Source organism: Cupressus sempervirens, chromosome 3 (assembly GCF_028749045.1).
Source record: "Cupressus sempervirens isolate cs-2001-9-10 chromosome 3, ASM2874904v1, whole genome shotgun sequence".
Classification (NCBI taxonomy): domain Eukaryota; kingdom Viridiplantae; phylum Streptophyta; class Pinopsida; order Cupressales; family Cupressaceae; genus Cupressus; species Cupressus sempervirens.
Genome location: NC_143120.1, coordinates 316,247,664 through 316,497,663, shown reverse-complemented (window position 1 = coordinate 316,497,663; position 250,000 = coordinate 316,247,664). Strand labels below are relative to the sequence as shown.

Here is a 250,000-nt window from a genome sequence, read left to right as displayed (position 1 = left end):
TAAAATGTAAGATGTGGTAATATCCCAAAACATATTAACATCTTTTCTAGCATTAAGGATAAAGCCAGTAATAACTTCAAAAATACTGCAATTAGAAGGGATAGAAATACCAAACATTAACCAAACCACTTTGGAAAAAGTGCACTCAAAGAAAGTATGCTCCTAAGTTTTTCGAAAAATATCTATACTAATATGATAATAATGAAAATAGTAATATGACTCCCAATGGCTAAGTTATGCTCTGATTGCTTTTTTAACTCCCGATGGCTAAGTTCCAACGCTAGCATGCTTTGCGATCCGATGCTCCTCAAGAAAATGTCATATTTATTATGAAGATTTCACACCGAATAATTCGATATGCGCCAATCTCACTGCTCCCACATGAATTTGACTCGATGTCTCTTAGTAAGGCTCATGACAGTGAATTTAGTATATTATAAACATATGTTGGTTTCATTTTAAAATGGTAGTTGTGAAGAGAAAAAGGAGGCCAGTTATTGGTTTGACTCGCTAAGATGGGGATACTGTTGCCTCTGTAAGATGGGGATACTATTAACTGTGTAAATTTTATTTTCATTTATTAATTTGATTTTTGGACTTACATTCTTATACACTTGCATGGATTGCAGTGAGTGAAAATCGAACAGATGACCTCCAACTTCAGTCTAATGCGCGCCAAACTGAAATATCTCCCCACTTCTTTGACTTGATAAGGGAATACTTTTAGATGTTTTGAACTCGAAAGGTTTGTAAAGCAGATCAAATCATGGTGATCGAGCATTTAAGAGGAAAAGTGCATTTGAGGAATGATTTAATTCTTTAGTTGGACTATATTATGTATGTAAATGGCGTCTTTAATTGAAAAGCATGTACAGCGGCTTCCGAATATTGAAATTGCACTATGCTGAAACCTTAAAGCAGTTACTTTGTGCCTGTGCTTAAAATCATTGAATCCTTCCCAATCGATCCATGTCATTCAGGCATTTAAGATTAAAGAAGCGTGTGAGAAATTATCTGAGTCAATTATTTACCTAGTTCCTGGGGTGACCAGTTTAAGAAGATAATTATTTGGCAACACAATCTGTGAAACAGGCACCTTCAAAGCGATGTCAGGGTCTGTCAAACCTCACTTTGACAAAGATGCGCCATAATATCTATGGCATTCAAAATGCCGAGGAATCTTTCCTGCCTTGAATCCGCCGACTCAGGGCTGCTACTCTTATCTGGCAGGTGCTGCTTCCAAACTGGTACCCCGCATTCCATGGAAGCTCATATGGTAACAATGGCCTCTACAACACTCGTGCTCTCAGGAAACATGATTAGCTCTGGCTTTCCTACCGTCATGTCTCCAACCACATAGTAGAAGAGAACTGCTGCCATCAATCAATCGATTCTACTTATCAAACAACTGTTGTCTATCATAAAAGCGAATGGAGAAATATGATTAGAAGATGAATGGACAAAGACAGAGATCTATCCTTGGATGACACACGGTATCAAAATTGCAACCTCAAAGCAAACGCTAATTTCTAATTAAGATTTTGAACCAGAAGAATCGAAGTCATCGAGAAGGAAATCCCATGTGTCGATACAGATTCGTCTTCCTCAACTCAATTGCTCGCTGCATGTAACGGTTAAAGGAAATATTTCTTTTTTCCAGTCAGATTCTAACTGTAGAGATCTTATATATTTTTTTTAAAAAAATTATTAATTTGAACAGCCAGCTGCACGTCAATTTTTTACAAAAGTTGTAAAAGTTTACATTGATGAATGCTTCCACTGTAAAAAACCTCTCGGCTTAATAATTAGGCCACTTAAAATGCACCAACGAATAAAGATAACGTCTAAATCCCAAACTAAAATGTATGGGGACGTATGTCCGACTCCATCCTCATATATACATGTTGCATGCCCCTCCTTTATGACATTTCCGTTCTTATATGTTAGAGCCCTTGATTTTGGAAAGGAGTGCCTAAAAAAGTGGGAGCCTTCCCCTTATTTTGGAAAAAAAAATCTAAGTGGTTCAAAAATGTCTTTGTTCAATAGTTTATGTTTCATTTATAATATGCGTGTTCATTATTTTAATATATACTATGGGTGCCATTGTTTTTTTCTTTTTATATGTTTTTGATTTACTATTTCTATACATTATTTCTGATCAATTTTTATCTTAATTTATTTTATTAATTTATTTCTATTATTTTCAAGTTTATATATTTAAAATAAATTTCATAAATTTTATATTTTATTTATAACTTGTATAATATCATAAATATTTATTACATATTTATTATGGGTGTTTAAGTGTGTTTATTAAATGTTGTTCTAATTATGAAAAAAATGGATTGAATTTTTTTTTTCTATTATTTAATTAAATTTTAGATTTCATTTTTTAACATTCTTTTAAATTTAAGCTTATTAAATCTAAAAAAATATAGTAATCAATATATTTTTAAAAATAATTTTTTTTTTTTTTGAAATATTTACTAATATCTTTTAAAAATACATAAATTTATATAACAAATTTAAAATACATAAATTATTAAGTTAAGTTTAATTTAGTTGGTATTAAGAAAAAAATGTAGATATTTCTAAAATAATAATATTTTAAATCACTTTTAAAATTTTACAACAATATGTTTAAAATGTTCCTTGTTTATAATAAAGTTATTAAGGTGACATTATAAAATATGATCATGTTTCCAAAATGTTTTATTTTTTCAATTATTAAAAGAAACAATGACAAGTCATATTTACACCATCAAACTTCATTAAAAAATGTAGATAAATCAATAAAATATGAGTTTTTTTTTTAAAACAAAATAAAAGTTATGAAAATCAATTTTAATGTGCTTATATTTAGTAGATATTATTACAAGAAAAATTCAAGTTAAGTAAAATCATTTCAGGTGATATGTCTTCTTTCTAGATAGATATATTTAAGATATTTATATTAATAATTATATCTAATATATTTAGTATTATTACATTTGACTTTTGATTGTGTGATTTTTTTTCAAGATTAGTAATAAAAAATACTATATCTATAGTTGAGCTATGAGCATTCTAACTTTAGTCCTTTTAAAATCTTATAATAATGTAATATATAATAATTTAATTTTAAATTATATCTAAAATTATATAATGAGCTTAGTGAATCAATTTGAAATTATAATAATAAAAAATTAGGACATAAAATTATGGAGACATGAGAATGTCTTTAAAATGTAGCTTTTTAAAATATCAAAATTTATATATTTCATTTATCAAATATGAAAATATTTTTAAATTATTTTTAAAGAATTTAATTTTTATAATTTAGATTAAGATTTATTCTAGAATGTAAGTGATGAGTGGATTCAACTTTTTAAAAATTGTATTTATCAAATATAAATTTTTTTATGAAATATTTCAAAATAATTTATTTTTATAATTTATGTTAAAAACTATTTTAGAATGTAAGTGATGAGTGGATTGTATGATGAGGCCATGTAATATTAATGGGATTTACCATTCACAAGCTCAACACATTTAATGAGTTTAAGATTAGGAATGGAACATGAGACTATTGAAGACCAAATCCAAGGCACATGACTTGCCAATTCAAAAGTGTAAAGTTAGGGTGATGAACTATTAATATAATGCCTTTATTGCTAATCTTGTTTGTTAGCACTTTCTCATCCAAAAAATTTCACACAATGAAAGTCAAATGTAACAACAATACTAAAAAATGTCAAAATATAAAATGAAACTATTTTTTTATAGGTATAGTGAAACTATTTTACTTACCTTGAATTTTACTTTAAATTTATCAAATACAACACATTCAAATTTTATTTATCTATATTAAAAATTATAATATATTTTATATTTAAATTTGAAACCTCTTATCATTTTTTAGATTATTATTTTGTAAATATTTTAAATTATATTTATTTAAAATTTAATTCTCTAGTAATATCATTTCTCTCTTTATTTAATATTTTTTTATAAGTATTACATTCATCATTAACATTAATATCCAGGAGGAGGATAAATACTAAAAATAGTGGAAGGAAGCAATGATTAGAGAGGAGACTTACTGGAAGTAGAGATCTAGGGTGTTATGGCTCCAAGTGGGAGATAGGAAAATTGCATTCTTTCATAAATCTGCCTCAATTCATAAGTGGAGAAACACTATTGATAACATCAAAGATGATAATAATGTGAAGCTAAATAAACCTAAAGAGATAGGGAACTAGGCAAAGGATTATTTTAGAAACTCTTATCTTGAAGAGCAAAGGGACTTCAAAGAGGAGGATAGGCAATGGTTGATTGATTCTATGCCTGCAGTGCTCTCAGTGGAAGAGAACAAGGAGCTAGTCCAAATGGTGACTGAGGAGGAAGTCCACAGAGCTATGTTCTCTATGAAAGCTTATAAATCCTCGAGACTTGATGGTTTCCCACCGGCTTTCTTTCAGCACTTTTGGGAGATTATCAAGTTGGATCTCCTTTGGGCAGCCCATGATTTTTTTAGAAATGGGAAATTTCTTTAAAAACTCAATAAAATTTTTATTGCTTTGATTCCCAAGGTGAAAGATCCAGAGGTCATTTCTGACTTCAGAGCCATCAGTCTATGCAATACTACTTACAAGATCTTTTTAAAAATTTTGGTGAATAGACTAAAGCCATTGTTGCATAAGTTCATAGGGAAAACCCAGAGTGGATTCGTCCTAGGATGAAAAATTATGGATGCTACTATAATGATGCATGAAGTCTTGCACTCTATGGAGAAATGTGGTAATCTTGGTATGGCCTTGAAACTTGACATTTCTAAAGCTTATGATAGGATTAATTGCAGTTTCTTGTGCAAAGTTATGGAAAGGATAGACTTTAGTCAAAAGGTTATTAGAATGGTGAAGTCGATGGTGGAAACTATTAGCTATTCTGTGATGGTTAATGGGTCCTCTTGGGGGAATTTTGGAGGGGAGAGATGTTGGAAATAATCAAGACTAACTAGGTTGCTGAGAGGGGAGGGGTAAATTAGTAGCCTCAAAATTTAGCGCATAACAACATAATTCATTCACCATTAACTAATCTAATCTATTGCATACATGAGAAACTAAAAGAAGGCACATGAACACAAAATTTGGTGACCCAGAAACCTTCCAAATAGAAAGTAAAATTGGGGTGGGGATGATACCCACAAGACTTCAATACTGTAGTATAAAGTTGGCCTGTTAAGGCTTACAATAATCACTTTTGATGATCTGCCCTATTAGGAGGAATTAGGACTGTTAGGTCCACCTTGTTAGAGGTTTTACAAACATGCAACGAAGTATGCACTATGTTAAAAGATTTAAAGAAAAGACTATTAAGTCTACCTAGTTAAAGGATTTGAATCTGATTCACTTGTTAGGATGAAATAGCAGATCTAACTTACAACTAATTTTTTGATTAGATCCTTGAAATGCTGATCACCTCTTTGTGATAGTTGTAACTTGACTACACTAGATTTGACCTTGTTGAATACTCTGATCTATTGCTGATTCATATTTGAATGTTTATCATCATATTTGCTTTCACTCTTCTCAATACATTACTATATTCATCATGCTTGGGTATGATACAATACATTACATATATACCATCCCAATTCTCATATTTACAAGGTCGGCCAAAACACAAGTTAACACAAATATTACTGAGTTAGCCCAAATGTAGAAGCTCAGGTTCTAAAAGTTGAATCAATGACATTTTAATACTCGGTGTCCACTGCATTACTCGACATTGTCATGCACTCGGTAGAAGTAGAGGCCCAGTCCATACTAATCACTCAACCTAGCTTCGAACTTAGTGAACAGTGAAGACTTGGTAGATATAATGTCACTTGGTAGAAACTGAATACCATGTTTACCTTGCTTACACTCAATAAACTCTGCTCATCCATTACTCAGTTGAAACTAGCTTCACATCATAGCAATTGATGACTCAGCAGACACTATGAAGCTTGGTAACCACTAACTATTTGGTCTATACTACTAAACTTCAAACTACCTATTTTCACTTGGTAACCTCTGGAATGCTCGGTGTTAACTGCTTAACTTCTGAACTCACTTGGCAACCACTGAATGCTTAGTAAACACTACAGACAGAATGATGAAATCGGTAACCATATAGAATTATGAATAAGTTTTGTCACCGAGGACAAACATAACTTAAAGCCAACAATCTCCCTCTCTGGCATTAGTGACAAAAACACTTATTAGCCAAAACCTATGTACAATGTCATGCTGAATTTTTTGATTTTTCAAAATTTGTCTTTGTAATTCTACTAAATATACCTATCTCCCCCATATAATGTACATATCATATCATAATATTCATGTAGAGTGTATATAGAAGCATTTTTTCTCCTTTACAAATCTCTCCCCTTTTATTCTATAATGTACATGTCTCTCTACAAATATCTCTTTCTCCCCCTTTTTGACAATAATTGTTGGTGTAAATAAGTATTTACTTAGGTTAATGCATTATTTAATTATTTTGCATTATTTTATTATTATTTTAGGTGAGACACTTAGGAGTTTGTGTACTCTCATTGAGTTACACAAGTCTAATTATGCACATGGTGTCTACAACATAGGAGCATGCATCATTCACTGAGTTGTCATGTTGAAAACACAGTTATCCACACTCATTATTTAGCACATGTTGTCTAAACCACTGATTTGCGTGCTACACCATTGTAGGCTTATCCTCACATCATCACACTTAATCCCATGCTTAATGGAGGATAACTGATATCTGGTGGACATGTGCCTAGCTGTATGACATATCATGATACTAACTACTATGCTTTCTAGAAGCTCTCTTGAGGCCTTTATATTTAGGCACTCCTAATGTACTCTTGAATCCAGTTATTGAATGAATATCATCATTCTGATCATACTCTGTCTATTTTGGTCTACTGTGTGCTTGTGTTGAGTTCTTTAGTTCTTGGATGAATTTTGGCCTAAGCCAAATTCTTACATGGTATCAAAGCCAAGGGAGACTCTCATCACTTAGCTGTTTGAGACCGTTCATGCTTCGTCACTTCGACACGAATTCGAAGGATCCACAAAAATTACAAGTGTCTAGAGCCAGATCTGACCTCACCGTTGTGTCTAGAGCATCAATTTGGTGAAGATTGACTATAAACTCGCCTATATTGGGTGAAAGTTGATTGTGAGGCAATTTTTTTTTGCAAACCGACACTCCAAAGCACCGATTTGCAATTGGGTATGATCATTTTATTTGATATGATTAATTATTATTCAGATCTAAATCATTTTAATTCTCTATAATTTTCAAATTTATTTTTTGAAATTAGTATCAACAGAGAAATTTTTTTGGCCAAACCAAGCAATGACACCCCAGATTAGCACTATTATTATTGGTGGAATATTTGTTATTATTTTGCAAGGTTTAATTCCAACCATTTAATCGCAAGTTGACAGCATAGACCGTACCTCTACACATTCGCAAATCTAATTATGACACACTTAAAACCAAATTATTAACTAGAAAACCTATTGTGACACACTTTATAGTCTTCAGTTGTCCTGCATGGGAAAAGAGATCTTCCAGGGGATGCAAGGCACAGTCATCTGAGCCTTGCACTTTAATTGGTTATGAAGACAGTGTGAAGGCATATAGACTTCTAGATCCTGAGACACATCAAATATTGGTGGAGAAGGATGTACATTTTGAGGAAAGTTCTCCTAGCTTGTCCTCTACTCCTCTTCTCACATCTTACAGTGTGGATACTGAAAGTGATTTCAGTGATAGTGCTTCAACAGATTTAGACATGTGGGGTTCTATCAATAGATACAATGATAGGTCACTTCATCAGTTCATTCCACATGCATACATTGCCACAGTGATAGGTCTAGAACAACAAGGTACATCTAGTCTTCCAGATACAGGTTCAGTGATAGATTTGGGGGACAGTATTGATGATCTGCCTCTTCTTCTTGATACAAAATTACCTTCTTCAATTGTCACGAGAGCTCCATCTGAATCTCTTGCTCATTCTCTACATGATCAATCCTTACCAGTTGAAGTGATTGTGGATACTTATAATCAGCAGTTGCAATAGGGTTCTTCATCAGTTGCAGAGACAGATGGTTCTTTGGGACAGGTTCTTCAGAATTCACCCAAGAATTAAAAAACTCAACACAAGAACATAGTAGACCAAAATAGATAGAGTATGATTAGAATGATGATATTCATTCAATAACTGTATTCAAGAGTACACTAGGAGTGCTTGAATATAAAGGCCTCAGGAGAGCTTCTAGAATGCATAGAAGTCAGCATCATGATATGTCATACAACTAGGTTGTAAGAATTTGGCTTAGGCCAAAATTCACCCAAGAACTAAAGAACTCAACACAAGCACATAGTAGACCAAAATAGATAGAGTATGATCAAAATGATGATATTCATTCAATAATTGGATTCAAGAGTACACTAGGAGTGCCTGAATATAAAGGCCTCAGGAGAGCTTCTAGAATGCATAGAAGTCAGCATCATGATATGTCATACAACCAAGAACATGTCCACTAGATATGGATTATCCTCCATTGAGCATGGGATTAAGTGCGATGATGTGAGGATAAGACTACAATGGTGTAGCACGCAAATTAGTGGAGTAGACAATATGTGCTAAATGAGGAGTGTGGATAACTGTGTTGTCAACATGACAACTCAGTGAATGATGCATACTCATGTGTTGTAGACACCATGTGCATAATTAGAGTTGCATAACTCAATGAGAGTTCACAAACTCCTAAGTGTCTCACTAAAATAATAATAAAATAATGCAAAATAATAAAATAATGTATTAACATAAGTAAAACTTAAGTAAGTGTAATTAGTAAATACTTATTTACACCAACACCCCCCCTTAAGTATAACTTAGGGAAATTCCCTTAAGCTTACGAAATCTAGGATGAAATGCAGAATGGGACCTGGCTACTATGCCATATTAGGTACCCATGTACATAATGATATGCAATCTCCCATAAAGCGGTGAAAGAGGGAAAACCTCATGGGAAAAACCCTCCTCCAAAAAGAGAGATAAAGAAGGATGCATTGATCGATGGAGTAATCAAGACCCCCCCAATATGACATACATCTAGTATATACATAAGAGAATGATGAGAAGAGGAAGATAGACAAGATAGGCTCCCCCCAACAAGAAGAATGCCGAACAGTGACTGTTCCAATGAAGAAGCTGATCCAAGACTGCAAAATGTTGTTCCTCCCCTTAAGAAGAAGCAATGCCAAGGGTACAAATGAGATGCTTCCGCTGTGTGTGGAAAGAATCCCATGGATGAGTGATGTCTCTGAAACCTGCTCAACTGGCTGAAGAACTTGTCCCAAAGAACTTTATGTCTCTGCAATTGATGAAGAACCCTACTGCAACTGCTGATCATAAGTATCCACAATCACTTCAACCTATAAGGATCGATCATGTAGAGAATGAACAAGAGAGTTAGATGGAGCTCTCGTGACAACTGAAGAAGGTAATTTTGTATCAAGAAGAAGAGGCAAATCATCAATACTGTCCCCCAAATCTATCACTGAACTTGTAGCTGGAAGACTAGATGTACCCTACTATTCTGGACCTATCACTGTGGCAATGTATGCATGTGGACTGAACTGATGAAGTGACCTATCACTATATCTATCGATAGAACCCCACGTGTCTAAATATATTGAAGCACTATCACTGAAATCACTTTTAGTATCCACACTGTAAGATGTGAGAAGAGGAGTAGAGGACAAGCTGGGAGAACTTTCCACAAAATGTACATCCTTCTCCACAAATATCTAATGTGTCTCAAGATCTAGAAGTCTATATGCCTTCACACATCTTCATGGGGAATGATAGTAAAATGGAATTTGAAGGAAAAGGAAATGTGGAAATGGAAAATGGAGAGTTTCAAGAGGTTCTCTATGTTTCAAACCTAAGTTCAAATCTCCTTTCAATCTACCAAGTCACTCACTTTGGAGATGGACATAGAGTTGAGTTCCTTCTAGACTCAGTTCAAGTGCATAGTCTTAAAGATAATTCCTTGGTTGTAGTAGGTAAAGTGAATAACAACAAGAGGTTGTACTCTTTCTTGCATTTTGTACACAAGTCTCCTTCAAAGGCCTTGTTATCAGAATCTAATTCAAACATGAAATTATGGCATGAGCGGTATGGTCATCTTGACTATCGCTATCTTCAGCAACTTTGCACATATCACATGTTGAAAGGTCTACCTCAAATCAACTTTTCTAAGGGTAAGTGTTCAATAGATTCAGTGGATATGCATCCAGAGGGGAAGTTACAAAGAGGGAAGTCTTCAAGAGCAACAAGTGTTCTACAAATGTTTCACATGGTATTAGTAGGTCCTTTTGCATTCAGCCAGGGTCGCTACATACTCACTTTTGTTGATGACTTTTCAAGGTTCACTTGGGTCTACTTTCTGCATAACAAGAATGAAGTGTTGGTCAAGTTTCTAGACTTCAAGGCTCATGTAGAATGAAAATCTAGGAAAGCCATCAAAATACTCCGCATAGACAATGGAAACATGGATGTGAATAGAAGACTTAAGGATTTTTGCAGACATGATGGCATTGATCTTCAGATTCCTTCAACATTCAATCTGCATAAGACAAATGTTGTAGCATTGACGATTAGAACTCTTAAGTCTATGGCAAGTTGCATGATTCATGCCAAGTCTCTTGATCCATCATTAGAAGTTGAAGCAATCTAAACTACCACTCACATTCTTAATTGTTCTCCTTTTGAGGCATGGTGTGGTAGAAAACCTATTGTGACACAAATAAAGTCAACAACAAATGTGAGTATGTAGTAGCCTTGGCTACTCCGACATCCAGACTCCAAATCAGGTGCAATTTTTTTTTAAAATTTGGTAAAATTTTTCAAATTTTTTAGTGGTGCAGCTATTTTCTAGTTTTGGTGCATGGATTGTTTAGAAATTGCATTTTTTGGTGACTGTACCTAGATAATCCTGCATTTTGAAACTTCAAATCCATACGTGCACATTTGGAGTCGAAAACAGGTTCCATTTTTTTTGAAAGTGCATATTTTTTCATCTACTTTCCAAATTTGTTATCAGATTGTAGTGTTGTGTGGACAAAATTGTCACTTTCAGCAATAGGGCCTTTCTTTGCTTTGTAATGCTTCAAAATTGTAGCACATTGTAAAGTTTAAGATTTGCACTCCATTAAGAAGTTGTAACAAGAAAAATTAGGAGTCCATGAAGGCCAAAACTAGCAAGTGGCCCATTGTAATCGCAGTACTAGTAAAGTGCCCAAAGCATCTATTTTGGGGGGGTTTCTTGATTTAGTGAAAAGGGGGGGTGTTCTTGGTGTTGCGTTCTCTCTTTTCTGCAATTTTCTTTCATTTTATGCATTATGGGGAACTTTAAGTTTCCTAAATTAACTCCTCATAACTATGCTTTGTGGTCAATCAAAATGTTGTATCACTTAATGCATAATGGAGTTTCACAATATGTAGATGATACTCTTCCTAAACCAGCAAGTGATAATGTATCAACAAGTAAAATTTTAGATTGGGTATCCATGGATAGGAAAGCCCTAGGTGATATATGTTTGGGGATAGATGATAAAATCATGTATAAAATCAAGAAATGTACTACATCCAAGGAAGCTTGGGATACCCTCAAAAGCCTTTATGGTAAAGTGTTTGAAGAGAATGTGTTCAAGATTGAAGATGGGCTTGTTTCCTTAGATCCTAAGTCATATGACTCAATACAAGACTTCATCATTAAGGTGAATGCATTAAGGACAAAGCTTACTAATTGTGAGAATTCTATCAAAGATGACAGATTGATCTATCTCATACATAACAAGCTTCCATCAGAGTATTCCACATTTGTATCTTCTTTTAACACCTCAAAGACTACGTTAGGGTCTTCCTACAAGAAAGTCACTTTTGATGAATATGTTAAACTGTTGGATGAAGAAGAAAATAAGTTTAAATCAATGGGGATTCTCAAATCACCTCATTCCAAATCATTGGTGGCCAACAATGAGTGTTCTCAACATTCAACTAGTCAATCTTCAAATAAAGGAAAGAGTAAGAAGAAGTGGAAGAAAGACAACTCAGAGGATGCAAAAAAGACAACACCTCAATCTAATCAATAGGGAAAGTCCTCAAATTCCAACAAGAAAGGGGACAAAAATAAGGAGAAGAAGAAGTGTGCTTATTGGAAGAAACTGGGTCATGAAGAGCATGAGTGTTATCTTAAAAAGATTGATGAATTGACCAACATCATGAAGAAAAATAATGTTCCATTGCTTAAAGATAAAGGGTCTTCTTTAAATTCAAAGGGCAAAGGGAAAGAACTCATGGCAAATGCAAACTCTTCAAAAGAATGGATATTTGACTCAAGTCCCTCATATCATATGGGTTCTTCAAAGGAGGATTTTTCTTCAATGAAGCAGTCAAAGGTACCACACATCTTCATGGGGAATGATAGCAAAATGGAAGTTGAAGGAAAAGGAAAAGTGGAGATGGAAAATGGAGAGTTTCAAGAGGTTCTCTATGTTCCAAACCTAAGTTTAGATCTCCTTTCAATCTACCAAGTCACTCACTTTGGAGATGGACATAGAGTTGAGTTCCTTCCAGACTCAGTTCAAGTACATAGTCTTAAAGATGATTCCTTGGTTGCAGTGGGGAAAGTGAATGATCACAAGAGGTTCTACTTTTTCTCGCATTTTGTGCCCAAGTCTTCTTCAAAGGCCTTGTTATCTCAATCCAATTCAAACATGCAATTATGGCATGAGCAGTATGGTCATCTTGACAACTGCTATCTTCAGTAACTTTGCACATACCACATGGTGAAAGGTCTACCTCAAATCAACTTTTCTAAGGGTGGATGTTCAACAGATTCAGTGGGTATGCATCCAGAGGGGAAGTTACAAAGAGGGAAGTCTTCTAAAGTAGCTGGTGTTCTACAAATGGTTCACATGGTATTAGTAGGTCCTTTTGCATTTAGCCAGGGTCACTACATACTTACATTAGTTGATGACTTTTCAAGGTTCACTTGGGTCTACTTTCTACATAGTAAGGGTGAAGTGTTGAACAAGTTTCTAGACTTCAAGGCTCATGTTGAACAAAAATCCAGAAAAGCCATCAAAGTACTCCAAATGGACAATGGAAACATGGATGTGAACAAAAGACTTAAGGACTTTTGCAGACATGAGGGAATTGATCTTCAAACTTTTCCAGCATTCAATCTGCATAAGACAGATGTTGCAGCATTGAGGATTAGAACTCTTAAGTCTATGGCAAGTTGCATGATTCATGCCAAGTCTCTAGATCCATCATTACAAGTTGAAGCAATCTCAAGTGCCACTCACATTCTTAATCATTCTCCTCATCTAGCCTTAGATGGAAAAACTCCTTTTCAGGCATGGTGCAGTAGAAAACCTATTGTGACACACTTCAAAGTGTTTGGTTGTCCTACATGGGCAAAGAGATCTTCCAGGGGATGCAAGGCACAGTCATCTTAGCCTTGTACTTTCATTGGTTATGAAGATGGTATGAAGGCATATAGACTTCTAGATCCTAAGACACATCAGATATTTGTGGAGAAGGATTTACATTTTGAGGAAAGTTCACCCAGCTTGTCCTCTACTCCTCTTCGCACATCATATAGTGTGGAAATTGATAGTGATTCCAATGATAGTGCTTCAACAGCTTCAGACACATGGTTTTCTATCAATAGATACAGTGAGAGGTCACTTCATTAGTTCACTCCACATGCATACATCGCCATAGTGATAGGTCCATAACAACAGGGTACATTCAGTCTTCCAGATACAGGTTTAGTGACAGATTTGGGGGACAGTATTCATGATCTACCTCTTCTTCTTAATGCAAAATTACCTTCTTCAATTGTCACAAGGGTTGTAGACTCTTTCTCATTCTCTACATGATCAATCCTTCCAGGTTGAAGTGATTGTGGATATTTATGATCAGCAGTTGCAGCAGGGTTCTTCATCAGTTGCAGAGACAGACAGTTCTTTGGGATAGGCTATTTAGCCAGTTGAGTAGGTTTTAGAGACATCACTCATCCATGGGATTCTTTCCACACACAACGGAAGCGTCTCATTTGTACCCTTGGAATTGTTTCTTCCTAAGGGGAGGAACACCATTTTGTAGTCTTGGATCGACTTCTTCATTAGAGCAGTCACTGTTAGGCATTCTTCTTTGGGGGGGGGGGGAGCCCGTCCTATCTCTCTACCTCTTCTCATCATTCTCTTATGTATATACTGGATTTATATCATAATCAGGGGGTATTGATTACTCCATCCATCCATGCATCCTTATTTATCTCTCTTTTTGGGGGAGGGTTTTTCTCATGAGTTTTTCCCTCTTTCCCCACTTTATGAGAGATTGCATATCATTATGTACATGGGTACCTAACATGGCCTAGTAGCCAGGACCCATATTGCATTGCATCCTAGATTGCACAAGCTTAAGGGAATTCCCCTAAGTTGCACTTAAGTGGGTGTGTTGGTGTAAATAAGTATTTACTTATTACACTTACTTAAGTTTTACTTAGGTTAATGCATTATTTAATTATTTTGCATTATTTTATTATTATTTTAGGTGAGACACTTAGGAGTTTGTGTACTCTCATTAAGTTACGCAACTCTAATTATGCACATGGTGTCTACAACATAGGAGTATGCATCATTCACTGAGTTGTCATGTTGAAAACATAGTTATCCGCACTCCTTATTTAGCAGATGTTGTCTACACCATTGATTTATGTGCTACACCATTGTAGGCTTATCCTGACATCATCGCACTTAATCCCGTGCTTAATGGAGGATAATCCATATCTGGTGGACATGTGCTTGGTTGTATGATGTATCATGATGCTAACTGTTATGCATTCTAGAAGCTCTCTTGAGGCCTTTATATTCAGGCACTCCTAGTGTACTCTTGAATCTAGTTATTGAATGAATATCATCATTCTAATCATACTCTATCTATTTTGGTCTACTGTCTACTTGTGTTGAGTTCTTTAGTTTTTGGATGAATTCTAGCCTAAGCCAAATTCTTACAATAATGCCAAACATTTATACACAACATGTTTATACAGAGACACTAAAATGTGAGAGAAACTTAGAATGTATCTTTAGAATAAGAGCTAATTTCTTATCCCAATTCTCTTGCAAAATTTTGCAAGTTTGAAGTTCAGAGCCTTCCATTGAACACCTCGCACCAACATCTCTGATCCTTTCTTCACCTTGCTACTGCTGTTGGTGGATGCCATGATCGCTCAATAGACTAATAAATTCTTCTTTGGAAACTTTGTTGCAAATAATTCTCAAGATTGCTTAGATGCTCTGTAAATCACTTTGCTCTGGATATACTGAATTTACGGTGAAAATGAAGTCAAAGTTCTACCTTTTTGATGAAAATTTTCCATTGGTGCTCAATACGATGAGAGCCATAATGACATAGTGCTTGACAAGTTGTCATCGACTATCTATCCAGATAACTCAATAGAACCTTAGAACTCGGCAACCAAACAAAACTTTGTTACTCTTGACCTTTCTTTGTATGATTGAACCTTGCTCAGTGAATACTGATGTTAAACTTTCTATGATCCCTCTATATCTAAAATACTAATTTGGATCTTTTGCTTCTACTCATTCAATTGGAATTATTTAAGATGTGACTTTGAGAATGTAGTTCAAGTTCTTCCTTAAGAACTTAATTGGAAATGGTGCAGTTACCCACGTCTTGAGTGACTTGACTACCATCATTTGAACTAGCATGCTTGGTAGATTTAAGAGACCATTCTTGTCTCATTTGCTTCCTAATGTTATCAGCTTTTTCTTTCTTTTCATCTTCAACTATACTTATGTTCATGCAATTCTTAGCTATATGACGAAGTTTCGTACACATGTAACATCTTATGGTAGTATCCTTTCTTCTTAAGTGATGTCTAGCACAATCCTATAGGGAGACATAGGAAAAAGAGGGAGACATGATAAAAGGAATTAGTAGGAGTTGGCCAAGTCAGAGGAAGAGGGGGGAGGGGGTAGGAGGAGGTTGGGGAGGATAGCAAAATCTAATGCTAAGATCAAGTAGAGGGAGGGAGCTTTGCAAGAGGAGGAGTTGGGTTCAAAGGATTCTGGCCACCCCAAAATAAAAGAAAAAGTGGTTACTTTGGGGAGGAAGGTATGGAGGGGATAGAAGAGGAAATTTTAGTCTCCACCAAGTCTAATTCGAGAGATGGAAAGGAGAGTAAGGAGGTGACACATGTTACAACGACTACTGACCTAGGGTGTGTGGACCTAACTGGTGATCAGTTCTCCGATACGGTGGATAGGGTGCCCTCCCCCATAACGATCTCCTCCCCAATTAAGGTTGTTTCTATAAATGCTGCTAACCCCCCAATTTTGTAGGATATGACAAAGGCTAGCACTAATGGCAATTTGGACAAGCTACAAAAGGTTGGTAATGAGGTTCAAGAGAGAATCCATGCACTAGAGGAGAGAATGCCCCTACTAACCAAGTTCATGGTTAAGGTGACACATGTGGCAGCCACCACATTGTGCCTACTAAAAAACACCGAAGGGGACCTATCTAAAGAAGACTCTAGGTTGTTGTTCAACTTCCTAGGGGAAGATAGGGCAAACATCCTCCTAGGGAGGAAAGGGGACAAGAAATCTTAAGGGTTTCCTTCCTTTCCTTTTATGCTATTAATCTGCTGGTTACCGAACTTTTTAGGTTTTAAGGTTGTAATGCCTTTATTTATATTTTACTTAAGTTTCTTAAGTTTTTTAATAGGAAAGTGGTTTAACCCTACTGATACTTTCGATATTATGGTTTTGAACACTATTTTTGTTTTAAGCAGCAATAGGGGTTAGTTTTTTTTTTTATGGTTTTCCACTGGTAGTTGACTAGTTTGTCTATTAAGGGTCAGCCCCCTAGTTTTGGCTTCTTTTAATTCAAAAACATTAATATTATTATTAGATTTAAATTAACATCACTATATGAATGAAATAAAATAAAACTAACTTAATTGAACACTTGAATATTGACTAAAATGTAGAATCATATTTGTATTCAAATAATTTACAAAAATAATTAAAATATATTACATAAAAAAATATTCTAAAAACACTTTTTTTTTAAAAATAAGGCATCTCTCTTTGTGCATTGAGTATCTCAAAAACAAGTTTACGAATAAAAAGAAAAAAAAAAAAAATCATTGTCATCACTTTCATAATTGGGTGTGTTTTTCATTTCTAACACCATCAATTGGCTACATGAGGTATTTCTTGGCATTCACAAATTTGAGTCCACTGTTGGTTGTGTGCATGTATAAAGGATGGTATGGGCATGGCATCCTCCAACGTTTTAGTTTAGGATTTAGCCATTGCCGCTAATAGCCACTAACTCTATTAATTATGTTTCCAATAAGATGTACTTTGCATGTCTGACAGTTTCCATCTCCCAATGCATGTGGATAGTTTTAACAATCATACAAAGGGATAAGGCTATCCTCCCACAAAAATGTACAGTTGACCAATTTTCAAAAGATTGAAAATGTCATTTTTTTTTAAAATTAGGATTTGATCTTCATGATCTGCATAGTTTTGTAGTAAAAAACAATAGAAAAATTGAAGAAAAATCACTATTTTTTCTTGAATCTGGAAAAAAAATATTGACTTTCTTTTGTCTTTGGTACTTTTTTGTGAGAGATTAGCCTATACCCATACAAAGGGGCACACTTATTTTTTGGATTGTATAGCCACTATGCTCCTCTTCATAGATTTTAGGTTTTAAAGTTATTTTTATTTGTACTTACATTCATTCATTTAGTTTATGGAAAATTAACATACTTTTTAAAGTAAAATATTAAAATATGATTACTGTAAAATTAATATATAGTTGTTAGAAACACATTTACATAAAATAAAATATAATTTTTAGATTTTTATTGTTATTTTAAATTTTGAACTCTTTAAATTTATATTAAATTAATATCTTTATATAATAAATAAAATTAAAAAATAATATTTAAACTTAAATTTTCAAAGATAATAAATAGGAATTTAATTAATATGTTGATTAAATTTGTAGAAAATAATTTATTTTTTTCAAACATCTATTATAAATTAGTTTAAATATAAAATATATTATTTCAATAGTATTTTTAATATTACTTTAATTTTAACCTCTTTTTTGCTATTATCAATTTGAATTTTAAAACAAAAATTAAATTAAATATAAATTTTATTAATTTCTTGTCAATGTAAATTTAGTAAATTTAAACAAAAATAAATATAATTATTTATTATTAGTACATAGGCATAGTGTACTATTGTAATCACTATTGTTATCTAGTGATTAAAAATACTTTCTTCAACCAATTGAAATTGGTTATTTTTAAAATTTGTCATACAATCACTATTTTATATAGTCTAATTCATATTTTTAAGTTATAAATTTATAAAGAAAAAATTTTTGGGTCTTAAACATGAATTTATAGGCAATATTCAATAACACATTTGACACAAGAATTTTTTGTGGAAACCCAATTCGAGAAAAACCACTAGTAACATGCTACCAATTATCACTCTTCTAAAGTGATGTCCTATGAGAGGCCAACCTCATTAAAGGTTACAATACACACTGTTAAATGTGACTTGGATAAAGGATTTCAATCACCCTATTAGGAGTGAGCCTTGTTAGAGGACTTTAGACCATTTTATAGAATGTCACACAATTAAAGGATTTACAAATGACTATTAGGTCAACCTTAATCCAAAGGATTTACCCTATAATGATACAATGATTAGAAAGTAATAGTAAGGCTAGCAAATGGGCTAATTACTAAAGGAACCTATAGGACTATAGATGATAAATCCAAGTTATGTATATTTTCTACAATTGGCTCCTCTCGAATTGCTTATGTGCTTTTGGAAGACAATGAGTGTGCAGGAGATGCTATGAATTGAATCATCTCATCTATGAATGATGGTAAAGTATTCATCTCAGGAACTTTATCTATCATTTGTTGAATTGGTTTTAAAGTCTTTTCCTTGGGTTTTGATCTCTTCTTCCTAGTGACTGCATTGAGTTCACATGTTGAGACTAGATCAACTCATTTATCTAGATCTTCACCATCATCTCCCCCTTGTGTGCTATGTAAAGAGCCCGAGGATGTAGGGATAGAAGATAGAATGGCTGAAACTGACATTCCTTCTTGAGAAATATTATTATTATTTGCATTACTTCTTCATGTTGATTTAGTAGCAGTGACTTCTTTGAATTTAATCTTTAACCAAGTTTTAGTTCATTGAATCACAAAGAAAGTTCTTTCCTTGAGGTCTTTCAATTCTGGTAGAGACCAATTAATATATGGCAATTCTAATAATTGTATCCCCTCAAAGAAGGATCAATCAAGTCTGACCCATCATCTGTTATGCCTATCACATCCCATCCCATTTTGTAATCAATAATTTGTTTTACTATAAATCTTATCCAATCCCTTTTTCTTACTTTGAAATCATTCTCACAGTTCGCCCAATAATCTTCCATTATAGGGAAATGAAGATAGTTGGGTCCAAGTGCCAAGTTATTTTTAACATACCTGCTGCCATCAAATGGAAAGCGACCTTGAAAAGAGTGTAAAGTTATGTTCACCATGGATCTCTTGATATTTTGAGCATTCGAAGAAGATAGACAACTATAATGTCCGATGCCAATTGGGAAAGGGATTGATCTTTTGTTCTTGCACTTTTTGTTTACCTAACCAATTTGCCTACAAACTTTTTAAATTACCAACCTGTCATCTATGAAGCGAGGTAACATGAGAGGAAAATCTTAAACACCTCCAATGCATATGTAAGTGAATCAGGGGTACTGCATGAAGAAGCTACCATAAATACTAATGAGATTGGTTGCTTTAGGAGAAATCCGAAGTCTTATATCTCCCTGTAGCTCCCTAGATGTAAGCATAGAAAAAGCATCATTCACCTACGGAAGTATGCATTACTCTATTTTAATTGCAATTGGGGGTAATAATTACAAATTTGTGTGGTTAAGCTATACTCCCCATAAGGATTTAGACCAGGCCATGACTTCATACTAGCAATTGCATACATTAGATACGAGGACATGTAAAACCCTTGATTTACATTGAATCCTATTAACTGGTGATGAAGGGCATCGCTAATCATTTCTCCCCAATCTATAATTTTTTTTCCAATGGTGATGGTACTAATATACAAAAACATCCAATCCTGTAAATCTTCAACTATCTGATTTTCCTCCACTCTATTGAGAAGAATGATCATATCAGAAATGTCTTCATTAAAGATATTCTTGCGTAACACTTTGGGCAACTATGATTGTCCTCATCTAGGTTGATCAAGACAACTTCTAGCAATGAAATTGAGACATGTTTTCTTATTCTGATGGAAATATCCTTGTGTACATTATTTAGAGATTTTTGTGAATTCCTCTCTTACTGGCAATCTGAATGTCATGGATATAGATACTAGATGTAGCCTTGCCACAACATTACCTCCTATAGTCTTGATGTCCTTGGAATTCTAATCATATGCCTTGATACATTCTAAAACCAATTCCATGCATTGAACTACAAGTGGGTGTCCTCCTGCATGGGCTAGACCACTTTCTAATGCTTGATGTGCTATGGGTGATATATCTTTTGTGCTCATCATTTTCTAGAAGTCTACAACTTCCATATGTCCCATCTTATGTCTAATATTTTGGGAAGCATGCATTTTAATACCACAAGAGGCTCTTTAACTTGAAATTTATACTTCATAGTATCACTTATCAAGTACTGTCCTGGCTCAAATGTGAAGTCAATGATCACTTTGCTTTGTATCAAACTCAATGTTCTATTTTCTTCAAGAAATTGTGAAACTTTATTAAAATCTCTACTTCACTTGAAGAATCCAACATTTATCTGGAATATTCATAAGACATTTTTCAATCCCTTATCAATACCATTTGGTTCACTTTTTCTAGACAATGCACACGTCTCATATGCAATAGAGGCATTTTGTCAAACAATTTTGTAGCTCTATTAGATGAATGTGGGTGCACTTAGACTTCGCATTCTATCAAACAATTAGGCACATTTGTAGTGTTTTTGTGTTAATGCCTATCAAAGCTACATATGCCTTTGTTACAAATTGATATTGCTGAGTTGGATTCAATTATTTAATCATTTGAGATGTATTTGAATTGAATCTCCAGACAGCTTTTCTAAATATAATAATAATATAAAGTTATAATCATTGTTTGAACAAATATCTATGCATTGCCATCTTTCAAATTACAAATCAAATCATTCATATGCGCAGCTATGATTCCATTTGGGGGAGCAACAAATTGAGTTGGTAGTATTATACTTGAAGTTGCACATCTATGACCAAACTTATTGTATAAGAGTGGGAAAAGATTAATAATATCTTGTCATAGATAACATTTTGCAAATATCAACCTTGAATGAAACTGCATGCCTGTATGGTGTATGAAGAATGATGACTTCACTTATTATATGGTATTACCTTCAAATAGTTCGCGTGCTTGGTTTATGCCTGTGGTTTGGTTAAACAATGCATACACCCTGTTTATGGTTCCATGAAGTACCATGGTTGGAGACGTGGAGATACAATTTATCAAACAACATCAAAAAAATAGATTGCACTAGTGAAGTAATCACTAAAATACAATACTTCTATCTTATTATTGACAATTGGCCTAAGCATAGGACCCAACTTTTATAAAGTGTAGGCAATACGGCCACCCCAAAAGTGCCAAAAAAAAAGTCAAATTTGGGGATCTTGATGAGTGAGATTAGCCAATTGGTGAATATTAGCCACTAAAGTTATCCTTGATTGTGTTATCTTGCCAATATATATTTTATGTGTAAATTTTTTAATCACATTTTCCAAAATAATCAAATCTCAAGAAAAAAAATTAGAATTATTTATTCTTTCAATGCTATTGATATCCAATATATAATAGAATATTCGAATGAAATTAGATCATTTTGGTTTTAATTTTTCTTTGAAAACAAATAAATTTTTAATTTTAAAACTTTGGAAGGAATTTTTTTAAAATATTTATGTGTTTATATTTTCATATAATATCTTATTACTGTATGATAAATTTATCTCTATACATAGTAGATGATGAAAATATCCAAGTCATGATAGGGAGAAAATATTGTATAAATTAGATCATTTCTATTTTATCTTTGTTTGAGAAGAAATCATTTGAGGAAACTTTCCTTTTTATCACTGCTTATATTTTTATATGATATTTTATTACTATATGATAAATTCAAATTCATGCACCCAAAAAGTCTTCTTCCACTAAGAAGAACTTTTGTAAACATTAAAAAAAAGTTTAAATATTCAAAAAAAGTTTTGCAAATAAAAATTCTACATCTTTTTAAGTTTATATTTTCATTTAATATCTTATTACTATAGGATACATAACTTTATATATTTATTATTATCTCCATCAATAATTATAATCATCCTTTATTATATAATGTTTAATACTATAATATTAAATTATATATATTAGAATAATATTATATTTTATTTAAAAGTATGAAATATTACATTATTACATTAATATTAAAAACTCTTTTAAATATTTTAAATTACATTTTTATTATTTGTACAAATAAACGTAACATTTCATAACAAAATACTAATATAGTAATAATAAATTCATATTATATTCTAAATATCATTTTATTATTGAAAGATTTTTTTTTTTAAGTAATGATTATTATAGATAGGGGGACATAGAAGTGTATATATTAGAGATAGATGAGGGACAAATAGGGGATAATATGGTTGAGAGAGACTAATTATGTGAGGACATATTACATAAATTAGGGAGAGGGTGAGAGATATGTTAGTGAGAGGGTGTAAATAGGGGAAGAGATGGAAAGAGGGAGAGAGAGAGAGAGGGGGGGTAACTAAGGGGAGAGATGTGTGAATATGTAAATAAGGGAAATATATGAAGGGGAGAGAGTTTAAGAGGGTAACTCTAACGGGAGAGAGAGAGAGAGAGAGAGAGAGAGAGAGAGAGAGAGAGAGAGAGAGAGAGAGAGAACTCATGTGGGGACATGTGTGGGAGAGAGATAGAATGGGGTGAGAGGTATAAATAAAGGATAAAAATGAATGATATGGTGAAGAGAGAGAATAAAGAGAGTGAAAGATAGTAATTAGGGAGAGATAGAAAGAGAGGTATATTAATCATGGAGAAGTGGTGGTGAGAGGATATACATACATACACACACACACACACAGAGAGAGAGAGAGAGAGAGAGAGAGAGAGAGAGAGAGAGAGAGAGAGAGAGAGAGGTCGGGGCGGGGGGGAGTGATAATGAGAGCTTGAGGAGAGAGAGAGAGAGAGAGAGAGAGAGAGAGAGAGAGAGAGAGAGAGAGATGATACATATAGACAAAGGAATAGAATAATTAAAGCATGCAATAGAAATATATGGTGATGGAATAAGGAAGAGGGGAGAGGAAATAGATGTGAGATATAGATATCTAGTAATTAGGATGAATGTATAGTGAGATAAAGTGGAGAAGGGGGGTAGGTTAAGAGATATGAGCTAGTTATTGAGGATAAGAAAGGAATGGTACAATGGTAATTAGAAGGGGACATGTAAGCAAGAGTAAATAATTTGTGGGGAGGTGTATAGGAGAGAAGTGGAATGTGGTGAGAGACATGAGGTACACATAGAGGTTTAAAAAGGGAACAATATAGTTAGAAGAGGGATGAGAGAGTGTGAACAAGAGCACTTTGAGAGATAGAAAGAGAGGGATAAAGATATGGTAATTATAGGAAAGTGATAGTGAGAGGGGGAGAAGGAAAGAGATGATATATATATATATATATATATATATATATATATATAGAGAGAGAGAGAGAGAGAGAGAGAGAGAGAGAGAGAGATGTGGAATGAGATGATGATGAGGGGGAATAGATGGTGAGATTTGGGAGGAGAAACATTGAAGAGTTATTAATGGCAGATGTGTGCGTGTGTGTGTGTGTGTGAGTGAGAGAGAGAAAGTGAGAGAGAGAGAGAGGATGGAGAGAGTGAGAGATGTAAGTTAATATATATGTTAATTAGGGGGAAGAGATGGATAGAAGGCAATAGAGAAAGATTATGTAGTGAGATTATAGAGTGAGATAAGGGAAGAAGCAGAGATATCAAATAAAATTGTATTGAAAAATTAATGCTTGATATCTCTTGGCTTTCTTTATATATATTATATATTATATAATATATAAATAGCTAGTTATTATTTTCAATGACTTTATAAATGAAGTCCAAGATTATATGTCAAGCTATAGTGATGGGGAAATATTTTGAGGCCTCTAACAGAAGTAATTATATAGTTTCGGCAATGTTTTTGGGAGGCGATTTTTATTTTGGGACGTATAATCGGCTTGAATTACAGGTTTCCAAGTACTGTTTTGACGTGAAGATTTAATAATATTGTTGTGCCAAACAATATTCTGAGGCATCCGACCTAATTATTATTTGATTCAAATTATGTGCAGTGAATAAGCCTGTTGTCGTGAAAGTCCATCTTGGGAGACAACTATTTGTTGCTAGCTAGACTCTAGTCTGGGAATCCATATTCCTAAAAGGAGTCTCTCATTGGTCAAATGAACTATAGTATTTGCCTATATTTTGTGAGTTGAGATGCCTGTGGGGCCGATTAAAGCCTGGAATTATTTCTAGTGAAAACCAAAGATCGAGAATAAAATAACTAATTCAATTGAACCGAAAAACTGATAGTTGACTGTTATTGAAGTAATTCTCTAGATTTTATAAAATCTTAAAAGTTTTAAAAAGAAACTTGATTAATAACATTTCATGTTTCTAAAAATTCACAAAATTATTAAAACTAATAGTTAACAAGACTAAAACTAAAACTGATTTAACAAAACGAAAACTACTACTTCATGACCTGTTACATTCCTATGCACCCTATAAAATATATTAATAGTTTTTAATTTATAACATTATTCTCACAGAGCACATAAATTATTAATAGTTTTTAAATTTATAACCTTATTTTTATAAGGAAACGGCCGTTGCGTGACCGGAAACCCGTTTCCCACGTTGCAACGTGAAATGGGGCTTCCCCGTCACGTTTCTCGCAACTATGGTGTAGACAAGATACTATTACAATCTAACTAGAAATTATTTTGAAAATAAATTTTATTTTGTAAATATTTATATACATAGACAAATGACAGTTTTAATACGTTTTTAAACAAATTAATGTAAAAGAGTCATTTTAAAAATATGAATGAAATATTAATTAAACAATATTAAATTTTATTATTAAAATTAATTCATTTTTTTACGACAAATATAAACCACTGTTTGACAATTGTTACAACTAAATGATTCTATAAATTTCTTTGTATTTTATGAAAAAAGACATTTAATGTAATCAACTTTTAAATTTTTTTTAAAAAAAACATTCTTATCAGTTTATTTACTATATTATTTCTACAGCAATTACTCAAAAGCTCAAAAGCTCTGATTTAAACATGTCAAATTAAATCAGTAGTACGTTCGGTCACTTGACGTCAAAGCCCGCCTATTACGGATGTTTGGTGATTTAATTTTGAGATGTGAACGGTGAACATAATTTCTTCCCATCTTCCTTTCCCTGGCCCATTTCTGATGTGACAGATCAGTGTGACCTTTCCCCTCTATCATGTCCCGCGGATAACGAAAGGCTCTGTATTCTTACAAAGAATTAGACTTATGTGGTTATATTACGTGTAAATATTCTGAATTTTGAAAAACTTTTACGTTTTGTTATTCTCTGGCTTTTCATAACTTTGTTTAATTTTTTAACCGAGGTTATTTAGGAGCGATAATTTTTTTATAACAAAAGCTCTGAGAGAGCTTGAGTCCCTGTCTTATGAAAGGAGTGGAAGGTATGAAAGAGAGGTAATACTTGCCATTACACAACAGATATTTTGAGGTGCTAACAATTCAATGTGGAGTAGTAATTTCAAATGTAAAATTTGAAGTTAGTTGTAAAACACAAAAGTGGATTGTGTCATGATATTGTAAAGAAAAGTTATTTCCATTTTTATGTACATTTTCTAATACTTAATTTTATACGCATTCAACATTAATCATTAATAAAATTAATTACTAATTACATAAATCAAAGCTCTATACATTTTGAATTATTCATATATAATCTTTATATTTAATATTAATCACACTTAACTCACATATTTATTTTTCAATAAAATAATTAGAACTATACTAATAAAATTATATGATATATAATTTCTTAATTAATTTTTATTTATCCAAAAGTAAAATGTAGTCTTTAAGCACATCCACACTATACCTCCAAAATTATTTGTTCAAAGCACAATAAGATAAAAGATAATAAATCATCAATTTTATAGGGTTTCAAATAAAGTCATATTAAGATTATGGAGCAAATCATGTTTAAAGAATTTTGACTTAGTTATTTAATGGAAATCTGTGTTTAATCTACTCATTATATTCTTGAATGGTGAAAATTTGGACAAAAGAAAAATATAGAAAGTGAAAAGTTTTAAAAAGATCCAAAAGTGAAAGAGGGTGCAATCGTGAAAGTTCGCTAATGAAGGAGAGGTAAAATGAAATGTATGCAGTGAAAGCCTTTCTTTCTTTGTTGCTTCCAAACACTACTAAATGTAACCTTTGAGTAAAAGCCATGTGGCAATTATTGTTGCCACGTAGACTCCACTAGATTCCACTAGTAAAAGCCATGTGGCAATTAATGTTTTAAATTTTCTTCAACCACATGGCACCAATATTTGTGAAGTATTGTCACAAGCATTAAATACATCCTTATTTGTTACATTTTTGTTTTGTTTTTAATTTGAAATAAACAATTTATTGCCCACTCTAACCAATAAGAAATTAGGAATTTGATAGTTATAATTGAATTTAAAAATAAATGCTTACAAACTTTAGTTTAAAATTTTTTTTTTTGCCATAAAAATTAATGCAAGGGGGTCTAATGAAAACATTAGTTCCCTTCCTTATATATAAGGGAGGGACTAATAATTTAATGTCTTTTAATGTCACGTCTATTGGCCATTAGAATCGCAACATAATATTAATATTATATATTGTAATATTGTTATCAGAATTTAACTGTTTAATTTTTGAATTAAATTCATTGACTCTGAATTCTCACATAATTAATATTTCATTTAAGAAAAAGACATTAGAATAAATATATCTTTAAAAAAAACTCCTATTAAATAATAATAATATCACTTAAAATAATAAATTAAATTATTTACATTAATTTATTCAAAATACAATTTTTTCCTATTTAATATATATAATATTCATCAATTTAAACATTTTGAAAACCATATAAATGATCAAATCATTATAAAGATCATCTCACAGCTTATGGTAACAATTTTGCCATTCAAGTCAACATTAACATTCATAGCTCCGTTTGGGACTCTGTGTGATTACGTTTCTAGACTTCTGAGTTTCGTTGTTTGCAAGATACTTCATTATTATTGTCGTCTTTCAAAATTTGTTTTCAACTTATTGAATCTTTTGTCGATATGATGAATTGTTGGTATCTTCCAAATTGCATAATGGACTTGTTGTTGTTCACATGATCACTGATTGTTGCCCGTAAAGATTGAATGGACGAAATTTTTCAATAAGTAGAGGCCAAATAGTGTATGAGATTTATGGTCCATATCGAAGTGTATTTTGATTAAGCCTCTCTTGTCCTTGTAATATATTCTTATTTAAACAATTTTTTCAAGGTATTATTTTTAAAATATCAATATAATTCAGAATCTCTATTTAGACTGAAAACTTTACGATGGTCTCCACCATTCCTTAAATGCCATAATAACATCTTCTATTTGCTTACTCTTCTTCAAATATTGTCCATCTTCCAATTTGACACTATAAATCCAACTATCTTTATTAAGAAAACATCCATAGAAAACAATCTTTATTAAGTAACTATGAAAGTAGAAATGTAGTTAATATATTTTCAAAGTTTTTTTAATAATAAACTGTAAACTTTTAATAATAATAAAATCTAAGAATCTTTAATTGGAATCACAAAGTCAATTTTTTGATATTTGTAGTAAGGTTGACCACTAAGATTTTGACATTTATTATGAGTATTAATTAATAGATTTTTATTTTTATTAATATTTTAGAATATTTTCAAAATATATTATAATTGTAAATAAAGATTATATTAAATATTTGATAATTCTTGAGAAAGGTTTAATCTGCATATCTTTACTATCTTGCACTTTTTCATACTAATGATGGATCATGTAGTGTGTTCCAGATGATTAAAAAACACACACAATCAAAAAACATGTGGAAATATGATAATGTTGAAATAATATATTGAATATATTTCTATGTAAGATAAATTATCAAAATTAATTAAGAAAAGTAAATTATAATTTTATTCAACCAAATTTAAAAATTAAAAATTATAAAATATTGGTAAAGAACTATTAATGCTACTTAATATATTATGCTTATGTGATAGTTGAGAATAATAGATTGATTTAGCTAAATATGAAGCTCAATTTAGGGACACAGACACACATGTTTCATTTGGCAATAAACAAAATAAGATTAACAATATAAGTAATAAATGATTAAATAGTAATTATGAGATAGGCTTTCATTTTGTTTAGTTTTAGCAAATCTGTGCTCAATTTGGTTTGATATTAAGGTTCAATATGTTTAGTGTTAGTATGAATATCAAATTTGGTTTAAGATATGGATTCAATTTCTTCCAAGGTTAGGGTTATGTCTTATAAGATTTCTAATAAGAATTAAAATTGCTATACATTATATTCATATATTGTTCGAGGTCTATATCTTACTAATTAGATTGTTAAAATAAAATAAATTATTTAATATGTCTGATAATAAAAATTAAATAAATAATTAGACAAGAGCTTAGGACGGTAAATGTAAAAATTAAATAAAAATTAAATATATATTATAGACTAAAATTTATATATTAATAGTTTTACAAATCATATATAATTATTATTATTACTATAATGTATAATAGTTTCAAAATAAACTATTTTACATAGAAACATTCGAACAATCTAATTATTGTTTAAAAGTATATAACTACATAAAATCTAATGTACATGACTCATAAAATTGATAAAATACTTAAAATAAAATAGTTTCTGACAATTAATAACTCGCTGAAAACGTCAAATGAAAGGCAACGCCATAGTAGAGTGTTGAACAGGTGATAGTGTTTGTTCCTTGAATTAAAGATAGAAAAGTAGGAAAGATGTTTACTTCATAAATCAGGTGCAGCACGTTACGGGTTTTTTCTTCAATAAAAACACAAGCAGAGTCCGACGAAAAGACTGTCTCCAGCGAATCCCATCTGTCCAAAGCCGTATTTCACCGTCTGTTCTACTTATCAATTAATTAAAATTTAAGATTAAATTTTTTAATTAATTAATAAATATTGTTAAATGTACATCTAATATCAACCAAGTACATGTCTAGAGCTACTATTCTAATTCTCAAGCGGGTGAAAGTTAATTATCAATTGTAAATCCTACGAACAGGAGAGGTGAAACCTACAGCCTGGCCACATGTGAGGACAAGCCATTCTAGCTGCTCTCCATTATAAGAATGTGATGATCAATGAATAGGAGAAGTGGGGGCAATTGCATGGTTGAGCTGTCAAGTACTGAAGTAGTAATTACAAAATGTATATGGACTAATAATATGTCCACTGCTATCATTGTACGTCGCAAACATGTGAAATATTAATTATCTATTGTAAATTCTAAGAGTAGTGTAGGAGATGTGGGACAAATAGTACGTCGACAAAAAGTCTGGCCACATGTGAGGACTATCCATTGTAGCTCTTTATGGAAAAATGTGCATTCTATGAAAATGAGAAGTCGGGTCAATTGTATGTTCTAGTTGTCAAGTAGTTCAAATATTACTTATCAAATCTACATCAATCGATAAGAAATTAATCAAGTTGATTATGTCTAGAGCTACTAGTCAAACTCCCAAGCGGGTGGAATATTAATTATCAATTGTACATCCAATGAGTAGGAGAGAAAAGAAATAATACCATGTCAATCATGGACATGGCTATCCTCCCTACAAAATGTACTGTTGACCAAAATTCAAAAAATAAAAAATACGGTGATTTGTTTAGAAATTTTCAGTATTTGATCTTCATGGTCTGCATATTTTGTGATTGAAAATAACAAAAAAAATTGAAAAATTTCACCGCATTTTCACAAATCTGAAAAAAAAAATGTTTGACTTTTTTGTTGTTGTCATAAGTGCATTTTGTCTTTGCATTAGCCAGTGCCATTAATCATCTCGTCACAAGTGAGGACTATGCACTCTAGTTCTCCAAGAAATGAAACAATAACTAACAATTGAACCTTGGTGTTTACATGGCATCTCCAAGAGGCTTGGGTAGTTAATTAAGATAAATTTTGGTCTACATTTTGCAAACAAATGTGAATATCATTTGCACAGGAAATTTTTAAATAGAAGAAATAGCTACAAAACAACTATGCATCCACTTATAGGATCCAAACACAACTAGAACAAAACCTAGATAACTCAGGAAGATACAGGGATAGAGAGAGAGATGAAGTTGGATGGTGTCATATCCCCTAAAGATCTTATCAATAATTTTGCATGACCTTAGCCTTGATGTAATTTGGGCTAGGGATGGAGTTCTTAACTTTTCTACATGGATATATGTGTGTGTAAGCATGTATGCTAGCTGTGAACTTTGATGTTACTATAAACTCATGTATTTGTTATCTTATTATATCATCTTTAATTTAATGTGTATACCTTGTTTAGATTAACCTAGACAAATAATTTGTTTGTGATCTTGTGTGAGGTTTTTCGTTGGTTGTAAGTAGTTGGGTGTAATATGAAACGAAATCTATGTTTTCATTAGTGAGTTAGAGGTAGCTTAGTACCATCCATGGTATTAAGTTCTCTGGGCAACCTTTTTGATAGTTTTTATTTTTATAATCCATTTAAATTTAACTTATTTAATACTTTCTATAGGAGGATAAGTGAGTCTAGCCAAAAATGTTGAAGCTACCATCTAACTTGGGACCAAACATTTGTATGATCATCATTATTTGATTGATTTCAGTTAATTCTAAGGGCCTTGTATAGAACTTAATCAAATCGTAGACATTGGATAATGGTGACTATGATAGAATTATTATGAATCAACGTACACCTATTCGGTGAATAGCTAAATTAAATAATATATATAGTTACATCATGATTTAGTACTTAAATTAGAAGCATAAAGAAATTATTTGAATATTTAAATATAATAAAAGTTACTCATGTTCAATCTTAAAAAAATTAATATCTATAATAATTATTATTATAACTATAAGAAAAGAGGTAAATAGAGGAATAGAAAATAGAGCATATGCAATTTACCAAATTGTAGATCTTAGAGAGGCAAATAAATAATTTATTAGATGATGTTAGAAGGGAGGGCATTTTTCAGGCACAAGAGGAAGGCATTTTGAGGGAAAATGAAGAAATTATTGTGCTTCCTATTAGTAAACAGGTTTGCTCTCTCCCAAAACACCTTCACAAATGACTCTCAAATACTCAAAAGAAAGACAGACTCTAAAACCAACAATAGAGTCACTTGCAATTATCTTGTCAAGTGCTCTCTAAATTTTAAAATAGAGGTACAGCTCCCTCCTTTTGATTCAAAATAAATGATTTTATGATATGCCTTTAACCAGAAAGCAAAGAAGGAACACTAACATTCATTCATCAATATGATATGAATGCGAACCTTAATTTAAATAATTTTGAAAGGAGATCAAATACATAGCACAAAGGCTATCTAATCAATCTTCCTACTTACAGAGAAACAAAAGGGAAATTTTATATTCACTGCATATACGGTGCATAAAACCTTAGGATTCCATGACAAACAAGAACCTTGATAAATGAACAAGATAATATTCTGAAGATCGCTGGAGTAACCACAAGATCATTTCCAACTAGAGAAATGTAAATTCAAACCATAGGATCTAAAATTAAATTTCTCTTTATTCCAAATATGTAAACAAAACAACCATAGGATCATTTTATCCTTGCCTCATAAACAAGTTTGAAAACTAAATATCATTTTCTCCTTCCCTTCTTTGTTACAAATCCTCAAACTAAAAAATGCCTTCCCTATCTTGAAAAATGTATAGACATTTCCCAACCTGAGAAGAACAAGTAGTCGCTACAATTCTTTTTTAGCCATTAAATAATTTTTCTACAAGAAGTTCAACTACCCCCCCCCCCCCCCAACTTCTTTTTATCGAACCCATTTGCATTTTTCTCATTTTGCTTATGTTCTTTTCTTTATGTTTTAATTTTTCATTATTAAGTGCAATAATCATTCAACACTTTACAAAAATGTTAATTCTTTAAAGAATTAACCTTGACCTTTGTATTTTTCTCATTTTCACCCTTGTATCATAAAAATAATTAATTCTTTTTTAGATTTAACTATGTGATGGATTAATGTTGGTTTAATCAATTATTTAATTATTTTTCATTTGAACGTGATAATATTTAATTCTTTAAAGAATCAAATACTATGCAATGCAAAATAATTTTTAAATAATAAATAATTAAAATTAAAAAAAATTCACCTTGTTTTAATTTCTCACATAGTAGAATGAAGAGGGGAAATACTTAGGGTTTCAAAACCCTAGGTAACACTTCCTACCATATTCATGGATGGAGATACCTGCATTGAAGAAGAATAGCCAAGATCATGGAAGAGAAGGTCATTCATTCCATCGAATTAATGGAGATCTATAGATTTGACCAATAAATGTTCCTAAATAAGTTAAAAAGCCTTGTGAACCCTTTGTTTTGGAAAGAGGATAGACATTTTTTGTTAGATGTCGGGTAGAAACAAGGACAGAGAGCTAAGAGCATAAGGAGTTAGAAGAGTTTGTGGTAGAGATGGTTATTTCCATTCATCTAGGTTAGATTATTGCTTCTATAATTTATTTTAATAGCTTAAGAATTTGGTAAATATTATTATATGCTTTCATTACTGTTGCAATCTATTTCAGTAGCTAAAGAATGTGGATAATTAGCGTTGTATGCTTCCATTACTTGTTGCTACGCTAGAAAATTTTGACAATTGTCTTTGAAATGCTACAACCATTTTGAGAAGTCATCTTAATAAAAAAAAACCCAACTACATTAGGATTTACTATGACTATTGTTGGAAGTTTTAAGAGTTTCTATATGCTAAAGCTTAAATAGAAACTTGTTGTGCCTCCTCCTCTTGAGAGTTGCAAACTGCGATATGATGGTTGACAATTAAAACATGTATGAACTTTTACATGTTAAAAAATGAAGAACCAAATAAATATAGGGATGCCTTTGTCTCACAAGAAAGGCTCTTAAATTAATAGAACTTTATCTTTCTAGTTAAGCTTAGATGACTCAAGCAATCATCCTCCTTGAACCTATTCCACCTAATTTCTCTCACCAAGAAATATTGCTTAGGAGGTAAATAGTATTTAGCTTGAAAACATTATACACTAGTACTTGCACCTTTGAAGGGTGCAAGGTTTAAGTGGATAGTCATGGCATTCTTGAATAGTTATTCATAAACTCTTCATGTTTAGATCAATATGTCCATCTTTATATCTCTCAAATGCACAAATATATAGACACTCTTTTCTCCTCCCTATCTCTAATTCATCTTACCCATCTTTACTATTCACTCTTATGTATCTATATCTTATTTCCTCTATTTCAATTTGATTATTCTATGCATGTGCTATATCCATCTATCTTATCCACTATCCATCTATCACCTCATATATCTTTATAATTATCTCTCTTTATCTCCCTCCTTTTCTCTTTGCATTTCTCTCCCTTCCCCTACACTCCCCTTTGTCTCTCCCTCCATAACTATCATCCACTTTGATACTATTGGAATACTTTAGAATAACTAAGAGGGGGGTGAATTAGTTATCCAAGGTCGAGATGTATAAATAAAACTTTTCAGAACTTAGTGAACCCATAAAACATTCATACCCATGCATGCATCCATTATGTAATAACCAAAACTTGTATGTTACTATCAAATCAACTTGCAGAAATGTAAAGCATGAAATACAACACATTCATCAACACACTTGACACAATGATTTATGTGGAAATCCAATTTGGGAAAAACCACTTGTAACATGCTACTCCTTTTCACTCTTCTAAAGTAATGCCCTGTGAAAGGCCAACACTGTTAAAGGTTACAATGCACACTATTAAATGTGACCTGGTTAAGGCATTTCAATGACCCTATTTAAAGTGAGCCTGGTTAGAGGACTTTAGGCCATTCACTTGGAATGCTACCTGGTTAAAGAATTTACAAATGACTGTTAGGTCAACCTTAATTCAAAGGATTTACCCTAAACTGATACAATTGTTAGAGAGTACCAGTAGAGCTTTGATCTGACACAAATTACAACTTCTCTTGTAGATTATAGATCTCTATTTAGTCTTCAATTCTGCTTGGCCTTCATACTTTGCAGCTCTGACAATTTGTTCACCCTTCAAGCATTCATCTCCTTAAGCCTTCTTGCTTAACATGCTATTGCAGACTCTTCTCTTGGATCACTTGATGAAGAAAAACCCTCAATTCCTTCTCCTTCTTAGGATTTCCCACATGCCAACAATAACAACTTTTTCTCCATGACCAGACATTCCTATAAATAGGAAATTAGGATTTTTCCCACTCATTTTCAATCATCCAAATTAGGGTTTTGGATGGATTAGGTAGGATACAATGTATCTACCTCATATCTTGTCTTTTCTAAAAAATTCTCCTAGAATCCATTTGAATTCACCTAAAATAGTTTACATCAAATTCTATGCCACCAACTCATCAACCTTATCTTCCTCCTGATTCAAAAGTTTCAAGAAAACAAACTTGTTGGCTTATATTCAATGAATCTTCGATCTTTAACATAATGTAGCAACTCAACATTATCAATCTTTTGATGCTCAACACATACTATGTTGCTCAACATCCACTATAAAATTACTCGGCATCAACTAAAGTTTACTGATGCTCAACATCAAGTAAACTTCACTTGGCATGGTCTATCTACTCGGCACTTGAGTTCACTCGACACATGAGTGACTCGGCTCCAACTAACTTTGTGCTTGGCTTGCACTGACTTTTCTCGACACCTACTTTCCACTTGGTCAAGCTTGGCAGATAAACTATGTTTAACTTGTTCTTCTAAACTTTCTAAGTGTAGCTAGCATTTTGTAACCTTAAGTAGATCATCAATACATCATGTCATTAGTGTCTTAACTAATTCTTGTACTTCACTACATAATCATAACTCAACCTTTCCTCTAGGTGCTATTGTTACCTATTATTGATCAAATCCTCTTTATCAATCAACTAAGTGATAGTACTTGGATCTTATAAGCAGTTGTCTTACTAGCAAATAGTAGATTTTGCATTAGTGACAAAACAATGATTGAAACATAGTCTTCTTCAACAATCTCCCTCTTAACAATCTCTCTTTTCAATCATATCTCAATAGATACATGACTCATACATTTATCCCTATGTATTGCCAAAAAAATGAGCCTCTATCATCTCATTATGAAAACAATTGGAAACAATTTCAAATATACAAATCACACTTTTTTCAATGATTTTACATTATTGATATTACAATACTAAGGTAAAGAGAATAAAGATCAATTTCTAAAATTCTCATAGAAATAAGTTGTGTTTTCGACATCTCAACATTATACAACATATTTTACCTTGAGGCCATGTTCATATTGTAAGGCATCAAAAATATTTATTTTAAATTATAAAATTCACATTTAGTTTGTGAAAAAGTAGTAGTAGGTTTAGGTTTGCAAGAAGATCAAACTTACAAACTAATAATTAGAAAGAGAGAAGTGACAAAGAAAGAGATCCTAAGAGACTAATATTTGGAAAGAGAAAAGGGACAAAATGTAAAACTTTGGAGTATGAAAATCGAGATAATAAATGAAAGACTTGGCTATTGGCAGAAACTTTCCTGTAAATGGCATCGAATTGAAGAAGAAAAATGATAAAAAAAAGTTTAAAAGGTTTTGAAATAAGTAAGATTTTTTTTTTGGCAAAATTGCACTGCTGTTTCAAATTCAGCAGAATGACTTAGCTTGGTTCTAAATCAACATTAAAATTAATTTAAACAATTTACAATTTTACTGGTCTCACTGATAATTATAAGACAAGACAAGTATAGTTAATCTTTACATACAAAAAAAAATTGCCACAACAACCTCAATACATAGCATATGTGAATTCTCAACCCCATCTTGACAATAGTTTACCCCTGATAGTTAAATCTATTTCAGGCATCTGACAAGTCAGAAAGTCAGAACAATCTAATGTCATTCCTCAATGGAATAAGCCTATTGACTTAATAATTCTTTGACATGTTCACCATGATTTTTAATTTAAAATTGCCAGAGAATTGAGTTGATTGGTTTCAAGTACTCTTAAGTGTCATTTCAATTTCCTTGAGTAAAATGACTAGTAAGATTCAAGCCATAACAAGATTTTACTTGATGGTACATTGGAATTTCCTTTCTTACTCTGATATTCTTGTATTGTTGTACCATTTTGGTATGAAGTTGAAATCTCTTATACAACAAGAAATATTAGTATAAATTATTATTTGGTTGTGTAGCAGGCTAATTACTTCATTGGCTCAAATAGATTTGAGTGATTAAACCATTCTTGATCAATAAAATCCAAATAATGTGGGATATTATGGATCATAATACCCATATACTATTCAAACACCAATTGAATAGATTAACCATAAGGACAGTAAAGTAGGTATCTACTTATTCCAAATTAGAAACCTCCTTCAATTGTTAAGGCTAAGCTTGGTACAAGTGATGTAATTTATGGCTGCAAATGGTGTAAGGGCCCTACTAGGTCATAGGTAGGGGATAATCACCTTATTGTGTAGGCTACCCTTCTCCATATGAGGTGATCACTGATAGAAACCCTATGGCCAATTCAAAGATAAGAGTGTCCATGCATGAGATTAATAGTAGTTAAGGATCATTGCTTCCATGTGACTGCTAGTTGTACCCCATATATAGTTGGATAATTCTTCCACGACCATTGATCTTAAGGCCAACCTCATATTAGAAATGGATGTCCATGGTTTCATAGTTATCTAATGGACTAAAGGAAGGAGAGACTCTAATAGAGAAAAAGTAGGTACCATCATGTTGAAATATCACTAATTGCCTGAGTTCACCACAGATAGGAACACCTAGCATACTTAGTCCTTATAGGTTACTCCCATTGATTGTAAGATGGCCTTAACACCCACTTACTCACCTCAGGCCCTATGATTTGTATGGAGGGATTGGATGATTTGTATTACACTCTTGAGGAAAACTAAAATAAAGCCTAGAGCCTTCAAGACCAAGATGCATTTATTGTATATTCTTGGTAATTTTATATTTTGTCTCTTCCTTATTTTTAATTTGCATAAATTTTTAGTTCTAACTATAGATAACTTATGAAACATATTTGGAAAAACAATAGTCGAGATGGAAAAGTATGTGATGTTATTTATTATTGTCTTTAGATGTTTTTTCTTATTAATTAAAAAAATTAACTACAAATTTTAAGTCTTGTCTAAGGTTATCATTACATAGGTATTAGAGTGTAGATGTCAACCTTAGGATTTAGGTGCTTACACCTTCCATTCACTAAAATGGCTACTTGTTGATGCAAGCCATGGAATGCAGAAGAAAGGGAAAAATGAAGGTTGCAAAGACACAACACCCTCAATGTGAAAAATTAGAAGAATATAAGATCATTGACAATGTAAAACCAACTATAAAAATAGAATTAACTGACACTGAGGCACTTGCTGAAACCATAAAAGGAATTAAGCTTCATAAAATGAAGAGTGTGAATAAAGCTTCTAGGAACCTAGAGCCACCAAAACCAACTCAATTCTCAATGTTCAAGAAGAAGCCCTCAACCATTAGAGATTTCCCTTTTTTTTGTGCATGCAACACTCCTACTCTCTCCAAGGAAGCTATTGTAGAATATAACCATGTGCGGACCTATATGACTATTATTTTGGATGCCTTAGACAACGAAGAGCTTGAAGAGGGGGAAATTCCTTAGGTGTAATAGGAAAACCATGTGTGTAAAGGTGATGAAATAGTAGTAAATAAACATCATCATTATATGTAAATGCTAGTACTTATGAAAGAAAATATGACTATATGTATAATTATTGTGTCTATCATTGTAATGGATATCACTTTCTTGGGATAAATGTTGTCCTATGAATTTGACCATAATTTCAAATTGACAATTTTAATAGGATTCACATAGTTTAAACATAAAATAATCATGACAATTAAAATAACAGTGTATTCCTATCTCGCAAAATCATCCTACCATAATGAAGTGGAACTTGAGAGGAAAAGCTATCCCTAGCATTGTTGAAGTTCTACATACAAGTAGGGGTGTTACATTAGTACCTCCTACTATACCAGAGGAGTTTCAAGATGGATTGAATGCCCTTCATGCCATGATATATTCTAAAGAAAAATAGAAAGAAGAAGGTGAAAGGAAAAAAGAGAAAGGTACTAATCATAATAGTAACATAGGCACTAATGAGCAAGATGATGAGTTCAATGATCAAACATATCTAGATTATGGAAAAAACTCTAAAATAGCCACTTATAGTCACTCACTTCCAGAAAAATAATAAGGTGCTGGAAAGGATCCACTAATAAGAGAATTAAAGAAGATGGAAGCAGCTAAGTTTGATGGAATAGGTGATAGTGATGTAGCTAAAGCATGTTTGATTATAATGAATAAATATTTTGGGTTGTTGGAACTGATTTTTAACACTAAGGATAATATTTCCATCTACTAGTTGGAAGGTGAAGCCTCAATATGGTGGGACCATTTAGTATAAATTAAATATTATTATATAAGTTAACTAACATGATACAAATTTTCCAAGGGGTTTTGCAAACAATACATATCTTCCCATCATCAAGATCAGAAGGTGATTTATTTTCACTCACTTTGTCAAAGGGGAATGACATCAGAAGAATGAAAGGAAAAGTTCATGAACCTTCTCTGCCATGTGAATTATATTAAGGAAGAAGTGACTTGTGTGAACAATTTTAGCTAGGGATTGACTATAACTATTTTATGTACAATTAATATATCTTGATCTAAAATTTTGAATCAATTTTTGGAGGTGGCCTTAATTGCAAAGGAAAACATTAAAAAATAAGCTGGAACACAACAAAATGGTCATTCTTCCCACCTTCAAGCAATAAGAAGAAGAAATGTGATGAGGCCAAGTCTAAAGAAATGGATTCACAATAATTTAAGAGAGGCAGAAACTATAGGGATAATCGCAAGTCAAAAAATTAGAGAGATGGAGAATACAAACAACTTAAGGTATCTAAGTAAGGGGTACATGAAAATTCCACTAGAGACAAGGAAGTTAAAAGAGGACCTATGGGTGGATGTTGGACATGTGGAGGTGACCAATACATGAGTAATTTCCCCAAGAATCACAAGAAGTCCACTAATGTCTATTTGGATTCATGCTACCACAGATAATTGTCAAGTAGATCAACAAGACTCACTAATATAACTTAAGATACCCTTCTTGGCCATCCTTTTTCTATTCTAGAAGATTTAGGAGCTAAATATAGTTTTGTATATCTTAATATTATAAAAAATTATAAACGGATCCTAATATTTAATGTCAAGAAGAAATGGAGGTTTTTTTTGGGTTATGTAAGACACGAAAGATTGATTTCTTCTTATAGGGAACTAAAACCAACCTAGGAATTATAAAAACCAAGCTAAATCTATGGGATACATAATTGGGATCCTATGACTTAATCCTAGCTAGGAATGGATTGGTTCCATGAGTTACACCAATCCAAGATGGATTATCATGATAAGAAGATTAAATGTTTGGATGATCAAGAAAGGATAGTCATTCTCCAAGGACTTCATAGACCAATACTTTTGAGGATGACCTTAGCTATGCAAGTTAGCACAGAAACAAAAAAAAATGGAATAGAATCTATCTTGTAAAGGTAGATAAGGGGAGAGAGGATCCAACTTTCCATATTAAAAATTATCCCATTCTTCCAAAATATGAAGATGTTTTTCCTGAAGATTTTCTAGGATTGCCTCATAAGTAGGAAACGGAATTTAATATAGAACTAGTTCCTAGAGCTAAGACTATCTCAAAAGCACCTTATAGAATTAGCATGGCTAAATTAAAAGAGGTAAATTCAAACAAGTGTGTCCCCTTGGGGAGCCTTAGTGCTATTCATTAAGAAGAAGGATGGAACTGATTACAGGATGTTAAACAATGTGACCATTCAAAAAAGGCATCCCCTACCTAGAATTGATGACATTTTTTATCAAATAAAGGGAACTACAATATTCTCCAAAATGCATCTAAGATTGGGTTATCATCACTTAAGGATTAGGGAGGAGGATATTCCAAAGATGACCTTTTGAACTAGGTATGACCACTTTGAGTTCTTAGGTATTCCAATATTTTTAACAAACACCCCATATACTTTCATGAACCTCATGAACCGTATTTTCCTTAAATATCTTGATAAATTTGTAGTTTTAGATGATATTTTAATCTACTTCAAAAAACAATAGGAGCACAACGAATGTTTGAGAATTGTCTTACAAAAATTGAGACACCATAAATTATATGGGAGACTATACAAGTTCTCTTTCTTCCAAGAAAGGGTATATTATCTTGAGCATATTATATCTTCCCAGGGAAACATAGTGGATCTAGCCAAGATAAAAGTAATTGTAGATTGGCTCATTCCTAAGAATATAAATGAAGAAAGAAGCTTTATGGGATTGGTGTGTTACTATCAAATATTTTTAGAGAATTTCTCCAAGGTAGACAACCCGATAAACTCCCTTCAACAAAAAGGAAAGAAGTTTGAATGGACATATAACTATAATGTTTCCTTCCAACAATTGAAGGAAGTTCTCACCTAATCAACACCCATCCTACAAGTTCCTAACCTAGAAAAGAAATTTGTAGTTTGGAAAGATGCTTCTTCGGATTGGTTAGGAGGACTTCTAGAGAAAAATGGATATGTAATTGCATTTGAGTCCAAGAAACAAAAAGATCATGAACTCAACTATCCTACGCATGACCTAAGATAGTTGCTATTATTTTTCCCTTGAATGTATACATTCCTCAATGGGATAAAAGAAAAAACCTATGTCACCTTTTATAAAGAAACAGGATATCAAAACTTAAGTTATTCAACTTTAATGATAGAAAAGGGACATTTGTGTTTAGAATTTGAAGATGATGTAAAGTAATGAAATGTGTAAAATTGGATGGAGTTTATGTTTGTAATTTTTTTAAGAAATGGTGTGAAAATTTTGTCATTATTTTAATATTTAAATTCTATTTTCTTATTTTTTTATAAATGTTGAAAATATAGAGTTTCATTCCTACCAAACAAATTTATGGAAATGATCATATTTTGGTCTAATTTTGTAATATGTTATAGTTGACATGTATACCTAGTGGACAAAAGAAAAAAAATGATTTGGAACATATATTTCATGTTATAAGTGTTCAAAGTCAAATTTATCAAAAATTGACAGTTTTTTTTCCTACCAAACATTTTCTATCAAATCTACATATTTGTTAAAACAAATTACATATTTTTGAAGATGACTCTCTCCTCTAGAGGTACACATAAAGTTTTTGTTTTTTGAACATGGTTTACTATTTTTTTCCTTTTTTTGAACAAACATCTTGAATCTTAAAATGCCTACTTCTAATGTTTTAAAATTATAACATATTATAAATACTCAAAATACTACATAATTTATATGACCATAATCTTGACTCCAAGATCTACAAAAGAGTATTTTAAGGTTTTGGAAACACTTAATTTTGTATGGATAAATCAGTCTTGAAAGTGAAAAGTTTGGATAAAGTGTATTTGTTTTTTTTGTGGCTCCCACTTAGGATGACACATAGACAGTTATGGTCATAACCCTTTTTGTCGTAATGGTTTCAGTCGTAACTCTTGTCGGCCCAAATAAACCACTAGCTGTCACATTGGGAGATTCATATAAACTAAAATATTTTTTATTTCCATTTATAATAATTACATAATAAATTGTGAAATATAAAGGAGCATATTTAGAAATTATTATTTTTTGAAGCTGTATTTATCAATAGTTTCAATGACAATTACGAAGGATCATCAATAAGTTATTTTTTTTCATGTAGTTATTTTTATGTGCTCTATATTTAAACTTATTGAATTATATTTGTAGTGGAATCTAAATTAAAATATTTTCTTGTAGATCAAAGTATTCAATGTGTAATAAAAAAGGCTAGATCAAGGAAATATGATATAATAAGAGATGACAACCTGAAAGGTCATACAAAATATAATCAAAAGAAACCTATTAAAGTTCATGAAGAAGATGAGATTCATGAAGAGGATGAAATTCAAGAAGATGAACAAATTGGTAGTTCTAATGATAGAAACATATTATTAGGTGTAGAAAATTTGATGGATTTGGATGAGGACCTACTTTTTAGTCAAATTCCATATACACATATGGTAAAAGAGAACATTATTAAAAAACATTGCCAAAACATTTGGGATGAATATTTCATAAATAAAAGTATATTTAGAAAGGCACAATTATTTGTCAAGTTATTTAGGAGAAAAGATATGAGGCCTATTATGGAGTTGTTGGGTATGAGGCCTATACAAGAAAACCATGTGCATAATGTTAATAAAACAATAGCTAAAAATTTTCAAACTACTTATAACAAAATTGACAACACAACTCGAGGAGGTGATTTGAGCACTACACATAAAGCATTGATGACTACTATATCTAGTAAAAAGTTGACACAGAAAGAAAGTACATACAATTTTTGATTTATTACATATATCTAGAAGAACTATTCAAAGATACATTAGAAGGAAAAATATGCTAGATGAAAACATTGAGAATAATTGGGTGAATATTTGTAGAGTTCCTCAAAAAGACAAAATTTTTGAAGATGTAAAAAAATAGGTTATTAAATTTTGGACCACATCCTCTTGTGTTTCTTCCAATAGACATGATACTATACAAATTAACGATCAAAAGACAAGGGAAAAACTTGAACATCCAAAACATTTTATAGATATAACACAAAGTGAATTATTTCAAACATTCAAGAAAGAATTTTCAAATGTAAAAATATGTATGAGAATGTTTTAGATCTTTCGTCCTTCCTTTGTATGCATAAATAAGATATGTGAAAGTTGTTGTCGAAACCATGTTGAATTTGGTCTACACTTGCAATCATATAAAAAAGTTACGGCAGTACACTCGATCCAAATTTGATCATCCCTAGTAGTACAACACAATTTGTGAAGTCTATATTAGGCGATAAACTAGAAGATTTAGATGAGCTCAAAGTACAATGCATAAGAAATCAATGTGCAAATTGTGCAAATTTATGTAAATTTTCATTGTAAATTGAGAATATTAATGAGTTGACACCAATTTCAGGGATGAGATATGAATATGAGACATACCAAAATAAGATAGGAGTTGAATCCAAAAAAAAAGTATTGAAGGAGAGTGAATTATGGTATGATGAGTTTATGACCAAGTTTTTTCTATTGATATATCCACATATCCAACATTGTCATGGTGCATGATGACAAGCTAAATAATTTTATGATTCAATTTTATTTTATTTCCACCTAGTTGTATTCTTTCAATTGTAGATTTCTCTGAGAACTATACATTTTCACCTCAAACAGAGCTTCAAGGGAAATATTTTCATTCTAAACATTTTGTAATATTTGTGCTAGTGACTTATACACATGCATAATTTGAGGTGGATGAGATAGAAATTTTAGATGAAAATGAACACATTATCATCAATGAGGTTCATTTCTATATTAGTGAAGATAGAGTTCATGATAGGACTTATGTCACTCATTATTTCACAATGTTCTCTGAAGATCTTAGAAATCGTGGAATAAATTTTTTAGAGAAATGGATTTGGTCTGATGGTTATGCAACTTAGTGTACATGTATACATTTTTATTTAACTTTATTTAAAACTTCTATTGATTTGCATGGGCATATCTTAATTTGATGTACATATATAATTATTTTTAATCTCATTTCATGAACTCACTGGATAAATTAAATCTGTAAAAGCATTTAATTGGTTAGGCATGCAACATGCTAGAAGTAATGTAAGTTTTTTCTTAAACTTCTTTGAAAGTGGACATGGAAAAGGAGAGCAAGATGGAGCAAGAGCATGTATAAAGTGTGCACTTTGACAACATGAACTTGCAGGTACATATACATTTAGTGTCTTCTTGATCTACTTATAACATATATAGATCTAGAAATGTATATATTGATTTAATGTATTTTAAATTAGATACATGCATGTTACACATTAGGGAGTAGGATAGAGAGTACAATTGAAATTATTGAATGGTGCAAAGATCATTTTGCTACTCGAGATATTAAATACAATAAGCATTACTTTTTTGGAAGAAAAAGGTAAATATTATATATTTATTTCATATATATATTCAAGTAAATAATTCAATTTTTTAATTTATATTTATTCTAAAATGTCATCATTATTTTTTGTATTTTTAATAGATATAGATCGATCTAGTCCTTACAATTGCCAAACATTTTTTGGCATTAGAAGTTTACATCAAGTGGTGACTATAGAACACCACAAACCTCCAGTGATTAAAGTAAGAGAGAAATCATATTTTTGTGATGATTGCATTAAGGACAAAAATTTAATTAAAACTCATTGTAATTTTTTAATTATTTAAAAATAACAATTTTAGACTTGTATAAATACTAATATTGTTTTGTTTCTTTTAAAATAGAAATTGGAGATTCACATACATTCTACCAAAATAGCCTTGATAATTTTAAATCTTCAATCTTATTGTTTATGTATTTAATATATTTTATTTTATTAATTTTTAAACACATTCTTTTGTATTTTTTTAAATATCATTTTTTATTAAAGTTCAAGTCTAAGTATAAAATCAATTTCAAATAGTGGATTAAATAGACACTTAAGTAAATTGCAGATTTGATCTAGTGTTTGTAGCTATTCCTTTTCTATTTCAGTATATTACACATTGTGTTATTATTTTGGTAAACTTATCAATTAAACATGCACACTTCTAATGATATTTTTCTACAACTTTTAAGACTATTCATTATGATTTTCTGAAATATTAGATAAGTAACAAATATGATTGCAATAGAAAACTTGCATTTCTTTGTTGAACCATAAATAAAGAAGCGTTTAACTATTCCTATTCTCTTTGCAATCTACTAATTTCAAAGAATGGTATCAACCATTGTATATGAAGATCAATTAGATAGAACAAGTGATTTTGAAATTTTGCATTTCTAATCCACAAACCATTGTTCTAGCTTAACTATAGACTTCATCTTTCTTTTCAAGTTTATCATATTGCATTTGCTTGAATATTTCTAATTCAATTTGAAATGCACAAAAATGGTCATATTAATCATCTACCTAATTTGATGTGTACAGATTTTTCATATCAAAGATTTTCCACTAAAGATATCTACAACCCATCAAACCTTCCATATATTGAAAAATGATTATGATATCTTTGTTTAAAGTATTTTAAATTAAGTTTAGTTTTATTTCATTATATTAATCTCTTGAATAACTTTTTACAATTGATTTAGCTATAAATTGTCTTATTTATATTTTAATTAATATTAAAAATTTATTTTATTATATAAATAACTGACTTTTTATTTTAAGAAAAACAAAACAAAAATTATAATTACTATCCATTGAACCTCTTTAGATGGAAGTGCTAATTTTTAAATGTTCATCTTTTGAACAGGAAATGTGGGGTTGACGACTTCTTGTCAGTCAAGCTAGACACAAACGTCCTTTAAACAGCCTTTGTAGAGATAAAATACGTCCTTTAAACAGATGGGATGGAACCAACATCTGTGATTACTCAGGAAATTACAAGTTACTCGAGCTGGGATTTGAAAGATCTTAAGGGTTTCTTTCTTTAGACTTCAACGGCTATTCTTAAACATGAGAGAGAAATTAAGCTTAGAAATATGTTAGTTTTGATTATTTGTTAGTTTTGATTATTTAACACTTTTAACTTAAGAATAAGACTTCAGTACTCCATCTATGAAATCTGAAAAAGAGATAGAACTTGTCACTTGTCGCGTTGAAATAAAAAAATTACTTATCCTTTTTACTGTCCTCCAACGCGTGGTCTATGTAGAGCAGGTGAAGCCTTAGAAAAATTGTAACCACACATGTTCTCTCAGGATATCTAACATTCTTTGTTATCTAAATACTCTCTTTTTTTTCTTGGGGAGTTCATATTTTAGAACTCTGATTATTATTTTCTTGCTGCAATCAATCTTAATACTCATTTTTATCAAAGCACTCATATTTTATTTTGGGTGCTGAAATTTATTTTCTCCGGCTGCATTCCCATAATTTTTCTCAAATCTGGCAGCGTTTGGCAGATCTCCTTTTCAAGTTTCTAATGTTATTATGGTCTGATATTTCGACAATATATACGGGGTTGAGGTCGGTAGATTAAATGGATCGATCTTGTCAAGGATTCTGTATTTTTAATAAAGTTAAATAGATGTCTGTATTTGAGAGAAAGTTGAATCTATGTAATGATAGCGTTTCTAGTCTGTATTTGAAATAAAGTTAAATCTATGTAATGATTGTTTTTCCCAGGTTGCTGCTGTGCCTTTATGCAAGTGAAAAAGTGCCCATCCAAGCTGTAGAACGGATCCCAAAGAAAGAGGTTATATTAATAATAATAGTACTAGTAGTTTCCTTTTTTAATGTTTTGAAAAATAATTATGTTTTCAAATTATTTAATATTTAAGGCAGTGGAGAAGAGTAATTTTTGATAGTATAAGAAATATTAAAACACTGGCAGTAAGGGAGTTTCTTTTATCGAAGTTTTGATTTGTTCATCTCCACAATAAAATTTAAAGAGTTTCTGATTTATTTTTCTTTCATAAACCAAAGAGAATATGTTTTAAAGTGGTTGATGAGAAAACTAGAACATGTAGAGGGTCATTTAACAGAGGCCGTTGAGATCTTCTAATGGAAAAATTAGAGGGAGTGATTCTAATGAAAGTTTAGAATCTATGATTTTAGATTAGTAAAACACAGGTTGTAGAGAATACAATTGAAAAAGTTCTGAAGAATAAAATTTTTGAAGTCTGTAATAAAGACAATAAATTGTGAGTCTCTTATTTAAACTCTAACTTTACAAATTATAAAAATCAATTCTAATAAATTATATAGATAACTTTATTGAAAAAGTGTGGTCAACATTTAAAGTATCCTCAAAAGAAGAGTGGGGCTGGGGCTGCTCTATACAAAACGTATTTTTCATTAAATTTAGAAAACTGAAAAATACGCTCGGTTTGGACAACCAAAACTACAATAGATTTATAATCTGTGTTTCTGTGCTCTAAATAAAAACAAAAAATTTGTTATTAAGAATTACGAAATCTAATCCTTTTAATTTATCGTTGAAAGATTCGTAACTAGTTTGGGGACAATTCGATGAGGAGATGAAATTATGTTACAAAGGGCAGAGATATAATTCTGAGATTATTATATGAAAGGGAGAAAAACACATTTAAATTTGGAAATTATTATATAAAGAGAAATGTAGTTTTAGCTTTATCGTATGAAGAGTGAATATAAGGAAAAATAAATGCGAGTATTATATGAATTGCGGAAATATAAAACAGAAACTGGGAGTATCATATCAATGGTTAAAATCTGAAAAAAAGAGAAATATAAATTTCTGGATGATGTTATGAAGTTAAAAAAATATAAAGTAGAAGTTGGGGATTTTTATTTGGAGGATTTAAAACTTTTTAAAGATTATCGTGACGGATAATTTGTTTTTAAAAAATTGGAAATTATCATATGAAATATAAGAATATGAAAAAAGAAACTGGAGATTGTTATATTCAGGGATTATTATGTAAAGGACAGAAATATAATATTAGAATTTGGATTAAAATTGTGGATTATGAAAAGAAGGGTTAGAAATATGGTGTTAAAATTGGGGTATAAAATCGGAAACTGATATCATATGTATTCTAGGGTTTTCTGCGTGACTTCGAATTTGACAAAAGCATACCTTTCATTTCTGTGAGCCATTAGTTTAGATCAATTCCGTGCAATGTCATCCGGATTAATTAGGGAACATCTTTGGCATAATATTTTAGATGCCTTGTCGTTTCAAGTAATGGAAACTCCTTGTTCTTATTTTAGCAAAACTCCAACGGTGATAGGGAAACTCTTGTCAATTTGTTTCTTCTTGGACCCATCTCGCTGTATAGATAGATAAAAAAGCTTAAGTTTGGGGTTTTATGAGAGGCTTAAGTTTTATTTTTGGGGAAGATGAATGAAATTTTATTTTATTACAAGATTATATTTTCTTCTTTGAATAGGAGTTCTTACTTTCTTGTAGATCCTCATAATATATGATTTTAAAACTTTTCATTTTTTTAATTTGTCATATATTCTAATTTCAAATTTTTTAAATTTATTAATGCACAATGTCTGAAAGACAAAGTTATTATTTTAGTGAGACCACAATCTTTCTTGAATTTTAGAGTTAATTTTTTTAAAGCTATAATAGACTCCAAAATTCATAGATCACAAGCTTTAAAATATTACTAAAATATTCCATCAAACTTTAGCCTCACATAGATTTTATTTTTACTACTAATAATTTGGACAAAGTGAAAAAAAATAAAAATGCAAATGTTGAAAAAGAGAAATAAATTTGGGAAGCCATGGAATGGAATTTGACTGTGCTTGTTATATGTTTTTCCTTGAGGGTCTCATCATTTTAATTCCTTTCATTGTATGTTTTTTTTTTAAATATTGACTATGACATTTATATTTTTAATTTATAAATAATTTAAATACATTAAATATAAATATAAATATTTATCAATATAATAAAATTTGATGATTTATTAATAAATTTGAGTGTCATATTTACAATTTTAGATTAAAAAATAGTTTGTCAAGCTATTTGTCCATTACAACTTGTTCAAAAGTACAAAAACAACCACTATATCATCACATTCAAGGCCTCCTCAAAAGGTGGAAATAAATTTACATAGTAGCCAAGTACTTGCTTTTAGTTAGGGATTTTAAAAAAAAATTAAAATAATATATAATTGTTCAAAATTTAAATTAAATAAATTTTAAAATTTTTTAATTTATAAATTAAATATATTTTATTTATTTTATATATTTTTATAATTAACTATAATATTCAATTAATTAGAAAAATAATTTCTAATTTTAATTTCTATATAGAGTTATTTGTTGATCTTTTAAACTTTAATGATATACATTTGATATAATTTCATATATTAGATATTAAAATATAAAAACTAATAATAAAATATTTTACATTAACTATATAATAAAGATTAAGATTAGAAATTAATATAATTATAATATAAATGTTATAATTAATTTATTTAAAAAAATTATAATACTATGACACACATTTTCTTCTTTGAATAAGTACAATGGTCAATTTTTGAAAAAAAAATTACATTTTGCAATTCCTAAAACCTACACCTCAAATCTAAAAACAAATCATAATATAGATAAATATATTTTAAAATTTTAAAAACTTAAATATAATGTATGTAAAACTTAGAATAATAAAAGATATTTGAAAAATAAAAATAAATTTTTTGTTGAAATGATTGTTTTTAATCATTAGTAAAATCCAAAAAATTTCAAATCTAATAACATACTTCATTAGAATATGTTAAAATTCTAAATTATATTTTTTCAATAGTTACATAAATTTAAGCAAAACGTGCACTTAGACAAGATGAGCTAGCTCTATTTTTATTTGTAACAAATTTAGACAAAGATTAACAAATAGAATCCTGTAATTTACTAATTAATTTAAATATAATTATAATTTTAATTTAATAAATTTATCATGTCTTATTAATAATATTTTATTTAATATATAATTATATATTTACTTTAAATTTAAATCTATGTATAACAAATATAAAATTTTGATTTATTCTTAGCAAAATTGGTATATTGTATTTCTTAATATCATAAAATAATTTTTACATTTAACTAAATTCAATTTTTAAAAATATTACAATAAAATAAGATCTTTCTTTAATATATGCTATTTAAATTATAATATTTTTTAAAGACACATTTTTTACTTAAATAATTATTAATACATTATTAATATATGGTACAACGTCTCCTTTTATGTACGTCAAGTTGATTTCCTTTTTTGGGGTCGTCAATATATGTCTATTTCCAATTCTTCATATTTCATCATGTCATATTTCTAAATCTTTTCTAATCCCGAAATTCAATAGAAGTCATTATGACTATTTATTATTAAAATTATCATATTCATGATAGGAAAATATCTATGAAAAATTACAGAAATAGGATTTGGTGGGACAATCAATTGGAATGTACTTGTAGTTGATGATAAAATGATTAGGAAGTAAGCTAAGAAGAAAAATGTATATGTTTTATTTCATATTTAGATGTTGCTTGATAAGAGTTTGTTTTCTATAATTGAAGATGCAAATAAAGATAAGAATATCTATAACAATTCATTCGAAATTCAAGGATGACGAGTTATAAATCTTGAAAAGGGACTTTGAGAATTTAAAACTATAGGAAATTGAGAATGTGTGTTAGTTTTGTACATGGGTAAATTGTGTGGTTAATAAAATGCCACATTGAGGGAAATTATTATCATCATTAAAGAGAAACAATAATTTTCAACCCTTGAGTATGATCACTTTGTTGAATCTATTATGTCACATGGAGGAAAAATTTATAGATTTATTTGGAGATTTCAATGAAAAGGCTGCAAATTTTGGAGGATAGAGATATAAACAATATCTCCAAAAGAAATCAAGGGCAAGGAAGAGGTCAAAATTAAAATTATCTAAGAGGAAAAAAAGGAATAAAAAGTAATCAAAGAGGAAGAGCTAGAAGTTTATTTAAAAATAAAACATCCAATTTTCCCTTGTATGTGCATTTTGAGAGAGATTCCAGATTGAAATGGTTAATAAAAATAAAAATTCCAATTATGTTGAAAAGAGTGAAGAGGCTTCCTCAAGTAAATTAATTTCTCTTATCGGAAAGATGATTGTAATGTTGATGATGTTTGTCATTGATATTTGGGATGTTCTAACAAAATGTCTTTTGATAAAGAGTTATTTTCTAAAATTGATGGAAGTTTAAAATATAAAGTTATGCTAAGTAATGAAAATAAATTGGAAGTTTAATCAAAAGGATCTATCGATGTTAATAATAGAGAAAGTCTATAAAGTTACTAAAAAAAATTTATATCCCACAAATTGAAACACAATTTATCATGTTATACATAAAAAAAAAATTATAATAGTTGATGACATTGTGTGGTCATGATAGTTCTTCATTACCTATTATGTTCATTGAATCATAACATGGAGCACATAATGAACCCTAGTAGACTATTTTTCGTGTTGGGCTTATCCTTTAAATTCACAAGGATTTCAAAAATATGTTAGCCCTATCTAACCACTTATTGCCTCAATTTTAGAGTGATATGATACTAATGTTAGCCTATTTGATGATGATGGTGATTAGGATACTGAATTGAAAGAGGAAGAGTCTCTTTCCTCTAAAATTATTTCTAATAAAATATCTCATAGAAAGATCCCTAGTAAGGACATCCTAGCGAAAACCTCCATTTCTAGAAGCAAGAAAATAAGGACTTAGAACCCTTTAAGACCAAAGTACTTTCCTACTCTAAGGATTCCCTCAAGGAAAATTCCAAAGCATAATATATTAAATTGATGATTCATATTCCTCCTATCCCACTATCCTATCACCCCCCTTCCCCCCATCTACACACATAAGGATAATAGGTCTACACTCCCTATAAATCATAAATTTGAAGTTCACTACTTTAAGTTAGACTAGGAATGAGAAATGGGGTGGTGGACTATTTTAAAATTATAAAATGGATGTTTCATAAATTATAGGGCCTTAGTCCTAAGAATAGGGAAGTTACCATTAAGTTGCAAGTGAAGGAAGCCAAATGGAAATCGTATAAGTTTGTTGAGTACTTGTTGAGAATGGTGGATATTGTGGAGAAGATGAAGATATATAGGAAAGATGATTTTTTCTACCATGAAATCAATGATTAAATATACATTTTCAAAGTATAGCACACATTTAGCAATTAAAAAATAGATATTTATAGGTTTTGATTACAGAAAGAGAAGATTTTATACTTTGAAATATGACACTTAGATGGGTAAAATGACCATTAACAATTCTAATTAAATGAGTAAACCATAATGATTCTTAAAATAATAAGTGACACCTATGATATGATTAATTATTCGAGTAGACTTAGATTATGGGATGACATCACTCCTCCATTATAATAAAATCCCATATAATTTCTTAAATAAGAACCTCATTTAACTTACCAACATGAGTACATGACTATATCTATGTAAAATGATCCTTTTATTATCTACTGAAACCTCTATTGAGTAATGATATTTAAATATGCACTACTTAGTTCTCCAATTATCTGTATTCACCAACAATTGATAACTACATTCTAAACTCCAAATGCATCTAGTTACACCCATAGGAAGCTCACAAACAAGAGATAAATATGCCCAATATTATGATAAGTAAATACACCACTATCAAATCTCTAACCATGGGATTAGGAAATTAATCATGATATTATGAAATAATTATTTAGAAAATAATTAGCATTCATTATAGAATAACCTTAAGAAAATCCTCCACACCAAGTATAATCCAAGAGAAAAAAAAAATGATAACAAAGAAAACCCTAACACCTTATCTAAGAAATCAAAGATTCTTCCATGCCTAGAATAGAAATATATCTAATAAAAATAATATGCATCTCCTTACAATAAGATTGAAAATATCAAAGAACTTGCGCTAGAAAAATAGGATCCAAAAAAATCCTACGTGACACAAAAACCCATTATTGAAAACCATTCAATGGAAATTATTTAATGGAGAATGACTATAATGTATTCATTTAAATCATGATAGAACCTTCTTTAGGAATCACAACAATATAACATTTAAATCATGATAGAACCTTCTTTAGGAATCACAAAAATATAAGAAGTGACATGTTCTTCTAATTACTATGCAAGTATTAAACAAAATCCAACCTCTCCTATTAACAAAATACCAAAACATATGACAACTACCAAAGTCTACATCTAAGTTGAATCAATTAGTAGACAATAAATTATTATTTTATCAATAAGAGGTCAAAGCTAAGGTTAATTAGTATTATTTATTTTAATTATTATTTTGATTATTAGTTAAACTTAAGTAGATTTGAACCCAAGACCTGTCAATTAAGAGGCTCATAATTTACCAGTGTGTCAAGTAGGCTCTTTCCTAATAAATAAACAATAATTATTTTATCATCATACTATAATAAAAGGCATGATCAACCCATACAAATACCTACATAATTCATAGATTCTAAACAATGAAATGTGAAACTCATTATTATATTAAGGACATCCTATAATAAGATATCGAAGAATTCAACATGTAGAATTTTGGATGTGAATACTAGATAACTAGCAGGTTTAATTTTCAAAATAAATTTATAAGATAGAGCTAAATGCAAGGAGAAAAATGTTATAGAAATATTGGCTGACTATTTGAACATGTTGACACTAAGACTTCTTAAAGCCTCCTCTCATGATGCATGCAGTGTCCATGTAAACTACAACTATCTTACATCAAGAAATAGCTCAAGGGAATTATAATCTATAAAATAGTTCATATCTAGATTTAGAAAAAGTAAAGAATTTTTGTTAACCATTTAAAAATAGCAAGAACATTATGTTCATGCACACATATAAATATGTATAATTTCATCATTTATTAGATGCAAAAGTATAGAAACAATATTAGTTTAAAAGAACAAGATAATTTCGAAGTTGAGACTATTTTTTTTTTTAATAGAAAATATACAAAAACCTTATATGTAATCAACATGAAACATATAAATACAAGTGAAACTCATTTAAAATCAAGAAGAGGTCCAAGAACATTAAGAGTATTTATAGTCCATCTTGACAAACACCATCATGTACATGCAGAAAAATAATATAAGACATTACAAAATATTTTTGTTCATTAGGTGATCAAATTCATAGCCTATAAGTGTTTGTAAATAATTAATAATTGCATTGTAATTATTGGAACATCGTCAAGGAACCCAACATAATAAAATCATACCATGTCCATAACAAACCTCATTTCTCTACATTGATAGAAATTTAAACATGGATGCCCAACATATATATAAATTCTGCAAAACACAACCATAAAAAGTAAGAATGGAACCATGCATCAAGGTTATTATGTACTATCAAATAAGAGCTCTGGATAATGTTATCTTATGAAAATAAATTGTGTATTAAAGTTTAAAATATTATATTTCATATTCTCAATCATTAAAATGTAATTTTAAATATAAAAATTTTCTTAATGATATTAATTTCAATCATAAATGCAAAAAATAGGACAATTACTTCTAAACAAACTATCTCAATTTTGATACAATAAGAACTTTTAGATGCAATGCACACTAATAATATATGCACTAGAAAAACCTAACCCTAGACTTCTTGGATGTAAGGGACTAGTTTGTGATAACAATGGTAGGTTTGACTTCATTGAGGCCTTCCCATTAGGTACCTAGAAAAATCACTACATTGAGGATTTTACCATTTACATTAGAATAAAAATGGTTACGATAAAGGTAAGGAATCAATTACTTTGATAGTGATTTGTTTTTTCTATTAAAAGAAGCCAAAACAAGGGGGGTAGCTCTCAATAAATAACCATGGTTAAGAAATTAACATCAAAATAAAAACAAACTACTACTAGAAAACCACCCTATCCTTAATAACAAAAAATATAGTATCCTACCCAGTCATCCTAACTCAAGTACTACGATACATATTCACATATTTACTAGTAATATAAACACTATTGCTAGTGGACAACATGACCAAACAAAATGTAACAAAGTATCTACTATGTTGAGTAAATTTTTTCTATAGTATAAAAACTAATCTACCCACCAACATATCTACTACATGATTTAAAACATAAAAATAAATAGTTTTTAAGGACTAATGAACAAATTATAAAAGTACAAGCTAGACATGAAGAATGACACACTATCGTTAGGAAAAAGTGAAAATTCACCATGATTAAACATTGACCTTATCATCCCCTTTCTTAGCCAGCAAGACTTTGGTCCAATTGTCAAAACGAAAGCCATAGAGCCTAGCAAAGTCTTTCGCTCGAAGTCTATCCTCCTCATTCTCCTATTGTAAGACTTTGAGCATAATAGAAGCAACATGAGTGATGTTACTTGAGAATATTTTGATAGATTCATGAAATTCTCATTTAAAGCCTCAAAATGTTCCTTGAGGGTCATCGTCTCCTACTTGATATCCTTAACATTTTTGGACAATTCCTAGCAACCAACACAATCTCCTTTCCCAACCTCCATAGTCTATACCTACAACATGGGGTTAGTAGAAACTATTTTCTTATTTTTCTTTTTCATATGCACAAGGGAAGTAATCATCATCAATGAATCATCTTTATGAATTCTTGGGGACAAGATTGCACTTGAAACTTTAAGCTCACCATGTTCATAGTGAAACTAGGTGACACATGGGTTGTGTCCTAGCTAATCTTCTTCATTTTCTTATTGGTTTTAATTTCTTCTGACACCAAGATAGTTTACTTAGTCCCTATACTTCTAAATCTTCATCCTTCCCCATTATTATTTTTGTTTTCTTTTCTTATTTCTCACAAGCCTCTAACTCTACCTCCTCATTAAGTTCCCAATCCCTAGAGGTTTTTGTTTCATCCTAGCCCTACTTTTATCAAGTCTCCTAGATCTCCTTCTAGCGCCCTCATTTTCTTCCTCAAAATCAACAAGGTCAATTTCCTCCCCTTTTTCTAATTTTTGCTTCTACACTTTTTGGGTCCAATTCTTTTTTGAGTTTCTTGAGGGTGTGGATCAAGGCATATGCTTAGGGGTGGGGGTCGCAGATCAATGCCCACTATTACTAGGTAGATAAGGTAGGTCCTAATTATTGATGAACAAATGGGGTGGGGATAGGGAAAGATGAGAGTGATCTATTAAGCATTGTTAATTGCTTGAATATTTTATCACCCTTGACCTAGAAAATTAAAAGTATTATTAAATATTGTTAAAAAAATGCTAAATTTGATTCCTATATAATTTTCTCTATTTATCAAGAGGGAATCAAGTGGGTAAAATGCTAGCAAATTGGGGAGTTAATTCCCTACTTGTTATCAATTTGGAAATAATTACTATATAATAATGGATATCTAGATGCTTCTATGACATAATGTTGGGAAGTAAATATTTCTTGTTTCTTTGGAAATAATGGTTTCATATGTTTGAGTGGGTGTCAATATTGGAGCCTCATTTATTTTCTTAAAGTGTAGTATCTTTCATGTTTTAATTTTTTTTTAAAATTCTTGTTTATAGTAAAATAGTTATCATTGATAGATTACCATTTCACCACCATACATTGGAAAGGAAATACTAAAATGTGAACTCCTAGAAGACTCGAATAATATTATCACAAACCAAATAGATAAAGAGGTACCAATTCAAGATCTAGGTCCTTTAGAGATTTTTATTCTAGAATTCTTTTTTGAGATTTTTTTTTAAAAAATGTATAAGTGTATAGAAAGAGATGTACTGAATATGCAAGGAGAGTAAAGAACACACTAATGCAAAGATAGAAAAAAATAGTAGATCTTGTGTATCAAAGAAAGTATTGTGAAATAAGATTAAAAAAATTTGTAACTACCTAGAAGGTTAGTAGAAAAAGTAAATTCATATTTGTACAAACCATGTTAGATTGTACAAAAAATAGAAAAGGACTAAGATCTAGGAACCTACAATATGAACCTTTCTACAATAAAAATATGAAATATGTGAGAATATGAAGAATAAGGGGTGACCTATATCAACATAGGTCAAACATGAGGCGACATATACCCTAAAGGCTAAATCCAAGGGTTTCAACACTATAACTTTAACTACACCTTTACATCTATTCTCCTAAATCTAAACCTACACACAAAAAAAAAATTATTTTGTTAGAGGGAAATGGTATTGTCTTAGTTAAGCTAATGTTGATAGGTTAACCTTGAAATGAGATAATAAAAGTAGTGTAAAATAAGATAAAATGTAAGTAGATCTAAACCTTTCTATTATAAAAACATGAAAGTAGTAGGAAAATAATGAATAAGGGGTTACTTATACTAACATAGGTCAAACTTGAAGTGACATATACCTTGGAGGCTAAATCCATGGGTTTCAACACTTCAACTTTAACTGAAACTTTACTATGTAAAGAAATATAAATTGGAAGTACTATGTTTCTTGTCAAACCCTTTTGGATAGATCAAGACCACTTGAAACCATAAAGATACATGTTGTCTTCAACTGTATATTGAATTTATGAATATAAATGTAGGATGTCTTCACTTAGATAATAGATCAAAATTTTCACAAATCATGTACAAATTTTTGATGAATAGGAATAAGAATGAAGATGGATGTAGATCTCCTCCCTTGGTGATCAACTCCTTTATCTCTATGGAGAAATAATCTATATCTATAGAATGAAATTCTTCTTTAATGAATAATAGATGAATGTCAATAATGATCTTTTTGTTGAACTCCTTAAATGAAAATATCTTTCTTAAGAGATAAATTCTTGAAATTAAAAAATATTGTAAATTTTTAGTATCATGAACATTGTTATGAAGAGTATCTTACTCATCTAGATTAATAATGAATAGAATTATCATATTTATTCATTTTAACTTTTCTCATGCTCGATTTCTCCATGGGCTCTAGAATTGGTCAATCAAAGGGAAGTAAAGGATGAGGAGGTTTATGAGGTAAATAAATATTTTAATAAATATGTTCATGGGCTCTAGCTTGATAGTTGTCATAATGCTCATAGACATGTTAGTTAAATTTGTTTTAACTAGATACTTGAGTTGGAATATGGTTAATCAAAGTTAGGTCTTATTTTTTAATTTAAGATAGAGAATATAATGAACCATGCTAGGTTGAGAGATAATAGGAGGATGAGATTTGTATGAAATAGGAGGTGGAATATATGAATTTAAAGGACTAGGTGGTGTAGGATGAAGACCCTAATTAAGATAATCCTTAGGATTGATAAGTTCACATAGATTTTGAATATTGAAGGTTTGGTAAGATAAAAAAGGATAATCAAGACAAGGTTGATATGATTTAGGTATAGAATTAAAATATATATCAAGGTGAAAAACTTTTCGATGCATGGAAGGATGATAAAGAGTATCAATAACAGTATTGACCCTACCATCATGGGGAAATCTAAGATATTTGTGAATAGTAGAAGCTACAATTCTCATGGAGGTAAGCTGAGGAAGATGAAGTTTGAATTGAATTTTATTGGAAGTATATAATGTCCCCACTTCTTAGGACACATTTACCTATAGAAATTATAAGTAACATATACTATTAAATTCAATTTCAACAATTGATATCTAGGAATTCCATTATTTCCACACATCCTCAAAGATCCTTCAATTAGGCTTCCTAACCCTTTGGGAGGATCCCCTATGTCCTAAGGAATGATCCTCAATTATTTAGCCTTCTTCCTTGAAACCACCTTTCAAGTTAAGCTTCATAATCCTCCGTGAAGACCCTCTATTCTCCATGGGATGAGCCTCAGTTAGTTATTCATCTTCTCTAAGAGATTATTATTAAAGTCTACTAGGTTTGTCTATCAAACCCACTATAATTCTCATAGCAAAACCAATCATCGTTCCTCATAATTCTTGGTCTTAATAATCCAATCTAAGTATATTTATTTCTATTATCTAATTTCATTTTGCAATATAAAAATTACCAATTATTAGAGTTCCTAATTATGATCCTAAGAGTTCTTCCATTTATATTATATAAAATAGATTAGTAATAATACTATTACTATATACTAGTTATATCACTATTAAAAGCTAACTAAATATACAAATATTTGTATTTAAATATTCCTAAGTGTAACTAAATATACCTAACACAACCCTTTCTCCTAACTAAACTATAATATGCATGCTTACCTATTTATGAACAACATGGGCTCCTATCTTGCTAAGTGGTAGGCTCTATGACGTCAATGCCCTTTTGGTCGTTGATTACTATGAAGTTTCTTTCCTCCTTTCTCATGCTCATTTTGTCAACCCAACCTAAATGATGCCCCCGTAGGAATAATTTGGGGGGAAACTACTTTGAATAAGCCTTTGAGTCTGATTAGGATCCACATCACAACATATATGTGGTAGATATTAATATTGAGTCTTGTGATTATAGGTTATAGATTGGATATGTTGATGATGTTGATTCACTTGGTATATCTTTAAAGGTATAAATAGTTAGATGGGTTGACACTTATTGTGGGTACTATTTCAGCTATGGATTTTGATAGCTATAGATACATATGATTATCTTTGGAATTTTAGTTGATATAGGATTTTATAAGTTTTATGTAAAGGGTTGGGTGGTTTTGTCTTTGGATGACTTGTATGTATATCTAGTGACAGTGGCATAATAGGACATGGGATCAATCATATTCAAGATGCTAGACACTTTGATTTTGTTACAGGCACATATATGGAGCACATGGTGTCTTTGATCCATAATTTTGGATGTGCTAAGAGGGATTATTCCCTTGTTTATCTATGTAGATACAAATCGATCCTATACAATGTCTACAAAAAGCGAGAAATTATTGAGATTATGTGTGTTCCACACATTTCATGGTATTTTTTGTAATCTATTATTGTATTTTATGTTGCAATGTTGCTACTAGGAGCACCCTGGTGGATGTGCAACATGTAGATATTACCATGGAATATTCTTGATGATTTGTAGTGATAATATTTGATGTAATATTTAATATTAGGAAAAATAAATTAAATGTAGGTCAATGTAGGTTTGGTAGTACATGGTCTATGTAATACCACTTGGTGGTTTTGTAGGAGCTTGCTTCTATAAATTCAACAATAAGGGTGGTTATTGATGTGAGACAGGTCATATAGGTTAGCCAATGGAGAATTTGTAAATGTTGGATCCATGGCATGGGATATTGTTGGTGTAAATAAATATTTACTATTTACACTTTACTTAAGTTAACTTAGGTTAGTGCATTATTTTATTATTTTTCATTATTTTATTATTTATCTTTATGAGACACTTAGGAGTTTGTGCATCTTCTACAGTTGTCATGTAGACAACATAGAAGTACGCATCTCTATTTATGCATATGGTGTCTACACCATAGGAGTTTGCATCATTCCCTGAGTTGTCATGTAGACAACACAATTTTTTGCACTCCTAATTTAGCACATGCTGTCTACAACACTGATGTATATGTTCTCACCTTTGTAGGCTTATCGTCACATCATCGCACTTACTTCCATGCATAATGGAGGATAACCCATATCTGGTGGACATGTGCCTAGTTGTTGGACTTATCATGGTGCTGATTTCGAGGCACTCTAGATGCATCTTAGAGGCCTTTATATTGAGGCACTCCTAGTGTACTTATACATTGAGTTGAATACTATAAAGTTATTCTGATCATACTCTAGTCTATTTGTGCTTGTGTTTTTTGAGTTCCTTGGTCTTGGGGAAATTCTACTCTAACGTAGATTCTTACATGGTATCAGTGCTGAGGGAGATACTCGTCACATAGCCTTTGGAGACCTCATTGCTTCATCTCTTCAAGAGACCCGATTCAGATCTGGAGCATTAGCTGCAATTGGGAGCATCTGGAGCTGAAGCGGACCTTGCCATTGCATTCGGAGCGAAGATTCGGTGAAGATTGACTATAAATTTGCCTATTTTAGGCCATAGTTAATCGGGAGGCAAATTTTTTGTGCAAATTGAAACCTGAAGGCCCGATTCGCAACTACGGGTTTATATTATTATTTCTGTGGGTTAGATTTTATTCCCAGCCTATACCTGCAAAATTTGGCAGCATTATTACCAATGATGGCCTAAAACTTGACAATTCGCCCCCGTATTATCTACCTCCAGCAACATACAAATCCTGGCGCACAGACCGGTGAATAGCAACCAGTTGATGACGGCATATACCGGCCACATTTCTTCCACACCAACTGGCGATCATCCAAACAAAGAGCACCGATGGTCAAGAATCTGGCACTTCACTTTACATAGCATCTATGGGCTTACATATAAAACAACCTCTTCTATTCTGCGCATAGCGCATGTGGGACTAAAGTCCCACCGGCAACGTCGGTAAACACAAATTTGGCTGTTGATAGACTGATGTCGGTAACCATATGTGGCTCACCGTCAGTGCCACATGGTGCTATTTAATTCACCCATGTGGACCACACGCAGGTAGTCCACACACCGCCATGTCAACAGGTACAATCACCTCCATTAGTGACACACAAGTGCCCCGTCAGTGACACGTCATTGCTAAGTCATCAGACATGTGTCCTCATCTGTACATTTCCTACATGCCACATCAGCATCCATACAAGGTGATGTCATCAGAGGCCAAAGTTTTTGCTGATGTTAGCAATATGGAAGACTAAATTTGATGGTTGTATGACCATCATAGCAGGCCATTTTTGAACTGCTACAATGCTCATTTGGACGTCAAATTTAACACAGTGTTTTCCTCTACAAACCCCTCTTCATTTGCAGTTTTCATTTTGGAGCTTGACTTTGAACAGCCATAACTTGGTCATACGGACTCCAAATCAGGTGCAATTTTTTTTTTATTTTAGGTAAAATTTTCTAAACTTTTCAATGGTGCAGTTTGTTTCTGGTTTTGGTGCTCGGATTGGTCAGAAATTGCAATTTTTCACAACTATACCTATCTAATTCTTCTTTTTGCAACTTCAAATGCATCGTATGGGCTCATCTGGACTCCTTTTCAGGTTCCATTTTTTTTTGAAAGTGTATATATTTTCGTCTAGTTTTCAGATTTGCAGTCAGATTATAGTCTTATTTGGACAAAAGTATCACTTGTAGAGATAGGTCTTGTTTTACATTGTAATGTTTCACAGTTGATGTAATTTTGAGCAACATTGTAATAGTCTAGATTTGTACTCTATATAGAGGTTGTAATCTGCAAAATCAGAAAGCCTACCTTGTCCATTTTTAGCAAGTAGCCCATTGTAAATACACTATATATAAAGTGCCAAAATCATTTATTTGGGGGGGGGGGATTTATTGATTGAGTAAAAAGGAGGGATGTGTACTATGTACTATGTCTTTTTTATCTTGAGTTCTTGCATCATGGGTTCTTTTTCAAAGTTAACTCCACATAATTATTCTACTTGGAAAGAAAACATTAAAGAGCCATTGGTAGAAAAAGGTTTGTGGCGTTATGTCACTAGTGTAGCCAAGAAACCTCCTCCTGATGCTGATGAAGCTCGTAAAGAAGATTGGGAATCCAAACAAGAGATGGCCTTAGGTACCTTGTTGAAAAATATCTCTGATCCTGTGAAATTTCACATTAGGAAGCTTACAGATCCAATAGAGGTTTGGGCAAAACTAGAAGCTTTGTATGGGACAGTAGATGAAGACATGGCTTACACAATAGAGGATAAACTTCTCAAGTTGGATCTTAGAAATTTTGATACAATTAAAGATTATCTCACCCAAGTAGAAATGTATAGAACAGAGCTGAATGATTGTGGAGAACCCATTAAAGATGAAAAGATGATCAAACACATCATGACTCATCTTCCATCTGAATATGCTCCTTTTGTTTCTAGCTTTAATACACACAAATTAACAATGGGTAGTGCCTTTGTTAAGCCTTCATTTGAGAAATTCTTAGAAATGTTGATCCTTGAACATGAAAATTTAGTGGGAATGGGAATTCTCATGGGAATTCTCAAGTCTTCCAAAACTAAAGTATTGGTAGCAAATGAAGGTAATTCAAGTGGCAAAAATTCAAACAAGAAGAAGAAGCAATGGAAGGCCAAGCAACAAGATGACATATAACAGTCCTCCTCAAAACAACAATCTTCCACAAATCAATCTTCTTCTACTCAAAATTCTTCTTCACAACAAGAAAAATCTTCTTCAAAGAACAATAAAAAAGTGAACAATTCTAACAAGAAGGAGAAGAAAACATGTTCCTATTGTAAGAGGAATGGACATGAAGAACATGATTGCAAAGATAAGTAGATTGATGAATTGGTAAATATTATGAAGAAACACAAAATTGATGTTCCTAATACATACAAAGACAAAGGTTCTTCATCCACTTCAAAGGGCAAGGGCCAAGCTTTAGTTACAAGTACAAACAATTCGGAGGAATGGATTCTAGATTCTGGAGCATCTCATCATATGGGGGCTTTAAGGGAGCACTTTTCCTCTTTAAACACTTCACATGTACCCTAAATCTATGTGGGCAATGATACTCAAATTAAAATAGAAGGTAAAGGGAATGTTGAGTTAGAGAATGATGTCTTCAAGGATGTACTGCATGTTCCTAGCCTTAGCACCACCCTTCTCTCCATATATCAAATCACTCACTATGGATGTGGTAACAAAGTAGAGTTCCTCCCCGAAACAGTAGTGGTAAAGAATCTCAAAGATGATTCAATGGTGGTGATTGGAAAGGCAAACCATGAGACAAGAATTTATTCTTTATCCAATTTTTGTGCCTAAGTCCACATCTCTTGCCTTGTTGACTCATTCAAAGACTTAAAGTAAACTTTGGCATGACAGATTTGGACACCTTAATTATCGCTACCTTCAACAATTAAGCAGCAAGGCAATGGTCATTGGTTTACCTCAAGTCCAATTTTTAGAGGGAGTATGTCCAGTTTGTGAAGCAAGTAAACATCCCAAAGAAAAATATGACAAAGGGAAGTCTTGGAAAGCAACTGTTGTTCTAGAATTGGTACATAGTGATGTAGTTGGCCCCTTTCCAGTACCTTCTTTTGGTAAGGCCCGCTATGTTCTCACATTTATTGATGATTTTTCAAGGTACGCTTGGGTATTTTTTCTTGGTCATAAGAGTGAAGTCTATGACAACTTTATCACATTCAAAACTCAAGTTGAGAAGAAATCTGGGAAAGCCATCAAGATACTAAGGATAGATAATGGCAGAGAATATGTCAATTCTAGACTTATAGACTATTGCACACATGAGGGGATAGATCTTCAACATTCAGTTGCATACACACCACAGCAAAATAGTATAGCTAAAAGAAAGAATCGAACCCTTAAGGAAATGACTACTTGCATGCTTCAACACAAGTCTCTCGATCAAATGTTTTGGGTTGAAGCCATGTGCTATGCCAACTACATTCAAAACCGAAGTCCGCATAAGGCCTTAGATGGAATAACACCTTTTGAGGCATGGTGTGGAAGGAAACCAAGTGTCAAGCACTTTAAATTTTTTGGTTCTCCAGCATGGGCCAGGATACCTCCACAGAAGCGTAAGGCATTAGAACCTCAAAGAAAACCATGCATATTTGTTGGATATCCTAATCATCTCAAGGCATATAAATTAATGGATCCAGAGACTCATAAAATATTCTATGAGAGGAGTGTTCATTTTGAAGAGACATGTCCAAGTTTGGCCTCTTCAACTCCTCCTCCTTCTTCCTCCTATCTGGATAGTGAACATAGTGAAGATAGTGACTCAGAAGATGAAATTCCTACAACCTTGACTTGTAGGACACCACCTTCATAGGGTCAACAAATAGTTGAGGACATTCCTTCATCTTCTTCCACCAAACCTCGATGGGCACAATAGACCCTTGATGCAACAGGTTCAATGGTGGGAAATCCTTTAGATACTCGGAGGACTAGGTCATAGCACAAGTCATTTCCACATGCATACATAGCCATTGCTTCAAATCTATAGTCTTTTAAGGAAGCATTAGGCATTCTAGAATGGGATACAGCTATGGAGGAAGAATACAATTCTTTGATGAAAAACAACACATGGGACTTAGTTCCCCTTCCAAAGGGAAGAAAAGTGGTTCGATGCAAGTGGATCTATCGAACCAAATTTGCAGCGGATGGAAGTATTGATAAACATAAAGCTTGACTAGGTGCTAAAGGTTTCTTGCAAGTTCCAAGTATTGATTATATAGAGACTTTTGCACCAGTTGCCAAGATGAACTCCATTCGCTTGACACTAGCAATTATTGCAGCTCAAGGGTGGGTTGTACACCAGATGGATGTTAAGAGCACATTTTTGAATGGGGACCTTCATGAAGAAATTTATATGGAGAAGCCACAAGGGTTCGTACAGGATTCTACTATGGTGTACAGATTAAAGAAGTCTATTTATTGTTTAAAGCAAGCTCCTCGGGCTTGGTATGCCAAAATGGACACATTTCTCCTCTCAGTAGGTTTCAAAAGATGTCATTCTGATTCAAATGTTTACATTCTTCAGAAAGATGACTCTCACTTGATCTTAGTGCTTTATGTCGATGACTTGATCATTACAAGGAGCACTACATCCATCATAGCCAGTGTCAAGACCTCTCTACAGGATAGATTGTCCATGACAGACTTGGGTTTGCTACACTACTTCCTTGGCATTGAGATCATACAATCTTCAGTAGGGATTTCACTTTCACAGCCTAAGTATGCTCTTGACTTGCTTTCACGATTTAACATGAGTGACTGCAAACTTGCTCCTACTCCCTTCTTATTAGGTGTTAAATTAGAGGCTAAGTGCACAACTCCACTTGTTGATGCAACATTATATAGACAGTTAGTTGGGAGCATTATCTATTTGACACACACACACCCTGATATTGCCTTTTTAGTTGGTATGGTTTCACACTTTATGCAAGAACCTCATGAGCTTCATTGGAAGGCTGCCAAGGGCATTTTGCACTATATCAAGGGTACTCACACACATGGGATTCATTATGTAGTAGGTATAGGGCTTCAATTGGTTGGATACATAGATTCTGACTATGTAGGAGACTTAGATTCTTGGAAGTCTACTTCAGGGTACACATTTCACCTTGGTTCCGGCCCTATTTGTTGGCAAAGTAAGAAGCAGAACAATGTTGCTCTTTCTTCCACAGAGGTTGAGTATCGAGGGGTTGTCAATGCAGCAATAGAGACTCTTTGGTTATAGCATATCCTGGAGGAGTTTGGATTCGATCTACCTAAGCCGACAGTTCTTCATTGTGACAATCAAAGTGCCATTTAAATCTCTAAGCATCCAGTTCAGCATCAGCAGACAAAGCACATTGAGGTTCATATGCACTATATCAGAGAGCTTATACATGAGTAGATCATTGCACTTCAGTACTGTCCTACAGCAGAGCAAGTCGCAAATATTTTCACCAAACCCTTTACCGAGGTCAAGTATTCTCATCTACGAGATCTCTTGGGGGTATGGGATGTTGCAGATAGGGAAGTCCCTTGACTTCTCTTCTTCTTCTTTTGGGAGGGATTTTTTCCTCTTATGAGGACTTCTTCTCTCTCTTTCTCTATTGTACTTATCTCTATTTTTGGAGGAGGGTTTTTCCCATGAGGTTTTCCCTCTTTCTCTGCTTTATCAGACATTGCATTGCATCATTTTAGCATTGCTTTTGTACATGGGTAGCTAACATGGCCAAGTAGCCAGGACCATTATGCATTAGTGAACTTAAGTGCATTCCCCTAAGTTGCACTTAAGGGGGGGTGTTGGTGTAAATAGATATTTACTATTTACACTTTACACTTTACTTAAGTAACTTAGGTTAGTGCATTATTTTATTATTTTTCATTATTTTATTATTTCTCTTTATGAGACACTTAGGAGTTTGTGCATCTTCTATAGTTGTCATGTAGACAACATAGAAGTACGCATCTCTATTTATGCATATGGTGTCTACAACATAGGAGTTTGCATCATTCCCTGAGTTGTCATGTAGACAACACATTTTTTTGCACTCCTAATTTAGCACATGCTATCTACAACACTCATGTGTGTGTTCTTACCTTTGTAAGGCTTATCCTTACATCATCGCACTTACTTCCATGCATAATGGAGGATAACCCATATCTGGTGGACATGTGCCTAGTTGTTGGACTTATCATGGTGCTGATTTTGAGGCACTCTAGATGCATCTTAGAGGCCTTTATATTGAGGCAAACCTAGTTGTACATTGAGTTGAATACTATATAGTTATTCTGATCATACTCTGGTCTATTTGTGCTTGTGTTTTTTGAGTTCCTTGGTCTTGGGGAAAATCTGCTCTAATGCAAATTCTTACAGATACAGGTAATGTGGATTATATAGAAGATGAGGATAATATGATGAAACTATACTCAAACATTCTTTAGATGAAAGTGTAAAAGAGTGGTAGAAGAATTGATCGAAAAGTGGTATAAATTATTGGGAGAAGTTTGTGGGCCTCTCTTTAAACATAATTTTAGTAAAAAAAACATTTTCAATGAGATCACCACTATCAATAACTAATAAAAAGATATAATTGTGTACATACATTATGAATCAGTTAATAATATGAAAAAGGTATTCCAATGCATTAAGGTAAAATGACTGAATGCTAATTATATTATGGATTTAGTATTTTTCTAAAAAATAATATTAAAAAAAGAAAGAATGAGGGCATTAAGTATGTTTAAAAAATAGATATAAAGTTTTCATAAAGTAAGTAGCGATGCATACCTAAGGTTTATAAATAGCTAGAAAAAAAGTTATACTTGCAAGGAGAATTCTATCATTATTGAGATGCATAGAGGTAATAAGTAGGAGCCCCTAACCAATCTAGTTATAATTTTAAAGCTTTGGAAAAGGTAAAAGGTGCTATTATGGCCCTCATCTTCAAATCTATTGGGACCTTGTATACCCAATGCAAGTGATTTAACTACAACACCAAGTGCACCATTTACAATGTATAGTCCAATTAGTACTACTCAAATCTTCAGTGAAGAAAGGATTTAATTTATATTAGTTGAATCTCTTAGAATTGTAAAGGATAGAATAAAATCTTTTCATTCCATCTATGTACTGTTATGCTTTAAAAAACTAGTTTATCTACACGTGAAAATGAAAGTGTATAAATTGCCAACAAATTTAGTTATATCTTGGAGTTTCTGTTGTGAGTAGTAAATTCAATGTAGATAAAATTTAAATAATTTAATAATATATGGATGGTTTCTTAATAATTGTCTTTGATAATATTTTTAAACTTTGATGCACTTGGTATTCACCAACATAAACATTATAGTTACACATACATATATTAAAATTAGAGGCACCTATAGGTGTTATAAAACTAGTTAGACCTTTAAAAATTCAAATTTATTGATCTAAGTTCTAAAGTATCTTATATTGAAATGTTAATCATAAAGGAAATGATAAAAATGATTTTCAAATCCTATAGAAGTAAAAGGAATCCTATGAAAATATAATGTATTGAATATTTTTAAAGAATGATTTCATATTTAAAAATGGGGTAGCTAAGCACCAGATATTTAGTAACACATTTTTTGTTTCTCGCCTATTTACTATTAATGTTCGTGAGAAAAATTAGCTACACAAATCTTTCTCTTCTATTCAAGGTTCCTACATTGGATAGGGATGGTTGGATGACCTCAATCTAGAAATTCTATAACTTAATTTGCGGTTGATTCTATAGTATTGATGAAGATAATAATTTATTAATTTTGAGAGAAATGCCTATTCATTTTATTCTTGTACATTAATATTTAACAACCAAACCTATAAATAGGATCAATTTTGATAGTCCACACCATTATGAGTATGAATTATGCTTTCCAAGATTTATTCATTATATAAAAAGATTACGAAGATTATGGCTTATATGGAAGAAATAATAGTGAATAAGACCATTTCAGGAATTAAAGAGGGTCATTATTTGAGATGAAGGATTTGAATATGGAGAAACAAATTGGAAAAATGTTCAAAGAAAAATGGTGTACTAATATGTAATTTTTCCTTATTGTATATTAGTGTATATATTTAATTTAATTAAACTAGGGATTATTAATCCTACTTAGTCATCTATGATCAATTAACACTTAATTACACAAGTTTTCCTCATTTAGGAGTTGTTTAAGGATGTTTCAATTCTATTTGAATACCTCAATATAGCTTAGTGGGAGGAAAATCATCACAACTGATTTAGTGTTGTGTTTGATATTTTATTTGACCCAATAATTTGCATCTTTACATACACAAAATTTTCATCCTAATCCTTGCCAACATTTTCTATCAGCTTTTGTTATTATGTTTCATTTTTTCTCTCTTAGATATTGAATTTTATATTTTATAAGAAAATGTTTTAATTAGTTACTCTATATCTTTGGGGAACTCTTTTTATCTATATTTTCACTTACCATACTTGCTAGTATGATTTCCATATGAAACTAGCCAATATCATAACATTCTAAATATTTCAAGCCTTGTAATAGTCTATTACATATTCAATATGGAGTTATGTAGGATGTTTATGAATGACTAAATATATTATGTGCATTGATGATATTATAGTTGTGTATATGAATGTATAATTATTGATATTCAATATTATAATTATGATTTTGTAATCAAAATAATGAGCACCAATTTAAAACCAATATGATCACTCTTACATCTTTGAAATATTTCAAACACATAAATCGACAATGATGAAAAAGAAAAAATTATTCCTTGCATAGATAGGGAAAAAACCTTAAGAAAATCTTGAATGAACTAATTGAGAAAGCTTGAAGGCTGACTTAATAAATTAATTTGAGGACTTGGCATAAAGGATAGTTGTTTTTCTTGTGTTTAAGTGCGGTAAAAAAAGTAAGAAGAAAACTTAAGCGAATTGTAAGTGTGAATTACATGCGAGTAACCAATCTAAGGGATTTCTATGATGCAATTATTCATTCTTACATAGTCATAACATCTATATATGCGGTAGTCTTATAGTTAGTCTTTTTTGATCTAGTGATAGGTTTAAGGTTAAATAAATACATTAATTTTTCTTATGTGATTATCTTTGTTGATTTTATTTGATTCAATAACCTATTAAGATGTTTATCTAGGAAGCCCTCATATTAAGCTTCAAATTGTGATATGAAACCCACACTCATAGAATTTAACTTCAACTATTTGTGGTCTATGGTTCAATTGATTTACTTCGGTGATAACTATCCTATCCTTAAAACTAATCATATATTCAATAATGTGAAACTATTTTTTTTAGCCTATTATGAATCAAATAGTTGTTCTATGTTTTTCTTTGAAATAAATTAAATTATTTTAAGGATCCAAACCATGTTACAAAGTAAACATATTGTTAAGGGAGAAAATGAGTATAATAAAATAAACCATAAGAAGAAAACCAACTAACAAGAACAAAGTCAAACTGTAGGAAATAAGAGAACAAGTTTCAAAAGAGTATAACTTCTTTTAAGATAATAATAATAATAATAATAATAAATCAATTACAATTATAATTCAAGAAAAAAAAAACCTCAAGAAAAATTGTACAAGGAAATAATCATTAGCTATTAAAAAATCATTTTGCAAAGAATTTTCTAAAAAGAATCATATTTGCAAGGGGTTCTCTTTGGAGAAGGGGAGGAAGCTCCCATAGAAAAAATGAAGGAATTACCACCTACCAAATTTTGGGGAGAAAACCTAACAAAATAGAGATTACAAGGACAATAAAAGGGAGAGGATAGAATTTGAGGACAATAGATGTGGGGGAAATAAGACAAATGGCTTGGACTAATCTAAGAAAAAAATGAAGCATACACATAATGAAAATAGATTTTTCTAGCCCATAGAAGAAACATTGTACAAAGAATTCAAATTCATGGTTGAAGAAGGTTGAGAATGAAGTTCATCCATATTTACCCAACTAGATACATGATTTTATTGATTTTTTTTGTTTATCTAGGAAGGTAGAGTGGAGTTTCTTTAAATATACTCAAGTTGAAAATTTAACACTATCATTATTGTTTATTCTTCAATATATTTCTAATTTTGGGAGGTTGCATAAAATTATAGTAATTTTATATATGAGTTAAAGTAAAAGGCATATAAGAAAGATTCTTTTATTGAAAGATAAGTAAAGTAGTTAGGTTCCACATATGTAAGATTCACAATGCACATTTCTAATATATTATCAAGATTCTTTTTCTAGGATGAATAGAATATCTAACATTTGTATGTATTTCCCCATACCAAGGTTTCCAAGGTACATCTATGTTATTATCTTTTTGGGATTCACTTATATTATTGTTTTTATTTCACTATTATTATTTGTTAATTAAATTATGGTATTGATTTCTATAAATCAAATAGATTTTATATTCTATTTAGTTATTATGAGATTAATTTATCTCTCTCTAACGAGAAATTAGCATGTTATCAAATTTTTTAACTCTAACTACAAAGACAAGATTTTCTGACATAGATCTGAAAAGGGAAAAAAAAATGTATTTATGTCTTGATTATCATTCGTCTCCATTGAAAAATAGTCTTTTATACGAGGATAGACTCGAGTGTGTTTCTAACTTCTTAGAGTGGAAGATTTGAATCACATCTATTTTCAAGGAGAATGGGTTGTGGATCCATGCTAGTAAAATAGTGACACCATTAGTAAATGATCCTATTTATTTCAATTTACATGAACTCAAGGAGGATAATACTTAGAGAATCATTCTTGGTGAAAAAAGAGCATTTAATTCTCCATTTATTACAAAAAACATCACCCAAGAGATGTGGGATATACACATAAGACTTTAACAAAGTGACTACTAGAATCATAAGATGATGCTCAAGAATAATTTGTAGAATATGTAGATGTTCAAATGAAAAAGTTTTAGCTCTTACATAGAACATTAAGCACAAGTTAGAGATAAGTTTTCTATTGTTGGAGAGATAATTTCTAAAGATGATTCGATGTGTATAACCTTAAATATTTTATCAAAGGCCTTAGATGTTTTCTTTAAGTGTATTGTTGATAGATATTGGCTACTTGATTAAGAAAGGATTTGGGATGATTATGTTTAAGAGAAATCCATGAAGGTTCTCATCAAGAGGGCCAAATAAAGAATGGTCAAAATGATGATAATATCATCCTTGCAAGCTACAATACGAACTCTAATAAAGGGAAAACAAAAGGATTTTCTTCCAAGAGTGGGAAAAAGAAATATCTAAGAAAGTAAAATATTTTTTCTACCACTTGATGGCTCACTATGCTAGTCAACATGTCCAAATAAGAATAAGAAAAATAAAGAAAATTCAAAGAAGAAAGTTTTTACTACAATTGAGGTGGATGAGCAATCATCATGATTTGAGTATTCAAGTTTTTACTCTTTGCCTATCTCTCAAGATCATTTTCCCAAAGGGCTTGGTATATTGGCACTGGGGATTCTTGCCACATGAAACGGTTTGGAGATTTTTTCACTAAGTTGGAGGAGAATAAGATGGATTTCTATATTAAACTTAATGACAAGGAAAGTATCATGCAACTAATGTTGTCACTATCACATTTTAGAGGAAGTCTACAAAACCCTTGTTGGTGGAGGATGTGAAGTATTTCCATGGTATGAAAAATAATTCAAACTCCATTCCTACTTTGGAAGACAAGGATTGCATAATAACCTTTGAAAGGGAAAAACCTATATATTCATCCCAATGATTCCAAAGTTGTGAAACTAGTTGGAGTTAATTATGGAAGCTTGTTTTGATTATTATATATGTCATCACATGCATTGGAAAGAGCTTGTAGATGGAAAGTAGAATTGTGGGACAAGAAGATGTCACATCTCCACCATGGATCACTTAATGTGCTAAAGGAAATAGTGATGGGTTGTTTGAGACAAAGGAAAAAAAACATGAGGTGTACAAGGGTTGTACTTGTGGAAAATATTCTAGGATAAATTTTCCAAGGGGAAATTGTAGATCCAAAGGAATTTTGGATTTCATAAACTCAAATTTGGGCATATGTCAAAAGGATCCTTAACTGGGTATGAATATTATGGTATGTTCTTTGATGATTTCTCTAGGAAGACATGGATATATCTCTTGAAGAATAAACATGAATTCTTTATATGTTAAAAGAGTTTATTTATCTTATAGAGTACCACATAGGGAGAAAGATCAAGATACTGAGGTATGATAATGGAGGCATGTTTACCTAAAATGCATTCAATGATTTTTATACTCAGGAAGGTATCAAAAGAGAGATAGCATTTCCATACAACCCTTAAAATGGGATTTGTCAGTGGAAGAACATGTATTTAGTTAGAGAAGTCAAGGTTATGCTTCATGATCAAGATTTTCCTGGCTTCTTATAGATAAGGTTCCAATACGATCATATATTTGAAGAATAGGACCCCTCACAAAGTGTTGGGAAAATTGAAACTGGAAGAGACATTCAGTGGAAGAAACTAGATTTAGGGCTCATTCTCATATTTAGATTCCTTATATATTATCAAATTCCTCTAGAGTAAAAAATGACATTAGAATAAACTCAAAACAAAAGGTATCTTTGTTGGGTACAATGAAACTTATAAGCCTCATCAAGTTTAAATTGCCTCCCTCAAGAAAATAGTTGTTTGTAGAGATATAAAGTTTAAGGAGGAGATTTCTCTTCAAAATACTAGTATCTTAATGAATGAGGAGGAGAAAATATCCAGCATTGAGGTAGTATGAATTTCTCAAACATCAATCCGACAAGCTGGAGAAGGGTAAGAAAGCCAAACAACATGACCAACAAGAATGAAAATATCCTCAGACTCATATTTATATTAAAAAAATAGTGCAACTATGAAAACTTTAAGACAGGCTTAGTAATATGCTGGTGATCCATACGATTTAGTTGGATAGAGAAAGGCTCCCAAATATAATGTATGACAAATGAGGGAATTAGTTGAGATAAAGCCTTCAATCTTTTAAAAGAAGTATAAGAACCAAGTATACAAGGACGATATGGTGGAAGAGTATTGTCTAATCATGAAGGATAGAATGTGGGAGATAGTACCATGAGAAGAAGGTAAGCCTATGGTGGTTTCAAGATGGTTGTATAATACTAACCATATTGCAAATGGTAGTGTAGAAAGGTTCAAAGATTGTTTTGTGGAAAAGGGGTTTTCTCAAATAGAAGGAATCAACTATGATGGTACTTTAACATTAGTAGACAAGTACTCTTGCTTAAGATCTAAAATTTCTATAACTACACAAATGGGTTGGAAGATTCACTAGATATATATTCAAATTACATTTATCAAAAGAGAGATCAAGAAATAGATCTACATAGGGAAATCCAAAAGTCATGAAGTACATTGAAGGGATTCTCATCTTATTAGGTTGCAAAGAGCACTGTGTGGACACAAATAAGTTCCTAGGGCATGGTATTCACATATTGATAGTTACTTGTAGAGTGTGCGCTTCATCAAAAGAAAGGTAGATTAGAATTGGTACTATGTTTAGGTGAAGGGTGAATTTCTCATTTTTTTTTTTTTATGTTGATCACATGTTTTTCATAGGGTTAAAGGATCTCATAAGATACTTTAGGTAAGATCCTAAAAGAGAGTTTGAGATGAAGGGTTTGGGGTTGTTACACTACTTGTTTGGATTAGAATTCGACTAGTAGAGAGAGGTTGAGATCTTCCTTGGTCAAGGGAAATACTTAATTATTGTATTTGAGTCATTAAGGATGGAGAACTATACATGACCATGTCCACACTATGTGTAACCAATCATAATAATATTGATTCTTCAAGATCAAAGGTAGTGGACCCTAATATATACTGATAGTTGATAAACTCTCTTATGTATCTCATCAACACAAGGCCAAATATTTGTTGTGTAGTGAACTTTCTTAATTAGTTTATGGTGGAACCGAAATGTGTACACTAGATAGATGCACAATATATTTTGAGATATGTTTGAGGCACAAATTTGATTATTGGTTGAAGTATGTTCAATAGGATAGAGTGAATTTTGGGAGGTTTACTAATGTTGATTGGGCATGTAGTATGATTAAAAACAAGAAAACTTTATGGTGTAGTTTTAGTTTTGGATCATGAGCATTCTCTTAGTACAACTAGAAATAAAAAAAATTCGCATAGAGTTGTGTAGAGGTTGAGTATATGACATCTAGGATAGCTATATGTGAGGTCATTTGGCTTTAAAAACTTCTAGTTAGGCTATTTGATTAGAAACTAGATTGTACGGTCATTTACAATGGTAATTAGATTTGCATCAAACTCTCTTAGAATATAGTATTCTATGTCAATTCAGAGGACATTGAGGTCAAGTATCACTTCATCATAAATTATGTGGAGAAGAAGACAATTAATTTCCGTTACATTCCTATAGATGAAAAGATACAAGACATATGAACAAAGGCTTTGGTGAAGAATAAGTTTGTATTCTCTAGCAATAATCCAGGTGAACACAATCCTTGCAAAGAGAGAGTTTTTTTTAGCTAGGAAGGTTGAGTGGAGTTTCTCTAAAGAAACTTGAGTTGGATATTTAACCACCTTATTCATTAATTCTTTAATAGTTTATTTCTAAGACTGTAAGGTTGAATAAAATTAGAGTGATTTATATATGATTTAAAACAAAAGAAAGAAAGAAACTATTCTTTTCTTGCAAGCTAAGTAAAGCAATTGGAATATATATATATATACACTGAAATAAACTTGTATTGAATTATGGAGAATAAGGTTTTTGTTAGATTGAATAGAAGATCCGATACATATGTAGGATTTTCCAAGTAATAGAGTTTCTAAGGTATATTTGTCCTAGTCTTTTTATGATTCACTTCTATTACTATTTTTGCTTGCATTGTTATTTTCTTTTAGTTAACTCACAGTACTGATTGCAATAAATCAAATAAACCTTTTATTCTATGAATTTATTATACACTTAATTTATAATTTTTTATCAAGAAAGTTTTTTTATTATAAAAAATTCTCCATAAAAGCCACTAAAAATGAAGAAGATTTCGTAGAATGCTTACCCTTAACCGTAATCCATCCTTCCTCAATCTTAATGGTGTCATCCTACCAAACACGCAAATCTACAGAACAATCACAACCAGCAGCCACAGGGAAAACAAACACAAAAGGGATAGGAGCTGAGGTGAACCATCATTACTAGTAATAGAAAGAACAAGCAGCTCCGTAGAGGGAGGAGGCGAAGAAGAGACAACAAAAGGCAACGAGCCAACGGGGATATTATTGGTAAGGACACCATCCGAGACAACATGGGAAGGGCAGAACCATCAGAAGTTTCCATAAGGACACCATCGCTAGAGACAACAATCGTGGAGGGATCACCAAGAGCAACTTCCATAAAAGATGAATCAAAACCGTTATTGGAACCAGAAGGAGAGGCCAACCATATTCTAGATTTATTCTATGTGCCATTATACTTATATATAAAGCCCTAGCTTGCATTTTAAACAATAAAGCATTAAGTAAAATCTTCAGATCACTTTCCACAATTCAACATCTTTATATTAGTCCAAAAGATTGATCCAAAATATTGAAAAACCCTAAAATATTAATGCAAAACATATATGAAACTGCTGGATCCTGTACTTTAAAAACTTACCATCCATGGTTAAACTTCGTAAATTTTTACAACTTCGGCTTTGAAACGTTGATTCCGCAAAGCATTTACTGCACCCATGAAATCACACAAAAATATTTGTTTACATTGATGTTTCAAAATATTTTCGATGATATGATAGAAAGACAAGGAAACAAGTATTTATTGGTGGCACACGATATACCAAACTCAGATCCGTCTTTAGAACGTGAAATGTGTTCTATGCGAACAATTTTTCTTGTCAAATCAAAATTAACTTTTGTAACTCCCTGTAGATCACGCAGACATCTCTCTATATCAGCTCTATGGTACTCTCTGTAGGTAGCTGCAACCTTCAGCTCCATTGTCCACATGGTTTCTTCCAAATTTGATTGGCCAGCAAAGCTACAATAGAAAATAGGGCAGCCTTTTATTTTTTGTATTAATTTGAAAAGATGGTATTTCCTTGAACGCTGAATGCTGTGATCCTTAAGCTCGTGATCTGAGGAAGGGTTAGGAGTTTGTTATATATGGAAGCTGGCCCGATCATCATAGAGATTTGTCACCCCGCTAGAAAGTTTTATAAATAAATTTTAAATGATTTTATTAGAATTTAATTATTTTTTATTAGAATATATATTTTTTTCAATTTAAATATAATTTATATGAACTTTAAATGTTTTTAATATAGTTCTTATTAGTACTTGCTGGTAAGCTAAGTACTATTGTGATACTTATTAAATTTTTTAGTTTCTACGAGTTAGAATTAATTTTTTAATTTTTTTTTATGATTGTAAAATGAATATTTTTTAAGAGTTCTTTTTATTAAGCTGAATATATATATGTTTATTATTATTTTTGAATGTAAGTGCCTTAGTTCATATTTTATACTTTTTATAATATATTTTTTTGTGATTCAATTAAAAATATTTTTAAAATGATATTACTTATATTATATTATCATTAACAAATATTATTAGATATTATTATTATAAAAATACTATTATTTTTATATTATAATTAATTTATATTATAATACTATCATATGATATATATATATATATAATAGAACATATATCAATAATTATATTTAGAAATAAAATTTAAATTAATATCATTATAGAAAACTATAGCTATATAATATTTTTATATTTTAAAGTATTTAATATACTATAATAAATTGATTAAATTAAAACTAGATTTATTTTAAAACTTAAGGCAAGGGCTAAGCCATTATATGGCACTTGTTGAATACAAATTATCTCATAGTAAATCTTAAATATATTTTTTATTAAAAATAATATTTTATTCAAAATGCATTTTATATTTAGATTCAATCAATTAGAAAATCTTTTAACAATACTTAATCTAGTCTTAAAATAAAAGATGAATACATTTATGTTTCTTTATATGACATCTATTGTTCCACATTTTTCATGTATGGATCTATCTAGACCAACATTTAATATAATTCGATTATTTATGTTAGATCTTCTTAATTTCTAGTGCCACATTCACCATCTTTAAACTCAAAGTGAATTATCATTTATTTAATTTTAATTTTACTTATTTTAAACAATGTAATTTTGAAGACTAAATAGCTTTTCTTTTTTGAAGTATTAGATAGCAACCAAAACAAAATGGGGGTAACCTGAAAGTACAAAAAGGCTAAAGAAAAATAGAAAGTCACCTTCCACTCATCTAACTGATACCAATTTCATACTTCAAAAAACAAATAAAGACTAGCTCCAAAACAAAGTAACCCTTATCAAGAATCTTATTCCTAACAAGCATATAAAATAGAAAATTATGCTAGTAACAAGAAAATATATTGCTGCTACTATTCTAGTTCACAATCATATACATAATAAAATCCCCATAGGACACCAAGTTCAATGGGACCCAAATCATAAAAGCCAAAAAAAAACAAAGAACCAGGGGCTAGTTGCCCACTTTCTCTCCCCACTTCTCATCCTTATACATCTTTAGCCAATCCTCCATCAAAAAACTATAGATGGAGTAGGTAGTTTCACTCTCTTTGCCCATATCTTTCTCATCCTTGATAACCTGCAAAAGTTAGAGAGTGGTGGTAGCAGAGTACATGACCTTCGTGGTGAATTCCACCAAGGTGTCAAATTTTTGGCAAATGCCAATATGGTTATCCACAAGCTCCTTCATTGAATTCTCCATCCTCTCCAACCAAGCCTTTCTTTGGCTTTGTCCATGGCTATGTCTCCCTTTCTTCCCCCAACCTTTGGGAACATCCATCATGGGGGAGGTGATACTCTCCCCCCCCCCCAACTTCTATTAGGGGATGCAATGACTACCAAGGTGTCTGAGATATGTGAGGGGCTAGGCAAGCTAGGTACTACATTCTTCCCAGTATCTGAGTTTTGCCTCTTCCTTTTGGTGGGTTTTCTCTCACTCCCAGTGGACTTAGAACTAAAGTCTTGTTTAGGGGGGGTTTTGAATTTTTCCATTTGGAGCTGTTTACTTGCTCTCCTAGCAGTTTTATTGCTCCTCCTCATGTTCGTATTAGACTCAATGAGATTTATGTTCACCTTAGAACCAATTTTTTTTTGGTTTTTTTATACCTTGATCTTGGGATAGGGTCCATGGAGACTTGGGGAGTAACAATAGCCAGCAGGTTGACAAAAAAGCGGTGGGTTTAAGGCAAGGTGGTGTTTGTAAAGTTTTTTCATGAAATCCTTATCAATAATAGAAAAGGGTTTGCATTCCTCTCTCTTTTTTCTAGCCTTAAAGACACAATCTTCCATGGAATACAAAATAAGGTACGTGAAGGAAATCAAATCATGGTTCCTAAAATGGTTGAGAATGGTGAAAAGGTAGTAATACAATACCTGGAACTGATCTTCAAGAGTAATATACCTCATAATGGCATAGAAAATCACATCCCAAGGTTTTAGAAGATCCTCTTTGGAAAAACCACCATGCATGCAAACCAACTCCTCATTAGGTCTAAAGAACTTCCTCGGAGTTGTTGCATTAGACACCCTTGCCTACTTGTGCCAATTCTTGCCCTCCAGGGATAAGTCTCCAATCCTAATGAAAAGCTCATCTATAATTTCAAACGCTATCCCATTAATGTTGACCTTCTTGTCAGTCCAAGACTTGATGAATTGCATTGATATGTACTCATCATTCTTTTCCATTCCTTCCATGAATAACAACAATCCTTCTTCCCATAGGTAAACCCATGTCGACTTGCCTTTTCTGATTTAATCCTCAGTCTTTACTAGTTCAATGCAGTCACTGGCACCCATTTCTTTACCAAGCTCAACCACCAAATTCTCAGATTTTTTTGACATCCCCTTATTGCAGACTAAATTGTGGTAGCCACAAAAGATTAAGTAATTTACACTTAAGCTGAAATTGTGAAGGTAACCAAAGCCCATCATAAGATCACAAGGTTTTATAGTTTTTGAAAACCCTCTCTTAGTGGCACGTGTGATCAATACCTTTCCTTCTAAAAATAACCATCGCTAGTTGTAGTTGGAGTGAGGTTTGGTGAAAGTGTCCTTGCAATATATCCCTATCAATATTTTTACATATGATGAAATTCGTGCCACTCATCCTTTTCCTAAAATAATTATTGCTCACAGTGAGAGGATCACAAAAGAAAATATTCATGAAATCTTTTTGAAGCTTAACTTTATAATAATAAATCAAATGGTTTTCTTGCCCACATGGATTCATAAAAACATGTCACCTATTGTAATGATTCATAACACATTATGAGAAGTGTGCTTGCTTTCCATCATCACTTGAGTTGATGATGGAATTTGGCTGACATCCTCTCATTCTATTATTCTTGTGACATTGTTGCCAAATTTTGCCAAATCATCTACCACTCAATTTCCTTCATGGTAGATGTGGTCCACATGGACCTCTTGACACCCCTCCATCAACTTGAAAATTTATTCTATTATCATTTTGATCTTCTAGCTACAATGACCCTCTCCTTTCACCACTTTTATAATCAACATTGAATCCCTGTCGATGAAAAATCTATTAATTCCTCTAACTCTCACGATTATCATACCCCATAGAAGGCTTAGGGCTTCAAATTTCTTGTTCAATCCCTCTCCACAATTCCTAGTATAGGAGACCACCAGCTTCTGAGTACTATTCCAGAAGACACCCCTAACTGCTGTGCTTCTAGCTACGGTTGACCCTTCAAAATTAAGTTTTATCCATGCTTCAGGAGGGGGGTGCCATGTTGTTCCACACCTGGCTATGGCTTTGAAGTTATCAAACTTTTCCACCATCGGGTTTAAGTCCCAAGTGGATGCCCACTTCATATCTTGTCTTCCCAGGGGGTCTTTCCATTGCCAAATCCCACTACATTCCTTTAAGAATCTTGAAACCTACATAACCACTATCAAACTAGGAGTGGCTTTGTCCCTAAAGATTCTATTATTTCCCTCCTTCCAAATTTTCCATGAAAGATATGGGGGAATTATTCTCCATAAGGGTTTTAGATATGGGTGATTAGAGGGTCCATCCTAGTGAAAAAATTGATGTAAATTCTTATTAACACACCACTAGACTTCCCATAATGCAAGGACCCCCCTATATACTTCTAATGCAAAATAGCAATGAATGAGGTGTGGGATAGATTCCACTTCTCTATAGCATAATACACATTAGTTAAATAAATAGCACCCTCTCTTTTGAGGATTATCAATGGTGAGAATTGTCCTATGTAAGGCCGTCCACTAGAAGAAAATTATCTTTGGAAGGATCCATGGGTGCCAGACCTTCCTCTAATCCTTGGGCCACATCCCCTCTGAGAAAAAAAAGATAAGAATATTTCATCATCAAGTCTCTTGAGTGGGTAAGTCTCCAAATCAAAGAGTTACCAACCATGGTGAAAGGGATGTGATAAATCCAAAGCAATTTTTGGAGTTCTAGCGTGAGCCTCATCTCAATATTCTCCTAATTATAAACTCTTTTCAATTTTCTATTGGGGTGATATAGCTTCAAATAAAAGTAACATTATATCTAGTACACACCTCTCTCAAGGGTTGGAACATGGTGTGCATGAGGGGGTCATATTGTATCCATTGGTCTTCCCAGAAGTCAATGTTGTTTCCATCCCCAACCACCTAGTGAGTACCCATCTTCATAATTTTTTGGGTGTGCACCACATTGTTCCAATTTTGTAAGCCATGGGGAGAGCATGGGTCAAAAGGTAATGCTGGAATGAGTCACCTGCAAGACACTTGGCATTCATAATATTTCACCAATTACCCAATGAGTTCATCAATCTCCAACCAACCTTAGTCAGGAGGGTCTTATTCATATGCCCTATCCTTCTGATATTTAATCCCCCAAGGGCCTTGGGTTGGCAGACTTTTTCCTAGCTCACCAAACTCATTCTAGTCTTCTCTTCTAATCTAGACCACAAGAAATTTCTTTGTATTTTTTCAAGAATATGCCTATATCTTTCTAGGAGTTTAAAAATAGAGAGGAAATACATTGGAATGCCTTGCAAAGAGGCTGAAATAAGTTGGAGTTTCCACACACTACTCAGGATATTTTGTTTCTAGTCCACAAGCTTTCTTTCAAAGCATTCAACTAGCCCATTCTATTATTGAGTGGATACTTCCTTGATAGTGGGTGAGAGGCCAAGATAGGTATCTAGAAGACTTCCCTCCTACAATTCTACAATTCTAGTCAATATTTCTCTTAGGCTAGTGTCCATGTTAAAAAAATACACTTGGCTTTTTTGATAATTTATGCATTGTCCTAAAACCTTCTCATACTAATTCAAATTTTCTTTCCACTCTCTAGCTTCATGGACTAAAGAAATGAAAAATAAGAAGGTGTCATCAAAAAATTGTTGGATAACCAGTGGGGAGCACAAGGACACAAGTTTGATGCCTTTTATTCTGCCAAAATTAGCCAAGGCCACTAAATTTCTACTTAGTGCCTTCGTTATAATGATGAACAAGTAAGGAGATAGAGGGTTGCCTTGCCACAAACCTTGAGAAGAAGAAACAAATATGCCTAGGGACCCATTTACAAGAACTAAAAATGTGATAGTACTCATAGTGATCCTTATAATCCTAATAAAAGTTTCATCGAATCCTAGCTTGGTCAGACTATCAGAAAAAAATCCCCTCCTAACCTTATCGTAAGCCTATGATATATCAATTTTAAGGGCCATACCTAGATTTTTGCTCCTCTGCATAGACTAAATTACCTCATGTGTGGTTATGACTACATCTAGAATCTGTCACCCAAGGACAAAGCCATTCTAGTGCGAACCTATAAACTTATCAAGTAGGGGCTTGATGCAATTAACCATAATCTTGGTGAGGACTTTATAGATCATTTTGCAGAGACTTATGGGTCTAAATTCATCAAGATGACTAGGGTCATCCATCTTAGGTATTAAAACTATGAATGTATGGTTAATTTCCTTCAACAACTTGCCTATTCTGACAAAGTCATTTGCAATGTGACCCACATCACACAAAACATGATATCTTATAATTCCTTAAAAAAAGTTGAGAGGAACCCATCAAGTCCTTGGGCTTTGTATTAATTCATACTAAACACTACCTTTCACACCTCCTCCTCCTTAACCTTACCATTTATTGCCTCATTCATTTAGTCACTCACCACTGGGTTTACCGACCTTAAAATATTTTCCTACATGTTACTACTAACCTAATTAAATGGGTGGTTGTGGATCTCCTGAAAATAGTTATTGGCCCAGTCCTCAATACCCTCCACCTTTGTTATTTCCTGACCATTACAGCCCACCAAAAGGTTTATGGTGTTCCTCTTTTTTCTTCTTGAGATTGATCTGTGGAAGAAGGCCATATTTTGATCACCCTCCTCCAACCACTAAACCCTAAATCTCTACTTCCAAAAGATTTCCTCCCAATTCAAAAGGATCTTCCAGCTATCTCGACAAGCCCTCTCCTCTTGCTAATGTTCAGTAGAAGTATTACCTTTGTACTAGACAAATTTGAAGAGATACTAACTTCTTTTTACTAGTCTTATTTTCCTTGGAAATGTTTCTAAATGAAGACTTTCTCCATCCTCTAACCTCTATGTGAATTATTTCAAGTTTCCTAGCAATACAAAACATAGTTGTTCTTTCAAAAAGATTATTTGACATCGTGCAATACAATCTATAAACTCTAGGTGTGAGTGCCACATGAATTCATACCTGAAGGACCTTCATCTATTAGTTTGATTATGTGTCTATGAGAAGACCAGCATAGAATGGTCTGAGATGGTCCTAAAATCTATGTTTAGGGAGGTATGTGGGAGACTGTCCCAACCAGTCAAGATGAGGGTCCAATCAAGCCTAACCTAGATCAAATTTTTCCCCATTTTGTTGTTAGACAATGTGAAAGCTGAACCTTGAAGGTCGATATCAATAAAATCAATTCACATAAGGAAGCCCTCTAAGTCATGCATACTCTTAGAGAAATCCTCCAAACCTCCCATTTTCTCTAAAGTGTAAAGAGGAGTATTAAAGTCTCCCATACATAAAATGTTATCCTACCTCATCCAATCTGCCACTTGCATTGCCTCATTCTAGACCACCAAATGACCATTGTGAGTGTTGGGGGCATAGAAGTTAAACAAATTCCAGTTACTAGCTTGGGAGGTGAATCCCATCACCACAAAATGGTTATTGAGGAGGATCACCCTATCCATAGCCTTATTTGGGTTCTACAACATTGTAATGCCACCAGAAGCACCATTTGCACCACTATAAGCAAATTTAGCTCTTGGCCAAATGTAGTCAACCACTCTAGAGAAGACATGCCCTATCATTTTCACTTCTTGCAAAAGAATCGTGTCAGTATTAAGTTCAACAATCTTTTGTTTAATTTCATACTACTTCTTAGGGCTATTTAGCCCTCTCACATTTCAAGATATTATCTTCATGTCTTGTCTGCTTTGTTGTCCTTCCCCAGGTTCGTCTACTTGCTTGGAAAGAACTTCAACAATCTTCCCCTCTTCATACTCCACCATTGCCTTTTCCTTAGGTTGACAATAGATGATCTCCTCTTCTTTCTCATCAACACCCTCCCCCATAGGGGTTCTCACCTTCAACCTTTCCTTACTTCAAGCTTCCTTAAGTTCTTGGAGTTCCTCAATGCTTGCATCTATTAACATCGCTTCCATGATCCACTAGGGTTTGTTCTGGGTTATCATTTCTATGGTGATTGAGCTTTCAACCACCACCACACCAAGTGAGGATACTTTATGCTTGAGTTTATCATTCCTTTTACATTCCACAATCATAATGGCCAAACATGTTGCAATGTTGGAAGAAGGGAATAGTATTCTTGTATATGATTGGTTGCGACCAAGTACCCCATTTTGATTTTAGATCCACCATGGTCAAAAATGGTTTGTTCATGCCCACATTCACACTAAACCTAGCGAAGTCAAGTTTAGTCTTGGAGTTGGTCATTATATCCACTTTGATGAAATGCCCAACAGAGTTTTCAATCCATCTAAATACTCGCTCATCCCAAAAATCCAAGGGGAATCCATGTAATCTTATCCAAACCGATGCAGATTTGCAAAGGTCAAGCTCAAGGCTAAAACCTCATTTCCATTTTGCAACCATTAGCAGGTGTTTACCAAAGTGTTAGGAACCCACCATGACTCACTCATGATTCGTTTGCAATAGTAAGACTAAACAGGAAAAGGGAGTGTACCATCGTGAAAACAGTCACCGATCTAGAGAGTTTCCAGCTAGAGGAGCACCATTTTCTCACCATGTCCACCATAGGTTAGAACGAAAATTTTTTTCCAACAAGACACAAGGATAGTCCTGAGAAAATTGAATCAACCACAGAATTTGGGAGTGAGATTTTTGGTCTTGTAGCCCTTGAGGAAAATGTGGGTTCCTCTTGAGAGTCCACAATGATCTTGGATCCAACGACGACCCTTAGTCAAATTGACTTTGGGATCCCAGTCTTGTCCACAGCTATTATGGGACCCTCTAGAGAGTGGGGAGCCAAACAGATGCAATTGTCAGGAACAACACATGGTTTTCTTAGGCCAGGATTAATCATAGAATGCAATACCTAGGCATTGAAGGATTTAGTGGAAATGACCAATTCTAGATACCAGCTCCAACAGAGAGGGAAATGGTGGTGGGGGATCCATCCTTCTGATGACTATGAAGGCATGAACTAGAGTTGTAGGCTATAACAGAGGGATCAAAAAAAAGTTAACCTTTTAAATAGCTATCTTTATTTGCAATAATAAATAAATTATTAAAATAGTGAAAATAAAAATTACAACTTTAAGTTTTCTTCTTAATTTTCACTTCTTTTATATCTTGTTTGTTTATTTACTTATTGTTTCTTCCCGTTTCATCATAATTAAAATTACTATTAAAATCAAATAAAGTTTCCTTTTATTATGATGGTTAAAGCTGCCAAGGAAAATATAAATTTTTTTTATTAAAAGTATATCCTATATAATATACTTTACAGAAGTTAAATAAGTGATATGATTGTTTTTCCCAGGTTGCTGCTGTGCCTAATGCAACTGAAAAAGTGCTTGTCCAGGCCGAAGCTCCAGTTTTCGGAACTGTGGAACATTCCCAAAAGGAAGAGGGTATGTTTTGATAATCCTCACAGTTTCTTACTGTTATTTTCTGAATACTGATTTTATTCCCAGCTTTTTTAATATTTAAAGTAGTTGAGAATTACAAATTTTTAATAGTATAAAAAATATTAAACATCAGCCGTTCGGGAGTTATTTATGGAAGTTTTGGATACTTTCTTGATTCATCTTCTCAATAAAATTTAAACAGATTTGTTTATTTGTTTTTCTTTCATAAACCGTAAACATAAACCAAAAACTGTAACTCAAAATGGTTTATGATAAAACTAGCACACCCAGAAGCTCTTATTCCAATAGAATGAATATGGAAGCTTAGAATCTATTATTTTACACTTGTAATGAAGAGGCATGGAGAACAAAGGTGAAGAGAGGTCTGCTATCGAGGAAGATGGAACAGAGGAAGAAAACTTTTTAAACCTGGAGTGGAGGTCGTTAGTTTTGCAAGAGACTTGCAGAAGACAATATTTTCTTATTAGAGGTGTTGGAAAACATGAAGAAATTTTATAGTAAATTATGTATATAGTTTTATGTATTTAGATAAACGTATAACAATAAACCATAATTGGAAACATATCATAATATAAATGAAAATAAAAACTAAATAAAAATATTATGCATCCAAATTATCATTTTATCCTTCTTTTAATAATAATTAATTAAAGTTTCATTGGATTTGCCATTTCTCATTCTTTTTCTATTTTGATAGTTATTAAACACGACAGAAGTTGTCAATGGTTGCATTTGTCAATTTTGGTGACAACCAAATATAATTATAAATTGTCAATTAGTAATTAAAGACAAAGATCATGAATGTAATGTTGAAATATTTTTTCATTTGTGGAACACCTTAGAATAAGCATGAAAGGCCACTAAATAAATCAAACATTAAAAGAAGTAAATTTTATGGTGTCAATTATATATTTTTTGCAAGTAGGAAAGTGATACTAAAGATTTATGTGCTTTGTGCAAGCATGATACATTAATATTTTAACCCAAAAGATGACACTTTGACTATCACATCTAATTTTTAGATGTTTACATTGAAAGCAAATGTTTGCACACAATCTCTCTAATGACATTGTCTTCTCACAAGCATATGTCATTTTCATATACTCTATTTTAGTTGTGGACAATCAAACTATAAAAAAAAAAAATTCTCATCCATTCAAGTGATTGATCTTCAAAGCAAAAAAAAGGCCACATGGTCACTTGTAGACCTACAATCTTGGTAATGTGAAACACATGTATCCTATGTTTTAGAACATTACTCTAGAAATATCTTAGTGTCCAATAGAAAGGAAATACTTACTAGATTACAATAATACATACCAAAATATTGTAAAATAGTGTTACCTACTTCTATTGACTTTAACCTAGTTTTTTATTAAATTAATCTATATTGATTTCCATACTTAGTAATTTTGTCACATTAAAGATGTGCCCAATAATTTAATTTAAAGTTTTTAAATAATTTTCTAGTCATTTTCAATAAATACTAAATAATCAAAACATATAGAATGGTTACCAATCAATCACTATATACAAGATAAGGTTTAAGTTAGATCTATGTTTGTCGTCCATACAAGATAAGACAAAAATATAACAATGATGAGATGAACTATATCCATACCTATCAATAGGTTTATTTTGTTAATTAGATCTTCTTTGAAGTGTAGAAAAAAATATCTTGTTATTCTTTTTAGAGTTCTATTCTAGTTCTTCCTCTATATCTTCATGTTCATCATGTTCTACATGTGCATCTTTTATAGCTATTCTACATGTGTATCATTCTATAGTTCAATCTTAATATCAAAATGGTCTATTTATTAATGTTTTCCCTAAGGTTTCTCATTATTTTAAAATCCATATAGTTCCATGATATTATATTCTTAAAATATTTCATTTTCATTTTTATTAGGACCTCCACATACAACCCTTAAAGTTTTTCATAAAAGCAAAAATGTTATCTCTAAAAGAAAACTACTTCATGATGATTAACAATGACCAACCATTTCCTTATAAAGTCCTATAAGAAGGGTTTACAGATTTACAACTAGATGACATTAATGATATTTTATTACTTCATTAATTTTGAGCCCTATATTTATTAATTAAAATAATCAATTAAAGTTCCTTTACTCTATTGTTTAGATTAAGGGACCAATCAATTAAATAATTTAATCAAATTATTACACTAAAATTTTGGGACATAAAAAATCCTCATTGTACAAAGACAGCTTGCCCTTAAGAAACTCAAAAGGGCATCAACTCTAGGGTCCTGAACCAAATGCACAAGAGGAACGAGTGAATTGTCATCGACCTTCATCGACCTTCCCTATGCCGCATTTCCTATAAAATTTCACTATACCAAATTGATATAAACATAGTCGCACATGTAGCCACCAGTATCCAAAAGATTGAATCCTGAAATTCATCGATGTTACCCTGAATGATTTCCATCAAAGGATATAATTCATAATCAAATAAAGATACAAATTGTTCCTATAAATGAGTGGTTGTAATGCCTATCCATCTAGGTTCATGATTCCATTTATGTGTCTCCAAATTATTATCCATACTCTTACTAATTTTTAGCCTTTCTCTTCTTCCACACACTCACAGTATTATGAGGGTCCATTTCAAAATTAGCTTGGTTGTCAACCTATTATAGATCTCCTATTTTATCTTGTTGTGACCTTTGTGATTTTTCTATTATGAAACTTGTTTGAATCATCAATGATTTCTCCATCTTCAATCTTTGATTGTTTTGAGATTTTTATTGTTCTTGTGTGAAGGGGCAATTAGAGTCTTTTTCTCGTCCATATCCAGTGTTGTCTATATGACTTCATCTTGTAGCCACTTATCAATCACCTACTTTAAACCATTTTTGAAGAGTAGATTTTTCTCAGATGACAAATACTTCATTCCTAGTTATATTAAATTTTTGAGAGGGATTTCCTTCTTCCACCCATGAATAATTCAACCTAATTTGATTTATTTTTAGTGACTCATCCAAAGTGAGAGCTTTCTTCTCTAGTTGCTCCACCCAAGGCCTTGTTCCGGTTGAGAGTTTCCTTTATCCATTCATGGAGATTATATTGACTTCTTCTTAACTCTCTTAAGATTTTACTCAAACCATCACTTAGAACCATGACTTGATGTGTATACCCAATACGCTAGAAAGATCACATGCTCTAATACTAGTGTAATGATTTGTTCTAGAATATCTTCGCAATATCACATCTTACACCCAATCTATATATTTGCCTCTATAATTTATGGTATATGTGTTAAGGTTATAGTTGCATGATGTCAAAACTAGATTGTACGAGTGATTAGGAATGGATAGCATATGATGTATAACTACTTGGGAGAGTTTGTACATAGGAATGAAAATGGCGAGGGTTGAATACAAAAGTTGGGATGGGAGGATGTATGGAATACGGTGGAAAGAAAAGTATATGAGCATACAAAAGGGAGGGAAAAGGAAGGGGTTCATATGGTTGATGAAAAAAAATTGTCGGTGAGGAAAAGACCAAGTGTGGGCTTGTGCAAAAGATTGGCCACATGGCTATGATGGGTATCATACAAATGGAGGTTTTGGGAGAAGGAACAATATGGAGTAATGCAATGAGGGTATCAAGAGACCATTGGGTATAGTCTGTAAGATTTAATGTAGGAAGAGGATTGAATTATAGGGATGCTAATGCAAGGTGACATGTTAATTAATGTAAACCAGGTTCAAACCATATGAATATTAAATATTAGTGATACACCAATATACAAAAAATACAAAAAAAAAAAAATAGTTTATAATTGAAATAGAAAGTACAGTTGCAAATAATAATGGTGATATATTTTTTTTGACAAATAGTCCCTTCTATAAAAAAAAATACAATAAAGTTACATATTTACAAAAAAAGAGGCCAAGAGAAATAGGATATTTGAAAACACATTTGAGTAGATCCACACACATAAGAGAACTCTAGACATAGTCACCAAATGCTAGTGACACAAAATACATTAGTTTTAGATGCAATACTTGAATTTATATAGACATATAACCAATCTAAGATGATACTAAAATAATCTCTAAATGAGGATTATTTATAGACCTTTCATACAAGTGATATATCCATATGATATCTTCAACAATAGAATAGGGTGGTAGTAAACTACTAGAAATACAACCGAATAGAAAGGATCATCCACCTTTAAAGTTGCACACAACTTCCTCATTCTCAAGTTTCTAGAAACATAAAGATAAACCAATTCCACTCCATGATGATTAAGAATTCCCAAACATCTCCTTATAAAGGCCTTCAAGAAGCATCCAAAGATTTACAATAGGATGACAATAATAATATTTTATTATTTTATTAATTTTGGGCTCCATATTTATTAATTAAAAGGCCAAGAAGCTTGAGAGAGAGGAACCTTGAAAGAGAAAAATGAGCAAGAGGGTCAATCAAGGTAAAATGAGAAAGAAGTTGTCTTACACTATGATTGAAAATAAATATAAGGATGTTGACCCCAATATTGTGGAGACTAATAAGAACATTACAATTCATGAAGCTCTAAAAAAATAAGATGATATGAGGAATTAAACATTTTTTGAATTCAGATTTGGACCCTAAGGATATGATTTTCTATTTTGAAATCCTTTTGGAATTGATGAAAGCCATCCTAGATCACCTTTTAAAATGGTCTTCTTCTACAAGAAGAGAAAATATGGCATTAGTCTAAAAGTATTTATAATGGTCATTCTAAAATTCTAAATTGGGAAGTCATTTAGGAACATTTTCTAATGAATTTTATCAACTCCATAAAATGCAAGGTTAATAAATAAAAATAGAATGTAGCTCAATAATTTGACATAGAAAAATCAATGAAAATTATTTCCTTTATTCAAGCTATGGCCAATGATATCTAACCCATAAAAATCAATTGCAAATAAAATAATATATTCTTGGAAGAGACTGAAATAGCTAAAATATAAAATGACTCAATTTATTGACTCAGATTTTTTGGATACATTCAAATACATACATACTTGATATTGAATGTTTCACGTTGATGCGTGAACAACTTTATATAGCCTCATTTTCCCTTATGAAAACTAATTATAGGAATAACTTCCTAGCACCTATATATCTAATTTATTTATTTAAACTAAACATAGAAACTAACCTAATTTAATATAATAAATCCAAAGTTCTCCGCTTATTACATTAATCCAACATGAGTGAAAGTTGTAAAGGTTTTAACTAGAAACTTTGATGAAGCTTCTTTCACCAATTTTCTTCATTAGATCCTTTGATGAAATGCTTCACCAATCTTTTACTATTGAAGTACATTTTTTCTCTGCAACTTCAAATTACAAAACCTCAAATCTTGAAGTTTCCCTCATAAGTAGATTTCATATCCCAACTTCAAACTGCAATTCCTAAAGTTGTCCTCATAATAAGATTGTTTCCACCTCCCTTGCACAATGAGACATAGTTACTCCAAAATTTAACATCTCCTTAGAGTGTGTCTAATGCCTCCTCCACTGCTGTACATGAGACGCCTTTCCTCTAAAAGTCCACATCTCCTCCAAGTGTGTCTAATGCCTCCTCAAGTGTCTAAGAAACAATCACCATTCATGTGTCTACACATGGACGCTTTTCCTTTGAAATTTGACATCTCCCTCGAGTGTCTCTAACACCATTCTTCAAATCTTGCCCCCCTCACTCCATAGAAGGACAATTACACAGCCAAGCTCCCTCTTTTCTTTAGGGACACAAATCTATCAAGTCCCCTCTTCTCTTTAGGAATTAATTTGCAGAGCCTTAGTTTTATAAGGACACAAATAGTTGCTTCCCATGCGATAATCATCTCTAAGAAAGAAGCTAGCTTGAGATGATAAAGATCCTCCAACCTCCGTTGCCTCTAGCCTCCTATCTTCAATAATTTTTTTTAGAAGATCTCATTTACAAAAGTAAGGGTCTAGTCATCCAAAATCCATTAAAAGAAATCTACTCCCCATTGATCAACCCACTATGATACCAAATGAAAGAGCTAAAATATAAAATGACTCAATTATTCTATTCAGATACATATAGACTTGATATTGAATGTTTCACATTGATGTGTGAACAACTATATAAAGCCTCATTTTCCCTTACATTCAGATACATATAGACTTGATATTGAGTGTTTCACATTGATGTGTAAACAACTACATATAGCCTCATTTTTCCTTACAAAAACTACATACGGGAATAACTTCCCAACAACTATATCTACTATATTTATTTATTTAAACTAAACATAGGAACTAACCTAATTTAATGTAATAAATCCAAAAGAGACCATTGCAAAAGCCCATGAGAAACTTATACATGCTGGCATTTACTAAAATGGTTATGGAGAATAAATCAAATGGTTTCAGAAATTTGAATACAAGGGCATTTTATTAATTTTAAAACATATAAAAAAACATGCAAGAACCATAGGAAGATAACCATACACAATAACACTAGATAAGTTGACTAGGGAAATCTTCTCTGGTTCTTCTTTCATAGCTTTAATCCAATAATCATCTTTACAAGCTTCATCAACATTCTTGGGTTTAACTTGAGAAATTTAAAAAGAAATTATTCACTTGCCTTGTTCCTTTTCATAACTCCTTTGTTCACCCTTCCAATAATATTTTCCACAAGGTGATTATTGCCATATTTCTATGAGGTGTCACATGTTCAACTCTAATTTCTACTCTAAGTTCAAATATAGGTTCTTCTCCTTGTAATTCACCCTACAAATCCATGTCAATTTTCATAAAATGATTCCTCACAATGTTATGAATGTTAGGTTTTTGATTATTCTCTCAATCAGAATTATAATCGTCAACAATAATTACTAAAACTTTCTCTTCTTTTACTTCCTCTTTGTCAACCAATCTAAGTTCATCAACTTCATAATAACTTTCATCTAAGAAATTTACAATCTCAAAATTAAATTCATCATCATCATCAACAAAGAAGAAATACTGTATAAAATTTAATTTGAAATAATAATATTTACAAAGTAACATTTGCACATTTGGCATCTAAGAAACTTGCATAAAATTTATAAGTTTATACCTTTTGATCCTAAATTTAAATAATGAATTCTCTTGTTGGCAATATAGGAAGTAACATTAATCTAGTCATATTATTATTTCAAATCAAAAGGTATAACTATTATCCAAGTTTCCTAGATGTCAAATGTGCAAATGGATTCCCTCAAATTTTATAGGTCCAAGCCCACATCTCCAAAGTTCATGGATCATTGACCCCTACCCTAACTTGGGAGAAATACAAAATTTCTTGGACTTAGACAAGCCCCTCCTTGGTAACATTGTAACTTTTTTTATCATAAATCTAATTAGAATAATATTTGAGATAATCTTATTTAATATTTATTAACCAGAATAGTATGAGAATGTCAAACCCATATGAGAATTATTCATCTTTTGTTTATTACTATTGTCATTATCCTACATAGTTGACTACAATTATAATATTCATATTCAACTCAAACAATGAACTAATTTGAACTCCATTACACTCTATATAGTCACTTACTTCTCATTTGATTTCTAATAAAAAACATTAAATTATATTCCATAAGAATATTAAGCTTTGATGATGTTATACATACATACATACATACATACATACATAAATACATACATACATACATATATATATATATATATATATATATATATATATATATATATATATATATATATATATATATATATATAACTTCATACCTTTACTAGTTTTATAAATCATAAATAATTATACCCTAACTCCTTATATAGGAATAAAAATAAAATAATAAAATTGTATATAATGATATACATATACTAAACATGCCCTACTTTACCTTTTTGTGCCCAAATATAATTCGATAGACTTATTATTATATTAATATCAACTTGGTTTATCTTCCAATTCTCTTTTTATATACTCATTTTTTCTCCCTTATTTTTATTTTCATGTTGCACTATGCTAATTGATGGGATGTGTATTGTTTGTGTGTTTGTGTGTGTGTGTGTGTCTGTATATATATTTCAAATTTTCTCATGGTATTTTCTATCTTCTATATTAGTTCCTGTCATGGAAAAGAACTATTTGTTGGTTACAATTGTCCAATTGTGTTTTGTCTTTGATGTCACACAAATGTCATATAAGTCATCAGAAAATGCCTACCGATCTGAGAAAGTTAGAAAATAAAACGACAATGTCTATCAAGCTCAGAAGGTCAGCAAGGCAATAGACAGTGTCTACTGAGCCCAAAAGGTTAGTAAAGATAGCTTGCAGAATCTACCGAGTAGACAACTGGCTACCGAGCCTTCAAGGTAATCAAAGAAATTTAGCTCTTACCGAGATCACTCGATAATTGAAAAAAAACATGACAAAAGTAGTTCTTACCGAAATCACTCGGTAATCAAAGGAAATATAATAGAAACCTAGTTCTTACCAAGTTCACTCGGTCATAAAAGGTAATTTGGTAAAAATAGTTCTTACCGAGTAAACTCATTAGCTAAAGGATTTTAAATGTTAACCGAGTCAAGAAGGTTAACTTTGGAAATTATGGAAGCAGTATTTACCAAGCAGGGTCAGCCAGAATAGAACGTTTAATTGTTTAAGGATAATATCTATAGCTGACTAATGAATGGTTTATTGGTAAATGAAACATGTAAATAGGCAGACTTGACAATCTGAATGGTATAAGTAAGAATTCAAGTTGCAAATTTAAATGTGTATGGAATGTGGAAGAACGAAATGTTAATGTGATATGAAGATTGATTATTTTGTAATCAGATTTGAAGGATGATTAGAGATCACTGAGAAATAGCAAAGCCTTATTTGATCAAGAAGGATCTAATGATGCTGAATAGAGACCTGTATCCAGCAAATTCAGTTGTATCTTAATCAGGTCAATTCATTGTTTCTTTCTAACCATTGTAGCAGTGATTTTAAATCTCTTAACAGAGTTGGTTTAACAGCCATTTTGTAAATCCTCTAACAAGGTGACAATTCAGTTGAATTGTTCTAAAGACCTCTAGCAAGGCCACTCCTAATAGGGTGATTAAATCCTCTAACAGAGTCACACCTAATAGTGTGTATTATAACCTTTAACAGGGTTGGCTCCTAACAAGGCTCACTTCAGAAGAGTGAAAAATTGGTGACTAGTTACTTGGTAGTTTTTCTCATATTGGGTTTCCACGTTAAATCTAGTGTCTCTTGTGTTCACTTTATTTTTAGTTACATGCATGATTATAATAGTTTAATTTACTGAGTTACAGCATTTGTTTACCAAGTAAAAGTAGTTACTAGATCTTTAAGACATTTAAGGGATTTGTGGATGAATTTTTGAGAGTAACTGATTCACCCCCCGTCTCAGTTACTCTATCTTTAATTCCAACACTATTGCCAAGGACTTTGTATTTAAACAATGATTAAATATTTTTCCCACATCCAATCAAATTGTTTAAATCCTTTTTACCAAGTTATTACTCAAAGTTTATTATAGAAGTTGATTGAACATTAACATTTTCATGTGATATGTGAGCCCTACCATGCCCCCATTGGGAAAATCTATGTGCATTATAGACTATTAGTTTCTCAAAGGTTTTGTGCACATTATGACGCATGAGAAGGCATATTAATAGAGGTATGCTTGTAGATTGTCAAGTATTCCCAATTTTCAATGTCAAGGACAAGGCTAGTAAATAGAGGCAATGAGGTGTCCATCCATTTTTAGAGATTATAACTTGTACTTGTAATTGATTTCTCCCTACTATACATGACCACAACTATTGTTGGAATAATTACACAGTTGAATGAGTAGTTATGGTTGTTTGTGACAACTAAACAACAAGTTGTCATTGACATCTTCTAGCCTCTTCAATCAATGACTGAGTAAACTTGCAGTTCTATCATCTTTTACCTCTTCCAAACATGAAATTAGTTGAGATTTTCTTGGTTCTAAAAAATGTAAAGGTCTCTATATATAGAAAGGTAATCACATTACAATCCAATCAATCAATAAAAGATATATTCTTCCAATATGTTTTCAAGGTATCAGAGCAATTGTGATTCTTCGGCAATGTTAGCATTTTTGAATGGAAAGAATTATTATCATTGGGTTTCACAAATCAAATTGTCTCTAACTCGTCAAAAAAATTATGATGTTGCCATTAGTAGTTAATAGAAACCAAAAGACTCTCGAAGAGAACAAGATGACTAGGATAGGAGAGACAAGAAGGCAACAACTTTGATCAACAACTTTGATCAAATTAACACTTTATGAAGAAGTTTCTCCAAAATTTTGAAATGAAAGAAGTGGAGTGCAAGTATCGAAGATATTGAAAAATTTGTATCAAAATTTAGGTGATGTATGGATTATATCTCTCACCATAGAGCTCTATAATATGAAATTCACAAGCTCACAAGAAATAGTGTCTCATCTAAGTAAATTAAAGTTAAAGAAAACTAGTTGGCTTCACTTGGAAAGAACATAGATGAGAAGTATTTTGTTCAAATCATATTACAAAGTCTTCTAGGTTCTTATAAATCTTTTATAAGGGGACTAGATATTGCAGATAAACTAAAAGTTATTAAATCTAATGAGTTGTGTGCTAAGTTAATTCAAGAAGAAAAATGTCAAATAAAAGAAAGAGAATCTTCTATTGTTGAGTGTGAATCTCAAGCATTTGTAATGAAAGGTAAACAATATCATCAAAAGGTACAAGATAATAAATCAAATGGAAGGAATTGGAAGTATGATGATAAAAATAGTTCATCTAAGAATCCAAATAGAAGCAAGTGGAAATGTCACTATTGTGTTAAACAAGGACATAAAGCTAATCAATGCTACAAAAGGATTAATGATACAAAAAAGTATAAGTCTACAAAATCATTCGATTCTAAGAGAAATGCTTTTTGTGTAGCACTTAAAGCAAATAGTTCTTTTAAAGATTAATGGATAATTAATTCTGGGTGCACACATGTAACATAATCAGGAGCAATTTGAGTTAATAATGTAAGAAATGATGAAAAAATATATTTGGGAGATAATAGTCCTCTAGAAGTTAAAGGAAGTGGAAATGTTCAATTGAGTAATGAAATTTTTAAGAATGTGAAGCTTGTCCCTCAATTATCAACAAATCTTCTCTCTGTATTTCAAATTGCCAATCAAGGATATAAAATAGAATTTTACAATGGTAAATGCTTAGTCAAGGATGTGAACAATAATTATAAAGTGCCTACAATTGGTAAAATAGAGAATGGATTATAAATTTTAAGAATTCATTGAAAATAAAGATGTACATGTGTTATTGCCAAGTATGATGATGTGAGTAGGTTTTGGCATGAGCGTATGTGACACATTAGCTATCAAATCCTCAAGCTTATGGAGAAGATAAATATGACACACTGGCTCCCAAGAATCTTACCAAAGAAAAAGGTATGTGAAGGATGTGCAATGGGTAAACAACATATAGAAAGTTTCCCACAAGGAAGATCATGGAGGGCAAAAACCTCTTTACATTTGGTCCATAGTGATGTCATGGGTCCTTTTAAAACACCCTCACTTGGAGGTGCAAGGTATGCTCTTACATTTATACATGACTATACTAGAAAATTTTTGGTGTATTTCTTACAAAAGAAGAATGAAGTGTTCCATAAGTTTAAAGAGTTCATGGTTCTAACTGAAAAACAAAGTGGGAAATCTCTAAGAATCATAAGAACAAATAGAGGAATTGAATATATGAATAAGGAATTCTTGGGATTTTGTAAACAAAATGGCATAAAAAAAGAATCAACTATTTCTTACTCAGCACAAAAAAATGGGGTTGCAGAAAGAAAGAATAGGACTATAATGGAAATGGCTTGGTGTCTGATTCACTCTAGAAATATAGAAGTCAATCTTTGGGCTGAAGCAATTCGTGCTATAGTTTACATTCTCAATATAACACCTACAAAGATTGTTATCAACATAACCCCTAAAGAGGCTTGGAATGGAAGAATGCCTACTGTGTCTCATTTCTGTATTTTTGGTTGTACTACTTATGCTCGCATTCCTGATGAAAGGAGTAAATTACAAAGAAAAAGTGAGAAGTACATTATGGTGGGATATAGTGAAGAGTCAAAAGGTTATAGGCTATATAATCCTAATACAAGGGAGATTCATGTCAAAAGAAATGTTTGGTTTGATGAAGATGTTGAAAGTAATAAATCTCCCACATTTTCGAATTTTTGAATTTTTCTTGAAGAGGACAAATATTTTGGCACTAATGATTCAGATCAAAATATCACATCTCTTATAGGAGTAGACATGCAAGTTGAATATTCAAGTAGTAGTGATGATGAGGACACAAGGAAGACAAGGAAAATTTGAAGCATTAAAGAAGGCTATCAAGACAGGCCGAAGATTTTTGCTAACTATGCTCTTATGGCTAAGGTGATGCAAGTTGATACTCCAAGCACATTTGAGGAAGCTAAAGGAAAAGATGAATGGAAAGAAGCTATGAAAGAAGAGTACAACACCTTGATGAAGAATGATACTTGGGAATTGACAACACTTCTAGAAGGAAATAATTTGGTCAGTTGCCAATGGACCTACAAAAAAAAATTCACATCAGATGGAGCCATTGAGAGATACAAGGTGAGGTTAGTGGCTCGTGGTTTCTCATGAGAAGAAGGTATTGACTATACTAAAACATTTTCCCCAGTTGCTAAAATGACTTCAATTCCTACTATTATTTCTTTGGCTACAAAGTGTGGATGGAAAATGTTTCAAATGGATGTAAAAAGAGCTTTTTTGTATGTTGACTTAAAAGAAGAGATTTACATGCAACAACCACTAGGATTTTTTAAAGATGGTGAAAAACATCTAGTATGTAGATTGAGAAAATCACTATATGGTCTTAAATAGGCTCCAAGGGTGTGGTACTCCAAAATAAATGAATTCTTTGTAAAAGATGGATTTGAAAGAAGCAAAGTTGACCCAAATGTATATGTAAAGCATCTTGATGATGAAATTGTTATTATTGTCTTGTATGTGGATGATCTAATCATTATAGGAGATTCCACACAATGTATTGAGAACACCAAGAAACAACTCAAACAAACTTTTGAGATAACTGATCTAGGATTAATGCACTACTTCTTGGGTATGCAAGTTTGACAAGAAGAAGGAAGGATCATGCTTTCTCAAACTAAGTATGCTCTTGATGTATTGAAAAATTTCAATATGAGTGATTGTAAATCAGCCAATATGCCATGTGAAATAGGATAAAATTAAGTGCTCATTCTACTCAAAAGAAGGTGGATGAAAAATTGTATAGGCAGCTTGTTAGTAGTCTCTTAGATCTTACACTAGACCAAATATTGCATATGTTGTTGGTGTTGTATCCTGGTACATGGTGAATCCACATTACAATCACTGGAAAGCTACTAAGAAGATTTTGAAGTACATCAAAGGCACTTCCAAGCTTGGCATTGAGTACAAACATGAAGGAGAACCTACTTTAGTAGGTTACATAGATTTTGATTATGCAGAAGTTATTTATGATAGAAAATCAACTTCAAGATATATCTTTCATCTTGGATTCAGACCAATTTCTTGGAGTAGTAAGAAGATATCAATAGTGTCACTTTAATCAATAGAGGCAAAATATATTAGTGCATCAAAACATCTCAAGAAACTCTATGGATCAGAAGACTACTTCAAGAGACACGTCATCAACAAGCTCATCTAACCACCATATTCTATGACAACCAAAGGACTATCAAGGTCACGAAGAATCCTGTATACCATGCTAGGTCCAAAGACATTGAAGTTCACCATCACTTCATTCGTGACTTAATGGAGAGTGAAGTAGTGGACCTACACTTCTATGGCAATGAAGATCAAATTGCAGATATATTTATCAAAGCATTATCTACTGTTAAATTTCTCAAGTTTAGAACCTTGCAATATCTCAAAGAGGTTGATGTTTGAATTCATTCTTTAATTTCTCCCACTTAAAGATGTATTAGTGGTAGAAATTAAGGGAGGGTGTTGGAATAATTTCACTGATGAATGAGTAGTTATCGCTGTTTGTTACAACTAAACAACAAGTTGTCATTGACATCTTCCAGCCTCTTCAATCCGTGACTGAGTGAACATGCAGTTCTATCATCTTTTACCTCTTCCACACATGAAGTTAGTTGAGATTTTCTTGGCTCTAGAAAATATAAAGGTCTCTATATACAGAGAGGTAATTGCATTGCAATCCAATCAATCAATAAAATATATTTTCTCTTCCAATATGTTTTGTGCTGCTGTTCTTTGCTTTTAGTTTTTTTTTTTTGGTTGGTTTTCTTCAACTATCCACTTTTCACACATTAAAAGGGAAAATAGCTGATATATTTAAAATTGTTTTTTGACATGCAACTGAGATGCGAGACGTCTGTAGTATATTCCACAATTCACTTTTTCAGAGATGCTCAGATTTATGTAATGGCCTTAGCTCTGTTTTTAATTTCGGGTAGTCTTCCAAATTCAATGGATTTCTCGAAACAGATTTTTTCATTTCAAGTTTGTTCAACATTTTTAAAGAAAAAGTTAATACAAATTAAGTAACTAAAAGAGACCTAATGCCAATTTAATAAAACGTCACCATAAAAATGCAAAGTGACAACTGCGGACCAATTAGTTTCACTTCGGACCTATAAGAAACTAATTGGATAAGATTTGGAATATGCGAGCTACTAGAGCATTAACCCTAAACTCATTAATTTGCACATTTGCTTTCTGAATAATTTTTTTTACAGACATTGACGGTTGTAGATTTTTCCCTGGAGATTTACTCTACTTGTATGTTGTTTGACTCAGTTGAAAAAAATGTTTCTTTCAAAAGAAATAAATAATTATCTTGAATGATGGCTTTTAATTTCCGTGATCTCTTCCATTCTTCCAAACTGCTAGCATGTATTCTTGAATGTCTGATTTTTTGCAATTAAAAAAAAGTGTAATTTCCAAATAGAGGCACAACATTTCAGTTGTTACTATTAAAAAATGGTCTATGTGTAAAGAGTTTAAAGTGACCTTTTTATGTGCATTAATTTTTCATGACATTGAATGGCTGCCGCTCATTTCTTTTGTGCCTTTGGTTCTAGCCACCGATGATATAGGTTTTACTGGTGTTTGGAAATTTATTTTCAATGATTTTTGAGACATCATTTTTTTTTTGGAGATATTGCCCACAAGCTTGAATTCGCTGTATTTTCCTAGCATCAAAATAAGGTTTTAGAGCATATTTGTACACGTCAAATCCCCCAATTTTGGGGTCAATTTTCCTGTCAACTAAGTTTAGTTATGTTTAAAACCATGAGGGTATCTGTTGTATTCTTCCAATCAGGATTTTGAAAATTGTATTTTTATAAATGGATTTATGAAGAATTGTGTTATCCATATTGTTTGCAGTCTAATTTTCTAATTGCTCTTCCCTTTTTTGGGTCCTATTTCCCTTATTAATCATGTTATTTTCATCTCTGTTGCTATATCCTAACAGATTTTGTTGTCAAAACTAGGTATGTGAAGAATCAATTTTGTTGTTGTTGTTGGGCTGGTGAGAAATAATGTTGGTTTCTTGTTTTCCTCATTCAGTTTGATTTACCTTGTTTGAATTAATGATGTTCTCATTTCAAAGTTTGAGAAGTCGTGTTCTCCAAACTTGGATATAGTTTTTTTTTGTTATTTTCCTGTTTGGATTTCTTCTTACTTTGGAAGATATCTTACTTTAATCATCCGAGTTGCTTGAAAATTATTGAGTTGCTTGGAAATTACTCTTCTAAAAGTAAGCTGTATATAGCTCTTTGTTTTCTTCTCTCTAATACAGTTACTGTCTACCGATTCTGCGTTGGCAGGTAACCTTGAAGTTGCTACCAACTTGAAAACCGATAACAGGTTAACCTTCTCTTCTAAGGATTGCATCACCATATCGTCTAAGATGGTTCATTGGCTTAGTGCCCTTTAGCTGGAAATCTTTCTTGTCATCAACACTAGCTGAAGTAGAAAAAGAAGATACAAAATTGCTCCTCTGACCACTTGATGACCCCTTAATTTCCTTCCTCTGTACTTCCATCTAAGGCATTATTTCCAATGGAAACCTTATCACATACACTTTTAGAATAGGGGAGCGATCCCCAGACCTTGGGTTAAAGTTAGCTTATCATACTCATTATCTTTATGTTCAGTTACATCCTGTATTTTCACACGTATGGCGTTAGGAGAAGATTGCTACAAAGATCTGATGTTTCTCTTTGGTGTAGTAAAAATATGAATCGGCATTATCAATGAAAATTAAACAAATGTTATTTCTGGGTTCAATTATATGTTACAGAATTCAGAAATAATATCCAGTTAATTATATATAACTATTGTATAAATCTCTCAGTACTTATGGATACAATATATTAATATTTTTGAGTTTAACTCTATCCATAACAATATCTCACAAATGCAGGATATTTCAATAAAATAGAAGTACCCATTGAAGGGTTATAGCTCAACAAGATAAAATGTTTAAAATTAGATGGAGGGGATACGTTTGCATAGAAGGGAAATCTAGCCTTGAGACAAGAGGATGGACAAGATTTTGATAACAAAGATTTTTCCACTATTCATGTCAGTATGTCAGTAAAGGAAAATATTCATTTTAGGTTCAGTTCTTAGGGTTTTTATTGATTGTGTTGGTGGTTCGAATTCTGAGAGTGAGAGTGACCGGGCTTGACTAATCATAAACTTCTTTATTTTGGCTCAGTAGTGATGTTTCAAACCCCTCTTGTGGTTAGAGGATTGCAACATACTTACATCTCTGTCACTTGTGTGTGGAACTTCTGATATAGCTTGTTCTTACTGGAGTTATGCATAGGATAGCATCTGCTGCAATTATAATTTGTGCAAGGCTAGTGAAGCATGACTGGCATAATGTGGCTGCAATCATTTTTTCTTTCTTTTCAGATTGCTATTTCTTATGTGGACTGGTGTGCTTCAAGAATAAGGGAAGATCGTGGTATTATGCCAAGGCATAGGAAAATCTCCAGTGAAAATTTTCTCAATTTTTTTGTTTTCTTTCTCAAATTTCTGTGAATTTTTTTTGAATATTTTCTGTTTCATACCTCCTTCAGCCCTCATCTATTATCAAAAGAGAAGTTACAGGAATGGGATAATTTTGATGGCATGCACTTAGCTCTAAAGAGATGTCATCTTTTGGCAAAATTTGTCAACTATCAATTTTCTAACGCTTAGATCTAAAGTCCTATGTAGTTTGATGGTGATAAGTATGCCCAAATCTATGCAATTCACTCTAGTTAGACTAGTTAGACTACTATCTAGCAACATTCTCTTGTAGGTCAGATTAAAGTATATGTAGTTTGATGTATCCAAGTCTTTAAGAATATTCAATATAATTCTTATTATCTATTATATATTGGTTAGAACAAGCTTTTATAATTGGAATTTTCCTTCTATATTCGTTCTGTCAACAATGGATTAAGATGCATTTGAAAAAACTGGCTGGTCTATAATGTCATGCTCTAAGAATATCAATATTCTGTGTCTGTTATCTCTTCCAAGTTGATAAATTTGAAATTACAACTACATATATATGTTTGTATCTAATGTTTTTTTACCAATTCAACAATTTTTATTTTTTTTGGCAATTGTGGCACCGTCTTGTAGGAACTGTGCTGCACTGCAGCCCTTGTTTTATTTATCTTGGAGAATCATATGCTTGTCTGTGTAATTTGTATGTCCATTTGTCTCATTTCGCTATTCTTGTTTGATGATAACCAGCTATATATTTTCAATTGATTATCCATTGCTTTCTCTACCGCTGTCCCTGATTTCATCTTTGTCTCTTCTATGTGTTTGAAGCAATGAAATGTTTCAGTGAATTTACAAAAACTCTGTACAAATCCACCGACTTTCTTTATGAACATTATATTTGATTAGGATATCTTGTATTAAACTAGTGTTTATCACGCCTTCATCTGAGTTTTTCTACGTTCTCTGTTGCATCCACAACTATATCATATTTGCCAACGATGTCCAATACATTTGCAATGCTTAATGCAACTATCAAAGAAGATTATTTATCACAACAAAATCATAATTAATAATAATTCCGAGAAAAAGGAACCAACGAGTTGCAAGGCATAATGTAGCGGGTGGTCCCAATCCTCCAGCACCAACAAGTGATCCTGAAGACTTCAAGATTTTGATTGACCTTGAACTCTGAATGCTAGCAGTAATAAATGGCGGCTGTATCTCCAAATTATCTGTCCTCTTAAGTTATGGTCGTTCACAGTCTCCCACCTACAATTATTATTAAAATGGCACTTTGCTGACAGTACACTTGTATCATTTAGTGGATTAATGACCTCTCTCTTCAGGAGATCGACCATGTATGAAGACTCTTCCGGTGGCGTTGTTATTTTGTGGCAATTGTTTATAATGGAACCACTCAATGTATAGAAACTCTAAACTAATTTCTTAACAGGTTTGCAATAACATGTAGGATTTTTTTGGGATTCGATTTCGAGACCTTGTGATTCCGAAGCACACAAAGAGGGTGCAATTAAATTATATGTTATGAGGGCAGAAGCCATCACTAAATAAGGTCCTCCCCAATGTAGATACTTTGAGTCACACTTGTTTTCTAATTTCACCGTGACTAATTCAACACTATAGTTTGCGATGATAATCAATGGAATATGAAGTGACAATATGAGTAGTTCGATTTAACTTTCACCAATACATCATATCTGTCGTTATCAGCAAGGGACTGTCTATGAATGCATTCAAGATACAAAGTTGTTCCCTTAACATTTCCATATTGATATTCTAATATTTTGCAAAGTATGTATCTTCTTCTTGCCATGGTTTTAAGAGTGCTTATGTCTGTAAGGAAGCAAAGGTGTGCGGAATCGCTTCCTACGCTAATCTTTGAGAGGACGATTATGCAAATCAAAGTAACTATTGCAAAGATCTCAAAAAATGCATAATAACATAATCAAAATAACAAAGAACACACAACACAATGATTACCGTGGGGAAACCCTTCCGGGAGAAAAACCCCACCCTCCAAAACTCGCACAATGTATTATCAAACCAAAATGAATACAATACACTTGCAATGCAAGTTCTTATAGGAGCGCATCACCACAACTCGAACTTGGAGAGACTCCTTCTAGCACTAGTCTTGCAAACTAAACTCAATTACACAAACACCTCCCCAAGCCCTCCTTTTATAGTGATTTTACAACCTGGAAACCACTTATGGTTTTACAAAACCATGAGCAAAACTACCATGCCACATGTTACCCATTTTTGACATTTACATTTCCAATATGGAAAAACAACCAGGTTAAAAATAGTAATCCCGTCCACAATTTTGTCTCTTAGTCTAGACCCCCATAAAAGTTATAAAATGAGTCATCAAGGCTCTAAAAATAGCCTGCCTATATTCTACTAAGGACAAGACTCATTTAACAACTCACTAACCACTTTCCAATGCATAAACAAGTGGAAAAACTCCCACAAACTAATTCTGGAATTTTCCAATAAAAGATTGCAAGGTTGAGACACATGTTTCTCAACATTCTCCCACTTGTCGAACACCTTACAAGAGTTAGGGGATTTGAAATATCATGGACTTAATTGCTAGGGGCCAAGAGGCCTATAGACTCTGAACACCATCTAAATTTCTTTGTGCTTACGGGCTTAGTTAATGCATCAGCAACATTTGCCAAAGTCTCTACCTTTTCCAGCTTCACCTTGCCATCCGCGACCATATCTCTCACAAAATGATATTGTACATCAATGTGCTTGGTCCTCACATGAAAAGTCGAGTTCTTCGCTAGGTAGATTGCACTCTGGCTGTCACTATAAATTGTCACTGCACCCTATTTGAACTCTATATCTAAACACAATCTCTTTAGCTAGATGGCTTCTTTGCAAGCATGAGTAGCTGCCATATACTCTGCCTCAGTAGTGGACAAAGTGACCACAACCTGTCGCTTACTCATCCAACTAATTGCACCACCAAATAATGTAAACACATATGCACTGGTGGATCTTCTTCTATCAACATCACCAGCCCAGGCTGAATCCACATAGCCTCGAATATCCAAGGAATTCTCAGTTCCTGTTCCATGAAAACATATTGAGTACTCTGAGGTACCCCGCAAGTATCTGAAAACTCTTTTTACCGCATCCCAATGTGCTCTTCTTGGATTAGACATATAATGGGAAAGTACTCCCACTGCTTGGGCAATGTTTGGTCTTGTATAAACCATAGCATACATCAAACTTCCAACAGCACTCTGATATGGTACTCAACTCATCTCTTCCATCTCCAATGGGGATGTAGGACACTGTGAGCTAGAAAGCTTTGTTCCCATAGTAACTGGAACACTCAATGGTCTTGAATCCTACATATTGAATCTTTTCAAAATAGTACCAACATACTTACTTTGGCCTAGCCAAAGCTTTCTATTCTGTCTATCTCTTATAATCTCCATCCCTAGAATGTGCCTAGCTGCACCAAGATCTTTCATTTCAAACTTTATTGAGAGTTGAGATTTTAACTCTGCAATCAAACCTTTTCCTTTCCCAATAAACAACATGTCATCGACATACAAGGCAATAACCAAAAAACCATCACCATCAGATTTGAAATATATACAGTGATCAGATTTAGATCACACAAATCCCAAACTCAACACATATGTATCAAACTTCTGGTACCACATCCTAGGACTCCATTTTAAACCATACAAGGATTTCTTCAATTTATAGACCAAATGACTTTTACCTTTCACCACATAGTGCTTTGGCTGTGACATGTAAATTTCTTCCTCCAAATCTCCATGAAGGAAAGCAGTTTTCACATCCATTTGCTCGATCTCTAGATCATAAACTGCTGCAATAGAAAGCAAAAATCTAATGGATGTCATTTTGGCTACTGGAGAAAAAATCTTGCCATAATCTACTCCCTCAACCTGAAAGTAACCTTTTGCAACCAAACGTGCTTTATACTTCTCAATGCTTCCATCTAAACCCATCTTCTTTTTGAACACCCATTTACAACCAACAGGCTTCCGTCCTTTAGGCAATGGTACAAGGTCCCATGTTTGATTCCTCTTAAGAGCTGCCATTTCTTCATCCATGGCTATTTTCCAAGACTTTGAATCATTCATACCAAGAGCCTCTTCTACAAATCTCAGTTCATCAATGTTAGCATTCAGTGCAAATATGCACCTCCAATCATCAGGAGAATACCCATACCTTTCAGGTGGTTTCGTTTGTCTAGTAGATCTTCAAACAAGATCTGGTTCAGGTTTAGGAGGTTCAGGTTCATGATTAGGTTCTCCCTCTTCCTCTGATGATTCAAAACTCATAGAGCTCTCTTCAACATCTTGTCTTTCTAAGGGCCTTGATTCAACTTTCTCAGGTGTAGTAGGAAGTTGAATCACATCTTTCTTTTCTTTAATTTTTTTTGGCTGCACTATAACAGAAGAAGGCTTATTTCTCTAAAAATAACACTTCTGGAATAAAATACCTTTTGTGCAACAGGATCCAAAAGCTTGTATCCTTTCACACCATAACTATATCCAATGAAGATACATTTGACAGCTTTGTTGTCTAATTTTGTTCGCTTCTCCTTTGGCACATGAGCATATGCCTCACAATCAAACACTCTCAGATGTCTAAGTGAAGGCTTGTGGCCTGACCACGCTTCCATTGGCATCTTATCAACAAGAGCTTATGTAGGAGACCTATTTATGAGGTAGCAGGCAGTGGCTACAACTTCAGCCCAAAACTTTTGTTCTAGTCCAGCACCACTCAGCATACTCCTAGCCTTCTCCATCAAGGTCTTGTTCATTCTTTCTGCAACTCCATTTTACTATGGAGAATACGGAGTTGTCTTCTCTCTTTTAATACCACAATCTTTACAAAATGTGTCAAAAATATTGGAGCAAAATTCACCACCATTATCAATTCTCAAGCATTTTATTTTCTTTCCAGTCTGCAATTCAACCATTGTTTTAAATTCTTTGAAACGACTAAAAACTTTAGCTTTACTCCTAAGGAAATAAACCCATGTTCTTCTACTAAAATCATCAATGAAAGAAACATAATAAATTGATCTACCAATAGAAGGAACATCAACTGGACCAAATACATCTGAATGAATTAGATCCAAAATACATGAAGACTTATGAGAACTCGAGTAAAACTAAATGCAGTTTTGTTTACCATAGATACAATACTCACAAAAATCAAACTCAAGATTGCAGTCATTCAACCCATCAACAAGGTTCTTGTTTTTCAAGGTCCATAGACCCTTCTCACCTATGTGGCTGAGTCTCTGGTGCCATAACATAGTCTTCTCTGCAGGCAACTTTGATTCAGTAGATAGAGCACCCTTGGGTACCCAAAAACCATGACCATCTGTTGAAAGAGAAACTCTCTCCTTCTCTAACTGAGTAGTCTTTTCCACAATCTTATCAGAAGTACTATTGCACTCAACTGTGCATGCATCAAGTTGGTACAATGTACCCAATCTACTTCCTCTCACTATTACCATAGCGCCTCTCACCATTTTTACACCTGTTTCAGAAAATTGTACATGCACACCTGCATCTATTAGCTTACTAACAGATAACAAATTCCTTGCTAGTCTAGGGATATGCAAGACACCATCAAACCTTCTAATTCTACCATCAGAAAATTTCACATGAATACTTCCACGACGAACAATATCAAGTACTGAATTATCACCCAAATACACCTTACCACCATCAAAATTTTCATACTTACTAAACCAATTCCTATTAGGAGTCATGTGGAAAGATGCACCTGAATCTATTAACCATGCATTTTCACCTGGATGAGTGGCCAAGGCTGTAATGAAAGCATCTCCATCTTCCTTCTCAGACTTAGAATCATAATCTTGCTTCTTCTTCTTCTTCTTCTTCTTCTTCTCCTCTTTGCAGTCCTTTCAGAAGTGTCTAGATTTGCCACAATTCCAGCAGATTGCCTTGGACTTATTACAGGATTTCGATCTCCCCTTATTTTTGGACTTAGAATGGCCATGTTGCTTTTCGTTCTTGCCTCTTTCTTTTGGTCTTCTGCGAACACTCAAAGCCTCTTTGGCATTCAGAGAGACCTCCCTTCTCATCTCCTTAGAAAGTAGAGAACCAACAACATCCTCCATCTTCAGGACAACTGAAGTGCTCCCTATAGCCATCACAAGACTATCCCATGAGTCTGGCAACGAACATAACAAGATTTGACACCTTTCTTCTTCATCCATTGGCACCCCTACTGAGGTCAACTGAGTCACCAACATATTAAACCTTTCCAGATGCTCAAAAATTTTTCCACCTTCTTCCATTCTCAAGGAATACAACTTCTTCCTCAAGAAAATCTTATTCACAAGTGATTTCGCTTGATAGATCTCACTAAGCTTTTTCCAAAGCTTCTGCATGGTAGGTTCTTCATGGACATTAATCAGAATCGAGTCTGCAAGACACAATCTGATGAGACCTTTAGCTTTTCTATCATTCACATCATATTGTGCAGCTAATGTTGGATATGTGGGCCTCATCTTGTTCTCATCAATTGCATCCCATAGATCCCGATCAGTCAACAGATCTTCCATCTTCAGCTTCCACATCTCAAAGTTTGTGCCAAAAAACTTTTCAACATCAATTCTCCCTGACATGCTTGCCATCTTTTAATTCCTGCAACATAAAAATGAAATGCTCTGCACAAGCTCCCACTCAAACCTTGATTAGCTAAAAAAACCCTGTACCCAAAAAATAGAACCAAAACTGGCCAGGCTCTGATACCACTTGTAAGGAAGCAAAGGTGCACGGAATCACTTCCTACGCTAATCTTTGAGAGGACGATTGTGCAAATCAAAGTAACTATTGCAAAGATCTCAAGAAATGCATAATAACATAATCAAAATAACAAAGAACACACAACACAATGATTACCATGGGGAAACCCTGCTGGGAGAAAAACCCCACCTTCCAAAACTCGCATAATGTATTATCAAACCAAGATGATTACAATACACTTGCAATGCAAGTTCTTATAGGAGCGCATCACCACAACTCGAACTTGGAGAGACTCCTTCTAGCACTAGTCTTGCAAACTAAACTCAATTACACAAACACCTCCCCAAGCCCTCCTTTTATAGTGATTTTACAACCTGGAAACCACTTATGGTTTTACAAAATCATGAGCAAAACTACCATGCCACATGTTACACATTTTTGACATTTACATTTCCAATATGGAAAAACAACCAGGTTAAAAATAGTAATCCCATCCACAATTTTATCTCTTAGTCTAGACCCCCATAAAAGTCACAAAATGAGTCATCAATTCTCGAAAAATAGCCTACCTATATTCTAATAAGGACAAGACTCATTTAACAACTCACTAACCATTTTCCAATGCATAAACAAGTGGAAAAACTCCCACAAACTAATTCTGGAATTTTCCAAGAAAAGATTGCAAGGTTGAGACACATGTTTCTCAACAATGTCATCTACAGGTGCCAGCAAAACATGCTAACAAAACTACCGCGGTGTAAATGGCATCCTTCATATTGCAGATTCATTTAAAATAAAGAGTTTTGTGCCAAAAAGGAATGGTACCATTAAATTCGTGAAAATTTTCCACTGCAATAACTTATCAAGCACCATAGCTATTATTTTCAGTTACAACTGTAGAAGTCCACGGCTTGATAATTTGAATCATTTTTCAGCAGTCTTCATTGTTATGTTTATAAAACTAGTCTAGAACATGCACCCTATTTAGCACTTCCTTAAGATCGAATTTGCTCGATACCAATTGTAATGTCTTCTACTAGCACTTCAATTTAATTTAATTCATCTTTCCGATTGCAAATCAAATGCATATATTTTCTTCATATTTCTCCATATCCCCAATGATCCTCTCTCTCTATATACACAAACTTACTTTTCAATTTAATAGTGATCTATTTTCATAATAGGTTATATTAAAATCATATTAATAATATTATTATATATTAATTAAATATAATCATATATATATATATATATAATTATTATTATTATTATGTTTCATGTTATTAATAATACTATTTTTTATTTATATTATTAATATTTTAATATATAATCAATATGTATATGTCTATGGTGATATTTATTATTATTTTACTTATTATAAACTTTATATATAATATATATTTATTATTAAATTCTTATCTCAAGTTGGGTTATCACATGAATGAAATACATAAGCTCTAAATTTTGTCGCCACCATTTCTAGCATACCCTCCCATAGGAATACCATTAGTATTGATGCTAACAATATGTCCCTTTGGCATTGATGGAAACATAGATGAAAAACATCTAAGATTCATTAATACCAAATATATTTCTTTCTTATCTATATTTACTCTCCCATTCATGTCACCAATGAATGTAAACATACATCTCAGTATTAGAAAGGTTGTAAAGAGTTTCTCATGTTTAAATCACAACCATAAAGTAAACAACATGTACAAGGACAATGTTAATATCCCTCATACATCAACATCAATACTCTCTCTGTTGAGATAAATAATGATCATGTATTACTCACATATCTCCCCCATTGACATCAATGATAAAGGAATCATAATGTCAATTCTTGAAGTTCAACCATCTCCAACACAATATGCAATTAGATCAAGTGTCCAAAGACACTATTAAATACAAATACCAAGAGTCCTTATCGACTCATCTCAAGCACATATACCCCCCATAAGAAAAGTATCAAGCATCCTATCTAGATAAACAAATAATGATCTACTACTGTTGGGCTGATGTAATCTCTATATCAACTACTCAAAAGTAGGTTGGGGCATAACCCAACTCATACCTCTCAAGTACTCAAATGTGTCCTTAGTCAAAGGTTTTGTAAATATATCTACTATATGTTCATTTGTTCTAACATATTCCAATTTGATTTCTTTCTCTACAACTTTCTCTCTCAAAAAGTGATACTAAATAGATATATGCTTTTTTTTCAATGTAAAAATGGATTCTTTGACATACTCTATTTGTATTATCACAATGTATGATGATAAATTCTTTAAACTCAATCCCAATGTCTTCAACATTTTCTTCATCCAAATAATCCAATTATAATTATTTTCTACTGCTACATACTTTTCTTCTATTGTGCTTTATGAAATGCAATCCTATTTCTTGCTCAACCAAGGAACGCATCTTCCTCCCAAGAAGAATGCTCTACCACTGGCGCTCTATGTATCATCTAAACTTCCTAGTCAATATTTGTGTACACACATAAAGTTAAATCTTGTGATCTATTATATACCATAATCCATAATCATGTGTGCCTTTCAAATATCTAAAAATTCCTTTTACTACTACATAGTGTGTCTCTTTAGGATCTACCTAAAATATTCCAACAATTCCAACTATATTAGCTATATTAGGTCTATTATGTGTCAAATATTGCAATCCACCAATCATAAATATGTACTTCTTTTGTTCAGAACTAAGGGAAGGGATTCATCTATGCTAGATAACTTACATCTAGCTATCTTAGGTGTTCAAACAAGTTTACAAATTTACAATTCAAATATTTTCAACAAATCTTGAAGATATTTAGCTTGTGATATGAAAATTCCATCCTTATTCTATACAATCTACAATCCCAATAAGTATTTTATTTCTCCAATCATCTCATATTCCTTCTTCATTTAATTTGAAAGTATCTTGCAATTAAAATAACCCTCAATATCTTTATTAATTATGAAAATGTCAATAGTAGATAAAACAACCATAGGAAGATAACTATACATAATAAACAAGATATGTTAACTATGGAAACCATTGATCAGAGGGAAAACCTGAGTGGGAATATTTTCCACAAGATGGTGTACTAATATAAATGTTCCTTATGAAAGGATGGACCCTATTAGGAGTCAATGAAATATAATCAGTACATATGAGTCCCTACTAGGAGACTTTGAATCCATTTTAGGAGCTTCTAGCCCTATTAGGAGTTGTACCAACCCTAGTAGGTGTTGAAAGGAGGACAAATAAACCCATTTTTCAAATAGCCTCGAAAAATTGTCTTCACTAGACAATCTTCTAGATAAGAATATCAAAGATTTCTAAACTAACCAAATCAAAAATTCATTCCTGATATAGTTTCTTTGAAGCTCACAATAAATTGACCCTCATCAATCTCTTCTCTGATCAAAAGATATTCACATGCAAGTTTTTAAATTGATCTCATTGATCCAAAACCACACTTTAAAACAAGGATATGAAACTTCCTTTATACCAAGTGCTAAAAAAAGTTATTAAGTTGGCCTTGAGGGTTTCCTAATTTAAAATAATAATATAGGACATCAGTAAGATATTATAATACATGTTACATTACAATTATACACTTTATCAAAGATTACAAGAAAACTGGCATCTCATAGTCTCCATAACATTTTGCACATTGATCATCTAATTATGTCATTTTAAAAATTGCTACCAATTCTTCAACCTCTATTTTAATCCTCTTTATCCAACTCTATCCCTAAGAAGAGATAGAATCAAAATAATAGTACCTTCTTTCCAGAAATGCTATCTGAAAGTTGTCTTCACTAAAATCCTCTAACTCGAACTAGTCTTGATATTTCCATATGCTCTCTTAGTTGTAGTATCTAGAAATTATGATGATCATATCATCAAGTGTGAATAATCTTATCTTCAATCCTCAAACTGTGCCAAATACTTCTACCTCTATAACTTTGCTAGTCTTCATAGAATAACATGTATGTTGACATTGATGATAATCACTATCATGAATGCAACACATACTATCTTAATCTATCTCCAACATTGCTAACATACTCCACCATAACAATACCATTAGCATTCATACTAACAAAAGCAATAGCCTATTTTAAAATAATGATCGACTAGGAGAAAAGTGAATGTTAAATTCTAGTACAAGGGTCCTTTCGAAGAACTCATAGCCATGTTAAAGACAAGTAATAATATAAAATTAATCATCATATATGCTAGATATTAATGTGAAATTCATTTGTAATAATGTGGAGATTGTAAAAGTTGTGAAAAGCCTCTATTAATCTTTTAGGTCTCTAGCCCTATTCTTATTTGTTGTCTTATGGGTCATTTATATTGTTTTGTTTAGATTACTGTTAAGTTGATGGTTTATTATTATTTTTCATTTGCAATCATTTTATTTTAATTTTTTATTTTTTAAAAATATTCATTTTTCTAATTGTCTCTTCATATTTTTATTAGTTGTTTTTTTATTTATTTTTTTTTTTTTAAAGTTCAATAGATGCAAAAAGTAACATTTCTAGATTTCTAATATTACCTATTTTATAAGATTTTTTTAACTTTAAATTAATTTTTTATCCTATGTTATAAGATATTAAAATTATAAAAGTACAACTATAAACAAATTTCAAAAAAGTAATGAAAAAAGATCAAATGCATCTTTAATGTACTTTTAGTAAACACATTTTAAATTGTTGATTGGAATGAATTTTTTAATTAATATAACTCTGATTGCTTATTGTATCAAACTATTTAGAAAAAGGTAAAAAAAAAAGGTGTTTGGGTTGACTAGAAATTAGATTTTTGTTAAATTTGTATACATATTTCAAACGAATTTAGGAAATATATATATGTTTAATTCATAAAAATTGTAGACAAGTTGATGATTATTGTAGTGCAAAAGTTTGCACTAGATTTTTTTTCAAAGTATTTAAAAATAAATTGCTATCATTTCTTAATTTTAAATTTTAGGTAGCAATCTAAGCTATAAGAAAACTCTTATTTATAATGTATTTGAGACCATTTTCACCGATATGTTTCATCACATAATATCATAACTTACATTGTACTAATTTATCACCTATATAAATAGATTTTTAGAAAGTAATGGAATCAAGTCTATAGAGGGTGACAACTCTTATTTATTTATAATATACTTGAGACCATTTTCACCAATATGTTTCATAACATAGTGTCATAACTTACATTGTACTAATTTATCACTTACATAAATAGATTTTTAAAAAGTAATAGAATCAATTCTATAGAGGGTATCCTATGGTTAAAACTTAATCCCCTCATTTTAGCTTACAACCACTTTCTAAAAGTAACATTCACCCTTGAACCATTTAGTTTTTATATACAAATTAAATTTACATGAACAATAGGGATGTATAATATATACCTTTAAAAAAATCACCACCCTTCAAGGTTTTCTATGCTGTTATTCTCAAGAAAATATTTTGCACAAATTTATCAAAACTTTTTCCTTATGCTAATTATGTGTAGGAAGAACCTAAATCTATTCACAATGATTCATCATAAATTATATGTAGAAATAATAGACCCAATATTAATTTGTTTTTCATAAATAACTTATTAATGTGACTCTAGTGTCATAACTTACATTGTACTAATTTATCACTCACATAAATAGATTTTTAAAAAGTAACAAAATCAAGTCTATAAAGGGTATCCTATGGTTAAAACTTAATCCCCTCATTTTAGCTTACAACCACTTTCTAAAAGTAACATTCACCCTTGAACCATTTAGTTTTTTATATACAAATTAAATTTACATGGACGATAGAGATGTATAATATATACTTTTAAAAAAATCATTTAAACACTCCATCATTTCAAGATCTTGAAAAAAAAAACTCTTTCTCCTTTAAACAAGTTCAAAATATTTAGATATGAGGAAAAATATATTATACAAATCAGCTCTAAAAGCATTAAAAAACAAGAGCTTTGTTTGAGCTTGAGTCCCTGCCTTTTGCGAATAGTGGAAGGTAGGTTTTGAGAGAAAATAAATTACTAGAAACATAGATTCAGAGTTCTAATCTTCACCAAAGATTAAACAAGTTGAAAATGATGATACACCTCATATGATTGCCAAGTATAATTTCTTCAAAAATAATAACCTATAATTAAAAAATAAATTCCAATAAAATAGTACACAGAAACAAAACTAAAAAATTGTTAAATCATTTATTTCTAAATTAAGAATGAAAATACTCATCATATAATAATACACTATCATGATAAATCATGTTTTCCCAATAAGACAAAGAGGACAATGGAGGAAATAAATAATCAAGATTTTAAAAGTATAAAGTTTCCCTCATAAAAGATAGAAAAATAAAAGGCAATTGCATAAAATTGATGATTTGAGTTCAATATCATTCAGGGCACCACTAATGGGATGGACAATAATGCAGATAAATGATATAAAAAGTTTACTAATGCTTGAACTTATTTGAAATATTTGGAAAGCAATGCAGCTAGTACATTTTGCATGGATAAAGTTTTGGAGATAAAAGGATCAAATATCATGAAAATCTAATATGCACAATATTAATTGTTAATTACTGAGTCAATTGTTAGAAGGAAAACCTATATTAACAACTTCTACCAGCATTCTTTTGAGAATTTTGTAACAGAAAGAACACCGAGAAAAAATTAATTTGTGGAAATATTCAACACTTCAGTATCGTAGCAATTACTGAATATTGAATCTTAAGAATGTACAATCGATTGTATTACCATCCTCATTGCCCATACACAAATCAATAATTTCAAAAACAAAGGGAAATGAGCATAAGATGATTCACTTTTAAATAAAGTAGGCCAATTTTGGGGCTCACTTAGAGGCAAAATGGTGCTTCTTTTATCCCTAAAAAGTATGGAGTATGATTAATCATGACTCAAAGGCTTTTTTAAAGAATGTTGAAAACTTTTTAATTTTTTAAAATGTCTAAAACAACCCAGATTTGTCTATCATGATGTAGAGGGAGCATAAATTATTATAAAATGTTATTAATTTTTATAGCTGCATGGTGCTGAATACACACATAATGATCAACTGCGAGTAAATGAAAGAAGTATAATAGCTACTACAGATAATAATAAACACTTCACTTGTCCGTTTAGTTTTAACTTATCCCATAAGTTTATGCTACTAGTGCAATCAGTAAAAGCCTGTTGTAAATGGTGTCTCCCTAGAAATATAAAGATCATTCTAATGATATCAGATGAGCAAAGGGTACGCATCCAAGAGAAATTAATAGATATCGATAATGTGTTTGGAATGAATGTTGGAATATATGCATGCCAATTCACAAGCTTTGATTATTAGTGCATGTGAATCAAAAAAATTATAAAAGATAATAGAAACCTTAACATCGAAAAACTATTGTCAAAAGATTTTTAGAAATTTGAGAAAGATTTTCGAGATTGATGTTGGCAAAGAAAAACTTCAGTAACTTTTCCACATATAACACTAAGTATAAAGGAAAATGTACTATTTATGTGTCAGTATGGTTAAACAAAGACAACAAAAATAAACAAATGGTCTATAATTAGAGGATTTATAAAAAAATTTGTGACTATATGAACATCCATATCTTGCATTACAACTCAAAAGGTAACTTTCCCTATTAGGAGACATAAAAATTCAACATAAGATTTAAATCTTAATACTTCATTGCTGAGCATAATAACAAATTTGAAATAATAATGAATAGAATCTATGTGCTATTCTTGCAGAACACACCTGTTGCACATACATTCAAAGCACTAAGATAGTTTATTAATGAAAGAGGCCCTTGAATGATTACTACCTGTTGCACATACATTCAAAGTACAGAGATGTTTTCTTAATGAAAGAGGCCCTTGAATTATTACTTTTATTTTGTCTTTCCTCTTTTCAACTGAGATAATTATTAATGACTACAGTAGATAATTTTATCCGCTTAGGTCAACCACCTCCACAGATATCCTAGTTATTTCAATCACGATACAATTAAGGACAATCACTACACCAAGTTATCACATTCCTTTGACTTCAACTTATCTACTTAGAAGTAATTTAAATAATCTTAGCTAATGTTTGGTAGATGTCATATATCATTGGATAAACAGATAACTATAACTCAAGGAAACCCAAAAAAAAAAAAAAATACTGCTAAAATTTATTCCCAAATTTGTATTGTTGTATGAAAACCAAGGCTACATGCATGTGTGGAGTTGTAGCTCGTATCAATGCAAGACCTATAGATCAAAAGAATAAATCTATGACCTACAATTTAATGGAAACATATTTTAGAATCTTGCTCTGAACGAAATCATGTTCTCATGTCTGAATCCTTACATGGAATTAATCATTAGATAGTTCCATCACATCCATACTCATATATGATTTTTGCATGCATTACAATTAGCAAATAATAAATACCAATAAATACCATGTCAATGAATTGGAGGAGGTGACAAGCACCCATTTTACTACAATTCGAAAGACTTGGATATTTGAGCACCCTTGAAGCGAACTCCACGAATCTCGTTCTTGTATCTTTCCTTTGATAGATCTTTGATAATTTGATGCTCTAGAAAATGAACGTAATTAACTACTTCATCCAATAAGTTTTCTAGTGACTTGAGTTCTTTCTCGCACTTCCTTTGAAATGCATTGTGAATAACATGCTTGGTGGGTTGTGCAGTTGTCTTGTGCCCAACGTTACATGCACTGGGTTTACCAGAGGTATCTTTTGAACACTCCTGATTATATAAAGTTGTTTTGTTATGTTAGTTTTGTATCAGTGTCTTATATGAACTTGTCTTGTTAAGTTAGTTTCATATCAATGTCTCAACTTTTTGCTTTAACATATATACATTCATCAATAAATAAAGTTCTTTTTAATGGAATCATAATGCTACCTATGAATGAATGCCCTTAAATGATATGTTGAAGTTGCAGAGAATTAAAAATATGTATTCAAAATGGAAAAACTTGTTTAGAAAATCTTAATTTTAGGAGAAAAACAAAGGAAAACCTTACTCTCAAGGTTACCTATTTCTTTTTTCAAAAGAAATAAGAGGGGTAAAAAATTTATTAAGATAGAAAGCATTACAACAAGGAGCTCTGTCTTGAGCAACAAGTTCATCAAATTCTTGTAAATATTTAAAAATTAAGAAAAAATTACTCTCAAGGTTACCTATTTCTTTTTTCAAAAGAAATAAGAGGGGTAAAAAATTTATTAAGACAGAAAGCATTACAACAAGGAGCTCTGTCTTGAGCAACAAGTTCATCAAATTCTTGTAAATATTTAAAAATTAAGAAAAAATAAAAATTATTTTGTAAGATTTAAAAACTAGTTTTTCTAGTAATGATTATACAAAAATATGACTTAATCCAATCTACATATACATCTTTACGAAAAAGGTGCATCATTACAAAAGTCATATTTGGCCAAATTATGTTCAACTTAAAATATAAAGAATGATAAAAAGATAAGAAGTTGCAACTGACATCTGTAAACTCCTCGAAAGAAAATGCTAAGCATATGCTAGCCAAGTAGTTCTAGTCTTGCCAAACTAGAAAGTTAGATAATAGTAGAATTTTTAAATCCCTCAACAACAAACAAATTATGCGCAACAGTCACAACCCATCAATAGTTAGAGCCAACCACGTCAACGAGTATGTGGCAGCGTCATGCAACTATTATGATATGGATGTATGCAATATGTGGCAATATAATGAAACCACATGAAATACACACAAAATACCAATTGCTTGAAGAAGTAAGATGCCATGTCTCCAACATGTAACCAAATTTTTACTAATTTTCCAGCCAAAAAAATGGAAAAGACTACCAAGAAAAATAGTCTAGAGCCAATAAAAAAATAGAAATTGAAAACTCAAATTTCAGTTTAATAGAAAAAATTACCCAAACTATAGAGTAAGTGACATAATATGAAGTTTGCACATTTATGGAGGACTTAACTAATAGATAAAATGTCTATTGAAAAGTATAGATAAAAGGACTAATAATATATCAAGTTTTCATCTACCATTTGGTAAATCCAAACAAAATGAAAAATCATGTAAATCCCTCTTAACAAGGGATAGGAGAATATTGTCAAGTTAGCAATAAATTGTCTTGAAACCTTATTATGAGCTATATTCTTTTTCACTTGTCTCTCCTTGTCATGGTATAAAATAGATCAATACCATGGATGCAGGTATCTATGTTGATATATCTATTAATGTGGAAAAGGATACTCTCATTGAAAATGGTTAGTTGGCCTTGGAAAACTCTAGTATATAAATAAAAATATGTTAAAAAAATATGATAGATATATAGAGCTCTATTCCTTCATGGATTGTGAATGAGATGAAATCAATACTTTAAAACAACTACCTTCTCCTTAAAAAAAAGAATTGATAACATTATGGGAAGTACCCAAGTGTTAGACAAGGGTATAAGTGATTTGAATGAAGACCATAAACAACATATAATTTAAGATCTCAAGGATTATTTGATATTCATTCAAGATAAAATAAGAGTTGTTATATATAATTTAGTAAAACAATTATGGATAACACCACGAAGGGTTTGAATAAATTGAAAGAACAAATAGAGACTGTATAGGTAATGTCTAAGTGTAATTATACTCGACCATCTATTAATGTGAAACTGACTAAGAAATCACACTTCACGACTGCATGGATTATCATGTTTGATGTTATCAATTCTAGTAGACAATGAATTAACCTTGGTTATAGGGGTGGGAACCAGTAGTGGAGTTAGAAGATCACTCGTACACTTTAGAAGATCTGGAGAAAAAACCTTTCTCTATGATGGATACGAAAAAAATCCTTCTTTTCTAAAATGTAGTGTTGGGGAGAGATGTCCCTTCACCAAGTAGCGTAACCATTTTTCTTTTGTTTGAAAGATTGGGAAATTATATGACCAAAAATTGTAAAACCTACAGCACCAGAAAGGAATATGTTCATAGTATACAATTGAGTTCTAACATTTTCTAAAGATTTGAAGGGAGAACCCTGTTGGGAAATCTTTGACAATTTTTATTCCAACCAAAAATTTGAGGATTCCTTATCAAAACTCAAAAGCTTCTGGTCAAAAGAGTTACCAAAAGACATAAAACAAGAGTTAATGGAATTAGCAAAGGGAAATTTACAAATCTTACATAGTCAATAGTAAAACAAATTTATATTAGATTACATTTTGTTCTTACATCAATGTTTTGAATCACGCTATGTAGTTCATCATCAGAATGAAAAAAAAGAACACAAAAAAAAAACTAAAAAAATTGAAGACAATCAAATCCAAAAATTGTTATGATTGTGGATTGCAAAATTTCCCGTAAAGGTTCCCTGTCGTATTGTTTACCAACAATCGTCAATGATATCCTCACTGATATTGCAGAGGAAAAAAATTTGGTGGAGCCATGAACCGTCATTGAAAGAGAGGGGTCAAGCTTTCATTGGTCTTTCCTGAAGCCTATCAAAGCACCTAGGTGACATGAGTAAAGTAGCAGTAACATAACATTGCATAGGAGTAATTTATATATTTATATATGTAGGCTAGATTTTTAAAAATCCAAAAATTTAAATGTTTAAATGTTAAAAACGAAAAGTTTTAATTAAGAAATAAATAATCTAAGGTTATAGTCTATTTAAAAAGTAGATGTACGCAAAGTAGGTGAAAGGCGTATGGATGCAGTGCAATTTACATCAGAAATCCAATTGTGGGTTTTGGTTACCCACAAAAACAAACAACTGCGCATATTATGGATATCACTGTGAAAAGGAAAAATTCGTTGCCATAATGCTGGAGAAAAGAAATTAAAAATTTGGGCAATCATTTTTGTAAAAGAATTAAAGTTTAAAAAATGGGGAGGGGAAAGGTGCATATTTCAATTGTTTATTGATGGTGGACACGGTCTTCATGCGTTCAGGTCGTCTTCTCCAACAATGTATCCCTCTGAAAGAATAGTCGTTTGAAAAACCATTAGCAAAGAAATGGTTGCACCTCTTTTATAATCCATTGATTAGAATTGAAGAAATGCTTAAAATTAATTGATCAGAGTTTGAACAAAGCATTTTATGATAATGGTGTGTAAGTTGATCATTTGACTTTTAGAAATTATTCAAACTGATTTTTTGTTCATGATACATGTTTTTTTTTCCGTTTCTCAAGCAATTGGAATTTTTGCTCATTTCCCCATATTCAGACTCAATAGTACGAAATCTTTCCATTGTCAGGAACTGGGTTTCTCGGGTAAGAGACAGGAATCCTAAACAATTATACTACAACGGATTCTGTTGTTATATTTTTATTTACTATTTTGATTGAAGGAAATTAGGTTCTCGCGACCAATGTAATCTTCGCTTATCCAATGAAAGTGAAATAAAAATTCATAACATTAAAAATTTGTTCTGAATTCAACTCGATAGCCAAAATATTGGTTCCAGTATTCAGAGATAAAAGCTCAACGAAGACCGAACCAAAAAACTATAGTCTTATAATTTTTTTTGGATAACCTTAACTTCATTTGTATGATTCTACTCCTGCTCCCTTGTTGTTATGTAATGCAACAATATTTAAACACAGTAATACTCACTTGTACATTGCCTAGAGAATTCTGTAATCCTAAATCTTCAACGCCAAATTAAAAATAAGTAGAAAGTAGAAAGGAGCTTCCATGAGGCCCATCCTTTTATAATGTGAAAAGTGTTAGGTTTATTATATTAATTAAGTTAGTTTTTGTGTTTAGATTAGATAAATAAAATCAGTTCAATATATAGTTGTTGGGAAGTTATTCTGTAAGCAGTTGTTGTAAAGGAAAATAAAATTATATAAAGATGTCCAGACATCAATGTAATTATTAAGTATTATTTCAATATTATTCATATCATATTGATATCATTCTAGTATTTTATTCAGTATTATTCAATATCATTTTCAGTATGAATTTAGTTTGTATCTAATGTATCTAGAAAATCTTAGTATTTTATAGTTTTTCTCTTTCATTTTATATTTTCAGTTTCACATTCTTTGAACCTGTTACAAAAAGTAAACATACCTTAACAAGGAGGGTTGCTTAAACAGAGATGCGGAGTACTCTTGTAAAAGCACATATAAGAAAATTCTGTGATATTATATAAACTGCAGGAAGTCATCAAATTCGTATGGTGAAGAGATGGCACCAACTGAAAGCAGAGTAAGAAGCCTTACACACTCATCTTTCTCATGGCACCCAAACAATACACTTTCTAAGGAAGGCATCATGCTCAAGCCACCACCTATTTACGCATTTATGCCAAATGTGGAAACAATGCACGTGAACCATTTTCTAAATGCCATTTGTAAACTACGCATTTTACTGTCAATTTGTTGATTAATAAAAGAAAAGACTAAAGACTAACAAGAAAAATAGTTTCTTCCAATCACAAAATATGAATAATATGATTAAAAATTAACTAATATAATGAAACAGTTAAGACCATAGGTTAAAAGTTTTTTGCACTATTTTTGAAATCATATTATTAGAAGAAAGGTACGTGAAAACTATAGTCTTCTACCTTTATGACAGGGACTAATAAGAGATTTGTGAGGGAGAAAGGCATTCATTGAAAAATTAAAAAAAGAATATGAACCAAAATAACATAAATAAAAAATGAATGGCAGAAGAATGCATGTGTCTCAATGTACATTACTGAGGGCTGACTTCTTCCTTCCATGAAAGAAATTGAAGGTTAGGATGAGTTGGTGTCGATGCAACTACCATAAAGTTACCATCAACCACATAACGTTTGAAATTAATGAAGAAATAATTCCATGGGTAATTGCCTATCCCTGGAAGGTAGAAAATGGATGTGGGTGATTATAGAGGCTAATAAAACAAGCATGAATTACTTCTTCAATGTGGACAAGGAGCCAAATTTCATGAGAAGTATTTTTAATAAAGAAAAGATGCTAGGGTCATGGAGTGATGTCTACTATCTGATTATGAAGTACAAGTCACCATAAAAGACTATTACAAAGTGAGTTATTATTATCATTTCCCTTTGTTAAATCATTTCCGTTACCATGGTGAAATCTCTTTTCCTTTCTTTTTACTCCATGATCTCAAAGCATTTGTAATAGGTGTTAGAAAATGTAGAGACGAAAGTAAAAATTATAGTATCCTTTACTAGAAGGTCTTATCTTTTGTCAATATAATTTTCACTACACCATGTGTCCTTCTTGTAACTTTTTGGTGTTACAACCCCCAACACACAACACCTTCCCTATGGATGTGTTGACCTAAATTAGTGATTCCCCTATCATTTCCCAAGATTCTCATTTCTCAACTAGCTTGAAACTTAAGGATACCCCTCACTGTGTCATTTTCTCAAATAAACCCCAAGCTAGAGCTTGATGTGGAATTTGGTGAGGTTGGAATAAAATCAATTAGGTCAAGGAGACACTCCAATAGAATTGCTACAAGCCCTAATAAGGAAAAAAAGGGTGTTAAAAAAGGAGAGCCCTAAACAGGTGGATTCAGACTCTAAGCCTAAGGTACGTGGAGAAAAAAGGAAACATTTGAGACAAAAATAGAAAGCTAGGAGATTCCTTAGCATTGAGGATGAGAAGAAGGAAACTGCAAAGACCCCCAAGAAAATAGAGGAAGCCTCTCAAGAGAAATATATGTCTCATGTATCAACTAGTCCTAGTCTAGGTATGGTGGATCTCACAACAAAAAGGATACCCTAGGCACTAATGACAACTTCCCCTTGAATGTCACTACCACTCTCAGGAATTCGAAGAAGGACCCCCCTATTCCCCCATGTTTTAATTTTTTATTTTTTATTTATAATATTTAAGTTCGAGCCTTGCATGGCTATTATTATGGAAACTTTTCATATAATGGTCAAGGCTATTGTTAGTTTAGTCATGAAGAATTATGTTGATAGTTTAGTTTGTTACTATTATATTACTATCTACTATAGGAGATTAGATAGTAGGATGCCAACTCTAATATTTTCTTATTTTTTATATTGAATATGGGTGGCTAATGTACTATTTTTAGTTGTATTCAGTGGGATGATAATGATTTGATAGTGATTTTGTCACTATGTTTTTGCTCCTTTTGGGTCAGTCATCTTTTTCTACTTCTTTTTAATATAAAAAATATTATACATATTCATAACATACAAGTTCAATTTCACAAAAATAAACAAATTATTCTTTGTTTTCATTTACACGGCATAAAAAATCATGTTCCCTACTCATGTCTATGCTACAACAATTATCCTCTTGTACCATATTTTTTCTGAGATAAAATGAGATTATTTTTCTAACAACATATATGCCTAACAAAAGATCCTTGTTAAAATAAAAACGTGCAAACACATTTAATCTTATTTAAATCATATCTTACATCCATGACATGTAGATCATAAGGAGATTACAAACAAAGAATTTAAATTTTAAAAAACTCAAAATTGTCTCATGTGAAGTGGTGAGGAGGAAAAACAAGCTAAAAAATAGTGTTTGGATGATATAAAATAAAGAGTGATATACAAATAAAAATATAGACTTTGGATATTAATTTCAAAACTACCTCCTAACCTTTAGCGTCATCTATAATTTCTAAAATTTTAAATTGATGGTCAAAATTTTGTTTCTCCAATGATTTGGTAAATATGTCAACATATTGTTCTTCAAATTTGAAATGAGCCTCAATTCTTTTAGTATCTTTTTGACATGTTTCACCTATAACCACTACATACTTTACTTTACCTCTTGAAAGAGTGATAATTGATTATTTATTTGAAGTTGGTAATACTATGCCTAATATAAAATGATAAAAAGATAGCTAAAAGTTCCCTTCCTATCATCTGTAACCTTTGCACAATAACTTGGTATAGCTTATCATCATGAAATCACTTTATTTTTAGTAGAGTATCCTATCATTTCTTGTTCCACTAACATTTTCTAAAATTATTTTTGCAAATGGAAGATGACATACTTTTAGAGACACCATGAACATTTAAATGAGAATAACTACATGTATTATGTTTGACCTTTTGGCTCTTTGATATACATGAGACTTCCAAAAATATATTAATAAAAAATTTAACCAACTGTATAGCATTTATCATCCTTTCATAATTTCAAACCTTATCATTGTTGTTCAAGATGATTTTCAATGTTAAACATTTTGAAGATATCATTCATATACTTCAATTGCAAAATGAATATGCTTTTCTTATTCTTATTACTTTAATAAAAATAAATTACTTCATCAAACCTAAAGCATTTGTCTCAAATTCTTCCTCCATAGATCACGAGTGAATATCAAGTCATCACCATATTAAAAAAATATATATAATCCAACCATGTTTATTCATATTGGTGTATAAAGTAGGCTCAATACTACACTTATTGAATCCATTTTGAAAATAGTAAGAGTTAATTAAATTAGTTGAGTTGATTGCTAGACATGAAAGGAGTAGCAATGCCGAAGTAGAGAGGAAGGTGCTTAGATAGTGGGGATGGTGGTATCAAACCAAGAGGTGTAAATCTAGGTTTAGCATTTTTCCATCCAACAAAGTGGCAAGATGTTTTGGGCAATGGCAAGGGCTGTCAGACTTCAACTTTGGATAGGGTTCCTTCCCAATGGCAGAATAAAGGCATGTTTCCTACAAATGACTCAAATCTCCCTAACATTTCTTCTATTTTTACCAGAACACCAATAGTTCAGCCAGCACAGGACCATGATTTTACCCGAATCTTTTGTTCAACTCCAGTGGTTCAGGCAATCAAATTTGCCCAAGTTCCTCTTCCATTCCAAAAATGCTCTTTTAGAAATATAAATTCTGGAGGGATGCAGATTGTCAAAGATAAATCAATTTTTAGGGGGAAGGTAATTGTTCAACCAGCCAAATCTTTCTTCCTTAACCCGCATTTTCATGATCAACGGTTGGGGTCAAAATCTCAAGCTCCAAGTAATGTAACTTCCAAGCTTTGGACAAAACCATCCACTTTTGAGAAATTTAAGAGGTTTCAATCCAAAAGATATCATCCATCCATGACACACAAAAAACTTAATCACAGGCTTATTAATAAGCAACCCATATTTGATATCTGTGAAGGAGCTCCTTTTGATTCTTCAAATCACTTGCAAGATAGTTTGAATCAAAACAAGATGGATACAAACTCTAAGATGTTTCTGAATGTCAACACACGAGCCCCCTTGATTCCAAAAAAGGTTTGGTGGAAGAAAGTTTCAATTAATGTTGATCAATGTCAGAGTAATGTTGATCAAGTTCCATAGAATCCTAAACATGATCTCAATCAATTGCATGTCAATTTCCCTTGTCACATGTTACAACATTCAATTGATATGCTTCGTCAATCAACTCTCATTGGTAAGTTTTCTTCTTCTTCCTTGTTGTTTTTGGATATTAAGAAATAGGCATTTGATTCTTCGTCTGGTCTCAAGCATATTTTCTACATTGATCCGGAATCCAAATGTTTTATTGCCATTTTTACCACCAAAATAGAGAGAGATGTTGTTCATAAGCAAAAAGGTTGGTTTTGTCATGGAGTTGGATTATATACTATGTTTTGGGTTCCAAATTTTAATCCTCGTGATATATCTATTCAATTTTTTCCTCATTGGATTTCTTTTCCCCACTTGCCACTGAAATATCGTGACCTAGAGATCATTGAAATTATAGCTAATAAGTTGGGTATTTTCTTAAAACATGACCTTATTCCTTTTGAATGCCCACATTTGGAAGCTAGATTTTGTCTACTGATTGATATGCACAAATCCTTTCCCTCTTCTATATCTCTCATATCTAAATGGGGAAATTGGTCACAGTCAATTAAGATCTAGGATGCAAGTGTAGTCAATAAATTTCAAGATAATCTTGGTCATTTCAACAATATGTGCCAAATAGGGCATGTGGATGTCTTAGCAGTATGTTCAAATCATTGGTCTGATCCAAACAATTGTTCTCGAAAAGTTTACAATCAGGATGTTTAATGTATGTCAGAATTTTTGCCTAAGGATCATCAATTAATGCCAGGTGAACACAATTATTTGCACAATGGGCTAGGTATGCAAATCCCATTTGCATTCAACCATATGAATATGATTAACTTTCAATAAATGCTTTGGATCATGGTTTTCTTCCAGCAGGCTTTTTATAGATCTAAGTTATTTTTGTATGATGCTCCTGTTGATGATTTGGATTCTCCTATTGATGTGACCCCAAGGTTATCCATTTTGCCTGAATTTCATCATTTATTGGTTCCAAATTCATTGCAATCGATTACCTTCCAAAATAAGAGTTTCTCCTTATTAACATGGCCTATTCGACACTTATCTATTCAACCTTCTCCTGTAATATTGAGCTTTATTTGTGATCAAATTATTACTGAAATTGCCAATTCAATCATTTTTGGTATTCTAAGAGAAGAAGGTATTCGTCATGAGGAATATATCTTGCCTGTGATTGATTAATTTCTTAGAGAATTTCAATTTTGGAATAAAGTGGTTTCGGGTCAGATCCCTAATAGAAAAAGCAAGTTTGTCCAAGTATCTCAGTTTAATGGTGTTGTAGGTGAATTAGTATCTCTGGAAGACTCTATGGGGCTAGAAACGATTATCTATCAGCAAGTACAAAAATCTACTGATTTGATTTCTCAAGATCCCTATTATCAACATGAGCAAGTGCAACCCTTGCAGGATGATGCTACTATTATTGAAGGTCAAGACAATTTCAAGATTCAGCCCTTATCAATTTTACAGACTCCATCCAAAGTGGTTTCCAATATAAAAAATCCTAAGTCTAGAGGTAGGCCAAAGGGTTCTAAGACTAAGACTAAGATTGTTGTTGGTATCCAAACAACATTGGATAGTAGTTTTATTGTTTCTAAAAGATCGACAAGGAGAACACGATGTTCTTCTTGTCCATAATGAAAATCAACTCATGGAATCTCAGGGGTATCAATGCCTCTAACAAAAGGCATAGAATTAAACAAGTGGTTGATTCTATGCAAGCAGATACTATTTTCGTTCAGGAAACCAAGTTATCTCAAGATAATTTTGACAAAACAGTAGCAAAATGGAAAAAATGGAAATCTTTTCATGCTCATGGAATAGGAGCTTCTGGGGGTCTTGCTACACTTTGGAATCCTCTCACAGTTAATGCACAGCTCATCCAGCAAGATAATAATTGGCAGATCCTGCATATATCTGCATTTGACATATCATTTATTTTGATTAATGTCTATGGACCTTCTTCATCTTAGGATAAAGCATGTTTGTGGGAAACTATCACTCATTCTATTCAGATTCAAGAACTACAACAAGTAGTTATAGGAGGTGATTTTAATGCTTTATTATCTTAGGTAGAGAAAAAAGGAGGTATCATTCCTCCTCCAAAAACTCTACAAGATTTTAATTTTTTTGTGGATAACAATCTCATGGATATTCACCCAAGGAATGGATCTTTTCCATGGACAAATAAAAGGGTTGGATTTGCACATATCGCTGGTCATCTTGATAGATTTCTTTTATCACTTGACTGGAAATTGAGTTGCTCAGATATTTCTTCAGATATTCTCTCATCACTAGGATATAATCATTTCCCTATATCTTTAACTCTCAATTACAAAGACAAAAGTAGTGAAAATAAATTCCATTCATCCTTCAAATTTGAAAATATGTGACTTCGTCATCCAACTTTTTTGAAGAATGTTCAGCATTGGTGGAATGAGGCTCCTCATGTGGATGGATTTAAAATGCATCAATTTGCTATGAAGTTGAAATATTTCAAGTCTCAAATCAGAATTTGGAATCAAAATGTATTTAAAAATGTGTTTTCTCAAAAATCAACAGTCAAACAATAACTAGAATATGTATATAATCATATCATTCAAAATTGTATGAATGAAGATACATATGTTTCTCAAAAGAATCTTCAGCGAGATTGGGATAAGTTATGTGCAAGAGAGGAAACTTATTGGAGACAAAAGTCTAGAGAGCTATGGCTTCAAGATGGAGATAGAAATACAAATTTTTTTCATGTTTCAGCTAAACAAAAGAGAGTTAACAATTCAATATTTCATATCAAAGTTACTATTTCAGGTGATCTTATTACTAATGAAAATCTTATTCGGAATGAAGGGGTGAAGTTTTTTAAGTATTTCCTTGCACCTAATAGCATGCCTTCTCCTTCTAATACACAAATGAATGAACTTCTTGATTCAATTCCAAATATGATTTCATCTCAAGATAATGACATGTTGATGGCACCTTTCACTATTCAAGAAATTCGCAAGGTCATTTTTTCTTTTTCTCCAAATAAAGCCCCAGGCCCGGATGGTTTCACTACTATGTTTTATCAAAGTTGTTGGGATATCATTGGATGGGATTTATCGGCAGCTGTTGAAGAATCAAGAAGGTGCAAAACCATGATAAAATATTTTAATACCACAAATATCTCAATTATTCCAAAGATCAAGGATCCTCAAACATTTGCAGATTTTAGGCCAATTTCACTATGTAATCTATCATACAAGATTATAACTAAAGCCATATATCTTCGAATGCAACATATTATCCCTCGCATTATTTCTCCTGAACAAGGTGGATTTGTTCCAAGAATGGAAACTATGGAAGGGGCTATAGTGGCGCATGAGGTTCTACATTCTATAAATTTAAATCATTCCTCAAATTTTGTAATAAAACTTGATATGATGAAAGCTTATGATAAGGTTTGTTGGAAATTTTTGCTGCAAGTGCTTTCCAAAATGGGTTTTTCAAAGAATTGGTGCAAATGGATTAAGGCATGTATTTCAGGTGCTTGGTTTTTAGTATTAGTAAATGGTAAACCAGCGGGCTTCTTCTCTTCTACTCAAGGGATTAGGCAAGGAAACCCCCTATCCCCAGTTCTTCTCATCATTATGGTTGAAGCCTTTAGCAGGACCATTTCACATCAACATAAGCTCAATAATTGGCATGGTGTGCTTATTTCAAGTAGAAATATTGCTATAACACATTCTATATTTGTAGATGATACACTTTTATTTGGATTGTCAAATGTTCAGGAAGCTAGGCATATTCTTCATGTTCTCAATCTATATTCAGCAATGTCGGGTCAAGCCATTAATGCTCAGAAATCAAAAATCTATTTTTTTAACACAAAGAAAGTGATTTCTAATAAAATTAAACAAACATTGGGTTTCTCGAAAGATTTATTACCTTCTATCTATTTGGGCATCCCTTTCTTTATGGGTTCAAATAAATCTTCATACTGGGACTCTGTCATTCAACGTATTCAGAGTAGAATCACTGCTTGGAAAGTTAGATGGTTATCCTTGGCTGGGAAAAGCTTGCTGATTAAATCAGTATTAGTTGCAATTCCAAATTACTTTTTTGCTGTTTTTAAAGCTCCCCCCAAAATTCTAGTTCAAATTCAGAAAATGATTAAGGGCTTCTTATGGATAGGTAATATGGATGATTCTTGTAAGACCCCACTTATTTCATTACAGGACATGTCACAGATTCTAGCAGTAGGAGGGGCAGGTGTGCGTGACCTTACTAAAAGAAATGAAGCATTTGGTGGGAAATTGGTTTGGCAAATGTAAACTAAACCTCAATCCACTTGGTGCAAAATTATGCAACAAAAGTATCTGGATAATAATGATCCTTCTAGAATTCTCTCTATTTTGGATCCTCCTGAAGGTTTAGTTATATGGTATTTCATGACAGATTCTCATAATATTGTGGTTAATTATGTTTCTTGGGAAGTTAATGATGGTACTAAAGTTAACTTTTGGAGAGATTCTTGGAATGGTCAAATTCCACTTTCCAATAATTTGATTTCTCTGAATATTATTGAAGTGACAGAACTACACTGGGGTACTCAACTTTATCAGTATGTGGCATATGTTTGTGAACTTTCAACGAAAGTGTTTTGGAAGGATCCAACGGTTTTACCACTTTCATCTCAGGAAATTAGACAATTCAAAGATATTTTTTCTTCCAGGAAAGTCTTCTTTTCTAGATCTCAAGATAGGATTTTATGGGCTCTAGCTAAGGATGGCAATTATTCAATAAAAGAGGGTTATAAAATTTTGTAGCAAAATGTTTCACATAAAGTTACCTGTAGGGCATTTTCATTTTGTTGGAATCATATTGTACTTCCAAAGGCAGGTTGTTTCACTTGGCTTGCACTAAAACATAAGATTTTGACCAGTGACAAATTGGCTAGATTGCACATTGCCTCCTCTTTTAACTATGTTTTTTGTGATGAGTGTGAAGAATCAGTGGATCATCTTTTTTCTCATGCTTATTTGCTTATCAATGCTGTTGTTTTGTCTTGAATAAGCTGCACTATAGTACTCCTCTCTAAAATAATTTGTGGGATCTTTTTCAAGCTTGGCCAGTCCTTTATCCCAAATCATTATTTGCAAACCTTTGGAAATGTATCCTGACATTGGTTGTTTGGGCTATTTGGTGGGAACGTAACAAACACATTTTTAGAAAAGAGAGCCATTCCTTAGAAATTGTTTTGGAGGGAATTGAAAGATCTATCTCAGAGGTGACAAATTCAAGTTTTCAAAAGAGAAAATTTAATCCTATTGCTACTTCTTGGGACTCAAATTATTCAAAGATGGAAACATTTATTCATTCCAAATGGTTGGAAAATTGGTAATTCTTCCACTTCTTCATTATCTCATAAACAAACAGGATGGAGGCCACCAGATGAGGGATATTGGAAATTGAATTTTGATGGCACATCAAGAGGTAATCCCGGCCCTTCTGGTATTGGTGCATGTATCAAAAATTCAGATGGAGATGTTGTGGCAATTACAGTATCCCCTTTGCCTATTAATACAAATAACATGGTAGAGGCACAAGCTCTGTTAGATGGTCTTATTTTAGCAAAACAAGGTAATTTTTGGTTGCTACATATTGAAGGGGACTCCTTTGTCATTATTAATGCTTGTATTCATAGGAATATCTTCTCTTGGAATTTAAAATATATTCTTATTCAAATTTGGAGGCTCCTAGATGAGCGCTTGAATGTTTGTATTTCACACACCTATAGGGAAGGAAACCATATTGCGGATTTTCTTTCAAATTTGGGTTGTGATGGGTTGTTGATTTCATCACTTCACCCTTTATCCATAATTGAGAAACATGCTACCCTCAAAAAATTAATTTAGGAAGATAAGTTTGCTGGATCGTGCTCATGTATACTAGTTTGAAGGAAGGTGATATTTAGTTCTAGATATACTAATGGGTGGTACTTGATTCACCCTATATAATTATTTGTTCAAAATATCTAAAACTATGTATACATTAGGGACGATGTTGGGTTTTCTTCACTAATTCTTTCCCAGTTGACCTCGTTGAATCAGATTAATAAAATATTACAGTGGCTTGCCACTTTTTCCTAAAATAAAAATAAAAATTAGTTGAGTCTGTAGAGTTACTTCTTGAGGTTGTAAATATTTTTTATTGGCCAAAGATCTTAGATCCAAGTTTTAACTCCATATAGAAATCTTACTCTATGAATGCATTACAATCGATGCTCATTTCATATTCATTTGATAATTTCTCAATACCTTTTTGTCATTCCATGGCTAATATTATCCTCCTAATATTTAAGTTAGCCACTCAGGAAAATTTCTCATTGTAGTTGACTGCAACTTGATTTGAATAAACTTAAATTACTACAAGTCTTGTTTTTTTTTTCACATTACCATTTGAATTTAAATTGGTTAAATGTAAACCCTCTTCACTCCAACCACTTTTTTTCATTGTAGATGATTCAACAGGTTCATGTTTGACTCTTTTCTATAACATCTATCTCTACATCCATTACATGTGCACATCTTTCTTCCTTAGTAGCGTTTTCAAAATAAATTGGATCACCCATGTGTGAATATAAATTAAAAAAGAAAAGTTTTATTTGGATTAACTTCTAAAATTGAATTCATAGAAGGTGGGCTTGATAGTCAAAAATTGAGTTTTCCACTTGCAAATGGTTTATTCTACACATTTGAAGGTGGGGTTATTTGAGTTTAGAGAATTTTCCCATGTTTTATGGTGTAATTTTTTTTTTCACTTTTTTCTGTTCCATTCAATTTTTGTAGGAGTCAAATATGAAGGAATACTTGCTAATATAAATTCATGGCTTCCTTCTTGTGGTATGTTAGATCTAATATCAATTCATTTTATGAAAAAATCCTCACATCCTTCATCATCTATGAGATGCATTTTTTTTCATTATGATAGCCATTATATTGATTGAATTGTATAACCTATAATCTTTGGATTCATCAATATATCCTAAAAATGTGTACTTTTCTCTTTGCTATCTAACTTTCTTCTTAAATCATCTTGCACTTGCACATATAACACACATCTAAATGCTCTCATATGGGAGACATTATATTTTTCCACACTCCATGCCTCTTCTAAAATAGTATATATGATACTCTTATTAGGGCATATATTCAATATATACATTGTACATGCTATATCTCCATGTCAATACTCATTTGTATAATTTTCTTTCCTTCAAGATGATGCTTTCAATTTTCATGATGGTTATGGTTTTTTTTTCAATCACATTATTTTATTAAGAGAAATAATTTTTAGTGGAATATTTTTTGATACTATGAGTTTTGCAAAAACTTAGGAAATCATTTGAATTGTACTCACCATCTCTATCAACTACAAATCCCTAAATGCAAAAATAGAAGGAGGTAGAGAGTGGTAATGTTGAGAATGATGTGTAGGTAAAGATAAAGGGGTGGTTTACAAAATTGAGAAAGTGGAAACAAAAACCTTTACTTTGGTTAACAATTACTAGAAGTTGTTGGAGACCTTTGTGGAAAGTATTAATAAACTTTCTTATAATGTGGACATGCAAGAAGACAACATCATGGTGATGGACCTGTACAAGGCTAAGGGCCCAAATAAGTCTATAGGAAAGAAAATATCCAAATCTTCTATTAGAAAGATGAAGGCTAAGGGCGAATATTAGATCTAAGAATATGTCAAAGTGACTGTAGAGAAGATCATGAAAAATGAGGAGCTGGTGATGAAGCTAGCTTGATGCTAGGTTGGTTCTTTTGTCTTCTAGTTATTTTTTTTCCTTTTTGTGTTTTTATCATAGTTATGTTGTCCTTTGTGGGATACTTTTTGTTTGCGGATGTGGATTTTCTATTCCATAGTAGTATTTTTTTGAAAAACTTTATGTCCTATTTTGTAAAGACAATTGGGGTTTGGGGTCCCCCATTAAAAACTCATTCTAACCCTTAATAAAAAAAACAAAATTATTTTTAGAAATAATAGAACAAAAAAATTAAAATTAATGATAAAAATGATACAAAAAAAATAAATTAAAAATTTTAGAATATTATAGATTATACATTCTACATGTATTCATCTGAAAAACTAAATATACTACCAATTGTATGCTTTTATGCTTGCAATGTTTAGATGATAGGTGTTCAATAAATTTTTATTTTCAAATATAAGTTAATGTGAATAAATTAAGTTCTAATTTATTTTTAATATAAGTAAAATATAATTTTAAAAATATTTTAAATAGACTAAAATAAATAAATTATTTATATTCAATTTATCATATATGAAAATGATCATCAAAATAAATCTCCACATACAAATCTATTATAAAGAATTAATATCAAAATAATATTAAAAAATAACCTAGATTATAATAAAAACTAAATTAAATTAAAAATCTAAAACATAAAATAATTTATAAAATAGACTAAAATAATTTTAAAAATTCTATAACTAAATCAATTTCAAAAACCTAAAATCAAATTTAAATTTTCTAAAAGATAAAAATTAATTATTTATGTTTAATTTATTTTATACGAATAAAATTGTCATCTAAATAAATATCCACATACTAATAAAAAAATTTAATGATAAATTAATAGAAAAATAACATAAAATTTTGTTCACATAAAAATAAGAATAAAAAATAATTTTTTATTAAAATTTAATTTATTTTCAAAACAAACTAAAATAATTTTAAAAACTAATAACTAAACCAATTTTAAAAACTAGAATCGAATTTAAATTTTGTAAAAGAAAACATTGATTACTTTCTATTTCTGAATTCATATGTAAATTTCTTTAAAAATTAGAAATTAGAAAAAATAACTAAATTTTAACCCAACATTGAATCTAATACTTACAAAATGGGGCCAACATAATTAAATCAAATTATAATATAACAAAGCATCATACATATTTTATATGAATTTAACTTAAACATTAAAAATATAATGCATTATTCATTCATTATGCATCAAAAGGATAAATAAAATAAAAAGTAATAAACTAAAATAAAAAATACAAACAATATGTGAATTCTCAAGACAACTAATAAAAAATACAAAGTATTCTTCTATGTGTTGCTTATATTTGTATAATAAATTAGATTTAATGCATTTCCTTTTTATTGAGCTCTATTTCAATGATTTATGAAATTATTAATGTACAAGGTCCCTATAAGACTTGGAAAATTATATAAAGAAATATTAAACTTCCCCTCCCCACACACCACCACCCCTCCCCCCCCCCCTTGCCCCTCGCCCCCTGCCCCGCCCCCGCCCGCGCCCCCCCCCCCCACCCCCCGCCACACACACACACACACACACACACACACACACATAACAATATACACATACATATAAATATACATATGTTTATTTTTAGATACAAATATAATGTTAGTAGTAGTGTTACATGGTTCATTTTCATTTTTTGTTGAGATCTACACTACTATCAATTTGATAAATTTCTTATTATTACTTTTTTGAATTTTCTTTTGATATTAGAAAGTAGTCAAAAATGGGTGATGGTCCTAGAAACAAACTAGTGATAGGCTAGGGATTAACAAAAAATAGAATTTGACCACCCATATCCAAAATCTAAAACACAATATCAAAATTATAGTTCAAAGTCCACCTATCTAACCACAAAAATGTATAGAAGATAGTAACAAATAAGTAGATACCACAACCTAAACAAATAATAGACCACACTACAATTTTAAAATTATCCATTAAATGGAGGAAGTCTTCACAACCATTCATGGAATAATCTAAATCATTGAATAAAAAAGTTAAAAAGCACAAACTGTAGTTTAACACTCATTCATCCTTCTCCTTTGAGAGGAAGTCATTTTGATAGTAGAACATGTAACCATTCATTAGCTAGAATCTTGTAGAGCCTCTTAAGCTATTGTTCTCCTCCCCTACCTTACCCTCCTCCTTCTCCTACTATAATAGTTGGATAGTGGTAGCCACTGCATGCATGACTTTGACAACAAAGTCTATAGAGTGTTGAGCTTCAAATCTAGCTCCAACACTATATTCTTCAATTTTCCATATCCATTGTTAAACCCTTCATCTCCCCTTCCCCAAACTTCTATTCCTTAGGGCTAGAAGGTACTTTTCATATTGGGGGTTGAGGGAGGTCCAATACAAAGGGGTGGTAGTGTTCAAACGAAGTAGTAGGGGCATCCACCCTGTTAAGGGATTTAAAACACAAAGAATGGTTAAGGTCCACCCAATTAGGATATTTCCATCAGTGAAACTATTAGATAACAGCAAGTTGAATGATCTATCTATAACACTACTTTCTTGTCCAATCCATTCTTCTCTACTCACACTGCAATTCCTCTCTTCTCAATCTCTACTTGTACAAATGATTGCACTTTCTATAATACAAATTTTGCATTCAACTCAATCTCTATTTTTTGTACTAACTACTTTTAATTTCAAGTGTAATAAACATATGTTTCCACTTCAACTTCACCCTTCAATCAAATTACAAATCTGTCACATTTATACCTTGTCCAATTCACATATCTCTATATCCTTAACATATTATTGATCACCACCTTGATCATCATTAGGTCTTATTCTACAATTCCCTAGAATAATAAAAACATGTTTGACACATGTACAAGCCTCATTTGAATCTTCATACTTTTATTGCCTCCATCTACTATTTGCCAAGATAGTATTATTACATCTTATAAAATATATTGTCACTTGTTTTTCTTTGACTATGTCAATTAGATTGATCATCTAAGCATATTTATGTCGCATGTAACTTACGAACATATTACCCAATCATCTTCAAACACTTGGATTATTTCTCACTTCTCCTCATTATGAATTGCTATCATAGACTTGATCTTATAAGACATCACAGAGTGTCCTCTTATAACTGCCCCACTTGATTCAGGCTTTCTCACATTTTTTTCCAACAAAACCCTCCTAATTGTTCATAGTACAAATCTATCCTATATATCTAAATTGGTGATATCGTAAGTAGTTTAGATTGGTTGATTATATGTATTTCTGAATATTGATTTGAAATTTTGAAAATGTTGAGGAAAGAAATCATAATGCAACAATAAAAAGATTTTTTATTCAATCATAAAGAACAAGTACAATGCATGTATATAATATTTTACATCATAAAACATTTATTTTATTTCCTTTTATTTAAATAAGATCCTTTACAAAGTACAAAGAAATCTACACATGTCATGGAAGCCAAAGAAAAATAGCTATCTGAATACAAATCTCATGCTTTGAATGTAAAAACTAATAAGGAAAGGAAAGTGGAAGACCTCCATTTACTGTTTATTGGAGGTTTTTTTCTTTCACTAGATAATAGTTGAAGTAGGCTTGGGTCTATATCCATTGAGTACAACTAAAAATCCAAAGAAAAGGAGGGGTCATCTCTATGAACTGCGCAATAGACACCCCACCTTTCATTACATCACTAAAGTCAAAATACAAGTATGTATATAGAAAAAGGTTGAAATGAAGAATAATCAAAATACAAATATGTATATAGGGAAGGTTGAAATGAAGAGTAAAAAGGCTAAAAATATAAAGATTGCATGTTTTAAATAATATTATGCCCTATGTATTGGTTCCTTAGATAAAACCTAGACAATTTCCAATTTTTGAGGGTCGACAAACTTTTGTATCCTATAGGGGCAAAAGCTAGATTCTTGTTTTAAGTTGGTTTCCTATATCATATCTATGTTACTTTCACTCAGTGACACAATAATTTCTCCTTCTTTGGGTTGGGGCTCTTTAATAGTTTGATTGTTGTAAACTTAAATAGAAACTTGTTTACACTCCTCAAGATCCTCCTCCAACTCTCAAAACTTATTTGAAGTTAATATGTTTTCCTTAGATGAGACAAGAGCAATCATCTTCTTTGAACCAAATGCACCTCAATTACACTACTTTGTTTGAGAGAGTTGAGGTTATCCAAACAAGAACTATGAGCTCTAGATAACTTGTGGCTATCAAGGATATCTCCATTTTGAATATATTTGTTCCATACTTTCTTTGGCTCTTTTGTTTGGCCCTAGGAGTTACTCTTATTTTTTAAGGGTTTTAGAGGACATTTCTTTTCCAAGTGACACATTTGTTTGTCAGTGAAGTAAAAAAGTGACATTAATTCAAATTGTAATGATTGAGGCCATTCACCTAACTTAGTTTGAATGAAAATATCCAAGGGAAGATCAGTGTTGTGGTTGAAATTTATAAAAACTCTAGCATAGACTAATCTAGATATCACTACCATAATAGGATCGATTGACAACAGTTTTCCAAAGGAATCTGCTAACTCTTTTAACACATATTTCTTCCAATATTCAAACAAGAGACCTAGAAGTCTTACCCATATTGTAACTGATTCAAAGAAGGATTCATTCAAAATCCAAGTTCATTGACCAATGTTGTAGTGCCAAGGATACTTTTCCTTCCTATATTATGGTTTAAAAGTGTGAAGGTTTATCATAAGTGTTGGTTGGTTATATAATATAAGAAATTGCAAATTGAAAACTATAATAGTAAGGGTCCATCCTATAACACATTTCTCCTCATAATACATATTAAATAATGACCCTTTCCTCAAGTGGACAACTTAGATGCCCAAATTTAATACAAAAAAAAAGGAATTTTTAGTTGAACAATTTTATATATATATATATATATATATATATATATATATATATATATATATATATATATATATATATATATATAAAAGTTAAAGTATTAATATTAAATTATTACAATTTTTAATTCAATATTGGGAATGTTATGAGTACAAGTTTATTGTTTCATATGATTTAGTACTAGGGTTATAGAAATTCATTTGTTTTTGGATTAGTGGGAGGGTTATGAGTATAATTCAATTTTTGTTAGAGGTGGATTTATTATTTTATTTTATTTAAATTCTAATCAAATATTTTTTTGGTTTTGTCAATAATTAACTTTAGAACCCAATTTATTTTATTCCATTTTAAAATTTATTTTGTTTTTCAATTATAATTTAAATAATTTTAATGTGAGAACTCAACATAATTTTGTTTAGGGATAATTTTATATAGTTGTTTAACCAGTTTATGTATTGATTTTTATTTGTATTAGGGATGAATTTCTATTTAGATTGGAGACAAAGTTTGCATAGTTTCATTATGGTTTGGCTCAATTTGATATTTGGTTTAACATTAGCAATTTTTTAGTTCTAATTTAACATTAAAATTATATTTGTCCCTATGCCAATTCTATTTGGAATGAGATTCTCTCCAAGTGGGAGGTATATTGATGCTTTAACTATGATCTCCATCAATTTGTAGATTGGAAAGGTCCCTCCTCCCACCCATTTTTAAGACCCTTCTGAAGATCACCCTCCCTTTTGTGTGTTGGCAGATTTGGAAAGAATGCAACAATCATATATTTAGGGACAAGTTATATTTCCCCTTGGTGGTGACATTTTGGCTTGTGAATATGTTTAAGGAACACAATATTGTTTGGCATTGGAAACATACACGTACCCCAAAAAGGCTATGATATTGATGGACCAATCAATACGGCCTCAACTCAACTTTGATAGTTCTGTGAAAGATGGGAAGACAATGGAGGGTGGAGTGATCTATGATGAAAAGGGAAGGCTCATTGTGGCCATTTTTGGAAGTTGTGGGTTTGGATCAAACAATGATATGGAGGCAACAACTCTACTATAGGACATGAATGTCATAGTCACAAGGAAGATTGTGAGGCTAACTATTAAATGGTGCTATTAATCATCAATGTAGTGAAAGGCGAGATGATTATTAATTGGAAGACTAATTCAAATGATTCAAGATATCCATGCCCTAATGAGTTGACTACAAGAGATGAAGCTAGACCATGTCTATCACAAGGGCAACAATATTGTTTGTGACATGGAAAAAATAAGACATGTAATTTTAATATGATGTAAAAATGGAATGATGTGCACTAGCACCCACTATCTACCCAAACCTATGTGGATAGTGAAAAATATATATATATATATATCTTAGTGATATGAATAGACATAACATGTGACACCTTATCATTGATCACGGTGGGTAGAACAATTTATGGTTTAAAAGGTATATTAAAAATAATCAAAATGGTGAAACTTGCATAATTATTCTTTATGGAATGTTGATTAGTTGGCTTTATGATATATGTGTAAGGACAATCCACAGGGATCTTGTCAGGTCTACCAACTAACCATAATTACAACTTTATTGTCCATTATAAAATCGAATGGTGGCATACATCAAGTTGTTTCAACATGAAAATAAAAATTCCCTACATCCATGTGAAGATTGGATGGCAGTCAAAAAATGTGCTTCTTTTTAATCATAAAACAATTAGTGAACTTACCAAAAAGGCTATTTACAATGATAGTGCCTCTAAACTTTCATTCATTCAAATTCTTATCTACAGCAAGGGCATGTCAGTGGGTGAGGAGGGTTTGGTGGTTGATCTCAATGAAATAGATATGGGTGCCAACTCTAATCGCATCGAGCTACATGAAATTGAAGAAGATATTAGGAACAATAAAGAGGTGTGGGTCTATTTTTGAGAAGGAGGTCCTTTTCTATTTATGGAGTGCATTGAAGGGTTTGATGAACATGTATCCATGCAATTTGTTGATCTTGGGATAATAGAAAGGTCAGTATTAATGGGATCTTTTTCAAAATCATGGAAGAGGTTATAGAAAAAGTGGATGGTCTATCTCTGAAATGTAAGAGTTGGAGAAAACAACCTAGAGTCATGGATGAGGTGAGACTGTGAGAAATATTCTACCGTAAGGAAGAACCAGTGCATATGCATAGTGGCTTCTCCAGGGAAGATCTTCCTAACCCTTGGGATGTGGTCTTCTATGTTATAATGCACTACATTATGCTTGAAGACCTCTTCTAGGTGTTGTATTATTACCACTTCCCTATATTAAATTATTTTAGGAGCCATGATTTAATTTCCTTCTAGTATCTCATTTTGCATTCTATGGAAGATAATGTTTTTAATGTTCAAAAAATGAGGAAGGAAGGGAAATCTTACTATATCCTTCACAAAGCCTTCATGTTTAAACTTTACAAATTCCACCAAGCCCTCCACCCATCCTTGACTAATAACTCTCAAGCCAAATCACCACCCCTCAAATTTCCTCTAACTCTTGCCTTGGATTAATTTTGAAGAAAAATAAGTCTGCTAAGAATTCCTTAGGAGACTTGAAGAATACTAGTGTTATTGACTCAAACATTAATACTTGTAGGAGCAAGAAAAGCACTAGAAGATCTAGTAAGAAATTAAAAACCAAAGAAGTTTCAAATCCCACTCAAAAAGGACACTATTGTGAGTTTAGTTTCTATTGAGATGGAGACAAAATCTATCAAGAGGAGGAAAATAAAAAATGGTGTGTACTAGCTATGGTTGTGAGAGAAAGGATAATCCGAACCCCTCCCATATTTTCAATACCCTTAATAGTGGTAACCCAACCCCTAAAATTTTGATTTTGGTTGGTGATATCACTTCTTCTGTGAGGACTATTCATAAAGTTGGGGGAAGATGGAGAAGACCCTCCAAGGAAATTATAAAGACAATACTAATAACATAGCAAATAATTTTAGTAAGCTAGAAGCCTCCTTTAACGACTTGGAAAAAAACTAGGAGATCCTATACCAAAAATTTAAACTCCATTTTAGAGTGCACCAACAAGGTGATGCAATTAGGGGCCACAACTCTTTATCTTTTGTAGCTTCACAAAGAGGATGAGGAGGAAGGAAAGGAGAGTGAGAGCACATGCTCACTATATAGTTTCCTAATGGATGACTCATTCAGGACCTTGCTGGATAGACCCGTAAAGGAAGTGGACAACAAGGTTGTGAAGGATGACCAAGAAGATAAAGAGGGGATATAACTCATGTTCTTTTTCTTTCCAATTTTTGTTATGTTTTAATTTATTGTAGACTCTTCACCCATATGGGCTAATATGTATAATTGGACTTACCGTAGGAAGTATAGTAGTATCTTTAAGATTAATTGCTACTTAGTTCTTAGTATCTTTTAGAAAGGGTGTAGGTTGAATTATTATTGAATGACTGACGACTGACTTTTAGCCCATTGCAACCTAGGGTCAAACCCCCTTTATTTTGGCTACTTTATAATACATAAAAAATATTACAATTATATTCTAATTTATTTTTGTCTTGTGAATTTACCATATATTAGAAAGAAATTAACTTTTAGAAAAAACACAAGAAGTATGAAGACTCAAGTTGCTTCTTAACGTATGCTTCAAATTTTCTTTTTGCTACACATATTTAGAAATTGAGAACAATAATTTCCAAAAATAATTTTGATTTGATTAATCTGGATGTCTTATATAGATAGGAGAATGTTTTTCAATTTTTTTTAATAGAGGATTTTCATGAAATTCTTTTATCTATTTGATATCAGAGCATGGGCACTAACTAAACAACTTTGACTGAGAGCCAAGAACTAAGGGTTACACTTAGCAAGACTTCAAGAACTAAGGGTTACACTTAGCAAGACTTGTTCCCAGATGATGACTCTATCAGAACCTTTCAAGAACCCTATCATATCTTTTTATTTCTAATTAATATTCATTCTATATTTTCTGTAATCATTTTATTCTTCATTCTACAATAATTTACTTTATTGGTTTTTGTAAATTGTTTGATATATGTAATTTTCTTATTTTTTATTTTATTGTGATTTAATTCTATTCAATTATAAATTTAACAAGATTGCATAGCTACAAAGTTCCTAGCATAATTTTCTTAACATTGGTTAAAATTTTGAAACTTTAGAAATATTTATGTGAAAATAGTTAAAATTGAAAAAAAAAATTAAGTAGATAATGTTAAATAACTTAATATTATTTATTTAAATTTTAATTTCAAATGCCAATACATGAAGATGATGATATTATTTTTATTGATTAGAAATAAAATATTAAAGTTTATAGAATTTAGAAGTATCTTAACATAATATGTATAAAAAGAACTAAAAAATAATAATATCAAGTTATTAGATTATTTTTTATTGTAATATTTTATGTTATAAAATATTTATATTTTTAATAAAGACATAAAATATAAAATATAATATAAATATATGTAATTTAAAAACTTTAACATAATGTTCTTGTCTTTAGTTTGAAAATATTATTATAAAATGAGAGGTTGTTTTGAAAAAATATCTTTATTCATATTTATGATAAATTTATATTAAAATATAATATAGTTTTGTATTTATTAATAAAATATCTTAGAAGGTTTTGTAATAAGATAGATATGAAGAAAAAATGAAATGAAACATCAAATTGTTAAAAGTCTAGTAAATTTTGCTAAGGCTGTGACATTTGCTTTTCAGTAATATTGACATTTGTTTCAAACAATCAAATTATAGATAATAATTTTATAAAGTGAAAAACTTAAATATTGTGCATGTTACATTATGAAATATTAAAATTTAATGAAAGCACAAAAAACTTTATGAAAAATGATTGAGTGAAGTTAACTAATTTAATTACAAGTTAAAGAAATCTGGCTGCTTATAATTCTACAGCCTTGCGGAGGAACCCAAAAAAATCAGATTTCCTTGGCCAATGATAAATCGATTAAATGAAAGAAATAATGCAAATACTATTGGAAAAAAACAAGCATTTTCAGGGAAAACTTTGGCAGGTGAAGGATGCAAATTCTTGAGGTTTTACCAGGAATTTATGGTTGAAGTTCAGCAGTGTAAAGGCTACAAAATTTTCAGGGTTTCCAAGAATTTCTCGGCGAAGTTCGGATAATGACTGCTAATTTTTTTCTTTATTTCTTTTTCTTTTCTTACTCTTATATTTGTATTTGCTTAAATTTTTCGACATTGCTGCACACTATTTTCAGGTAAAATTTGCTCAGCTGTATATGCTATGTGGATGGACCATGGACATTTACATTCACATTTGAAATCTATATTACTTTTGGGCGAGTTCTAATTCAAAGTAGATACATAAAATTAAGAGAAAAGATTTTCCCTCTTGAAATCTTTCAGATTGGTTGTATGTTCCGAAAATCTTGTTCGTTCTATGCTTTAAAGGGCATTCATGTACTGTTTCAAAACTCCATTTAAAAGGTTTACATTGTTTTTCTTTTCATTTATTTGGATGATTTGACAGATTGCAGGAATAAGAAACTTATTATGAAAAAATTTAAAATTCTGAGCGTCTCATTAAGAGATTTGTCTGCATTTTTTTTACATGGTACCTTTTATACTTGCAACTCTAACTCACAATAAACCAATCTTCTGATTTGATCAATTAGGGATGAAGTTTTGATAAATACCTGTTGAGCAGCAAATAGTTCATACAGTGACTCTTTATACTCTAATTCTTACATGCCCTCATTCTTAAAACCTCTCTCAATTACCAGATTGCTCCTTTTACCTTCCAAAGATTGTAAATAAGGAATGCACAAGATGCATTTAGGACTAGACAGTTGGCGTGTTTTACATTCATGAGCTAGACAATCTGCTTTTATTTGGAAATTTCTTTAACTGTGATCTACCAATTTTCTCTCCATCAACAAATAACCAAAAATCTAAAAAGCCTTTAATAAAGAGTCCTAATCCTATTTAGAATTCTCTAACCTCTACTTTAATAACAAACAATTCATGTTAGCTAGAAATATTAAATAACATAATTTATTTATTATTTCATGCTGCTATTTTTAATTAAAATATTATGTTCTTTTTATTTGTCTGATACTAAATAACATAATTTATTTGTTATTACATCCTTCTATTTTAAATTAAAATATTATTTTCTTTTTATTTGTGCAAAGTACTTTTAAAAGTATAAAGATTATAGGACAAACTGAGTAACTATATGCATGACAAACATCAACTCAGCATAGGAGGAGTTTTCATTATTAAAAAATTGAAGCCACAATCTGCAGAGACTCAATTTGTACTCAATCTGTACTGTAATCCAAGTCAGATCTGACAATTGGAGATCCTCATATAATCTCTTACCTCTAATCCAGTAACCCCGATTGTGACTGTCCAACTGTAATTCTTTGATAACAAAAACAATTATCACCCTCAATCATTGTAGTCATTTCACAGATTTACATATTAGAGCCAACCATTGTACATATTGCTCCAAGTGAGGATTCATTGATAAAATCTGAGCTACATTTCCTATGGGTAATGGAAACAGGTGATCAGGGAAATAGTCTAACTCCTTCAGCCCCCTCCAGAATGTAGAAGTGGTGGATAATAAATCTTGACCAAACCTGTCTTCCTGAAACCATAGAAGGAAGGAGTCCCCAGCTCAGCGACCTTTGATAGCTGCAAATCAAGGAGAGAAATATGAAAGAAGAGGATATCTGTTTATCAAAATAGTCAGTAAAATATGTTCAACGCAGATGCTAGGATATGCGATTATTTGCCAGATGGGAGAGTCCAAAGTCCAGATTTGGACGTGTGTTCTGTAGCAAGTTGGCTTTAAAAACTCTCAGGTAAGCATGTTAACTTAATAATTATAGAAAATTATTTCACACTTTTGGCTGTGATATCTTAGATTTAAGATATAAACTCTGTAAGAGGAAACCTAGTTTTGAATGATTACCCATTAAAAAAATTAGAATAGACTCCTTTCTTCGATCCTAATAAATCAATGAACTTCGAAGTAGAGAAAGCTATTCTACTTCCCAATCTTTCTATTGAATTTCTGGTCATTCATTAGGATCTTTTGTAGCAATGATAGAAACTAATATGCTTTTCTTTAGTCTAATTATTATAGTTAAAGTAGATGCAAATGTTATTGATTTTAAAATTCTAGATATCAATATAAATGGTAAATTTATCTCTATCAAGCCATGACTCATTGAAGGTCTCTTCAGATCAGAACTAGAATCAGTTGTTTCTTTACCTCAAGCTGTTTGCAATCAGATTCACCTTGGGGCCAATCCAGATATTCATATCTCACTTAATGAAAAGGGTGGCGGTTTCTTAGTTTACTTAGTAGATGCTTTGGAAGAAAAGGAGATTAGGGAATGCTCTCTCTGTCTAAAATCACTAATCATTAAACTAGAAAATGAGGTGAAAGAATGCCCCTTGCCACAGGCATCTTTACACTCAACCCCCTTTAAGGAAGCAGCTAAAATTATTTAGGATTTAGAGGAGGATGAGGAATTGTTCAGCTACTCAATCCTTCCTTCCAGATAAAGCCCCATCTGAAACTTTGGAATGAAAAGAAGAAGAAGGCAATATGTTGATTGAAACCCTTAACAATATGCTAATTGATGACCTAATAAAGTCCCATGTGAAACTTTGGAATGAAAAGAAGAAGGCGGCAATATGTTGATTGAAACCCTTAACAATATGCTAATGGATGACCTAATGAATCAGTTTTTGGATGTGATATGTAATAACGAGGAAGTGAAGTTACAAAAATCTATTATGCTTTCTAAGATTTTGGAAGAAGATCAAAAGGAAGAGGAAATACTACCTTCCACTCATAAGGAAGTCTTATGATTTAAGAACCAAGAGGAGTTAGCCATGGATAATCTAGGCCCTCTGGGTTTAGGAGACTCCCTTCCAAGTAGACAGGCTCCTAATTGTGCAAAAGTTTATGGAAATTCTTGTAAGAATTGCAATAAAAAGATGTGCTATGCAAGGGTCAAGTTTTTGTCTAGTGTGGAGCCTGATTAGTCCTCAAGTGGGAGATTGTTAGTTTGCGATGATTGATCAAGGAAGTAATCTACATACTTCAAAAAAATTGGGCCCTATTTTATCAAGATTTTGGATTGACATGTAATAAATAATTATAACCCTAAAGTGATAAAAATACTTGTATAACAAAGCTTAGTGTTAGAGGTTTTTCATAGTGTGTGATGCAAAAATTGCTTCTTGTTGCAGTATTGAGTTGTAAAGGATTACAAATTGTAATCAAGTTGTAATCATTGGATCATAATAATATCGGACTTGTTGTTTGGTGGACGTAGCCTAGGTTTTGGGTGAACCATGTTAAATCTTGGTGTCTTCTGTTCTCTTTTGTGCAATTAAATATTTTTTAATATTAGTTATATTTGCATGTAATTGTTATTTCTATCCATGGTTTTATCCTAATGAAGCTTAAAATCATCAATTTTCTTCATGCAAGGAAGGGGAAGGTCCTTCTTGTAGCACCATGAATATCATTACATGGAATGTTAGGGACCTCAATGCCTCTAATAAGAAAATAAAATTAACTAGCGAAGAGATGGGTAAATTTAAGAGGTCTCTACGTAGAGGGAGGTAAAGGACTGCCTAGCAAAAGATACCTTGGGTGGGATTTCTCTATTATGGGACCTAAGAAATATCTCTATTTCTTCCTTATAATTCCATATTAACTAGATATGTGGTTTAGTGAAAGGTATAAGATCTAATATACATTATAGGTTGTTTAATATATATGCTCTAATCAATAATCAAGATAAACCTAGGTTATGCAAGGAACTAGAGGAGTGGCTAAATTTATAATGGAAAGGTTTATGCATTCTAGGAGGGGATTTCAATACTATCCTCCATCCCTTTCAAAATTGTGTGGGTAGCAATTCCCTCTCCCTGACATCCAATGAATTTTGTGAGTGGGTTAAAAGGATAGGTTAAAAGGATAGGTTTAATAGAACTAAAATGTTCAAATGATGACTTTACCTACAATAATTGAAGGAAAGGTTTTAGAAATATTGTACAAAGATTATATATGGGTAAGTGCACTAAGTTATGGTGCCAAAAGGGGGGTATAAGTGGACACCTTTTTTTTGAAATTAGCAATTTTTGGAATTCAACAAGAATTTGAAGATAGTTACACTCAAAATTTTAAGATATGACAAAAACAAAAGTCATAGTCCTTTGAACCTAGTTTCTAAACTACTAATTTTTTTCCAAAATGGTTTAGTTTTAGGTCCTCAAAAGAGGGGCCCACAAAAAGTTGTACTGTTTATTCCAAAAAAACATAACATAGTACAAAATGTGGCCCCTCTAAAATTTTAACTGTTTTTTAAAAATTATTTAATCACTCCAGTCAAAAGTTACCTAACACTATGTAGTTTATCCCAGATTTTTCAGGTAATTTTATAATGTGTATTTTTTTTTAATGAATTTTTTAATCAGACACATCCCAAAAATGTGAAATATATGTATGCTCCCCCTAGAAATGATTGAAAACAAATCTAAAATCAAAACTTCTTTTTTTCAAAGTGTGTAGAATGGAGTCTAGTTTCTAAAAAACTAAGTTACAAAATTTGATGAATGAGCTAAAATCTATAGCCCAATTAGTACATGTTGGTTTTTGAAAAAAAATGGACATACATTCAAAAGAAATTATAGATGGAAGGCTTGAAATAGTTCAAATAAAAAATAAATTATATGGTTGCGTAGCCAACACAGAGACCTACAATGTCATGTAACTTAATTTTATCGATGCTCAACCATGAAGAAACTGGAAGGAGAGCACACAAGAAAAATCAATCATTTTTTGTATGTTTGCAGCAAAACACGTCTCAGACTAGTTTATAGACTCCAAAGCTTTGGGTTGGATCCCCAAAAAAAACAAAACACTAGGCTTGCTAGAATGCAAAGCTTTGAATAGTGTGTGTTCCCTATAGTGCATGCGCACTATAGCACGCATGTGCTATTTAAAGCCTTTTAAATTTACTTCTAAATAGTGCGTACATGCTTTGTAATTTTTTTTGAAAAGCGCAAACGTGCTTTGGTGCGTACACACTATAGCACATATGTGCTATGACTTGGCATACCCAAGCCATAGCACATGCGCACTATAGTGCAGATGCGCTTTTCAAAACTAGAAAGAAATAAAAAGGTGTCATCTTTTTGGCACCACAACTTGGTGCACTTACCCATATATTGCTTATTTATGTCTATTTCTCAAATTTTCCTATTTCATTTCATTATGAAATGAAACCAATTTCAAGATTGGATCACTTTCATGTTGAGCTCAAATCTTAGAGAACAAACACCCAAATAATTTCCCTTTCAAATTCAAGGAAATGTGGCTCAAAGATAAAAATTATCTTAAATTAATCAAAAAATGGTGGAAGGAAACCAAAGTCTTGGGTTCCAAAATATTCCAAGTTTTAAGTAAGCTAAAAGTTATCAAACATAAATTTAAGGAGTGGAATTCAAATTTCTTTGGTAATATCTTTGAGCCTAAGCTTACTCTGGAGGAAAAATTGGAATCCCTTAGTAATGAAGTTTTAGAGCATGGGACGGGAGAATCTTAGTTGTTGGAAGAGAAAAAGCTTATGCAATAGTATGAATAAGTCTTGCCAAAGAATTTTGTTTTTGGAGGCAAACATTAAGGGAGGTTTTTTTGGAGGCAGGTGGTAAAAATACACTATTCTATGATAATAGCTCAAAATAGAGAAGGATGATGAATCAAATCATGAATATCAAATGGGTGGATGGGAGTACAAAGAACTCTTTTGATGAAATTAGCTTAGAGGCAATCTCTTACTTTAAGAGAATCTACAATAGTGAGATTAGTCCTGACCTATCTACATAGAAAGGTATTATTTCAAACATTCATAAACTTGTATAGAAAGAAGAAAATAAGCTTCTTCTACAGAAAATATCTAAAACAAAGGTTGAATCATCTCTTAAACCAATGCATCTGGATAAATGTTTGGAAGCAAATGGATTTCCTACCTTCTTCTTCTAGAAGTACTCAGACTTTATTGGAGATGATATAACAAAGGCCTTGGAAGGTTTTTAAGAACACTGGAAAATTGTTGTGTGATGTTAATAATACTTTCATTCCTCTTATCCCAAAAAATGAAAGCATGGAAACTTTTAATGAATCTAGACCTATTGCTCTTTATAAACTCTTTACCAAGATCTTGGCTTCTAGATTTTGAAGAGTTTTATCTTTCCTCATTAGTGAGGAACACATAATTTTTGTTCCAAGTAGATCTATATATGATGACATTATCATAACACAAGAAGCTATTCAGTAAGCCCAAAATAACAAGACTCCTAGTATGGTTATCAAGTTAGATATTAACAAGGCATGCAACAATGTAGATTGGCAATTTTATTGCAAATTTATAGAAGCATATGGTTTCTCCAAAAAAAAGATAGAATTAATTTTTGAAGTCAATTCAACACCAAAAATATATATTCTAGTTGAAAGAACTCAAGTAGGCTTTTTCAGTATCTCTCGAGGACTAAGGAAAGGGGGCCTTATTTCCCCATTCCTCTTTATTCTAATGAAAGATGCATTGGGAAGATCAATCTCTTGGGATAGGTCCCTAAGGGAGATAAAGGTTTTCTTGATTACTAGCAACCAAGAACCCACCAATAATCACTATTTGGTCAATGATACCATGTTAAAGAGGGGAAGATCAATAGAGGAGACCTTAGCCTTGAAACACAGCCTGTACAAATATACCGAAGTATCAGGGAAGAAGATTAATAAAGAAAAGGCATACATTTTCTTCTTTAATACTAACTTGGCACATGGTGGATCAAATTTATGGTATTTTGGATTTTAATAAGGGCAGATTGCCCTGTAAATATTTAGGCCTATCCCTAAACTATGGTCATAATTTTTCACATCTTTGGGATCCTCTCATAGAGAAATTGAAAAATAAGAATGGTAGACTGGAAGGGCAAGTGGCTCTCTTCTAAAGGAAGGAAGACCATGGTTTCTTTTGTCTTGTTAGCAAAACCAATATATCAACTTTCCTATATGGATCTTGAAAGTGGTAAATAGATTGAGATCAATTATTATCTTAGGTCCTTTTTATGGCAAGGAAAGGTAGATAAAATAAATATTTCCCTACTTTCTTCAGATCAAGTTTTCATATCTACAGAATTAGGGGGGAGCATGGATTAAGAATATCAAACTTCAAGGGAAAACTTTAGGAGCTATGTTAATATGGAGGATGATCAAGTTACCTAACCTAAAATGGGTCAAGACCTTGACACAAAAATTCCTTACTTCCAAGTATTTGGACATTTTTTTTAGAGAAGCTAATCCTCCTAAAGGCTCAAGATTTTAGAATTTCTTACTTAAATGCTTGAACCTATTATTTAGAATAAACTAACTTGGAATCTTGGGGATGGTAGGGATTCTCTATTCTAGCATGATTGATGGGGAGGATATAAGGCCCTAGCCCTCTATTCATCCCTTCATCTCACTAAGATCTATTTGGAATCCAAATGGGGCACTATGGTAAGAGATTATGTGATCTTTGAGGAAGATGGACTAAACTGGAAATAGAAAGACTTTGATTCTAAGGATATGCCCTTGGAAGATAAAAATCTCCTTCAATTAATTCTTCATTTGAGTAAGTTTTCCTTCAAGGGAGGTAAGGATTAGCTTATTTGGAATGGAAACATTAATGGAGAGTATAGCTCAAAAATGGGTTATAGGATTTTGGAATCTCATCAAGTATTTTCAAATATTCTTCTTCCTCTTAGATTATACTAGGAGAAGTTTTACGTTCCTAAAGTTGGGTTTTTCTCATAGATAGTTCTCCACCAGAGGGTCCTTACAAAGGAAAGACTTAGAAAGTTTAGTTTCCATGGCCCTAGTAGGTGCTCTTTTAATGAGTCTGAGGAAGAAACTATTGGTCATATCTTCCTCTATTTCCCTTGCCCTTCCTTTTGATGACAATGGCTATGCTCTCAACTAAGATTATTTGTAGCCTTCCCTAGTTCTATGATTAGTATGTCATCATCTTGGCCCTTTTTAAGATCAGATGATATCTTTCATAGCCTATGGATCTCCTCCCCTTCCATAGGGTAGGTACACATAGTTGTGGTACCAAAATGGGGGAATAAGATACCACTTTTTTTTTTAAATCAATAATTTTTGAACTTTGATGATAATTTTGAAGATAGTTATAATAAAAATTTAAGGATATGACTAAAAAAAAAGTTATAGCCCTCTAAATCTAGTTTCTAAACTACTAATTTTTTTAATGAAAATGGTGGATTTTAGGGTCCTCAAAAAAGGGGTCCATAGAAAGTGGTACTATTTTTTTAGTAAAAACATAACATAGTGTGAAACGTGATCCCCCTAGTGTGAAACGTGATCCCCCTAAAATCATAATTTTTTTTGGAAATTTTTTAAGTGATCACATCCAAAAATTGTTAAATATCTATGTGTTCCCCTACAAATCATTGAGAAAAAATTAAAAATAAATGCTTTTTTTAAAGTGTGTAGAATAGAGTCTAGTTTCAAAATGAATAACTTGTTGCAAAATTGGACAAAGGAGCTAAAATCTAACCCCCAAACACTACATGTTGGTTTTAGAGAGAAAATGTAAATGCATTGAAAAAAAATTTAGAGTTGAAAGGCTTAAAATAGTATAAATTCAAAATAAATTATATGGTTACATAGCTAACAAAGAGATCTAGAATATCATGTAACCTAATTTTATCTGTATTCAAGCACAGTAAAACTAGATGGAGAGCATGTAAGAAAAAATATGTATTTTTAGTATGCTTGTTAAAAATCACATTTGAGACTAGTATAAAATGATCAAACTTTTGGGTTGGATCTCCAATGCAAATCAAATTCGTAGGTTTGGTAAATTTGAATGCATTATGAAGTGTGTACAAACTATAGGGCTTACATTCTATATAAATAATAGGGCATACATTCTACTAAGAATATCTTACATAGATAAAAGAGAGGGGAGGAGGTAGATAAGGTGATAGGAAGAGACATGTAACAAATGAATAATATATAGAGACACAGAGAGGGGATATGATGGAGAGGAACAAATACAGTGAGAGAGAGAGAGAGAGAGAGAGAGGGAGGGAGGGAGGGAGGGAGAGAGAACGAGGGAGGGAGGGAGGGAGAGAGAGAGAGAGAGAGAGAGAGAGAGAGAGAGAGAGAGAGAGAGAGAGAGAGAGAGAGAGAGAGAGAGAGAGAGAGAGAGAGAGAGAGAGATAATGGTATAGGAAGGAGAGAGAAGGGCATAGGAAGACCTATATGGGATAGGATGGAAAGGAAGGGATGAAAAAGGTGTATTTACATAATGCAATCACACTATAGCACAATCATGCTATGTAGACACACAAAAAATAGCTTAAATAATAATGTGGCTATTGAGAGAAGCCCACATTGTCCATTGTGAAGCATGTTTTGTTCTATTTTTATGACAGAAATGAAGGTTTCATAGTATTGGAAGTCACAAAAGACTATTCTTGGTGTTGGAAGTACCAAAATCAACCGTTTTCTACACTGTTTCAACTATTAATCAAAATTTCAGCATATTTGAGGTTAGTGGAGTAAAATTTAAATGTATATTGTGATTATAGAGACAAATTGTATTCTGATTTGGCAAGTTATATAATATTGTATTTATATACATCATTGTACAATTTTTATGTTTGTATGATTTGATGTTTAGAAAAAAAATTAATCTGTATGTTTGAATGATTTGACATGTATACATCATCATCATGCCAAGGAAGAAACCAAAAATTGAAACACTGAAAAAGATGTAGAGGAATTTGGCAATTAAAAGGGAAAAATGAGAGTACTACATGAACAAAGAAAATTACAATCAGCTAATAAAAATATGGCTTTGGAAGAGGAACAAGAACAACCAAGGGAAAGAAACAAAGATATAGAATTGGAAAGACAAAGAGAACGAATGAGACTCTTACGATCAACAAGATAATTAAATTGTGAAGGTGTGCAATCTTCCAATATTGGAGTCACATCATAATCTCATTTTAAAGAGACACCATGTTCTATATTGGATGGTGTGTGCACTCCATCATGTCATGTTGAAGGCATAACATCAACATACCACCTAGGGGATATTCCACCTTTCACATCTTATTGCCAAGGCACAACATCTTCGATTGAAGGTATGTAACTCATGCACAATTATGTTGATATTCAAAATTTTGAGAACACTAAAGAGATTAGAGAACCTTCTACAATTCATTGTAGAAAGCCAATATATTTAATTGATAATGACATGTATATTTTGTAATCAATGCCCGATAAGATTCCAAAGTGTACTTGTTAAAGAAAAGTTAATCACATGTGGAGATTATTCTCAAAAGAATTAAATGTGATAGGAAGATGTCAATTATTGGTTAAAATGATGAGGAATTTTAAATTTAGATCCATCATGAAGATACTTGGGTTAAGAACAAAGGATGAGTCAAATGAAATAAATATTGGAAAGAATCTAATGAGGGCATATAAAAAAGTGGATTCTATGTCACACAAAAAGATAGTAATATCACAAGATGTGTACTTAGACCAAAAATAGTAAGCACACAAATGAAGAAAGATCATTAGGAGCACAAGAAAAATAATGCAAATAGGTAGAGGTACTCTATTCAGAGTCATTAGAAGGTGAGAAAGAGTGCAAGATCCAACAAAAAAAGAGTTATGGATATTTAGTGCTAGACTACCATGGAATGATAAAGAAATTAGTGAAGCTTTGAAATCATTAATTGGACATTTTTGAAAGAATAACACAAATTTTTAACCTAATCAAAGAGATGAGATAAGAAGAAGGATTGGTAGTGACAACTGTGATTCACATACAAAACATTTTTTGGATTCAACTCAGAAACAACTCTTTGTGAACTTTAATGGTATATATCCTCAAATTAAAATTAGCCAAAGATATTTTGAAATGGATAAAAAAAAATATTCTAAGATAAATCATAGACACACACAACTTTTTGTTGTAGGTTTTTGATGTTTTTAGGCATATGTGCATGTTTTTGCATTCTAGCTTTGTTATGTAGGAGTGTAACATAAATGAGCCACCTAGATCCTAAAGATAATTCACTTCTACCATTCTATGTGAAAGAGGGGATGGTCAATTATTTCATAGGTTTTCACGCTTGAATGGTACATGCCTCAATTATGTTGGTTTGTGATGTTTATCAACTTTTTGACATATGGATAGTACACATGCAATTGGCAATGAAATAATAGATTTTGGAAAATATAATACTATGATATAGACTCTAAAAGATGGGAAAGAGGGTAAAAGATGTAATTTAGTGATTGAAAATATTCTAGCGTATGAGTTCATGAAGATATTTTGTGAAAAAATCATTTATGAGTATGCAAGACATACACATAGGGTGTAATGGATGGATTTAGAATTTAAGTTGTGCATGGACACATTTGCACTATATATCATTGTTTCACTTGTGAACTTCACAGAGAATTACACACTACAACCACAAAATGGGGTGCAAGCAAAGTATTATACAACATTCATCCATTCACCTACAAATATAGAGGAGGACAAGTAGATATTGAGGGAGTACCATTTTACATTAGTAATGATTGATTACATTCTATAGAGTTTGTAAATTGCTTATGTCAATTTGGCTAAAAAGGGCATACCATATTGTCAACACATTATTTGGTCAAACAATTGTGCATCTCAATTCAAGAATGCATGAATGATTTATTAGTTGTGATGGATGAATAGGTTTACTAGTATCTAGTATATTTGGAATTTAACAGAGGTTGGTCATTGAAAGGGAGAGAACAATGGTGTAGGCACATGTATCAAAAGAGCCTTAGCTAGTGAATAATTAAAGTACAAATATGGAGCAACATTGTCAGACACAAAAAAGTATCATTGTCTAGTGTGTCACTACAATGGTTCCAGGTAATGAAGGCAAGCCTATAGTTTGAATTTTTTTTTGTTGATAGATAATATTAACATTGCACCATATGAGGATTGTTGTAAACTGATAGGATCAAGTGAGTTACACTCTTTTAGAAGCTCTAGTGTAGGATCATGTAGTATCTACACATGAAAAATGATAGGCTTTTCTCCATCATGTTCAAAAGAATATTGGGATGGATGAAAGTTGACTGAATTGGTGGATGAATGGAATTTATGAGTTTTACTTCCAGACAACACCCATTATCTACCACAAGCATTGAAAATGTAAGAGATGGAATCATCATTTTAATTTAACTCCTTGTAAATGATCTAGTCCAACTAGGTTATATATATATATATATATATATATATATATATATATATATATATATATATATATATATATATATATATATATATATATATATATATATATATATATATATATATATATATATATATATATATATATCAATGTAAATTTAATATGTAACTTTATACTTTTAGCCAACTAATTGGTGAATTAATGAGTACATTATATTTCTATCATTATAGGTCATATTTTTCATGTACTTACACATGAAGAAAAAGAAGAAGGGATAGATTATTATTTGTGTCATTTTGTCTAGGAAAAATATAAATTGGATAACTCAGTTATAGATGGTGAAGGATTAGAATACCATATAGGTTTAGTGGTGGTAACTGACACATGACTTAGACAATATGGTATGAAGAACCCTAGCTTTTTGTTATTTGAGGATTGGCAAACAAAGAGGAAGATTATTCATTATTCGAACTTGTCATTGTGTCAAATGTTTACTTGATAAAATATGGAGGAAAACAACATAATAAGACTCTTTGAAAGGTTCACGAGTTGGATGATGAGGCAATACTTGAGACAATAAAGGGTAGAGCAGATCTGGATGGTTCATTGGATTATATGTAATTAAAAAATAATGTTATTAACAATGTTTATAAATGCCATAGATTTTTTGCGAAATACCATATGTTTTCTCCCCTTAGCTCTTTCCTACTAGTGCCTTATATAGAGCTAAGTTGTAAATAGACATTCATATCATTAATATAAATAGATGAATGTTATTGTAATTTTTGCAATCAAGATTCCATTTTGTAGATTTTTGAAACACATTCATTGCATTGATATAAAGACATTCATTTCACTTTCATATGTAAATAAATCCATCATTCATATTAGGATAGGTTATTTTGACTTCTCACTTTTATGCATAGTGGAAAGTTGCTAAATGGAGCATCTTTCAATCCATTCATTGTGAGACCATTCTGTTAGCTCTATTAGGTCTAGTTGGGCAGTTAAATACTAGAGGACATCCCATTTTTCTCACTAAGCATCAAGAATGCTTTCATACATGTCATACCTAGGTTTCCCCAAGATGCATTAAGTTAAACCAAACACAAAATTTTGAAGGGTGATGCATTGGACCTCTTGATAGTTACCAAAGTTCCATTAAGTTTACAAGTAAGGTCTTCCCAAGGTGTAAGTGCATGTAGCTCCATTTTTTATGATCCTCACGGTTTGGTTTTGGTGAACAGGTTTCAATTGACACAAAAAAATTCTTTTTTGTGGAGTGGAAAGTTACTAAATTGAGAATATTTCAATCCATTTCTTCTAGGACAATTATGTGAACTGTGTTAGGTTTGGTTAGCTAGATAAATTCTAGGAGACATATTATTTCACTCAATAAGCATTGGGAATATTTTGAAGCATGTTGTTCCTAGGTGTCCCCAAGATGCACTAAGTCAAACCAAACAACAACTTTTTAAGGGTGATATCTTGGACCTTGTAACAGTTGTCAAAGTTTCATGAAGTGTAGAAGTAAGCTATTCTCAAGGTGTAATTGTGTGTAGCTTTGTATTTAAATGGTCCTCATTATTTGGTTTTGGTGAACACATTTCAGTTAACACAAAATCTTGTTTTTATGCACAATGAAAATTTGCTAAATCAAGAATCTTTAAATTTGTTTATCGTGGGACAATTTTGTAACCTCCCTTTGGCTTGGTTGGTTGGGTAAATGTTAGGGGACATCCTATTTCACTCATTGAGCATTGGGAATGCTTTCATGAATGCCATACCTCAATGTCTCTAAGATGCACTAAGTCAAACCAAATAGTGATTTTTGAAGGGAAATATCTTGGACCTCGTGACAATTATCAGAGTTCTATGAAGTACACAAGTAAAGTGTTCCCAAGGTGTTGGTGCATGTAGCTCCATATTTTAATGGTTCTCATGATTTAGTTTTGACGAACACATTTCAATTGACACAAAACCTTTCTTTTATGCATAGTGGAAAGATAATAAATGGAGCATCTTTCAATTTATTCATTATGAGACCATTTCATCAGCCCCATTAGGCTTGCTTGGTTTAGTAACACTAGGTGACATCCCATTTTTCTCACTAAGCAAGGGGAATACTTTCATACATGTCATACATAGGTGTCCCAAAGATGTACTAAGGAAAACCAAGAAATTTTTTTTGAAGGGTGATATCTTGGGCCTCGTAATGATTACCAAATTTTTGTGAAGTGCACAAGTAAGGTGTTCCCAAGGTGTAAGTGGTTTGTAGCTCCATTTTTTGATGGTTCTCATAGTTTGGTTTTAGAGAACACATTTTAGTTGACATAAAATCTTTCTTTTTTGTGAAGTGGAAAGTTTCTTTTTGAAGCATCTTTCAGTCCATTTCTCATGGGACCATTCCATCAACTTTGTTATGTCCATTTGGCAAGGTAAACTCTAGGGAACTCCTCATTTTGCTCACTAAGCACCAAGAATGCCTTCGTGCATGTTGTACCTAGGTGTCCCCAAGAGCTAGTGAGAATTACACCATGACTAATTGTCATGTGGAAATATACAAAGAATATAACCTATTTGGAAAAATACCTTCAAAGAACATGAACTATATCGAAGAGGAGTTGACATGTTGCAAAATGTTTGACAAATTTCTCCAAGGAAATTAAGGAGTCATGGATAATGCATCCAAATTATTTGGTAAAATGTGATGATCAGTGAATCAACATTGATGATAGAGCTAAATTTTGAAGAGTATTTATTTAATCACCTTCAAATACAATTGAAAGAAATGGAATTGATCTCCCTTACTCAAACATGTGCAAAATATGGAATCATGCATAACATTGGAATTTAAAACAAGAGAGTGACATCCACCATTGATTCAAACCATTCATGTAGCACTAGACACAAATTTCAACAAAGAGCTTAGCCAACATAAAGGTACTAAACTTTGTAGACTATTGATCTCTAAACACACAAACATTCTGATAGGTCTAACACAATATGCATTATGAAATTTCTTGATTTGCCCAAATATTACATCTTAAAATTCAAAATTATCAAATCTTCAATTCCAATCAACTAATCCCATAATAAAAGCATCAAATCCAATGTGATAAAAAAAACTCAAAGTTGTTTCCATTAGGTCTAATAATGTCAATATTCAATAATGTCATATAATTTCATACATCAATAATCTGAAACATGACAACCATATTAATAATAATGTTAGACATGAAAAATATATTAAAAATGACATACATAAAAAATAATATACAAAATGTATGTCCAATAATGCCTTATAAGCAAAAAATATACATCCCTAGATATCTACTCTTTCTCACTAGAGGAAGAAAACAAATTCTTGGCTTTCTTTGATTGCCATGAAAAGGGAGTTGTTGTAGATGATGGGGTCTTCCTAAAAGTTTCACTATCATGTTGGCCTAGACTCCTTTGTAACTCAACCTATTACAATCAAAAGTATATGTGAATCAATAACTATTATATAGAGAAATTAAATATACATACACATAAAATAGAATATTTTCTTACTGCTAGCTAATAATCCTAATTTACATCCACCTCAAGGGCATGGAGATGATCGAGAGTACTAAGACCCTACAACAATCATCAAAGGTATCACTCAATTTTACTTATGAATATCATATCTAATTTCAATACTAACTAAATCATAATGAAAACTCTTTCATATCTCAATCAATGGCTTGGAACTAGCAACAATAGTAGTGATTCCCTAATCAATACAGTGAAGAAAATGTGGAGGATTATCTAATGTCATTAGTTGAAAATGATACAATGTAAGAATCAAATGTAGTTATCAAGATTACATATTTTCTTATACCACAATATCAGTTAAAATATTTGAGTACCTTTGTGAATGCAACACCATGTCGTTAATGTGGTGTCAATCCTAAAGGTGCAACATTTACCGATTGCACATGTATGTAAATCTATTAGACATCAAAAATTAATCACATTAATGTGAAAAATAATATACTATAGACATACAAATTAAAATGCATTAGAATATATATATACCTCTGGGGGAAATGAACTCGTCTAAAAGCCAAGTGACCCTAAATCACTGTCATCATGACCACTCTAACTCTATATATGATCATATAATAAGACAATAAGTAATTTATTCATTTATTCATTTATTCATTTACTTATAAAATAAATATATTTAATTCAATAATACTAGCATGAAAATGAATATACCTCTATCTTAGGTGTATCGTGCCCATGCACAGAGTCCAATGTGAAAGTTGATGGTCCAACACAACTAATCCACATTGATACAAGTTTTGAGTTAACCTTTGATATTATTACATTATAAATAGATGTATTAATTTAAATGAATACATTGATACATACCTGTGGAGTCATTGATGTGTAAAATGAGGTCAGGGGATCAATGCTAGTGAAAGCAACACTCTAGCCCTGATTTTTGAACAATGTCAAGACATAGTAATTTATTATTCATTCATGTACATATGAAATGTGATCAAAAGAGCTTAATATATAATTATTTATATTTACTTGTGTATCAATGCCAAATGTGGCATTGAGGAAGTCATCTGCCATCATCCTTGTATCTTCATCCATTCTCCTACAAGTTCCAAATGTGCATAGAGTTCCACATGACATGCACATGTGACCACTAGTATAACGAGGCTCATCCTTAACCAAAGGAGAGACACAATAAATGAGGCTCTGGGTCAAATCTCTAATAGTTCCTAGAGTGTCAACCTCTACATGTTCCTTCACAATAGTAGGAATAGTAACATGCTTCACTTTTGGCTTGTGAACAAGTGCCATAACAACATTAGGGTCACAAAGTGCCCCTTTCCTATCAAATGATGATCCCCCACCTCTACCTTGAGAAGGAAGAATATTAGAAGAATTGAGGATCACCCTAAGGAAAAACTCAAAATATAATTTGTTTAAGAAATACTTTGGAACCTCATGATTGTTACAAGGAGTGACATCAAACACCATCCACCATCTATCCCAAAAGTTATTTTTATGCTTTCATGAATGCATCAATGGATGGGAAACCTTTTAGTTGTAGTTTTTAATGTGTTTTATTCTCCATGATTTTTAAACAAAAACCATATGTCAACTTTGCTAATCTGTGTATTTTTTACATCTTCATACAATAATTTATGAGCGTAATATAATTTTTGTTCTTCTCTTTTATTATGCAATAGATTTGGTTGACCACTAACAGATGCTATGTGAACCATAATGGTCTTAAGGGATTGTGCCAATAATGCCCTAACATGATTAGTATGAAGTGAACCCTTCAACCTCCTAACAATTATTTCTAACTCCATTTTACCTCTTTCAATTTTATTTATCATATTTTCTTGGAATCTTGGAGGAGGTCTTTGGATTGGTGGAGGTTGTGGAAGTGGTTGTTTTTAATTTTGAGGGTTTTTAGGTTGATCCCATAGAGGGTTTGGTGGATTAGGTGGTGAATTCTATACGTTACTTGAAAATTTAAAAAATGTCATGCCCAAACTACGAGGGCAAGAACAAAATTTTTTTATTTTTTTTTAATAATAATTAATAACTAAAAAGCTCTAAGTTTGAAATGATTGATTACAGTTTAAGTTAAGGTTCTCTACATCATCTTAAGTTTAAAACTCTTGTGGAGGAATACATTGTCAGGATTTTGAAGTTCTTCGTTATTAGATTGATATCAATGTTTATTTGATTCGTTATTACATTGTTTAAACAATCATGTGCAAATTATTTTAATAACAATCTAAATGAAATTGGGTTTGGATTAATCGTAAAATCCAATCAAATAAACCCGAGTCTAATCCTATATCAAAAAGCCAATTAACCTTTCATACTTTATCTTCTTAGAACAAACTAAAACAATTATAACATTTAAAAACAAAATATTAATCCCAAACTTAAATTAAAGGTTATTAATGTGAATTATACACTAGTCATAAATTTAATTTACTAACAACTAACTAATTTAACTTAAACTAACTAACTAAATCTAAAATTGATCTAACCATATACAAAATGAGTGTCTAATCTTTAAATAGAACTTAACTTTACAATTTAAATAAAATTAAAATTATCTAATTAAAACATGAAATTAAACTAATTTTACTAAAGAAATATATATATAATTTAAACAAATAACTTAACAATTCACAATTTAAACTAAATAAAACTAACTACTAAAACAACTAAATGCATCCCAAGTTGTGGGCACGTGAGCAGAGACAAGGGAAAGGAAATAATAAAGGAAATGACCACCAATTTCAAACTTAAGACAATAAGAAAACTCCCCCCCCCCCCAACATAAATGTTTTACCACCCAAACTGAGTGCTAGATATGGAGGAAGATGGGGATGGGACAGGGTGGCAGAATCTATAACATAACAAGGTTTAATCCATAGGTGAGCGCTACAACAAGGGGATGGGACATGGGGAAAAAGGTAAGTTTTAAACATAAACTAATATCTTCATCCCAAGGCCCCATGCTTTCTAAGGAGTTGTGACAAGCACAAGGTCAAGGGGGTAGTGCAGGGATGATGTCATTAATATGATGACACAAAGACTTTTCTTTTCAAATAAATATAGTTTCAAGCTGACGTTCATCAAGGAAGATGGAAAAGTAATGCTAAGATGGGATATTTATAAAAGTTATTGCATTAAGTTTAGTTGATAGGAAATTAGTTTTTTTTTTTGAATTGGTTTATTCAAAATGTATTTTATTCTATTTTGTTTAATTCAAAATTTTAAATAAAAAGGATCATTTAGGAATATTCTCTGTTGTTTAAATCCATTTAATTTCTTCTCCCATACAAAAGGTAGAGAGTTTTACTCCCTTGCAACACACTTTTTTTTTTGATGAAAAATTTTCTAAGTATAGAAATTACAAGGCAAGTATATATATATATATATATATATATATATATATATATATATATATATATATATATATATATATATATATATATATATATATATATATATATATATATATATATATATATATATATATATATATATATATATTATTCTTTTAAGGTGTATTTTTTTTTGAATAGATTTAAAACATTTATACCAAAATAATTTGATCTCATATAAATCTTAAATTGGAATAATTCGACATTTGTCAATAATTTCTTTTAAATGAAAATCCATAAAGCCTAATTACAACCTTAACATACTAAGAATATGAATTATCCATTTTATTCAATAGTGCAATACTTGTTGATTCAAATAATCATGCAACCTGAATCTACATCCATGATCATAATTTTCATTTTCAACATAAAAGAAAACTTGAAATTTTACCAAATTGAACATCATCAATTCCATCCTATTTTTGAGATTCATCCATCTAAATTTAAATCACAATTAAATCACATGATGACCAAATTATACTCAAAACACCAATTTTATTGGCAAACCTAATTCAAAGGCTCAGCTGGGAAAGAACCAGGAAGAAAACATGGCTTTGTTTCCATTTTAAAAAAAGTTTAAAATACAATTTACAATAGGATATCAATCCCAAATTTCAACAATTTAATTGAATTTTCTTCATGACCCTCATCAAGGGATTTATAATGTTTTCTACAACACATTTCTAGAACCATGGAGGGAACAAAATATGATCAGATGACCAAAAACATGACCAAGAACAATTCAAACATGCATATTCATACAAGGTTTTCACAAAGAGATCCACAATGAATCAACACTAGGGAAAGGTGGATTCTTCCAATAGGAGAAGTCAAGCACAACACCAAATCAGATGCCCAATCGGGGCTATTAACCAAGAACTTTCGTTCTTCCATTTAACCATGCCATACTCATACGAGGTTTGTGTTGACGGGTAGGGGCCCATAACACCCTACCCTCTCTCCCTCTTCTCATCCTGAGAAGAGACTCTACATTGGTTGGAGTCCAACTAAACAGACCTTTCCCAAAATTGGTCACTTCTGCCCTATCCAAGGGTGAGTAATACCAAAACACCCATGCAAGAAAAATCTCAAAATTTGCATACATAAACATGAAAGAAAATCATCCAAAATAACATGGTTTTCAAATTTTTCCAACATACCCACAAGCACACAAACATAGAAACAACAAGAAGGTAGCATAAGCATGAAACAAACATGAAAGCTGAACAAGGGAGATGAGAATTCCTACCTTCACAAAGAGGTAATGGAAATGAACAAGTTTTGAGTAGAGTTTCCACTTCCTTCCTTCAATCTTCAAAAACTCCTCTCTAAATGTAGAGATTGGGTAATAACTCTACTAGTCCAAGAAGGGCCTCTAAATAAGCCTCAAACTCAACCACCAAAAAGAGCAATAACTACTTCCACCCACTAGCAATTCTAGAAACTCCTAACTCAACCCACACTATGGTTAAACACTAAGTGGAGGTGAGGTGAGGTGACTCAAGATAACCACTTGCAATTTTCGCACAAAGGTAAAATGAGACTTTTTGAGTGGCCTCAAAAGTCAATAAAAGGGGCTTAGGGGTTGGAAAAGACCCCTAACCCATACCCATACCCTTTGGGTATAATAATTTCATGTTTTAAGCCTTAGGAAAAAGGTTTAGAGCCAAACAAAACTTAGGAATAAAAGAGGACCTTCTAACTACTCTAACATTGCAGATAAGCAGTAATCCAGATTAAAGGATGACTAACCTCGATTAAGAACCCAATTAGCAAACTGACACTAACTTAAACCAACTTGGGTCCAAAGGTTACACAACTAACCCTAATCAGCATACTGAAGAACATAACCAATTTATGAGTGTCAAGCGACACTAAAAGAACATAATTACAAACACTAACATTCATTGAACATAGGAAGATAAATACATACATCTCACAATACAATATGTGAATCACGAACAAGAAGGTTTCCAAAATAGCACATAGAGATCAATTTTATTCCTTTGTAGGGTTCCTCGGCTAAAATATTTGCACACTCATTGCACACATTAGTAGTCCCATAAAATCACATGTACATATATGTATACGTATCAAAAATCCACATAAATTGAAACATACATCAATAAGGGTTTCTTCATCCTGCTTAATTCTTAACCATTTAAAATCTCTTAAATCAAAGTCTCAATCCTACATTTACTGATTTCATCAACATACATATACATGAAACGTTAAATGACAAACATCAAATATATCTGAAAGTAACATCACACAACATGAAATAGTATAGTATGTTCTGTGCATCAGATAATGTCTCGACATCTCGAGTCGTGAATATCAAAATAATAGTAATGTATCACTATGCTACGATGGGTCAGGGCAAGGCCTCACATCCTCCCCCACTAGGCATGAACTTCCTCCTAGAGTTCATCAAAAAGGTACGAGTACGAGTACTGATATCGTACGAGTACTGATATCGCATCTGCATTACATCCTCCCATGAAGCTGTGACCTCATCGTAACAATCCCATTGGACCCTAACCTGGTCTAGCTCTCAGCCTCGAAGTGCTAGGGTCCATTGGGCAATAATGCGGATAGGCTCTAGTGCTAGCTATCCATCCAACTCCACCTGTAAAGCATCCCAATCTATAATATGAGACTCATCATAAATGTATCCTCTAAGTACAGAAATATGAAACACATCATGGATGCGTGATAGCCTAGGTGGCAAAGCTAAATGGTATGCAACATGTCCTATCCTCTCAAGGATCTCGAATGGCCCAACAAACTGGGGTGCCAACTTAGAGCCCTTTCTGAATCGAATTGGACTCATGTGTGGTCGCACCCTCAAGAATACTCTATCACCAACTTGATACTCTCGATCCGTCCTCTTCGCATCTACATACTTTTTTTGCCTATCTTGTGCCTCTCTCAGGCACTGTCTAATCAGGGTCACTTGCTTCTCCATCTTCTTTACTAACTGGGGACCAATAGATACTTGATCCTCGATCCTATCCCAACTCAAGGGTGTCCTGCATGGTCTCCCGTACAAGGCCTCATAAGGCGGCATACCTATGGAAGAATGGTGCCCATTGTTATAGGAAAACTCAAAAAGATGTAGGTTTTCCTCCCATTTGACCTAATGGTCCATCACGTACATATGTAGCATGTCCTCCAAAACTTGATTTACTCGCTCAGTTTGGCCATTAGTCTGAGGATGGTACACTGTACTAAAATTGAGCCTAGTGCCCAAAGCTGACTGCAACTCTCTCCAAAATGAAGAAGTGAACAATGAGTCTCTATCACAGATAATCTTACGGGGAACACCATGAAGTCTAACAATGTCCCACAAGAACACCTGAGCTATGTCTCATGCTATGAATGTAGTACGCACGGGTGAGAAATGGGAAACCTTGGTCAATGTGTGAACTATCACCAAAATGGCATCATGGCAACGAGATGACATTGGAAGACCAATAATAAAATCGATAGATATAGTGTCCCATTTCCACACTGCAATCTCATGCGGCTGGAGAAGCCCACTAGGATGATGATGCTCTACCTTCACCCTCTGGCACTCAAGGCATCTCGCAACTATGCTAGCAATCTGCACTCTCATGCCTGGCCAATTATACAACTACGTCAAATTTGCATGTAACTTCTTAACACCGGGGTGCGCTGCATAAGGTTCTTTGTGAGCCTCAAGTACAATGAGCTCACGCAAACCCCCAATGGAAGATACATACATACGTCCCCTATGACACAAAAGTCCATTGAACTCCAAGGAATACTCTGCAAACTTCCCTTCCAAGTGTCTCTAAGAATGTACTAACTGACTAACTTCTGCATAAAGCTCATCAGTTGGTAAGTGTTGTAAGATCTGCCCTCTCAAGTCAGTGCAAGTAGTCACAGATGAAAGCTCATGGCACCTTCTACTTAAGGCATCTACAACCACATTCTCCTTTCCCTTGATTTAATGTACATCAAAATCATACTCACACAAAAACTCCATCCACCTTCTTTGCCTAGCATTAAGGTTTGGCTGAGAAAATATGTACTACAAGCTCTGGTGATCAGAATGAAGCTCGAATCTATGACCCAGAAGGAAATGTCGCCATCTCACCAAGGCATGAACCACTACCGCTAGTTCTAGGTCATGAGTAGGATAATTGAGTTCATGAGTCTTCAACTTCCTAGACTCAAAGGAAATAGGTCGTCCTTCCTACATAAGGATTGCCCCTAATCCATCTAAAGATGCATCGGTGCACACCACAAAATCTACAACAGGATCTGGTACTGCAATAATTGGTGCACTCATGAGGGCTCTCTTGAGCTCTTGAAAAACTCTATCACACTTTTTTGTCCACTCGTACTATTTACCCTTTTTTTGAAGAGATGTGATGGGGTGTGCCAATCAAGAGAATCCTGAAATGAAATGTCGGTAATATCCTGCTAGCCCCATAAAGCTCCTCACTTCAGTAACACTGGTGGGTGCTAGCCAATCTATGATGGGTCTATTGAGACTCCATCACCTGATATGACATGACCCAAATAATGTATCTCGGGTCTGAAGAATGCACACTTCGACAAGCTACCAAACAACTGATTCTCTCTCAGCTTTTGCAATACCTGTCTCAGGTGCTCTTCATGTTCTCTCTCATCATGAGAATAAATCATAATGTCATCAAGAAAGATAACCACAAAATTATCCAAAAAGGTATGAAATACTCCATTCATGAGGCTCATGAATACAGTTGGAGCATTTGTGAGGCCAAATGGTACCACTGTGAACTCGTAGTGACCATACCTAGTACGAAAAGCTGTCTTGGGGATATCATTATCCACAATCCTCATTTGATGGTAACTCGACTTCAGATCAATCTTTGAAAATACTCGAGCACCTTGCAACTAATCAAAGAGATCATCGATTCTGGGAAGAGGATATCAGTTCTTGATGGTCACTTTGTTCAATTGCCGATAATCAATACACAACCTAAGTGATCCATCCTTCTTCTTGACGAAGATCACTAGCGCACCCCAAGGTGACACACTAGGTCGAATATGCCCCTTCTCTAAGAGTTCCTCTAATTGAGCCTTTAGCTCACTAAGCTCATGAATTGTCATCCTATATGGTGCTCTCAAAACTAGCTCATCTCCTGGCACTAGGTCTATGTGAAAATCCACTGCTCGAGGTGGAGGCATACCAGGAAGCTCTAAAGGAAACACACCTGCAAACTCCTGAAGGATTGGAAAATCATCAAGGGATGGCTCCCTCTCTGAATCTTCCTCTCTGTCACTAATAGTGATAGAAAACAACTGACAACCCTTTTGCATGCACCGTCTAAGCTGCATAGAAAAAATCATACAAAGGGACACCAGCCTCTTCACTCCAAAGATCTCCCTAGAGATACCATCATTAGCCACACATTCCACCCTCTTCTATCAATAATCCATCTTGGTGTTGTGGGCATAAAGCCAATCCATGCCAAGAACAACATCATAAGAACTTAAAGGGGTAATGCGTAGATCAGTCCTAGTGGACATGTCTCCAATCTACATCTGACAACTTTGCACCATGGAACTAACTGACACTCTGGCTTCTGAGGCTAACTCTACTTCCCAACTAACATCTTGTCTAACTACCACTAGCTCACAACGCTCCACCACAAATGGAGATATAAAAGAGTCAATAGCCCTGAAATCAAATAAAACTGTAACCATACGGCCCTGTATAATACCTGTAGCCTCGATAACTGTGGCCTAATGCTCAGCCTAGCAATTTTCAAGCGCTACAAAAACTCTATGGAATCTACCCATGTCACCAACTATTGGCTCTGAAAAAGCCCTGCTCTAACCACTGGATGCCTATCCCTGTGGACATTCCCTTGCTATATGACCCATGCCACCACAAGTGTAGCATGGCCCGCGAGTATAAGATTGTGTACCCTATGACCTAGACTACTATGGGCCTCTTGACTTGCTAGATCCACTGTATCCACCCCTAGAAGACTATTGATTCTTCACTGACTATGACTGTGGGGCCTATATTTTTTGATCCTGCCTAGGACCCTGTGACTACCACTACTTTGGCTTGGAGCCCTGATAACCTTGAGAAGGTTTCTGCTACTGTTGCTACTGGGGTTTTGGTTGCTGAGACTACTAGCCCTTAGAGGACCCTACTGTATAGTTCTGATTCCCTTTCCAAGGGGGTTTCTGCTGGGAAGAGTTTTGGTTCTGAGACCGATCCCATGACTCTTGCCTACCTTGAGTATCCTCTGCAACTAGTGCTATCTCCACTACCTGTTTGAAGGTGGTAGGGAAGGCCATCCTAACTGGGCCTTAAAGTGAGAAATTCAGACCCATGATAAAGCGGTGCACCCATAGTTTCTCGTCCTTCATATATTCCACATAAGGAAGGAGCTTGAGAAACCTACTCTCATACTGAGCCACTGTAAGGCCTCTCTAATAAAGAGAATGGAACTCCTCTATCTATTTCTACCAAAAATGCTCTGACAAGTACCTCTCCTAGAATCTTTCTAGGATAGGTTCCCATGTGAGGGTGTCCATTCTCACTCCACCTATGATCTACTCCTGATGTCACCAGTTGGAGGCATCCCCTCTCAACTGATCAATTGCTAGGCATGCTTTTAGATTACTCCCATAAGGGTGTAACCCAAAGCACCATTGTAGGCTTCATAACCATGCCTTTGCTACTGTTCCCTCAGTGGAACCAATAAATAGTGGTGGCCCAAGTCGAATCAATTCCCTGATATCATCTCCTACATGTCTAGGAGGTCTGTCAAATGGGGGTCCTCTCTAGTGTATGGACTCTTCCTCATGTTCACCTTGACCCTCTTACTGCCTCGGTGGGGGAATCCTATTCCTCTCTCTGACTCTAAGCCTGCCTCCTCTGGGTCCCTTTGCTTCCACTACTGGAATTTGCTGAACTAGTTGAACTACAGGTACTACTCTCTGCTGAACTACACTGGTCAACATCTGAAGTGCATCTATAATGTCCTGGTTTGGGTTTGATGGTGGTGGTGGTGGAGGTGGTCCATCCTCCTACCCTGCTCTACCACCCCTAGCCCTACGACCTCTGCCTCACCGGCTATGAGTAACAGGAGGCATCTACATAATTAAAAGTTGAGTTATGTTTAGGAAGCACAATGGTTTAAGGTTCCTAGTGTTGAAACACGGGCTCTGATACCAAAATGTCATGCCCAAACTACGAGGGCAAGAACGATTTTTTTTTTTTAATAATAATTAATAATTAAAAAGCTCTAAGTTTGAAATGATTGATTACAGTTTAAGTAAAGGTTCTCTACATCATCTTAAGTTTAAAACTCTTGTGGAGGAATACATCGTCAGGATTTTGAAGTTCTTCATTATTAGATTGATATCAATGTTTATTTGATTTGTTATTACATTGTTTAAACAATCATGTGAAAATTATTTTAATAACAATCTAAATGAAATTGGGTTTGGATTAATCGTAAAATCCAATCAAATAAACCTGAGTCTAATCCTATATCAAAAAGCCAATTAACCTTTCATACTTTATCTTCTTAGAACGAACTAAAACAATTATAATAATTAAAAACAAAACATTAATCCCAAACTTAAATTAAAGGTTATTAATGTGAATTATACACTAGTCATAAATTTAATTTACTAACAACTAACTAATTTAACTTAAACTAACTAACTAAATCTAAAATTGATCTAACCATATACAAAATGAGTGTCTAATCTTTAAATAGAACTTAACTTTACAATTTAAATAAAATTAAAATTATCTAATTAAAACATGAAATTAAACTAATATTACTAAAGAAATATATATAAAATTTAAACAAATAACTTAACAATTTACAATTTAAACTAAATAAAACTAACTACTAAAACAACTAACTAAATAAAACTATTAATAATAAATCTTATCAACAAACAAACTAACATCATAATCTAACCTAACTATTACTAACCTACACTCTACTCTACCCTAAACCTAACCATCCCACTTGGCCACTAGCCAAGTTGATTTGACCCCCAACACCTCTCCCTAGGCCCCCACGCAATTCCAAGTCCTTACATCAAAAGGATACGCTGATATCATGGAGGAGATGAAGTTTTAAAGCAGATTTATTTTTGCAAACTTTACTACATAACCCAAAACGTATACCAAGACCTCAACTTATGTCATGTTACTAACATGGCATCAGTCACACTCCTTCCCACGCAGCCCAATATGGAGGAAAATGCATCCCAAGTTGTGGGCACGTGAGCAGAGACAAGGGAAAGGAAATAATAAAGGAAATGACCACCAATTTCAAACTTAAGACAATAAGCAAACTCCCCCCCCCCCAACATAAATGTTTTACCACCCAAACTGAGTGCTAGATATGGAGGAAGATAGGGATGGGACAAGGTGGCAGAATCTATAGCATAACAAGGTTTAATCCATAGGTGAGCGCTTCAACAAGGGGATGGGACATGAGGGAAAAGGTAAGTTTTAAACATAAACTAATATCTTCATCCCAAAGCCCCACGCTTTCTAAGGAGTTGTGACAAGCACAAGGTCAAGGGGGTAATATAGGGATGACATCATCAATATGATGACACAAAGACTTTTCTTTTGAAATAAATATAGTTTCAAGCTGATGTGCATCAAGGAAGATGGAAAAGTAATGCTAAGATGGGATATTTATAAAAGTTATTGCATAAAGTTTAGTTGATAGGAAATTAGATTTTTTTTTTGATTTGATTTATTCAAAATACATTTTATTCTATTTTTTTTAATTCCAAATTTTAAATAAAAAGTATCATTTAGGAATATTCTCTGTTGTTTAAATCCATTTAATTTCTTCTCCGATACAAAAGGCAGAGAGTTTTACTCTCTTGCAACACACTTTTTTTTTTTGATGAAAATTTTTCTAAGTATACAAATTACAAGGCAAGTATATATATATATATATATATTTTTTTTTTTTTTTTTTTTTTTTTTTTTTTATAAGGTATATTTTTTTTTTAATAGATTTAAAACATTTATACTAAAATCATTTGATCTCCTATAAATCTTAAATTGGAATAATTCGACCTTTGTAAATAATTTCTTTTAAATGAAAATCCATAAAGCCTAATTACAACCTTAACATACTAAGAATATGAATTATCCATTTTATTCAATAATGCAATACTTGTTGATTCAAATAATCATGCAACCTGAATCTACATCCATGATCATAATTTTCATTTTCAACATAAAAGAAAACTTGAAATTTTACCAAATTTAACATCATCAATTCCATCTTATTTTTGAGATTCATCCATCTAAATTTAAATCACAATTAAATCACATGATGACCAAATTATACTCAAAACACCAATTTTATTGGCAAACCTAATTCAAAGGCTCAACCGGGAAAGAACTAGGAAGAAAACTCAGCTTCGTTTCCATTTACAAAAAAGTTTAAAATACAATTTACAATAGGATATCAATCCCAAATTTCAACAATTTAATTGAATTTTCTTCATGACCCTCATCAATTGATTTATAATTTTTTCTACAACACATTTCTAGAACCATGGAGGGAACAAAATCTGATCAGGTGACCAAAATCATGACCAAGAACAATTCAAACATGCATATTCATACAAGGTTTTCATAATGAGATCCACAATGAATCAACATTAGGGAAAGGTGGATTCTTCCAACAGGAGAAGTTTAGCACAACACCAAATCAGATGCCCAATCAAAGCTATTAACCAAGAACTTTCGTTCTTCCATTTAACCATGCCATACTCATACGAGGTTTGAGCTGACAGGTAGGGGCCTATAACACCCTACCCTCTCTCCCTCTTCTCATCCTGAGAAGAGACTCTACACTGGTTGGAGTCCAACTAAACAGACCTTTCCAAAATTCGTCACTTCTACCCTGTCCAAGGGTGGGTAATACCAAAATACCCATGCAAGAAAAATTTCAAAATTTGCATACATAAACATGAAAGAAAATCATCCAAAATAACATGGTTTTCAAATTTTCCCAACATATCCACAAGCATACAAACATAAAAACAACAAGATGGTAGCATAAGCATGAAACAAACATGAAAGCTAAACAAGGGAGATGAGAATTCCTACCTTCACAAAGAGGTAATGGCAATGAACAAGTTTTCTGTAGAGTTTCCACTTCCTTCCTTCAATCTTCAAAAAACTCCTCTGTAAATGTAGAGATTGGGTAACAACTCTACTAGTCCAAGAAGGGCCTCTAAATAAGCCTCAAACTCAACCACCAAAAAGAGCAATAACTACTTTTACCCACTAGCAATTCTAGAAACTCCTAACTCAACCCACACTATGGTTAAACACTAAGTGGAGGTGAGGTGAGGTGACTCAAGATAACCACTTGTAATTTTCGCACAAAGTTAAAATGAGACTTTTTGAGTGGCCTCAAAAGTCAATAAAAGGGGCTTAGGGGTTGGAAAAGACCCCTAAACCATACCCATACCCTTTGGGTATAATAATTTCATGTTTTAAGCCTTAGGAAAAAGGTTTAGAGCCAAAAAAAATCTAGGAATAAAATAGGACCTTCTAACTACTCTAACATTGCAGATAAGCACTAATTTGGATTAAGGGATGACTAACCTCGATTAAGAACTCAATTAGCAAACTGACACTAACTTAAACCAACTTGGGTCCAAAGGTTACACAACTAACCCTAATTAGCATACTGAAGAACATAACCAATTTATTAGAGTCAAGCGACACTAAAAGAACATAATTACAAACACTAACATTCACTGAACATAGGAAGATACATACATACATCTCACAATACAATACCTGAATTACGAACAACAAGGTTTCCAAAATAGCACACAGAGATCAATTTTGTTCCTCTATAGAGTTCCTCGGCTAAAATATCTGCACACTCATTGCACACATCAATAGTCCTGTTAAATCACATGTACATATATGTATACGTATCAGAAATCCACATAAATTGAAACATACATCAATAAGGGTTTCTTCATCCTGCTTAATTCTTAACCATTTAAAATCTCTTAAATCAAAGTCTCAATCCTACATTTACTGATTTCATCAACATACATATACATGAAACATTAAATGACAAACATCAAGTATATCTAAAAGTAACATCACAGAACATGAAATAGTATAGTATGTTCTGAGCATCAGATAATGTCTCGACATCTTGAGTCGTGAATATCAAAATAATAGTAATGTATCACTATGTTGTGATGGGTCGGGGCGAGGCCTCACAAAAAATACTATTTTAAAAAAAAACACCCAATCAAAATTTAGAAAACACAAAATTTTACAAAAACAAGATTTAAAATTCATACATCTTTGAGTGTTTTGGCATTTTTGAAATCATGGAGCCATATCTCATGTAAACTAATATTCAAAATGGGAAAAAATAGGGCTAATGCGCTCCTTGGAAGAGAAGGAAAATGCCAAAGCCATGGAGAGAAAATAGAGAAAAATAAGAAATGACTCTCGATTTTTCTTTTTAAATAAAACTTTTCAATAGCTAGCGTAATGGCACTAAATTCATTATTTTTAAATAGTGTGATTTTGCTACCAATTTCATGAGGCAATGGCTTGTGCCACCCAAACCATAGCATGATTGCACTATAGTGCGATCACATTATAGAGTGATCGTTCTATAGTGAAATCACACTAACCTTAGATTAGAAAAAATCAAAACATGGCATCTTTTTGGTTCATAACTTTGTGCACTTAGCCCATAGTTCTTTGGAAACTATGGAAGGGGAGGAATAGAAGAAATTTTCAAAATAAAAGGATGGATGTAAAAGAACTTATAAATAAGATAAAATTTTCAATTACCAAGAATTAACAAATAAAAGGTTGGTTAACACAAAAATCAAATAAGCTAGGATGACTTAATGGGATGAGAAGATGTGTGGTCAATGGAATGATTTAAAGATCCCTCCCTTTCTAGGTAATGGAAAAATTCAAGGAACATCTAAAAGGGATGAATCTATATGGAATGCTACCAAGAATGAATGATTCATTTTCAATTTTGATGGTTCTTCAAGAGGGATCCAAAGTAAAGCTAGCATAGGATGCTACATTCACAATGATAAGGGGGAATAAATAGAAAATATAGAGAAATATATAGGAGAGACCACAAATAATTGGGCAAAAATTTTAGGTTTAGTAGAGAGCCTCTCTTTATGAAAAGTGTTTGGATTAACCAAGTTAGGAATAGAATGAGACTCTTTTATTATCATATATGATTTAATAAAGGGCTCTTTTTCCTACTCAAGGTTAGATGTGAATCTTTCAAAAGCATTAGAACTATGTAAATCTTTCAGTAAAGTATTATTTAACAATATTTATTGGAAGGGGAATAGGAGGGTAGATGAGTTAATAAATTTTGGTATTGATAAATCCCTTGTAATCAATTAAAAGGTATTAATAATCCAAACTTTAGTCTTCTTAACAATTTTTACCACTAGAAGTTAAAAAAGTTAGCATGGGGTAGCCTAGATTTCCTTATCATTATTTAAATAAATGTATTTTTTTTTTATGTATGTAAGATCTCCTTCACATGCACTTAAATATTCTTGTTGTAGGTAAAGTATTGCCCATATGAGTAGCTTCTGTTTGAGTCCTGATCTTACCAATAGCAAGTGGACTTAAGGAATTAACAAAAATGTTTTATCTATGATATTACTAGTTCTTTTATGTAAACTTATCAATAAAAATGTTTTATCTATGATATTACTAGTTGTTTTATGTAAACTTATCAATAAATGGGGTTAGAAATTAGAAATTTTGTTTGATTTCAAGAAATTCATGATTTATTATAGAACTGAATTATTCATTTGAATAATTAACTCTTTAATTATTAGCATGTTCCAAACTATTTCATCATCAATAGCATCTTTTTTTTTTGGTTTTATTAACTATATCTATTATTTTATTTGTTTCTTATCCTAGCTCTTTGAGTTTATGATTGATTTTTCTAACATGGTATATATTTCCTTAAGTATCATGATGGCATACAATTTTTATTTGGAGACTCTCTAACCTTCTAACATGTAGTATATACAATTAGTTGGTTGTTGGATTTGTGTTTTTTTAGGTAGCATTGAAAGAAGGGCACACCATTCACAAGAGGATTTATAGGGATCATTCCCCAAAGTTCTTATATATTTATTGTAATCCATTGGATATTTGGACCAAGACTATCACCCAACTCTATCCTCTTAGTGTCCCTTAGGTTAGGTTGTATTGGTTTTGTTCAACTTAATAAATAACTTCAGCCTCTTTCTTATCAAAAAAAAATCTAAAGATTAATTTAATTAATAATAACAATATTCAAATCTCACTAGTAATGTGAAACTTTAATTTCATTATTATTAATAAATGAATTATGATACTTAGATATTTAATCTTTAATATTTTAATTACTCCTTTCTTTTCAATTTTCTAATTTTTTATAGGCTTTATTATTTTAGAAAGGGTGTAGGTTGAATTATTGTTGAATGGCTAACAATTGACTTTCAGACTATTGTAACCTATGGTCAAACCCCTTTTCTTTTGGTTGTTTTCTAATACATAAAAAATATTACAATTATATTCTAATTATTCTTTATCTTGTGAATTTACTATATATTAAAAAGAAATAAATTAATTTAAAAAAATAGGAGTATGAAGGCTCAAGTTACATCTTAATGTATGCTTAAATTTTTCTTTTTGCTACATGTATTTAGAAATTGAGAATGATAATTTCCAAAAATAATTTTGATTTGATTAATATGGACATCTTATATAGATAGGAGAATGGTTTTCAATTTTTTTTCAATAGAGGACTTTCATGAAATTCTTTTATCTAACTAACATGAGAGCATGGGCATTAACTAAACAACTTCGACTGAGAGCCAAGAACTAAGGGGTACACTCAGCAAGACTTGATCTGTAATGACTCTATAAGAACCTTTCAAGAACCCATTGATGTCTTTTTATTTCTAAATAATATTCACTCTAAAAATTGTGTAATCATTTTATTCTATATTCAACAGTATTTTACTTTATTAATTTTTAAAAATTGTTTGATAAATGCAATTTTCTTATTTGTTGTTTTCTTGTGATTTAATTCTTTTCAATTATAAATTTAACAAGTTGCACGCCAATAAAGTTCCTGCCATAATTTTGTTAGCATTGGTTAAAATTTTAAATGAAAAGAGTTAAAATTGAAAAAAAAAAGGTTTAAAGTAGATAATGTCAAATAACTTAATATTATTTATTTAAATTTTAATTTCAAATTGCCAATAGATGAAAATGACGGTAGTATTTTAATTTATTAAAAATAAAATATTAAAGTTTATAGAAGTTAGAAGTATATTAATGTAATATGTATGAAAATAATTTAAAATAATAATATCAAGTTATTTGATAATTTTTTATTTTAATTATGTTTATATATATATATATATATATATAGGTCATCCACAAACAAGTTTTAAAATATAAAATATAATATAAATATATGTAATTTAAAAACTTTAATATAATGTTCTTGTCATTTGGCTTGAAAATATTATTATAAAATGATAGATTGTTTTAAAAATTGCATATTTATTCATATTTATGATAAATTTATATGAAAGTATAATATAATTTTGTATTTATTAATAAAATACTTTAGAAGGTTGTGTCAGTCAATAAAATTGGCATTTGTTTCAAAAAATCAAATTATAGATCAATGATAAATCAACTAAATGAAAGAATTTTTTGAAAAGAATTGTGAAAATACAAATACTATTGGGAAAAAATAGCATTTTCAAGGAAAATTTTGCCATGTGAAGGATGCAAATTCTTGAGGTTTTATTAGTAATTTATGGTTGAAGTTTAGTAGTGTAAAGGCTGGAAATTTTTCAGGGTTTCAACTTTCCTATATGGATCTTGAAAGTGGTAAATAGATTGAGATCAAAAATTATCTTAGGTCCTTTTTATGGCAAGGAAGGGTAGATAAAAGAAAAATTCCCCTACTCTCTTCAGATCAAGCTTGCATATCTAAGGAATTAGGGGGAGCACAAATTAAGAATATCAAACTTGAAGGGAAGACTTTAGGAGCTAGGTTAATCTAGAAGACGATAAAGTTACCTAACCTAAAATAGGTCAAGACCTTGACACATAAATACCTTACTTCCAAGGATCCAGTCATTTCTTTTAGGGAAGTTAATCCTCCTAAAGGCTTGATATTTTGGAATTTCTTGTTTAAATGCTTGAACCTATTATTTAGAATAAACTAACTTGGAATCTTGGGGATGGTAGGGATACTCTATTCTAGCATGATTCATGGGGAGGATATAAGGCCCTAGTCCTCTATTCATCCCTTCATCTCACTAAGATCTATTTGGAATCCAAATGGGGCACTAAGGTAAGAGATTATGTGATCATCGACGAAGATGGACTAAACTAGAAATAGAAAGACTTTGATTATGAGGATATTCCCTTGGAAGATCAAAATCTCCTTCAATTAATTCTTCATTCAAGTAAGTTTTCCTTCAAGAATTTGGAATGGAAACATTAATGGAGAGTATAGCTCAAAAATGGGTTATACGATTTTCGAATTTCATCAAGTCTTTTCAAATATTCTTCTTCCTCTTAGATTGTACTAGGAGAACTTTTACATTCCTAAAGTTGGGTTTTTCTCATAAATAGTTCTCCACTAGAGGGCCCTTATAGAGGAAATATTTAGAAAGTTTAATTTTCATGGCCCTAGTCGATGCTCTTTGAATGAGTCCAAGGAAGAAACTATTGGTCATGTCTTCCTCTATTTCCCTTACTCTTCCTTTTTATTGACAATGGCTATGTTCTCAACTAGGATTATTTATAGCCTTCCGTAGTTCAGTCACTAGTATGTCAACAATTTGGCCTTTTTAAGATCGGATGGTATCTTTCATAGCCTATGGATCCCCTCCCTTTCCATAAGGTAAGTACACAAAGTTTTGGTACCAAAAGGGGGAATAAGATGTGATTTTTTGTTGAAATCAGCAATTTCAAAACTTCAACGATAATTTTGAAGATAGGTACACTAAGAATTGAAGGATATGACTGAAAAAAAAAAAAAAAGGAATTATAGTCCTTTGAATCTAGCTTCTAAACTACTAATATATTTTTATGAAAATGGTGGAGTTTAGGGCCCTCAAAAAAGGGATTGAGAGAAAGTGGTACTATTTTTTCAATGAAAACATAACATAGTGTGAAGTTTGGTCCCCCTATAATCATAGTTTTTTTGGAAATTTTTGAAGTGATCACATCCCAAAAATGTAAAATATCTATGTGCTGCCGACAAATCATTGAGAAAAAATAAAAAGTAAATGCTTTTTTAAAAAAGTGTTTAGAATGGTGTCTAGTTTCAAAATGACTAACTTGTTGCAAAATTGGACAAATGAGCTAAAATCTAACCCCCAAACACTACATGTTGGTTTTAGAGATAAAATGTATATACATTGAAAAAAACTTAGAGTTGAAAGGCTTAAAGTACTCTAAATTCAAAATAAATTATATGGTTACATAGCTAACATAGAGATCTACAATATCATGTAACCTAGTTTTATCCATATTCAAGCACAGTCAAACTAGATGGAGAGCACATAAGAAAAAATATGTATTTTTAGTATGCTTGTTGGAAATCACATTTGAGACTAGTATAAAATGATCAAACTTTTGGGTTGGATCTTCATTGCAAATCCAATCCTTAGATTTGGTGAATTTGAATGTATTATGAGGTGCATACATACTATAGAGCATACAGTATATATAAATAATAAGGCATACATTATATTGAGGATATCTTAAATAGCTAAAAGAGAAAGGGGTGGGGGGGAGCGGAGGTAGATAATGTGATAGGAAGAGACAAGTAAAAAATGAATAATATATAGAGATGTAGAGAGGTGATATGATGGAGAGGAAAAAATTGTGTGTGTGTGTGTATGGGGGGGGGGGGGGGGGGGGAGGAGAGAGAGAGAGAGAGAGAGAGAGAGTAGGGGATAGGAAGAAGGAGAGGGGAGAGTATATGGAGAGAGTGAGATAAAGAGCTCAGAAGTAATTGATGAAGGGAAAGAGAGGGTGTGTGTTGGTAAGGAATAGGATGAAAAGAAGGGGTAGGGGGTGGGGGAGAGAGAGAGAGAGAGAGAGAGAGAGAGAGAGAGAGAGAGAGAGAGAGAGAGAGAGAGAGAGAGAGAGAGATTAATGTAGAGAAGGAGAGAGTGATTATTGGAGAGAGAGAGTAGGGAATTAGATGCATAGAAAGGGGTAGGTAGCTTGCTGAGGGATAGGATGGAGAGAAAGAGCATATGGGATAGGAAGAGAGAGAAGCTCGATAGGATACTGAGAGAGTGAGAGAGGATGGGATAGAATGAGAAAGAATGGCATAGGAAGAGAGAGAGAGAGAGAGAGAGAGAGAGAGAGAGAGAGAGAGAGAGAGAGAGAGAGAGAGAGAGAGATCGTGAGAACATGAGATAGAGAGAAAGATAATGGTATAGGATGGAGAGAGAAGTGGGTAGGTAGACCTATAGGGGATAGGATGGAAATGAAGGGAGGAAAAACTTGTATTTACATAGTGCAATCACACTATAACACGATCATGCTATGTAAATACACAAAATCTAGTTTGAACATTAATGTGGCTATTGAGACAAGCCCACATTGTCCATTTTGCAATATGTTTTCTTCTATTTTTATGATAGAAACATAGGTTTCATGGTATTGGAAGTCACAAAAGACTATTCTTGGTGTTGGAAGTACCAAAATCAACCATTTTCTAGACTATTTCAACTATCAATCAACATTTCAGCATATTTAAGGTTAGTGGAGTAAATTTAAATGTATATGGTGATTATAGAGACGAATTGTATTATGATTTGGCAAGTTGTATAATATCGTATTTATAGAAATCATTGTAGTTTTTATGTTTTTATGATTTGACATTTAGAATACATTCTAATATATATGTTTGAATGATTTGACATATATACATCATCATCATGCAAATGAATAAACCAAAAATTGAAACACTAAAAAAGATGTAGAGGGATTTGGCAATTAAAAGGGAAAAAAAGAGAGTACATTGTGAACAAAGATATAGAATTGGAAAGACAAAGAGAGCAACTGAGACTCTTACAATCAAAAAGACAATTAAATTGTGAAGGTGTGCCATCTTCCAATATTTGAGTCACATCATGATCTCATCTTGAAGATGTTGATATGATTGTTCAATTGTGTGTTGTCTTTGATGTTACACAAATGTCATATCAGTTATTAGTCAGTGTCTACCGAGCTCAGTTGGTTAGCAAGGCAAAAGAAAATGTTTACTGAGTTCAGAAGGTTAGCAAAGAAGGTTTACAATGTCTACTGAGAATTCTCAGGCTTTACCTTGCACAGGCAGTTGTTACCGAGCTTTCAAAGTTTAGCAAAGGAAATTTAGTTGTTACTGAGCTCACTCGGTCATCAAGAGGAAATAGTGCAGAAACAATTCTAACCGAGCTTTCATGGGTAGTGAAGGAAATTTAGTTCTTACTGAGTTAACTCAGTAGCCAAAGGATTTTGCAACTTTTACAGTGTTAACCAAGTTAAGACAGTTAACACAAAAAATTATTTCTGGAAGCAATATTTATCAAGAAAGGTCGGCCAATGAAGGATTTCATTGTTTGTGAAATACAAGTTTATTTGTTCAATATAATACATGTACCTAACTGATGTATAGTTTATTGGTAAAAGTAACTTGTGGATGAGCTGACTTGAAAATCTGAATGGCATATATATGAGGTCAAACTGTGAATTCTAAGTGTGTGATAGATTTGACGTAATGTGAATGAGAAGAAGGATTAATTATTGTGAGAGAAAATTTTGAAGGATGATAAAAGATCATTGAGGAGTAGCAAAGCTATATTTGATCAAGAAGGATCTAATAGTGCAAAATAGAGATCTATAATCAGCAAATTTAGTTGCATCTTATTCAGGTCAATTCAATGTTACTTTCTAACCATTGTAGTAGTGATTTCAAATCTCTTAACAGAGTTGGTTTGATAGCCATTTTGTAAATCCTTTAACAAGGTGATAGTTTAGTTGAATTGTTGTAAAGACCTCTAGCAAGGCCACTCCTAATAGGGTGATTAAATCCTCTAATAGGGTAACTCCTAATAGTGTGTATTGTAACCTTTAATAGGGCTCACTTTAGAAGAGTGAAAATTGGTAGCTAGTAACTTGGTGGTTTTTTTCGTATTGGGTTTCCACGTTAAATCTGGTGTCTCCTGTGTTCATTTTATTTACTTTTGCATGCATATTAATAATTATGAATGCTTGAAGATCAATAACAAGTTAAATTACCAAGTTACAACATTTTTATAGTGTTTTTCGAGTATCAGTAATAACTTAAGACATCTAAGGGATCTATGGATTTGTTTTTGTGGTAACTGATTCACCCCTCCTCGCCCCCCCGCCCCTCTCTCAGTTACTCCATCTATAATTCCAACAATTGGTATCAGAGCTTTTGGTTCTTGCAAGAAAATATTTCAAGGATCTAAGCCAAAATTCAAGATGTCTTATAAGAGAGAAATTCCAAGACTTAACAGGGACAACTTCTTAGCATGGCAGGGGTTGATGAGACTTCATCTAGCTTCTATTGGTGATACAAGACTGAAGTACCTTGATGAAAAATATGCAGAACCTACTTGTACATTATCTGTCAATGATATTGCTGAAAAGAAGACTCACAACAACATGATGATAGATATAGCATCTGCTCTAAGTTATGAAGAATTTGATGACATCAAGGATTGCAAAACTGCCTTTGAAATGTGGAACAAGCTGAAAGAGATCTATGGAGGAGATGATAATGTGAGAAGAGCCAAAGTAGAAAGTTTGAAAGGAAAATTTGATCAAATGAGGATGAGAGAGGATGAAAAAATTGCAAAATATGTTGAAAGAGTTAAAGCATGTGTTAGTGCAATCAAAGCATCTAGAGGAGATAGTTATAAGTAAAGTTCTTAGAACTCTACTTCCTATTTATGCAATCAAAGTCTCTATAATTCAAGAAAGAAGATGTGAAGCAAATCATAAGATAAATTTAGAGGTCATAGTTGGAAGATTGAGATCATTTGAGCTAGACAACTATGATAATTATGTTCCAGCTACCAAGAACATTGAATCAACATTTGAAGCCAAGCTTTCAGTCAAAGAAAAATGCAAGAAGATAAATGATCCTCAATTAGATAGTGATGAAGAATCAGAACAAAGTTTAGATAGTGATCTTGAGGTGGTTGAAGCTCTACTAGCAAGGAAATATTTAAGAGGAAAAGGAAAATACAAAGGTAAGGTTTCTCTAATCTATTTTTCTTGTGAAGAAATTGGACATATTGCTACTAGGTGCCCAAATAAGCAGAACAAGGATGAGAAGAAAGGTCACAAGTGCAATGGCTAGAAAGACTTCAAATCATTCAAGGATAAAGGTAAGAAAACATGTTTCATGGCTAAAGATTCTAATGATTTTGATGATGAAGAAGAAGATGAAATTGTTTACATAGCTGTAAAGGATGAATCTGATAATGATGAAGAAATGGAACTCATTTCTCATGTGAGCAAAAATGATACATGGATTATAGATAGTGTTTGTTCTCATCACCTGACTGGTGATAAAACTAAGTTTGAATATTTTGAAGACTATGATGGTGGCAGTGTAAGATTTGGTAACAATGAACCTTGTTGTATAAGAGGAAAAGGAAGAATCTCACTAACCAAGGAACTTGTATGTGATAATGCATATTGGGTAGAAGGACTAAAGCACAATCTGTTGAGTATGGCACGGCTATTCAATAATGGATTCAAAGTGGAATTCATGCATAGAAAAGAAAGACTGTTGGATGGTAAAGGAAAACTAATTGGATCACGCACTCAAACAAAAGGTTACGTATTTTATCTTGAACTTGGTGAATGTTCATGTTTTATTGCTCAAGTTGAAGAAAGTTGATTATGGCATAGGAGGTTTTGTCATGTAAACTTTAAAAATTTGGTAAAAATAAGTAAATTCAAGAAAGTAAGTGGCATTCCCAACATAAAAAAACTTGAGGTTGGTCTATGCAAGAATTGTCAAATTGGCAAAATGGGAAAAACTAGTTTTTAAAGCAAAAACTATCAGTCTGGAGAAATTTTAGAAATTGTTCACATTGATTTATGTGGACCTACTGGCATTGAAAGTTATACTGGTGAAAAATTATTCATTTTTTTTGTTGATGATTATTCAAGAATGATGATAGTCATGTACCTAAGAGAGAAACCAAAAGCATTTGAAAAGTTCAAATGGTATTTGGCCAAAGTAGAAAAGGAAATAGGCAAAAGACTAAAATGTTTAAGGTCTAACAGAGGTGGTAAATTCATTTCACATGAGTTCAATAACTTTTGCATTGAAAGGGGAATCAAAAGATAGGTTTCAGCACCTAGAACTCCTGAACAAAATGGAATAGCTGAAAGAAGGAATAGATCTATCATGGACTGTGCAAGAACCCTAATAATTGAGAAGAGCATTGCTATCAAATATTGGAAGGAAGCTATCAGCACTGTAGTTCATACCTTGAACCGAGTATAGCTGAAAAAAGACTTATTCAGAACCCCCTATGAGTTGTGGTATGGCTACAAACCCAATATAAGTTACCTAAAAGTATTTGGAAGCAAATGTTACATTTTGAAAGAATCTAGAAAAGATAAATTTTATGTAAAGAGTGATGAAGGAATATTTTTGGGATATTCTTGCAAAAGTAAAGCATATAGATGTTTGAATTTGTCTACTCACAAAGTCATAGAAAGTGCACATGTGAAAATTGATGAGTTTGCAGAAAGAACTGAAGCAAAAAGAAAACGAGAACCTAAAGACTATAGGAGATTTATTTACATTTAACCTGATACAATGCCAAATACACCTATTAATCAAGAATCTTCAACTCTTGAGTCTTTAGTAACCGAGTCGCGGGAAGTTCAAATTGAACTAATACCTACCGAGTTGCAAGAACCTGCCTTGCAAATAGAAGCTACCGAATCAACATCTATCGAGCCCAAGCAACCAAAACTAGAACCAGAAGTTGAGATGCAAAAGGATAAAAATGCAATTCATTCAAAAGGCAAGGAGCCTATGTTAGCTAAGTATGTCAGGAAGCATCATGCACCAAATCAGATCAATGGAGATAAATCAGAAGGAACAATGACAAGAAGTAAGTTGAAAGGCACTTGTGTACTTGCTGATTTTGAACCTAGAAATGTCAAAGATGAGTTAGAAAATGAAAATTGGATTGAAGCTATGAATGAAGAGATAGAAAAGATAGAGAAAAACAAAACATGGACTCTTGTACCTAGACCTAAAGACAAAAATGTGATTGCAACTAAGTGGGTATTTAGAAACAAGTTAAATAAAGATGGTAAGGTGTCAAGGAACAAAGTTAGACTTGTATGCAAAGGATACTCTCAAGAAGAAGGTGTAGACTATGGTGAAACTTTTGCTCCTATTGCAAGATTGGAAGGTGTCAAAACCTTACTTGCATATGTTGCATACAAAGGATTCAAAGTTTATCAGATGGATTTCAAGTTAGCATTTCTCAATGGCATATTGGATGAAGAGGTTTACATTAAATAGCCTAAAGTTTTTTTTGATCTAGATAGGAAGGACATGTTCTACAAATTGCATAAAGCATTATATGGTTTGAAACAAGCCCCTAGAGCATGTTATGAAAGATTGCATAATGATCTTATTAAGATTGGTTTTCAAAGAACTAATGATAATAGTAGCTTGTATATCAAGGAAGGTCTAGATAATAAGATTATTTTGGCAGAAATATTTGTAGATGATACTTTGTTCACTGAAAATGATGATCTTTGCAAAGAATTTCAAAACAAATGAGCAAGGAATTTGAAATGTCAATGTTTGGTGAAATCAAATTCTTTGTTGGTCTTCAAATTCAATAGAATAAGAATGGAATCTACATCACTCAATCTAAATACATCAAGGAGATATTTAAAAAAATTGGTATGGAAGACTGCAAACCAGTTGGGACTCCTATGTGTACTGGATTGAAACTTACCAAAGATGATGAATCAAAGGAAGTGGATCAGACATTGTATAGATCTATGATTGGAAAGTTGCAGTATGTAGTGCATACATGACCAGAAATGGCCCTTGCAGTAGGAATTGTGGCAAGATTCTTAGCAAAACCAAAATAAAATCACATGATGGCAATCAAAAAGATCATGAGATACTTGAAAGAAACTGAAGATTATGGATTATGTTATAAACTTGGAGGAAATCTGGATTTAAAAGTGTTTACTGATGCAGATTGGGCAGGGAATGTTGATGACAAAAAAAGTACAAGTGGAGGAGCTTTCTTTCTTGGAAAGAGGTTGGTTTCTTGGACAAGTAAAAAGCAAAACTGTACTTCCTAGTCCACAGTAGAGGCTCAATATGTTGCAGTGGCAATAAACTACTCAAAAATTGTATGGTTCAAACAATTATTAGAAGGTATGAAGCAAGAAATCAAAGAACCTATTGTTATGTTTTGTGACAAAACAAGTGTAATCAACATATCCAAGAATGTAGTAATGCATTTAAAAACCAAGCATATTGCTATAAAGTATCACTTTGTTAGAGAATTGGTACAAGAAAAGGAAATCAGATTGGAATATGTCCATACAAAGGAACAAATTGCTAACATATTCACAAAGCCTTCACCTAAGGATGCATTCTTGTATCTAAGAAGTAAGTTAGGGGTCATTCCCCTATCTGAAGCTGATGCAAGAGCATCCAGAGGTATAAGGGCAATCTTGTGTCACCCAAAAAAAAATGTACTTAGACTTAGTTTCTGTTTCATGTCTTTTCATTTTTGGATACCCATTTGGGTCAAATAAAGGTTCCAATTCTCACAGTTCCACTATCAGTGTGTTTAAAAATCCCAAAAAAAATAGGAGCATGTAATTGGGCCATCATTTTGGTGACCTAGAAGGTGTGAATTGGCCAGATTAATGTAATTGTGATTTAGAGCATTCCAAAAAAAGAATCAGGTCAATAGGCCCCACGGTTTGAAAGTTATTGCAATTTTTTGAGTTTTGGAGACCTCCTAAGAATGCTTCAAAGTCAGGTTAGGGGCATTAAATGACCTTGAAAAGGGTCAAAAAATGGGGGATGAGTGAAGCTGGTCCATAGGGCTATAGAGCGCTTTGAGAGCTTTCTGAAAATGTAAACGGTTCATCAATTGGAGCTACGGTTCAAAAGTTATGCCTCCCAGAAGTTTGGTTACCGTTTCTGGATTCTTCTAGATTTGCACCAACTTCTAACACACCTTTTGGAAACTTCTATTTGGTCGGTGGATGCCTACTAGCACTTTCTAGAATGTACTCCTAGTCCTTAACCCTTCGGGGTCTATTTAAGGAAATTTTTGGCATTGTAAAAGGCAGTTCGGAGTGGAGTTTGAGAGGAGGTACTGTAAGGAGATATTATCTCCAGATTTATGCTATTGTAAGCCCTTAGGGCATGTTTTGAAGTTTATTTTCCTGTACTATTTGTACTAGCTTATTTTCTCAGTTAATATAATTTTCCCTTTCTGTTGTGTCCCCATCAGAAGCTCACTAAAATATAGTTTTACTAATGCATCAATAGGAATAGAATTGTCAGTTGATAGATAAAAGTAATGAAGACATTGTATATGAATCAGTACATCAGGTATAATGCTATTCATTTGGTTTGTGTTTGGCATGTGTTGTCAAAGAGGGAGAGTATACTGTCATATCTTTCTAAAATTTGCAAGAAAATGAGAGCTTTTGTAAGAGGGAGAGATTATTGTGAAAGAGGGAGATTTATGTAAAGTAAACATTTGTTTTCAAATTTTATTCTGCTATGACATGTTGTGCTTCCATCAATGCCTAAGAGGGAGATTGTTGATACAATTGTTCAATCGTGTGTTGTCTTTGATGTTACACAAATGTCATATCAGTTATCAGTCAATGTCTACTGAGCTCAGTTGGTCAGCAAGGAAAAAGACAAAGTTTATCGAGTTTAGAAGGTTAGCAAAGAAGGTTTACAGTGTCTACTAAGCATTCGCAAGATTTACCTTGCACAGGCAGTTGTTACTGAGCTTTCAAGGTTTATCAAAGGAAATTTAGTTGTTACTAAGCTCACTTGGTCATCAAGAGAAAATAGTGCAAGAAATAATTCTAACCGAGCTCTCATGGATAGTGAAGGAAATTTAGTTCTTACCAAGTTAACTCAGTAGCCAAAGGATTTTGCAGCTTTTCTTGTGTTAACCAAGTTAAGACGATTAACTCAAAAAATTATTTCTGGAAGCAGTATTTACTAAGCAAGGTCAGCCAATGAAGGATTTCATTGTTTGTGAAATAAAAGTTTATTTTTTCAATATAATACATGTAGCCGACTGATGTATGGTTTATTGGTAAATGTAACTTGTGGATGAGACGACTTGAAAATTTGAATGGTATATATATGATGTCAAGCTATGAATTCTAAGTGTGTGATAGATTTGATGTAATGTGAATGAGAAGAAGGACTGATTATTGTGAGAGTGAATTTTGAGGTATGATCAGAGATCATTGAGGAGAAGCAAAGCTATATTTAATCGAGAATGATCTAATAGTGCAGAATAGAGATCTATAATTAGAAATTTTAGTTGCATCTTATTTAGGTCAATTCATTGTTACTTTCTAACCATTATAGCAGTGATTTCAAATCTCTTAATAGAGTTGGTTTAACAGCCATTTTGTAAATCCTCTAACAAGGTGACAATTCAATTGAATTGTTCTAAAGACCTCTAGCAAGGTCACTACTAATAGGATGATTAAATCCTCTAATAGGGTCACACCTAATAGTGTGTATTGTAACTTTTAACAAGGTTGGCTCCTAATAGGGCTCACTTCAAAAGAGTGAAAATTGGTAGCTAGTTACTTGGTGGTTTTTCCCAGATTGGGTTTCCACGTTAAATTTGGTGTCAATTGTGTTCAATTTAATTACTTTTGCATGCATATTAATAATTATGAATGCTTGAAGATAAGTAACAAGTTAAATTACCAAGTTACAGCATTCTTATAGTGTTTGCTAAGTATCAACAGTAACTAGTTATTTAAGACATCTAATGGATCTGTGGATTTGTTTTTGTGGTAACTAATTCACCCCCCCCCCCCCCCTCTTAGTTATTCCATTTCCAACAGAAGAGACACCATGTTCTATATTGGAGGTTGTGCACACTCCATCATGTCATTTTGAAGGCACAACATCAACAGACCACCTAGGAGACATTCTAACTTTTGCATCTTATTCACAAGGCACAACATCTTTAGTTGAAGGTACACAACTCATGCACAATTATGTTGATGTTCAAAATGTTGAGAACACTAAACAGTTTGGAGCACCTTTTACAATTCATTTTAGAGAGCCAATATATTTTATTGATATTGATACTTGTATTTTGTAATCAATTCTTGATAAGATTCCAAAGCGTACTTGTCAAAGAAAAGTTAATCATCTGCAGAGATTACTCTTTGAAGAATTAAATGTGATAGGAAGATGTCAATTATTGGTTGAAATGATGAGGAATTTTAAATTTAGGCCCATCATGAAGATACTTGGGCTAAGAACGATGGATGAGTCAAATGAAATAAATATTGAAAATAATTTAATGAGTGCATATAAAAAAGTGGATTCTACATCACACAAAAAAGATAATAATATCACAAGATGTGTACTTACATAAAAAATAGTAAGCACCCAAATGAAGAAAGATTAACTCATTAGAAGCACAAGAAAAACAATGCAAATAGGTAGAGGTACTCTAATCATAATCAGTAGAAGGTGAGAAAGAGTGCAAGATCCAACAAAAATTGAGTTATGGACATTTAGTAATAGACTGCCATGAAAGGATAAAGAAATTAGTGAAGCTTTGATATCATTAATTGAATATTTTTGGAAGAATAACACACATATTTAACCTAATCAAAGAGATGTGATAAGAAGGAGGATTGGTAGTGACAACCATGATTCACATGCGAGACATTTTTCGAATTCAACTCAGAAAAAACTCTTTGTAAACTTTAATTGTATGTATCCTCAAATTAAAACTAGTCAAAGATATTTTGAAATGGGTAAACCTTTTTATGTTTAGATAAATCACACATAGTAGGGTTCATATTGAATTTTCTAACCTTTTTATGTTTTTAGGTATATGTGCATGTTATTGCATTCTAACTTTGTTATGTAGGAGTGTAACATAAATGAGCCACCTAGATCCTAAATATAATTCATTTCTACCAATATATGTGAAAGAGGGGATGATCAACTATTTCATAGGTTTTCATGCTTGAATGTTACATGCCTCAATTGTGGTATTTTGTGATGTTTATAAACTTGTCGACATATGGATAGTATACATGCAATTGGCAATGAAATAATAGATTTTGGAAAATATAAGACTATGATATAGAATCTAAATGATGGAAAAGAGGGTAAAAGATTTGATTTAGTGATTGAAAATATTCTAGTGCATGAGTTCATGAAGATATTTTGTGAAAAAATCATTTATGAGTACATGACATACAAATAGGGTGTAATGACTAGATTTGCAATTTAAGTTGTGCATGGACACATTTGCACTAGATATCATTGTTTCACTTGTGAACTTCATAGAGAACTACACACTAAAACCACAAAATGAGGTGCAAGCAAAGTATTATACAGCATTCATCCATCCACTTACAAGTACAAAGGAGGACAAGAAGATATTGAGGGAGTACCATTTTACATTGGTGATGATTGATCACATTCTATAGAGTTTGTACATGGTTTCTTTCAACCATTTAATGGTGATTTGGCTAACAAGGGCATACCATATCATCAACACATCATTTGGTCAAGCAATTGTGCATCTCAATTCAAGAATACATGAATGTTTTATTAGTTGTGATGGATGCATAGGTTTACTTGTATCCAGTATATGTGGAATTTAATAGATGTTTTTCATTGAAAGGGAGAGCATGATGGTGAAGTCACATGTATTAAAAGGGCTTTATTTGGTGACAAATTAAAGTACAAATATGGAGCAACATTGTCAGATATAAAAACTATAGTTGACTAGTGTGACACTATAATGGTTCCAGGTAAGAAAGGAAAGCCTATAGTTTGAAGTTCTTTTGGTTGATAGATAATACTAACATTGCACCATATAAGGATTATTTTCCATTGATAGGATCGAGTGAGCTATAGTCTTTTAGAAGCTCTAGTGTAGGATCATATAGTATCTACACATAAAAAATGATAGGCTTTTGTTCAAAAGAATATTGGGATGGATGGCGGTCAATTGAATGGGTGGACGAATGTCATTTATGAGTCTTGCTTCCAAATGAGATCTATCATTCCCCCCAAGCATTGGAAATGGTAGAGATGGAATCATCATTTGGCTTTAATCGCTTGTTTGATATGGTCCAACTAGGTAACTTCATACTTTTACCTAACTAATTAGTGAATTAATGAGCACATTATCTTTCTATCATTGTCGATCATATTTTTCATGCACTTGCACATGAAGAAAATGAAGAAGGGATAGATTATTATTTGTGTCATTTTGCCCAAGAAAAATATAAATTTGATAACTTAGTTATAGATGGTGAAGGTTTAGAATGCCATATAGGTGTAGTGGTGGTAACCAACACATGGCTTAGGCAATAAGGTTTGAAGACCACTAGCTTTTTGTTATTTGAGGATTGGCAAACAAAGAGGAAGATTCTTCATTATTTAAACCTTGTCATTGTGTCAAATGTTCACTTGATAAAATATGGAGGAAAACCACATAATAAGGGTGAACCCACAATAATGGGTTCCACTTTAGTGGGATGAAGGAACAATTAAAAAATTGTAAAAAACCAAAATCAAAACTTTCATATGTTTTTTGCGAACACATAAAACATGTTCATAGTGAACGTATTTTAAAGTATGTTCACAGCAAACAACAAAAACGAATTTAATGGACATTCATTGCGAACATACTAATCAATCATGTTCGCTGCAAACACATTGAAAATGGGAATTCGGCATAAAAATGTCATTTTTTCCCATTACTATTCCTTTTTACAACATTGACACAAGGGTTGGAGCGAACATACGATACTGGTGAGCGCCTGCCCATCATTTTCCTTCAGGTTCTCATCCTCACACTATTCAGGTATGTGTATATATTATTATTTTAATATTTTTTTACATTTTTAGTGTTTTCAAAGCGTATTTTAATTTTTTTTATGTTTTTAATATTTTTAAAGCATATTTTAAGTTAATTTAATATTTTTATTATTTATTTATGTCAAACTTAATTATATTAATTTAGAAAACATTAGGAAAAACGTTAGAGAACAAATTTAGAAAACATTAGAAAAAGCATTAGAAAAACATTAAAAACAAATTTAGAAAACATTAGAAAAAATATTAGAAAAACATTAGAAAATTTATAATAATATAAAATTTAGAAAACAAATTTAGAAAAAAAATTAGAAAAACATTATAAATTTTATAATAATATAAATTTTAGAAAATAAATTTAGAAAAACATTAGAAAAAACATTAGAAAAACATTAGAAAATTTATAATAATATATAATTTAGAAAAAAAAAATAGGAAAAATATTAGAAAATATTATAAATTTTAGAAAAATAAATTTAGAAAAACATTAGAAAAAAATTAGAAAAACATTAGAAAATTTATAATAATATAAAATTTTGAAATTTTTTTTTGAAAAACATTAGAAAAACATTAAAAAATATTAGAAAATTTAGAATAATATAACATTAGAAAAAACATTAGAAAAATATTAGAAAAAATATTACATTTAAATATTAGAAAACCATTAGAAAATATATTTTTTTTAAATAGTTTAGAATTTAATATTACAAAACTACGAGAAAATAAATTAGGATTTAAAAATTGAAAAATATTAGAAAATATTTTTAAAAACATTAGTCTTGAAAATTAGAAAACATTAGAAAAATATTTTAAAATATTACAAAAAAATAGTGTAGAAAATAAAATTTAGAAAAATATTTTCAATATTCATATAAATTTATTAATGTTAATGTACATGTTATTGATTTTTTAATACATCTTAATCTTTTATGTTTACATATATGTTTTATTCATGTTTCTGTATATGTTATTCATCTTTATGCCTTAATCTAAACTATGTAATTAACTATATTTAATGACATACATCTTAAGGGAAGATCCTAAATTATACATAAGAATGCAGATTAAAATATAGAATTTTATTTCATAGATATATTTATATATGTTCATGTTAAATGTAGACATGTATTTTTTCAATATTCATGTTTATGTATATGTCAAACTCATCTTAATGTCTTAATCTAAGCATAATTAAATGACATGTCTTAATGGTCCAGATCCTAAATTATACATAAGAATGTAGATTAAAATTTATTTTTTATTTTGAAAATAGATGTATGTATATTTTTTCATGGTTAAAAGTAGACATTTACATGTTTTCAATATTCACATTTTTATATGTACATATGTTATTGATCTTAATGTCTTATAACTAAGTGTAATTAATTATATTTAATGACATGTCTTAAGGGGAGATCCTAAATTATACATAAGAATGTAGATTAATGAATATTTTATTTCATAAATCTACATGTAAATATGTTCATGTTAAATGTAGACAAGTGTATGTTTTCAATATTCATGTTTATGTATATGTTATTATTTTTAATGCCTTAATATAAGTATATAATTAACTATATTCAATGACATGTCTTAAGGGGAGATCCTAAATTACACATATATAAGAATGTATATTAATTTGCATAGGTAAGAATATAACATACATACATACATACATAAGAACATATAAAGAACATATGATCTAAAGAATACATGTTACAATATTTAATTAATAAAAGTTAATTATAAGAACATAACGTGATTATATACAAACATAAAGAATGTACATCATATAAGAACATGTAAAGATTATTTATGTATAAATACATAACAACATTAACTTGAACATAATAAAACATAAACAATGTCTAGACATAACCCTAAAACTAACTATAACCAGGCTAAAAGATAACTCTATCCATGTAACCCTTTAACCCTAACTCAAACTCTAACCCTAACTTGAAAACTATAACCCTAATTTCTAACGCTAACCCTAATTTCAAACTCCTACATATTTACACTTTCTTAAGACCAATTATATATACATGTCCACACTAACTTAACTCGAAAATAAACAGAGCTACCTAGATCTACTTCTATTAAATATGTTAAAAAAGAGAAGGAAGATATTATACAAGAAGTTCATGCAAGGTTCACAACATTGTCTATCCATTTTAATTCTTTTGTATCTATGTAGAACTTAGTCATCACCATCATACCCATGGCTCTGAATGATCTAATTGTAAAGTTACCAGTGTTATGTTGCCCTTAGAAAAATAATAGTCAAAATGGAGTATGCACATGAGTTGTATTTGATATACCTGATCATTCACCAAGGACCATAATTCACAATTCCTTACTATAAGTTTCTTCAATCCTCAACTAGATTCAATAAACATGCTTTGATACCAAATGAGAGAGTTGATCTCTAGTTGCTTAGATTTGAAGCACAAGAAGCAATTGTGAAGGTTAGCTTCTAATCTCGTGGCTTATTATTCAATTTTCTAAGGTTCAACTACATCATCCACTCCCACATAGTAATGGATATTTCAAAGTCTCTTTATCTTGGGGCATTTACAAATTGGTGTACTGTCAAATATTCTCTTATTTCTCAAGGGTTAGAGTGAATCCATTTATCTCTCCAAATCAATGAAGAACAAGGGAAAATATTTGATCTTAAATTTTTAGTTTTGAGGATAAGATTCAATTTATTTCTCTTCTTTGTCATTGGTCATTATGGAATTTTTAGTCTAGCCCAATTTAGCTAAGGTTGCAAATGAGGGATCCCATCTCAGGTGAAGATATCATATTAACATGAATAGTCCTAATCCATTGGCTCAATATCTTGTTAGGGGTACAATTCCTATGGGTATACTAGCCCAACAAGCATTTGAGTACTAAGTCGTAGATATGAACTCTAACAGTGTCAACTTGAAGTTTTAAATATGAAAGCACATTGAATTTCTTAGGGCATAAGGACCAAAATCATAAAAGCCCAAAGGTTGTTTGAACCTTACTAGAAATATTAATAAAAAAATTATTTAGCCATCATCTTAGACCTTGGACAACATATCTCGTGATTAAAGATTGAGATTCTTGTAAATGATTTAAAAACTAGTTTGGATAAAAGCTTGAAAATAAGGGATTAAAAAAGGTGTCAAAAGTTGACTTTTTTTTGCTTGAGATAACCTAGACTTGAACATCTATGAAAATTTGGAGATATGGTTAAAATTAGTATATAAAAAATTGAGTGCACATGCATTCTTTATTTCATAAATCTAAATTGTAATACAACATCTTTAATCAAATAATACTATTTTCATTTATTTGAAAACAACAAACATTAAAATACATTATTATATATTATATGACATTGTGTTATTTCTATTTAAGGAAAATATAGAAAATCTAGCTAATGTAACACATTTTTAATTAATAATAAGTAAATATATTATCACTTTCTTATTATATGTTTGAAATTTTATTTTGAATAAATTATTGTTAAATGAAATATAGAAAATCTAACTTGTTTACTTATTATTTACTTATTATATTTACTTATTATATAGAAAATCTAACTTGTTTACTTCTTGTGTTATTTACTTATTATTTACTTATTATATTTACTTGTTATTAATTTAAAATGTGTTAAATTAGCTAGATTTTCTATATTTTCCTTATAAAAATAACACAATGTCATAATATATAATAATGTATTTTAAGTGTACAGTAGACTTAGCTAATTTTTAATTAATGATAAGTAAATATATATAGCTAGTTTAACACATTTTCATGTTTGAAAGTTTATTTTGAATAAATTATTGTTAAATGAAATATAGAAAATCTTTTCAAAACATGTCATAATATTGATAAACTTAGAAGACATTCTCGTGAGAAATGGATTCATGTGAATCACTACTCTTGAAACACGGGTCAATGAGATTGACTCATAAACTATATGATCAATTCCTTACAGAAATAACACAATGTTATAATATATAATAATGTATTTTAATAGAAAACTTGAATTGGTCTAATATAGTTCAATATTTTGAATTGTACTTTTTAGAAAATTATAAAAACATATTACTTAAATAGAATAAGATGAACCCTTTATATTTCTTATACAATTAGTAATGAAACTACAAAATAGGAAAACTATATATATATATATATATATATATATATTGATGGTTTATGGACCAATGTGTTCAAATTTATAATTAATTACACATGTTTAGACTAAATTTAGAAGGATGACCAACCTTTGTGACACCACACATGATCTCTCAACAAAATGAATTTACTTAGATTGTCACATAAAATTGAGCAATATTTTGAATTGTTCAAACTTTTAATTGCATATTAGCAAGTTTTGATTATCCCTAAATAACTCTAACTCTAACTCTAACTCTCATGTACATTTATATGCATTCAATCATATATTTAAATTTTATCAGATATGTAGATATTAAAGATCATCTAGACATGTGTGATGTATGTTTAATTACATGTATAATTTTCAATTAAAAATAAAAAATTGTGTGTACAGCAGACTTAGCTCTTGATACATTTCTACAGATATGGCTTCACATGATCAGCATGCTATGGCTCCTAGTGCAACTCCTACTATGGCTCCTGTTGCAGTACCTACTGCAAAACCTTATGTGGTTCTTCTTGTAGTACCTGATGTAGTTCCTATTTTGGCTTCTCGTGCAGGTCATTGTATTGCTCATGGTGGGGCTCATGGTGTACCTCGAGGTAGGGCCCGTCGTGTAGCTCATGTTTCAACTCCTAGTACAACTCCAAGTGGTGTAGGTCATGGCATGGCTCTTGGTGCAACTCCTGTTCTAGGTCAAGCTACACCTACAACTCCTGTTGGAGGTCCTATTGCACCACCTCCATACATCAATATCGATGCTTTATTTGCATTTTTAGAGTAGGAGGTTGCTAGACTATAATAGTCTATATTGTCCTCTGATGATGGTCTTTATAGAGACATATGTGCTACTATATGTAAGAGTTTATAGGATCTGACAGCTAGATTTAGAGCTCACCATTCATTTACTCCTGACATATTAGCTTCCATATCTAGGGAGCTTAGGGTTGAGATTTCAAGAGATGCATCTTTTGATGATGTCAAGAGGGTGGCCCCCAAAGACGTCATCAAAAGAGATCTATTTCCAAGATATGAGGGAGCACGGGATAGGTTGAGAGGCTACTGAGTCACACGATGCAGAGATCCTATTATTGCTAGCGTGATCTATCCTCAATTTTTAGCTGCACATGGTCATTATCCCAATAATGACTAAATACCTCTTTATTTTGCACAACAGTTGTATGTTGAGTTCCACGTGGAGCTCAACATCAACTACTTGGACATTCCAGATTATTGCAGACAGGGGCGTGGTCAGATCGCAGAACGTGACCAGTATCGCAGTGCACATCGTCTGCCACCTCCATATGTCAGACTGTGATGTCCCCATTTTGGCATATAAATTAAATAATAAATAAGTATTATATATAAAATAATATTAATAATAATATTAAAATGATAATATTTTATAGGTAATATTATATTATAATCATATAATAATATCATATTATATGTTGCATTATTATAGCAATATAAAGGTATGAAATGATAATATAATATAATAATAATACTAATATGACAAAGATATATTTTGATATAAAAATGATATATATAATTGTATTATAATATAATAATATTGGATATATTATCAAATAATATTCTTAATTATATAATTATCAATATAATAAACCTTATGATATCAATTAACATAAGTAAGCTTATTAATATAATTATTAATATAATACAATTATTAATATAATATAAATTATTATTATGAAAGGAGGCGACCCTTTGAAAAATACTTACATATATCAAATATCAATCATTGAAGAGGGATCAGATAAGAATATATTACACAATAGATACAAATAAAAGATGAATACAAGAATGTCCTCAAACACGACATTACAATTGGTATCAGAGCCTTTGATCTTGCCATCCTATGAAGTTTGTGCAAAATAAGAAATTACAGGGTTCAACAACAGAGAAATTTATGAAGTTAAAATTCAGTGATTTATAGATTTAATTTTCATCTATTTGCTAAGTTTAATGTTCTTACTTTTTTGGTATGACTGTGAGGGGATAAGATTTGGTTATATCAATGGGCAAGATGTAGGTTTTTGTGGAATTAATATGTTTGTGGGAATCAAAAACTTAGTCAATTGATATTATTACTGGAGCAAGAGTCTATTTCCATTGACGAAATAACCTTAATAATGTATATCGAAGTGCTTTATTTGCTAGATAGGTCTGTCACTGCTTTTTGAAGCAGTTAACCCTTGTGCTAGTCACCTGAAGAGTGAAATGTGCCACACGGAAGCAGCAGTACATAGTACCGTCACGAAAGCAGATGGTGAAGAATAAGAAGAGAATCTTGAGTTATTAGGTGACCAAGGTGTGGCGAAGAAATCTGAAACTGACTTGTGCCTGATATTTGTGAACTCGGATTGGGATATGCTGTCATCATTTCCATTTATATGCATTGTGCCAATAATGAAGATTTCCATCAATGGTAGCAATTTGCCAACAATGAGCATTAATACTATCAAATATCACAACGTATTCCTGCATCGGGTTCCTTGTATGCTTCTGATAAAGCTTATCAATTTAATAAAAAGTGATACAGAACTTATACAGAAAAAGAAAAATACAACATTGAAGGTTGGAAATTCTGGGGTAAATTGAAAGGGCTCACTATCAAGTTTGGATCCTCGTGGGCCAAGCTCAGCTTGTTGAGAGAAATATGCATAATGACAAGATTATTTTTATTAATGCAAGAAGAAACTATGGAAAAATATATGCATCTCCATATCGGATGAAGGAACTGCTAGCGTGTTTCATGCACGAGATTTTTGAATGGGGTAACTGCTAGAACTCCCACCACCAAAAACCACTGAAGCGCATCCTAGTCATCAACGGTGCATCTCAGTCATAAGTCATGCATGTCAGTCAAGATAGTACAAATTTGAGAACCCAATTCATTGTGCACAAAAGGAGGATAACCACGCAGATAAGAATGGAACAAGACTTAGTAAATAGGGAAGATAATAAAACAAAAGGAGTAAATAGGGAAGATAATAAAACAAAAGGCCGCCCATTAAATAAGACATGAAACCCTATTCCTAATGAGATAAGAAAAGAAGCGGATAAAGGATGGAAGAGATGGAAAAGCTTTGAGTAAAATTTAACTTGGACAAAATAATATAAATCCTGCCACTTATAATCATTATACGAAGGAAATCATAAAAATAAGGATTAAGGAGAGAAGTTGATTAGGAAATAAGATGGAGCAAGGAAATGAAAGGTAAGAATAGACATAAAACACCTTTTATGGCCCACTCCAACTCATATATGTGAATGGTTATGAAAGAAAAAATAATTCCAAAGTCATAAAGAACTTGTCTATAATGAAGGTCCACCAAATATGAAGAAACTTTAAATCTCAAAATCATAAGAAGTCCATTATGTGAGGTATGTGATTTTCAAAGGTAATATGTTTTAGTAAATAAGAAAGCAAACTTTTCTTATAGAAGGTATTATTAAATTTTTTATTTTTTTTTTCATTCTAACATAGAATTGAAAATGTTATTTTATTATTGGCTTGAATATACATACAAACTATTTTGTATTTATTTTGAATATATTTTGACATTACAAGAAAATGATATTTAACAATTTTTTTATTGAAAATTAGTAAATCAAATTACCTCCTAAGTAGACCACCTTGATGGATGTCACCGGCTGCCATCAAGGCCAAGAGGGCCAAAGTTTCACTCTTGGACTTAGGTAGGATATTTAAGGAGAATAAGATTACCTCCTAAGTAGACCACCTTGATGGATGTCACTAGTTGCCATCAAGGCCAAGAGGGCCAAAGTTCTGCTCTTGGGCTTAGGCAGGAAGAATAAGATTACCATCTAAGTAGACCACCTTGATGGATGTCAATGGCTACCATCAAGGCCAGGAGGGCCAAAGTTTCACTCCTGGGCTTAGATTGATTAAGACTTGACATCATGTCAACTCTATTCAGTTGAGAATCTTTCAAGTAGACCACCTTGATGGATGTCAATGGCTACCATTAAGGCCAAGAGGGCCAAAGTTTCACTCTTGAGCTTGGTAGGATATTGGTTTAGAACTAATTTATCAAGACTGAACTTTTCTTTGGAGCTATTATATACATGTACATGCTAATAATTGTTTGTGTTGCAAGATCTATGATCAAAAGATGTACTAAGGAACTATATGTTATAAATCATTCCCTTTACTCTACGTCATTGTGTAAAATTATAAAGAATGTATGATGTGTCTACATCGTGTTTTCTTTGTGTCTTCATCTATCTGCATCGTGTCCACTCCTTGTTTTCATTCATTAAAGATGTATGTTTTATAAAAAAATTCAAGCCTTTCATTCACAAATATGTTTTGTATCTATGAAGTAGTTTGTGTGTGAATGATTTTTCTTGAGGACAAGCAAATTTGAGAGGGGAAGACTATGATGTCCCCATTTTGGCATATAAATTAAATAATAAATAAGTATTATATATAAAATAATATTAATAATAATATTAAAATGATAATATTTTATAGGTGATATTATATTATAATCATATAATAATATCATATTATATGTCGCATTATTATAGCAATATAAAGGTATGAAATGAATGAAATGATAATATAATATTATAATAATAATAATATGACAAAGATATATTTTAATATAAAAATGATATATATAATTGTATTATAATATAATAATATTTAATATATTATCAAATAATATTCTTAATAATACAATTATCAATATAATAAACCTTATGATATCAATTAACATAAGTAAACTTATTAATATATAATTAATATAATTATTAATATAATACAATTATTACTATAATATAAATTATTATTATGAAAGGAGGTGACCCTTTGAAAAATACTTATATATATCAAATATCAATCAATGAAAAGGGATCAAATAAGAATATATTACACAATAGATACAAATAAAAAATGAATACAGGAATGTCCTCAAACAGGACATTACACAGATAGTTTGTTGAATAGAGACTACCTCCCGTGACTCTAGCACATGTGCCTATTACAAATAGAGTTTTCATTGCTTCCTAGAGGAGAGCAATTGACACTATTGGACACATTGCATCTATGACTGCTAGTATCACATCTAATTCTATTGGTCATTATATTCATAGTCAGCGTCATTGTCCACCTGTTGACCATCTTCAGAGGCATCTAGTAGCACTTCATGCAACTCCTCTGATGATGCATATAGAGCTACTAGGCTACCACTACCAGGTGATGTTCATGCTCTTTCAGGACATCAAACATATATGGATTTGGCACTATATTTTTTGGAGGATATGTTATAGATTATTAGTTACATTTCTGATACATAGGGGATGCCAATTCACTTAGTGATGGATATTGTTAGATAGCATCAGAGCCCCATAGTTCCACAGACATAGGCCACCACACCAATGACAGATGATACACCTGTGCATAGCTCATAGCATTCGACACCAAGCTCAAGGCACTCTACAGATGACTCGGACATGCAAGTTGGAGATGCTAGGATCACAACTGAGGGTCTTGATGATTTTGGTGAGCAGTTGCAAAGTCTGTCTGAGATTGATACTAGTTCAAGCATGGGTATTTCATCATACATGGAGATGTTATTCCAACCTAACAGCCATGATTCTACACCATTACCCAGCTGGTTACACAGTCCACTTCACTCATCATTGCTAGCTGTTGGACATGGTGTAGCTAAGGGTGGTTTAGTAGGTGTCAGAGTTTTAGGAGGTGCATCGATAGATGATATGATGGAGTCTGCTGATCATCCTCCACCTCCAAATATCCAAGTACATATACATATATATATATAATTTTTAAATTTAATTATACATGAAATTTTTTAAAAAAATGAATTTATTTAAAAATTCAATTCAAATAGATATTTAGTTTAATCTTTAACTATAATAAATCATGCAGGCACAGGTCACTAAGCACATGGTTACATCTAGTGTTGGTTCAGGGCATCATGTACATGAGAGAGATGATTCTATTGAGGCACTTGGTAGTGCTCAAGTACAAGTTTTAAATAGTTTGTTTAAAGTTAAATTTATGTTTCAAACTAGATATATGTATGCACTCGTATTTAATTTGAATGTACACATATGTATATATATGTTTAGATTTAGAACTCTAATGTACACACACACACACACACACACACACATATTTGCAGGGCTTGATTGATGCGACTTGGTGAGAGGATGTATAGGAGACTCGATCAGAGGGTCATTCTATTCTTATGTGTCTTGAGGGGTCCCTCCAGTAGTAGTAGATCTTTATATATTTTTTGATGCATTTATATATTGGAGACAATTTACATACACATATATGTGTATTTTAGTACCTTGACATGACACATGTATACATATGTTTCACTATTTATTTGATTATTTAGTACTTCAGTAGTTAGATGGTCACATGTATATATGACTTTTTATATTTTTCTATGAACATGTATTTATTTGAGATTTACAATTTTCATATGTATGCATTTCAGTTGTAGAGATATATTAGTTGTAGATATTTATTCTTAAGACGTGTATATATGTGTATGTGTTTTTTTTGTATTATAGCTATAGAATGTTCATGTTCTTGAGACGTGTACATGTGTATATACATGTGTTATTTTTTTTTGCATTATAGTAGACCATGTATAATTTTTAGATTATAGCTTTTAAACTTTAGATTTTATTGTCATCATTGTAAAATAATCAAATTAACTTTTCTAAATACCTACTTCAATAGTTAAATAGTCAAAGAAATTCCAAATTGATCTCTATGAACCTAATTAAAAATTTTCAAAAATAATAATAATTAATAGGGTGATTGAATTGAATTAATATAGGTTCTTAAAACTACTAAATTAATCCAAATGATTTAGATTAAATAAATTTAAAACATTATATTTATTTGTAATCATTATATGAAATAAACAATTAGTAGGACTAATGATACATAAATTTGGTAAATCAATTAATAGGAATAAAGATACAAATTTGTTAAATATATTAGTAGGAAGTTAGAAATATACATATTTCTTAAATTATCAATTACTAACCCGCTAAAGATAAATATTAGTTTTATGTGGATAAAAATATGTTAATTAGGTAAGCCAATACATTATTTTAGAAAACTTTTACAAAATACAATATTTAAAAACGTATTAATTTAAAGTAATTTAAACTAAGAGTATGACCGTAGATGTAATAAACTAACTTTAAAATATATAATTTTTTAATAAACTAATGACCTAACTAGATGAACTTATTAATCTTACAATTTTTAAAAGCACATTTAATTCACTTATGAAATTGTTTGAAAAAAAGTTGATAAATGAATTTCAAAAAATATATTGAATTATATTTGATATATACATATCTATCTTTAATTAATTATTGTGTAAGTTTGAACTAACTTGTATTGGGCCTATTTATATCAAGTTGTTAAATTATTAAATCCATCCATTGTACAATTAATTTATTATTAAATTATATAGTTTTTTAATAAACTAATGATAATTAAGAACTTATGATCGTACAATTAAAAACACATTTAATTCAATGGTTTGAAAAGAAGTTGATATTTAAGAATTCTAACATATTAAATTATCTTTGATACATGTATCTATAGATAAAGATTGTTTAAGTGTGAAATAACTTAGCCTATTTATATATCAAGTTGTTAAATTATTAAATTCATCCATGGTACAATTAATATTATTAATTTATATAGTTTTTAAATAAACTAATGATAACTAATCTAGTATGATCGTACAATTAAAAATACATTTAATTCAAGATGAAATTCAATAGTTTGAAAAGATGTTGATATTTAAGAATTCTAACGTATTAAATTATCTTTGATACATATCTATCTAATGATTGTGTAAGTTCGAACTAACTTGTATTGGCTATTTATATCAAGTTGTTAAATTATTAAATTCATCCATGGTAAAATTAATATTATTAATTTATATAGTTTTTAAATAAACTAATGATAACTAAGAGTATGATCATACAATTAAAAACACATTTAATTCAAGATGAAATTCAATAGTTTGAAAAGAAGTTGATATTCAAATTATTATAAAATAAATCTCAAATGTTAGTGAACAACCATGATGTACATTTATAACATGTAATATTTTCTCATGGTCTTCACTATCTAGTCTCCACTTGTGACTTGCACGCTTAACTTTGACTGGATGTAGACAAAGCTTGGTAGCAACAACCAAGTGGCTATATTGTAAAACCTTGTTGTTAGGTTGATAATCAACAAAGTGTACTCCATGTTGGACTATTTTGTCTTGCTTCAAATATGTTCCCTCTATCACAATAGAACCTGCACCACAAATTTAAGTATTTTAAAATTTGATAAATATAAAGTTACCTATATATATATATATATATATATATATATATATATATATATATATATATATATATATATATATATATATTTATTTATTTATTTATTTATTTATTTATTTAAAGTTACCTATGGGGAACAACATTCCATCACTTTCTTCAGGGTCATATAACTTTGTCCTCTCTACAGTACATCACAATAAATAATAATTGACACCTTCATGATTTCCAGGCTCAACAATCACTGCAAAGACATCTCCTACATAACAAGTATACATGTGTATGTGTACAATACATATATAAGATAGTTCAAATTGATAATTAAATAACACATTTTTAGATTAATTTTTATGATACTTACCCACTTTTATGAATCTAGAGATATGATTATAATCATCCGAAATCAATGGAATATCATCAAAAATTTTATCATCTTTATCAAATGTATCAGTAACATCAAGTGGTACTGAAATCCATGCACTTGTATATCTACGTGCTTGATTGATGCATTCTTCATAATCTTCATCAATGCAACTATCACAAAAACATGAATATTCTCTTGTCTTCAATGTCCAATTGCAATTATTTGTACTCATGACTGAATGTAAGGAACGTGTCTTTTCTATCCTCATGCAACCATGCATGTTTTTTCTATTACCACTTGAAAGTTCATTAAATTGAAAATATGGAAAAATTAAATTTTAACTTCAACAAATTGAAAAATAAAACTTAACAATAAAATTTTATAACTTAATTGCATAAAAATTAAATAGATGCACACATCCCTACCTATTATCTCTCAAAAGACTCTATATGGTACATGTCAACTCATTTTTGATAATGTCTTGACCTCATCTAATGCAAAATGTGTCTTACACCATTCAACAACATCATGTGAATCATTTACACGAACTCCCTAATAATTCATTTGATACTTTCGTAGAGCACGTTTTATGCAAGCTCCAACACCATCATGTTCACCTTTTCCATGACCACTCTCAAAGAAATTCCATATGTGTTTTATATTCTCATTGCGATGATATCTACATAATGCATAAAATGGTCTAGATGATTTGAACTGTGTGGCACATCCATCAAACCAAACATAATGTTTATCAACATTTATGTTTCTTTCTTTCAAATAAGAAAAGAAGATAATGAAGCAATCTTTGACATAGTGAATGCCATGTTCTTTATCATCACTTAAATAGAAATGATATTCCTTTTTAATTACTTGTGCTTGAACTGTACTCTGAACACCATCCAAATCTAACTATGCATGTCTATAACAAACATGTACCATAATAGTGACCTGCTTAGAAAAGTAATAATCTAATTGAATTTCTTCCTGATGAACAAAGGAATAGTTCTCTACAAAATCGACAACTGATACAATCATTCCAAGTGGGAAATTATCTCTCAAAGTTTGAAACTGTTGTGCTTGCCACTTTGCAAAAAATGCATGATGAATATAAAGTTGAATCAAATTATTAAATCTGTCCATAAATGTTAGAATAGGTAACTCCTCTTCAACATATTCTAACCTTTTTGTCTCTTTCCCCAACTTTGTTTCATTCTTGACATAGCTGTAAATTTTGCAATTCATTTTTTATGTTGCATCAATATTTTCAATTTTAAAAGGAAATAGAGCCAATTCACCACATGCTTCACATAATCCTTTGATGCAATTTATTTGACCAGTTGGATCATCTATTTTGTCACATAGAATGGATGATATAAACTCACTTCTCCTACTAGGAGGAGTAGCATGAAAACCATATGTGTCTTCTACAAACTTTCAAAATACCTGATAATGGAGATCAAACTCAATATGATGATGACAAAAACATGTTTCAAACACTTTGTTTGACCTGAAAAAGTATGGCTTCAATTTTTTAAACAATGTTTGCCCAACTTTTACATTAGGATGTTTACTACAAAATGACACATATAACTCATGTTGTGTTGTGTCCAACCAATGTTTTGTATGATGTTCATATTGACCAGATGCAATCCTATGCCTAATAACATCTCTACTATTTGATAAAGGATGAGTGTTATCAATCCAAAATGATATGACTAAATTTTTTAATGACTCTTCAATCCTATCAGAATGAGGTGCTCTACACATGATTGCCCAATTGCCCTCCACAGTACTATCATCCACAATTAATCTTCTCTTAACATATTTTCTCATTGTTTTCCTACTAAAACCCATTTTAGATGAAATTGAAGATATTTGTCTATTTTGGGTCATATTCTTATTTACAACAAACATCAACATCACTTTTCTTGGCATGAACTTATCTTTAGTTCAAGAGTATTTTTCTATGTTTTTCAAAGATTGTTTAACATTTTCAATTAGATCAGTTTGCGTGCTAGAAAATCTTCTCTTCTTTGATGTTGTGTCTACACCTAACAATTGTAATGCCTCTTGCAACTTCTTTTGTGTAAGCAAAAGTGAAAGTAACTGAGCATGTTCAAGTGTTTCAATGTTATCAAATTGAGTCATAATTTCTCTTATCTTCTTATTCATTGACCTTTTCTTAGACAAACTTAATGGTTGAATAGTAGCTGCAAGTCTTCTCAATTTATCCACATCCATTTTAAGTAAATGATTTTTTTTTTTTGGAGAAATAGCATTCTTTACAAATTGGGCAATATTTAGGAGTTCATCCATACCAGTTCCTTCACCTGATCCCGACCCTTCTCTGACTTTTGTTACTTGAATTTCTCCAGGGAGCAATCTTGAGCCTTCTCCAACATTCATTGTTTTAGATTCTATAAGGAAAGATTATACCCCTTCTCCAACTTATGTTATTCAAACATCTGTAGGGAGCAATCTTGAACCTTCTTCAACATTCATTTTTTGAGATTTTGTAAGGAGTGTTCTTGACCTCTCTCCCATATCCACTTTTTCTACTTCTGTCGAGCCTTCTTCAGCATTTCCTTCACCTTGTTGATTGGCTACAACAAATTTATAAATAAATCAAATTAGATTAAAAAATAAGATTGAAACATAATTAAATTCAAAATCATAAAAAAAGGCCTAATATATATAATTACATACCTTGTATAGTTCAATGATAATGTGCCATAGTCTTCTGAAGATTTCTTTGTCTTGCTTCATTAGATCTCTTCTTTGCATATTTGTTTTGCCTTCCTTTCTTGTTTCCCATTATAAAATCATTATAAAAAAAAATTTACTCCTTGCCTCAAGATAAATTTTGTGCAATAACTATATAAAAGTGTCGCTATATGAATTCACAGTACGACTTTGCTATTTTTAAGCTGACCTATCTGAAGCCAACATCAGCATTCTTTTTTTTTCGTGTTCACACAAATGCAAAGAAGTAAATATGTTTGTGTGAACATATCTAGTTCAATTTTTGGTGGTCAAAAATTTTTGGACCGCATGTTCACTACAAACATATGTTCGCAGCAAACATACATAATATGTTCACTGTAAACACTATGTTTGCAGCGAACATGCAAAATAACATTTTTTTGGGCCTTTTTTTCTTTTCTTTTTTTTTTTCCTCTTTCGACACCCATAATTGTAGATAAATGATATCCTACTGTAAAATTAAAAATGCCAAAATGCGCCTCTCAGAGCAAGCTTTCCAATGACTATAATTGTAATACATATTTAAATCATTAAGAATTTCAAATATAAGTTTAACTCATCATAGGTTCATTACCAATTGAACATCAACTGACTTTGACACTTTGGAAAAATTGGTAAATTAGCTCAAAAAAATTTTGAAAAATATCTAGGAAATAGCTTATTGAGTTAGCTTTCTATTCAAAAAAAAAAAAGATCTATGGTAAATTGACTTCAAGTTATCTGTGTCAAAAAAAACATATGTCTGAATTATGATTGGTGTCACTTCAAAACTACAAAAACAATACAATATTCAACCAAATTGAATCAAACCAAATGCATCCTCTGGATATTGATGTTACAAATCTAATTCCAAAAGAGTTACCTCATTATCTTTTCTAGATAAAAATTTACATGTGTCAAACAAACTGTCACTCTTTAAAAATATTGAATTTTATTATGTACCACTTTTCAAAGGAGAAGAAAAAATTGACATAAATATTTATTTTTTAGATTAAAAAATATGGTTACAAAGTAGGAATAGAGTACTTAAAATCACTAGTTTATGTCATCTTGAAATTATTTATAGTTTTAGAGATATAGTCGCTCGAACATGAGGTTTGTTTCAAAAATATTGATTTCAGTGTCAAAATTGGTCAAAAAGTGGAACCCATTATTGTGAGATCACCCATAAGAATCTTTGAAAGGTTTGCAAGTTGGACCATGAGGCAATACTTGAGACAATAAAGGGTAGAGCAGATCTAGATGGTTCATTGGATAATATGTAATTAAAAAATAATGTTATTAACAAAGTTTATAAATGCCATATAATTTTTTGGGAAATACCAAATGTTTTCTCTCCTTAGCTCTTTCCTACTAGTGGCTTAGACAAAGCTAAGTTGTAAATAGACATTCATATCATTAATATAAAGAGATGAATGTTATTGTGATTTTCTAATCAAGATTCTATTTTATATATTTTTGAAACACATTCATTGCATTGACATAAAGACATTCATTTCACTTTCATATGTAAATAACTCCATCATTCATATTAGGATAGGTTATTTCGACATCTCACTTTTATGCATAGTGGAAAGTTGCTAAATGGAGCATCTTTCAATCCATTCATTAGACCATTTTTTCACCTTTGTTAGGTTTGGTTCGGCAAGTAAACACTAGGGGACATCCCATTTTTCTCACTGAGAATTGAGAATGCTTTCATGCATGTTATACCTAGGTTTCCCCAAGATGCACTAAGTTAAACCAAACACAAATTTTTGAAGGGTGATATATTGGACCTCATGAAAATTACCAAAGTTCCATTAAGTTCACAAGTAAGGTCTTCCCAAGGTGTAAGCACATGTAGCTCCATTTTTTGATGGTCCTCATGGTTTGGTTTTGGCAAACACATTTCAATTGACACAAAAAAAAAAAAAAAAATTGTGGAGTGGAAAGTTACTAAATGGAGAATATTTAAATCCAATTTATATGGGACCATTATGTCAACTCTATTAGGTTTGGTTAGCCAAGTAAATGCTAGGGGAAATCCTATTTCCCTCACTAAGCATCGAGAATGTTTTGACATGTGTCCTACCTAGTTGTCAAACCAAACAATAATTTTTGAAGGGTGATATCTTGGACCTCGTAATAGTTGTCAAAGTTTCATGAAGTGCAGAAGTAAGGTGCTCCCAAGGTGTAATTCTATGTAACTTTATATTTGGATGGTCCTCTTGATTTGGTTTTGGTGAATACATTTCAGTTAACACAAAATCTAGTTTTTATGGACAATGAAAATTTTCTAAATGAAGAATCTTTAATTTTTTTTGTTGTGGGACAATTTTGTAACCTCCCTTTTTCCCTGGTTGGTCAGGTAAATGCTAGGGGACATCCTATTTCACTCATTGAGCATCAGGAATTCTTTTGTGAATGTCATACCTAGGTGTCCCTAAGATGCACTAAGTCAAACCAAATAGTGATTTTTGAAGGGAAATATCTTGGACCTCATGATGAATATCAAAGTTCTATGAAGTGTACAAGTAAGGTGTTCCTAAGGTGTTGGTGCCTGTAGGTCTGTATTTTAATGGTTCTCATGGTTTAGTTTTTTTGAACACGTCTCAGTTGACACAAAATCTTTCATTGATGCACAATGAAAAGTTGCTAAATGGAGCATCTTTCAATTCATTCATTATGAGACCATTTCATTAGCTCCATTAGGTTTGGTTGGTTTGGTAACATGATGCAAGGAGATAAGTGAATAACTAGGGCCTAGGGAACACCCAGCGATCCAATCCACCCTACAAGAGTTAACACAGTGGAAACAATATAGAAGAACAACACCAAGGAGAGAGAACCAAAATATTTCCTATTGATTTATCAACTGATCAAACTACATGCCTGGCTATAAGGCCTTTTGGATTAGGGCTAGATACTATCAAATCCAAAAAGATTTCATTTGAATCTTCTAAGTCTCCTCAATATACTACCACCACCTAAAACTCAATCCTAGACCTCTTTAAATACTTCCCAAAATGGCTTATAGAAGATTCTAGAACAAGAAAGCCCACAAGTCGGCCTGATGCAAATACCAACTAATAAACTCTTACATGTGTAGCCACAAGTCAACTCACATGATATTAACTACCTATACCAAAATTAAATGCAAGCCAAGTTGGCCCAAACTAGAAGTAAACACAGACTACTTGACAAATGGAAGCTTTTCAAAATTGGCACTCGACATCCACACAAACTCAAAATCCAAAGGAATCACTTGGCATCCAAAGGAACTCGACAACCAAAGGAACTACACAGAAACCAAAGGAACTTGGAAACCAAAGAAATCACTCGGCAACCCAAAGGAACTGCTCAGAAACCAAAGGAACTCGGAATCCAAAGAAATCACTTGACAACCAAATGAACTCAGCAACCAAAGGAACTGCTTGGCAATCACTGGCAGAAAAAAGAAAATGTAGGATTGCAAAGAAACCCAAGATTCTCCTACATCAGACAACCAAGGTTGGAGAAATGATTCTCCCAGATCATGAAAGTACTACAACTTGAGCTACATCCAACTCAGATTGAGAAATCCATGTAGCATCTTCAATTGGTATATTCTTCCACTTCACCAAATACTCATAGTAATATTTTCCTCTTGTGCTCTTACCAATTCTTTGACCCAATACCTATTCAACTTCTTCAATCAGCTTCTTAGGATAATTATCAAGTACAACTACTTCATCATTTGACTCATGATACTTATATAGATTAGAAACATTGAATATAGGAGATATATCTATGTCATCAGGTAACTCAACTTCATAAGCATTTCCACTATAAAACTTCTTCAAGATCTTACAAGGTCCAAACTTCTTCATCTTCAGCTTGATGTACGTTCCAATAGGAAATCTTCCTTTTTTCAAATGAATCATCACCTCATCACCAACTTCAAAATCATGATATCTTCTAGACTTATCAGAATTCTCCTTATACTTTTGATTACTTTGTTCCAACCTCAAGTTCACTTTCTTATTTAAAGACTCCATAAAATCAGTAAATGCTTTCCCTGTAACACTTCTCTTGTCTTCATCAATAACATCCCTCAAATCTAATACTCCTCTAGGCTATATTCCAGTAACAATCTCAAAAGGCATCTTCCCTGTACTCCTACCAAGCTCAAGCCTGTACCAAATGGATCGTCATAGAATTATTATATGCAAATTTAGCTTGTGTTAATACCATTTCCCAATTACTTGTCTTGTCTCCAACTAAACATCTTAGCAAGTTACCCAAACTTCTATTCACAATCTTTGTCTATCCATCTGTTTGTGGATGGAATGTAGAACTAAACTTCAACTTAGTACCCATCTTCTTCCACAAAGTCTTCCAAAAATAACCAACAAACTTACTGTCTCTATCAAAAATAATGCTTTTTGGTAATCCATGCAATCTCACAATCTCTTTAAAGAAAAGTTTAGCAACATGCTCAGCATTTGATGTCTTCTTACATGGTATAAAATGAGCCATTTTAGAAAATCTATCCACCACAACAAATATAGAATCATACCCTTCACTGTCTTAGGAAATCCAAGAACAAAATCCATACTAATGTCACTCCAAGGTTTCTCAGGAATAGTAATAGGTGTATACAAACTAGTATTTTGACTTACTCCTTTTGTAACTTGACAAACTCCACAACTCTTTACAATTTATGAACATCCTTATACATTTGTGGCCAATAATACTTCTCTTTTAAAAAACTCAATGTCTTATCAATTCCAAAATGTCTAGCCAATCCCCCACTATGCTTTTCCTTGATCAAATTAACTCTCGTAGAACTTCTAGGCATACACAACTGAATACCTTTAAACAACATGCCTTCTTGAATGAAATATTCATCATACTTATTTATGTGATCTGTTAAATTTGGTGCTCTGCACTCTCTCCGTGCCTCAGAAAAATCAAGGTCAATATCATACAACTCATTTGTTTCATCAAAACCAAGAACTTCAACCTTCATTTTAGTGAACAAAGAACATCTTCTACTCAATGCATCAACAACTCTGTTAGTAACTCCAATCTTATGCTTAATGAAAAACGTAAAATTTTGCATGTACTCAACCCATTTCATATGTCTCTGATTCAATTTATGTTGACTTCCCAAGTACTGTAAAGCTTTATGATCAGTATAAAACACAAACTCCTTAGGAATCAAATAATGTCTCCACTTCTTCAAGGCTTGAACAATAGCATAAAAGTCTTGATCATACACAAAATACTTCCTTTTAGCATTATTCAACTTCCCACTAAAGAAAGCAATAGGTTTTCCTTCTTGACTCAATAAAGCTCCTATTTCACTACCACTTGCATCACATTCAACTTGAAATACCTTATTGAAATTAGGCAAAGCCAATACAGGCAACTTAACAACCTTTGGTTTTAAAGTCTCAAAACTCTTATCAACTCCATTTGTCCACTTGAACTCCTTTTTATCTCTTCTCATTGTCTCAGTCGTAGCATTACAAATAGAACTAAAATTCCTTATAAACTTCTTGTAAAAACTAGCCAAACCATGAAATGATCTTACTTCACCCACATTATCAGGTGTAGGCCATTCCAAAATTACTTTAACCTTGTTAGGATCCATCTTCAAACCATCAGCTAAAATTACAAATCCCAAATACACAATCTCCTCTTGCATAAAAGAACACTTTTTCAAATTAATCAGCAACTTTTCCTCTTTCAACCTCTACAATACTTGTCTAATATGCTCAAGATGTTCTTCCTTAGTCTTACTAAATATCATAATATCATCCAAATAAACAATCACAAACTTACCCAAGAATCTTTTTAGAATTTCATCTATCAACCTCATGAAAGTACTAGGTGCATTTGTCAAACCAAAAGGCATAACCAACCATTCATACAAGTCATCTTTTGTCTTGAAAGTAGTCTTCCATTCATCACCTTCTCTGATTTTGATCTGATGATAGCCACTTTTCAAATCAATCTTGGTAAAATACTTTTCTCAACTCAAACAATCCATTATGTCATCCATCCTCGGCATAGGAAATCTATATTTCAGTGTGATCTTATTGATAGCTCTAGAATCAATACACATTCTCCATTCTCTATTCTTTTTAGGTGCTAATACAACAAGTACAGCACATGGACTCAAGATTTCTCTGATCAAACCTTTCCACAACAGCTCATGCACTTGTCTATTAAGTTCTTCATTTTGTGTAGGTGTCAATCTATACGGTGCTTTATTCGACAAACTAGCTCTAGGAGTCAGATCCATACAATGACTTATACTTCTCATTGGAGGTAAACCATCAAGTATATCCTCTACAAAAATATCTTTATATTCTTTCAAAAAAAATTAATTTCTTTTGGTACTCAATCAATACTATCAATTGTCACTCATTCCCCACTAATGGGTACTCAAGTAACACTATTTTCTGGCACTCAGATACTACTGACACAACTCGATCTCTTTGGAATTATAGCAAAATAGACTTGATTCTTTTTCATTTCCTTTTCAAATTGTTTCCCATTATCCATGCAAATTTTCATAGTAGTACAATTAACCTCATCTGGACTTTCAATTAAAGGCAACAGTATTTGTTTCTTCCCATTCACCGAAAGAGTATATTGATTCAATCTTCTATCATGTATAGAATATCTAACATATTGGCAAGGTCTACCCAAAAAAATATGACAACAATCCATAGGAATAATATCACACAAAACTTCATCAAAGTAATGTCCAATCTTGAATTTCACAATAGATTGCTCACTTACAATTATCTTATGCTTATCTTTGATCCATGAAACATGATAGGGTTTGGGATGCTTTAACCTCTGTAATTGAAACTTTGTAACCAACTCTTCTAATGCCAAATTTGTAGAACTTCCACTATTAATGATCACATTGCAACATTTCCTAGCCATCTTACATCTTGTTTTGAAAAGACTTCTCCTTAAAATAGGTTCCTCATCACTTCCTTTATTACATAAGGTTCTTATCACCATCAAATTTTCTCTAGCCTTAGGTCCACTTGGTGAACCCTCATCATCTCCTTGAATCATGGCATTTCTATTACCTTGCACATTTTAGAAGATCTACACTCAAAAGATCTATGTCCCTCTTTACCACATCTAAAATAATTACCATGAAAACCACATCTAGAATAAGAATTACCTCTTCCTCAGTAAGAACCAGTACCTCCTTGGTAAGAATTTTTACCTTTCTACTCATTCTTCCATTTATATTTTCCTTTATCTTGCACAAAATTTTTAGATCCACCACCTTCACTATAGGATCTACCTCTGCCTCTCTGGAATCTACCACCTCTACCTCTTTCTCTTTGTTCATGTTTCTTTGTCAGGATCTCTTCAGCTTTCAAGGCATACTGGTATGCTTCTTCCACACTTTCCAACTTTAGAAAATTTATCTCATCTTGAATTCTCGATCTCAATTCATTTATGTACCTTGCGATTTTCTCAACATCATCATCCACATGTCCAAATCTGATGTCCAATCTATAGAATTCCTTAGTATATTCCTTCACACTCATGTCTCTTTGTCTCAAATTTTGTATCTTTCTCAACAAGCTAACTTGGTAATCAGCAAGGAGGAATTTTTTATTTCCTTTGCTCACCATTTTCACCCAAGTTTTGATCTTCTTCCTTTCCTTTTCCTATCAGTTTGCAAATGCTTCCACCATAGTGAGGTATGTCCTTTCAATCTAGTAACTGCAATCTTCACCTTCCTATTATCAGGAGTTATTTCATACTAAAATAACTTCTCCATATCAAATATCCAATCCAATACAATATTGGTGTCCAATCTCCCATCATAAGGAACAACTTCTATAATAGGCTTTGAATTTTCCCTAGACAATACTCTCAACAGCCTTTCTTCATCATGATCTTCTTCATGTTTTGGATTAGGGTTTGGTGCTACCGCTTCATCATCACTTACATCATCAAAATGTGCTCCTCTCCTCTAGGCTATCTCCACAGCATCTAATCTAGCTGCAATTTGTCTCAATGTATCCAATATTGCATAATCATCATTTCCCCTACCTTGAACCATCTTTACAAATCAAGTTCCTGCAAGATCATAACCCTCTACAAGTTATAGGTCAAATTCACAGACCTACAACCCAACTTCACTTAGGGTTCTACATCATCCAATCATCACAAGGATGAACCTCAAGCTCTGATGCCACCTAATGCAAGGAGATAAGTGAATAACTAGGGCCTAGGGCACACCCAACTATCCAATCCACCCTACAAGAGTTAACATAGCGGAAACAATACACAAGAACAACACCAAGGAGAGAGAGAACTAAAATATTTTCTATTGATTTATCAACTGATCAACCTACATGCCCATCTATAAGGCCTTCAAGGTTACAGCCAGATACCATCAAATCCAGAAAGTTTGCATTTTAATCTTCTAAGTCTCCTCAATCTACTACCACCACCTAAAATTCAATCCTAGACCTCTTTAAATACTTCCCAAAATGGTTTATAGAAGATTCTAGAACAAGAAAGGCCACAAGTCAGCCTGATGCAAATACCAACTAATAAACTCTTACATGTGTAGCCACAAGTTGGCTCACATCATATAGTAACTACCTATACCAAAATTAAATGCAAGCCAAGTTGGCCCAAACTAAAACTAGACACAGACTACTCGAAAAATGGAAGCTTTTCAAAATTGGCACTTGACATCCACACAAACTTGGCATCCAAAGGAATCACTCAAAATCCAAAGGAACTTGGCAACCAAAGAAATTGCTTAAAAACCAAAGAAATCACTCAACAACCAAAGGAACTACACAGCAACCAAAGGAACTCAATAACTAAAGAAATCACTTGGCAACCCAAAGGAATTTCTTGGCAACCAAAGGAACTTGACAACCAAAGAAATCACTTGGGAACCAAAGGAACTGCTTGGCAACCACTAGTAGAAAACAAGAAAATGCAGGATTGCAAAGAAACCCAGGATACTCCTACATCATAACACTAGGTGACATTCCATTTTTCTCACTAAGCAACAAGAATGCTTTCATGCATGTCATACCTAGGTATCCCCAAGATTCACTAAGGAAAACCAAGCAATTATTTTGTAAGGGTGATATCTTGGACCTCGTAAATGGTTACCAAAGTTTTGTGAAGTTCACAAGTAAAGTGTTTCCAGGGTCTCAGTGGTGCATAGCTCCATTTTTTGATGGTCATCATAGTTTGGTTTTGGAGAACACATTTTAGTTGACATAAATCTTTCTTTTTTGTGAAGTGGAAATTTTCTTTTTGGATCATCTTTCAATCCATTTCACATGGGACCATTCCATCAAGTTCATAATGTCCATTTCACTGGGTCAACTCTACGAGACTCCTTGTTTCCCTCACTAAGCACTAGGAATGCTTTCGTGCATGTTGTACCTAGGTGTCCCCAAAAGCCAATCAAAATTATAGCATGACTAATTTTTATGTGGAAATATACAAAGAATACAACCTATTTGACAAAATGCCTTCAAAGAACATGAACTGTATCGAAGAGGAGTTGACATGTTGCGAAGTGTTTGACAAAATTCTCCAAGGCAATTAAGGAGCCATGGATAATGCATCCAAATTATTTGGTAAAATGTGATGAGCAATGAATCAGCTTTTATGATAGAGTTAAATTTTGAAGAGTATTTATTTAATCACCTTCAAGTATAATTGAAAGAAATAGAATTGATTTCCCTTACTCAAACATGTGCAAAATATAGAATCATGCATAACATTGGAATTTAAAACAAGAGAGTGACATCCACTATACATTCAAACCATTTTATCTAGCACTAGACACAAATTTTAACAAAGAACTCAACCAACATAAAGGTACTGAACTTTCTAGACTATTTATCTCTAAACACAGAAAACATTCTAATAGGTCTAACACAATATACATTATAAAATTTCTCAATTTGCCAAAATATTACATCTTAAAATTCTCAATTATCAAATCTTTTATTCCAATCAACTAATCCCATAATAAAAGCATCAAATACAATGTGATAATAAAAACTCAAATTTATTTCCATTAGGTCTAATAATGTCAATATTCAACAACGTCGTATAATTTCATACATTGATAATCTGAAACATCATAATTGTATGTCTAATAATGTTAGACATGAAAAATATATTGAAAATGACATACATCAAAAATAATATACAAAATGTATGTCCAATAATGCCTTATAGGCATAAAATCTAGATATCTACTCTTTCTCACTAAGAGAAGAAAACAAATTCCTAGCTTTCTTTGATCACTGAGAAAAGGGAGATGTTGCAGATGATGGGGTCTTCCTAAAAGTTTCACTAGCACATTGGTCTAGACTCTTTTGTAACTTGACCTATTACAATCAAAACTATATGTAAATAAATAACTATTATATAGAAAAATTAAATATACATACACGTAAAATAGAATATTTTATTACCACTAGCTGATAATCCTAATTTACATCCACCTCAAGGGCATGGAGATGATCAAGAGTATTAAGTCCCTATAACAATCTTCAAAGTTATCACTCTATTTTACTTATGAATATCATATCTAATTTCAATACTAACTAAATTATAATGCAAACTCTTTCATAACTCAGTCAATGGCTTGGAACTAGCAACAATAGTAGTGACTCCCTAATCAATATAGTGACGAAGATGTGGAGGATTCTCTGATGTCACTAGCTGAAAATGATACAACATAAGAATCAAATGTAGTTATCAAGATTACATATTTTCTTATACTACAATATCAATTAAAATATTTGGGTATCTTTGTGAATGCAACACTATGTCCATTATGTAGTGTCGATCCTAAAGGTACAACATTTACCAATTGCACATGTATGTAAATCTATTAGACATCACAAATTAATCACATTAATATTAAAAATAATATACTATAGACATACGAATTAAAATGCATTTGAATATATATACATATATACCTCTAGTGAAAATGAACTCATCCAAAAGCCAAGTGACCCTAAATCAACATCATCATGAGCACTCTAACTCTACATATGATCATATAATAAGCCAATAAGTAAATCATTCATTTATTTATTTATTTATAAAATAAATATATTTAATTCAATAAAACTAGCATGAAAATGAATATACCTCTATATTAGGTGTATTGTACCCATGCACAAAGTCCAATGTGAAAGTTGATGGTCCAACACAACTAATCCACATTGATACATAGCTATGAAGTCATTGACGTGGTGTAAAATTAGGTCAAGGGGTCAGTGCTAGTGCAAGCAACACTCTGGCCCTAATTTTTGAACAATGTCAAGACATAGTAATTTATTAGTCATTTTCATACATATGAGATGTGATCAAAATATTTTGATATATAATTATTTATATTTACTTGTATCAATGCCAAATGTGGCATTGAGGAAGTCATTTTTCATCATCCTTGTATCTTCATATGTTCTCCTACAAGTTCCAAATGTGCATAGAGATCCACATGATGTGCACATGTGACCACTAGCATGATTGGGCTCATCCATAACCAAAGGAGAGGCACAATAAATGAGGCTCTGGGTCAAATCTCTAATAGTGCCTAGAGTATTAGCCTATACATGTTCCTTCACAATAGAAAGAATTGTAACATGCTCCACCTATGGCTTGTGAATAGGCGCCCTAACAAAATTAGGGTTACAAAGTGCCCCTTTCCGATCAAATGATGATCCCCCACCTCTACCTTAAGAAGGATGAATATCAAAAGAATTGGGGATCTCCCCAAGGACAAACTCAAAATATAATTTTTTTAAGAAATACTTTGGAACCTCATGATTGTTACAAGGAGTGACATAGAACACCATCCACCATCTATCCCAAAAGTTATTTTTATGCCTTCATGAATGCACCAATGGATGGGAAACCTTTTAGTTGTAGTTTTTAATATGTTTTATTCTCCATTCTTTTTAAACAAAGAACATATGTCATCTTTGCTAATCTATGTATTTTTTACATCTTCATATGACAGTTTAGATCAACATAATATATTTTTTGTTCTTCTCTTTTATTATGCCATAGATTTAGTTAACCACTAATAGATGCCATGTGACCCATAATGATCTTAAGGGATTGTGCCAATAATTCCCTAACATGATTATTATGAAGTGATCCCTTCAACCTCCTAACAATTGTTTCTAACTCTATTTTCCCTCTTTCAATTTTGTTTAGCATATTTTCTTGGAATCTTGGAGGAGATATTTGGATTGGTGAAGGTTGTGGAAGTGGTTGTTTTTAATTTTGATGGTTTTTAGGTTGATCCCATGGAGGGTTTGGTGGACTAGGTGGTGAATTCTATTCATTACTTGACAATTTAAAAAATAATATTTTATTAAAAAAACCAAATCAAAATTTAAAAAACACAAAATTTTACAAAAACAAGGTTCAAAATTCATACATCTTTGAGCGGTTTGGCATTTCTGACATCGTGGAGCCATATCTCATATAAATTGGGGTTTAAAATCAGAAAAAATAGGGTGTATGTTCTCCTTGGAAGAGAAATAAAATGCCAAAGCCATGGAGAGAAAATAGAGAGAAATAAGAAATGACTCTCTATTTTTTTTAAATAAAACTTTTCAATAGCTAGCGCAATGGCACTACTTAATTCATTATTTTTAAATAGTGTGATTGTGCTACCAATTTCATGAGTCAATGGCTCGTGCCACCCAAACCATAGTGTAATTATGCTATAGTGTGATCATGCTATAGAGTGATCATGCTATAGTGCAATCGCACTAACCTTAGATTCGAAAAAATCAAAATGTGGCATGTTTTTGGTTCATAACTTTGTGCACTTAGCCCATAGTTCTTTGGAAACTATGGAAGGGGAGGAATAGAGGAAATTTTCAAAATAAAAGGATGGATGTAAAAGAACTTATAAATTAGATAAAAAAATTTAATTACCAAGAATTAACAAATAAAAGGTTGGTTAACACAAACATCAAATAAGCTAGGATGACTAATTGGGATGGGAAGATGTGTGGTCAATGGAATGGTTTAAAGATCCCGCCCTTTCTAGGTAAGGGAGAAATTCAAGGAACATCTAAAGGGATGAATCTATATGGAAAGTTCCCAAGAAAAAATTGTTCAATTCCAATTTTGATGGTTCTTTAAGGGGGATCCCAGGTAAAGCTAGCATAGGATGCTACATTCATAATGATAAGGGGGAATAAATAGAAAATATAGAGAAATATATAGGAGAGACCACAAATAATTGGGCATAAATTTTAGGTTTAGTAGAGAGCCTCTCTTTGTGCAAAGTGTTTGGATTAACCAAGTTAGAAATAGAATGAGACTCTTTTATTATCATATATGTTTTAATAAAGGGCTCTTTTTCCAACTGGAGGTTAGATGTGAATCTTTCAAAAGAATTAGAACTATGTAAATCTTTCAATAGAGTTTTATTTAATAATATTTATCGGGAGGGGAATAGGAGGGTAGTTGAGTCAATGAATGGGATTGACAAATCCCTTGCAATCAATTAAAAGGTATTAATAATCCAAACTTTGGTCTTTTTAACAATTTTTACCACTAGAAGTTAAAAACATTAGCATGGGGTAGACTAGATTTCCTTATCATTATTTAAATAAATTTTTTTCTCTTTTGTGTATGTAAGATCCCCTTTACATGCACTTAAATATTCTTGTTGTAGGGAAAGTATTGACCATATGAGTAGCTTTTGTTTGGGTCCTAATCTTACCAATAGTAGGTGGACTTAAGGCATTAACAAAAATGTTTTATCTATGATATTACTAGATATATTATGTAAACTTATCAATAAATGGAATTAGAAATTAGAAATTTTGTTCAATTTCAAGGAATGCATGATTTATTGTAGAATTGAATTATTTATTTTAAATAGTTAACTCTAATTATCACCATGTTCCAAACTATTTCATCATCAATAGCGTCTATTTTTTTGGTTTTATTAACTATATCTATTATGTTATTTGTTTCTTTTCCTAGCTCCTTGAGTTTATGATTTGTTTTTATAAAATAGCATATATTTCCTTAAGTATGATGATGGCATGTAATTTTTATTTGGAGACTCTCTAACCTCCTAACATGTAGTATATAGCATTGGTTGGTTGTTGGATTTGTACTTTTTTAGGTAGCACAGAAAGAAGGGCACACCATTCATAAGAGGATTTATAGGGATCATTCCCCAAAGTTCTTATATATTTATTGTAATCCATTAGATATTTGGATCCATATAGGGAAACACTAAAGGACTATCCCCCAACTCTGTCCTCTTAGTGTCCCTCAGGTTGGGTTGTATTGGTTTTATTCAACTTAATAAATGACTTTAGCCTCTTGCTTATCAAAAAAAAATTATAAAGCTTAATTTAATTAATTAAAAAAAATTCAAATCTCACTAGTAATGTGAAACTTTAATTTCATTATTATTAATAAATGAATTATGATAACTAGATATTTAATCTTTAATATTTTAATTACTCCTTTTTTTCAATTTTCTAATTTAGACGTTTGAATCAAGTCTTTTAAATTAGACCACATATTTAACTAATTCTCAATCAATTAAATATCATTATATTTTAATATATCCTTTTAAATCCAATAATATTTAATAATTAAAATATCATATACTTATTCAAATGTCATAATTAAGTTATTTACCAAGTTAATCACGTCAGCAAACAATATAAATTCAACATAAGGAAAATTGACCGAAAAACAAAATCAAATAATATGCACAAAGATAGTTCATGGGTTTGAAAAAGGGAAGCTAGATAGATACATGACCTTCTCAAGGCAATGGTTAGGCTTAGGATAGGATTGTACCTAAAAACTATTTCTCCATTCTTACTATTGAGTTATCATGATAGAGCATGCTCATTCTGGCAATTCAATTTGAAGTCAGTACTGGCCAACATATGTGAACCTACATAAAAGGGTAAAGGAACAAATTGTGTCACCTTAAAGGACATTAAAACCCATTTTGATCAAATATTTTATCTCTATCAAAACTTAACTTTCTTGAAAAACTAAATCTACCCTTTTATAGATCTCAAAGAAAGATCATCATCATATAAATTTTATGGTATTTTGATTAGTTATAATATGTTATAATTTCAAAATATAGAAAGTAGATACTTCAACATTCAATAATATGCTACTTCAAAAAAGGGGAAAAAAAACTAGTAAATCATATCCAAAATAAAATAAAATTTAAATTTAGCACTAAAGAAGAGAGTCCTCTTCAAGAATATGTAATTTTTTCAAAAAGATGTATATTTAGTAGGGAAGTTTTGATAGGAGAAAAAAAAATTGATTTCTGGTATTTTGAATTTGAATACTTCTAAAAGGGAAAATATACATCAAAACCTAATATTTCTTAGGCAAGAGCCTAAAACACAATGGTAAATTGTGAGCCTCTTATCATAGAGGTCTTGGGTTTGAGTCTAATCAAGCTTAATTAATAGGTATAATTAATTAAAATAAATAATGATAATTAACCATATCTTTGTCCTATTACCAATTGGAAAAACCCTATATTTATTTTTATATATTAGTTATATAAGTCATCTATATCATATTTTGAAATCAAAGAAAAAAAAAATTTCATATAACCTTTTTAAGGGAACTATGCCTCATTTTTTTGCTATTAAAATAGGAACTTCAAAAATTATTAAAAATGCAAAATTTCTTTCTAATATATTTATTTTTAATTTTTTTAAATTATAGACATAAACTTCATCCAATTTTACTCATTTCATCAATTTATATCATCTTCAAATTCTAAACACAAATGTCACTTTTATGATGATAAAGTTGAATTATTTGCATTTTGTCATCATTTCCCTTACAAAAGGGTATTGCACATTTTTATTTTTTCCCAAAAGATGTGCATGTAATTAAGAAATGGAGGAGAGTGGTGCATCACATAGATAGGCGACTATGACTCCCTCCCTAAACTACTTCAAGAATATGAGATAGAAGTGTAAAATATACATATGCACACCATACACATGTAAGTATGGGTTAAGTATAACTAGTAAATCATGAATATAAATAATCACCATATTCTAACATAAGAAACTCATCATGATGGAGATATAGGTAATCATAATTTCAAATCACATAGAACAACATGATCATGAAATTAATTACTTTCACTAACTAAGAAAAAATAAAGCATCATCATTACAAGAATAATCGTAATCATCAAATAAATACTTGTAAGATATCATCATCATAAGTAAGTAACCATTGCAATCTAATATAATTAGTTTCTCTATATATCAAATTATTGCATCTCAAATATTAGTTAAGGGCTAACATGTCCATAGAAGAGTCAAATAGGACTTTAACAATGAAGTCTACAACGATAGAAAAGGATGGGAACTACACCCACCTCCCTATAAAATAGGCTTATCCATGGAAGTTGTTTATTACTACAAAGATAGCTAAAAATCAAATGTGCTACCCACAAATTCAGACAAATAGTCAAATAGGAAATTAACACAATAAGATTTACTAAATATACACATCCAAATACTATTAGCAATATAACTATGGTTTAAGCATAAACCTAAAACCACATTGATCAAATATTTATCTTTTAATAATTTCTTATACAAGTTTAGATTCGTATAGAAAGCATCACAAAGACATCAAAATTTTAATGTTATATTTTAATAATATGTTGAGTATCTCATATATATATTCGTAATTAGTATAATATTCACACTATCATAATTAATATGACAATAATGAAATCTATGTGATCAATAATTTTATTTTCTATGTGCATTCATAATACAATCCCATATTGTAGTCTCTTATGTGCACTATCAGAGTTTTATTATGAACATGATAGAAATAATACTTGTCACATAACAAGGCCAACAATACCAAACATTCTTATAGTCACCATATAATTCTGATAAAAAAAATTAAAAAAAAAAATCCAAATGGACAAAATTAAGTTCAATAATAATTAAAATATTTATTGGAGTTATTCTTAACAGTAAATCAAGTGTGACCCGTGACTTGTTCTCATTTCTTTCAAACTTCCAAAGTAGTTCTAATACCTTTCACATAAATATGTTATGAATCAAAAAGTGTACTTATAATATCCTCCTATACATGTTTGATCTCTTTCTTCTTCTTCAACTAAATTGTAGACAGTATACCTTGTGGCTTAGTATATTGAGTTTGCACATGCTTCCAATATTGTTTTCCCATTCCTCCGATGTATAATTCTATCCTATCAATCCATACCAATTAGTTATCCTCTGTGATCTTAGGAGCCCCCTTTTTGAAAACCTTGTCAATCAAATATTTTTCCTCAAAGAGTTAAGCTTATCACTAACATTACTGAGAGGGGGTCTAAATTAGCAATATACCACAAATCAAAATACAATTTCGATAAAACCTTTTCCTTAAAGAATTCAACATATGCATGCAATAAGAAACTTTACTTGTAAAGAAATGTGAAATAAAAAATAAACACCCACGTAACACATAACACAAGAATTTTCACATGCAAATGTAGTTTGGGTAAAAAGCACAATGGGACTTCTATCCACAAATGTAAATGTACTCTTTAAAAGTATGCCCTATTAGTAGTGTATTCTTGTTAGGAGCTTGCAATAAGTTTTGTTAAGAGCATACCTTGTTAGGATCTACCTAGTTAAAGGATTTCTCTCTATCCCTATTACAAGCTTTACCTTGTTAGGAGTGTCCTTGCATGAAGACTTCAAAAACTAGCTAAAGTATCACTATGTTAAAATGATTTATAATAAAGATATATTACGATCTAACCAATTAATGGACTTTTCTTTCTCCAACTATTATAAAATAACAAGTGACATGATCTAAGGAATAACACTACTTCCTTTCTTGAATATTTCTAGTTAAGATTATACTACTTCCTCACATGCTAGTGCATATTCTCTATCAACTACACAACTTGATTTATGACCTCTTACCACTGCATATGTAATTTCTTTAGTTTACTCCCTTTTACTTTTCATATATATAAAATAATATTAATGCATCTCATAAATTAGAGAAGTTTTATTTGTCTTAACCCTAAATTTGAAATCTAAATTCCCTCCTTAGAAGTTTGGAAAAGAAATTTGAATCATTCTCCATCTCATATCGATATCAGGATCCAAATGCACATTAATTTGACAAAAAGGTCAAAATGTATTACACTTTCCTACGTTCATGCACTTATTCATGAAATAATAATTAGATCAACCAATACAAATCATACTCAAATTTCATATATGTCATCACATGTCATCACATATCCTACAATCATTGATTGATTAGACCAACCAATCTTCCTTTATACATAAAAAATCTAACTAACTATTCTTCATTATTAGACTTTCATAATCCTATCACTTTTTCCACCAGTCATAATTCTTGTCATTATTCCAAAAACAACTAATTAACATTGAAATATTAAATGTCTCTAACCAAAAAAAATGGATTCCAATTCTGTAGACCACACTTATCAATTCATCTTCTTTTTTTCTACACTACTAAACTAATTTTTCATCATCACCAATTTGACTATAACTTGTACCATACTTACCATGAACATGGTGATCATAGATATATCTTAATGAAAATCTCTAGAATCAATGTGCACAACTACACACTTCAACTCATAACATAACTCTCACTTCACCAATTCTATCAAGGCTAAGTACATCAAAATCATAGACATCCATGACCACCCAAGTTGGCATCAATGAAAATTAAAATAACTAATAAAATATAACATGAAAAGTATATTTTTAGGTTTGTATGTTGGTTGATATTTGTCTCCTCTTTTTTATTTAATAACATTTACTTTTGTCATATTTTATTACACTATGATTCATTCACTTAGGAAAAAGAGGAATAAAATCCAAAGTATCCTTCCATTTTGGGAGATCACACATTGGTACTTAACATTTGTACCAATCAAATTTTCTTTGTGAAGGGATCTTAATATTCTTCCTATATTTATAACTAGTGTATCCCATTTATCACATCACAATATAAACTATATATAATTTTATTATTTTAAATTATATATAGGTATATTTAATCATATTACAAGTAATTACTAAATTAAGAAATAGGTAAAAATTTGATAAGTATGAGGTATTCAAAAAATATTTTTAATCCACATTACCTCTTTCACAAATGATTTGAACAAATATATTTCATTCAATTTATCCTCTTCCCAACTCTCAACTATAATAATTCTTTTATAGTTTATAAAATTGTATATTAATCAAAAAAATCAATTAATTAAAAGAAAAGTATGCAACTACCTTGCAACATGTTGTAAATATGCCTTCAACATATGAACTTAGAAACTTTTCTAATTAATTTGATTTTTATTTGTGATTAAATTGAATAGGTGAGAGTTTTTTTTTTTTTTTAAGATTGGTAAATGGCCAAGGCCTTGATTATTTTATTAATTCAAAATATAAAAATACAACAGCTTTCTCTGTTCAAACAGGCACTAGTAGGAAAGAATGGAGAATAAAACCTCTAGTCTAGCCTGGGACAAACGTCCTTTATTATTACAACTTAAAAGGGGCATACCCTAGTCAGATCTCATCATATTTAAATTACATCAATTTTAATTACAGCATATAAGGAAGTATACCCTGGATAAATTACATTATTACTTAATTAGATCTTATTCATGCTTTGTCAGGAGCTACTATGCTTGCTTAAAATAGGTACAAAGTCGCCATGTGTTGACATTCTTCCCAATCTAGTAAAAGCATACAACCCTCCCTATAGTATTATCAACCAACATGGTTAGTGAAAAAATAACATCTATATGAGCCTTTCAAAGTCACCAAATTATCCTAATCTTTAAATCTACCAATATCAGAATACAACTACCAGCTGATTACAAAGCCAAATAGTGATTGACAATTGTAAAAACCAAGCTAACAACAAAAGAGCCAATAAATCTATTGATCATAACATATATACCACTATTATTAAGATGAGTAGACTAATAATAAATAATAGTAATCTACCATGCGATAGGGAGATTTATACTATACAAGCCTCTAACCAAGGAGAAGCTCAAAATATTACAAGCATATCAAAATAAGGAAGAGAAGTCACACTCTGCCAGAAGACAAAGAGATACATTACCTAATCTAAACTGAAGCACCATGTATCGATTAAATTTAATTATTACTAAACATCAAATATCTCAACTACTATCAATACTATAGGCTAGTAGACTTAACCTTTGCCATAATCATAATATCTAAATTTTAGCTCACCCAAACATACAATGAAGCCTAAAAATAGAGAGCGTATGACAAATCAAATACCTCTAGCCCAATGAAATCATAGAATATTAATAAAATACCCATATCTAATAAACTAAATGAACTAAGTTGTGGACCTCAATAAGAATATCAAATAGAAAGATTAGCCACAAAAATGCTAATCTAGATCAACCCAAACAAACAAGTCCCAACAAAATTAGAGTAAATGCAATTTCATAGCTAAAGGGTGGAATTAACAAAATAGAAGGCATAAGATAAATCGACATATAGAGCTTCCTCAAAACAGAATAAATCCACAATAAAATACTAAAACTATCTTCATAATGTCATCTACAATCTTCAACTATCAAATGAAAAGATAAATTAGAAACAAAGCCCTATGTTATTATAGAATAAAGCAGGGAGCCCGAATTCTAGGGGCTTAAATTGCAATTGGGTTAATACAATGCATCCAAAAAAATTTCTTAATGAGATTAAAATTTGCAGCCAACCTTATCATTGCAATCATCAGAGGGCCATAATAATCGAGAAATCATGATATAAGAAAAATACAGCCAGAATCGACTACCCAAATACCATACAAAATAAATATCTTGACCAAGATTACACCAAACAGGAAAGGATAAACACATGCCATTAAACCCTAAAACTAGACCTATCCATAGGAACCATATAGCATAATATTATCATCACATTTGTCCATTAGAAAATAGAGGAGCTAGGAACTCCATACAATTGTAAAAGTACTACAAACAACCCTAACATAGGGTAACTACTAAATACCTGGGTTTATATATAGACTAGTACAAACATCAAAACAAAGTAAAAGGCTATAAAGTAAAAAGCCTACCCTAATAACATATCAACCTATATGATCACTAATTTAAACATATTATCCAACTGACCAAAAAAAATTCCTTATTTCTAGTATACTATTATGACATCAGAGATGTCATTTGGATTCTCTACATGAAAATTAGGACGAAATTTGAAATCAAATTTAGCCCTGCTTGTCTTCTTTGCATTTGGAGTGCAGAACTTTAGGGCTTCCAGATCCTCAAAAGTAACCCTGAGCTGAATGTATGCATTAAAAGCTTTTAGGTAATTGAGTAATCAATTTGTAAGGTCCCTCCTCACATGCACTTATTAATATGAATTTCTCTATTGATCTGTATAGGAGATTTGAATGGATATGAAGTAATGTTGTATGGGTTAAATGTCCTAATAAATATTGAGATCAAATGATTCATTCATGTTTTAAATACTCAATGAATTTGAGAACTACTACATTATCTCAACTGTTTAAACATTAAAATTTCACTAAAGATGATGAAAGGTGTTTTCACCCAATGATGATGACATTGATTATGGTACCTTGATGATTAGGTTATACGCATTTAGATAGTTTAGTATTCCTTAATTGGTGATGTTTATGATGTTTAGGTATATGCATGCCTAATGATGATTATTCTAGTATTTTAATCTGAATTAATGAATAAAGTTATGTTATATTGATTATGTAATTACTGATGACTAAATGTGTATGAAAAAATTAGAAAGGGTTATTTAAATGAAAGATTTATGTTTTGATTTATGCGACTAGCCAAATAAGTTTTAAATATATGCATGTGATTTTCTTGAGCTACTGATGTGTCAAATGAGTGTGCAAGATTTATTAACCAAAAAATCTAAATAGAGAAATGAAACTAAACCCTATGTATCGATTGTGGAAGCCAGGGTTGAGTCAAACAAAAGATGCAAACCCTATTGTTCATATTTTATTTGTATCATGAGTTTGAATGAATGTATCATCTTGTAATCATTAAGTGTTAATGTTTTGTAACAATGATTTTTCAATGTCGCTTGACACTTGTGAATTGTATATGCATTCCAGCATAATAGTTAGGATTAACCAAGTACCCTAAAGATCTAAGTTGGACTAGGTTAGTTACCTTTTTGCTAATCAATTACTAATCAAGCTTAATTACCCTAATCATGATTAATGATTAATTTGCATTTTTGAGGGTTGTTAGAAAGTTCTAAAATTTCCAAACTTTTGATAGGTCCCTAATTAGTCCTAAAGGCCAAAAATCATGAAATCTAAGTACCTAAGGGGTATGGGTATGGGTTGGAGGCATTTTCCACCCCCTTAGCCCCTTTTGTTGACTTTTATGGTCACCCATAAATCCCATTTTTGCTTTATTGTGAAAATTGAATATTTTCGTCTTGAGTTGGATAACTTTAACTCCACCTTGAGGTTAGCCTTATGTCTAGTTGAGTTAGAAGACTCTAGAAATTTTAGGCAAGTGGGGGAGTTATTTCTTTTTTGAGTTGGTTGAGTTAGTGTCTTATTTAGAAGAAAATTTGAGAGGGTTTGAGTGTTCACCCAACTTCTAATTTTAGAGAGGAATTTGGGATTCAAGGAGAAGGAGGAGGAAGTAAAAGCTCATCTCAAATTTTTTCAATTGCCATAACCTTATTGTGAAGGTAGGAACCCTTCAGCCCTTTTGGTTCATGTTGTGTTTCATGCTTAAGTCATTTTTTTTGCATATGTATGTTCGTGGGTGTCTTGAATATGTTTGAGAGTGATTGAAATGGGTTTTTTCTTAAATGTTTTCCCTTTGTATTTTTCCTTAATTTTCGAAGGGATTGTATGGGTTGTATTGGTATTACTCACCCTCAGATAGGGCAGAAGTGGCCATGTATGAGAGGAGGTCTTTAGTTGGACTCTAATAGTGCAAAGTCTCTTCTTAGGACGAGGAGAGGGAGAGAGAGTAGGGTGTTATGGGCCCCTAGCACAAACCACGTTTTTAGTTTTGGAATGTAAGAATGGAAGAACAAAAGTTCTTGAGTTTATAGCCCCAAAAGGGCACCTGTTTTGGTGTTGTGGCTGACATCTCCTGTTGGAAAAATCCACCTTCTCCCTAGTTTGGTTCAATGTTGAACCTATTGTGCAAATTGAGATGGAAATGAATGTTTGATTTTGTCTTCATGTTATGATTGGTTGTCTCTCGGTTAGTTTTCATTATCTCCATGATCATCTTGATGTGTTGCAAACTTCATAATGGTTTCCCCTATTATGGAGCCAAGAAGAAAATTCAAATATGTTGGGAGATTTCTCCTCAAGATAATATTCCTATGTAAAAATATTGTATTTAAACTTATTGTTGAAATGGCAATGATGTCAAGTTTTCTTCCTAGTTCTTTCCCTATAGAACCTTTGAATCAGGTGATTCAATAGAAAAAGAAAATTGAGTAATATTCTTGCATGTGAATCTTATAATTTTTTCAGTTTTTGCATATGCTATTTAAAAATTAGATGTGATGATGTTTACCTTTCTAAGGCATTATTATGATTGGTAATCATATTCATTTAATTTAGATTAATTAGATAACATGGTGATATATACTAAGCTATGCAAATTTAAGTTTAAAATATGTTAAGAAAAATTTGCATTTGATTGTTACTTAAATTCTGTAATTATACATGAGGTTGAGGAAGTTAAGTAATTCTATTTGAATACTTATGTATTACATGTAATCCTATTATCACATTTTAAAAAAATTGGTGTGTTTTTGCCCTATATTTTGGACATGATATTTTGGTATCAGAGCCAGGTTTCGTGACACTGAGGCAATAATGGGTTCATGTTAAGTGTGGACATTTAAAATTTACTATGCGAAGTAGGGATTTCCCCTTGCAGAAATTTAATAAGCAAATGTATTCCTTCTAAATTGCAACACTAATAATTAAACTAAGTTAAGAAAATTTGAGTTTATGATAGGTACTTCATTGTATTCTCATGTTTATCAGGAAGAATAACACTCCTATTTGAATACTCAAGCATTACATTAAATCCCCTTGTTATAAATCAATTTATAAAAAAAAAATCCCCTTGCCATGAAAATATAGTTTTCATCCAAATTCTACACTTAGAAAAAATATGGATTTAAAATATATATATATATATTTCATCCTTGGAGCAAATATGCTCTCTGTCTTTTGTATGAAGAAATTTATTTCTCTTGAAATAGAGAATATTCTAAAAGATTCTCCTTTTTTTTTTTAAATATCCCTGCCAAAAACAAAAAAAAATCAAATAATAGTTTTCTTTGGCAATCATAAAATGTAAGTAAATAGATAAAGAATAAGTTTGTTTTAAAAAAAGAAATATCTTCATAAATCCTATTTCATATCTTATCTTAACCCCACCTAACAAAATTTTTTAGCATAACTTCAACCCTCTTACCTTTATCCCTTCCTATGGCATTGATTTCCACATTCTCTACTGTCATGCGCTTGAATATGGGCTAAGAATAGCACTTAAACCATGTTTTGTAATGATGGTTTCTAACCTAGTCACCTCCCACTTAAATGCAATTGATTGATGAGTCTTGTTTGGCTTCCTTTTAATCTTGCACCTTCTTCCATGCTTAGGCATACATCTTCATGGGGAAGGACAAAATCTACAGTTTGAAATTTTCCCAAGCCCAATTGGGCCAAGTGAGCTTTCTTGGAAAGTGATTTCATAACCAAAGTTTTTTAAAAAGAAAACTAATTCCTAACCACCCTCCAATCACATCCAAGGGAGGCATTTGACTTGAAGGCATGCCATTCTCTACCTTGGGCAGCATATGTCAATTCTTGGTTTAGTGTGCAGCCACTTGGGAAGCCACCCAATAGGTCTTGGATCTCGTGCTACCTTGGGCTACTTTTTGTTGACTTATTTCTCCTTGGAGTGGGTAGTGTTAGGGATATTTGGACAAATAAACCATGGAATTGAATAGCATTTTAATCATTTTACTTGTTTCCAAAACCCCAAATCTTCTATCCATGTAAATTTGTCTTGGTAGACTAACATTGGGCAACATGTGGTAGACTTGGCCAACATACCTTGACTTTTATGTAAGATTCAAGATCACTTCATAAAATTAATAATCATCAGGTTGTAGGACAAAAGGAACTTATTTTCTACCACCTCATAAAAGGTAATTTATGTGGCGGCTACATACACTCAAAAAGTTTATCACAAGTATCATGTCTGAATATCACGTCATTAGCATAGTGGAAAATTTATTATAAATAAGAGAGCCTTGGCCTTGGGCAACACTTGGTGTTGGGGACACGTGCCAAGGAAGATATGGGTAAGGGGGAAGGGATAGGGAGTTAGTAAGATTAGTTAGGTGTTAGTAAGTTTAGTTAGGTGTTAGGTTATGTTAAAAGTTAAGATAGTTTGTTAGTTGTTTTTTTTTTTGTGAAAATTAAAATGGTTAGTATTGATGAGTAATTTAAGATTTAATTAGTTAGTTTTTTTATAACATTCTTAGTTAGTTAGCAATTTTATTCTTTAAAAGTGTGTTAGATATTGAAGTTAGTTAGTAGTTAGTTTTAGTTGTGCTAAATTATTTATTATTGGGTACTTAAGAGTTTGAGTTAGTATGTATTAGTGTTAGATTATAACTAGATATAATTAGTAAGTTAAAATTAGTTGTTAACCTTCAATGTTAGAATATGTTTAGATGTTAGGATTTTATTAAAGGTTGTTTCTTGATAAATGTTAGTGGTTAGTAAAGAATGGTTAGTGATATTAGTTAGATTTTTTTTTAGATTATTTATTTTTAATATGTATGTTAAATTGCTTATGATAGAAGTATTGGGTAAGTAGTGAATCCTTAGAAAATATAGTGGATTAAGGTTCAAGTAAGTGTGTGGGTTGGGTTTTTTTTTTAGTGCAAGGTCAAAATAATATGTAAGCTTAAATTATTTTATATAGGAAAAATTTAATAATTCCTTATTATTATTATTTTGTATTTAATTATGGATTTAGTTAACTCGAACTTCTAAGGTTATAGTTTTGAAGGGGTTACCGAAGGGTTCTTATTTAGCTAGCTTGATGGTAGCATAGGATTATTTTTGTTAGGCAAATGTATGTCAAAATTGTTTTATTGATGAATATTTAATGTCTTGAATTAGTTTAAAATAGGTTATGATCTTTTTTGGAATTTAGGATTAATATGTTATGATAGATTAACCTTTAATTGCAAAGTTAGATTATCCTAAGGATTGATTTAGTCTAGTATTAAAAAGGATAGCATCATAGTCGACTTAAGAACTTAGAAACCCTATAATGTATTTTGAACTTGATGTCATACCTTTGCAATTTGAACCTTATGTTTAATCAATTGATGCCTTTAATCGAAACTAAGTATTCTCGTAGTGTTAGGATTTCAGGGGTTCGAACCCATACAGTATGTGGAGATTTCAACTCTGGATCTTAGTGATATGTATTTGAAACTTACTTTAATCCTTTGTCATCTTTCCATAACCTATTCAGTGTAGCATGTATAAACTTAGTAGATTGTTTCAACAAGAGTGAGATAGTTAGAAATGTGCATGAAAGAGAGTATCTTAGTTTACTATGAGGAATGGAACCCTAATCGGGGAATAAATCTATTTAAAGTATGGTGGTAAGAACATAGTTAATGGTGAGGAGTATGTAGCATATTTTATTAAATTAGTAAGATAGAAAACACAAACTTTTGAGTTAGGATTATATGAGTCTATTTATGTTGGCAGGCTTATTGTATAAGCATGAGTAATACTAAATTTTAACTATCAAGTGAATACTCATAGACTCTAGTATTGAAATTATTTGATCAATTATAACCCTACATTTTGGAGATAGTAAAGTCACGATGAGGTCATCAACCTAATGCGAACTAAAGGTTGAGGTATCAAAGTTAAGTAATAAGAGGATTATAAGCCATGAGGTATGATAAGAACAATGATGATGATCTATAACGACAATAAGGAGATAGTTGTAAAAGTGAATAAGTAAACATGGACATTGGATAAGTAAACATTGACGACACCTTAATAATCATTTTATACCTAAATAGATTGCAAATCTACAATCTAAGGATGAATTCATAAGTCATTATGACTAGGAGATGTGAAATGTGGAATTATTGACAAGGATAGTAACATTTAGTACATTATCAAATGATAATTAGAACTTCTATAAACAATGAAATAAAATAGGATAGTGATGTATATATGTATCCAAGATTATACCAAATTTGGTGAGATTGATAACACAACTTCAGCAAGTATATTGCAATGAATTTTGACCTAAGAAAGATTCGGGTAGATGCCCTAATATGTAATTATAGTGATTTGAGGAGAACAAATTTGGTTTTGTAATTGTAACTCAAAGTACAACTCTACTGACACTAAATTTTCCACATGTTTAGTTTGTTCAAAAAGAAACCAATGTAAAAACAAGAGGATGAAAGGGGACTCATTTTAGTATCCTCACAATTGCACTTTTGAGTGAGTTTTGATTAGGGAAAAGCCCTTAGTAAAACAAATGCCAATTATAGGGTGATGTTGATGAAGATAAGTATGTAGTTAGTATGTTGGATCAATCATAGGTTAAGCTACATGGTCATTAGACCCCCATCTAAAATCAATTCAAGATCCCTACAATGTTATTCGAAGACCTAAGAATTTCCTTTTTCCTTCAGATACCCTGGTATGTTCGCATTATGTTAGTAATGTGAATTTTGTAAGTGATTAGATTTATTTCCGTATTTGTTTGATTTTAGATATTGGTATTTTAATGTTCTTCCTTTTTGCCAGCAATGTGATGTGGGGCTAATTAGCCAAATTGAATTATTGATGATTCTATTTACCTCTAGGCCATGTCTTTACTTCTTGATTAAAATTTTTCTATTGTGGCCACTATTTATTTCTTTTATTTCATACTTTTGTGTTGGATGTTTCATCTTTGATGTTGAATTTAAATTTTTGAGGCACTTTCTTCTGGATTTTGTTGGCAAGGTGAGATATGAAGGGCCTACCAAAGGGATTCCTAACAATTAGTTGGTTGCATAACATTAGGGTATGGGGTTATTTGTGAGAGTAGTTGTGCCCACCCTCCCACAAGACTTTGAGAAATAGGACCAGTGAATATTCAAATGATTCATTCATGTTTTAAATACTCAGTGAATTCAAGAACTACTACATTATCTCAACTGTTTAGACATTAAAATTCCACTAATGATGATACAAGGTGTTTCCACCCAATGATGATGACGTTGATTATGGTACCTTGATTATTAGGTTATATGCATTCAGATAGTTCAGTATTCCTTAATTGGTGATGTTTATGATGTTTAGGTATATGCATGCCTAATGATGATTATTCTAGTATTTTAATCTAAATTAATGAATAAAGTTATGTTATATTGATTATGTAATTATTGATGACTAAATGTGTGTGCCAAAATTAGAAAGGGTTATTTAAATGAAAGATTTATGTTTTGATTTATGTAACTATTCAAATAAGTTTTAAATAGATGCATGTGATTTTCTCAAGCTACTGATGTGTGAAATGAGTGTGTAGGATTTATTAGCCAGAAAATCTAAACGGAGAAACGAAACTAAACCCTATGTATTGATTATGAGGGTTGAGTCAACCAAAGATGCAAACCCTATTGTTCAGATTTTATTTGTATCATGAGTTTGAATGAATGTATCATCTTGTAATCATGAAGTGTTAATGTTTTGTAACAGTGATTTTTTTAGTGTCACTTGACACTCGTGAATTCTATATGCATTTCAACATGATAGTTAGGATTAATCGAGTACCCTAAAAATCTAAGTTGGACTAGGTTAGTTGCCTTTTTGCTAATCAGTTACTAATTGAGATTAATTACCCTAATCAAGATTAGTGATTAATTTGCATTTTTTAGGGTTGTTACAAAGTCCTATAATTTTCAAGCTTTTGATAGGTCCCTAATCAGTCCTAAAGGCCAAAAATCATGAAATCTAAGTACCTAAGGGATATGGGTATAGTTTGGGGGCATTTTCCACCCCCTTAGCCCCTTTTGTTGACTTTTATTGTCACCCAAAAACCCCATTTTTTCTTTATTACGAAAATTGAATGTTTTCATCTTGAGTTGGATAACTTTAACTCCACCTTGAGGTTAGCCTTATGTCTATTTGAGTTAGAAGACTCTAGAACTTTTAGGCAAGTGGGAGGGTTATTGCTTTTTGGAGTTGATTGAGTTAGTGTCTTATTTAGAGGAAAATTTGAGAGGGTTTGAGTGTTCACACAACCTCTAGTTTTAGAGAGTAATTTAGGATTCAAGGAGAAGGAGGAGGAAGGAAAAGCTCATCTCAAATTTTTTCAATTGCCATAACCTTATTGTGAATGTAGGAACCCTTCAACTCTTTTGGTTCATGTTGTGTTTCATGCTTAAGTCATTTTGTTTGCATATGTATGTTCGTGGGTGTGTTGAATATGTTTGGGAGGGATTGAAATGGGTTTTTTTCTTAAATTTTTTCCCTTTTTATTTTGCTTTGATTTTTGAAGGGATTGTATGAGTTTTATTGGCATTACTCACCCTCGAATAGGGCAGAAGTGGCCATATACGAGAGGAGGTCTTTAGTTGGACTTCAACAGTGCAAAGTCTCTTCTTAGGACAATGAGAGGGAGAGAGAGTAGGGTGTTATGGGCCCCTACTCATTAGCACAAACCATGTTTTGAGTTTTGGAATGTAATAATGGTAGAACAAAAGTTCTTGAGTTTATAGCCTCGAAAGGGCACCTATTTTGGTATTGTGGCTGACATCTCTTGTTGAAAAAATCCACCTTCTCCCTAATCTAGTTCAATATCAAACCTGTTGTGCAAATCAAGATGGGAGTGAGTGTTTGATTTTGTCTTCATGTTATGATTGGTTGTCTCCTAGTCAGTTTTTGTTCTCTCCATGATCATCTTGATGTATTACAGCCTTCATAATGGTTTCCCCTATTATGGAGCCAAGAAGGAAATTCAAAATTGTTATTGAAATTTAAATATGTTGGGAGATTTCTCCTCAAGATGATATTCCTGTATAAAAATGTTATATTTAAACTTATTGTTGAAATGGAAACAAAGTCAATTTTTCTTCCTAGTTCTTTCCCGATAGAGCCTTTGAATCAAGTGATTCAATAGAAAAATAAAATTGAGTAATAGTCTTGCATGTGAGTCTTATAGTTTTTTTTATTTTTGCATATGTTACTTAAAAATCAGATGTGATGATGTTTACCTTACTATGGCATTTTTATGATTGGTAATCATATTCATTTAATTTAGATTAATTAGATAACATGGTGATATATACTAATCTATGCAAATTTAATTTTAAAATATGTTAAGAAAAAATTGCATTTGATTGGTACTTAAATTTCGTAATTATACATGAGTTTGAGGAAGTTAAGTAATTCTATTCGAATACTTATGTATTACATGTAATTCGATTATCACTTTTTTAAAAAAAATTGGTGTGCTTTTGCCCTATATTCTAGACATGACACAATCTCTATTCTCCTCCACAATGCCCCTCCAACAGAGAAGGAATTGGATACTAGCCTCCATTTTAGGCCATTCTCTATAGAAGGAAAGATTTTCATGAATAACTAAGGATGGACGGTAGAAAGAAACTTCCAACTCTAGCAACCTCAGTGGGAGATCCATATATTTTCTAGAATTTGAATCCTCAACTTATCATCAATACTATAAATAGCTTGTTCAAGCTCCTTCCTCCATGTAGGGTCAAAGATACTACAACAAAGATGGATGATAGAATAAAAGTCCACCCTTGCCCTTGCCTTACATCCAATGAAGGATCTAATTATGTTGCTATTTTTTCTCCACATAAACTTGTAATCGAAGACTCCCTCCCCAATTTCTCTGCTCACTCTAATCCTTGACATGTCATCCATAGGTTTCAGAATTTGGCTCCAATGTTTCAGAATTTGGCTCCAATGTTTAGGTTTGACATTGCCATAAAATGCCATGGTGTGGGATTTTGAAGTGTGGAAGACATAGACATATGAATCCATATGCAAAGAAATCAAAGAAAATAGTGGGCATAGAAAATGACTCCAATGATAAAGACAAACAATTGAACCCTCTAGATGTCTAGGTTGTCATGACCTCATGCATTGCTATCAAAAGAAGACCTAATCATGGGAAATAAATACCATAATGAAAATGCCAAAAACCAAGAAACCATGACACAAAGATTAAAGGAAGTAAAGGAAGCCACCACTTCTAATGATAAGAAAAAAAAGGAAATGATTATCTCATATACTAAACACATAACACTGACAAAGAAGGCATATAAAAACAAAAACAAAAAAGACACCCCCCAAACCAAGGCTAATCAAAATAGCAATAAGTTAAAAAGAATATAAAATAAAAATATCAGATAACAAACCAAACATAAAGAGAGAGAGAATAATTAGACCTAGGAGAATGAACTAACTAAGATGAATTATGAACTATACATCATTATAAACCTAAAAATTAACCCCTTCAGCTCCTTTGTTTGCTAAATAGTCCTCCTTCTGATTACCTTCTTGATAAATATGATAAATTTGAGTATCCATGAACTAGTCTATAAGATCGAGAACTTTTCCTAATTTAGAATTTAGGACCCAATTGGGGGTAACATGCTTCCTAACCACATTTAGGATGATCTGAGAGTCACCTTCTATGATGACCCTAGTCAATCCTAAATCATGACACAACTACAAACCTTTGTCCAAGGCTTCTAGTTCTACCAGGTTATTAGAGGTAGGCAGAATGGACATAGCTTTTTGCACTACCCAGTTGCCAGTATCATCATTAATTATACAACCTATTCCTTCCACACAAGGATTACCTCTAACTGCTCTATCAAAATTGAGTTTATACCATCCATTCAGTGGAGGGGGCCATTTGCACATATCCCTAGCCTCCTTACTTTTCTTGAGATATACAAGAGGTAGATTATTAAAGTTGGTCCAATTCTTCTTCATGAGACCATCCCAAATAGAGAAAGATCCTTCCTCTTTAATGGAGTTTCTAATATGGGAATTTGTTACTTTCACTGTGCTAGAATCAATTATTAATAAAAACTCTTCTAATTTCATTTTGGTTTCATGAAAAATGCATATATTTCTCTCCTTCTAGATTTCTCATGACACAATGGAAGGGCATATATTCCACAATTTATTATAAACTCCCTTTACCATGCTTGTGGGTCATGCTTTAAGGAAATCTAGGAATGATTTCAGCAATGGTGATGACCACCCTAACCTGAGTCTAAGTAATTCCCAATAGGCCTAGGAAAAAGGACATCTATATAAAAGATGATCCATATCCTTGTTGTTATGTTTACATAACACACACCATGACGGACCTAGAACGCCAAATTTGGATAACCTATGAGCTGTCAAGATTCTATTTTGGAATGCAAGCCATAAAAAGAAACCTGCCTTGGGAAGATACATAGCATCCTAGCAAAGCTTGAGAGGTATTTCAACTTTATCCTAACTTTGTGAGTGAACCAAAGATTTGTATCCATTTTTCACACTGTACCTTTCATCGTTTGATGTAGCCCAAATAAGTTCATCTTTGCTTTCTAATTGCTTAATCTTCCTATCTAACAAAATCTTATCATAAACCTTAATAGTCAAAGGGTCTATCCCCAACCCTTCTAAAGATTCCCAAACCCACTGATTGGTACCTTATGAAGAAATTTTAGTCTTATAATTACTAACTTTAACACCCTTGAGTGAGACCAATTTATCTTTGAGAACCTTAGGAAATGGACAAGAAGTAATCAAAGGGTGTCCATCCCAAGAGTCTTCCCAAAATAAGGCTTCATCACCCAGACCCACATCCTAGGTAAGAAACTTGCAAACTAAATGATGACATTTAGTCATAAAATTCTAGCTTTCAGACCCTCTAGGAAGATTTTTCATTCTAAATATTGACAAAGGGTCATCCGAATTAAGATATTTATTATAAAATATCTTAGCCCATTTTGGTCTCTTTCTTTATAAAGACACCAAATTAATTTTGTAGCCAAAGCTTCATTTTTCCATTGAAGATTCTTAATCACTAACCCCCCCCCCCAATATCCTTAGGTTTACATTTATTCTCCTATTTGATAAGTGCCAGTTTTTTATCTTCTTCACAATCTTTCTAAAGAAAATTTCTAAGTTTAGCTGCAAATTTCAAGAGAGAACTCTTAGAGAGAGGAAGACAGGAAAGAGGAAAGGTAGGAATGGCAAATAAAATAGATCTAATTTTAGTAGTATTTCTTGCCTTTAAGAGCCATTTATCTTTACAACTTCCAATCCTAGCATCCATCTTGTCAAAAGTGTTATGCCAAACCTTACTAGATTTCAAACCCTTCTCAAAAGTAATACCCAGATATTTGCATAGAAACTGACCTTTTTTATAACCCATAATCTTACAAATCTGATCTTCCATTTTTTTTAAGTATTTAAAAAATAGATCTTAGATTTGAGTTTATTCACTTTTTGACTTGAAGCATCCAAATATGATTTAATGATGTCTTTAAGTCCCAGTGCCTCTAAAACTATATTCTTGCTAGGCAGAATCGTATAATCTACATATTGTCAATGCATGATATTGGGCATGTTTCTTGAAATAGTAATGCTGGCGATTTTCTAGTTATGATAGGCATCTAATACAACTCTCCCAAAGGCTTCCACCATAATGATAAAGAGGGAAGGAGATAATGGGTCTCCTTGTCTTATACTCCTTGATATTTCAAAAAAACCTTCAGGTGTCCCATTAATAAGAATAGAAATTTTAGGAGTACAGATGAATTTAAATACAAGATTAATCCATTGATGAGAGAATCCAAAGGCTTCAAGAACCTTACAGAGGAAATACCAATCAACCATATCATATGTTTTTTGTATATCCAATTTCATAAACATGCATGCCTCTTTATTTTTTGAAGCAGAAGAAATAGTTTCTTGAATTGTAAGAATGCCATCAATAATAGATCTACTAGGGACAAAACTTGTTTGTTCCTCAAAAATTAACTTCAGAAGGAAACCCTTAAGCCTATTTGCTAGAATCTTGGAGAAGACCTTATAAACTATGTTGTATAGTGTGATAGGGTGGAAGTCCCTAGGAGTCTCAAGCTCATTCTTTTTAGGGATCAGAGTGAGAAAGGAGTAGTTGATTTTTGATAGCAGAGTTCCACCATTCCTCGAAGCTTCAATTGCTTTTCAAAGATCTTCCCCAATAATATCCCAACATTTCTAAAAGAAGAAGGCCTGAAAGCCATCAGGACCTAGAGATTTACTTGGATTCATATTAAAAACTACTAATCTCACCTCTTCCAAAGTAATAGGTTTTTTTAAACCTTATTATCCTTAGGTGAAATTAATTTTAGGATAAATCTAAGCAACTTTTCTTGGGCCACTCTATTTGACCCTTCATAATTATTTAATATATCATAGAAATGAGCTACAAAGGTATCCACAATTTCCTTTGGTTTCTTAGTTCGTATACCCAAGTGATTTTGATACTAGTTAACTCTTTGATCTACTATATAGGGTGGAATTGTGAAAAAAAATTGTATTTTGTTCTCACTCATCTAACCATTTTTCTCATTATTTTTGTCTCCAATATATTTCTTCTTTGGATAATATGTCCTCTTGTCTAACAAGTAGTTCTTTTTCTAATAGAAAAATTGCATTATTCATACCTTTCTTAATTATTTCCAGGTTTAGATTTATGAATTGATCTTCTATATCTATTTTTTCTTTAAAGATATTATTAAAGTGTTCTTTATTCCATCTTAGTATCCTTTCTTTTAAAATTTTCATTTTGGAAATGAAGATAAACATTTTGGAGCCTTCAAACTTATCTTGCTTCCACCAATCTTTGATATTCTTAATAAAATTAGGATCTTGGAACCACATTTTTTCATATTTAAATGGATTCCTGGCAGGTTTCAATGGCTCACTAAATTCAAATCGGACTGGGTAGTGATCAAACCCAACAATTGGCAAAATGGAAGATTGGAAATTTAAATTATAATCATCTATATCGCCTATAATAAAAAACCTATCTAATTTTTTAGTAATGAATGCAAAATATTTCCTTCTATTATTCCATGTGAAATTCTCATTACTGATTGGAATGTCTATCATATTATGCTTATGAAATCATACTTTAAAATCCAAAAATGATTTTGAGAGATGTTGAATACCACCTACTTTTTCCTTTAGATTTAGAATAGTATTAAAATCACCTCCTACCAAGAATGGTCTATCCTTAAATTTATTAATAAAAGTGCTAATTTCATCCCAAACAGCTTTTTTCCCCATATGACTAATTGGACCATATACATTAATTAAAATGAACTGCAAATTTGATTTTAGACTTTGAACACTAATACTAATTGAATTGTTACTAAATTTTAGACAATTAATGGATACCTTCCTAGGGTTCCAAATTAATCCTAGACCCCCTGATGCACCTACTAACTCTTGAAAGATGGAGCCCCAAAGACCTAGCATCTTATTTAATTTCATACCTTCTACTTTATTTAACTTTGTTTCCTGTACTAAAATGATTTATGATTCAAAAGTTTTAAGGTTTTGTTTTAGTATCCTTTTGTTTCTAGGGGCATTTAAGCCCCTAGTGTTCCATGTAGTGATCTTCATGACTCATTGGGAAGGTACTTCCCCTTCCTATTATTTAGTAGCTGATCTATCTTTTTTTGTTCTCTGCTAAGTCCATCTGCTTCCCTCAGTTCCTTCAATGATTTTCAGCCTCTTCTACCTTTCACTCTGCCATATTTAGGTGAGCTCGGGCCTTCTTGATTCATCTAGATCTTGAGGTGCTCTAAATCATTTTTTTCATTTTGAACAATAGAATTATTATTGCTGATTTGTCCTTCCAATTCTTCAATTTTGAGTTCTCTTATGATCTAATTAATTATACTTGGTTGATCTCCACCTTTAAATTTAAACCTTCCATGTTATCTTTTTTAGTTCCTTTATCTTTATCCTCTGTCACCATTACATTTTCACATATTTTAGTCTAACCCTTGATATTATCCTAAATCTCTATGTTTAGTATATCTCTTCTTAAGTCTTCAACTATACAGTCATTACCACCTAGTTTAAGGATGCTCTAAATTAATTCTTCTTTCTAAGACTCTCTATTATTATCAATATTCTCAAAGAAGAATACCTAGACTAACTCATCAGTTAATTGATCAAGATCCTCATCTTTTAATTTAAAGGTTTCCAATATTGGATCCATAATGATATCCTTATTTTAAAAAAATTGTACTTCTTTTGACAAGGCATTGTCTTTCCTCTTTGTGTTGCAATTCTTATCTATTTGATTACCATCTATAGTAAAAGGTGAACTTATAGTGGAAGATGGGGTCTGATGAAACTTGGATGGTCTAATATAAACCTCTTTGCTAGGAGTTGTATCTCTTCCTTTTGTGACTCGTAGCTGACACTGTTGCATATGGATATCTTCCTTCATGAATTTGTGAATTTCATCTCTATCTGTATTTGATTCAAAAAGCAAGGAATTCTCCAACTTCTTTATATTGTCTTTATCAGGAACCCATGATGCCTTATTTTGTATTGATGTTGATACCTCTTTGTCTAGGTCTTCCTCACCCATTAGACTTAAGTGTTTATCTAAAGCTCTGCTAAGAGAGGTATTCATGTCCTGCTATTCATTGGTAGTTGACTATTCTTGAATTCATTTTGGCTTTGTCTCACTATTTATCATATCTTTATCTTCATCTAATGACATACTCTACCCTAAATTAATCTTAGAGACTTTTTTCTTTCTTTTAGATCTCTATTTAGTTGATACATCATTATTTTGTATCAATTCTAGACTTTCTTTGTGATCAGCCACTATGATAGATTTGATTCTTACATTAACTTCTGGACTTTTCTTATTTTTTTCATAAGCAATCCTTTCAATACATCAAAGATCAATTTGAATCTCATTCTTTCCATGAAACTGTGAAGATGTATTCATATCTAAGGATCTAAATCTCAAACTCTTTTTCTAGATTCTTATCATAGGAAACATGCTTTGAAAGTCTGAAGTGAGAGGTAAAGTTTTAAAACTAGTTTTCTTGTTGTCATCTAACTTTATAATTTCTAAAATTTCCCCTTCGAATGTTTGCAAATTTAAATCATAAGATGCCTTTTTTGTTATCACTTTTCTATGCATATGAAGTGGATGATTAAACTTTGTTATGATAAGTAATTTCACATTATTGTAATAATGAAAGGAGGCATCTATCCTTATGAGATCTCCTATAGTAGACCCTATTGAACTAAGTATCTCAATCTAATTCAACTTAGGCAGTAAAGATTAAATATCGAACCAAATTGGGCACCTAAAATCTATCCCCTCTATCTTAAAATTTGGACTCCATTCTACATATTTAACAACATGACCATTGAAGAAGCATTCAGATACACTGATAAATTCTTTCTTAATAGATTCATTCATACAATGAGAATATAGGGTTTTATCCAAAAAGTAAGAGATACTTACATAGTCATAGCAGTTTTCCTCTAACCAATTTGAGAGAAAGATCAAGTCTTCATTAGGGTCATTCCATATCACAAAAATTCCAAATTTTTGGCATTCACACCATGCGGCTTCAAATTCCTCATTGTGAATAAAGATGGAATTATCTTCACAAGTTGGATGTGCCTTAGAATCTAGATTTCCCTTAGGGTTTGATGAATTCATATTAACCCCAAACTTGGATCGCTAGTGCAAAGGAATATAGGAGAACCGAGAATTGACATGAGACACAATAGATCTGGAACAATTGGAGTAAAACAAAGCAGAAGACGCTAACCTATCAACTTCTAATGGATGTTTAAGTCATTTACAAAAGTTGGGGTGGGCATACTTTGTAATATTGAAAACACTTAATTGGTTATCTAGACTATCTATAGTGAAAATTGGCTACAAATGAAAGTTACCTATTAATTCGGATGCAGCATGAGGGGATTTTTCCTGAGAAATCTTTGGCAAGACACTCCTTCCATTTCACACTTCTTGCTATAAAATTGATTCATAGAGATTTTGACTCTATCTCTCTTCAACCTCCAAATTTTTCAAAATGGCAAACTTATTCGCAATCTTCACCGCATATTTTGAATGTGGTAAATCCCAAACACCCGTAGAAGACTGTCTAGAACAATATTTTGCCTTAGGCTTGATCCTGTTATCTACATAATGCTTCATTTTAGGATATCTTTTTTTTTTTTAATTGTCGTATACCTGCTCTGCTTTTTTCACATGATTGCCAAATTTTGCCTTTTTTTGTATATCTTATTTAGTTGATTTCCATTATTATCTATAGGTGAGAGTATTTTACTTACATTTTATATCACAATTAAAAATATAAACATGTATAGTTAATTTGATATTTTTCAATATATATATATATATATTATTATTATTATTATTATAAAAAATCAAATAAAATATATGACTTTACAAACTACCTTCTATATATTCTAGAGCAAAAGGGAGAGTTTTAATTTATATAATATTTATTTATTTATTTATTTAAAAATTAAAATATATATAAAGTAGCAGCATTGGCATGTAATTGAGGATAAGAAGAAAAAGTTATCATAATTTTAAATTTTGAATTTATTTTTCTATATATAAAAATTAAAATTTTAATAAAAAATTATACATTTAAGTTTACTATATACTAGTATAGATATCTTAAATATATTTATGTAAAGAAATGTCCATAGATATCCACTACAAAATAATTATAATTGTCAAAAGGCCCTTGGACTACTGGTGAAGTTGAAAGGCTCACAAAGAGCCCACCAAGGATCAAGTCTTGCTAAGTATAAGGCCCTCAACATCTAAAAGGGATCAGGTCCTCCATAAAAAATATTTAAAAAATTATAATTTAATTTACTACATCTAAAATTATTTATATCTCCATTTATTTAAATTTTTACAAACTTAAGCTTGTTATTTTAATTTCAAAATAAATGGATGATTTATATAATAAGATTTAAACTTTTGACATGTAGATGGTTGTCAAATTGAACCTAGAAGAATAAAAATTAACATATTAACACACTATTTACTACCTAGTTCAAAACTAGTGGGAAAGGCTCAATCTCAAATTATGAAGACAACATTTGCCCTCTCAAAAGCTTTCTAGTTGGTTTACTAATTATTTTTATGTGTTAAGTGAATTCAAACCTAAGATCTCCCATATGAGAGGCTCACAAGTTACCATTGTGTTTTAGGATCTTACCTTATTGTAACGTTATATTATATTTATAAATTTTAAATTTTAAAACTAGGATGAGTTAAAATTGTTCTTTATTTTAAAATAATTATTTTAATTAAATTAAATTAAATTGTAAATAATAAGTTTAAAATAATATTATATTTTAATTTATATATTTAAAATAAATATAATGGTGAAATATAGTTAAGATTATATTATATAAATATATTTAAATAATAATATTTAAAATTTAGATTTCAGATTTAGATTATTATTATATTTTATTATTAAAATTTTAGTCTAATTTTTAAATATTCTTATCAATCATATA

The 250,000-nt window shown here is 31.8% G+C and overlaps 1 protein-coding gene and 1 long non-coding RNA gene across 10 annotated transcripts; one reads left to right on the top strand and one right to left on the bottom strand.

Annotated features, from left to right (window-relative positions):
* Positions 1-46,664: 46,664 nt before the first annotated feature.
* Positions 46,665-205,156, top strand: LOC149566255 (uncharacterized). Of its 9 annotated transcripts, none has more exons than XR_016362150.1 (6): positions 46,665-46,954; positions 47,114-47,183; positions 86,721-86,811; positions 119,516-119,556; positions 147,474-147,774; positions 204,855-205,156. XR_016362150.1 is itself a non-coding variant. In XM_089819674.1 (5 exons), the coding sequence occupies exons 1-5, from the start codon at positions 46,911-46,913 to the stop codon at positions 204,876-204,878; spliced, it is 270 nt and encodes an 89-aa protein (XP_089675800.1). In that variant the 5' UTR covers positions 46,665-46,910; the 3' UTR covers positions 204,879-205,156. The 9 variants fall into 9 exon arrangements, 7 of the variants coding, with proteins under 7 accessions (XP_089675800.1, XP_089675796.1, XP_089675797.1 ...); XR_016362151.1 differs by lacking the exon at positions 204,855-205,156 and adding an exon at positions 178,362-178,607; XM_089819674.1 differs by lacking the exon at positions 147,474-147,774.
* LOC149566256 (uncharacterized) lies at positions 54,504-77,664 on the bottom strand. The gene is made up of 3 exons (XR_016361533.1): positions 77,387-77,664; positions 77,206-77,273; positions 54,504-54,818 (listed from the first exon to the last, which is right to left on the bottom strand). It is a non-coding gene; the product is annotated as an uncharacterized LOC149566256 (long non-coding RNA).
* Positions 205,157-250,000: the final 44,844 nt, after the last annotated feature.

Excerpts from the sequence above, each read along its gene's own strand:
- LOC149566255 (XM_089819669.1), top strand. The coding sequence starts at position 46,911 with ATGTTATTATGGTCTGATATTTCGACAATATATACGGGGTTGAG. Across the intron at positions 47,184-86,720 it reads AACGGATCCCAAAGAAAGAG|GTTGCTGCTGTGCCTAATGC; the intron begins GTTATATTAATA and ends TGTTTTTCCCAG. Across the intron at positions 86,812-102,773 it reads ACATTCCCAAAAGGAAGAGG|GTAACCTTGAAGTTGCTACC; the intron begins GTATGTTTTGAT and ends CTGCGTTGGCAG.